We start from the raw sequence: 281,855 nt of genomic DNA, 5'->3' as shown, positions 1-281,855 counted from the left end.
GGTGATGGTACAACACTGAGAATGTACTAAATTCCACTTGAATTGCTCATTTTAAAGTGGTTAATTTCATGTGATATAAATTTTACTTCAATACATTTTTAAGACATATAAAATCCTCTACAACATGGATTAACCTTAAAAACATTATGCTAAGTGAAAGAAGCCAGATACAAAAGATCACATACTGTATGATACCATTTCCCTGGAGAAGGAAATGGCAACACATTCCAGTAGTCTTGATTGAAAAATTTCATGGACAGAGGAGCCTGGTGGGCTAAAGTCTAAGGGTTTGCAAAGAGTTGGACATGACTTAGCGACTAAACAACAACAACATGATACCATTTATATGAAAAGTCCAGAATCGACAAATTTATAATGACAGAAAATAGATTAGTATTCTAAGGGACAGGGAGTTGAGGGTGTTGGGACTGACTGCCAATAGTGACAGAGATTTGCTGGGCATGATAGAAATGGTTTGTAATTAGATAGTGGTTATGGTTCCCTGATAGCTCAGTTGGTAAAGAATTGGCCTGCAATGCAGGAGACCCTAGTTCAATGCCTGGGTTGGGGAGATCCACTGGGGAAGGGACAGGCTACCCACTCCAGTATTCTTGGGCTTCCCTTGTGGCTCAGCTGGTAAAGAATCTGCCTTCTATGCAAGAGACCTGGATTCAATCCTTGGGTTGGGAAGATCTCTTGGAGAAGGGAAAGGCTACCCACTCTAGTATTCTGGCCTGGAGAATTCCATGGACTGTATAAATCCATGGGGTCTCAAAGAGTTGGACATGACTGAGAGAATTTCACTTTCACTTTCATGGTTGTATGGCAGTGAATACACTAAAAACCACTGAACTGTACACTTTGAAACAGTGAACTTTATGTTATGTAACTATTATAAATAAATGTCCAAGCAGTCTCCTGCAAACAAATTAAAACTTAATTTAAAATCAAATATTCAGAGAAAGGATGTCAGGCTCCTAATTGATAATAATTATAAGAGGGACTTCCCTGGTGGTCCTGTGATTAAGGTTTTGCATTCCCAGGGAGAGGGTTTGGGTTCAATCCTTCCCTGGTCGGGAAGCTAAGATCCCACATGCCTCAGGACCAAAGAAACAAAAAGTATAAAACAGAAGCAATATCATAACAAATTCAATAAAGACTTTAAAAATGGTCTTTAAAAATAAGGACTTTAAAAATTTATGAAAAAATCTTTAAAAATAGTTATAACAAAGTTATGTCATTTTCTTTTTCAGCTTTTTATTTGTGATTTGTTGCAATTTCCTCTCTCCCTCCAATGAATATTCATTTTTGTACCTATTTTGGTTGGGTTTTTTTTCCCTAAGAGGGCTCTTAAAGTTAATTAAACTTCAGGTCACTCAAAACCTGGATGCCAACCCTATATTAATAGGTGCAGAAACTCAGCCACCCATAGCTCTGCAAGATGTAGGAATTCTGTTCCCAAGCAGGCAGTGCAGTTTCAAGGGAACTCACTGCTGACTCCTCCACACCTCTCTGCCCATACTCACAGGTCTTCAGTTCTCCTCTGAGACACCTTTCTGTTCTCACCCTCACACTGCCACTGCTTCTTCCAGGTTATTATCAGCCACATCACCTAACTGCTCTGCAGTTTCACAAACCACTTCCTCCAATCATCCTCCAAACTGCTGCCAGGGACAATCTTGCCAAAACGTATCTTCTCTCCCTTCTCATCCCTACCAAGAAGCCTCCCAAGGCTCTTTATTTGTAGGGTAAAGAACAAATTTCTTAACAAACTGGCCCCAGCCTGTCTTTGCAGACCCAACTCCTAGTTTTTGTCTCACTAAAACACATCTCTGCATCACACGTCACGTCTGACTCTTCTCCTAACCTCAGATTTTCTGTCTCCCTTAGCTTTTGCACGGTTCTCTCACCTTCTCCTCTTCTCCTTGAGGAGTTCTTCATTTGTCAATACCCAACTCAGGTTTTGCTTCTGCAAGGTTTCCCAACCCTCTCTGCAGGGTTTATGATCTCTCATTGTACTTATTAGTACAGGCAGTTGTGCATTCTATATATTCACATATGTTTACAAATCAGCTAAAGATTTTGAACTATTTCCCTGTGTATATAAAAATGTATAAAACTCACACACACGTATATTATATGAAAAAAAGGGAAAGTGTTAGTCATTCACTCATGTCCAACTTTTTGTGACTCCATGATCTGTAGCTCGTCAAGCTCCTCTGTCCATGGAATTCTCCAGGCAAGGATACTGGAGTGTATATATATATATATATATATATATATATATATATATTCTAAAGATTTAGGTGCCTATCAACATACCCAAAGCAAAGACAGTGTCATATCTACTCTAAAAATGTTTTCCTTGATAGTTACTGTATTTTCTGTACATAGTATGTACTTACCCACGTTCCAGGCAATGATTGAATTAGAAGTATCTATACATGTGTGTGTGTGCTGTGTGTATACAAACACTCTTTTCCTTAAGGACTTTATACACCGAATCAAGAAACAAGCACATGAGAGCAATTAAGAATCTCATTAGTATAAATAAACGTCCAGTGGACTACTGCAAACCAATTAAATGAATACTGATGGCTCCCAGAGCAGAGTGCATTGAATTCGTGTTCTTATGCAGTGACTAAACACTCAGACGTTTTAAACAGCCATATTGACTGGCAGCCTCATACCTTAAGACAGAATAATCATCCTTTGTTTGGCAAATGTATTACTTACCCAGGGCATTCCTGGGCACTAGGTACGAGGCACTGTGACAGGTGCTGGGGGCAAGAGAAAGAGTCCAGATCTCAAGCTGCTCACAGCCTCTGTGGGAGGCAGCCAAATTCACCAACAGACCTTCACATCCTTGAGTACTTTGCAAAATAGGTTCTGTCTGTAGTTCATTTGTAACTCAACTCTCATATTACAGGCACTGTGAGAGAGAATACAGAGATAAATGCCTGGACTCTACCCGCCCCCAAGGAGTTCGGAGTCTAGGAGGGGAGACAGACATATCAACAAATATTAACAGTGCAGAGTCATTTATCAACACTGGAAGAACGTGAAAGGTTCACAGGCAGAAAGGAGAAGGGGGTGATTGCTTCCTCCCAGCTCCCCTTCCCAATTACTGGGACCGAGTAATTGCAGACGTTTTTATGGAAGAGGTGACACCTACCTACTCTGGGTTTTGGAGAGCATTCCGAGCAGTGGTTTGGGACACAAAGACATAGAAGGATATGACTGAAGGGTGAATGGTGGTGGAGGTGAGTGGATGAGAAGGTGAAGAAGGCAGCAATGTGAAGGGCTTTAGGGCTGCTCAAGAGTTAGACAAATGATGAGGAGCCACAGAAGACCACAGGGAGTAGAGAGACACGGATAGTGCAAGCTGCCAGGTAGGATCTCGGCAAACTGATGAGGTAGGGGCCATGCTGGAGGTGGAGAGATGATCTGAAAGGCTATGACAAGAATCCAGACAAGAGAAGAAGAGGGTCAAACGCAAGTCCGTGGCATTGGGAGTGAAGTGGAGAGGCTACATTTGAGAAGGTTTCAGGGAAGAATCTGAAGGTTTCGTGACTGGATGCGCAGGAAGTAGGAGTCACTGAAGAATGTCCAGAATTAAACTCAGGGTTCCACCTCAGGAAAACTGGGTAAATGAGGATGTTACCAGCCAAGAGAAAACATAGAAGGAAGAGGGACAGTGAGAAGAAGAGAGAGAGGGAAATCAGTTGGCTGGAGAAGCGTTTAAGTGGAGATTGTCACAAGAAAGTTGGGTCTACATGTCTGGAATAGGAGAAAGTAGAACTAAAATATAAATATAAAATCTTCTGGAATTTGGATGTCAGAACCAAGGGAGAGGTTGAAATCTCCTAAGCAAAGAAGATAGGAGAACTCAAGACAGAATCCAGTCTCTCACAGGATGGGTTCAGTTCAGTTCAATTTAGTTCAGTTGCTCAGTGGTGTCTGACCCTTTGCAACCCCATGGACTGTAGCATGCCAGGTTTCCCCATCCATCACCAACTCCTGGAGCTTGCTCAGGCTCATGTCCATTGAGTTGATGATGCCATCCAACCTTCTCATCCTCTGTCATCCCCTTCTCCTCCTGCCTTTAATCTTTCCCAGCATCAGGGTCTTTTCCAATGAGTCAGTTCTTTGTATCAGGTGGTGAAAGTATTGGAGCTTCAGCATCAGTCCTTCTAATGAATATTCAAGGTTGATTTCCTTTAGGAATGACTGGTTTGACCTCCTTGCTGTCCAAAGGACTCTCAAGAGTCTTCTCCAGCACCACAGTTCAAAAGCATCAATTCTTCAGCACTCAGCCTTCTTTATGGTCCAACTCACACATCCATACATGACTATTGGAAAAACCAAAGCTTTGACTAAATGAACCTTTGTCGATAAGGTAATGTCTCTGCTTTTTAATATGCTGTCTAGGTTAGTCATAGCTTTTCTTCCAAGGAGCAAGTGTTTTTTAATTCCATGGCTGCAGTCACCATCTGCAGTGATTTTGGAGCCCAAGAAAACAAAGTCTCTCACTGTTTCCATTGTTTCCCTATCTATTTGCCATGAAGTGATGGGACCAGATGCCATTATCTTAGTCTTTTGAATGTTGAGTTTTAAGTCAGCTTTTTCACTCTCCTCTTTCACTTTCATCAAGAGGCTTTTTAGTTCCTCTTCACTTTCCGCCATAAGGGTGGTGTCATCTGCATATCTGAGGTTATTGCTATTTCTCCTGGCAATCTTGATTCCAGCTTGTGTTTCATCCATCCTCAGGATGCGTAGATAAAATGATTATGGGAAAGACATAATATAGGAGAGAGAGGAGTTCTTAAAGTGAAGAGGATTTCCTGGAGAAAGTGGACAAAAGTATCATTGCTACAGACTAACTAAGACAAGCTAGACAGGAATTTGGCAGTTAGGAAACTGCTGGAAATCTCTGGTTGATATCTTTCCCTGTGTTGTAGGGACTGGGAAACAAGGTACATTCAGGGTGAAGGGGTAAAGGGGTGGAGTTATTAGTAGAGTTTATTCCATCAGGAAACTTGACCTTGAAGGCATGGAGGGAGAAAGGCCAGTAGTTATTAATAGAAGGGGGCACTGTATTTGGGGGAGTGTTTTATGTGTCAGAGTCTTGAACATATTTATTGATTGAGAGGAAAGAGCCTGTTGAAAAGGAAGCTGAAGAATCAGATGCTCTTAGAGGGACAGAAGGGGGTAGATTCTGAAGCAGAGCTGGAGACATTAATTTTCAAGAAAAAAAAAAAGAACAAATCTTCACCTGAAACTGTAAGAATGGCAATGGATGTAAGAGGGTTGTATGTGGGGGAAAAAAGTTTGTATGTGTGTGCGTGTGTGTAAGGAAAGTTAAGGAACTTCAAGCCTGATGGCTTCTATTACTCAAGATGTCTGTTTTCATGGCTGAAGAATCAAGAAAGAGAATGGAAACTGGAGGGCACACAATGTTTTTATGCGTCCTGTGGACGTTGGAGGAATGAAACTGAAATGAAAATATCTCCTTCCATATTAATAAACAAGAAAAATCACAGCCATCAGTGATTTCTGGTCTCCAAATACGAATCAGGGTTCCCCAAACTGTGATCCAGCAGATGCTGCCACCCCCCATGGTGATTGCTGAGGAGTCGGGGGGATGCAAGAAGCAACCGTCTGCCACTCCTTAAGATGAACAAGGAAACAGGATTGGCACCAGATAAGCTGAGGTGATATGAAAGGAATGAATTCACTGAGCCCAGAGGCTTGCATCTTCCCATATGTAGAATGGTAAATTTCTTAGCCTGATACCTGATCTTTGATGTTCAGGCTGCCTGCTCTCTTTGTTGCAAACTTGTTTACAGCCTGACTTCCCCTTCTGCCTCCTTAGAGCAGTTGTCTCAGAGCTACTGAGATGCTGTCTCCCGGGCTCAGAGTCCTAAACATTCCCACCAAAGAAAAGAACTCTCTACTTTCAGGTTGTGACTATATTTTTCAATTGACAAAACTTACAATGTGGAACTAACGGGGTGTTGAAACCACTGCAGAGATCATAGGTGAGCGGAAACACTGTCAACAGTATGGAGGTTCAGGTGCCTTGTTCATCTCACACTAATAACTCAGGTCTGACTCACGTTTAAGCAGGCTGTGTAATTCCTAGAAGCTCGGGGTTCTTTCCCAATGAGCCAAGTATTCAAGTTAATGAATTAATATAAAACCAGTGCCAGAAAAGTATGGTGAGGTCAATGAATTTGTGGACTCAGCCACTGGTGATCAAGGGTAGGTATTCCAGGGGTAAGAAAATGCTGTCTAGCTGTTTGGGCTTCACTGAAGACAAGATAATAGACAATGGGCTTAAATTGCAGCCAGATGTAAAGAAAGAATGATATTCTAAGAATACAAGAGGACACAGAGCATCCTGCCTTGGGGAATCTTTAGAAATAAGTACACCTTAGGTGGTTTTGATTCCAGCCTTGGATGGTGGCTCATTTGTATTTTTTACATTCCCTTTTAGCTCTATGCCCCAGTCTGATGTTAAGCAAAAAGAATATATAGTAGCACATCCCAAACAATGGAGGCAGCAGAGTACTTTGTTTTTCTTTGCTTTCCTTTTTATCTTACTCTTTTCTCTAATGGGCACATGAGAAACAGCTACTATGTAAAAATAATCTGGACATTAAAGTAAAACAAGTCATGTGTAATTATTAACTGTGTCATAGCCCAATCAAAAGAGAGAAAGATTTAAACCCCTCAGTCCTCTATCATGCCTTGTTGGTTATCTCTAGCTTGATTAAAGGGAATGATACTCATTTGTAAATGCATTTGGCAAACTTACCCTGCTATTGTTTCCATTATTTTGCAAATTACAGACATTGAGATGAAGGCTCTGTAATTTCCTAGCATTCCCTTTATTCCTGCCTGGAAAACTGGTATTGCGCTGGCATACTTCCACTTTGCTGTTATTTCATTTGAATACAGCAAATTCTTTATTATGATTAACAAAGACTTCTGCTCCATTCCTCTTTGAATATCAGTCTGCTCTTAGAGATGAGTTGATTTTGAGCCCTGCTGTCTCCTTGAATCTCTCAAAGATGTTCAAGACAGCAGACACCAGTGTATTCCTAAATGACATGTTTTCTGTGTGTTCCCCCTTTTGAATTTGTTATATGTTTAATAATTTTACCATCGTCTGGAACTTTTTTCTCTTCTATCAATTGTCTGATTCTAAATGTCTCCTACACTCGTTACTTAAAAGCCTGCAAATATGCAAGCAGTTGGGTTTGGTAATCTTGTTATTTTTAAGCTTCTTTCTCTTTTCAGTTTTCCTTTATCCTCATACATACATTTCTCAAGATTTTACAGTGTTTTGTAAGCAGTCTTGATACCAGGCACTTTGCATGCATGTATGCTAAGTCACTTCAATCGTGTCTGACTATTTGCAACCCTATGGACTATAGCCTGTCAGACTCCTCTGTCTGTGGGATTCTCCAGGTATAAGAATACTGGAGTGGGTTGCCATTTCCTACTCCAGGGGATCTTCTCAACCCAGGGATCGAACCCACATCTCCTGGGTCTCCTGCATTGGCTGGAGGATTCTTTTCCACTTGGGAAGCCTCAGGCACTTTGGGGCATCTCAAATAAATAGATGTTCTCTGTATATTTGATAAGCACTGTATATTTCTAGTCCATTCATTTATCATAGCACTGGAATCACATTCCCCCCAAATAAGTCTCTTCCTCCTTAAATCTTGCCTGGATGTCCACCCAATTTAACACCCCTGTAGCAGTCCTCACACTTAGAGAGTCCTGGCTAAATATTCGTCTTCTCAGATCCAGTCATATTGTTACCCGAAACCTGGGTTTGCCCCTTGGTGGATATTGAGCCAAAAAATACAACCAAACCAGACTGGGAGATGGAAAGATTTATTGCTTGCAGTGAGTAAGGAGAACATGGAGGATTTTTCCGAAAGCAATGTCTCTCCAAGGAGTAAAACTGGGAAGTTTAAGCTAAGGATATATGCATATTCATGAAGGGCCTTGAGCAGAAGAAGAGAATTCAGCATAGAATTAGGGCAAAGGTTGAGAGCCAGATTATTATTTCTATCACTGGAGGAGGAACTAGGACTCTGTTTATCACCAAACTACTGTTTCTTAACTGCTTTTCCTTTGTTCCTGCATTCCCTTACGATCATTAATTACTGAGACCTGTGTAAGGGGGAGCATTGTGGCCAGGCTTAGATCACAAAACTGTTGTTGTTGTTCGATCACCAAGTTATATCTGACTCATTGTGACCCCATGGGCTTCCCTGTCCTCCACTGTCTCCTGGAGTCTGCTCAAACTCATGTTCATTGAGTCAATGATACCATTCAACCATCTCATCCTCTGTCATCCCCTTCTCCTCCTGCCCTCAATCTTTCCCAGCTCAGGGTCTTTTTCAATGAGTCAGCTCTTTGCATCAGCGGCCAAAGTGTTGGAGTGTCAGCATCAGTCCTTCCAATGAATATTCAGGGTTAATTTCCTTTAGGATTGACTGCTTTGATCTCCTTGCTTTTCAAGGGAGTCTCAAGAGTCTTCTAGAGAAGGCAATGGCACCCCACTCCAGTACTCTTGCCTGGAAAATCTCATGGACCGAGGAGCCTGGTAGGCTGCAGTCCATGGGGTTGCTAAGAGTCAGACACGACTGAGCGACTTCACTTTCACTTTTCCCTTTTATGCATTGGAGAAGGAAATGGCAACCCACTCCAGTGTTCTTGCCTGGAGAATCCCAGGGACGATGGGGCCTGGTGGGCTGCTGTCTATGGGGTTGCACAGAATCGGACACAACTGAAGTGACTTAGCAGCAGCAGCAAGAGTCTTCTCCAGCACCACAATTCAAAAGCATCAATTCTTCAGTGCTCAGCCTTCTTTTTGGTCCAACTTTCACATCCATACATGACTATTGGAAAAACCATAGCTTTGTCTATACGGACCTTTGTAGGCAAAGCAAGATCTCCGCTTGCCAAGAAATCTATGCCTGATTCTCTTTCTCTGTGAGCCCCTATCCTATCTGCATACAAAATTAGAAAAAGTCACATTCAAAGGATTCTTCTAAACCACAAGGCTTGGTAGAAAATGCTGGAAGTGAAATAGGTGCATGATTGTGATTTGGGGACTCCTCTTCCACAGTCAGATATCAGAGCACAAAGCTCTTCTCTTATTCCTCTTTGCCTTCATCTCCTTATGCCTTATTTTCCCTTCTCCTCCATGATGTCAACTTCTTTGGGAAACAGACATCATTTCTTTAACCCAGTTGAGCCAAATAGGTGGAGGAGAATACTGAGGTGAGGGTAGTTTAGCCCCATTTATTCATGTTGGGTAGGTAGTATTGTAGAAAATGAGGATAATACCAGGGGAGTTGGTATGTCTCACATTATTGAGTGCTTACTATATGCCAGGTATTGTTTCATCTGCTGTACATGTTTCATCTCAGTTAATCTCCTCAACAATCCAGTGAGGCGGACCCTCAGGATTCAGAGAGGCTGAGGAACATGCCTAAGAGCCCACAGCTAGCCACTGAGTAGCAGGTGCATGAGAACCTGGGGTGTCTGATGGCAGAGCTAGAACTACCCTCTGTCTGTGCAGAGGAAGCACTCAGTGAATTGTTAGCATTTTATGGTGATTATTGTTCAAATATTTCTCTCCCATGTATTGAGTAGTACTGCATGTGAGGCTGTGTTTGACCCTTTCATCTTGTCAACTGAAAAAATCAGATTCACAGAGTAAGTGTTGTGAGTTAAGTTTTATTTGGGGCAAGATGAAGACTATAGGCTGGGAGACAGCATCTCAACTCTGAGGAACTGCTCTGAAGAGGGGTTGGGGAAGTCAGTACATATGTGATTTTGTGAAGGGAAATACGTGCAATCAAGCACACATTTTTGCAGAAGGTTGCTGCTAGTCTCCTGGTATTTACTGCTGGTCATGAGGAGCAGATATCTCCAATAACAATTTTAATGCCTTTCTAGATATGAGAGGATGCAAGAATTTGGGCTTATAAAATCTTCTTCTGAAAATATCTAACTATCTGAAAACCTGTTCTGCCAGTTTTTCCCATACCACAGTATGCCTCAATTCTGAGCTCCACCCCGAACTATTTTCAGTGTGTGTTGAAGGTCAGCGATTGCACTGGCTAGTGACTTAATCCTTGTAGAGGCAGGTGGCAAGTGCCAACTTTTAGCTGCAACCTCATTTAATTTTCACAATAACCCATGGGATTATGGTTTCCATTTAACAATCAAGGAAACTGAATTTCAAAGGCATTCTGTAACTTGCCCAAGATTCCTCAGCTAGTGAGGAGGAACAGCTCTGGGCACTCCAACTAGCCCTCACACTCTTTTTCTTTTCAAAGCTTTCTTTGGAGGACATATTGAATTTTTCCTCATTAGGCTCCGGAATCTAATGAGGTCATATTGATAGTCATAACTCAGATGTAAATGGCTGGCGTTCCCACCTGCATGAGCCCTGCTCACACACTTCTCTTGCTGGGAGCTGCTCCTGCTTTGTGGGGGCACAACTGCCTCCATGGGATCCCCCTCTCCCAAGGGCCATGTAGTCCAGTGGCCTCTGGCAAATAGGGAAGAAGGACTCACATCAGCCTTCACTCGGGCAGTGCTACTGGTGCCCTGGTGCCTAGAGCTATTGTTTTAGTGTTTTCCTAAAAATGTAAGAAAAACTCTTTTGCTTTTCATTTATAGCCCGTCTGCTGTCTGATTCAGCTGTGAGTGCATGGGGGCCCGAGCAGGGATCAGGACCTGTGGCAGGTAACATTCTGTGTTCAGAATTATCCTCCTGTTCACTGACTAAGATGTAGGCTTGGACCCAAGAGCCCCTAATTCTTTTAGGGGAGAAATTCCTTTTCCCGAACTGTGTGGCCTGGGTGGAAGGCAGTACCTGTCTCCTACTAGGGAAGCTGAGGGGCCAGAGCCTGCTCTCCTGCAGTCAGGGAGTAAGCACGTGGCCTCATTTGACCAATCAGTGCTCTCCTCTGAAACAAGCTGAGTGAGTGATACAAGGACAGTAGGGATGAGGAGTCCCTAGGTGAATCATCCAGTCCTGAAGCCTGACCCTCACACTCCCCTAATGTCTGCGATTTTCAGGCCTTTAGCTGATTCTCTGAGCTCTATCCTTTCAATAAGTGGCCTTTTATGTAAAAATACCCAGGGGATATTTCTGTTGCACACCATTCAGTTCAATTCAGCTCAGTCGTGTCGGACTCTTTGCGACCCCATGAATCACAGCACGCCAGGCCTCCCTGTCCATCACCAACTCCCGGAGTTCACTCAAACTCATGTCCATCGAGTCGGTGATGCCATCCAGCCATCTCATTCTCTGTCGTCCCCTTCTCCTCCTGCCCCCAATCCCTCCCAGCATTAGAGTCTTTTCCAGTGAGTCAACTCATCTCACGAGGTGGCCAAAGTATTGGAGTTTCAGCTTTAGCATCAGTCCTTCCAATGAACACCCAGGATTGATTAAGGAGCCTGAAATGCACACGGATTTACAAGGTAAATGTCAAGAAACCTTTGTGGTCCTTTTCCCGCTCCTTTTCCTCCCCCTCTCTCTTAACTTTTCTTCTGCTCCCAAGTCCCCATAGGTCAGGTTAGCCTTCAATGCTCAGACCCCCTCATGGGGCTAATTTTACTAAGCTTCCCTTTCCAGAACGCAGAGCTCTGGGTTTCCTTCTCCGCTTTTTACCACAATCCACGTGACAGCATATCTCCAGTTTTCTTCAGCAAGGGCTGCTATTCAGCAACAGGACTTCATGGTTGTAAAGCGGTACCATAAAACCATATATTTTATTTTATTTATTTTGTTTTTATAATTTTATTTATTTTTGGCTGTGCTGGGCCTTCATTGCTGTGCGGGCTTTCTCGAGTTGTGGCGAGCAGCGGCTGCTCTTCGTTACAGCGCACGGGCTTCTCATTTTGGTGGCTTCTCTTGCTGTGGAGCGCAGGCTCCAGGGCATGTGGGCTTCCACTGTTGGGGCTCCCGGGCTTTAGAACACAGGCTCAATAGTTGTGGTGCTCAGGCTTAGATGATCCATGGCATGTGGAATCTTCCCAGATCAGACACTGAATCTGTGTCTCTTGCATTGGCAGGCAGATTCTTCACCACTGAGCCACTAGGGAAGCCCAAAGCCATATATCTTACCTCATAGACTATTCCTGAAACAAAGTCTTATAGGAGCAAAAAGAGGACCAAACAAAAGAACAGCTGCTCTGGCCCCCGTTAAGCTTGTAAACCAGTGTTATAAGCCAACCCATGAATCCCTTCAGCTCCCTGAGAATATTCACAGCTGATCATGGTTCTGAATGGGCAACAGAAAGAGTATTTGATGGAGCCAACTCCTCCCATCTCTACCACCATCCCAATGTGTAGTGTTAAACAAATCATTGAACACTTTTGGGTTTTACTTTCTGAGTTTGGAAAAATAAGGGCATTATATTTTTTCTAAGTTTCTTTCAGTACTATGATTTGAGTGTTACATGTTCCATTAGCTTTTTCATTTTAATAGAAGACTTTTGAAAATGTCAAACTTTTGAGTTCCAAATACATTATCACTATACTGAAATAAAGCTTTATGACAGGCTAGAAGGAGGAGTAGTTTTGGTTTGCTTGATTGGCGGTGAGAGAGAAGGGAAGAAGAGAGGCGAGGTACCTCAAATTTTTTGGTTCAGGTTTCTTGACAATTGCAACTCCACAACCAATTCCTTCTCTCACTAGACTAAGAATGCCAAGAACTCAACCCTTCTCTCTTTCCCCCACCCCAGCATGGTAGGAAGGCGCTCCCTAATGCACTTCCATTTTTGGCCCAAGCTCAAGACAGTTGCTCTCCTGGTATTACTGACCACAGTTCTTGGCCTCCTTAATTAATAGAAATTACTAAGAGGCCAGACAAGAAATTCAGGCAAGGCTTTATTGGGACTCCTGTTGCAGAGAGGGAACGAGAACAAGCAACATGTTCCCTTGTTCCTTCCCTGGTGTGGGGAGGTAGTGGGTGAGCTGCTTCCTTATATGGGGTAAGGGAGGGGTGTATCCAGGGGGACCAGCTGGAGAGGTGGCTTAGGTCATTTGCCCACCCCTTTGGTGATGTTGTGTGCAGGGGGCACACTCAGTACTCTGTTTTTGCTCCAGCTCTTCAGAAGTGGCAGTTGTGTTTTCGTCTTTGTGTATCCTGTTGTCCATAATTTTCCCCAACTGGCATACACAGTTATTTTCAGTTCCTTATAGTTTCTTTGTATTTTGTTGCTCAAGGAAACGGTGCAAGCACTGCAGCAAAGAGTCCCGGGTTCCAGGTCCCAGCCTATCTCACTGGTATTAACACTTGTAGAGCATTAATGGTCATCACTCAAATGCAATAATATCAACTCACACTGGAGTCCTTTGGTTCGAAACACAGAAAGAGGATCCACAGTTTCTCCTGGAGGAAATAGAAACTCCTGCTTGTCACTCTGCACTGAGCAGGGAAGTTTCTCTTATGGGTACATGTGTGAGTGCTAGGTCTCTTCAGTCGAGTCTGAAACTTTGCGACCCCATGGGCTGTAACCCCCCGGCTCTCTGTCCATGGGATTCTCCAGGCAAGAATAGTGGAGTGGGTTTCCATGCCCTCCTCCAGGGGATCTTCCTGACCCAAGGATTGAACCCACATCTCCTGAGTCTCCTGAATTGGCAGAAGGGTTTTTAACCACTAGTACCACCTGGGAAGCACATGTCTTTTCATTTCTCTCCCTTGAACTGGTGGGGATACATTCACATTACTACCTCAATTACAATTCATACCAATGAATGTCAGCTACGATTACACTGGTAGTAGTGACTATCTCTTCAATTTTGCTCTAAAGATATACTGTTTGTAAATTCTTTAAAAATAGTACCATTTAGTTTAAACATTTGTATGGAGAAATGTACTTTTATCTTTATTGTAGATGAAGAAACCAAGTGTTGAGAATATGGGTAACTTTCTCAAAGTCTCACAGACTGTGGGAGGCAGAACTGGTACTATGAACCAGCGTTTACCTGTCTCCATGATCTTATTGCTGAAAAAATTTTGAAGGAGAAGGAAAATTTTCCAGAGCTTGGGCAGATCACCTTGGGAAAGATTGGGGGCGGGAGGAGACGGGGACGACAGAGAATGAGATGGCTGGATGGCATCACCGACTCGATGGACATGAGTTTGAGTGAACTCCGGGAGTTGGTGATGGACAGGGAGGCCTGGCATGCTGTGATTCATGAGGCTGCAAAGAGTCGGACACGACTGAGCGACTGAACTAACTAACTAAGCACCTATTTAATCTCTATTCATTTAGACTCAGGGCTCTCTAAAAGCAGGAAGTGGAAGGCGCGAGGGTTTGCCACAATATTTGTCGTTCATAAGTCAGAAATAAGCAATCAGTCCCTTTTCACGTAGGGCACTATAATAAACACTGGCACAGTCCCTGCAATTTGGTTTTGCAAAGAAAACAGGAAACAAGCACATTTTCACTGTGGCTTCAGTCTGAGGAGGGCTGGCATCTGCTGACTGGCGGGCTAGATTTTCTTGTCAATACCCCGTGTTTACTATCCCGGTCACATGAGCAGAGAGAGGAGGGTGAGTCACAGTAACTGCCTGCTAAATTAGGAAAGTATAATCCATTTGTTTCTTTCAAATTAGATGCCCCCAAAGCATTTTAAAGCCTTTTTCCTCAGCAACCATAGTCACAACCTAAACAGCTAATGGATTCCTAATTTGTGCTAATCTAGCTATTATAAGTAAATGAATGATTATTTTGTAGCATTCTTTTCCTATGTGAGGGCAAGATTTTGAATATACTGCTTTTCATCTGCAAATGCCAAAACCCTGTAGACTTTCTGTCTTTGCTTACTCCTCACTACTTACCTGCAGAGTCATTGAAATACAGTGCATTACTTTGCACATTATACTGCTGGCAAACAACATTGGAGTTCTTAACCAATATGAATCACTGATCAGCAGCTCTGCAAGGAATCGAGGGGGTCACTTGATGTGACTTCTCCATTTTATAGATAAAACTGAGGTCCAGCAAGGTTTAAGGAATTTGATTTTAGGAATTTTAGGTCTCTGGAAGCCTAATTTCCCGTTAATTCTCCTTTCTTTTCCCTGTGGCACACCACTCCAGGAAATCAGTGTCACTCAAGAAACCCTGGTTCGAATGAGTGAAGTGTATGATGATCAAAACAATCAGTCTGTTGAGCAAATAAACAGCAGATCCATTCAACAGTCATCATCCCTCAGAAGGAGTACTGGGGTAAAGTCACTGACCAAGAGTTTTTCATAGAAAGTACTTCAGTTTAATTGCTAGACCTGCACCCTTTCTCTTAATTTCCTTTTAAAATTTGCTTACTTGAATCAGAGCCCGGTTTCTTGTTTTACCCAAACTTAGCAATGAGGTCCGAGACATCTGGTTTTATTCACACATAAACATGAGGTTGCCTGTTTTGAGCTTTATTTTCATACTGCAGCTCTTTGAAAAACCTCTGATTGGTGTTTCTCCAAATGAATAGAGCTGTGCGGAGCACAGAGCAAGCACGAAATAATTGTTGTCAAAGATGGTATTGAGCGGGATAAAGTATGGGAGACGATAGAAGCCGGGGGGGGGGGTAAGATAATTCAGGGTTGTAAAGGTGGATGAGGGAAAAGAGAGGTTGAAGCTTGGGTAGCGAGGGCAGAAGCGGTGAGCACAGGAATTATATAGGAGGACGTGGAACAGGTGATGTGAATTATCCACGTGTATATTATATATAAAACAAATTATCCATGTGTATATTAAATGAGAAGGAGATAGAGCAATTTTTCCATTAAATTCCAAGCAATGGGCTAGTTTATAGTAAGCCATCTTAAAGTCAATGACACGTTTAATACTTTGTGGTGAGAAGAAAGTCAACGAATTCAAAGCCAAATGCGTAGCTTTACAAGCACTGACTTGTGAAGTAATCCACTTTTCAGCTTTAGAGAGAATGCTCACATCAAGGAGCCTCGTATTTTAACATTCCTGGGTGCGATAAAGCAAGAATGGTCAGGGCACTTTGGTGAGCATGGACACATTGACCAGATTTTAGGACATGAGTCTCTAAATATTTGGCCCCGCCTCTGAGGAGCAGTAGCTCTGATTATAGTGTTTTCAATAAGCACTTTCAAAGATACGACTCTGGAGAGAAGAATACCAAGCCTGTGATTCCGACTGCAACACAAATTGGCTCCGAGGGTCCTTTAATGAAAAGATTTCCACGTCACCTCCATCCACCTTTACTCCCCGCCCCCCTCCCACTGCCTCAATATTCTGGCCATGTTAGAGTGGATGTGAATTCTATAAACTGCATATGAGAAAAAAAACAACAACTGTATTTTTAGTGTCAAAACACAGGAGGGAGAAGGGGGAGGGAATAAGATATAAGTGCTACAGACCCTTGGGACTCACAGCTATCTTGCTCCTTGGTGCTTAGAAGCTTCTTTCTGGCAGATGCTCCCTTGAAAGAGGGAACAGAACTCAGACTTAAAGCAGGTAGGGACTTCCCAAGTGGTTCAGTGGTGAAAAATCGCCTGCCAATGCCCAAGATCCTGACCCAAGGATTCAGGAAGATACCCTGGAGAAGGAAGTGGCATCCCTCTCCAATATTCTTGCCTGGAGAATCCCATGGACAGAAGAGCCTAGCGGGCTACAGTTCATAGAAGCGCAAAGAGTCGGACACGACTGAGCATGCACTCACTTACAGCAGGTTAGGGTTCAGGAGGCCTTGATGGGTGCTATGGGAGCTGGGGAAAGGTGGTATCAGTTGTGTTTGCAAGCAATGTTTCTGTCTTGCAAGTGTGGTAGGTGGAGTTTTACGAGCAAATGTTTTCAGTTTCCTCCCTCTCAGGCCCTCATCTCTTCCATGGATTTCTGTGCCTCCCTACCCACCTATTACATGAGAATCCAGTTGGATTCCTAGATGGTTTATGAAGAGGGCAGGCTCGATAAAAAGGGGGTCAGAGAAGTGAGAATCGAAATGGAAAGGTTGGTGGGAAGGGAATGGGATGGGGTAAATTGCTTAGTGTGGCAATGTGAGCATCTCAGTCACTCTATCATGTCTGTCTTTTTGTGACCGCATGAACTGTAACCTGCCAGGCTCGTCTGTCCATAGGATTGTCCCAGCAAGAATACTTGAGTGGGTTGCCACTTCCTCCTCTAGGGTAGGTAGTGTGGCAATGCTGAGCTACAAAAGAAGAAGAGAGGAGAGAAAACAGGGTAGGTTATTCTGGAGAGGGAGTTTTTTAGCAAATGTGGGACACCGAAGGAGTATGCAAAACCTGTGAGAGCGAAAGAAGGGGATTGCTCTCAATTAGAACCTCTGAGACAGATGAAAATAAAGATTCAAGTGTTCTTAAATTGCTACTTGGCAGCTGGGCTGAGAGAGATGAGACCACAGGAGATCTGCTTATATTTGGGTTACACAATAAAAGTAGAGACTTAAATACCCTCTGGTATAAACTGTCTCTTTTTTTCTAAGAAAGAAACGCAGGGAATTCCCTGGTGGCCTAGTGGTTAGGATTCAGGGCTTTCACTGATGTGGCACAGGTTCCATCCTTGGTCAGGGAACTGATATTTGGCAAGCTGTGTGGTGTAGCCAGGAGAAGGCAATGGCAAGCCACTCCAGTACTCTTGCCTAGAAAATCCCATGGACAGAGGAGCCTGGTAGGCTGCAGGCCATGGGGTCGCGAAAGAGTTGGATATGACTGAACGACTTCACTTTCACTTTCCACTTTCATGCCTTGGAAAAGGAAATGGCAACCCACTCCAGTGTTCTTGCCTGGAGAATCGCAGGGATGGGGGAGCCTGGTGGGCTGCCATCTATGGGGTCACACAGAGTCGGACACGACTGAAGTGACTTAGTGGTGTAGCCAAGAAAAAAAAAGAAGGAAAGAAACCCAAATGATGCAGAGATCTTTGACTGCAATAAAGATTGGTGAGGAGCCAATAGCTCTGAGAAGCTGTGCTCAGTCATTTCAGTTGTATCTGACTCTTTGCGACCTATAGACTGTATCCTGCCAGCTTCCTCTGTTCACGGGATTCTCCAGACAAGAGTACTGGAGTGGGTTGCCACTCCCTCCTCCAGGGGATCTTCCCAACCCAGGGATTGAACCCATATCTCTGGCATCTCCTGCATTGTAGGCAGTTTCTTTAACCACTGAGCCTCTTCGGAAGCCCGTTAGCACACTGCTGCTGCTGCTGCTAAGTCACTTCAGTCGTGTCCGACTCTGTGTGACCCCATAGACGGCAGCCCACCAGGCTCCCCCGTCCCTGGGATTCTCCAGGCAAGAACACTGGAGTGGGTTGCCATTTCCTTCTCCAATGTGTGAAAGTGAAAAGTGAAAGTGAAGTCGCTCAGTCGTGTCTGACCCTTAGCAACCCCACGGACTGCAGTCTACCAGGCTGCTCCATCCATGGGATTTTCTAGGCAAGAGTACTGGAGTGGCTTGACATTGCCTTCTCGTTAGCACACTAAGACCCCCTAAACCTTGTTCCCATTAGCTCATGATATTAGAATGTAGAGAAGCAAACCTCTTCTCCAGGGGATCTTTCTGTCCCAGGGATCGAACCTGGGTCTCCTGCATTGCAAGCAGATTCTTTATCGTCTGAGCCACAAGGGAAGTTGCTCTGAGAAGCTAAACTCTCCTATTATGAGACATTGGAAATGTGTTCCATATGATTTAGACTGAAATGCTTAAAGGATTTGTCTTTGCAGGGCACTGGTTTTCAATGGCTGTATCAGATGGAGCTGTATCTCTGCAAATGATGTTTCTTGCAGAGAAACTGCCCCTCCTACACCAAGAATGTGAACTGTAAGACATCCTCAGTTACAGAAGCAGGCGATATCCTGGGAAGTTCAAAAGCTGAGAGAACTCGTCAAAGAAATTGAGATCCGTTGTTTTAGGAAGATTACTTCCAGAGACATTCATTCAACCTACTACATCCTTCTTGCTTTCCATGTTAAATCTCAGGGAAATTGAAGTTTTGGTTATAAACTAGCTGAGAGTTTCATTTAATTTGTTCATCATGACCATAGTTACAAAGGGCTCTGCTCATTAAGGTATTCATTTCTTTTTCTTGTTTTTAAAATTTTCTATTTTAGGAAAACGAAGAGTGCCCCTCAGAAAATAACTCTCTAATTACTGCTTTCAATCTTTCAGAAGGGCCTAGTATGGTCATTAGAGCCCCCATTCTGGTCAAATCTTCATTTCTTCGAAGATTACTTCTAGCTGTTGCTTCAACCATTGCGTGATCAAAGGGAAGGCCCCAGGGGTACCTGTTTAAATTATGAGTGGTATAAGAGGGAACCACAAACAGTCCCAGACTGGGGACTCTTCGCAAGGCTTTGGTATAAAACAATTGCCTGAGTATAACTGAAAATTCCTATTTATGTATGAGGTAATATTTCTTAAACCTTGGCTTTAAAATCAGTCTGGGACATTAAATCTCTCAACTTCCTACTGTCCCCTCCCTTAGTGAACTCTGGGGAACAACTACCGAACCACACCACACCAAACCAAACCAAAAACTGTACTTTGAATTCCCTTATGTTTCAAGACATACACGTTAGAGGAAACCGTTTAAAATGATTTACCCCAACACAAACGATTGTGAGGGAGAAGGAAGGAAGAAAAACTTGCCAGTTCACAAGATCACTTTTCCTCTGCTTACTGCCTGCTTTTGCTGACCTGACAAATTAAAAATACGTTATTTCCTCAGAGCATTTTAGACGTACTTGTAGCAATATTTTGAAAGAGGAAAAAGAGTCCTGTTTGCGTCCACCCATAGGCCTCTTGGACTTAGGTTCCCTGAGCATGATCCTGGGTTTGGAAGCCCTCCAAGTGACAGAAAATTGGCGGGTTCCTCATCATTGATTCCTTGCTAGCTCTTTGGGGAGAAGAGTTCTGCTCAGGACTTGGCCATGTTCTTAGCTTGGCGCCCTAGCCAGTTACTCAAAGTTCAAGGAACTTGACAGACAGAGGCTGTTTGTCTGGCGAAGCGATGTGAACTGGCCGGGCTGAGCCTGCCATCTCACGTCAGCACCTTCTGTCTCCTTCCAGGGAAGCTTGTTTCCGACCAGGCTCTCAAGGCTGTGCTGTGTGTGAGAAGACCTTTGCCCATCATGGGTGGCATTGGCCCTGTGTTGAGGCGAGTTTTGGATCTTTCCAGAATCCTAATCCATACAGTCTCATAGTGTACTGCAGCAGCAGTGGTAGTGTGTGTGCACTCATGTGCACACGCGCGTGTGTGTGTTTTGTCCAAACAGTTAAAAAAAAAGACAGAAGGCTAAGACAGATTTCCAGGAAACAGACTGTGTTAGTCTAGACTAGCAAAATCTAGCCAGTTTAATTTCTGAATTTGTGATCATTATTTCCATACTTATTTTGTATCTAATCTCCTTAAGAATGAGTGCAAAAGTGAGAAAAACTGTTTGTGCACTAAGCTTTCAAATGACCAACAATTTCAACTGCCATACCAGCATCTAGTGAGTTAAAACTTCAAGGATTAGATTTATATATTGTTTCTATGAAAAAGAAACTTTGTGTGCATCTTAAAAAGCCTACTGTTTTTTTTAATAGCAAAAGCAACACATGTCATTGTTGAAACTTTAGAAAAAAATAAGCAAAAAGAATAAAATTAAAATCACATGTGTTCTCCCTATCCTGATATAAGATAACACTGTTTTGTTAGGCAGGAATTGACTGAATTAGGTAGAACAAAATTTGAATTATGGGTTTAATGGTATGATTCAGAGCAACTTCATCTACTTAAGCATTAATTTTCTCTAATTTTCTCTCTGTAAAATGAGAAACCTGTGTTTATAAGAGTGTTGGAAGATTGCGGCAAAATTCTGGGGCACAAAAATAATTGCTGATTGATAATATCTGTATTTTACTGCCTAAACTACTCATCTTATAGCTTGTTATTAGTTTTGTACCACCTTCCAAACATGAGCTCATTTAATTAGTCTTATGCTTCTTTCCTGTGTTGCGATGACATGAATTTATGGCTCCAGTATTCTGGTTCTTGGGTCTGTTACTTAACACTTGTCTGGGAAAAGAAGTATACAGAGCCATATTTTGTAGTGAGCAAATCTAGTTTCATCACTGCATTATTTTTGGCAGTAAATGATGTTGAGGCAAGTCCGAGACCAACTTGATTTTCTTCTTTTTCAAAACAGATTTTATTTACTTACTTGCTTGGCTGCATCAGGTCTTTGTTGTGTCCTGTGGGATCTTTTCTGCGGCTCATGGACTGTCTGGTTGTGACACTCAGGCTCCGGGGCACACAGGCTCAGTATGTGCGCCTCATGGACTCTGGAGCGTGGGCTCACCAGTTGTGGCTCATGGGCTTGGCTGCTGCACTGCATGTGGGATCTGAGTTCCCTGATCAGGAATCGAACCCGAGTCCCCTGCATTGCAGGTGGATTCTTAACCACTGAACCACCAGGGAAGTCCTGATTTTTTCTTTAAAGGTGATTTATTTTACCTAGTAGATGCCTGAAAATTTTCTTCAAGTTCAGTGATGTACTCAGGATAAACTTTGATATTGTAATTTAAAGGTTCCTGGAACATGGTATTCACTTTTCATCTATAGTATCTTAAAATTCAGACAATTCTCTTGTATTATGTCTTAGAAAATATCTTCTATTTTGAAATTTTTCAACTCAAATTACCAATTATTCTTATATTGGATTTGTCTATCTACCATATATTGTTTTCTGTATAATTGCCTTGTTTTTTCATTTGTATCCACTGAGTCAGTAATTTAATTTTCAACAGTTTTTATTGTCTTTTAATTTTATTAGCTCTAAAACGTTTTTGGTTTGTCTTTCAATTTGTTTACTTCATCTAGAAATCATCTTTTTAAAAATCTCATTTCCTTTCTATTTTATTGATTTGATCTTTTTATTTAATTGTACTATAATGAGAAGGAATTTGAGTAATGTGCTTCTGTAGCTTGAGTTAAACTTTTATCTAAATTAGAATTTTCATCTTTTGCATAGTATGATGTCTTTTTCCCCCTTTATTTTCTTCTGCTTAATGCTTTTTTTGTCAGAATTTTTATTTTATTTTATGTATTTTTAATTAAACTTTTTACTTTGAGATAATTGCAGTTGGCACATACAGTTGTAAGAAACAATACAGAGAAATGTTGGATATTCTTTGTCAATTTCTATCAGTGATAACATCTCATAAAAACTATACTACAGTATCACTACTAGGATATTAGGGTATCGGCATTACTACAACCAATTTTATTGAGATTTCCCAATCTCAGTAAAATTGTACAGGCATATCTTGTACAGGCATATCTCAGAACTGTTTTAGGTTTGGTTCCAGACCACTGCAAAAAAAGTGAATATTATAATGAAGCAAGAATGGAGCTGGAGGAATCAACTTTCTGGACTTCAGGTCATTCTACAAAGCTACAGTCATCAAGACAGCATGGTACTGGCGTAAAACCAGAAGTATAGACCAATGGAACAAGCTAGAAAGCCCAGAGATAAATTCACACAACTATGGATACCTTATCTTTGACAAAAGAGACAAGAATATACAATGGGACAAAGATAGCCTCTTCAATAAATGGTGCTGGGAAAACTGGACAGCTACGTGTAAGAAAGTGAAATTAGAACACTTCCTAATACCATACACAAAGATAAACTCAAAATGGATTAAAGACCTAACTGAAAGACCAGAAATAGTTAATTTTTGTGTATGGCATAGGCCAGGGGTCCAATTTCATTCTTTCGTATGTTGATATTCAGTTGTTATAGCACCATTTGTTGAAATGACTATCCTTCACTTGTTGCACTGTCTTGGTATCCTTCCCCAAAATCACTAGACCGCAAGTATGAAGGTGCCTTTCCCTCTGAACTCTCAGTTCTGCTCCATTGAGCTATATGTCTATTCTCATGGTAACTGTTGATGCCTTCTCCCTAGGCTGGTGTGTGTCCTATCCCTCTCCCTGTCTCCCCAATTCACTCATACACATGACTACTTTTTATTTTTTTATTTTTGGCTGTGCTGGGTCTTCGTTTCTACATGTGGGCTTTCTCCAGTTGCAGTGAGTGGGGGCTACTCCTCATTGCAGCGTGTGGGCTTCTCATTGTGATGGCTTCTCTTGTTGCAGGCTTTAGGACACACAGCCATCACTAATTGTGGCGCACAGGCTTAGTTGGCCCATGGCATGTGGGATCTTCTCAGACTAGGAATTGAGCCTGTATGCCTTCCACTGGCAGGTGGATTCCTAACCGCTAGACCAGGGAAGTCCCGAACATGACTACTTCTAGATTGCCATAATTTCCCTTAGAGTCTCACCTCTGCTGCTTCTCAGGGCCTTAGACGTCTTATTGCAGTCCTCCACCTGTAATCTCTTGGTTCAGACACCCATGGTCTGCATTCCTCCTGCAGCTCTCCCTGTGGCCACTGCTTGCAGCCACCGTCACTTTGATATTCCAATCACACCATGGTTCCTAGCAGCCCTCTGTGTTAGGTGAGACTGTAACAGTTACTTGTGTAACTCCCAGACAAGCCTGAAGGGTGCAAACAGGTTTCACTTTTCCCCTTCTGTCCTGAGAAAGGAACTGGGAATTGGACGGCTTCCTCAGTTCACGGCTGTGGGGTGGAGATGGGAAAAGGGTGAACAAAACCCCAGAATGCCCTACCATCTCGAGTGTGACTTCTTCTTGTTTCGGGATGGGCCTGGTTCCTGTAGATCCCAGCTAGTGTCTACAGTTCCCACAAAACTGCTTGGTGTGTGTGTCGTTTACTTGGTGTTTCATGGGAGATCAGAACCTGTAACTTCCTAGTCCACTGTTGTGCTGATGTCACTGCCCTGTTCCACCATTTTTAAGTTTCTCACAAGTGTGTTGCCTTGGCTCTGGCAACAGTGGTTCTCACCCTTCGTTGTACAATAGATCACCTGGGGAGTTTTACGAAAAATCCCAATATCCAAACCATACCCCAGACCAATTCAAACAGAACCCACAGAGAATGGACCAGGTCATCAGGAATATTTTCTTTTTTAAGACATTTTTCTTTGGTGGTGAAAATATAAACAGACAAAATTTGCCACTTTAACTATTCTTCAGGGTTCAGTTCAGTTCAGTTCAGTCACTCAGTCGTGTCCGACTCTCTGCGACCCCATGAATCACAGCACGCCAGGCCTCCTTGTCCATCACCAACTCCCGGAGCTCACCCAAATTCATGTCCATCGAGTTGGTGATGCTATCCAGCCATCTCATTCTCTGTCGTCCCCTTCTCCTCTGGCCCCCAACCTTTCCCAGCATCAGAGTCTTTTCCAGTGAGAAAACTAGTTGCATGAGGTGGCCAAAGTATTGGCGTTTCAGCTTTAGCATTCTTCAGGGTAGAATTCATTAAATCATTCATTTCAGTACACTCATGAGTTTTGCAACCATCATCACCATCCTTCTCTAGAACTTTATTATTCCAAGCAGAAACTCAGTATCCATTAACACCGACTCTTCCTTCCCCTTTCCTCTCTAACCCCTGGTAATCACTATCCTAATTTCTGTCTCTAGGAATTTGTCTATCCTAGATACCTCTTGTAAGTGGAATCATACATTTGTCCTGTTGTGTCTGCCTTATCCACTTAGCATAATGTCTTCAAGTTTTAGCCATGTTGTGACATGTGTTAGAATTTCCTCTTTAAGGGTGAACAATATTGCACTGTATGTATATACCACATTTAGTTTATCTGTTCATCCATTGAGGGACACTTGAATTGCTTCTACCTTTGGCTCCTGTGAATATGCTGCTGTGAACTTTGGTATATAAATATGTATTTGAGTCCTTGGTTTCAGTCCTTTGGTGTGTATACTCAGAAGTGGAACTAAGGGATCATATAATAATTCTTTAATATTTTGAGGCACTACATCAGTATGCCTTCAAGTTCCCCACGAGACTTCAGGGTGCAGCCACGTTGACTTTCACTGCCATAGAAACTTAATTGTTTCTTTCAGCTAAATGTTACCTCTTCTCTTCTGAGTTCAGTTAACATTTTAATGAATCTTCCTTATGGCACCTGTTTATTTCTATGTTATGTTATTTATGTCATTATACATAGTATTTGTGCTAGATGCTGAGTATACAATGACAAGCACAAGCCCCCCCCCCAAAACTAACTGCTTTCATGAAGCTTGTAATTAATTGGAAGAGACAGATATTAATTACACAATCATATAAATGTATAATTACAAACTGAATTATCTGCTAAGAAAGAAAGAAACATGGCTCTATTGAGAGCAAATTAAGAAAGAAGCTGACCTAGATTGGAGGTGGGGGTTAGGGAGTCTTCCCTAAGGAAGAACTACTGGAGTTTAATTCAAAATTATGAGGAGTTATGTCAGCATTTAGTAAGAAGAAAGATCATTCCAGGTAAAATAAACATGAAACATGGTGGATGAAAGGAAGGTCAGTTTATCTAGGATATGGGAAGCCAGGGGCCAATGTTGCAAGAAAAAGTTGACCATTAAGAGGGGATGGACCATCTAAGACATTGCAGGTATTTTAATGATTTGGGTCTTTATGTAAGAGCAATAGGAAGCCATTGAAGGGTTTTAAGCACTGAAGGGTTTTTAGGAAAGATCATTCTGCTGACGTGTGGAGAAGGGATTGGATGGGATTAGAGTGATTTTGAGGAAACCAGGTGATGACAGTGGTCCAGGAGAGATGCTGTTTCCTTGGATGAGGGAGGTAGCAGTGGTGATGGAGAAAAGTGTCAGAGTTGAGAAATACTTAAGATGGATGATCTTTGGAGATAGATTTGATACAAGCAGGCAGGTGAGGGCATTGTCAAGGTTGATGTCTACTTTTCAGACTTTCCCAAAGCTTTGAGGTTATGACTATGCTTGATTAAACTTTGCATATCTCCTGAGTAGCCTGCACAAAACATATGTTCACTGAAAAATAATCTTCAAATGAATGAATGAGTCAATAAACCAACCATTATATTATATTGGACACACTCATATCAAGCAAACTAATAGTATTATCCTCTAGATTCTTTTTTTTCTACAGATGGATATTTGCATGATTATCTGAACTGAATTCAATTCAATTCAATTCACTATAATGAATTGAATTAAATTCAGAATTTTTCTCCTGCTAGAGCTAACATTGTGCTAGGCACTGGAAATACATATATAGGCAGTATATTATCTGGCTATAGATAGTTACAAATATAGTGGAAAAAATACACACAAATAAATAGGTACAACAAAGTATAATTATAAAAATTATAAATGCACACTTTAATTGCAGAAGTATAGAGAAGGCAATGATTAATTTTTTCCCCTAAGATAGCAAGGAAGCTTCCCAAGGCAGAAACAGAAGTGCAACATAATCCAAGCTTTTTTTTTTTTTTAATGTACTTGCATATGTGGGAGAATAGCAAGCTTATTGTGGTTAGAGCATGGGATACCAGGCAGATAATACCATCAAGGTGGAAAAGGAGCTGAGAAATATGAAGGAAGAGGGATATTTGATCAGAGGTCAGAGCATCATGACAGCATAAAGACTGGAAAGAGTGAAAAGGCCAAAGTATACTCCCTAGTACATTGATCTTAAGATATTTTTTTAAATTAAAGGATTTTGTGGTCAAATAACTTTGGTAGACATGGATAATTGCACTTTGGAGATTTGTATGTACACTGGCATATCAAAGGCTCTGCAAGATAGACGTTGGTTTAATTGTGTTCGATACAGTATTTCTCAAACTTATTTGACTAGTAAAACCCCTCTTCTCCCATTTAGCGTCACACCTATTGACATCCTGCAGGAGATAGCAATTTGAAAAGTGTTGTATTGGGCTATAGATTGAAAATGGTTGTCAACCACAAATTGGCACTTGCCATCCACCTCTACAAGGATTAAATGATGTGCTTCTGCAGCTGCTGATTTTCAACATCCCCTGAAAAGAGTTTGGGGTCGAGAGCAGAAATGAGGTACTCTGTGCTCTGGGAAAAACTGGCAGAATAGGTCTTCAGGTAGTTAGATATTTTCAGGAGCTGATTTTATGAGCCCAATTCTTCTATCTCCTCATATCAGAAAAGCACCAGAATCCTTCATGGTGATGTTTGCTCCTTGTGACTAGCAGAAACCTTCTGCCAAAAAATGCGTGTTTGATTGCATGTACTCCCTCTGCACCAAAACCACATATACACTGAGCTTCCCCTCTGCTTCTCTGAAGCAGTTTCTCAGAGCTCTCTGAAATGCTGTCTCCTGCGGTATAATCCTCATTTTACCCCAAATAAAACAACTCACAACTCTCACCTTGTGCATTTTTTTTTAAGTCAACGGTTTTTTATATGGTTTTGCTGTCATCAGGGTCAAGGCATAAAGTGCGTTTTTGCTGCTAATGAGTGTGTATGGTGTGACAATAAATCTTTCAAATGGAACACTGAGCTGAGCAGGATACAATAGACAGCAGGGTTCAGCTCTCTGCTGGCAGGAGGCAAAAGAAGAAAGACACCAATTGGACGTTTACTAAAACACCCAAAATGCCACTCCAAGAGTAGAAAAGTCAGGGTGGTTAGAATCCTAAACTCTTGTGACCCTGTAAGTAGTGGATTGTTTAATAAGCACGGTGACACATTGTTACACTTTAGTAGTGATGCTGTTGTCATTATTAAGAACTTGTTTAGTGCTGTTTTGAACCATCACTCCTTTTGAGATTACTGCCCACGATTCTAATATTTGAAAGGTTCCATGAAAAGAAGTTGAAACTCATTGCTACATCCTTGTCAGTGACTGAGGGACACCCAGAGTGTCCATCCCAATTCTAAGGGACCAGCCATTGGGCGGGTGGGGGTTCCAGTCAGATGAGCAGAACTCAATGGCTGCTATTGTTTTTCTATGTCTGGCATCTATTTCCCCTTTTGGTAAAACATCCTGATTTTCCTTTCAGGAACGATTTCCTGAAATTTACTTTGGGTAGTTCAGTATAAAAGAGCCATCTTATTCCTAAGTGGTAGTACAGCACATTGCTCTTTTCCTCAAGTTTCTATATTACTCTTCTGTTAATAAATTCTTTTGTTACCCAAAGGTGCATGGGTTTCTTCTATGATGATTTTGTCCTAGGGAGCAAAATCTTTTTATTTTTTACAGGATTCTTCCTATGGGTCCTAGATCGTACACGTCATATCACTGGGACTAAAAATACAATGAATAAATGATGTCTAGATACAGCATAAAATATCTCTTCAATCAATTAGAGACTTGCTAACCCACTTCATTGCAATGTAAGCCATTATAGGGTACCCAACAGAACCCACCTAACTCTTATTTTCTCTGAATAATAATTACAGCAGACTTTTCTTTCTGGCTTCTTCAGGACTTACCCATAAGTTCAGATCAAATGGCACCCTGGCAGCCTTTATATTTTCCAAGAGAAAAGAAGTATTATCTTGGTATTCCACTCACAGAAATTTGCTTTTGCTTTTTCTAGGGTTAAAGTTCTTGGTTTGCAACCTTTAGTGTGCTTTCAAGTATTTTTTATTTGATCTCCCTTTTGAAGCTCATGTAGCTCTTCCAAGTCTAGAATAAAACAATTCTTCCTTCTGTCCTTGGATTTCTTTAAAAACAAATAAAAATAAAAAACATCTCATTCTCTAGTCGTCTCTGCTTATAATATGATTTGGAACTCATCTAAGAAGGTAAGTTTTACCTGAGGAAATTTTGGTCCCAATGCATTCATCTTTCTTGTACAATTGTAGTCTGATCTAAGCTCACTTTACTTTTAAATTCTCTCACTTGGGCGAGACAAGTTTGTTCAAAATAATATGAACTTTTGGGTGAGTCTCATACGTTTTTTCATGGCACTGGATACTAGCATACTAATAGAGTAGCAGGAATAGAACTCTACTAATCCATTGTATATGCGTGTGTGCCCCGGTGCTCAGTCATGCTTATCTGACATGCTCCCTAGGACAGAATAGGACAATTTTTACCACTTCCAGCAGAGAAAATCAGAGTTCTTCTATTGGAATATCAAGGGCTCATTTACATTTCCTTTACAAATTTTACAACTGTAAAGGAAATGTAAACGAGCCCTTGATCCAATAGAAGAGCTCTGGTTTTCACTGCTGGAAGAGGTAAAAATTGTCTTAGGGAGCATGTCAGACAAGCACAACTTGTTTCAGTAAAACTCACTGGGTTTGAGGAAGGAAAGACCATGACTTTATCCATGTCTGGAAGTCTTGAAAGGCTTTAGTGCCAGAGTAAGCAGAAAGTATTAATAGACACAGTTGTCATCCTGGATTTTTTAAAGGTGTAAAGAGAAGACTGGGCTTCCCTGGTGGCTAATCCCCAACACAGAAGCTTCCCAGACCAAGGCTGGATCAAGTAGGATATTAAAATGATGTACTTTATATGAGAAAACAGGTCCCTGGTGACCCAAAGGAAAATTATAGCATAGCATGTCCAGTAATATCCCACTGTTCTGAATTCATTGAGGAAAAAGGGAAACGTCACACTCGTAAAATGTCTAGATCATGTCCACTTATTTTCACTCATTCCCAGGTGGCTCAGTGATAAAAGAATCCGCCTGCCAATGCAGGATACACTGGTTTAGTCCCTGGGTTGGAAAGATTCCCTGGAGGAGGAAATGGCAACCCGCTCCAGTATTCTTGCCTGGAAAATCCCATGGACAGAGGAGCCAGGTGCACTACGGTCCATAGCGTCGCACAGAGTCAGACATGACTGAGCATGCACGCATTTAAAAAAAAAAATTGCGAAATTCCTGCTACATACCAGGAACCATCCTGCGTGCTAGAAATAGAGTGGTGGAGAGACAGGCCCTGCCCTTGTGCAGTTCACTTTCCAATGGGAGACAGACAACTTGCATAAATGAAATTATTAACTTTGTCTTATTGGCGACAATGAGAATGTGAACAGAGAAATAGGATAGAGCATGACTGATCGCTGACGGAGTGAGGTGAGGACTTGACGAGGACCATTGGAGGTTCTGATGACCTCTCACCACATCAGAACTGGAGCTGACTGATGAGAAAGAGCCAGTCCTGTGAAGGTGGCAGGGGGAACATTTTAGCACAAGAACAGCAAAGGCAAAGCCTTTGTTTACCTTTCTCTGTCTCTAGAAAATTGGGTGAAACAGTTATCCGTCCACTTCTTGAAGGGATGTCCTAGCATGGGAGAACCGCAGTGCAATCCGCGTATGCCTGGAGGCTTTGGTGGGGGAGCTGGTTCTCGCGAGAACGCTGGCTGTATTTTCTCCTGAGGGGCACTCTCAGCCACAACCTTGGTGGGAGGTGGGACTGGAGTTGGAGGTGCTAGACCTGAGCTGGTGTGAGCCTGGGCTTCTCCTAGGCTCCACGGCGGTCATCACCCTGACTACTGGGGGCAGGAATGGGGCCTGACTGGCTGAAGCAGGAGCCCTGAGGTAATAAGCTTTCTCCTGGGTAGGGGCTTCCCTGGTGGCTCAAAGTTTAAAGCATCCGCCTGCAATGCGGGAGACCTGGGTTCAATCCCTGGGTTGGGAAGATTCCCTGGAGAAGGAAATGGCAACCCGCTCCAGTATTCTTACCTGGAGAATCCCATGAACAGAGGAGCCTGGTGGACTAAAGTCCAAGGGGTCGCAAAGAGTCGGACACGACTGAGCGACTTCACTTTCACTTTTCACTTTCTGGGTAGGACAGAAGTCTCTTTTGTGGTTGGGGTCTTGGCCAGGGCTTGTGAGCTCGGGGCTGTGCTTTTCTTCCCTTCACATCGCCCTCTGTGAGCATGCCTTGGCTAGAGACTGGGTCAAGGTCTGAGGAACTGGAGTCACACTCATAAGCTGGTTTCACCCCCTCCCAGGTATGCTCACAAAGTGCGCCCGCAATGGTGGGCTCAGCCCTGGAGCTGCTCGGCTCCCTCCTGAGTGCGTGCCTAGATGTGTGCTGGTGACAGTTGCCCCCACCCTGCTCAAGGGTGGGCCTGGACCGGGGTGGTTACTTCTCTCTAAATGTGTCTTCTCCTGGGCACCTGTGACCTCCGCCCCAGTGGGAGCCTTGCAGGAACAAGAGGGGCTGGAGTAGGAGCCAGTGTGGGTGGGGGCGTCCTAGGGCAGGCCTGGCAAACTGGCCAGAGGACTGGCGCTTCTCCATCTGCTGCCTCTGTGCTGCGCCTGGAGCAAGCAAGCCTGTGCTCTTGCTCTTCAAGAGTGGGTCTAAGTTTCTCAGAGCACTCCGGTAGCCAACCCCCTCACCCCACTGGTTTTCAAACAAGCTAAGGGGATGCTGGAGAAGAGGTCTCACTGGGACTCACAAGTGGGAGATCCAGAAGAAAAGTGGGATGTCATAGGCTCAGGGAACCTTGCTGAGGAGCAAGGGGTTCAAGCTGTGTATTAGGCATCCCAGTACTGGGGTCCCACATGGGGAAGATAAGCCCCTGTGTTATTGTTGTTCTTAAGACTCTTGAGGGTCCCTTGTACTGCAAGGAGATCAAACAAGTCCATCCTAAAGGAAATCACCCCTGAACATACACTGGAAGGACTGATGCTGAAGCTGAAGCTCCAATACATTTGTCACCTGATGCAAAGAGCTGACTCATTGGAAAAGACCCTAATGCTGGAAAAGATTGAGGGCAGGAGGAGAAGAGGGTGACAGAGGATGAGATGGTTGGATGTCATTGTTGACTCAATGGACATGAGTCAGAGCAAACTCTGGGAGTTGGTGATAGACAGGGAGGCCTGGCGTGCTGCAGTCCATGGGGTCACAAAGAATCAGACGCGGCTGAGTGACTGAACAGCAATAACAAGGGGGCTTATCTTCTCTGTGTGAGACCCCAGTACTGGGATGCCTAATACACAGCTTGAGCCCCTTGCTTCTCAGCAAGGTTCCCCGAGCCTGTGACATCCTCCTTTTCTTCTGGATCTCCCACTAGGGACGTGAGTCCCAACAAGATCATTTCTCTTCCCTCTTGACCGACTCCACATGGATCTTTCTTTATATCCTTGTTATTAGGAGAAGCCATCCTACTAGTCTTCAAGTGTATTTTGTCAAGAGTTTTTGTGTATACGGTTGTAGTTTTGTTATGTTCTGAGGGGAGGTGAGCTCAGCGTCCTCATGTTCCACCATCTTGGTCCCGCCTCACAAAACCTTTTAAGACAAGTGATCCTCAGTAAGCCACTGGGGATAAAAGGTAACCAGAATTTAAACAGACAAAGAGGGGATTTCATCTGTTTCCTCTGTGTTTACATGTAAGAGAGAGGAAGCGAGAAAAAGAAAATTTAATGAGAATTCAATGATATAGAAAGACTGAAAACTAAGTGGCTGGCAGACATTCCATATCTCTCTCCTCCCTTTTCCCTAGAAACCCTGTAAGCAACCCCACACCACAAATGCTTAAATTAAGTCTATTATATTAAAAATTAGAGAGAGTTTTTGTTTTTGTTGTTGATGTTTAAATAGTTCAGTGATATGGTTGAGTGTAGTGGCATGGGCTGAAGCCAACAGTGGTCATGAGAATAAAGGAAAAAATTTGGCAGACTTTGGGCCTCTGCAGGGCATGGAAAAAGAGGTCAAACTGACCTTATCCATCATTTATAGGCCAGGCTGCTCCAACAAACATCTGGAATTCATATGTAGCCACAAAGACAGCATCTTTCTATCTCGTCTCCTGTCTTTGTATTTGTGTTGGGAAATGTGCATGTTTGCAATTTTGGAGAGGGTTTCTGAGGGTTAGACTGAAGGCGATTCTATAATCCTAGAATCTCATGTTTTCTGGTCTATTCACCTTCTTGGGGAAGAGCTGCTCTGATAGCCAGTGTAAGGGACCTCACTCTTCTCTCTGGTCATTTCAGCTCCATATCTGAGACTCTGCCCAGACATTTTGTTCATTAATTCACTCATTAATTAAAAAAAATTTATTGGGAGCCCACTATATACCAGGTATTGTTTTAAATGTTGGGGATTCAGAGCAAATAAAACAGATAATAATATTTATCTTCATGGAGTTTATTTTTTTTAATTTTTATTTAATAAATGGTACAAAGCACAATGCCAAAAACATTAACAGTTAAAATTTCACCAAATGAAAAAATACTATAGAATACACAGTTGTAAAAAGCTACATTAAGTTATTTTACAACTGCCTCAAGCTGCAAAAAGAAAAAAAAACCCAATGCCATACCTAAGTTATCCCTCTCTCAAAATAATGCCATTTATGTTATAAACCATGAGCACCCCATCAAAAGACGGGAACTGCTTTTGTTAATTCAAATATATATATACATGACTGTATCACTTTGCTATACACCTGAAACAAACACAACACTGTAAATAAAATATAGTACAATATAAAATAAAAATAAGTAACAGACCTTTGGGGCTTTATGCCGAGTTAGAGTTCCTATCAGAGGGATAACAGCACCACAGCCGTACTGAATCCTCATGAAGGAGGCACACGAATGACTGGATTACAAGAGTTACAGGAATGAGAGCTGCTCACTTCCCAGAAACTACAGCTCACAGAAAGCCAACAAAGGCACGAGATACAGACCATTTACTGATGAATGTGTGAAACTCAAGAAAGTCCACATTATTCCTACAACATGTTGAAAGCGCTTCAGAATTCACACAATACTAATTTTCTTTTGGTTCTGGTTAAATTATATATACCAGTTTATCACAAATGGTAAAATCTGTAACTCTGTTCAAAGTTTTAAAAGATTACTTAAGAATGGTTTCTTGTATTTCTATGCCACCTTTATAGTTCTGGTTTCTCATTTCTTAATTAGTAAATTCAGCGTGCAGGTTCTATCCCAGGCTAATTTATACATTTCCAGAAGGAACAGCCTCTTGAATCCACAGAGTGTTGAGGTGGGGAGCCCCAACCACGTCAGATTTGTTTCACATATGATAATATACATGTTTCAATCCATTCTCTCAAATCATCCCACCCTCGCCCTTTCCCACAGAGTCCAAAAGAGTGCTCCACACATCCAAGTCTCTGCTGTTATCGTTATCCTCTTGCTATATTCCATATATATGTGTTAATATACTGTATTGGTGTTTTTCTTTCTGGCTTACTTCACTCTGTATAATAGGCTCCAGTTTCATCCACCTCATTAGAACTAATTCAAATGTATTATTTTTAATTGCTGAGTAGTACTCCATTGTGTAAATGTACCAGAGCTTTCTTATCCATTCGTCTTCAGATGGACATCTAGGTTGCTTCCATGTCCTGGCTATTATAAACAGTGCTGCAATGAACATTGGAGTACATTTGTCTCTCTCAATTATGGTTTCCTCGGTGTGTATGCCCAGGAGTGGGATTGCTGGGTCGTATGGCAGTTCTAGTTCCAGTTTTTTAAGGAATCTCCACACTGTTCTCCATAGTGGCTGTACTAGTTTGCATTCCCACCAACAGTGTAAGAGGGTTCCCTTTTCTCCACACCCTCTCCAGCATTTATTGCTTGTAGACTTTTGGATAGCAGCCATTCTGCCTGGTGTGAAATGGTACCTCACTGTGGTTTTGATTTGCATTTCTCTGATTATAAGTGATGCTGAGCATCTTTTCATGTGTTTGTTAGCCATTTGTATGTCTTCTTTGGAGAAATGTCTGTTTAGTTCTTTGGCCCATTTTTTGATTGGGTCGTTTATTTTTCTGGAATTGAGCTGCAGGAGTTGCTTGTATATTTTTGAGATTAATCCTTTATCAGTTGCTTCATTTGCTATTATTTTCTCCCATTCTGAAGGCTGTCTTTTCACCTTGCTTATAGTTTCCTCTGCTGTGCAGAAGCTTTTAATTTTAATTAGGTCCCATTTGTTTATTTTTACTTTTATTTCCAATATGCTGGGAGGTGGGTCATGGAGGATCCTGCTGCGGTTTATGTTGGAGAGTGTTTTGCCTATGTTCTCCTCTAGGAGTTTTATAGTTTCTGGTCTTACATTTAGATCTTTAATCCATTTTGAGTTTATTTTTGTGTATGGTGTTAGGTAGTGTTCTAGTTTCATTCTTTTACAAGTGGTTGACCAGTTTTCCCAGCACCACTTGTTAAAGAGATTGTCTTTTCTCCATTGAATATTCTTGCCTCCCTTGTCAAAGATAAGGTGTCCATAGGTGCATGGATTTATCTCTGGGCTTTCTGTTTTGTTCCATTGATCTATATTTCTGTCTTTATGCCAGTACCATACTGTCTTGATGGCTGTAGCTTTGTAGTAGAGCCTGAAGTCCGGCAGGTTGATTCCCCAAGTTCCATTCTTCTTTCTCAAGATTGTTTTGGCTATTCGAGGTTTTTTGTATTTCCATACAAATTGTGAAATTATTTGTTCCAGCTCTGTGAAAAACACCGTTGGTAGCTTGATAGGGATTGCATTGAACTTATAAATTACTTTGAGTAATATATTCATTTTCACAATATTTATTCTTCCAATCCATGAACATGGTATATTTCTCCATCTATTAGTGTCTTCTCTGATTTCTTTCACCAATGTTTTATAGTTTTCTATATATAGGTCTTTTGTTTCTTTAGGTAGATATATTCCTAAGTATTTTATTCTTTTCGTTGCAACAGTGAATGGAATTGTTTCCTTAATTTCTCTTTCTATTTTCTCATTATTAGTGTATAGGAATGCAAGGGATTTCTGTGTGTTGATTTGATATCCTGCAACTTTACTGTATTCATTGATTAGCTCTAGTAATTTTCTGGTAGAGTCTTTAGGGTTTTCTGTGTAGAGGATCATGTCATCTGCAAACAGTGAGAGTTTTACTTCTTCTTTTCTGATTTGGATTCCTTTTATGTCTTTTTCTGCTCTGATTGCTGTGGCCAAAACTTCCAAAACGATGTTGAAGAGTAGTGGTGAGAGTGGGCACCCTTGTCTTGTTCCTGACTTTAGGGGAAACGCTTTCAGTTTTTCACCATTGAGGATAATGTTTGCTGTGGGTTTGTCATATATAGCTTTTATTATGTTGAGGAATGTTCCTTCTATTCCTGCCTTCTGGAGGGTTTTGATCATAAATGGATGTTGAACTTTGTCAAAGGCTTTCTCTGCATCTATTGAGATAATCATATGTTCTTTATTTTTCAATTTGTTAATGTGGTGTATTACATTGATTGATTTGCAGATATTGAAGAATCCTAGCAACCCTGGGATAAAGCCCACTTGGTCATGATGTATGGTCTTTTTAATGTGTTGGTGGATTCTGATTACTAGAATTTTGTTAAGAATTTTTGCATCTATGTTCATCAGTGATATTGGCCTGAAGTTCTCTTTTTTTGTGACATCTTTGTCAGGTTTTGGTATAAGGGTGATGGTGGCCTCATAGAATGAGTTTGGAAGTTTCCCTTCCTCAGCAATTTTCTGGAACAGGTTTGAGTAGAACAGGTGTTAGCTCTTCTCTAAATTTTTGGTAGAATTCAGCTGTGAAGTCATCTGGACCTGGGCTTTTGTTTGCTGGAAGATTTCTGATTATAGTTTCAATTTCCTTGCTTGTGATGGGTCTGTTAAGATTTTCTATTTCTTTCTGGTTCAGTTTGGAAAGTTGTACTTTTCTAAGAATTTGTCCGTTTCTTCCAAGTTGTTCATTTTATTGGCATATAATTGCTGATAGTAGTCTCTTATGATCCTTTGTATTTCTGTATTGTCTGTTGTGATCTCTCCCTTTTCATTTCGAATTTTATTGATTTGGTTTTTCTCCCTTTGTTTCTTGATGAGTCTGGCTAGTGGTTTGTCAATTTTATTTACCCTCTCAAAGAACCAGCTTTTGGCTTTATTGATTTTTGCTATGGTCTCTTTTGTTTCTTTTGTATTTATTTCTGCCCTAATTTTTAAGATTTCTTTCCTTCTACTAACCCTCAGTTCAGTTCAGTTCAGTTGCTCAGTCGTGTCTGACTCTTTGCGACCCCATGAATCACAGCACGCCAGGCCTCCCTGTCCATCATCAACTCCCGGAGTTCACCCAAACTCATGTCCATAGAGTCAGTGATGCCATCCAGCCATCTCATTCTCTGTCGTCCCCTCTCATCCCGCCCCCAATCCTTCCCAGCATCAGAGTCTTTCCAGTGAGTCAACTCGTTGCATGAGGTGGCCAAAGTATTGGAGTTTCAGCTTTGGCATCGTCCTTCCAATGAACACCCAGGATTGATCTCCTTTAGTATGGACTGGTTGGATCTCCTTGCAGTCCAAGGGACTCTCAAGAGTCTTCTCCAGCACCACAGTTCAAAAGCATCAATTCTTCGGCGATCAGCTTTCTTTACAGTCCAACTCTCACATCCATACATGACCACTGGAGAAACCGTAGCCTTGACTAGACGGACCTTGGTTGGGGTTCTTCATTTCTTCCTTTTCTAGTTGCTTTAGGTGTAGAGTTAGGTTATTTAGTTGGCTTTTTTCTTGTTTCTTGAGGTATGCCTATATTGCTATGAACCTTCCCCTTAGCACTGCTTTTACAGTGTCCCACAGGTTTTGGGTTGTTGTGTTTTCATTTTCATTCATTTCTATGCATATTTTGATTTCTGTTTTGATTTCTTCAATGATTTGTTTGGTATTCAGCAGCATGTTGTTCAGCCTCCATATGTTGGAGCTTTTAATAGTTTTTCTCCTGTAATTGAGATCTAGTCTTACTGCACTGTGGTCAGAAAAGATGCTTGGAATGATTTCAATTTTTTTGAATTTACCAAGGCTAGATTTATGGCCCAGGATGTGATCTATCCTGGACAAGTTTCCGTGTGCACTTGAGAAGAAGGTGAAATTAATTGTTTTGGGGTGAAATGTCCTATAGATATCTATTAGGTCTAACTGGTCTATTATATCATTTAACTTTTGTGTTTCCTTGTTAATTTTCTGTTTAGTTGATCTATCCATAGGTGTGAGTGGGGTATTAAAGTCTCCCACTATTGTTGTGTTATTGTTGATTTCCCCTTTCATACTTGTTAGCATTTGTCTTACATATTGAGGTGCTCCTATGTTGGGTGCATAAATATTTATAATTGTTATATCTTCTTCTTGGATTGATCCTTTGATCATTATGTAGTGTCCTTCTTTGTCTCTTTTCACAGCCTTTGTCTTAAAGTCTATTTTATCTGATATGAGTATTGCTACTCCTGCTTTCTTTTGGTCTCTATTTGCGTGGAATATCTTTTTCCAGCCCTTCACTTTGAATCTGTGTGTCCCTTGTTTTGAGGTGGGTCTCTTGCAGACACATATGGGGGTCTTGTTTTTGTATCCATTCAGCCAATCTTTGTCTTTTGGTTGGGGCATTCAACCCATTTACGTTTAAGGTAATTATTGATAAGTATGATCCCATTGTCATTTACTTTATTGTTTTGGGTTCGAGTTTATACACTCATTCTGTGTTTCCTGTCTAGAGAAGGTCCTTTAGCATTTGTTGGAGAGCTGGTTTGGTGATGCTGAATTCTCTCAGCTTTTGCCTGTCTGTAAAGCTTTTGATTTCTCCTTCATATTTGAATGAGATCCTTGCTGGGTACAGTAATCTGGGCTGTAGGTTATTTTCTTTCATCACTTTAAGTATGCCCTGCCATTCCCTCCTGGCCTGAAGAGTTTCTATTGAAAGATCAGCTGTTATCCTTATGGGGATCCCCTTGTGTGTTATTTGTTGCTTTTCCCTTACTGCTTTTAATATTTGTTCTTTGTGTTTGATCTTTGTTAATTTGATTAATATGTGTCTTGGAGTATTTTGCCTTGGGTTTATCCTGTTTGGGACTCTCTGGGATTCTTGGACTTGGGTGATTATTTCCTTCCCCATTTTAGGGAAATTTTCAACTATTATCTCCTCAAGTATTTTCTCATGGTCTTTCTTCTTGTCTTCTTCTTCTGGGACTCCTATGATTTGGATGTTAGGGTGTTTAAAATTGTCCCAGAGATCTCTGAGATTGTCCTCATTTCTTTTAATTTGTTTTTCTTTTTTCCTCTCTGCTTCATTTATTTTTACCATTCTATCTTCTAACTCACTTATTCTATCTTCTGCCTCCGTTATTCTACTATTGGTTCCCTCCAGAGTGTTTTTGATCTCATCTATTGCATTATTCATTGTATATTGATTCTTTTTTATTTCTTCTAGATCTTTGTTAAACCTTTCTTGCATCTTCTCAATCCTCATCTCAAGATTATTTATCTGTAACTCCAATTTGCTTTCAAGATTTTGGATCAATTTCACTATCATTATTTAGAATTCTTTATCAGGTAGATTCCCTATCTCTTCCTCTTTTGTTTGGGTTGGTGGGCATTTATCCTGTTCCTTTATGTGCTGGGTATTTCTCTGCCTCTTCATCTTGTTTATATTGCTGTGTTTGAGGTGGCTTTCCTTCTTCTGGCAGTTTGTGGAGTTCTCTTTATTGTGGAGTTTCCTTGCTATGGGTGAGGTTGGACGGGTGGCTTGTCAAGGTTCCCTGGTTAGGGAAGCTTGTGTTAGTGTTCTGGTAGGTGGAGCTGGATTTCTTCTCTCTGGAGTGCAATGAAGTGACCAGTAATGAGTTATGAGATGTCAGTGGGTTTGGAGTGACTTTGGACAACCTGTGTTTTGAAGCTCAGGGCTACGTTCCTGTGTTGCTGGAGAATTTGCATGGTATGTCTTGCTCTGGAACTTGTTGACCCTGGTGGTGCTTGGTTTCAGTGTGGGTATGGAGGCGTTTGATGAGCTTCTATTGATTTTCATGGAGTTTAAATGTTAAACCACTTCTTCCACCTTGATTGATACTAATTCTCAGTGTCACGCTGAAAAATTGATGCTTTTGAATTGTGGTACTGGAGAAGACTCTTGTGAGTCCCTTGGACTGCAAGGAGATCAAATCAGTCAATCCTAAAGGAAATCATCCTTGAATATTTATTGTAAGGACTGATGCTGAAATTGAAGCTCCAATAATTTGGCCACTTGATGGGAAGAGCTGACTCATTGGAAAAGACCTTGATGCTGGGAAAGATCGAAGACAGAAGGAGAAGAGGTCGACAGAGGATGAGATGGATGGATGGCATCACCAAGTCAATGGACATGAGTTTGAGCAAACTCTAGGAGATAGTGAAGGACAGGGAAGCCTGGTGTGCTGAAGTTCGTGGGGGTTGCAAGGAATCGGACGTGACTTAGTGACTGAATGACAACAACACAGTGTCACTGGAGGGAAGAGAAAATTACCACATGTCATAGGGGCTGATACACGCCCTGATGGAGGTTAGGGTTCCCTGGTGGCTCAGACGGTAAAGAATCCACCTGCAATGCAGGAGACCTGGGCTCTGTCCCTGGGTTGGGAAGACAACCTGGAGGAGGACATGGCAATCCACTCCTGTATTCTTGCTTGGAGAATTCCCATGGACAGAAGAGCATGGTGGATTGCACTCCATGAGGCTGCAAAGAGTCGGACACGACTGAGCAATTAAACACAGCACTGTGGAATTATCAAACCTATCCTAGGGAATCAGGGAGGGTTTCCTGAAGGTGGTATCAGCCTTGGGCAGGATGATCATAGAAGGAAGGTAAAAATTTCCACTACCTTCCTAGGGAGGACTAAGATAAGACAGACTAACAGGGGGAACACATATAAATTTTATTTATATGGAGCCAGAAGAAAAATGAAGACTCAAACAAATGACTAGGCCTAAGAATTGATGCTTTTGAACTGTGGTGCTGGAGAAGACTCTTAAGAGTCCCTTGGACTGCAAGGAGATCCAATCAGTCCATTCTAAAGGAGATCAATCCTGGGTGTTCATTGGAAGGACTGATGCTAAAGCTGAAACTCCAATACTTTGGCCACCTCATGCAACGAGTTGACTCACTGGAAAAGAGTCTGGTGCTAGGAAGAATTGGGGGTGGGAGGAGATGGGGACGACAGAGAATGAGATGGCTGGATGGCATCACCGACTCTATGGACATGAGTTTGACTAAACTCCAGGAGTTGATGATGGACAGGGAGGCCTGGCGTGCTGTGATTCATGGGGTTGCAAAGAGTCGGACATGACTGAGCGACTGAACTGAACTGAAGTGTTACTTGGAGAAGGCAATGGCACCCCATTCCAGTACTCTTGCCTGGGAAGTTCCATGGACAGAGGAGACTGGTAGGCTACAGTCCATGGGGTCGCGAAGAGTGGGACACAACTGAACGACTTCAGTTTCACTTTTCACTTTCACACATTGGAGAAGGAAATGGCAAACCGCTTCAGTGTTCTTGCCTGGAGAATCCCAGGGACGGGGGAGCCTGGTGGGCTTCCGTCTACGGGGTCACACAGAGTTGGACACAACTGACGCGACTTAGCCGCAGCAGCTGCAAGTGTTACTACAGCAAGTTGAACGAAGGACAGCCATTTTTGCCATAGTATCTGCTGCTGAGTCACGTCAGTCGTGTCCGACTCTGTGCGACCCCATAGACGGCAACCACCAGGCTCCCCCGTCCCTGGGATTCTCCAGGCAGGAACACTGGAGTGGGTTGCCATTTCCTTCTCCAATGCATGAAAGCGAAAAGTGAAAGTCAGTGAGTCGTGTCTGACTCTTAGCAACCCCATGGACTGCAGCCTACCTGGCTCCTCTATCCATGGGATTTTCCAGGCAGGAGTACTGGAGTAGGGTGCCATTGCCTTCTCCTTGCCATAGTTTAAAAGTAAATAAAACATATGAGGGAGCTAAAGGAAGATAAGAGATGTTTTAACAAAGTCTGCTTGTCACATTTCTCTAGGCATCTACTCCCTGTCTCTGGTGGCAAGAATGTTTCTTTCTCCTGGTATTGAGAACACTATTCACATTGGAATTTAAGCTCCTACTTTTTGCAAGAAAAAAGAAGGTCAGGGTGCCTTCCTTGCATTTGCAGTTTTTCAAGTGTCTTTTTTTTTCAAATTTTTAATGTGGACCATTTAAAAAGTCTTTTATAGAACTTATTACAGTATTGCTTCTGTTTCATGTTTTGGTTTCTTGGCTTTAAGATATATGGGATCTAAGCTCCTCAACCAGGGATCAAACCCATACCCCCTGCACCGGAAGGCAGTCTTAACCATGGACCACCAGGGAAGTCCCTCTTAAGTGTCTTTAACGCAAAATAATCAGCATGCCAAAGTGACACATTTTGGGGTAGCATGTTCTGAACCCCTTCAAGTAGGAATAGTTAGGTGAGAAAATGGGGCAGGTGTTCCTGGAAGAGGGACAGCAACCTGGGGGACTAACCCCAGCATGGCTCTGGTGTGGGATATGGAAGGAAGGGTTGTGTAACCTTAGGATTCATAGGAAAAAATTAATCTAATTAAGTTTGAGACACACCCCATAGTGTGGAGAAAAGGAAATTGGTTTTTAATCCTGGTTTAAGGCATGACTAACTTTGGAACAAAGGCTAAGTCTTCCTAGAGAATTCCCATACTTTTCCCAAGAAGAAGGTTTTGCTTACTTTATAAAATGGGGGTGTTGGGTTAGAACATCTCTGAAGTTTTCTCCATCCTGACTTCTCTGATTCTGTGAAAAGGAGATGGGGGTTGTTTCCACCTGATTTAGATTATGACTTAAAAGTAAATCAACACTTGACTGAAAAGACCATTGTGCATGTAACCAAAGAGCTCAGGCTGGGTGAGGTGCCATCATTTCACCAAACTACAGAAGACTAGAACAAATGCTTCAAAACAGGGAATGTGAATAGCTCCGTGAGTCCCTAGAGCTGTGAGACTCTGAAATTCTTTGGCTGTTTTCAAAAGAATTGTAGCCGGGTTTAGTTTCAATTCCTTTAAAGCTCACAGGTAGAAAGAGTAAAGTGAGGAGTGGATTCCCACTGTGTCCAAGGGGACTGTTGGTGGCAATCAAGGGGAGTGACCTCTGTCTTGGGAGCATCTAGAGGACCCAGAGATTGGCTGAGGGGCTGAAGGACCATCAGGGAACAAGGGAGCATGGGGGCCTCAAGACCCACAGGAGGATGTTGCAGAAATGTTTGGGACACTGTATACCCTTGTTTTTTTCAGAGTATCTAACCTCAAATTGTCCCTCCCATGTTTGGGTTACCAGCTGGAGATTCAAATCCCCAATGGGGATGATTGGTCACTTACCCACCCCCTTAGCTGAAGAGGAAGAATCCAGCCCTTCAGTTTGGCTTCCCAAGTAGCCCCCTATTCACTTGGCAAGAAAAAGGTCAAACTTTTAAGGGGTTACCCTTTGTGTGTCTGGGGGCTTCCCAGGAGGTGCTAGTGGTAAAGAACCTGCCTACCGATCCAGGAGACATAAGAGATGCAGGTGTGATCCCTGGGTCGGGAAGATCCCCTGGAGAAGGAAATGACAACCTACTCCAGTATTCTTGCCTGGAAAATCCCATGGACAGAGGAGCCTGGCGGGCTACAGTCCATGGTATCGCAGAGTCAGACATGACTGAAGTGACTTGGCACACATTTTGTGTGTCTAAATGAGAGGCTGGAAAGAGCATGCTGGCCAGCAAGAAAGGGGTTGGTGGATCAGGTTTGATGACTTCAGTTCTGTGGCAGAACTTCAGTTCTGCAACCAGATTGGTTGCAGACAGAACAGAACCACTTTTTCTTCTCTCTGTACCATTAGAATGTTGGAAATACTCAAAGCCAGTGATTTTGCCATGGAAAGCAGCAGTAGCTGCACCTTCAGGAGGATAAGGTGCTTGGGCTCGTGTCTTACCCTTGTTGTGTGTGCTGCAGGGGCTGTTAAACCACCCCTGCCCCCAGTCTTGGGGACGGAAGAAGTCAAGAGTAGCAATTGGCAAGATCCATGGCCAGGGTGGGCTGGCCCCTCCCATCGAGGCTGAAGGCTGATGTGTTGCTACCCACCTCAGCACAACTACTGGGGGTGGAGGTGAATGCAGTAAGAGGTTGTGGGAGGAACTGACGTCACCCCCAAAGACCAGACCTGATCCTAACCTTGATAACCGGAAGCTGGGAGGCTATGGGAGAGCAGGTGAGGAGAGAGGCTGTGCTTGCACTCCTGGGTGGGACAGAGGGTGTGGGGATGAGGGGAGCTCATAGGCACTGAAAAGCACCATTTAGAAAGAACCCAGGATTCCCTGTCTGTTCAGTGGTTAAGACTTCACCTTCCAATGCAGAGAGTTTGGGTTCGATCCCTGGTCGGGGAGCTATGATCCCATATGCCTCTCGGCCAAAAAATCAAAACATAAAGCAGAAGGAAGAACCCAGCCCTGGAGGCCTGCCCACGGGGGCCCTCACTCAGCCTGTGTGAGGCTGCAGGATAGCACCTAGGGGCAGGAACTGAGGTCGGGGTGAGAGGTTGACTCCAGTGCAGGGTACATGTCCGCTTTGGCCACCTCTGAAGGTCCCACTGATTCTCTCCCTCAAAGAGACAAAATTTGGTTGCCTGCAGTGGCAGAGAGACCAAACAGCTAGGGTAGAGGTGTTTTACCTCTTTTATTTCCACCTTCTGTTCCTATGCTTTCACTCTCCCTAGACCCTGGAGTGGCCTGAAGTAGCCAAAAGAGGTAAAGCAAGAGAAGTGGATTCAGGTGAAGAGAGGAAAGACCAGACTCCCCACCTCCATCGCTGCTGATCCCTGCAGAGAGATACCATCAAGGCAGAAGGCTGCTGGCAAGTTTGAGAGGGAATTAGGTACAAGCTGTTAGTCAGCTTGTTGGGAAATAGAGGTCTGAGTTGAGAGACTAGTACTCTAACTCACCCAGGATTGGTCTCCTTTAGAATAGACTGGTTGGATCTCCTTGCAGTCCAAGGAACTCTCAAGAGTCTTCTCCAACACCACAGTTCAAAAGCATCAGTTCTTTGGCGATCGATGTGTTGACTCACTAGAAAAGACTCTGATGCTGGGAAAGGTTGGGGGCGGGAGGAGGAGAAGGGGACGACAGAGAATGAGATGGCTGGATGGCATCACCGACTCTGTGGACATGAGTTTGAGTGAACTCCGGGAGTTGGGGATGGATAGGGAGGCCTGGCGTGCTGTGATTCATGCGGTCATGGAGAGTCGGACACGACTGAGCGACTGAACTGAACTGAACTGAACTGAACTCTAACTCAGGTTTTTGAGAAGAGTCTTTCATAAAGTGGGATCAAGAGAATATACATCAGTGGGATAAAAATGGTGTCATGTGGCAGTCCCATTCCTATTCATTCATTCATTCGTTTAACAGATATCAATTGAATGCTTGCCAGAGGATGGCTGCATCTATAGAGCTGGTCTTTCTGTATTTAGGGCTTCTCTGATGGCTCAGTCTGTAAAGAATCTGCCTGAAAACCAGGAAGACCTGGGTTCGATTCCTGGGTCAGTAAGATCTCCTGGAGAAGGGAATGGCAATCACTCCAGTATTCTTGCCTGGAGAATCCCATGGACAAAGGAGCGTGGTGGGCTACAGTACCGGGGTCACAAAGAGTCGGACATGACAGAGTGTCTAACACTTTCTGTACTTAGCATTGAGAGAGCTCAAGCAGTCTCTTGAATTTCTGTAGCTGTTGATAAGTTCCCCCTAGTGGCCCTTAGGAGGACTGACGATGCTAAAGCTGAAACTCCAATACTTTGGCCACCTCATGCGACGAGTTGACTCACTGGAAAAGAGTCTGATGCTGGGAGGGATTGGGGGTGGGAGGAGACGAGGACGACAGAGAATAAGATGGCTGGATGGCATCACCGACTCGATGGACATGAGTTTGAGTGAACTCCGGGAGTTGGTGATGGACAGGGAGGCCTGGCGTGCTGTGATTCATGGGGTCGCAAAGAGTCGGACACGACTGAGCGACTGAACTGAACTGAGTGGCCCTTAGATCCATCTTCCAGAAGACACTGACGTGTCCTTTCTTGTTATTACCAGCATTGTTTAATCTAAAACGAACCCACAATAAATCAGATTAGTGATCCTGGACTGAAGAGGGAATATCTTATTATTGTACTCTGGTACTTTATTTTCCAAATATTCCTAAATGAGTCAAGTACCCAGAAATGGAGAATCTTTAATCCTTCTGAATCCTGCCTGGTAGGTTCAGAAGTACCACCACCCCCCACCATTCTGCTCCTGCCTCAGATCCTAGGAGAAGGGGGCTGCTTCTCACCTCTCTGTCGCTAAATTAGAAGTGAACCGCTTTCTGCAGCTGAATTAGAGGTTTGTACTGCAGCCAAAACACAGTGTGGATTAGACAACTAAAGATGTCTTTTCAAGGGAAACAAAGAAATTAATTAAAGCCAGACAGGAAGCGTCTCCAGTGCAGTGTTTGGCATTGTACCCTCTCTCAGATCTGCGGGAGCCAACAGGGAGGATGCGATGTGGCAGGTGGTGGTTGGAAACCTTAGCCAGACCTTGGGGTTAATGGGGAGCCCCTCATGGGATGGGTGGCTGCCACCACTGTGAATGCCGGAGAGCAGGCTGCTGGAGTGTGCCCACGGCAAGGAGTCGGTGTGTGTGTGCGTGCGTGTGCATGTGTGTCAGTGTGAGTGCATGTATAGGACCTGGGTTGGGGGAAGGGCATAAAGCCATTAAAAAGTCTTGATGGTGATAAACGGGCACCTTTTCTTCTTTCCAGGGTAAAGGGACAGACAGATCTCTGAAGGAACAATAACAACAAAAAATGACGTGCTGGGAGTGAAATAAGCCAGGCACGTTCATTAATGTTATTTGATATACAGCAGGTCCCATATGGAGAAGGCAATGGCAATCCACTCCAGTACTCTAGCCTGGCAAATCCCATGGACGGAGGAGCCTGGCAGGCTGCACGACAGAGCGACTTCGCTTTCACTTTTCACTTTCATGCATTGGAGAAGGAAATGGCAACCCACTCCAGTGTTCTTGCCTGGAAAATCCCAGGGATGGGGAGCCTGGTGGGCTGTCATCTATGGGGTCGCACAGAGTCGGATACGACTGAAGAAACTTAGCAGCAGCAGCAGCAGGTCCCATATAGGGCTTCCCCTTATACTAACCTTCGAGTTTCAAACTTTCAGAGATGCAAGTGTGCATCTGTGCATCTGGTTCCAGCAAGGAACCAGAACCTGTGCCATCAATGTCAGGTGAGAGTGACATGGCAGCTTTCCCTCTGTCTCCTGTTGCTGACGCTCCTTCAGCTCTACCACCTCCCACCTCCTCTTTCTCTTCAGTAACTCTTCTTGCCTATTCACTCCATGCCAGCTCCTGTATGCCAGCTGTTGTAGTGTTCCACTGTACTTTGCAAGGCACTGTACTGTAAGATTAAAATTCTTTTTATGTATAATTTGTGTGAAAAGTATTATAACCCATTACAGTGCAGTACTATATAGCTAACTGTGTTATTTGGGCCCTTAAGCTGACTTTGTTGGACTTAACAAACAAATTGGACTTAGGAACTCACACTCTGAACAAAACTCACTCGTATGTGGAGGACTTACTGTAATTCACTGGGGTGAGTGTTGTCCCATTTTTAGGGATGAGCGTGGTGATGTAGACAGGGATCAGTTACCCCGATGATGGTTAAATGGTGAACAAGGGGCATTACTGGGACTTGAACTCTGGTCTTTGACATCAAAGCAAGTTTGCAGACCCCCTTGCCCACCCTGCCTCTCCTATGACCCCTTCTTGCAGTGTCTCCCAAGGGCTGTGTATGGTGGCGACTCACTGAACAGAACTCCAGAGGAAAGACACATGGTCTCTTGAGGCCTCTGGGCCTCCATGGAGAAAGGAGACAGATGAATTACCTGCGTTGAGACACCTTCTGGGGCTTCCCTGGTGGCTCAGATAGTAAAGAATCCACCGGCAATGCAGGAACTGTGGATTCAATCCCTGGTTTGGGAAGATCCTCTGGAGAAGGGAATAATAGCTAACCACTCCAGTATTCTTGCCTGGAGAATTCCATGGACAGAGGAGCCTGGCGTAGTACAGTCCACGGAGTTTCAAAGAGTTGGACTGAGTGACTAACATTTTCACAAGATCCCTTCTAGTTCTAACATTCTCTTTGTAAAGCCTGAAGGATTTTGGGGGTAGGGCAAGATAACCCAGACTCTAGACTAAGCTGATTATGGTGGAAACCTTACCTCATTGTTGTGTCCCAGATATACAGGATGGGATTTAGTTTTTCCGGAGAAACTCGGAATCATACACTAAGCCCCACTCCCTTCAACTGTAGTCCTACTGCTTTTAGAGGGAAACAGAGTACCTGGGACATTAAATACTCAGTGATTATTAGATGAATGAATGCAAGATTGAAAGGAACCCAGTGCTCAGTTGACCCTGAGAGTGGGGGTAGGGGTGGGGAGTGAAGGACCTGTGTGCAGAGGCGCATAGAGATGCACTTGGACATAACAGAACTTAAAATGCTATTTACAACCAGAGCCACATGGTGAAGTCTATTTTTTTTTTTTTTAAGCAAACAAAGATGGAGTTTCTGTGGGTTGGTTAAATGACTTTGATGTGGCTACTTTGTAGATGCAGTTAATCAGCTCTGCACAGGCTGTTTGGTAGAAAGAGAAGAAGCCAAATGTTAAAGCCACTGTCTGATTATCTTTGGTGCAAAGAAGATAGACCCTGAGTAGATAATCTTTTGTCTCCGGGAGCGCATTAATTAGTCTTGGAACACATCACGGATGGTCTCGGGCTCTGCTGGGAGTGGAGAACGGAATTGCACAGCATGTTCAAATCAGGAGATAGAGAGGGGGAACGTTGGGAGGAAGAACGGGGTGGGTGGGCACCTGTGGTGCAGCCAGGGTGCTTAATATGTGGTTCCAATTTTCACCTGCGGTGACATCTGTTGCCTTCAGAAGCACTTTGTGGAAGTGACTTCAAGGGAAATTTGAAAGGTGGGGTCTGGATCCCGGAAGAACAGGAAGGAGAACAGTTGCAGGGGCAGAGGAGAAAAAGAGATGGATGGTTCAGCAAGGAATGGTGTGCCCCCAAGGCCCCGCACTCCACAGAATCCGCAAGCCATCCTGGGACTTCCCACTAGACACAGGCACCGGTTTGTTACATTTCAAAAGAGCATGACCTGACCGCAGCTGACACCGTGCAGCCTAGCCACAGAGTACAGAGTGCGCAGACATTACCAAGGCGGGGAGAAAGGGCACTTCCCTTAGGAAGCAGTCACGACGGAGCCTGGCGTGCACATGGCTGCTGATTTCAAGGCTCAGTGGGAAACCACTGGTGCCAAAGGATATGAATGTGTACCATTTCCCCGAGGAAACAGTCAATCTGTTAGTTTTACCTTTCCCCATGTAACAAGATATAGATGATGAGCAAGTGAAAGTCACGGGGGACAATGGAAGGTCACTGGATCCAACTAGTTCTGCAAAAGAATGAAGGGAGAAACACCATAGGATGGAAGCCCACACAGGAAAAACACAGTAAGAGTAATTGACAAGAATCTCTGAACTAAAACCATTTCATTTTCAAAAGCTTCCCAGTCATTAATGAGTAATGAGTAAGAGGAGAGAATAGGGAATATATTTGTGGGAAAATTATTTTTACCTCAATTTAAATATTGTCACGTAGAGTTTTATTCCCTGTGTGTTCTGCTTTCCTGCTAACTGCCGGCTGGCTCTCTGTTTTACTCAGCCTCTATTCAGTTACTACGGTAGGCTTCATTCGGGTGACTGTAGATTCTTTCATCCAGCCCTGGTGGTGGGTGATTAATATATAACCTAACACTTATTCACTGGGGTTAATGTAAACTATTGACGGAAGAGAACTATGAGTTTTCAGCAAATCCCTTCTTGAAGCCCTCACATGGAAGGACCCACAGATTCGGATCATGTCTGTTTAATCATGTTTCAGTGCAGACTCCATACTTTTCCAATTTATTATGATCGGAGAGTTCACATCTCTGCCCTCTCTCCCCATGGCATCATATTACATAATGTCTTTCACCAGGAAGCTCAATGCAATTTTATTGATTAATTATGAAACCAATAGGTAGAAAGCTAATAGGTAAATATTGTACTACTAGTTGTGGAAATGGAGATATGACTATTCAAAGCTCAAACTGAGGTCATTATGTAGCCCCCTTCAAATCCTCTCCGTCTCTATTTATAGTTCATTAATATTATGCTAAAGCTGAAACTGCAATACTTTGGCCACCTCATGGGACGAGTTGACTCACTGGAAAAGACTCTGATGCTGGGAAGGGTTTGGGGCGGGAGGAGAAGGGGACGACCAAGAATTAGATGGCTGGATGGCATCACCGACTCTGTGGACATGAGTTTGAGTGAACTCCGGGAGTTGGTGATGGACAGGGAGGCCTGGCGTGCCGTGATTCATGGGGTCGCGGAGAGTCGGACATGACTGAGCGACTGAACTGAACTGAACTGAATATTATCATCATCTATCTAGAAACCCAAGAGTTTTCATCTATGCCCCCAATCCCCTAGATCTTGTCAGTTACCAGATTTCTTCTGTTTTACTACCTGCTTATGTCTGCAATGAGCATCTTCATTTTCCCTGTTCCCTCTGCTCTGTCCAAACCAGTCTCAGCATCCTACAGTACAAGCTCTGACCGTCCCAACCCAGGGATCGAACCTGGGTCTTCCGCATTGCAGGCAGATTCTTTACTGTCACCTCCCTGCATTCATCATTCACCCTTGCAGGACGTGTTTACTGACCTCCTACTATGTGCATACACAGTAGTGGAGAAATGAGAATACGGCAACAAACAAAACCGATACTGTTGTCCTTACAAATGTTGCTTCTTACACTGATGCATATATTTAAACTTTTATAAAGAAGCTTTGTAAATTTATGGAGTCAAACATATCAGGGTCCTTTAAAGGTATTATTATTTGTGGTTTTGCGGACAGTTGACCCTGGAGCAACACAGGTTTGAACTGTGTGGGTCCACTGACATGCAGATTTCTCAGTAAATAGGTACTAAGCATTATTCAATCTGAAGTTGGTTGAATTGGGGACGTGGAACCAAGGGTATGGTGGACCGACTATAAATATATATACATACTCAGATTTTCAGCTGTGTGCGGGTCAGCATCCCTAACTTCCCACATTGTTCACGGGTCAACAGCTTCAGAAATCTTTTGCTTCAAAACTATAATAAAAATCTCACATAGACGAATAATGATTAAGAACTCAGGACAGCAGTCAAACTAAGTTTAAAGCTCATCTTTGTCAATGAAAGCTAGGCAATTTAGTCAACTCTTCCGTACTTCAGTTTGGTCATTTCTACAGATAAAGATTATTTAAGGGTATTTAACTCTTTGCAGCTGTTTTGGAAATCAACTAAAATTAAATGCATATAGAAATGTTCTGACAAACTGCACGTTTGTATTATTATAGCTATCATTTTACCATGTTTTTTATGATTGCCTCTCTAATCCATGTGAAATTTATTTTCATTTATGGTGTAAATTGGGAGTCCCATTTTATGTTATTCTTCATGTGGAAGACTAGCTATCCCCCAACTTCTGTTTGTGGTTTTCCACGGTTCCCCTTTGCTCTTAGAATCATAGGACCATTCCTTGTCTTCTCCGCTGCATGGGTTCCCGCTCCACCTGCATTGCAGACTTCCCTTTTGACTACTCTCCAGCTCTGTGCTACAGCCACCCTTGCCTCCTTTGTGGTCCTGGAACATACCATCCACTCTTCCTCCCCAGAGCCTTTACACTTGCTATTTTCTCTCCTTGCCATGTTTTTCTTCCCATATTTTCTTGGCTGCTCCCGGTCATCCAGGCCTTTCCTGTCCACTGAAGATGAAACACAGCATCTCTTCCCGCTCCCCCAACCCCTCACCCCCAAGCCACTACTCACTCTCTATTTCATCACCATTTTACTTACTTTGCTCCATCTTATTTCACTCGTTACATTTATGATCTGGAATTTGTTTTTAAAATCATTTCTTCCCTTCCCTCCCTGGAAAGTACGCTTCATCAGAACAGCGATTCTTGCCTGTTTTATATACCGTGGTATCTGCAGAATCCAGAATAGTGCTTAGGAAACAGTATTAAAATAATTACCTATCAGGAAGTCTCTCTTTCTTCCAGCCAAACCAAACTTGCTTTTCAGAAGGCTAATCCTGGTGACACTATGAAAGTTGGTTTGTTGCGTGTCTGGAACGTGATTTCTCTCTCCGGCTTATCCTTTCAGTCTTACCTTCATTGTAACTTGCTCACATAGAGAAGTATGAGGATTCAGACCAGATCAGACATTTATTTGGTGCCTGATGTGTGCAGGGAACTGTGATGTATGCCACCGGGAACACTTAAAAGCTAAACCATGCCTCAAAGGGCAAGGGGGACAGCTGGGAAAGACACTCTCCACTCCAGAATGATCACCTTTGAGATGACATCAGGACATGCAGATGGAACAGATCCTGAAAACAGATGTGATTCCTGGTAAACAGTTGGCTCTGGAGCCCCCGAGGTCCAGCCTTGAGATTTTAAGAGTCATCTTAGATGAGAGCAAACACTGAGGATGGTGACTATAAAGGGACAGTAGTGTCCGGTGTCATTAAAAAAAAAAAATTGAAAAGAATCCTAGTGCAGATCCATAGAGGAAGGAAGGTAGACTAGTGAATGAATTTTATAAATAACAAAGGAGGGTGGAGTGTGTCTGGCTCAACTTAACCAGGATCTTAGAATTCTCACTCCCTCTCACAAATGCATGTCCTAGAATTGGCAGCTCATCTCTGGCAGAACTGCCAAGACTACTCCATTCCCTAGGTGACTGATCATCTACCAAATTGCTGAGCCCCAGAAAGTCTGTTTCCCCAGGTAGCCTAAGTGAGAAATCTGATCCTGTGACCAAAGATTCAGAGCGAACCTTTAACTGGGACCCTCAGTACACAGAATGGAGTGGGCTGAATGGCTCTGGGGAATGAGGAAATTCCCCTCACGAGGTCAGAAATGAAGCAGGGGTTTGAGACCAAGATGGTCAGGCTCTTCCTGCTTTAGCCATGAGATTGTCATCATTGCTTTGCATCATGTGTAAAAAAGCAAAGCCCCAGCGTGAGCTCAGACTCAGACATGGCATGTGGGTTTGCAATGTCCATCCTGAGAGCCAAGGGTATCCTAAGGGTGGTGTGGGCTCAAGACTGAGAAGGCAGCAAACCCTTAAACTGTCAACAGTCTAGGAGTAAATGCAGAGAGTAACCTGCATAGGGAGGCCCTGGTTCCACAAAAATAAGCAGGTCAGTCCAGGGGAATTTGGATCAGGGTGAGTGTTTATAATTGCACAGATGGGATCGGGCAGAGGGAGCATGGAAAAGGTGGGGGTCAGGTCAAAGAGGTCTTATAAGAGGCAATTTGTAGGTTTGGGGGTACCCGGGAGTTGAGGGGCACAGCACAAAGGAGACAGGAGCATACCTAAGAGAACCCTCCCTTGATTCACCTTTTGGCCCCCAGGTCTGTCTTTGGAGATTAGCAAAGAGGCAGCTAGGGTCAGGTGCTGGCTAAAGCCATTTGCCTTGAGACTTCCTGCTGGGTAACACTGCTCTGCCCTCAAGCAGGTGGGCTTTTCTCATGGCCTAGGGCATTCTTTGCTCTTCGCTTGCATTTCTTCACAGGAATGCCTAGCTGCATAGGTAAATGCCATCAGCATTTCCCCAGACTTCTCGTGAAGAGGGTCTGTGAGCATTTACAGAGCACTTAGCATCTTCAGAGGGCTTCCCTGGTGGCTCACAGTAAAGAATCTGCCTGCAATTTGGGAGATCTAGGTTCATTGCCTGGGTCCAGAAGATCCCCTGGAGAAGGAGATGGCAATCCACTCCAGTATTCTTGCCTGGAGATTCTCATGGACAGAGAAGTCTGGTGGACTACTGTCCATAGGGTTGCAGGCAGTCGGACATGACTGAGCCACTGACACACATACTAGCATCTCTTGGACAGCAAAGAGATCAAACACCAGTCAATCCTAAAGGAAATCAGTTCTGAATATTCATTGGAAGGACTGATGCTAAAGCTGAAGCCCCAATACTTTGGCCATCTGATGCGAAGAGCTGACATATTGGAAAGGACCCTGATGCTGGGAAAGATTGAAGGCAGGAGAAGGGGACAACAGAGGATGAGACAGTTGGGTGGCATCATTGACTCAATGGACTTAAGTTTGAGCAAATTCTGGGAGATGGTGAAGGACAGGGAACCTGGTGTACTGCAATCCATGGGGTCACCAACAGTCAGACACAACTTACTGACTAAACAACAGCATCTTTGTGTGCCAAGTTCAGTACCTCACAAGGGGTAGTTGAGACAACCTTGTTTGTAGGTTTTTTTTTTTTTCCATATAATTTTGTTTATTTTTGGCTGTGCTGGGTCTTCGTTGCTGTGTGCGTGCTTTCCTCTAGTTGTGGTGAGCAGGGGCTACTCTCTAGTTGCTGTGTGTGGGTTTCTCCTGTTGTGGAGCGCGAGCTCTAGGGCACATGGGCTCAACTGCTGCGGCGTACGGGCTTAGCTCCTCAGTGGCACGTGGGATCTTCCCCGATCAGGGATCAAATTAGTTTCTCCTGCATTGGCAGGTGTTTTCTTTACCACTGAGCCACCAGGGAAGCCCATTAACAGGTTCTCTACTGTGATTCCTCACTTCTTTTTTTTGAACTTTGACAGATTTTATTAGAGAAATTTCCCCAAAATGTTAATTTTTACCAACAGTACCTTTTATCAGCAGTGTTAGATTGTATTATCTGTTCTTTTTTTAATTAATTTTTTATTGAAGGATAATTGCTTTACAGAATTCTGCTGTTTTCTGTCAAACCTAAATATGAATCAGCCATAGGTATACATATAACCCCTCCCTTTTGAAGCTCCCTCCCATCTCCCTCCCCATCCCACCCCTCTAGGTTGATATAGAGCCCCTGTTCTAGTTTCCTGAGCCATACAGCAAATTCCCATTGGCTATCTATGATTGCTCACTTCTTAAGTGGAAACAGAGGCACAAAGAAATCCTATGGCTTTCTCAAAGTCACCCTGGAGCTGGGACTCAAACTCAGGTTATTTTCTGCACAGTTGGCAGCTCTAACCACTCAGCTCCACTGCCTGCTTCTCAGGCATGACCTTCTTCCTGCCAGGCAGTGAGCTGATTATTAAAACTCCCAACTCTGGTGATGCCCTCAGGGCATATAAATTAGCCATTCTTGATCTTCCCAAATATCAAATGAACTTAAACAAGTTTTTATATAAAACTGATCTTTATTGCAATTAAAAAAGAACAAAGAGATAAGTGCCTTTAATTACAACGTACCTGCTATTTACATGTAATTATACTTCTATGTACAGCTTGAATAAGGTTCATTACATGTAAACTACAAGATATGACAAGTTAAACTCCAGCCTTTTGGGAACATTCAGAATAGAAATACTATGGGCAAAAACACACAGAAAACAAACAACAATTTCAGTACCATTACTGGATGATGATCGCTATCTGGCCACAGAAGAGAATTGTAAATATGCATCAAATTGAAACTTATTCTTAACATGACTAATAGTATTGCTATTATTTAAACTCTAAATGTAACAATTGGATCATTAAAAACAACACAATTTCAATTTATATAGCACCTTTCTTCCAGAGTTCAAAGCATTTGTATTTATCTATATTATCTCAATTGTCCCCATAACATCCCTATGAGGTAGGCAATGGTTGGTATCATTATCCCCATTTTGTAGATGGAGAAACTGAGGCACAGAGTAATTAATCATTTGCTCAAGATCACACAATAAAGTCAATGCTGAAACGGACCACAGAGCTATGAGCTTGTCTCAAAAATCAATGCTTCTCTTTAAACTAAATAGGCCCCTCTGATAATTTAATTCAATACTTCAATTCATTTTTCCAAGAAATAAAAAAATGTGCATTTTTTTTCTCCCATAAAAATTGTTGAAATACTATAGGCAAGAAGCAAACACTCTAGGGCAGATGTTAGATTGATGCCAAGATTCCCTGGAGAAGGGAAAGGATACCCACTCCAGTATTCTGGCCTGGAGAATGACTTAGCACTCATGCTCTTTTAGAAAGTGTTTATGGAAGTTTCTTATTGATTTTGTCTTTTCATTACTAGGAGGTTCTTTCCCCAGTTTTACAAAAAGTTGGAATGGAACATATTTGAAAGGTTGTTCCTAGTAACCTACAAATTATGTCTTTAGTAGCCATCTCGTGCTAGCCACAAGCTTATTTCTGAGTTTACAAAGAAGAAAATACCTAAACAATAATTTTCATCTTTAACATCATCCTTCTCAGTCATATACATTTACAATGTGCTCCTTAAGAGACTCAGTGGTAGGTAGTGCGTTGGAATAAGAAAGTTTCCAGAGTCACATACACAGGGGCCGGAAGTCATGTCCACATCATTTAGTTCAGATTTTACTTCTAATCCCTGCTCTGCCAGCCCCCCACCCCACCTCACCCCAAATCAAATATGCAGTTAGTACTCAGAAAAAAAATAAAAATTTTTTTTTTTTTAAATGTCAAAATCTGAGGCATACAGGACTCTTTCAAACGTTTGTTGACTTGGATGTAAAATTCAACTCTCCAAACACATTCCACGAGCTTCTCCCTCTGAGGCGAGCACTGCTAATGGTGCTGCCAAGTTTCCAGGACATCAACAGGCAGCCATGGAGTGGCCCACAGGAATTCAGTTCCTAGTATGGCTCCAGGTAAAACAAGGGAAGCTTATATTTAAAAAGATGAATGCGAAAAAAGCAAGCAAGCTTACTGGCTAGGTCACGATCATCATGCCAGGTTCATTTACGGGTTTCACATTAAAAATACATAAAAACTTGTCAAAGGAATGTTCAAAGACCGACTAAAGCCTTTGGTTCTAGTCTCTTCGCCTAGGGAAAGGCACTGCTGTCTGTCAGGGAAGCCTTTACTACCTAAATGGGAGCTAAAATTACATTTCTTTTTTTCCTTAAGCGTAAAAAAGGAAAAGGAAAGAGTCTGTTTACACTCATGGTTTCCCACTTGCTGAGTGAAAAAACAAACAAAACAAAATTAAACCAGACATTACAACAAGCCAGTTCTGAAATGCAGGCTCCAGGGGCCAAGACTGGTCTCCTCTCTTTTAGCCTTAAGTATTCTGTGAAGGGTGCCTAATGGGTATAGCAGGTAGGCGTTCAATAATTAAACGTATAATGAAAATGAACAGATACCTGTTCTGTTAATTTGGAAAAACAATTACACTAGAATATTTTAGACCATGATTTTATTTCATTTACTTTGGTAATTCCAGATGAAGACTCTAACACAGTTTCTGGAATGACCTCTTTTAAGTCAAGCACTACCTTAGCGTGATGAGAGTGAAGTTTAAAAAAAATGAAAACTAAACCCGGCCTGGACCCTTGGGTGTAGAGAAACAGAGGCCCTCAGTCACTGAATCACTCATTGACTCCAAATATTGGCGATTTCGTCTATAAATGGCCAAGTTATTTTCAACATCTGGTAACTTCAGATGCTTGAACACTAACTATTCTCATTTCCTTGAGACCTAGGAAAGCAGCTCAAGCTAGTTACAGCAACATAACTCATAAGCACTATTTCCCAGGGGTGGGGTGTAATAGTTACAGGATTTAAAAAAATGTTACACTCAATATACTTTAGAAGTGACTCTTTCTTATAGAAAAGGGTTTTACCCCACCCTCCTCTTAAAACAATCAGTGTCCTTCTACTTTACAAAACAAAGGGTGGCTACTGGTCTGCTGTTCCAGGATTTACCTTTAGTCTCAGTACATTGTAGGGGCCGTGAACTTACCCGGTGAGGGCACAGTGCTCCTGTTTTTACATTTGTGAGTCTGAATCCTCAACAGAATGTTTTAAAAATTCTTTTCATTGGCCCCTTAGTGCCAACCACATCTCATGAAAGATGTGGGCAAGAGTGTACATGATTTGTGTGCTGTGCTCATTTAGCCATGTTTGACTCTTTGCGACCCCACGGACTGTAGTTTACCAGGCTCCTCTGTCCATGGAATTTTTCAGTCAAGAATACCGGAGTGGGTTGCCATGTCCTACTCAGGGGACCTTCCGGATCTGGGGATCGAACCTGCATCTCTTGTGTCTCCTGCATTGGCAGCACATTCTTTACCACTGAGCCATCAGGGAAAAGGCCGAGAAATGATGGTTTACATGGTTTAGCAAAGTTCCTGACAAATAACACCTAGCAACTGCTTCCCCAAATGGGTCTGAGGCTTATCCAGGCAGCCTCTGACACTGGAAAATGTGAACTGGGCAGAGCTGGGGAATGGTTCCATGCTGCCAGGCAGGGTCTGCGATACTGAAGATTGTAACTGCTATTGGAAAAGAAGGCATGGAACATTCTGGGAGCAGCAGACACAGAGGGGCCGAGATGGTGCCACGCAAAGTGACAGAAGGTTTTAAACATTCCAAATATTGAGAATAATGAAGGCTGAGCGCCAAAGAATTGATGTTTTTGAATTGCGGTGCTGGAGAAGACTCTTGAGAGTCCCTTGGATTCCAAGATCAAACCAGTCAATCCTAAAAGAAATTAATCTTGAATATTCATTGGAAGGATTGATGCTGAAGCTGAAGCGCCAATACTCTGGCCACCTGATGTGAAGAGCCGACTTATTAGAAAAGACCCTGATGCTGGGAAAGATTGAGGACAGGAGGAGAAGGGAACAACAGAGGACAAGATGGTTGGATGGCATCACTGACTCAATGGACATGACTTTTAGCAAATTCTGGGAGACAGTGGAGGACAGAAGAGTCTGGGGTACTGCAGTTCATGGGGTCACAAAGAGTTAGACGTGACTTAGTGACTCAACAACAACAATATTGAAAACAACTCTCCACACTCTTTGTGAATTGGACAAATTTGACCATTAAAAAGACCTATCGAGACAATGAGACACAATGATGCTGTCATGAATTATTTTTGAGTAGTTTTGAGTAAGAGGAGTACTTTGAAATTGATTGGGATCATCTAACAGACAATATGTTACTTTTTTTGGAAACCATTTTTATGAGGGAAAAAAAAATGCATGCACAGTGAAATGCAAATTCCTATTGTTTAGTGATATTTCAAACTTCCCCTGATAACATGAGGCATGTTAATACAGTGCAAAACTTAAAAGGTAACAACATTAAAACAATTTACTGTTGCCAATTTAACATACAGAAGTCTGAGGAATGACAATTACCAACCTTTTTAATACATTATAGGAAGTGAGCCGAGATAGAGCACAATACATTTTTAAAAGTGAAAGTGTTAGTCCCTCAGTCGTGTCCACCTCTTTGCGACCCCATGGATTGGAGCCCACCAGGCTCCTCTGTTCATGGGATTCTCCAGGCAAGAACACTGGAATAGGTAGCCATGCCCTTCTCCAGGGGGTCTTCCCAACCCAGGGATCGAACCTGGGTCTCCTGCATTGTAGGCAGATTCTTTACCATCTGAGTCACATTTTTAAAAAACACCCACAATAAGGAAGTGGTGAGCAAAGAAAAGTTGAATCTAACTGCATTAAGATAAATGATTACCAAAATAATGCTTTAAAAAAATCGTGTTTTTTAAAGGAAAAAATGTATCTCTTGTGTCATCTGGCAGTAAGAAAACTCTGAACTACAATTTCCTAGTTAAATAAAAGAAGAACCTAGAAAAACAATGAAATACTTTATAAGCATTGGAGACTGCATGTAAATACAGCTTTAAAATGAGCAGTAGGGGTAAAAAAAACCATTTATGAATGTATGTTCTCTTCTAGACCATGATTTTATTTACTTTGGTAATTCCAGATGAAGACTGTAACACAGTTTCTGGATTGATCTCTTAAAGTCAAACACATTCTAAGCGTGTAAAACTCGCCTAGTGATACTGTCAGAAATAATATATTTAAGAAAAGCTACGACACAGAGCAAGAAAATACTACTACAGAACAAAGAATTTAGACTTCACTGCAGATAAAGCCATATCTGATATTACAGACACATGTTCCTATTCTCACATCAGTCACTTATTAACACCAAACATTACACTTTAACTCTTCCCAGTTACACAGTACAATAAGCCTGCCCAGATTTCCAGGAGATAACCATCAGTACCTACTGTGCTTCCAGCAACCAAAGCTAAGCTGGTTGGTACCAGAAATCAGCACTTTGAGAATGGCATCACTAGACCACACGGACTCACAGCAACGATTACCAGGAGCTTTTACTCATTTGCTGCTGCTAAGTCACTTCAGTCGTGTCCGACTCTGTGTGACCCCATAGACAGAAGCCCACCAGGCTCCCCCGTTCCTGGGATTCTCCAGGCAAGAACACTGGAGCGGGATGCCATTTCCTTCTCCAATGTGTGAAAGTGAAAAGTGAAAGTGAAGTCGCTCAGTCGTGTCCGACCCTTAGCGACCCCACGGACTACAGCCTACCAGGCTCCTCCATCCATGGGATTTTCTAGGCAAGAGTCCTGGAGTGGCTTGCCATTACTCATTTACAAAGTCCTAAATCAGTCTTGAACTGAGGCTCTGAGATCCTAGCCATGATACGGCACCATCTCAGAGCAGCACGTGATCCTCTGCCACTGCTGTTCATTCTGTGCTAAAATCTCACTGTTTCTGGAGACAGTGAAGGACGGTGATAATGGGCCCCTGCTTCTGCCACCTGGTTGTGGGTGTGTGTGGGGGTCACTATCCTGGCTCACACGGCCCTTGCTGCCTTTGGCCAAATCTCTCCTCAAATACCTGTCTGAGGACACCTACTTTCATTTCCTTCTGTCAGGTTGAATATTTAGGGAGCTGCATGAAAAAAACTGTTTAAACACACCACTGTTTTTCAGCTAAGAGAATGATGGACAGAGTTAAAAATCTGAATTCATTAACTAGAGAAACTCACTGAAGGCCAGTTGAGAAGGTTTTTTGGTAACTGTCAAATGAAAATGATTGGGAAAAAAAGAAAATGATTGGACAACTGTTTCTTCTGTTCTGCTTTTATGACAACAGTCATCACACTAGTAGGATAAACATTCAAAATACATGACAAGATGTATCCTAATTAATTAAGCACCAGAGTGACTTTATATATATACATGTGCATATATGTATGTGTGTCTATGTAGCCTGCCAGGCTCCTCTATCCATGGCATTCTCTAGGCAAGAATACTGGAGAGGGTTGCCATTCTCTTCTCCAGGGGATCTTCCCAACCCAGGGATCGAACCTGGGTCTCCCGCATTGCAGGCAGATTCTTTACAGTCTGAGCCACCAAGGAAGCCCTATATATATAGTTACTGGTAAAAGTAAGTAAATGCTCAAATTTGAAAAATGAAAATCAAATATGAGAGCTAGATCTAGTAACATGCTGAGGTTAAATTTCAGTTCTTTTTGCTAACTGCTGCTGCTACTGCTAAGTCACTTCAGTCGTGTCCGACTCTGTGTGACCCCATAGACGGAAGCCCACCAGGCTCCCCCGTCCCTGGGATTCTCCAGGCAAGAACACTGGAGTGGGTTGCCATTTCCTTCTCCAATGTGTGAAAGTGAAAAGTGAAAGTGAAGTCTCTCAGTCGTGTCCGACCCATAGCGACCCCACGGACTGCAGCCTACCAGGCTCCTCCATCCACGGGATTTTTTAGGCAAGAGTACTGGAATGGCTTGCCATTTGCTAACTACCTATTGTTAATCTAGCACTCAATTAGAATCAACTCTCAGATTTTAAGGGCAGATAAATTAGTAATTAGCCTTTTTCCCACAAAGGAGAGTGGTACTTTCAAAAGCTTTAATAATCCTAGTGATAAAAAAATATTTGTGGCAAAGATATGTGCAAAAATTACTTCCTCCTAGAATTTAAAATCTCCTCAAACATTTCACATAAAACAGGTTACACTTCCCTGCTGACAGACAATATCTGAGAATCAGTAAAAAATTCTTTGAAACTTTCTTTTTTTTTTTTTTTTTGAACAGAGGAAAATTTATGCGTCGAACCTGGACTGGTCACTTATGATAATATACATGCTACAATTCCATTCTCTCCAATCATTCCACCTTCACCCTCTCCCACAGAGTCCCAAAAATTTGAAACTTTCAAAATACATGAATAAAAGCAAAGATCCTAGGCAAGATTATAATAACCTAGGTTATTATAGTTCAATGTATACATAATATGGATGTCAAATTGAATTTTAAAGATACAGTAAACTTTTTCTTTCTTGATAATTACCTTTCACACATTTAAACTATGTAGCTTTTAAGATGAAAACTTATTAAAGAAACCATAGGCTTCCTACCTAAAGATTCTAGCACGAAGTTTCAACAAATAAAATTTTTAAAAAGTGATGAAATTTATGAAATACTGTACTATAGGGTTGAAACAGTGATGCTACATCAATAAAAATACTTCAGTAAGGTACCTAATGGTCTGAAGAGCAGAGCCATCTCCCAAAGTTTACTCTGCTTTTCTCACCCTCTAGCCCTCATGGACTGTGCTATTACTTACTCTTTCAGGATGTGTTCTGGAGGCCCTTACAGTTCCCTTTTAATACTTTATATCACAACTTATTCTTAGCACAGGTTCTCCAATCGAGAGAGAGATTTCACTGCACACTTTATGGCCAAAAGGCATAGCCCTTATTTTGAAACTTCTGGGGGAATTCCGATAATGAAATTTCAAGATGATATGACTATTTATAAAGAGCTTCCCTATCTAGAAATGGCTTTACTCTTTAGAGACCAAACCCATTTCCTTGGTCATAAGTGAGACATCATGAACCACAACTTTTGAGCAGTCAGGCACTCACAAAGGATGTGACTGCAGCATGCACAAGGCTAGGTGAGCAGTGTGATGGTGCTGTCAGCAGGTACCAAAGCAACCCCATGATACTGAGGTTGTTGGGTCAGACTCATTCATAATAAGCAATGAGAATCACCGGCCAAACCAGTGCTTACAAAGGAGATGAATTCAGAGAGTATGGGCCTTGCACCTTTCTGATAAACTTCTCCCTGATCCAAGGTTATTCTGCCATGATCTTTTGATCAATGATGATTGTGCTTTTATGCACATAAAGTCTTCATGGGAGAGACCAGGCTGATTGGAAAATAACAAGCAAACCATTTACCCCAACTGAGCTACTTTACAATTGCAGAAACGTATTACAGAGCAGTCATAAAATCAAGCCATGAATGCAAGGAATGGAAAAAAACATGCCCAGGAACTGGTCCCTACAATTTTCAAGATGCTTCATCCTCTCAACTGCATTCTTTGTCCTAATGAGTGAAAACAGTAAGATTATTCAATCTGAAAAGTCGCAGATGTCACAGTGGTACAGAATAATTGCCTCTTTTTTTTTTTCTTTACAGTGTAGGAAAAGCTTCTTTTCTGCAGCCCACACTACATAATAGCACTTCAACCAGGTTCCTTTTAAAATGAAAAGTGAACAAGTTTCCCAATGTCGGCCTTATAAAATCTAAAGAGATGATTAAATTCAAACCAGGTTGAGCTCTCAATCTGAGTTATTTCAGCCACTGATTTTTATAAAATGAAGGGGAAAAAAAACAAAAATCCCAACAGGCAATTTACATTTGCAAGCACCAAGCTACAGAATTCATCACCTTTTTCTTAAAAACGTAGCTAAACCTTAATGGAATCATAATACTTTCACAGGGTAAATCGTCAGTCATCCCTAGTCATATCTTATTCCTCTTTCCATTTCTACCATTTCAAATATTTCACTACTGCCCACCACAAACCATTGAAAATGATCATTTATGTTTATTCCACTTATTTCTCCAATGAGTCAGCTGATTTTTGACCAAGAGCTCCAAGTACCATTTGAAAAGTTACGTCTTTAAAAACCTTCCATGTTTTAAACACTTGGTTAAAAAAAGGGTAACAACTACTGGTACAAGCTCATGTGCTTCATGGTATCTTTTCAAAATGAGAATACAAATCATTGTACATCAAATCAAAATAGTTAATATATATTTTATCTGGCACTTTCTAGAAATTAGGCATTAAACATAAAATACCTTATAAATTTATATAACAAAAATAAATGTTTATATTTTAATCTCAGATAGATTACCTTAGGGGAGCAGTTCATGGATGAACTCCTGCACCATCAGTGTGGCAGCAGAGATCACCAGAAATACACATTCAAGTCCACAGCCCTTGGGAAGAGATGGATGCAGTGGCTGCCACCCAAACACGTGGTCTGTTTCCCAACATTGATATTAAGGCTCTCTTTTTTGGAAGAATGAGTTGGACTAAAACAAGTATAGAAGTACCATGATATTCTTTGAAAATACTGAAAAGATTCTGAAGAGTTTCAAACATTGGGGGGAAAAAAAACCATGTTGACTATAAAAATAAAACAAAACATCTAACAATGACTTCAAGTACTTTGGAAGAAGCTGCTGACATGGAGTGCCCAAATCAGAAGGAATGAAGAGCTAGGAAACTCCAGGGGTGTCCCCAGCACTCTCCACTAGCTAGGAGCTCGGGTTCCCAGGTGCAGCTCTTTGAAGGGGCCTGGGGAGCAGACCGGAAATAGCAACCACAATTTCTTGACAACGGAAAACACCCACTTGAAGGCAAAGGCCCAGCCTGGTGGGAGAAAATCCTTGGAATGAACCATTATAAATCGGAAGATTTCAAAGAGAAAAATGCCATTCATTTTAATATCAGTAGCAGGCAGCGAAAAGGAGAGAGGGAGAGAAACCCAGCTCCTGTGAATGGCAGTGTTTCAGGCAGGTGAGCTGTGGTTTTTGACGAGTGTCATTCTTCCTTACTGTGTGGCTTTCTTCATGAAGAGGGTGAGATTGCTGACAGCTGGGATCCTTCCAGAGGGTGCGGGTGCATGACACAGGTGTGCTTGGGTATGTCAGTGCCCTGGAAGCAGGGTGCCTACCTCATTTCTCCCCAAACTGAGAAGCAGTTCTGGCATCTCCAATCGTCTTCCCTTTCCTAAAGCAGCATATGAAGTGTGGCTGATGTCGCTTCTTGTCTTCTGCAGTAGCACTGGCTTTGCCGGCTGGTCCCATGCCAGCTGGGTCATTTCCAGGCTGCTAGAGCCTGGTGATGTCTCGGCATTGCTGCAAGTCCCCGATGCTCTCGTAGTCATTCTCCTTTGGGCAAAGGCCACGGTGACTGTTGGTCTCTGGGGCAGCCTTCTCTTCCTCTCTGTTTAGAGTCTGTATTGCTTCATAATCTGGCTCAGGCTCCTCGCTGGGCCTGCCTGCTGCTGGAAGTGTGCTGACACTATTCGGCATCTTCTCAAAGTCTTTAACAGTGGCATAGAGATCGTTACAGGAAGAGGGGGACCTCGGAGCGGCTCCTTGCATGGAGGTGTAGGAGGTCTCCGGTACTTTAAGTGACTGTCCTGATTTGTTCCCTGGCTGTCCTTTTTTATGCACTGATGAATACATGGCCGAGATCTAGAAAACAAAGGGGAAAGTGAATAAACAAGCTTCAAGCTTGATTCCTCCCTGCCCCTTTTAGTGACAAGCTAGATTCTTGGGACCATGGCAGGGTGGGTCCCTTTAAGAATTTTTTTCTGATTCCCAAACTTTACGGAGATATTATTGACACACAACACACGTAAGTTTAAGGTGTGCAGCCTGATTATTTGATACATATATTGTGAAATGATTACCACAATAAAGTTAGTTAACAACTTCTTTCCTGTAATTACCATATTTTTGGTGTGTGGTGATAACATTTAAGCTCTAAGTTTCATGTCTATAACAAGAGTATTGTTAGTTCTAGCCACCATGCTGTATTATATTCCCAGAACTTATTATAGATGGAAGTTTGACCCTTTGACCAACATCTCCCCGTTTCCCCCAGTCCCCAGCCTGAGGCAACCACCATTCAACTCAAATGGTGGCTTTTCTGTTTGGCTTTTCTAGATTTCACATCTATGTAAGAATACACAGTATGTGTCTTTCTCTATCTGACTCATTTCACTTAGCACAATGCCCACAAGATCCATCTATGCTGTTGCAAACGGCAAGATTTTCTTCTTTTTTATGGATGAATAATATTCCATTATGTGTACATGCATGTGTGTGTGTGTGTGATTACATTTTCTTTATCCATTCATCTGTTGTTGGACAGTTAGGTTGTTTTCATGACTTGGCTATTGTGAATAATGCTGCAGTGAACAAGGGAGTACAGATATCTCTTGTAGATAGTGTGTTCATTTCTTTTGAATATATACTCAGAAGCCAATTCTTCACAACCTATGCTAATCCTGGAGTACATAACAACAGAACAATTATATATGTGTCATCTATAAGTTGTAAGTAGCATAATTCTAGGAAATCCAGGTTCTCTCTAGTTCTGCTGAGGATTTGAGGCAAGCAGGTAGAGTGGGCAGCTCAAGACCTCCAGGACCTGACCACAGCATCGGGTTTTATTTGATTTCTTTATCACAATGATATTACACCTGAGGAAAGTTTTGACTGCTTTACAAAAAAGGGGAGAAAACATATATCATACTGGTGATACTCAAAAGGGTGGGCTTCAAGTTAGCAGCAGCAGGATCTGGACATATTTTGGAAAGGCAAACTCTGGGGCCCCACCCCAGAACCGGAGTCACAGACTCTGCGGGTGGGCTGATTCTCATGCCCACTAAGTGCGAGAACCAGTGAACCGGACTGTATAATCCACTCCTCCCGCATCACAAAGGTCTAAACAATAGCTTCTGGATGCTGGCTGGCAGTATACATATATCTGTCAGAGGATCACTTCCGCTATTTTTCTGATTTTATTTATTAATTTTATTGAAGGACAACTGCTTTACAGAATTTTGTTGTTTTCTGCCAAATATCAACATGAATCAGCCATAGGTATACCTCTCCCTTTTGAATGTCCCTCCCATCTTCCTTACCATCCCACCCCTCCATTATTTTTTAAATTAATACTTCATTGCATACTACTGGTTAAATAGACATTCAGAGATGGGGCTAAGTTTTCTTCAGTGGGAAAATTCATTCTTATATGAAATCAACTCAGAAATGATATTGGGAGACAATCAACTTAGGGGATGGGCTTCCCAGGTGGCTCAGTAGTGAAGAATTTGCCTGCCAGTGCAGGAGATACAGGAGACATGGGTTCAAACCCTCGGTCAGGAAGATTCCCTGGAGAAGGAAATGGCTACCCATTCCAGTATTCCTGCCTGGGAAATCCCATGGACAGAAGAGTCTGGTGGACTACAGTCCATGGGGTCAGACAAGACTGCACCTCTCATGCACCAAAGACAGAAACGTATGGGACACTCTTTCCTTTGGGAAGAACAGACTGTTTTCCAAGCAAACCCACTCAGTCTCACTAATATACTTCATCTAGCCACAAATACAGAAGGCAGGAGGAGAAAGGGATGACAGAGGATGAGATGGTTGGATAGCATCACTGACTAGATGGACATGAGTTTGCGCAAACTCCAGGAGACGAAGGACAGGGAAGCCTGGCGCGCTGCAGTCCGTGGGGTCGCAAAGATTCAGACATGACTGAGCAACTGAACCACAACAAAGCCACAAATATCGGGAGAGGTTTCATTTCCTTTGATACAAAAATGGACTGATTAGGAGACTTGGGAGGGAGGGGATTGTTTTATTGTTAGAAATCATGGTTGGAAATAAGTAAAAATATCCTTCATTACCTGCAGTTATCTCTGCACAGCGATTGATGTATTAAAACACCCAGGAAATAAGGGAACATACTCCCTGACAGATGCTTGGCTTTGCAAGTGCAGAGGGAGATGTCCTACCCTCACATATCCACATGCTGGGCAGAAAGCTTCCAGCTGGCCTCCAAAGCTTCTTAAGACATGCCTGCCGCACGCTAACTCTCATTTGCATGAGAACTTTCCCTACAGGCTGGTGGCTGGCATTTGCCAGGCCTTGACAGTCCAAAGGGTTTGAGTCAGAGAAATAATTTTTGTGAAACTCCTGCCCTGTTGGTTTAACCATTTTCATGCATATTAAATTAACATTCTCACCTGAGAGGTTTTAACTAAAAAAATTCCTTTCAAAATGAGGAATTAGAGTAGCTTTCCATTTCAGAAGAATAAAAAACAAGCCTCTGCCTTTTGTAGCGAGTTGCCAACACACGAAACTTTTTACTTAAAAGGTGGTCCAAGCCAAAAATGTGGACAGATTATAAAGGGGTGAGTCAGGCATGATAGGGGCTTCCCTGGTGGCTCAGAGGGTAAAGAATCTGCCTGCAATGCAGGAGACCGGGGTTCGATCCCTGGGTTGGGAAGATCCCCTGGAGGAGGAGGAAATGGCGACCCACTCCATTATTCTTGCCTGGAGAATCCCATGGACATAGGAGGCTGGTAGGCTACCGTCCATGGGTTGCAAAGAGCTGGACGCGACTGAGCCACTATGCACGCGTGCATGGTTAGTAATGAAGGGAGCCGGTGTCCTGGATATTTATCCCTCACCTTCAGCGGTAACATCAGGAAGGCAAACACAACTTAATCTGTGAGAGCGGCAGTGAGAGCTGGGCCCTCACCACCACTTCTGTTTCTCTTCCTCCTTTCTTCCCCTCGGTTCCGTCATAATGGCCTCCACGCTCTCTAAGTACTTGGGCCTTCTTGGCTTTTATAGTCTTTTCTTTTTTAAATTACAGGCTCTTTCATCAACTTGCAACTTAATATTATCCCTGGGCATGAACCAAATGTGCAGGAGGGTGTCACTGTAAATTTGAAATCTCATTACCATTTCTCAAGTCTTCTAATATTCTTTTTGAATATATGTCTCCTATGACTATTATTTTTATTTTGTATAAATAAAAGGTTTCTCTTCAAGCCCTCTTACTATTTAGCTTTGCAAGTTTTCTCTTTAACATCTTTCATCATTATTATTCAGTCTGTAAATTGTTATTATGTTCTCATAAATTACCCTCTTTTCCTCATTTCTCTTCTTTTTATATTCAACCCTTCCCCCATCATTCTGTTAAATTAGGTTAATAGTACTTAAAATTCAGGTCTCAGTTTCAGTCTGGACTAACATTATATCACATGAATATAAAAATAAATGAACTCCATATTTACTTTTCCTAAATCATCTTCCTAGAATGAATACATGGGAGTCACAGTTCTTTATTCTATGTTAAACATTCATCAGTATAACAGGGTCCTATTTTCAAAAGCCACAAACAAATGTAAGATAAGAGGAAAAGTAAAAATTTCACTTAGTCTCAATTTATTTTAAAGAATTAGTTTCCAGATCTCTTATATATATATATTTTTCAGCCTGGCTTGTAGAATCTTAATTCCTTAACCAGAGACTGAACCTATGGCCTCAGCAGTGAAAGCACCGAGTCCCAAAAACTGGACTGCCAGGGAATTAAAATATTTTCTTACCCAATGGGACGGCTCCAGGACAGTGAAAAATGCTGGAGGAGGCACGGGAGCCACTTCGGGCCCTGGTAGGAGGGCTCTGCATTAGTCTCGTGAGGGGCGGGCCCAGTGGAGATGGACAGGGGTGAGGGGAACATGAAAGTTAACTTCTGAGGTGTAATTGAATGGCCTGATTATTGGCTGAATCTGAAGACAGTGAGGAAAATGCTGTGTTCAGGAGGGACCCAGAGTTCTGGCTTCTGCAACCAAGTGGATAGATGGCAGTTCCACTCCCTGGAGCAGGAAACACAGTGGGGGTTGGGCAACGTCACATATGTATGTTGCTTTTGCGTGTGTGTGAGTGCCAAGTCACTTCAGTAGTCGTGTCTGATTCTATGTGACCCTATGGACTGTAGCCCACCAGACTCCTCTGTCCATGGGATTCTCCAGGCAAGAATATTGGAGTGGGTTGTCATGCCCTTCTCCATGCCATGACCCAGGGATTGAACTTGTGTCTCTTATACCTCCTGAATTGGCAGGTGGGTTCTTTACCACTAGCGCCACCTGGAAAGCCCACACTGCTTTTGCACACATACCCAATTTACTAAGCAAGGCATGTGAGAAAGAGGCTTTATGTAGCTAGACAAAGTAAGGTGTTTGGTTCTGAATCTAGCTTTTTTTTTCAGCTCTGAATCTAGATTTATGGGACAAAGTCCCATAAATACTGGTTTTAACAATTTTAATGCTTCACTGAAAGTTTAACCCATGACTCTTTAGCCCCGGTACTTGGGAGAATACATCACCCTTTCTTGTTGGTGGCCATGTCTAACCCTACTTCCACTCTGGAAGTGTTTTTGAAGTTCCCTGCTCTCTATCTCCCAGAAGCCTAAGCTCTTCTTCCTCTGTCTCCCAGCCTGGAGCAAATTCTCTACACATACCCGTTCCAATTCCCTGCATATTCCAACCCACTACTAACTTCCTTCTAACGGGAACCTCCCCCACCCCGATTAAAGCTCACACACTTACGTTTCTCTCTTTTCATTCCTCTTCCCCCCCACCTTTCTATTTTTGTCTTCTGCTTCTTCCCTATTGAGCTTCCTTGTTCATCTTGTCCTCTTTCTTGTCTTCCCATCTCCCAGCTACTTTCTCTGAACCATGATAAAGCCAACATCGCCAACTCTTATCTCCAACCATAGGCGTAAGAGCCTACTTCAGCTTTCTCAGATGAAGGGTAATATGACAGTGCATCTAATTAAGGAAGGAAGTGCTACTCTCTATTACGAGAGTTTTCTGATTATTTAAAAGTAATAAAACTCACCTCTTCTTCTGTGAGAGTTGGGTCTTCTTCCCGGGACTTGTACGACAATGAACTAAGTCTCTGTTAGAACAAAATATATCAAGAGAAGGGAGTTTAAAGTCAATAATTTAACCTTTATTTTGGGGCATATGCTTTGATACATCTATCTAGAAAAATGTTTTCAAGTGATTTTTAGAGAAGAAACTATTTTCTACAAAGAAATTACATAAAGGACCTCAGGAATAAACACATAAGTATGATTTTACATACCCAGCAGTATTACATTAGATAAATCTCTTCTAATTTTTTTATTTGCATCTGTAGGTACAGAAAAACCAAATGATTATGAAGATTACTGTTTCAATTCCTAATTATCACTGAAGGATTGATCACCAATGAAAGATTGAAAACCGGACTGAAAAAATACCATGGTGTTTGTCAAGTCCCCAAACTTTTTATTTCTAGTTTGCATGAGTCATCAGGAAGATTCTTAAGTCATCTGGAAACTTTTCACAACTAGTGGAGAAATCAACTCACATTTTCTGGCCTCACTTCTTGATGACTCTTGATGATTTTGGCTCTGGGTTCACTGAAGCTCTAATACCTCTCCTGCCTGAATTCTTGCTGATTTCAACCAACCTGTATCCTTCCAAACCTGCCCCCACTCCTTGACCTCCCTGCACTGACCGTGTGTCCGCGCCCCACCTCCCTGCTCAGTCTGCACCTCAGACCCCTCTTACCCTAAACCACAGCAGCCCCACTATCCCATCTCCCTGCCGGCCCCTTCAGACCAGCACTCACAGTTCATGCCTACTCCTCCCATAACCCAGTTCCAACAAGCCTGCAAAACTGTGGGGCCCCCAACCATTTTTTTCCATGTCTCACTTCTCCTCAGTGTCCTTCCTTCCTACCCTATCAAACTCAAGCTCCATGGTCAACCATCACTGTCATACTTTAAGTACTCCACTCCCTTCTTGGTCACTGGAGAACTCACCCCTCAAGTGAGTCCTCAATGCTGCTCTGAATCTTCCTACACCTGCTAGTACCCCCTGGCCCCTGCTCTCCTAGCTGCCTTCTTCACATCTTCTCCTCTCTCCCCAAATCCCCAACACCTCATTCCTAGCTGAGGACCCTGAGAAAAATGAAGGAATCAAAAGAAATTTCTATAAGCTTCTACCTCTCCCATCACACCCCCAGTCTCTGCATTCTGCCCGTTGCCACAGATGAACTTTCCAGGCTCCACCTTAAGGCGATCCCTTCCTCCTGTGCAGGAGACCCTGACCCCTCACACCCACTCGAGGATATGAGCACCAGCAACACTCCATTCTGTCTACATCAACTTTTCCCTCTACGGAGTCATCCCCATCCACATAAAAACAGCCTATTTATCTATTCTAAAACCCAAACCAAACCAACCCACCCTTCTAGTTCTATTGTAATTCCATTATAGCAAAACCTCTTAAAAGAGTTGTCTTAAAAAAAAAAAGCACTCAATTTTTCTCTTCCTATTATCTCTCAAAACCCATTTCAGTCCAGTTTCTGCCTCCTAGACTCCAGAGAAACTGCTCTTGAGAAGGACACTGATGCCCACCGTGTCACTGATCTGTCCTGAGCCACCTGCTGTGTGTGCTGCAGGGTCACCCCTTCTTCCCCGAACACTCACTCCTTGGCTACTAGGACATTGTATTTTCCTGTTTTTCTCTCCTATTTTCCTCTCTCCTGCTGGCTCCTTTCTTTCCTGGACCTGTGTCCTTGGAACTCTTTAAGTCCCCATTCACACGTACTCATGCAGTGATCTCACCCGATGTCAGCCTGAAAAAACTAATGTCTGCTGCTGACTTCCAAATGTACAAGCCCAGCCCAGGCCTATCCTCATAAGCCTGCTCCTCCATCCAGCTGTTCTCTGATGTTGCTACTTGGACGACCAATATCCATCTCAAACCAATATGTCCAGCCCCGAACTTCCAAATTTGCTTGGTCCACTGTCCTTCAACTTCAGTTTATGGCAGTCCCGCACATCCAGGGGCTCAGGTCACACCCTGGATTCATCACTGTTTCCTCGTTCTTTCATCCACATCTGGCCCATCAGCAAATCTCCTGGTTCTGGTTCTTCTGCAGCTCCTACCCTAATCCAACAAGTGTTTCTTGCCTTGCTTATTAGAATGGCTACCCAACTGGTCTCCATGATTCCATTCTTCACAGGTCAACTCCATCAGAGGGATCCTTCTTAAACCCAGATGAAGTCATCCTGCTCGAGGCTTTCAAGTGATCCCATTTTATTCAGATTATAAGCCAAGGCCATACAGGGTTGGGCCCCCAGTTTACCTCTCTTCCAACTCCTCTTAGCTTTGCTCTCTCCTCTCCAGCCACACCTATACCCTCCTCGTCCCTGGAGAGGCTGGTCATGCTCTGGCCTCAGGGCCTTCATACTAGCCATTCCCTCTACTTCATTTGGTCTTCCCCCAAAACATGAACCAACTCACTCTCTCAGCTCCTTTTAATTTTTTGTTCAAATGCCCCTTTGAACAAAGGCAGGCATGCCCTGACCACTCTCCTCACAACTGTGTTCCTACCCAACTTTCTCAGTCCCCTAGATTCTGTTTTGATTTTTTTCCTTTATATTTTAAAGCCTTCTAAGATATACTTTTGTTGTTCAGTCACTAAGTCGTGTCTGACTCTTTTTGAACCCATGGACTGCAGCACACTAGGCTTCCCTGTCCTTCATTATCTCCTGGAGTTTGCTCAAACTCATGTCCATTGAGTCAGTGATGTTATCTATATAATATATATGTATATATGGGGCTTTCCTGGCCGCTCGGATGGTAGAGTCTGCCTACAATGCTAGAGACCTGGTTTCAATCCTTGGGTTGGGAAGAGTCCCTGGAGAAGGAAATGGCAACCCACTCCAGAATTCTTGCCTGGAAAATCCCATGAACAGGGGAGCCTGGTGGTCTACACTCCATGGGGTCGCAAAGAATCAGACATGACTGAGCAACTTCACTTTATATATAGGTATATATATATAAAATATACTTTACTTACATACACATTTATGTCTTTATCTTCTAACTAAAATGTAAGCTCCACAGGGGCAGATATTTTTGTTCATTTATATGTTTGTTCACTAGTGCATTCCCAGCACCTAGATCTTGCAGCTTACAGTGGAAAAGCTCACTAAAATCTTTTTGCAAATGAATGCATGAATATTAAGCATTTCAAGTTCTCCCAATCACTTAAAATGAGAATGGTTTATATGAAAACGCTGGGTTATTCATCCTTATACTCCTACAGAAAGGTAATCTGGTTCCCAGATGGGTATTTCCAGTTTCTAATGTGACATCTGGACAATTGCTTACTTGGCAGTGGTTAGACAATCAACTCTCTTATCTATCAACTGCTTGTAAGTAAAAAAAAAAAGGTTTAACTGTTTTAAGCAGCATAAACTTCACATTAGTTTTATTATCTTTGGTTATACAAAGGGAAAAAAATTGGGCTGCATTTTTGCCTTTAACGAATATGTTCATAAATACTTCAATGGTGTTGTCAACGGCTTACTTCATGGGTAACACGAAAAGCTGAAATGCATTCAGAGAACACTATGCAGAATAACCCCTTGGAATAAGGGCTTCCCAAGTGATGCTAGTGGTAAAGAACCCACCTGCCAATGCAGGAGACAGAAGAGATGCAGGTTCCATTCCTGGGTCAGGAAGATACCCTAGAGGAGGGCATGGCAACCCACTCCAGTATCTTTGCCAGGAGAATCCCACAGACAGAGGAGCCTAGTGGGCTACAGTCTATGGTGTTGCAGAGTCAGACATGACTGAAGAGACTTAGCACGCACATATAACCCTAGCCAGGGCTCCCCTTTGGATCATGAACTCCACAAGTTTTCTAAGGCTGCTATTGACTGACTAGCCCCTACGTGGCCTTCCTACCGAAACCTGAAGAGAGAACCCTACTGTTGTCTCTGCAGAGAATGGAAAATCCCAAGGCAATGCTGACAGCTGGAGATGAGAATTCCAAGCTATTGTGGCTCAGATGTCAGCTCATGGGGCACACACAGAGAAGCCTCAGGGATTCTTACTGCATTTTAGAGCTCTGTTGAACATCTAACTTAAGAGTCACAGGTTTTTGTTTAGAAATTGCTGTTAAATAAAATCTCTTACTTGACTCCTATAAAAGTCTATACATAACCAGATATGCCCAGCAGCACCTGTGGGCTTGTTCCTGGGCTCTTATTTCTGGGACCTTGGGTAGAGGGGCGGGAATCACCCCACTGCTTGGGATGGCGAAAAACAGAAGAGGCTAAATGGGCAGCAGAGTCTCATCTTTTTAGTGTTTGGTCTTCAAAATGAAGAAAATAATACTTGGCCCCAATTAGACATGATGCAAAAACTGGAAAATATCCAAGATGCCAAGGCAGAAATATTTTGTAAGCGTGAGTTTTCAGTATTTTATTACTTGGAAGGGTAAAAAAATTCAAACACAGCTTACATGAAAACAGCTTTTACCATTCAACGCACGTGAAGGTGTCAGCATATATTTCTTAGAATACTGTGCAAACAAACGCTCCAGGTTTAGCTAGATTCCCAATCGGGACCAAAGCTCTGAAACAAAAGTGCAGGAGCCCACCTTGTTGGTTTCCCTGGTCCCCTCCGCAGCTCCCTCTTCTCCTGCTTGACTCTCTTCCTTCTGAAGGTTTTCATTTTCGTCCAGGCGTTTCACGGGGACAGGAGGCGGGGCCTCCTCTTCTGGATCACCCGAATCTCCAACAAGAACCTCCGCGTTGACACTCTGTCGACACTTTTTGTTTCTGTCCACCGAGGCATACTCGGCAAAGTCTGTTCTGCTGCTGGCCTGCGGCCCCGGAAGCTCTTTCACACCGGAAGTTGACTTCGACCTGCCGCTGTGGCCTCGACTTGGCTGGGCAGCCGCCGTCACCTCCTTAATTTCGTTCACGGTTTCATACAAGCAGTCCTCCACCATGTTTTCTTGCGAGGAACTATCCTTGAGCACTTCATAGGGGCCTTCCATCCCCGGACCCTGGTCCCCATCTGCACTTCTTCCATTGTGCATCGTGTCCACCGAGCTCTCGGGGGGAATTCTGGGCAACTCTCGGCTTTGATGACATTTCGGCTTCCCTGTGCTGTCCTGGGAGTCCAGTAGATCTGAAGCCGAGGTCTGGACTTCCTCATAATGTTGCATGCAGGTCACCGTGCTATCATCTTCTGAAAGAACTAAAGCAGCAGGAGTATTAAAAGTGGAGAAAGATGCTTCCTTATAGAATTATTACAGTGACTCGGATAATGTCAAGTGAGGTGAAATCAAGGTACTGGCTTTTTATTTGACTTGAGGTTGCAAATTGTACATGATGTGACTGTTAGTGGAAATCTGGGCTTCCCTGGTGGCTCAGACAGTATAGAATCTGCCTGCCAATGCAGGAGATGCAGGTTCAATCCCTGGGTTGGGAAGGTCCCCTGGAGAAGGGAATGGCCACCCACAATAGTATTCTTGCCTGGAAAATTCCATGGACAGAGGAGCCTGGCGGGCTATGGTCCAAGGGGTTGCAAGGAGTCAGACATGACTGAGCAACTAACACACATTCTTATTTCAGTCACAGTGTAAACTAAAGCCATCCAGTACATCTTTCCACTACAGTATGTAATAAAATGTCTTGGCTATAAATTTGGGTCACAATTATACATTTGTGGTTACTCCTGATGGGCTTCTTGTAGGCAGTGTTCAAGTGACCAGAGGATGAATGTGATGCTGCAAGGGGCCAGACTGTGGTGGGGGTGCTGGGCACCTGAAGGAGGGCATGAATGGTGACTACAGAGAATGAGATGGCTGGATGGCATCACCGACTCGATGGATATGAGTTTGAGTGAACTCGGGGAGTTGGTGATGGACAGGGAGGCCTGGTGTGCTGTGATTCATGGGGTCGCAAAGAGTCAGACACGACTGAGTGACTGAACTGAACTGAAGGAGTATATGAGAAGGCAATGGCAACCCATTCCAGTACTCCTGCCTGGAAAATCCCGTGGACGGAGGAGTCTGGTAGGCTGCAGTCCATGGGGTCGTGAAGTCGGCCACGACTGAGAAACTTCACTTTCACTTTTCACTGCTGCTACTGGGCTGGACAATACTTACAGATTTTAGCCCAGGGAGACCCGGTTCAGACTCTGATACCCAGAGCTGTAAATTAATCTGTGCTGTTCTCAGACACTAACTTTCTGGTAATTTGCTGCAGCAGCAATGTTTCAGTTGCCTCATCTGTAAACTGAGGACAGTAATAATCTCCATCTTACAGGGCAGTAGTAATACTAGTAATAGCAATCTTATAGGGTAACAGTAATGTTACAGTTGTTAGCATACATGAGTTCATAAACATACAGATCTTAGAGCGATGGCACACAGCAGCTAACTCATAGATACTAACTTTTCATCCAAATGATATTTTTTTTTTTTGCTAAAACTGGCAGTAATACAAAAGGAGAACAAGAACACATTTCCTAGTTTTTTTGAGCTACATTTTCTTTTTTCAGGTATGAACAGTTTATTGAAAGGTATAAGAAATACAGTGGATAAGGTAGTCAATAAAGTCTGCACTAATAAGCCAGCTTCAAATATGTGACCGGAGCCAAATCCTGCAGGAAAAGTCTGGAAAAACAGAGCAATAAACAGGCCTACGACTTATCTCAGCCAAGGGACAAGGGACCCCTCCTTGTACCACTCATCAGTGAAGGGCTGCCTTGGGGAAGATATTAATTCCCAGGTACTTCCGTCCAGGTCATGCAGGCAAGTGAGCTGTTGTTATAAAGAAATGATGATGGTAATCGTGGTGGTGTTCTGAGCTACATTTTCTGGCCTTTCTGAACTACGTTTCTAGTCCTTTCTCAGGTAATGAGGCCTGCCCAGAAAGCTGGAATTGTGGCAGCACTTACTGTCTCCGTTGGTGAGTGCTCCGTTCTGCTCGCTGCTAGGGGGCGCATCTGTGGCCAGGCTGGTGACAGAACGGCTGAACATCTCCTTGTCAGAAGGCTGAAAGAACAAAGGTGCCAAGCGAGTCAGACTGCGGGTCAGCGGGGAATAGCCATGCCTTTTTGTTGTTGTTTAATTTATATTTATTTGTTTGGTCAAACTGCACAGCCTGTGGGATCTTAATTCCCCAACAGGGATTGAATCCCAGCCCTTGGCAGTGAGAACATGGAGTCCTAACCACTGGACCACCAGAGAACTCCGTCCATGGCTTTTTCTAAAAATTAAAACAGCAATAACAAAACCCAAATCTGCTACTTAGATGCAAATTAAGTGAAATGAAATGAAATTGAGTTCCTCAGTTGGACTAGCTGCATGTCAAGGGCTCAACAACCTCATGTGGGTAGTGGCCATTCTGTCAGTTCAGCCGAGCCATCTTGATGGAAGATTCTATTGGACAGAGCTGTCCTGGGAATCTTCTGAGGCTGCTACCCAGAGAGCTTCCCTTCCCAGATCACAAATGGGCTACAGTAGGTCGTGGGAAGTCAGTCTCTTAGCTCAAGGCCAGGCGGGATAGGGGAGCCCCAGGGCTGATCAGAATCAGTGCCAGCAGATAGTGGCCTCATCTTTCTTCCAGAGATGCTGGAAATGTTACCCGTTTCAAAGGTGTGTCATGCTGAGGAAAACAAGGAAAAGCACCATCTGAGATATTCATAATCAGCCAAGTCTCCGCTTGAAGGTTCACAAAAAATGTCGTATACTAAAACTTAGGTCTGCAAACCTTCCTTATTCTCAGAAACAAATTCAGGACCCTTGGGGTGAAGAATGGCATTGATCGTTTTCTACTGGGCTTATGGGTGGAAGTGGACTATACAGGGCATAATACACAAGGCTGAGCTACAGTTGGAAGTCAGTTGCTAGATCATGTATTTCTTGAAATATGCTGCCTGTTTCACCTAGCAGCTGAATCACTGCTGATACGGTCTGCTCCCCCATCCCACTCGCGGAGTGCAAGCAGGACCCAGGTGGCCACACCCAACAGGCTCCAGGAGTCCACTCAGGAAGTTCTGATGTAAACAGCACCACAACCTTGGCTACCTGGCTTCTCAAAATCTCTGACTCCTGACTGGCAACGAAGTAATAATAACAGAGGGGGCTTCCCAGGTGGCTCATTGGTAAAGAATACACCTGCCAAGCAGGAGACACAGGTTTGATCACTAATCCGGGAAGATCCCCGGAGGAGAAAATGGCAACCCACTCCAGTATTCTTGCCTGGAAAGTCCCATGGACAGAGGGGCCTGGTGGGCTATACTCCACAGGGTGGCAAAGAGTTGGACACGACTTGGTAGCTAGACCACAAAAATAATAACAGAGTACAGAGTTCATGCTCATCATGCTCCAGAAGCTTACAGGGAATCAACTGTTTCAATCCCATGAAAGGGGACCCCCTTTCCCCCAGGTCACCCCTGGACCTGCGTGTGTGTGAAGCTACAGAAGAGGCGCCACCTTCTCCCCCACCTACCTTCTGGGTGCAGTCTAACAGAGGTGTTGGGGACAGGTGAGAAGTGGGGACACAGACAGCCAGGACTGCAGTGGGGGTGACAAAGTGAGGGTAAGAGGGAGGGCGCTGCTGAGAAGCCGGGAAGAAGTGGGTGGGTGAGCCACCTGCATACAGAGACAAAAGGAAGGATTCCCAGGGGCTCCTAGGAGAGGAGACTTGGCAACTTCGTTGCCTGGGCTGGAAGAGTTCCCACACTCACAGGGCAGGGCGCCCGGGACTGGAGACACCTGCTGGGGGGCTCGGAACCTGCCTGCTGGCTGCTTTTTTCATTTCAGACTTCACGTGACATCCCTGACTCATCCATCGTTCCTCTTTGTCCTTTATTCCTCTGACAGATTTACAATTGTTCTTGAGAAATTACATCTAGGAAGGGAAGCATCTTCATAGTTTTATCCTGTGTATATGAAGGCAGGGGCTTCCCTGGTGACTCAGCAGAAAAGAATCTGCCTGCCAAGCAGAAGATATGGGTTCAATCCCTGGGTTGGGAAGATTCCCCTGGAGGAGGGCATGGCAACCCACTCTGGTATCCTTGCCTGGAGAACCCCATGGACAGAGCAGCCTGGTGGGCTATAGTCCATGGGGTCACAAAGAGTCAGACATGACTTAGTGACTCAACAACAACAATACGAGGGTGGCCCATCCCCAGCTGTTAGTACTGTTCAGCCAGTTAAGGGCACAGGCCTGAGGGGAACAAGATGGGACCAGGACACTCAAGTGCTCCTCACTTGGGTGGGTCCCAGAGGCCCTTAGCGCTTGTCAGGACCCTGTAGGACACAGAGCAAGAAGACTCAGCCAGGCTATCTAGGATGCTGGGGCCTCAGGATGCTGGGGGCCTCAGGCTCCTGTGAGCTTACTGATCAGCTGTTATAGGTTGAATTTTCATCCTCCCCAAATTCCTGTGGTGAAGTCCTAACCCTCAATACCTCAGAACTGACCTCCTATGGACTCAGGGCTGTTGCTGATGAAACAGGTTAAGATGAGGGATGACGTCATATCAGAGGCCTTCTAAAAGGGGAACTTGGACAGGCATAAATACACACAGAGGGAAGATGGTATGAAGAGTCACAGGGACAGATATGACAGTGAGGGCAGAGTCTTCAAACCAAGCATCACCAAAGGCAGGTGCTTTTCAATACTGGAAGCTAGGAGAGCAGCCTGGAACACATGCGCCCTCGTGGCCTGCTGCTACCATGATCTTGAATTTCCAGCTTCCAGAACTGAGATGATAAATTTATTATTTAAGCAACTCAGCTTGCGGTCCTTTGTTATGACAGCTGTGGCCAACTAATAAACCGGCTGGAGCTGGCCAGAGGCGAAACAGAGACATCCCTGCGGTAAGCTGGAGCTATCTGAGCATCTTTCAAGCAGTGGTTGCAAACAGCCGGACACAACTGAAGTGACTGAGCATGCACACACGCTAGCCACGGGGAAGAGAAACCTGCAGTGCAAGGGCACAGCCCAGGCAGCCGGTTAACTCTGGCTGAGATGTGTCCCTCAGCTTGCAGGGACCTGCTTAGAGAAGTGGCTGATGCCTTAGAGTGTACATGCGTGCACACACACACACGTGCAGGCACACTTACCACGTTCATCAGGTTCTCATGGTCCCCACTGTGAGGTCTTGGCTTCTTTTCTCTGAAACAGAAAAGGAAACATGGCTGTAATATCCAACGTGCCACCTAAAATCAAACACACACTCCCCTTTCCTATCCAAACTGTATCAACACTTAAATATCTCTTTTGACAAAAAACCGAGTTTATTTTACTGAGAAACCAGAAGCCAGACAACTTACCCCTCCTCTGCAGGCATCAGGGTCTGAGGGGGTCAAGTCCTAGCAAGGGGCTGGCCAGCTCTCTTACCCCCACTTCCTCCAGGGTAGAAAATACAAGTTAACAAGAGGACTGGGGGCAGTTTCCTGAGTAGAAACTGTTTACACCTTGAATACTGGGATGATTTCATTTTTTATTTTTTAAGGAAGTCCAGACAATTCTCATGTCTTCATTTTTCTTAATTCAGTCTTTGCAAAGTCACATACTGCCAGGGGATTGAGAAAATAAAGAAAATACAACTTTTGGCTTGTTGGGAAGGGTACATGCTCTCAGGATGAGTCATGTGTACTTCCAGACTATGGAAAAGTCCATCCAGTAAAAATAGAATTTATTTTTACTCAGGACAGGCTAAAGAAAGCCATCAGTACTAGAGGTTACCTTTCCCATAGATGTGTAAGGCAACAGTGACACCTAGTGGGAGCATAAATAATTACAGAGGCAGGCCCCCTGGCCCAGGAGAGTTGACACTCTTCTCCTCTTCTTCATCTTCCTGGCCAGCTGGTCTCTCTCCCAGCTCAGGAGACCTGGGTCTGAACCGGCACTACTTGAGTTCAGGGACTCCAGATTTTCTCTTTTTGACAGAGACTTCAGTGCAGGAAGCCATATCCGGACTTTTAAATGACACTTGGCAACTCTCTTCCAAGGTTATTGAGAAGAGTTTGGAAGAGGGTTGGCTGCCAGCAGGTCTGCATTGGCTGCTCCAGAAGCAGCCAACTCACCAGAGAGCGGCATATGTTGTAACAATGTCTGAACACCTGGAAAATCACTCTGGCTTCGCAAGGACTCTGCTTCTCTCCAAGCAAAGATCTTTTCTTTTTTGGTGGGAGGGTTACACATTTTATATGAAGGAGTTGAGAGAGAGAGAAGTGTAATTCTAAAATAAGACAAGATGGTTATTTCATACACAGAATGTTTCTCTTTTAGAAAAATCTGTTTCTTAAGAAACTGCAGTTCTAGATTACAAGTCTTTAATAAACTGACCCCCCCACAGCTATAGAGCAGCAAAAATTCTCAGTAACTCTCAAATGGTAGCAAAAAAAGAGTGTGTGTAAAACACATTGTTCTTAGATTTCCAAATGTCCACAGATGGAAAAAGACAATATAAATTTAGACATGGGTGTGCTCATGAGAACAGCAAAATTCCTTCTGGGAAGTTTCATATATAAGGTATTTCATATATAAGGCCTCTTCCAGTTGCTCCCCAGGAAAACCAAATATGGCCTTTCATTGAGGTAATAAGTGTCCCGGGCCCCTTTGCAGGAGAGAAGGCAGTTAATCTGTGAGTGTCTGTGAATGTCTATGCAGTGGGATGCCATCCATCACAGGCTTTTTAATACACAAGACTTCTAGGTCCCAGGAAAGTGTTATTTTAAGGCTCCAGTAGACACATGTCCCTCTCACCTGTCGCAACCGGAACACAGAAAGATGAGAAAGGTGATGAGGAAGAAGGTGGCCACAGATGCCAGGCTCCCCAACAGGATGATCTGTGTCTGTCCCTCGATCAGCAAGCTTCCCTCGGATCCCATGGTGGGGGCGGGGAGTGGCACGGGCTGCTGGCGTCAGTCAGTCCTGCCAAGGTGGCGACATGGGGGCAGAGGGTGGCGTCCTCCTGCAGAGAGAACAGCTTGTGTTTTGACAACTTCTCAGGAGAGGTGCTAGAATCTGGCAGCAAGTTCCTGTGGGGGAGGGGCTAGATGGGAGTGGGGGCTGGGGGTGAGTCTGAGCAGATCAGAGAGGTGTGCACAGAACTGGACTCGACCTGAAACAAGTGCCCTTCCGTGGTCCGGACTTTTGTTTTCTCACCCAAAATGCATAGCAGGAGTGTGTGGTGCCCAGCTCTGTGTTTGAGGCCACAGATGTTATTTTTGTATGTATGGGGGATAGATTCTTAATGTGTTCAAGTAAGACTCCAAGTCTTTTTAATTACTATTTTTCACTTTCAAATATTTAAATAAATGCAAAATGTTTTACCTGGAGAAAATCCACTGAAAAATAAACAACAAATAAACACACGTGTATTTGGATTCCTTTTTTCCACAGAACACTGTAAACCATTTATTACAGCTTTCACAAAAATGTAGTTTGCTATGTTTTTCTTCCCCACTTGAATCCTCAACTCCCCAAGCCTGCTTCTCTCTGAGAAGGTTTAAGGTCAGTACAACTAATGACATAGATGGTCTTTATATTCACCTTCAGAAACAGTTATCTGTTCTGAGCCTATGACTTCATTTTCAGGGCTGGCTTTCATGAAAGTTTGTAAGCATTCAGTAAGTCTACTTTCGAGACACTGGAGGCAAGTCTGTGCTGAGAACACATCACCAGCAGCAAAGAAGCCTAGTTATAAACAACTACAAACTGAGTGTAACAGCTGTCCCTAGGACATGGCTGCTAAGTTGCTAAGTCACTTCAGTCGTGTCCGACTCTGTGCGACCCCATAGATGGCAGCCCACCAGGCTCCCCTGTCCCTGGGATTCTCCAGGCAGGAACACTGGAGTGGGTTGCCATTTCCTTCTCCAGGACATTGCAGTACCTGGCATTTAGTACCTGGCACATGGGGGCTTCCTAGGTGGCACTAGTGGTAAAGAATCCATCTGCCAAGGCAGGAGATGTAGGAGATGCAGGTTTGATCCCTGGGTCGGGAAGATCCCTTGGAGAAGGGCATGGCAACCCACTCCAGTATTCTTGCCTGGAGAATCCCATGGACAGAGGAGCCTGTTGGGCTACGATCCTTAGGGTCGCAAAGAGTCAGATACGACTGAAGTGACTTAGCACACATGCAGTCAAGTGCTTTCCTCATTTAATCGCTAACACAAGCCTGTGAAGAAAGCGTGACTAACTCCCAGTTTTCAGACAAGGAAGCTGAAGTTCAGGCACTAAGTTCCCCTGTGGTGGTGTCAGGCTCAGTGGCAGCGGAGGACCTGAGTCCAGCCAGCTCTGACTCTGGCACTTGTGGCCTCTGCCCCTAGGGGGCCTCCTTCTCACTGGGGGTTACTGCTCCCAGGTCCAGCGAGTTACAAGGCTTCTAAATGTAAACAGCCAATGAGCTTTGTGAAATATTTTAAGATTTAGATTTTGAAAAATAGAGCACTATTTCAAATTAATGACTTGCTTTCTCATCAGAGATGCCTTGTTTAAAGAGTAATCGCTTTGTTCAATTCTAGAACATTTCTCACTTACACAGCCTTAGCTTCATTCTCAAGCTACGTGAATAAAATCACCAAATAAATATTTGTGTCATGACAATTCATCAGAACTCAAAACACTTTTTAACAAAAAGGCCGGTTGATATTTGCCTTTCCATTTGCTCCTTGACAGAGCTGGGACTATGTAGCCATCCACTGAGCACCAACATCAAGCCTGCACCTGAGGAGCTTAGGGAGTGCACTGTGGTTCAACCGGAGAAAATCTTCTCCAGCTGAAACATTTTGCATTTATTTAAATATTCAAAGGTGAAAAATAATAATTTTAAAAAAGCTGGAGAAAAAGAAATTGTATCTGTAAGTATGCAGAGAGAATTCTAGGAGATGAAGCTGACTGCTTTCTATATGGCCTTAAACCAACATGAACATGTCCTAAAGCTCCATAAATACATAAACGTACAACTTCCTGGGTAATGAAGAACTGCATTCTCCCTGTGTTGGTTATATATTATACCCGTGAACACTGCACGCATACTGTCATGGGTGGTCCCGTTGCCTTTGCCTGTTTGCCCCTGGACAGCTATAACTGAAGAGCACTTCTCTTATGATTCGTTGCAACAATGAATAATTCACTTTAAACTGAGGCTACAAATTGGCACCAGGGTAAGTTATTAAAATACATTCAAGCAAGCACATAAATCAATAAATGTTTATATCCAGGTCCCTGCGTAGCACATTTTAGGAGGTACAAACAAAGAAGATCCGTTGTGCAGGCATTTGTATGTTCTTTCATTTGCTCACTCATTCGTACAATGATTAATCAGTGTCTATTTATAAAGCGCTAGGTCCTTAGAAAATAGTTTCCTTAGTGAATTATTCAAAAGCCACATATCCATGCAGCAAGCTCCTCTCTCATCTCTGCGCACGCTTCTCTCTCTCTCAACAGGGGGAGGCGATAGAACATAACATGGTGCTCTGCCTCGCAGGGCAGTGTGGGGAGGAGGATGAAAGCAGATCACCAGCGACCGAATGAAGGATGTAACTCACAGAAAATGTGTCAAAACTCCTGGCTCGCTACCCTTCCACTAGAATCTGCAGAAAAGCTACTGAAAGTAATACTTTTTCCAAAAGTTCTCCTGATGCACACACAAAAATGCTACAGTGAAAAGAATGATCCGGTGTGTTTCTGAGTCAGATATTATAATACACTGTAATCCCCCAGGGCAAGGGCTCCGATTGTGTGGGCAGCTTTCACCTCTCGGAAACTTCTGCATGCAACTGAAGGAGCCACACAGGTCACAGCCCTGGTTGGGAGTGTGGCGGGAGCCCCTACCCTTGCAGGAGCCAGCAGTGTGTGTGGGAGGTGTCTACACACATGACTTCTAGGCGGGATTATTCTTGTTTTAGAGAAAATCCACACCACTGTTAACTCTTGTCTCCTAGTCTCTTTCTGGTCTTCTGTTTCCATAGTTCTGCCCATTTCTTCTCTGGTCATCTCCTTGAATTCTGGTGGCTTATCTACTATTGAGACATGACTGCCTTCCCGCCCTGGGTGTTCATGGGCTGCGCTCTCCGGTGTGCAGACAGACTCCCTCTACCCTCCCAGTGTGTGTAGATAGCCCACTCCTCCCCAGTATGTGTTGATGCACATGTTTAGCTTCCATGTTCCCCCTTCCCAGTGGGGTGAGAGGGGAAGCCCTGTGCTAACGGTCTGGGGCTTTCCAAGAAGTGGAATGGACTTTCCTGCCCAAGGCTGGGCCCTCACACACTGGTTTCACTGAACTTAAAGGCAGTGCGCAGGGGTCCTTCATGTAGTTCATCTTGAGTAGCGGGGCCATCCGCATCCTTACCAAAGGTTGAAGATTTCTCTCAAGAGTAGCGACAGGGGGAGAGAAAGCAAGGCACAGTGTCCGGGAAGTAAGGAGTCACCCTGAAAAGGAAGGGTCCCCCAAGGAGTGAGGGCTTCCTATACCTTACACTCTTTGCCAGGGTCCACATGGAAAAGATAGTCCAGGGCTGATGCTGTTACTGGTCTTGGGGACCAGCTTCTACATGTGTGTGGAGGTGTTTAGTCGCTCAGTTGTGCCTGAGTCTTTGCAATCTCCTAGGTTGTAGCCCGCCAGGCTCCTCTGTCCATGGGATTCTCTAGGCAAGAATACTGGAGTGGGTTGCCATTCCCTTCATCCAGGGGACCTTCCTGACCCAGGGGTTGGATTCAGGTGTCCTGCATTGAAGGTAGATTCTCCATCAGGGAAGCCCATGGGGACTGGTTTATTCTCTCCTAATTCCTTCATCAAGTAAGATGTCTCCTGAGCATCCTGAATCAAGCCGTATCAGCAGAAATACACGAACAGTTTCAGGTGCTCTCTCATGATTTTTTCAAGGAGATATTTAAGCCTATTTCTCTAATTCTCTTCCTACCTATCACAATAAAATTACATTCAATTATAGAATGCTGTTTCTTCAAACAGCATCCCATTGTCAGACCTCATGTGTAAATAGTTTATGAGTTATTCAACATAGGGCAAAGCAGGACCATTCACTGACCTCAGTTCAGTTCAGTTCAGTCGCTTAGTCGTGCCCGACTCTCCGTGACCCCATGAATCACAGCACGCCAGGCCTCCCTGTCCATCACCAACTTCCAGAGTACACTCAAACTCATGTCCACAGAGTCGGTGATGCCATCCAGCCATCTCATTCTCCGTCGTCCCCTTCTCCTCCCACCCCCAACCTTTCCCAGCATCAGTCTTTTCCAGTGAGTCAACTCGTCGCATGAGGTGGCCAAAGTATTGCAGTTTCAGCTTTAGCATCAGTCCCTCCAATGAACACCCAGGATTGATCTCCTTTAGAATGGACTGGTTGGATCTCCTTGCAGTATAAGGGACTCTCAACAGTCTTCTCCAACACCACAGTTCAAAAGCATTGATTCTTCGGCGATCAGCCTTCTTCACAGTCCAACTCTCACATCCATACATGACCACGGGAAAAACCATTGCCTTGACTAGACGGACCTTGGTTGGCAAAGTAATGTCTCTGCTTTTTAATATACTATCAAGGTTAGTCATAACTTTCCTTCCAAGGAGCAAGCATCTTTTAATTTCATGGCTGCAATCAGCATCTGCAGTGATTTTGGAGCCCAAAAAAATAAAGTCTGACTCTGTTTCCACTGTTTTTCCATCTATTTCCCATGAAGTGATGGGACCAGATGCCATGATCTTTGTTTTCTGAATGTTGAGCTTCAAGCCAACCTTTTCACTCTCCTCTTTCACTTTCATCAAGAGGCTTTTGAGTTCCTCTTCACTTTCTGCCATAAGGGTAGTGTCATCTGCATATCTGAGGTTATTGATATTTCTCCCAGCAATCTTGATTCCAGCTTGTGCTTCTTCCAGCCCAGCGTTCCTCATGATGTACTCTGCATATAAGTTAAATAAGCAGGGTGACTATATACAATCTTGACGTACTCCTTTTCCTATTTGGAACCAGTCTGTTGTTCCATGTCCAGTTCTAACTGTTGCTTCCTGACCTGCATACAGGTTTCTCAAGAGGCAGTTCACTGACCTCAGGGAACATTTATTAAGACACCTGAATGTCCAACTAAGATGTTCTGCAAAAGATCATATTAGTGAAATGGGTTTAGCCTAATAGTTGTACATCTTTCTCTTTTAGAATAGGCTTTCCTGTTTGCTGCACTGACGCACCATTCATGACCAGCAATAATTATAGTATTGCTCCTTAAGAGCTTCCCAGGTGGCTTAGTGGGAGATGCCAATGCAGGAGATGCAGGTTCGTTCCCTGGGTCAGGAAGATCCCCCTGCAGAAAGAAATGGCAACCCACTCCAGTATTCTTGCCTGGACAATCCCACGGACAGAGGAGCCTGGAGGGCTCTGGTCCATGGGGTCGCAAAGAATTGAACACGACTTGGGGACAGAGGATGCACGTGCCTACGCGCATACCCCCCCAGCCACCCAGCCAGCAATGTGGCTCTATAAGAGGCACTGGTATCCTCCTACCCCTCAATTTCAGACTACTGTGGGAACTTGTCACTTGGCCTTAAGAAAGGTCGGTGCTTGTGTTTTCAGGACTTCTGTTGGGGACTTTTTTAGAAGTTGTGCTGGATAACTATTTTGGACTGAAAACTCCAAAATTTCTCATACTTTTATATCCATTCATTTCATGGTTTAATCAACAAGCGATTCGATCTGGAGAAAAATTCACTTTTACTTTAAAAGCACATGCCACTTTCAACCACAAGGGGGCAGTGTAATTCTGTTCTCAGCCCTGATCAGCAGGCTCCTGGAGAGACGTGCTATTCTTGCTGTTGGTGCCTCTGCTGAGCATTTTAATTGTCTTCATTAGCCTAGACCATCAGCCACTCCAATCAAGTCCAACAAGAAAGAAAAACAAAAACTGGGTGAAAAGAATAAAAGTTGTAGCCCAAATAATAACATGTGCGTGCTCAGTCGTGTGTGACTCTGCGACCAGTCCATGGGATTCTCCAGGGAAGAATACTGAAGTGGGTTGCCATTTCCCACTCCAGGGGATCTTCCCGATCCAGCAATCGAACCCAGATCTCTTGCGTCTCTTGCAATGCAGGTGGATTCTTTACCACTGTGCCACTTAAGGAGCCCAAATTTCAGCTATTTATTTCTTTCAGTTCAGTTCAGTCGCTCAGTCATGACCGACTCTTTGCGACCCCATGAATCACCGCACGCCAGGCCTCCCTGTCTTTCCGTTCCATTCCGTCTTTAGCCAAACACATTTAACAGGTAGATTCTGATACCCGCAAATTCTGTAACTAATAACTGCGTCGAGTTGGGATGGCCCGTGAGATTAGCTATGGCTTCTTTGAAGCCGGTTGAGATCAGTAATGATGGTCATTATCGTTTTACAGCTGTCCTAGTTGACTCATAATTACACATGATGGAAACCACCTCCACGCATTACCCCTCACTGATGCTGAAATGAGGTCAAGGACCCATCCCCATGGATACGCCTCCTTCCTGGTTGTCACCAGGTGTGGGAACCATGCAGTAAAATGACACTTTACAAGTAACAGATTAATCAGACACATTTAACAAGGGCTGAGGACTGAAATTCTCTGCTGGGTTTCTGTCCCATGAAGCAGGTGGAGGCGCACAGGCTACAGTGGCAAGAATTCCTCCGTGGAATTCTCTTGTTCCCTGAAAGACTCTTACTTAAGCTAAAGTATCTGAATTGAGGTCACTTTCCCTTCAGACTAAAGGGACCCTGCTGTTGGTAAGCTGTATACACTGAACTCCACGGAAGAGTCAAGCAGGACTGCTGTGAACAATGAGTCACCTCAGGCAACGTCTACTGTCCATGGGGGCCCTGCTAAGACCCAAGGGTCTCTGCCAAACCAGTTGCTGTAAAGATCATCCCACTTCTCTCTTTCCCTGCGTCAGGGGGAAACACACTCTTTGCAGAAGCCAGCAAAGAATTCCAGGGTGAGATTTTCTTGATGGTTTTCCCGAATCATTTCACCATCACTCTGGAGCAGTATCTTGATATTTCTTCGTTCAGCAACTGGGAGCACAAGAGAAACACCTGACATCAGCAAACTGGCCCTGCCATCACGGTTCATCGCTGTTGCTGCTGCTGCAGGAAGAGCCAAGCGTTCATCCCCAGGGCAGGTTATCAATCCTTCAGGCCCTCTGTCAGCCTAACCTGATTTCATCTTGTACACACCAAACCTATTGATCCCCACAGGAAATAGGAAATCTGACCCTCTGAGGGTATGTGTGTGTGTCTCATTTCCAAAATACACTAAAGTCACATTACAGAATATAGTTTACAGCTTATCAAAGTCTTGCCACCATTTTGGTTTTGCCTTGAGAAAAGCCAAAAGGCGAATGACTTTGGAGGGTAAGGAATGCCTCCTAAGGTTATTGTTCTTCATATCCTGACTTGGAAACCAATCCCCAAGGTTCATTTTTTGTTTTCAAACGTGACTCTCATGAGACAACAAGACAGGAGTACGGGGGAAGGGGAGAGAGAGCTTTTGGCAGCCTGGGTAAGGAGCGGAGGCAGCAGGGCTTCAGTTTGCACAAGCGAGTCTCAATGGTCTTTTCACAAAGTGTGCAGTTGGACCTTTCGGCTCTGCTTCTTCCTGCCTTGCATGTTTGCTCTGCTGATTTGAATTACAAGTTCCCTGAGGGCAGACACATATCCATCTCACATCCCACCATATTCTCAACATCTCCATGAGTTGGAATATAGGACCCAGTCCAGAAATTTTTACGTTTCTGTGAAAGGAAGATTCCCCACCTGACTCTCAAAAGGCAAGTTTAATGAATAATTTATCAGGTCAGGAAGAAAAGAATTAAAAGAGGTGAGCACACCAAGCAAACAAATAAGCCGAGGGTTTAACTGGCGAACCCTCAGTCTGGGAAGAACAGACACCTGCCTTCTTTGCTCACTGAAGCACCCGGATGGTTCTTGACAAAAGCTTTCAGAAATGGTTAAGAATCAGAAGAAGAAATTATTTTTCTCGGTCTTCTCAAATGAAGCTGAGGGATAAGAGGAGTTCTGAAGCTGGCTGGCCTGCCTGCCTACCTGGTGGGGAATCTCCCCCGTGAGGCCTCCATCCTACACACGAGCAACTGGCTTCTCCCCACCCACCCCCTCAGGGCCCTGAAGGGGCCAGGCTTGAAATAAAAAACACAGCCCTCTCCACCGTGATCATAACCCTCAGGTGTCCACCTGGCTGGGACAAGCACAGACAGGTGAGGACATGGGAGCCCTGCCATCTTCCCAGCAAGCTCAGCTTCACGCTATGGTGGCTGGTTTTCAGAACTGGAGAGAATAACACTCATTCTGCGCTGGTCTGCCCACTGCTCACTTCCAGCCTCATCGTCGTGTTCCTTCCAAGGGACATAGAGCACTTTGCAGCCCTGGCACCATCCGCTTTGCTGGAGCCTGGTGGGGGTGTGGTGTTTACACACAGGGCTGGTTTACAGAGATGAGGACTTTTATTTATTTTGATTTTAAAAATTTATTTTGTTAAAGTAGAGTTGATTCACAGTGTTAATGTCTACTGTACAACGAAGTCATATAGATACACACACACACATATACCTTCTTTATCATGTTCTTTACCATTATGGTCTATCCCAGGATACTGAATATAGTTCCTTGCACTACACACTAGGACCTCATGGCTTATCCATTCTCTATATTATCATTTGTATCTACTAATCCCAAACTCCTCATCCACCCTTCCCCACCCCCTCCTCCGCCTTGGCAGCCACAAGTCTGTTCTCTATATGAGGTCAGGACTTTTAGATCTCACTCTGTTAAGCACCACGTCGCACTTTTTATTTGGTTTCAGATGCTCGGGTGATTCAGCTGCTTTTTTTTCATAACAATAAAAGACTCAACCAAGAAAACCCCTGCAACCTCTTTGCTGAGAGGTTCAGGAATTCGCCACGTGACATAAATGTCTCTCAAAACCTCCACTCATGGATCATGATAGTTAAAAGATCAGATTCATTGTAACACTTGGACTGAGGCTGGACAGTTAATTATTATGCTCCAGTATCTGTCACATCCCAATTAGCTTTTACCAAGCCCTCACCTAACCCGGCTACCGCATGCAGACTGTACAACAAAGGATGCTTACCCTGGGAAAAGGAAAACTTCAGGATGGAAGAAGTAGAATTTCAGAGATTTGACTGAATTTAAGCCACGTCCCAGAGGAATCCTAGTTCATAGGTGCTGGCTTCTTTGTGAGTTAAATCAACCACACCCTCTGATGTACCCGGATATGAAGGCGCTGACTTAACATTATGCCCAGGCACTAGCAAGAAGACAGCTTGACTTACTCCTTAGTGGTTAACACATCAGGGCCATCTTTTACTCTCATACTTCCCACATTAAAAAAAAATTATTTATTTTTGGCTGTGCTGGGTCTTTGTTGATGTGTGGGCTTTTCTCTAGCTGCAGAGACTGGGGGCTACTCTCTAGCTGTGGTCTGCTTGCTTCTCACTGTGGTGGCGGCTTCTCTAATTGCGGAGCAGGGTCTTAGGGGGTTCAGGCTTCAGGAGGTCAGACACACGGGCTCCTGGGTTCTAGAGCACAGGCTCAATAGTTGTGGCACATGGGATCTTCCTGGACCGGGGATCGCACCTGTGTCTCCTGCACTGGCTGGCAGACTCTATCACTGAGCCACCAGAGAAGCCCTCATCTTTCCTACATTTTAAAAACATTAAGGATTCTTTAGATTATAAAACTGGTTAACAAAATACATTTCATTGACTTCTAGAAAGCAAAGTCTGCAAAAAACATCCCTGCAGGTTACTTGTCAGTGTTCCGGGAAACTACTTAGGGCTGGGAGACAGAGTGACGGCTTGATCAGAATGAGTCAGAGCTCTTTATTTGAAAATGTGTGTTCTCGGGGCTCATCATCAAGGCTTTCTGCTGGAAGGGTGTGGGCAGTGGGTGTAGACTACTCAAGGAGTATGGCTCCCCAAGCCCCTTGTAGGAGAAGAGACAAGGTCACGGTCTTTGCAGAGCTGCTGCTGCTGCTGCTAAGTCACTTCAGTCCGAGCAGAGTGTCTCAAATGGGGGTCCTGGAGCAGAAGCCTCATCATCATCTGGGAACTCATTAAAAATGCAGAATTCTGGACCTTCCCTGAGGCTTATGAATCAGAGTCTGGGGTGAGGCTGGGCAAGCTCTGTTTTCACAAGCCGTCCAGGTGATGTGATGCATGCTGAAATTGGAGAAGACAGTTCTAGGACAGTACCTACTGTCTCTCCAGAACACCTGGGGATCTTGTTGAGCTGCAGATTCTGAATCCTGTAGGCTATTATTATTTTTAGTTTTAATATTTTTAATTGGGGCTTCCTAGGTGGTGCTTGGAGAAGGAAATGGCAACCCACTCCAGTATTCTTGCCTGGGAAATCGCATGGACCGGGAAGCCTGGAGTGCTGCAGTCCACAGAGTCGCAGAGTTGGACATGACTGAGTGACTGACCAACAACAGGTGGCGCTAGTGGTAAAGATCCTGATTTTTGGTCGGGAAGATCCCTGGAGGAGGGCACGGCAACCCACTCCAGTATTCTTGCCTGGAGAATCCCACAGACAGAGGAGCCTGGTGGGGTATAGTCCATGGGGTCACAAAGAGTCGGACACAACTGAGCACAGCACGCACGCTGGAAACAGCAGCACTGCACACTGGCTGTGGGACTGACGGATGAGTCTCTTCATTTTTTCATTAATGTCCAGGTGATATATTGACACATTTACAATTCATATTTATAAAAGTCTTTCAACAAAATGCGAGGATCAAATCAAAATATGAAGATGGGCACACACAGGGATGGAAAGAGAAGATGCTGCTGCTGGAAGCTGCAGAGGCTTTTTAAGGCATTTGACGCGAATTAGGAAAATCTCACACACAGAGAAAAGTTTGAAAGTGATCCATGTAATTTCCAGGCTCAGTACTTGATAAGCCTGAGATGATTCCAAAGGTGACAGAACATCCTGGAGACTTTCTCTGTCTCTATTATTAAAGATGCTCAGCTCTTCGAGTTGGTTTCATTGGTCTCGTGACCTCCAACAGTTCTTACTCTTTGATTCTAAGGCACAAGCTGTATATTCCCCTTTGACACTCCGTAATTCATTGAATGAATAATTGGTAAATATCTACTCTGTGACAAGCACTGCTTCGTCTTCTAATCACACCTTGAATATGAGATGACACTGGTCTGATGCAATTCAGTTGTAAAATTCAACTGGCAAGAGGTGAAAGTTCCCTAGAATTAAGTCCCTAATACATAGGGCTTCCCCAGTGGCTCAGATGGTAAAGAAACTGCCTGCAGTGCAGGAGACCTGGGTTGGATCCCTGGTTGGGAAGATCCCCTGGAGAAGGAAATGGCTACCCACTCCAGTATTCTTGCCTGGAGAATCCCACGGACAGAGAAGCCTGGTGGGCTGTGGTCTGTGGGGTTGCAAAGAGTTGAACACGACTGAGCAACTAACACCTTCATTTTTCCTAATACAGAGATATATTTTGATCAAAGATGAAAAATAATTTACCATTGAATTCCAAGCATGGGAAGTTAGGAAAAAACAGAGCCAGAAGTCCTTTCACTTCCACCATGTTGCATGAGAAGCCACATCTAGTTGTAATAATTGTAGCATGATTCTGTTCGGCTTGACAGCGGAGGCGCCGCGGCATCAATGCAGCCGCAGTGTCCTTGGACTGATGTTGTTTCAAGCTGAGAACTGCCCTCATTGTGTCTGGTGGATTCCAAAGACAGCCTTTGCATGCTCACAGGGTGGACAGGACCGCCTCTGGGTGCCCACGCACACACTCCTCACAGTCAGGGTCAGCCAGCCACTGAGGATGGGTCAGATTCAAGGACCCGGGAGGGCACCTGTAAAGAGTACCCCCCATTTTGCCAACCCCTCACCTGGAATGAAAGAAAACTGTTTCACTTTACAGTTAAAGCAAAGCTTAAAAAAAGAAAGATGTTCAGGAAAGAAGTGGTGCATGCATTTAAAATCCCATTAAGACATAAGTGATGGAACAGAGCAAGTCACCTGGGGAGGATGAAGGTGAGAGGGCTAAGGGCAGAGTGCAGACACGCTGTGTGGAGGGAGGCAAGGGGGACAGACTCGGGACTTTTCTGGAAATTTTCTTCTGCTTTACCACTTTGTCTGCAGCTGACCTTACTCCATGGGTTACTTTGGGAGTTTAAGAATGATGTGTGTATGTACATGATACTTCAGTACATCTATTTTCTTCTCCTCCTCTGCACAATTTTGGGAAGATAACACTCTGTTGATGGAGGTAGGGAGGTGAGTGCACAAGAATAGAAACCCCTGTGGAGATCCTGTTCTTACAAAGTGACTAAACATGGAAACTGTCACATTCTTTGGACGAGGTCCCTGTTCATTAAAAAGGCCGTTAATATCATGACAGCCAAATACACTTTGAACCAGATACAAAAGGCAATATGGAGTATTTAAGAAAATGTGGTAAGAAGATTTAAGATGTTACACACAACACACACCCCCACACACATCGGAATATTACTCAGACACAAACAAGAATGAAATAATGCCATTTATAGCAACACGGATGGACCTAGATATTATCAGGCTAAGTGAACTAACTCAGAGAAAGACAAATACATGCTGTCGCTTACATGTGGAATCTAAAAAATAATACAAATGAACCTATATACAGAATAGAATCAGACTCACAGACAGAGAAAACAAACTTACAGTTACCAAAATGGAAAGCAGGGGTCGAGGGGGAATAAATTAGGAGTTTGGGATTAACGAAGACATACCGCTAAGTGTAAAATAGATTAGCAACAAAGATTTACTGCATAGCACAGAGAAGTAGAATTTAATCTGGGAAAAAGCCCCATATATAACTGAATCACTTTGCTGTATACCTGAAACTAACACAATATTGTATATTGACTATGTTTCAATTGAAAAATGTTGTTTCAAAATAAAAGGCAATATGGGGTAAACTGCAGGGTCCTTAGTAGAGACATGACAAGTATATCTCACTTGTGAGCACAACAATATTTTCTCAACTTTGATGGCTGAGTGTTCTGACTAGGGCCCTACTGAACAACTAGCCTTGCTGGTATCAGAGGGCATGGCCTCCAGGCCCCCTCCATCTATCAGCCCCATTGGTCTCACATGGCTTCTTTCTCAGGCCATGTGAGAGCATCAGTTATTGAACAGATTCCCCCCAGGACTCCTCAATCCCACTCACAACCCCTGGGACACGTGTTACACTGCTGATGCCCAGGCCTGACCCTCAGATATTCTGGCAGATATTCAAGGCCCAAGAATCTGTATTTTTAACGTGTGTCCTAAGTGATCCTGAAATAAGCAGTTCACTGAAATCCCTGGGCTCAGAATTTGTTACAAGCCCTAAGGAAATCCCAGTGAGGTGGGAGTCGCTCTTCAAGTCTTTAGATGTTCAGAATTACTCAAAACTAACATAGCATTTGGCCAGGGAAATCATTGTAGACAGAATTAGGAGAGTGAGAGGAACATCTGTATGAATATGGCTTCTACAAGCTGTACCATTTTCATTGGTTCATCCTAGGAAAGGGAAAATCTATTCCCGTGTTGAAGTCCCAGCGGGCAGGGGTAGTGGAATTCTGAAATCCACTGGGAGACCTCTGCAGGGCATTTTCTTCCTTACAATGTCACACAGCTAATGTGATTATAAGACCTAATGAACTGAGACTAATGCAATTTTGAAAATCTTCATAGCTAATGAAAATCCCATCTTCTCCCGTAAGATTCCCCCCTCTATTTTTCCTATTTGTAAATCATGAATGAAATGAAGTCACGGGTGAAGGCTGTGTTTAGGAAAAGTCTTTTATAATTTGTAGACTTGGATATTTTACATGTCACAGTGGTCTCCAAGTGGAAGGGTCACATTTGGAATTTACATTAAATGCCAGTAAAATGTAAACTTTTTGGAGAGACCTAGAATACGGATTTATAACACTGATATTTAAAAGAGAGCTGTTTTTCCTGCTAGTTCAGAGAATTTTGTACATCACGGTGTCAATGTTGTCACTCTGCCCCAATTTTCTTTTTTTTTTCTTCCTTGAAATTAGAGAGCAATAAAATGAGAGCTAATATCAGGGTATGGCTTTGACCTCACCCCACCCCCTACTCCACACTGCTCTGTCCTATGTTTTTACCCCTTTTGGGGAAGGAACATTTCAAAGGCATAAAACTGAGAAGTAGAGGAGAGGCCTATGGTGAAATGGTAGATTGGGAGAGGTACACCTTAGAGACGTACCGTGGTAAATTCAGGAAAAGGTGCCAGCCACCTCTACCCAACTGACCAAGTTACTCAATTTTAACTTTTATTTGTTAATAAAAGAAACACGGATATTTATGGAGTATGCGTGCATGATTAGTCGCTTCAGTTGTGTCCAACACTTTGCGACCCTATGGACTGTAGTCCACCAGGCTCCTCTGTCCACAGGGATTCTCCAGGTAATACCAGAATGGGTTGCCATGCCCTCCTCCAGGGCATCTTCCCAACCTAGGAATCAAACCCACATCTCTTAAGTCTTCTGCATTAGCAGGCAGGTTCTTTACCATTAGCACCGGCTGGGAAGCCCAGGTAAAACTATTCAGAACTTAAAAAATGGAATATGGGAACTCATAGAAATGTCGCACCTGGAGTCAAAAATTTGCATTCAGTCTTCTCCACCACTGAGACTGTGAATATCTCTGATTGTACTAACAGCACAGACCTTAGCATGTGAGTGATGTCTCCCTAGAGGTACGGCGTGTGCACTGCGTAGCCATAACAGCAGCTCTGTAGATGCGGATTGTGGATATAGAACAGTGGACTTTGATCCTGAGAAGGTCACTGTTTATTTCTCATGCTTCTACTATAGGAAAACTTCAAGAAAAATATACTTAGAAAATGGAACAATAAGGTGTGTTTTCTGGACAAAAGGAAAACTCGTTTAGAAAAATCGAAGCAGTCACACCTATTTATTGCTATCGGGAAAATAAGTTAGCAGTTATCATTTTAGTTCATTAGATTAAAAAAATCTAAGCCAAGTGGCTTCATTCCAGTTCTTTTGGTAAACAATTATTTCTAATGGTTATGTGATTTCTCAACACTAATTATAAAACAGTACATTATTATACTTTAAATTTAAGAGAGTCTTTTTTACATTATTTTTCTTAAGCCTTTCTCCAAACTCTCTGAAATCCTAATTCATCCAGTTTTTTAATACATTGTCATATTACATTCAGTTCAGTTCAGTCGCTCAGTCATGTCCGACTCTTTGCAACGCCATGAACTGCAGCATGCCAGGCCTCCCTGTCCATCACCAACTCCCGGAGTTCACCCAAACTCACGTCCATCAAGTCGGTGATGCCATCCAGCCATCTCCTTCTCTGTCGTCCCCTTCTCCTACCGCACCCAATCCCTCCCAGCATCAGAGTTTTTTCCAGTGAGTCAACTCGTCACATGAGGTGGCCAAATTACATTAGGAACAAGCAAATTTTAGTGACAACTGGTTCACTGGCAGCCACTGACACATTGTGCTCTATCTTTCGAGGACATGACTCAGAATAATCATATATATGATATATATGATCATCGTATATAGAATATATTAATATTTAATAATGTGTACATATATATGTGTGTATATCTAATTATGGTCTTGATTTGCATTTCTTTCATGATTAGTGATGTCAAGCACTCTTTCATATACCTGTGGTCATCTGTATGTCTTTGCTGGAGAAATTTCTGTCCAGGTCTTTTGTCCATTTTTAAATTGAGTTCTTTTACTATTGAGTTACAGGAGTTCCTGATATATTCTGGAATATAATATATTTCCTGATATAAAGTTGGTAAATATTTCCTCCCTTTCCACAGGTTGCCTTTTCACTCTGTGGCTTGTTTTCTTTGTCATGCAGAAGATTTTTTTGAGTTTGATGTAATTTCACTTGTCTATTTTTACTTTTGTTGCTGTGCTTTTGGTGTCATATTCAAGAAATCATTTCCTAGACCAATGACATGATTTCTTCTAATAGTTTTACTGTGTCAGGTCTTACATGCTAAAGATTTCAATCCATTTTGAGTGGATGTGTGGGTATGGTGTAAGATAAGGGTGCAATTTTATTTTTTTCACATGTGGATATCCATTTTCCCCCAGCACTATTTGTTGAAGAGACTATCCTTTTCCTATTGTGCAGTATTGGCAGACTTGTTGAAAATCAATTAACCGTATATGTGCAGGTTAATTTGGGGGGATTTACAGTGTGTTTCATTGGTATATATGCCTGTTTTATGCCAGTACCATGCAGTTTTAATTATGTTTGCTTTGTAATGTATTTTGAAATAGGAACCTGAAGCTCATCACAGGATGAATTCATAAAGAAAATTTGATATATGTATACAGTGGAATATTATTCAGCCATAAAAACAGAAGGAAGTTAAAAAAACAGAAAGAAATCAGATTCTTTACCCATATAGATTATTACAAAATAGTAAGAATCTGGAAAAGAATGAATATATGTACATGTATAACTGAATCATTCTGCTGTACACCTGAACCTAACACAACATTGTTTATCAACTATACTCCAAAAAAGAAAAACCAGAAAAAAAGACCAATTTTAGACGTTCTGCAACATTCACTACCACAAGTCTTTGATTCTGTAGCCAGAATCCAAGATACCAAGGTGTGTGATTCCAGCACAGTCCCCAACGAGTACTACTCTCCCAGATGGTGTCATAGTAGCTACCACTGTAAGATTAGGCAGGGTAGGGATAGGCTAAAAAATCAGATTCCAATCTTTCATATTATTAACCAAATTGTAATCGGATGCCTTTTCCCCTAATTTATCACTGAATATGGCTTTTAGATGAACTGAAGGCTACCTTCTTGCCAATGCAAACTGGAAGACAAATACCCTCTATCTTGTGGCTGACATTTCCACTGTCATGAGCTAGTGGGTAGATTGGAAAGCAGCTGAACCCACTGACTAATTAATGTCATAAAAGGTGGCTATTATCAAATATTAACAGAGGGAACTGTAATGATTTACCTGTATTTTTCTGTAAAACTATGAATTATACTGTTCTATTGTGTAGTGTATAAAGTTTTGTGTGATAAACTCAGAGATTTCAGTGCTTAGAAGGTGTTTTTCTTTTTCTTAATCCTGGTAAGTTAGCTTTCTTTTTCTTATAAAAACTAATGTACATATAAAAATCATATTTCCTTTTCTCTGGCTGAAAGCTAAATGCTGTAATTATCCTTCAATTATAGCAATTACCTTAGTCTAGCTCTTTCTTTCCTCTCTCTATCACCAACCCCAATTACAAGTTTTTGATTTCACACATTTTGAAGTCTTATAGAAGTGCTTTTATTATAATACCTCAATATTTCTTAGAAGCAGATCTTAATTTCTAAATGTTATATATATGAAGCTTTAAATTTAATTGCCATGTACTATTCCTTTATAGATTTAAAAAACTCTCATTGTCCAGATGTATTTTTAAAAAGCAAAGGATGAAAGAAGGAAGGAAGGAAGGGAAGAAGGAAGTTCTTCTCACTAAATTAATCTTTGGGATCATAAGTTCTGATCTCTACTCTAAGAGAATAATGAAAGGAGTATTCGGATGATATATGAGATACAGGCTAAGATGATTAAAATCAAACTAACTTTATCCTAAAGGCTACAGAGAATTATTAAACTCTTTTAAATTAGACTAGAATATTCAACCCTTGCTATACATTAGAATCACTTGGGAAACCTTTTACAACATCCTAATGCCCAGGTCTAAGCCCAGAAATTGATTTAATTAAGTAGAGATTTGGTCTGTATATTTATAGTTGTAAATGTGTCCCCAGAACATCTGAATATAGTTTTGGCTGAGAATCACTCACCTAGACTATTCATTCATACTTCTAAGCTCTTAACTGACAAATGCTACTTCACTTTATTCCCTACATTATTGGAACATAGCATAGTCAGGATATGACAATATAAAACATAGCTCATCTTTCCTCTTCCCATACAAGTCCACACTGGGAACCACGCAAAGCAAGTTTTTTGCAGCACTTGTATAACCTCAATACCCGGATCCAAACCTAGCATGTACAGTCTATTCAAGAAGGTAGAATCTGACCTTGCAACATAAAGACACAGACTCAGAAGTGCGCTGAGCTATGTTCATTGTCTGCTAGATTATGTCTCCATGTTTATCTGTGCATCTCTCAAATATGGATCTAAAAGTTGTATGACTGAACATAATTCATTGGATAAATTAAAATAGCATTATTTCAAAGCATTTTCAAATGTAAAGATTTCAACAAGAAATTCTGGTCTGTTACTGGTTCTCATATGCTGCTGGTAGGCTGCATGTCAAAGTTGATCTAAACACTCATTAAAATTATCTGTCCATTTACAAAACAATCCATAATTCTCAGAGGTAAAGAATGTACTAGAAACCAATACATTATTATGACAATACCTTTCTTTATGTTTTCAGCTACTTGAATTTTTCTCTTGATCTTCATTACTTAAACAGACACAACATACTGTTCAGGTCGTTTTAACAAGCAATTTACTGAAAGATGACCATAGGCAAGGCAGGCCCAAGCCCTCCCAGCTTCAGCTGGTTCCTTAGTCTTCCTAGGCCATGACCTTTCAAACCCCTGGGTTATTTCTTTCTAGCTTTTGGACATACTGAGTAAAGTGAAAGCTGCTCAGTCATGTCTGACTCTTGGTTGATTCTATGGATTGTAGCCCGTCAGGCTCCTCTGTCCATGGAATTCTCCAGTCCAGAATACTGGAGTGGGTAGCCATTCTCTTCTCCAGGGAATCTTCCCAACCCAGGGATCAAACCCAGGTCTCCCGCATTGCAGATGGATTCTTTACTGTCTGAGCCACCAGGGAAGCCCGATCCTTTTATACTAGCTCTTTATCTATTGGAACGATCGTATTTTGGGCCATCACACCACTGATGTCCCCTTCCTTTGCTTCATCCTGTTCAAGTATCATGTTCTCAGAGACGTCTTCTCTGACCAACCATCCCACAGCCCTCTTGTGCACCCCCAGCTCAGCCTTAACCCATCACCCCCTCTTCCTTTGTGTGTGTGTGCTGAGTCACTTCAGTCCTGTCCAACTCTTTGCGACCCTATGGATTATAGCCTGCCAAGTTCCTCTGTCCATGGGATTCTCCGAGCAAGAATATTAGAGTGGGCTGCCATGCCCTCCTCCAGGGGGATATTCCTGACCCAGGGATAGAGCCCACATCTCGTACGTCTCCTGCACTGGCACGCAGGTTCTTGACCACTAGCGTCACCTGGGAAGCCTTTCTTGACACTTCATCTGAAAGCATCTTATGTACTGGTCTTAGTGCTCGTGGTTGGGGGATGCACTCTAGAACACACAGCCTCCCTGAGCATGGGATCTATGTCTTGACAGCAGTAACTGCGGCACGGACAACAGTCACATGTACTCAGTAAGCATCAATGGCAGGAACGAATGCATGCCTTTGCACTCTCACCAAGAATAGTTCCCGAAACAGTCCTGCGCTTTTTAAGACTGAAACTACTGAACAGATAATAAATGAGTGGGTACAGCTGCCATTTTAACCTATAGCTCCCCTCACAATATGCACGTGTTAGGATTTTAATTGGACCCACGGTGGCAGCCACGTCTGCACAGAAGGCGATTTGTACCCTGTGGCTTTGTTGGCTCTCAGTTTCTGCCAGAGAGAGCTTCTCTTTTTGCAATCTTGGCTGTTCCTTTCACTTCCCAGCAGAAAGCGGCTAGACGTTAATGCCTGAAACTGCACTTTTAATGGTCTGTAGAGGTTTCTTTAGACCACTTTACTGGGGGTAACTGTGTTTACTTAGCGTAGGGTCCTCAGTCTACCATGCAAAAGCTCTGAGGTCTCTTGCTATTGTTCATCCCCACACATGTCTGGCTTAGAATGGAAGTTCCATTGCAAATAGCATCCACTTAATGTTGGTGGGTTTGTTACATACAGCCTGGGATCTTTTGTCAGTAATCTTATCCTTCCATTACTACCACGTGATACGAACAGTACTGGCCAGGAAGTCAGCTGTCATGTCTCCAGGACAAATCCTCTTGACATATGGAATCGACAGTTGGAAACTGCCTCTATTTCGAGGCGCTTCTGTTTGGTCTGGGTTAGCACTTTAAGCCATATTGATACCACACTCTGCCAGCCTTCCAAATAGGCACCTAGGTTTGCATGTCAGCTCCATTCAGCATCTTCAGCAATTCTGTTTTACATTCAGTGTAGAAAATTCTATTTGCTATCACTAACAAACTCAGCTACATTTGTATCTTGTGAAACATGTATAGTTTGGAGCCCTTGCTCAGAAAATGTACCCGATAAATAAGTATTCATTCCTTCTGTTGCTTTCCTGGCTATTTTAACAACTTATTTTATTCAAAGATATACTTAAAGAAGAATCTGCATCTGTTAAAAACTCAGTGTACCTAAAATATTCAAATGTACACCCAGCGTCTGGTTACTTCTCTTTGTCAGCTAACTAGAGTTATGTTAAGTTCAAACTATAAATTGTAATCATTATAAGTATCAGAATAAGCTGTTTCAATGCAAGACGTCCGATGACAGTATAAAGTTCTAAGAGATCTTGCTTTAACCAAATCCAATGTATATAAAAATTTGTATGCATAAGTGGTATTATGAAATAATATGAATATTTTCCACAGATACTATTTTAAATGATGACTGATTCAAGTTTCTTTAAGATATAACGTGATTGCAAACAGAGTTTCACAGAAACGTACAGGAACCTATGTAATGCCATAGAGGAGGCCATGAACAGACACAAAGCCAACCCAGAAACTAATGATTGCTTCTCAGCAGTGACACAAGGCTGCTCTAACTACAGGGCTGGGGCTGATGGGAAGCTGTAGTGAGGGAGTCAGATGGCCACACCTGAACCCCTGATGAATCTTTAAGCCATGCAAAGAGGCACAGCCGGACACCGGGTTGTGTGATGTAAGAGGCGGTGGGAGCTATGAAGCCATCCTGCCAAAAATGTGGACCTGAACTGATTAAGCCTCCTGACTTGCCACCAGGCTTTTATTTATTTTTATTTTCACTAATTTATGTTTTTTTAAAAAATTATTTATTTGTCTGTGCTGGGTCTTAGTTGTGGAACACAGGATCATTAGTTGCAGCATATGGGATCTAGTTCCCTGACCAGGGATTGAACCTCGGCCCCCTTGCATTGGGAGCTTGGAGTCTTAACCACCGGACCACCAGGGAAGTCCCTATTTATTTTTCAATTCTATCACTTAAATGTGTTCAGTCGCTCAGTCACGTCCGATTCTTTGTGACCCTATGAACTGTAGCCAGCCAGGCTCCTCTGTCCATGGGATTTTCCAGGCAAGAATACTGGAGTGGGTTGCCATTTGCTTCTCTCATTATTTAAGAAACCAAAGAATAATCAAGGGTTGTGTCTACTCCTGTCATTTAAGTCACATTCACAGGATTGTGAGGTTTGTGTATAAGCTTCTATATGTGACTATCTTTATGTATGGCAAAACCAACCAATATAATATTATAAAATAATTAGCCTCCAATAAAAATAATTTCAAAAAATAAAAAAAAAATAAATAGATAATGTATAGCAAAAAAAAAATCATCAAATTTTATACATGCAACTTGAGTAACCACCCATAATGACTGTCATCAATGTGTCCATTAGAATGCCATTGTATTGAATGGAAGGAAATGAGAATGACAGTTTGGTGGTAACTACACATTTGAGAAGACACTCCCAGAGCCTCCCTCCTCTCCTGGTTATGAAACACAGTAAGTCCCCTACACACTAATGAGTTCCCTTTCAAGAACGAGTTCATAAGTTCAATTTGTTTGTAAGTTCAACAAAGCCTAGGTACTCAACTAACACAATTGGCTATATAGTATTATACTTAGTAGGTTTACAAAACTTCTCACACAAATAATCCATTAAAAAAACACAAAAAGTAAAGCAAACATTTAAAGTCTTACAGTACAATACCTTGAAAATTACAGTAGTACAGTACCACAGCTGGCGTACAGGGGCTGGCATCCAGTGAACAGGCAAGAAGAGTTACTAACTGGAGGATGGAGTGGAGGAGGGAGATGGTAGAGCTGAAGGACTGTCAACAACAGGCGATGGAGGGCAGGCTGCAAGTCACTCACACCTGACGCTGACGGAACACACATCTGCATCTTCGAAAGATGCAACTTGAAGGTTTGTAAGTAGGAGACTCACTGTAACGTGATCCTTGTTCTTTGGAGTTCAGTCTTAGGCTTTATTCCTTACTTTGCCTCATATTTTCTTCTTGACGTTTTAGCCATACCCATAAGTTCACTTCCCTTCGTGTTTCCTTGATACCCTATTTGTGGTTCTGTTGTTTAGTTGCTAAGTCATGTCTGACTCTTTGGTACCTCCAGCCGAAACCTCTATTCTGAGCTCTGGAGCCCAGACCCAGCTGCCATGGGCCCACCCCACCAGCATGTCCTCAGGCCCCCGGCTTCTGCACATGTGCCTGCGGGAACCCCCTTTCCAATCCCATCCCTCTGGAATGGGCTCCCTTCAGCTCCCTGTGCAAACTCGCCTTCCAGGGTCCTCCCTTTTACCGCCCTCTCAGTTTCCCCCATGTCCAATCCAACACAGCAAGCCCTCTTGCTTTCATCTCTGAGATGACTTTCAGATCCATCTCTTCAGCTGGGCCTTGTCTCTGCACCCCCAGGGTCAGCCCCCTCCTCAAGTTACAGCATCTCTTGTCTTGGCTACCGGATTCACCCTGCTGCCTTCCAGTTCCTTCTTCAAACCCCTGCCAGGGGGATCTTTCCAAAAAGAAAATCTGATCACACCAAGTCCTCTGCTAAAACCCTTTAAGAGTTTTCCACTGATCAAAGCATATAGGAAATGAAATCACATCAAGTAGCTGCCGCTTCCTGCGAGTTCTGGATGTGGCCTCCCTCCTTCTCACTACTGTCAGTCTCCATCTCACTCACTTAGTCCTTATCCGGAACCTCTTCAACCCCACCCGAGCACTTCTCCTAGTTAAGTTCTACCCCCCATCAGACGCCAGGAAGGCCCTCCCATGCACAGGGCCACTGCTCATTGCAATACGCATTTCTCTTTCACAATACCTCTTTTTCCTATGCCCATGTATTTGTGCCACAGGTTTGACTAGCACTTGCCATACCTTCCAGATTGTATGGGAACCCTATTATGAAACTGCACCTGAACTATTAGTCAGTAGATACTGTACTTTGTCATCAAGTAGTACTTGGCAATCCCTCCTCCAGTCACGCTTGAGTAATCTCACTGAATCCGGAGATTCTAGTCTGTATTGGTTTCTGTTTGTTTTTGTTTCTGTAGTTGTGATGTACGAGGTCAGATTTAAAGAGGCCCCACGTACACAGAGCCTGGCAGGTAACGTAAACACTGAGGCAGGCCAGGTTAACTATGTGGAAATATTTTTCTCCTTCCCACGGAAGCACAGTGTTTCTCATTTTTCTTTAAAGATCTGATCCGCTCATTCTTTCATTTTTTCTTTATCTTAAGAAAACCACAGGACAAAACTAAAGGGAAATGGTGATCAACACTCAATTTGACAGTTGGGGAATAACAAAGCAGGGTGGGGCTGGGGCAAATTATTATTCTACACCCTCCAAGTTGGGTGTGGGTTGCCAATCTTTCAAGAGACAAAAGGAACAAAGTTCCATAGTTTTAAAATACAGAACATATATATATGTGTGCGTGCATGCTAAGTCACTTCAGTCTTGTCCAGCTCTTTGTAACCCCATGGACTGTAGCCCGACAGGCTCCTGTGTCCCTGTGTCCATGGGATTCTCCAGGCAAAGATACCGGAGTAGGTTGCCACTTCCTCCTCCAGGGGATCTTCCCAACCCAGGGTTTGAACCTGTGTCTCGTGTCTCCTGTGTTGGCAGGCAGATTCTTTACCACCTGGGAAGCCCATACAGATATGTGAAATAGAACTAGTATTCATGTTTTATTAATCACCTCCTAAAATCTGAAGGATTAAATAGATTGTTTACTAAATTTGTGGATGGCTTTCAATTAAATAGGGGGTTCCAACAACTCTTAAGGCATATACTTAATATAAAATGCTTAACATATTATAAATCCTTTACAGTAACAATATTAAAAACCCGAGACTGTCCACAGATCTTTGAGATTGAGTCCAACATATCTGCATTACATTTTAATTTGTAAAAAATAAAGTTGCAGGAATTTAAGATACTTGCAGGGTTTTCAAGAGTAAATTTTTCTTATCCTGGATTTAGAAACCTTTCTACAACTTCTAGTTTTTCCAACAAATGTCAAAAATAGGGAATTCCCCTTAAAGATATTATATATAAATAAAGTTATCAAATTTAGAATAGCAAGCCCCAGATGGTCTACCAGCATCAACGAAACCACTTTCCTTGCCAACATGAATTTCAGAAAGCAGAAATCATTCTCAGGCATACAGAGACAGACATCAAGTCCACAAATACTTGTGGCCATACGCTCAGTTCCAGGTTAGGTACTTTATTACACAGCCCATGAAACATTCCTTTGAAAACAAACATTGAGTGTTCAGAATGAACACTGTCTAGTTGTTACGGAATGAGAGACCCATGCTCTTGTGTTTTAGAGGGAGAGACGGTGGTGAGTACACACGTGATGGATGGAATTTAAAAGCACAGTCAAGGCTATCAGCAAACCTGTCTGGATTGGGTAGCTTTGGACTTTTTACCTTCTATTGCCTTTTTCTTTCTGATAATATGTTTAAACTACAGACTTCCCTGGTAGCTCAGGTGGGAAAGAATCTACCTGCAATGCAGGAGACCTGGGTTCGATCCTTGGGTTGGAAAGATCCCCTGGAGAAGGGAATGGCAACCCACTCCAGTATTCTTGTCTGGAGAATTCCATGGACAGAGGAGCCTGGCAGGCTGTGGTCCATGGGGTCACAAAGAGTCGAACACGGCTGAGTGACTAATACTTTTACTTCACTTTCTTTTAACCTGCATTTCTGGGATTCAATATTTGGGACTATGAATGTGACTGAACCACCACGAAAACATAGGTATCTTCATAGGATCATGGTTGATGGAGTAGGACCTGAGGCTTATAGAGTTTGCCATCATCCCCATCCCTACCCTTGACTCACCGCCACTCAGAGAGACAGTGAGAGAGACGGGGATGAGAACCGTGGGTCTCAATCACTCCACCATCAGGACTTTCTCAAATCATAAAAGGAACTGCAATAGCGTGGAGACTCAGTGCTTGAAAGCTAAGTGTAAGCAGATGGACGACTTTTTGAAGGTCTTGGGGCTCCTGGAGAGTGGGGGGCTGGGCGATGCAAGCTGGGCTCAGGCTGCAGGGCCCAATGATCATGTGACATATCTCTGCTTTTGTTGTTGAGTTGCTAAGTTGTGTCTGACTCTTTTGCTACTCCACAGGCTATAGCCTGCCAGGCTCCTCTGTCCATGGGCTTCTCCAGGCAAGAATACGGAAGTAGGCTGCCATTTTCTTTTCCAGGAGATCTTCCCGACCCAGGGATCAAACCTGCATCTCCTGAATTAGCAGGCAGAGTCTTTACCTTAAAGAGCTTCAAGTTTCACAGTTATAAAAAGCAGACACCGTCCTCAATGAACATTTGCCCTATTTCTATACTGTACATTCTGGAATAACCCTTGATGCTCTATTTATTTCAAAGGAGAGTTTTGGGATTTTTTTGGACCCAGTTCATATCACTGATTACGGATATTCTAGCTGTCAGATAAATAAATCTCCATTGAGTCCAATTTGTGGGATCCGAGAGCAATTTGTGGATCAATCTGGAATTATATGGGGCTTGGCTGGTTTTGTGAAAATAGTTATAACACAACAATGAAAGAAATCAGTAAAGATTTACTAAGGTTTTGCTTCCTTTGCATAGGTTTAAAAATGAGTTCTGCCCCATTAAAAAGGCTTTTAATATTTTAAATATTTTTGGAGTTGAAATATCACACTTTACTGTCTCTGATTCTTTTCCTGAGTTGACCCTTCACATTGATTAAATATGTCTTTCTCCTGAACAGCTGTGTCTTTGTCTGGCTTCGGCTGCCAGGCTTTGTTCGCTTCTTCAGGTGACGACACCTGAATTCTGTGCCAAGGTACACATGCCCTCGTAGACAATGTGCTTTCCCCTACTTATATTATCTGTCTGCAACAGAGGAAAAAATATATAACATTTAAGCTTTGCAAATACCATTTGGAGGCTCATCTGATACTCTTTACAAGTAGGCAATTAAAGAATTTGCCTGAAAAAAAATCTGATTTTTAATATATGTAAGGAAAAATGAACAGCTTCTACTTATTCAACATCCATTGCTTGCCAGATTCTTTTTAACTTGGAGCCTCACCTAGACAGCCAAAGAATTGATGCGATCAAACCAGTCAATCCCAAAGGAAATTCAATCCTGAATACCCACTGGAAGGACTGATGCTGAAGCTGAATCTCCAAAATTTTGGCGACTTGATGTGAAGAGCTGACTCATTGGAAAAGACCCTGATGCTGGGGAAGACTGAAAGCAAAAGGAGAAGGGGGCAGCAGAGGATGAGATAGGATCACTGACTCAGTGGACATGAATCTGAGCAAACCCTGGGAGTCAGCGAAGGACAGGGGAGCCTGGAGTGCTACAGCCCATGGCTTCACAAGAGTTGGACAACAATTATTTACCTAGAAAGATTGTTACATTTCACTGATTCTTCATAGGATTGTTGTGAGCTACAGGTAGGTATAGAAGATTGTATCAATGGCCACAAGTCTACCCCTTCTAGTATCTTCACTCCTTGCACTGTGACTTTGTAGCTTCTTCCAGTGATGAAAAATGTATATTTCTAAACTCCTAATTCCTGGCAAGCCTTTGGGTTAGGTTTGGGCTGGCCTTTGTCTCAGGGAATGCAGTGCAAGCAACAGAATGTCAGTTCTGAACCAAGACTACAGCTTTGCATGCTTCGGCTTTCACTCTTGGAACTTTGCTGGTCCTCCCTGTGAATAAGCCCAGACCAGGCTGCTGAATGAGAGACACACGGCCCAGGTGTCCTCACTGTCCCCCAGGAGTCAGTCAATTGCCAGAAGCTGAGATCGGAAGCTGACTATAGACACATACGTGAACCCAACTGAGACCAAAAGAACTGAGTCAGCCCAAACATAAACCCAGAGAGTTCAGGAGCTAAGTAAGTGGTGGTTGTTTTAAGCTGTTAAACTGGGGGTGCTTTGTTATGAAGCAAAGCTAACTGATACAAAACGCATTATTCTCATCATTGTACTAAAGAGAGGTACAGAAAGGTTAGTAACTCGTGCAAGGTCACTTAACCAGTAAAGTGGTAAAGCTATCAAGTATTACATCTGTCTCATGGGCCTACACTCTTAGTTCCATTGTGCTGACTCTTTTTGATACAAATGAAAAAGTCTACCGTTAGTGCCTCCTACATGCTCTGTGTTGTTGGGCTAGATATATTTCCTACATTTAGGAAACTTACAATCTCCATTTTGTTTTTCACTAAGGAAACTGCAATGTGATAGGTTTGTCCATTCTACTGCTTTCATCCCAAATATATTTTAAATTTATTTTTCACCTTTTAAACTAGATCAAATGTAACCACCTCTCAGAAACCTTCCTTGGGTCCCAAGACAGAATTAGAGTTTCCCACCTGTGGTTGATTGCAAAAGTAACCACCATTACTCACTCCTTCCTTTATCCTCACCCTTTGTAATATGACTTTTCAGTAATATCCATTAGGAGATAAAAATCTATTTCCCTACCCCTTGAATCTAGATTGGACTTGTGACTAACTTTGGGCAAGAAATGTGGCAGCCATGACATGGTCCCAGTCCTGAGATGAAGCCTAAGAGGCCTTGCTGACTTGCATTCATTTTATAGGTGACCCTAACTGCATCATGTGAACAAGACTAGGCTAGCCCTGCTGAAGGGTGAGAAACCATACTGACCAGCACTCTATCAGCTGGGTTGTCCCACTGAGGCCCCTAGACATGTGAGGACCCAGCAAGGATCAGCAAAGCCAAACCACAGTGAACACTGCTGTATGTGGTGGCTGGCTGAGACCAGAGGAACTGCTCAGCTGAATCCAGCCTAAATTGCCAGTTGAAGAATCAAAAGCTAAATAAATCGGGTCATATTAAGCCACTAAATTTGTTATGAAGAAAAAAGATGATAGATACAGATCCCTTTGTACTTTTCTAGCATTTTTAACCTTACTTTTAGAATAGCATATGTATTTGATACGAGTTCAATTAATGAATAAATGATTAAATATTCAATTACACTGAGCTAAGATTTTTCAAACAAAACAGAAGTCTATTTTTAACTCCTATGTCCCCTGGTTGTGAGACAGAGCCATATTCACAGGGCTTGATACTTACCAGGGATGCTCAATAAATGTTAGCTCTCACTGATCTTGTATATGAACTGAAATGCCAAACAAAACAAAAGCCAAAGCAAACACTGTAGCACTGAGGCACGCAGGAGATTTTTTTCCTGAAACCTTTCAAAATCAGGACAAACTCTCCTGGTGTTTGTGAGGTGGAGATCTAGGGCAAGGGACATTCTTTTCTCCCCCTGAATATTGGCAAGCTTCTTTCTCTTTGAAAGTTCCGTTCCGTTCCGTTCCGTTCAGTCGCTCAGTCGTGTCCGACTCTTTGCGACCCCGTGGACTGTAGCCTACGGGCTTCTCTGTCCATGGGATTCTCCAGGCAAGAATACTGGAGTGGGTTACCATTTCCTTCTCCAGGGGATCTTCTCACTTTAAAATGATCAGAGCTACTCAAGTCACCCAGTTTCAAAGAGTAGGAGAATTATGCGATAGAAAGACCATCACAAGAGGCATTCCCCACTCCTTTAAGGCTAATGGTTCTTCACTTTGGTTGCACAGTGGAAACACCTGGGAAATTTTTAAAAATGCCTCTAGATAATAGGTTTAAATAGTTTGGGGGTACATTCTGCACACAGGGACTTTTAAAAGTCCTGGATTGACTTTATTGAATTAGTCAAAGTTGAGAACCACTATTCAATCCCTCCCCAGAGTGTGTCTACTGGTCAAGAGGTTATTGTTGGATTAAAAAAATATTTTTTTTCATTTATTTTAATTGGAGGATAATTACAACATTGTGATGGTTTTTTGCCATACATCAACATGAATCGGCCACAGGAATACATGTATCCCCCATCTGAATTTTTTTTCTTTACGGCTGCACTGGGTCTTTGCTGATGCACACAGGCTGTTTCTAGTTGCAGTGAGTGGGGGCTGCTCTGCAGTTGCAGGGCTCGGGCTTCTCATTGCAGTGGCTTCTCCTATTGCGCAGCATGGGTTCAGCTGCCCCATGGCATGTGGAATCTTTCTGGAGCAGGGATTGAACCAGTGTTCCCTGCACTGGCAGGCAGATTCTTAACCACAGGAGCACTAGGGAAGTCTCTGGATTTAACTTTCAAGGAAGACCTAAGTAAACTTTCTTTTCTATATGCCTCTAATCAAAACACAGCCCTGAGACCTATAGCTAGAAAATAATAATTTCTTATAATGGACAATGACTGACTCAAAAGGAATTAAGGAATAATTATTGGATGAGTAACTTCCTGATGATGAACTCAACAAGCATAATATGAACACTTGGCATGGTCTTAAACGTCTCCAAGGCCTTAAGTATAATTGGGTATTCAAAATTTTATTGCCCTAAATTAAAGCACCGCATAACACTATAAATTATATTAAATAAAAAATTCAAACTAAATTACATTGAAGCATGCATGCATGCTCAGTAACTCAGTCATGTCCGACTCTTTTCAACCCCAGCGACTGCAGCCCATCAGCCTCCTCTTTCCATGGCATTCTCCAGAGAAGAATACTGGAGTGGGATGCCATCTCCTCCTCCAGGAGATCTTCCTAACCCAAGGGATCAAACCAGCATCTGCTGTGTCTCCTGCATTGGCAGGCAGATTCTTTACCACAAGAGCCACCTGGGAAGCAAGCACATTAACCTAAAATCTTTGTTTGAAAATGTACCTTGTATGAATAACAATTTTTCACAAAGTAAGGTATAATTTAATGTTTAATATGATTTTGAGTTCAGATTCAATGTGGTATTTAAAAAAACTGTGGTCTATTCTTCTTAATGTGTAAGTGGCTCTCACATGGCAAGAGCATTATTTTTAACGACTTTCTGAGGGTGGGGTGCAGGGCACAAAAGTGCTAGAAAATGATAGATAAATAATAACTTACGCTATAAACTATACAATGCATGCAAACTGCTTCAGTACAGAAATTTTATCCTCAATAAATTCCTTAGTTGTAATTACAAATAAACCTCCAGCACATATTCAGAGAGTCAGAATTTGTGTAAGCCATGGTTTCCAGGAGAGAAAAATCCGGCTTGACTCTCTGATTTCACAGAAATGGAAAATGAGGTCCAGAGAGTTTAACAAGTCAATCAAAGCCCCCAGTACCCAATGGCTGGAACTCAAGCCCAGAAAGTCTGAGTAACCAACCTCTCATGTCTCCGGAGACAGGCACAGGGAAGATAACAGCCCCATGGTCACTGTGGCTGGCTGGGACTGACCTCTGTTAACAGGTGGCTGTGTTGCTAGAGGACCTTGGCAACAGGAGAATTATCATTTTCTATCCCATTTCCTCTTATGACAAAAAGGCTGGGGTCAACTCTAGCCATTTACTACATTAGGTATAAAGATAGTTACTGTACTTTTTCTATTTTATTATTAAATTCTTATATTAACATGGTACATGTATTATAATTAATAAACCAACGTTGGTACACTATTATTAACTAAAGTCCATATTTAATTCACGGAAAGATCCCCTGGAGAAGGAAATGGCAACCCACTCCAATATTCTTACCTGAGAAATCCCACGGGCAGAGGAGTCTGGCAGGCTACAGTCTATGGCATCACAAAAGAGTCAGACATGACTTAGCTAAACAACAAGAATACTTAGTTCAGATTTCCTTAGTTTTTAACCTAATATCCCTTTTTTGGGTTTGTTTCAGGATCCAATGGATTATCGAAAAAGCAAGACAGTTCCAGAAAACATCTATTTCTGCTTTATTGACTATGCCAAAGCCTTTGACTGTGTGGATCACCACAAACCCTTGAAAATTCTTGAAAAAAAAATTTTTTTTTTGAAAATTCTTCATGAGATGGGAATATGAGACCATCTGACCTGCCTCTTGAGAAATCTGTATGCAGGTCAGGAAGCAACAGTTAGAACTGCACATGGAACAACAGACTGGTTCCAAATAGGAAAAGGAGTACGTCAAGGCTGTATATTGTCACCCTGCTTATTTAACTTCTATGCAGAGTACATCATGAGGAACGCTGGGCTGGAAGAAGCATAAGCTGGAATCAAGATCGCCAGGAGAAATATCAATAACCTCAGATATGCAGATGATACCACCCTTATGGCAGAAAGCGAAGAAGAATTAAAGAGCTTCTTGATGAAAGCAAAAGAGGAGAGTGAAAAGTTGGCTTAAAGTTCAACATTCAGAAAACTAAGATCATGGCATCTGGTCCCATTACTTCATGGCAAATAGATGGGGAAACAGTGGAAACAGTAACAGACTTTATTTTGGGGGCTCCACAATCACTGCAGATGGTGACTGTAGCCATGAAATTAAAAGACACTTACTCCTTGGAAGGAAAGTTATGACCTAGACAACATATTCAAAAGCAGACATTGCTTTGCCAACAAAGGTCCATCTAGTCAAGGCTATGGTTTTTCCAGTAGTCATGTGTGGATGTGAGAGTTGGACTGTGAAGAAAGCTGATCGCCGTAGAATTGATGCTTTTGAACTGTGGTGTTGGAGAAGACTCTTGAGAGTCCCTTGGACTGCAAGGAGAACCAACCAGTCCATTCTAAAAGAAATCAGTCCTGAATATTCATTGGAAGGACTGATGCTGAAGCTGAAACTCCAATACTTTGGCCACCTGATGTGCAGAACTGACTCATTTGAAAAGACCCTGATGCTGGGAAAGATTGAAGGCAGGAGGAGAAGGGGATGACAGAGGATGAGATGGTTGGATGGCATCACCGACTCAATGGAGATGAGTTGAGTAAACTCTGGGAGTTGGCGATGGACAGGGAGGCCTGTCATGCTGCAGTCCATGGGGGTCACAAAGAGCTGGACACAACTGAGTGAACTGAACTGAATAGGATCTGGTGCAGGATCCCACATTACATTTAGTTTCTTCTATTTTTCATTCGGAGAAGGCAATGGCAAGCCACTCCAGTACTCTTGCCTAAAAAATCCCATGGATGGAGGAGCCTGGTAGGCTGCAGTCCGTGGGGTCGCTATGGGTCGGACACGACTGAGGGACCTCACTTTCACTTTTCACCTTTACACATTGGAGAAGGAAATGGCAACCCACTCCAGTGTTCTTGCCTGGAGAATCCCAGGGATGGGGGAGCCTGGTGGGCTTCCGTCTATGGGGTCACACAGAGTCGGACACGACTGAGGTGACGCAGCAGCAGCAGCAGCATTTTTCATTAGTTCAACTGTGTGTTGGGATATGTGTGTGGGGGATAGAATATCTCTCCTATTTAGCCAATTAAGGGCAAAATCCTACAAATTACTGTTCTCAAATGCCTTAATCTAAAAGAAAAGGGCATATGTTAATGAAGTAATCTGGAGTTTTAACTATGAGAAAAATACTGCAGTTAAGAGGGAGTTTAGGCTAAAAATTTTTTGACACCTGGAGGGACCTAGAAACATGATCTGTGACTTCAACATGTATTAACAAAGTCTAAAAGTAAGGAATGGGCCAGGGGAGTGTGACAGTTCAGAGTAATAAAAGACAGTTCATATAGAATTATAGTAGTGCAGAAGAAAGCAATATTGTGAAACATACTATCCTTTACTTTAGGGAACTCTGCATTTGTAAAATCCATAGAAATTCAGTCACAATCTTCTTGCCAATATTTGTATAAAACGTTTTCCAAACAAGACTGATTCATCTTATTCTGAAATGAATTGTTAGATCACAACAGAGCATGTTAAAGAGTTTGCATCCCTTATAGAAATGCCAGACATTCACTCTGCCTGACGCGGTACTATAAATAGGGAAATCCAAATGCTAAAAATGTTCTTTGAGTTGCCAAACATAGATCTTTAGCATCAACTTCCTACTACAAATGACTCATCCTTCCAAAGTTTGAAAATGAAAGCTAGTTACAATTCACAGAGAAACGGTGTAGCATACGTTGATAAAAAGACAAAGATACTTCATTTATGTGTATTTCTTTTTCCTTAGGTTATATCCATTGAATCTTTCTTCAGAATTTTAAGTGGTTTTATTAAAAAGTAGTCACTCCCATGAGAAGTGGATTTTTAAATTAACAATTAGAATAGCCAAGTAACATGAATATTATTAGAAAATAATAATGCTGACTTAAATCATTTTGAAATTCGTTAACTTCATAATAGATGTAAAATGTATTAACTGTAATAAAATAAGCTAATAATGAAGTCAGAACATGAAAACTAATAAGTTCACCAAACAAGATGGTACAAATGAAGCCCCGATGTCCAAGAATACAAGGAAATTAAACTCTAAGAAATTTTACTTATTTAAGAAAAACAGGACTCTTGGGAAGAAGGCATCCTTTGTTGTAAAGAAAATAATAAATCAGGGAAGAGCCACTGATTTATGATGGGTATTTCAAGATAGTGTATGTCTCTCTCTCTTACAATAAGTAAAGAGAACATAAATCATATAGGGATTTGTGTAGCACACTTGAGGTTAGGTTGAAGAGGTAACTGCTGATTTTTACTGAGAGCTGGGACAAGAAACTACAGGAGATGCTCATTTGATGTGGGTGGAGTAAGGCAGGCCAAGAGTGGATTCACACTTTCTTCTAATCAACTGACTGTACCACTGGACTTTAATCTTCCTGCTGCATCTCACTAGACCTCGTATTATCCAATTACCAGTCATTTACTGGAGGATGGCTAGATTCCCTTTAAACTGAATACAAATAATTATTGCAACCTCTTTTCCTGGCTTTATTAAAGGCTTTTTCACCTGTTTTGACTTGTCTAGTGACACTTCAGCAAAGTTCTCTGGGAGATTTCTTAATTATTTAAACATTTTATGGTACACAAGAAAGAAGTGACTTAAATAAAATTACTCAATTTTAGGTAAGTTATTATTCAAGACTATATGTCATATTCATTTAAATACAAACTTTAAAAATCCTATTTTGATTTTTCCTAGTTACTAAGTGATGTGCTATTCAATTAACTTCACGTTCAGTATCTAATAAAATGCACGACTTGAAGACAAATATTTGAAAAAGCATACTGGTATATAACTGATTTGGAACCAAATTATATGAGTTTAAAACTATAATATATTCTTATATCAAACTAGAAAATAATTGTTTTCATTAACATATATCTGGGTATCTTACATTTTTAACAAAAACAATCAAGCTATGATAATTTTTGTGTTTACTTATAAAACAATGTGATAAGACAAAACGTCTTAGGTGGCAGTTTGTAAGCATTTCTCTGCAATTAATACATATTTTGACTTGTCTGTGTCATCAGTTTATCTGGAGGAGTGTCAGGATATATAAAAAGATATGAATAATGTTTGTTTCTAATAAATGAAAAGCCAAATTGTATGTGATTGTCACTACTTTTTCTTTTTTTAACATTGAACTTTATATCAGACAGATATCCTAATAGGCTAACATAAAACTTACCAAATACATTAAGATATTTAAGATTTACGAGAAGTGTAATTTAACAGATGGGCTTCCCACGTGGCTCTGTGGGTAAAGAATCCACCTGCAATGCAAGAGATGCAGGTTCGATCCCTAGGTTGGGAAGATCCCCTGGTGAAGGAAACGGCAACCCACTCCAGTATTCTTGCCTGGGAAACCCCATGGACAGAGGAGCCTGGTGGGCTACAGTCCATGGGGTCACAAAAGAGTTAGACACGACTTAGTGACTAAAACACCACCACCACCAGAATTCAACAAACACCCATGTAACCATTACCCAGCTGAAAATAAAACGTGGCCAACACTGTGAGAAGCATGTAAGAGTTTTGACCAGATGACTACGGCTTATAATGTCACATCAATGCCTCTATGCTTCTTATCTCACCCATCAGCCACCCCTGAGATGTATGAAAGCCACCATCTGTCAAGGTACAGGATCCACCCAGTGAAGAAGTGCAGAGAAAGAAGGACAGCAACTATGTCTGCTCTTTCTCCCAGTGCTGCTGGGTGATGCTGTGCAGGACAGCTCATCCGACAACCTCGGGACACAGGGCCTGCAAGTCTGGGTTTACTGTGCAGCATTAATCACACCTGCTTAGAATTCTGCAAGGACAGACCTTACAAATTCTTCTTCCCCCGACATAAACACCAAGAGACAAAGGGTGGACAGTTCCCAAACCAGCAACGTCATACACACTGTGTGCAGTTCTGCTGGCTTCCATGTGTGTCCAGAGACCCCAAAGGGACGTGACAGTCCCCGACAGTACTTGCCACAGCAAGCTCTGCTGTGACATAGGAGCTACCTGGGGCGGGGCGCACAGAGCCCCGAGGCCTAGACTCCTGCAGGCGGCCCTCCCACCAGTGCTGCCGGCCCTCACTGCCTGTGGGACCTTGAAGTTATTCACCCTCTCTGAGCTTCAGTTTCCTCTTCAGTAACATGGGAATCATCCTAATAGTAGTAGTAGGGGAATCGGGCAGATTAAATGATTTAATATTTGCAAAAACCTAAGACCCGCACGTACCTCACTGTACATACAATATAGTGCTTGTTAAATAGAATCATTAAGTGTTTACTTCAACTTCCTTCTATTGGTATATTTCTCCTTTCGTAACAGACAAAGATGACATACAACATTAGGGAGAACAAGCTTCCTGGGCGCCTTGTGAGACGCGAGGCCTGACTCACTACAGGAATACAGATGAGGCCAGGCTGGGCGGTGCTCTTCTGGAGGTGCAGACACCGACCTCTTGGTGGGCTGGGGTCACCTGTGGTGGAAGCCTGGCTGTCACTCACACACGCTGATGATCAGGCCTCGTGTACCGTTATCAGGGATTCCAGCAGAAAAGGAACAAGGAGGCAGAACAAGAGGCAGGGCTGCCAGAATCACAGGTGAGCCAGCAACTGCCCTACAAACTGCATCTTTTGCATCTTTCAGGGCTTGCCCAGCCCTCCCAGTTAGCAGTGACTCCCAGGAGCCCCTGTGGGAGGAGTAGGAAATAGTCCTATCTCTGCCTTACTTCCCTTCAGAATCCTTAACTCAGTTGTTAAAAATAATAAAACAGGACTTCCCTGGGGGTCCACTGGATAGGAATCCACCTGCCAATGCAGGACACACAGGTTTGATCCCTGGTCTGGGAAGACCCCACATGACCTGGGACAGCCGAGCCCGTGCTCATGACTACTGACCTGTGCTCTACAGTAAGAGAAGCCACCTCATTGAGAAGTCTGCATACTGCAGCAAAGAGCAGTCCCCACTTGCTGCAGCTAGAGAAAGCCTGAGAGCAGCCATGAAAACTGGGGCAACCAAAAAATAAACAAACAGATAATAATAAAATAAAAACTACTTTTAAAACAGACAAAATAAAAGTACCCTTGACGCAATGGAGGGAAATAGTTTAGTAACACCCTGATTAATTTTTCTTGATGTCTCTGGCATTTCCTTGAAAACAGCATCATATAAATATATTTTACATATTTTTAAATGGTTAATGAACTCATCTTTATAAAGACTGTCAAATATGTTTTAAGGGAATGTACATTTCTTTAGAAAAAAACCAAAGCAGATAATGTACATGAATGATGTCCCAAGCAGTAGAGTAAAAAGCTCCATAAGGTGTGTAAGACTAATACTTATATAAGTTGCATAAAAAGCCAAGATGGGTATGTCATTTAATAGTCATTAGATGACAGTCATCTAATAGCTGATTGCATACTGATATCATCATAACCATAATTTTAGAAATGGCATAGTTTATATCATGAAGGAAATGGCAATCCATTCTGGTATTTCTTGCCTGGAAAATCCCACGGACAGAGGAGCCTGGAGGGCTATAGTCCATGGGGTCTCAAAGAGTGAGACACAACTGAGCATGCACACACACTCACAGTTCTTATCTAAAAAGATGCAGGGAGTTCTTCTTGCAGATACCAGCTGAGACTCGGGAATATGACAAATCTCTCCCTGAGCATAAGAACACGGGGCATGAATATGGCTGTGGGGGCCATGCACACCTGCTCTCAGGGCCACCCTGGACCAGCTCTTGTGCTGTGTTGGTGAACATACAGCCTGCAGCCTGGCAATACCTTTCTCTGTTCTGGTAAGAAACACACACACACACACATACACACCCTGAATCCCCACACACCTGGGGCTGTGCTCAGGGAGGTGGCGGAGCGGGGTGAATGCAGAGCCGTTAAGAAGCACAAACCCCAAGCCTCGGTCTGGGTTTACATTTCTGCTAGCTTGGTTTCCAAAGCAGCATTTGCGCACTGCTTTGAACCTTGGCTTTTACGGTTGTTGCCTTTAAAGTTCTGGAGCATTCTGAACATGGCGTCCTCTCACACTGTCTCTGGCAGGGCACGTCTTACCTCAAGGCACATCTTTGAATTTGTCTTTTTTTCTCTTATCTCAGGCAGCCCCCACTTGTTTCTGTGAGTCATCCCATGACACACACGGGTTATTTTCCATTGATTCTGACATCTGAATGCTAATATGCAGGGAGTAATCTCAAAGCAGGTCTAGTGTATTTAGAAGGTAATTCTCACCTTTCACGATTTTAATTTCTGTTACTACAGTATCTAGAAAGGCAGGCTGCTATCTTAATGACTTCTTCCATGTGAGACATGTGAAATGCAATGTGAAGAAGTCACTTCGAGGAAAACTATCTCCCCACGTTATGACTTGCATCTACAGTCACGGAGCCTATTAGAATTTACATATATATATATATATTTAAAAGCGCTAAGCTGATATACTGCTCAGGATTTTGAGATTTCCCACTGCTCCATGCTGTTCCATTCTGTATGCACAGCACAGACTCCTGGCAACCCTATTACAGTGAATAAACAATGTCTTCTCTGTCAGATCAGAGAATGAATAGTATCACACAATTCTCCTCTAACGTACAGCCTCCACTTCCTCGATCCAGCCCCTTCAGAAGAGAATAGGCAGAATAAGGACTGGGAAGGAAGGCATTCTTCTCTCCCTGTCAATCTCGAACGGCATTCTAGCCGCCTTGAGACGAAGAAATGTCAACTCTCTATCAACTGCTAAACAGAGAAAGTTGACAAGTTTATTTTCTTTTAAATTGGATCGTAGATTTTTGCATTTCTGTGTGTGTGTGCCCATGAACATCCTTCTCGAAGGAAGGAGGCAGTTCATCAGCTATACTGGGCTTGGCCAAAACAGCTTTTAGCTACAGACTCAGCAGCAACAGGGGAACTTCGGAGAAATGACACAGCAATTTGTGTTAAAATATTGGCAACTAATTCACAAATGCTGGAGCTAACTAGGAAATTCAGCTGCCTCTGTGAAGATCTTTATTCCTACTAAGTTCATGATTCACAAAGAAAATGCCTAGAGTTACTTCCCTGAAATATACTGTATGATGCTGACAGATTTCTCTTTAGTGTGTCTGTCTCAGATTCACTCTCTCTATTTCTCTCTCCCACACACACACACACACACACAAATACCCCTTCCCCTCCCCCAAAAGAGGCATTAAGAATATAATCTTCCCAAAAAGACCACTCATTCACGAGGCATTTATCAGCAGCCAACAATTTACTTAGTAGGTATGTTCATAAAAGAAGAACTTGGATTTCTTTAAAATCTTCCATATTCATAAGTCTTAGTTGGTTAAAAATACCATGATTCAGGTTTCCCCCCCCACCTCGTGATGTGAAACAGCAAAAATCTTATTTTAACCCCTAAAAGGAATTACCCGAATCTTCCCGCTTAAAAGAAGAAATGCTATTTTTACAATCAGACCACACTGTCTTCTGCTTTCATGAATATCTGAGAGACACTGAAAAGAAGAAAAAAAAATACAACTTCCCCTTTCTCCCACACATTCTGAGTCCAGCTCAATGGGCTCCCAGACTCTGCCGGCATTCTCCTGGTAACACATTCAGAAGAGACTGCAGGAGATCCCAACAGCATGGCTTTCTTTCCTCTGGCCCCCTCTCCTTCTCTCTCTCCTATCACTCTAGGTTTGCACTAGATGAAACAATTAAGTCTTTGTGCACTCCCACTGCAATCTGCAAATTCTAATGATGTGCCCCTATCACTGGTACAATGGTAATATTTACCTTGGAGAAATGTCTCTCCAAATAAGTATTCAAAATGCTGGCAAAATGTATTCCTTTTGAAATGTTGTGGTGTTGAATGTTCTCTCTTCCTTCTTGGCCTATAACCAAAGAGAAAGAAAGTTAGAAAAAAAAAAAGATGGATAAAGACTGTGACAGATACTGGTTTAGTTCACTGTAAAGATCCAAACATAGAGCTTTATATTCCTTCTCGAACAAAGCAAACTGCAAAGAAGAGGCAAAACTACACATAGTAGTGAATGAATAAAACAAATGTCTCAAAATAGCAGCCAAGTCAATGTGTAATCAAATGCACACCAATTTCCTTGCTCTTTCCTGACGTGTTCCCATTCTACAACAAAGCCATCTATGTGTTGTTGGAGTGATATTAAAATTCAAATAACTGTTGTCTGAATTTATTTGAATAGAGTGATTTATTTGAAGAGAGTATTTATGCTTTGAGGTAAGGTAAGCTGTGATTTAATTGTGAAAATGTCTTATTAAAAGCAGAATCTTTGGTGCAGCATGAAGAGGGCAGTCCTAATGTCATGCAGATCTAATCCCGGGTTTTCTTTCATCTGCTCCACTGTGAAAATGGGGAAGATGTTCGGAATGGAGGAAACCACAGGGGTGACTTCAGTTCATCGCACATCCACGGCTCTGCTCTATGGCCAGTGCCCTACCTTTCCTCCGCCCCACTTTCCTCTCCAATTCTCTTCCCACCATCTAATAAACATCTCCTGCACTGAACCTCTATTTTGACATAAGACACCATGATAAATGTAGTAAGAGAGGGAGGAGGGGAGAAGGATGAAATGAATGAATAAATGAATCTCCAAGAACATCCTGGAAGTTGACTAAGATTCAGAACAGCTTGATTATTTAACAGGCTAAGGTATAATATCTGATTTAAAATCTAAAATACTAAATATAAATGAGCCTTCTAGATTTGCGTACGGTGATGTCCTTTCATTAGAACCACACATGATGGCTTAGACTGAGAGTTTCTATTTTCCATAGCAGAATCAGCAGATTATTCATACTATCTTTCAGTACATCTATTGTTTCCCTGATAGTTACCAAGTAAGAAGTGGCTGACTTTTGTTTGCCGCTGCATTTAGCTACATTATTTTTTTCCTTAAAAAAAAAAAAGAGAAAGTCTGAAAAGATTAGAATAAGTCACACAGTCAAGGGCTGTTGTTCTCCAACTCAACTCCAGGTCTTTCCACTGTCAATCAAGCAAACCGAGAGGGCAGGGCTTCACTGGGTAAAGGGCTTGACAGAAAAGAGCCATCTTTCAATCTTTCATTCGATTTCAAATCAAACCCTCCTCCTGAGCTCCTGCCATACAGATATATTTAGATACAGATTTCAATTGCAAACCTCTCCACTCTCCCATGTTGTCACCGTCAATCCCAGAGAACTCTCTCGAGTTCATTAGCGATATGAGCAAACTTTACTATCTAAAGCAAACTGCTACATTAAAAAAATAAAATGAAAAGAATAAACATGCTTCGTAAAAAGCCAAATCTTACTAATATGTATGGGAATTAACTTGCGTGCATATGCTATCTGTATTACTAGACAGGAGTAAGGAGTCTGATTTTAAAACTGAACACATTATTTGACCGCTAATTTAATAACATAAAAGTGGTACATAATTTTGCATTTTCAGAACATGCATTTCACCAGTTAGAAACATTCCAGGGAAACAAGGTAATCAAGACAGTGTGGTCCTGGCATAGGACAGACATCTAGATCAATGGAACAGAATTCAGCATCCAGGAATAAACCCACATATCTATGGCCAATTCATTTTTGACAAAGATGCCAAGACTATTCAATACGGAAAGAATAGTCTTTCCAATGAAAGATTCTGGGGCAACTGGATAGCTGCATGCCAAAGAATGAAGTTGGATCCTCAACTCAGACTGCATAGAAAAGTTAACTCAAAATGGATCAAATGCCTAAATTTAACAGCTAAAACTACAAAACTCTTAGAAGACATAAGGGTAAGTCTTTATGAGCTCAGATTTGGCACTGGTATTTTAGATGTCATACCAAAAGCACAAGTAATTAAAGAAAAATAGATAATTTAAGCTTCATCTAAATTAAAAACATTTTTTATGTTTTAAAGGATACTATCTAGAAAGTGAAAAGATGACCCAAAGAATGAAAAAATATATGTACAAATCATATCTGATAAAGCAGTGGTCCCCAACCTCTTTTTGGCACCATGGACAGGTTTTATGAAAGACGGTATTTCCATGGATGTGGGAGGGGGATGGTTCAAGCAGTTATGTGAGTGATGGCGAGCAGCAGATGACGCTTCATTGTTCCCATGGCTCACCTCTGGCTGTGTGGCCTGCTTCCTAACCGGCGAAGGTCTGGTCTGTGGCCCAGAGGTTGGGGACCTTTTATCTAGAATATACAAAGAACTCTTATAATTCAATGATGAAAAGACGAATAACCCAACCAAAACAGGCAAAGGATCTGAGTAGACATTTCTCCAAATGGGGCTTCCCTGGTGGCTCAGTGGAAAAGAATGCGCCTGCCAATACAAGAAACGCAGGTCTGATCCCAGGGTCAGGAAGATCCCCTGGAGCAGGAAATGGCACCCTTCAAAATTCTTGCCTGAAAAATGCCTTGGTTAGAGGAGCCTGAGGGGCTACAGTCCATGGGACTGCAAAGAGTCAGACACGACTGAAGTGACTGAACACAGCACATGGCAAACCCAAGTGTAATTTTTGCTGGAATCACTGGAGTTGTTGCACTAAAGCAGGATCACCCAGCTCCACTGAAAACTATCACAGTCTGACTGAGACAATCAGAATATATTTCTGTGTGGATCAAGTTTTCCTTCAGGTCCCATCTCAGACCGTGACTATCTCTGAGTGCGGACAGCAGCTAATTGCTGCAAACGATGACTGATCTAGTCAAACAGAAATCCTATCTTTTCCACACTGACTTCTTTTTTCTGCTAAATGGAATTTCAGGGTTTCTGAAACCAGGTATCTACTCAACTATGAGTATGACTGCCCCCCACCCCGCCCCACCACCGCATACACTAAATCAGCAGAAGCCAAGCTCAGCACTGCTTCTTCTCCACCAGCTTCCCTGACAGATAGTTCTCATGGGGACTCTAACCAGGTTCTTAACATGGATGAGGTCATTCATAAGAGGCTCCAACAAATGGACTCTGGGAATTCATGTTGGGATTTTTTTTTCCTTTTTTTTTTTTTTTAAATTGGAGGATAATTGTTTTACAATATTGTGTTGGCCTCTACCATACATCAACAGGAATCAGCCACAGGTAAATGTATGTTCCCTCCCTCCTGAACCCCCTCCCATCTCCCACCCTATCCCACCCCTCTAGGTTGTCACAGAGCACTGGGTTGAGCTCCCTGTGTCACACAGCAAATTCCCACTTGCTATCTATTTTACATATGGCAAAATGCACATATTTCCACACTCTCTTCTCAGCTCATCCCACCCTCTCCCTGCTGTGTCCACAAGTCTGTTCTTTAGGTCTGCATCTCCATTGCTGCCCTGAAAATAGGTTTGTCAGTCCCATCTTTCTAGATTACATATGCATGCAGTAACACACGATATTTGTCTTTCTCTCTCTTAGTTCACTCTTTATAATAGGCTCTAGGTTCACCCACCTCATTAGGACTGACTTGAATTTTGGTGACTCACCTGAAGGCTCACTTTAGCTAAAGCCTCTTCAGTTCAGTTCAGTTCAGTTCAGTTGCTCAGTCGTGTCCGACTCTTTGCAACCCCATGAATCACAGCACGCCAGGCCTCCTTGTCCATCACCAACTCTCGGAGTTCACTCAAACTCACGTCCATCGAGTCAGTGATGCCATCCAGCCATCTCATTCTCTGTCGTCCCCTTCTCCTCCTGCCCCCAATCCCTCCCAACATCAGAATCTTTTCCAGTGAGTCAACTCGTCGCATGAGGTGGCCAAAGTATTGGAGTTTCAGCTTTAGCATCAATCCTTCCAATGAACACCCAGGATTGATCTTCTTTAGAATGGACTGGTTGGATCTCCCTGCAGTCCCAGGGACTCTCAAGAGTCTTCTCTAGCACCACAGTTCAAAAGCATCAATTCTTCGACGATCAGCTTTCTTCACAGTCCAACTCTCACATCCATACATGACCACTGGAAAAACCACAGCCTTGACTAAACGGAGGGCTTAAATAGAATTTGAATTCTGGGCCACTGGGACCCCAAGGGATTGGTTACACACTTGACAGCCTGGCCCAGCTGCCACTGCTGAAGAGAAGTTTAGGGAGAGGAGCACTTCTTGAAAACCATGCCTCACGGCCCCTCCTAGGGCAGCAGTGATGATGCTGTTAGCAAACCTCCCTGCGATCTGGGTAGATAAATACTGGGATCTGGTAGTACAGATCTGATCAACTTGACTCCAAATTCATGCTTGACAGGCCAGACATCTAGTCAATATGAGACTAGACTCAAGGAGCTCCTTTATAAGGAGACATTTACTCAAGGAGTTCAATGAATAATTCTCAAATTTAAAAGAAATTTAAAGGTGACCTATAAATCCAACCTCAATTGATACTTGAACCCTTTCTCCAATGTCTGTAACTTCTAGCTCGTGAGTGCAATGTCAAAAAATATTCAGCTAAAAATAGCAGTTAAATGCTCTAAGCAATGAATCACAGTGCCTAAGATACAATAATCACTCAATATTTATTCGCTGTTTGAGTGAATTTTTAAAAGTCAGAGCAGACTCCAGGATAATGAAGCTGCTCTCACTTGCAGTCCCTGAAGACAGAAAAAGGAGGAGGGCTGTAGGTCGCTCACGATGGACATATTATCATGGCAATATATCTCATGTGCAAATGCCAGCTAAGTAAACACTATCCTATCCATGTTCTAGTGGAAATAAGGGCTTCCCTGGTGTCTCAATGGTAAAGAATCTGCCTGCCAATTAAGGAGATGTGGATTTGATCCCTGGGTCAGTAAGATCCCCTGGTGAAGGAAATGGCAACCCACTCCAGTATTCTTACCTAGGAAATCCCATAGACAAAGGAGTCTCGCGGGCCACAGTCCATGGAGTCCCAAAGAGTTAGACACGACTTAGCGATTAAACAACAGCAGCAAAATGGAAAAAACCCGATAAACAAAACCTCCTCATGCTATTCCAGCTTATCATGGATTCCCTCCCATAATGAAAGGCGTCTAGGGGCTTCCCTGGTGGCTCAGTGGTGAAGCATCCATCTGCTAATGCAGGAGACATGGGTTCGATTCCTAGTCTGGGAAGATCCCATATGCCCTGGAGCAACTAAGCCCTTGCACCCCACTATTGAGCCCACACAGTCTAGAGCCCGTGCCCCTCAACAAGAGCAACCACTGCAATGAGAGGCCCACACACTGCAATGAAGAGTAGCCCCCACTTGCTGCAACTGGAGAAAATCCCGCACAGCAGTGAAGACACAGCACAGCCAAAAAATAAATAAAATTTAAAAAAATTTAAAAAACAAAAGGCTTTGAGAAGGAATCCCTTTCTGTCTCTGGGAAGCATTGTTAGGTTTGAGCTAGGGGTAAGGAAGGCTTGTGGCTGTAGACTAGTTTGAGTCCTGGTTCTAATTTCTAGGGTTTTGTAGGACAAGTCCAGTATTGTTCTACAGGGCAACATCCAAAACATTTAAAGACACATATTTAAAGAGATCCCTGTTCTCCTGCCTTTGAGTGTCCCCGTCTCCATTTCAAAGAGTGTAGTTTTGAGTATCATCTAGCGTGACTCACTCCCCTGGTTCGCTCCCTGGAAAAGGGAATGGCTACCCACTCCAGGATTCTTGCCTAGAGAAATCCATGGAGAGAGGAGCCTGGTGGGCTACAGTCCATAGGGTCGAAAAGAGTGGGACACGACTGAGTGACTAACACTTTCATTTTTCGCATGACTCACTCCCTTGGTGGCTCAGACAGTAAAGAATCTGCCGACAACACAGGGAACCTGGGTGTGATCCCTGGAGGAGGGCATGGCAACCCACTATAGTACTCTTGCCCAGAGACTCCCATGGACAGAGGAGCCTGGCTGGTTACAGTCCATGGGATCTCAGTCTGACGTGACTGAGTGATTAACCCTTTCACCCATTAGCATGACTCAAAGAGAACAAAGGCTGCAAGAAGAAAGGAGCTGAGCCCGGCCAGGCCTGCTCACGAGAACAGAGTAGGCAGAGAGCCCAATCCAGCAGCAAAACCTAACCCATGAACCAAACACAACATCTAATGGACAAGGTAACCTCGATCTGATTTAGGAAATCGTCCTCATCTGGGTTTCAGGGATGGTGGGAGGGGAATTCTCAGGGCCCAGCTATCACAGGGAGGGCAGAGCTCTCAGCAAGGAGCAACAAGCTGGTGAATCAGGAAGGTGCCCGCTAACATCCTTGAGGTCCAGTCATGGCTACAGAATCTTGCCACTGGGCAAGGAGGCAGGGTAAGAGGCACAAATCTTGGCAAGATCATGATAGATCATGGTACCGAAACTAGATTATGAGTTCCAAACACTGAGACAGATGGGAAGAGAAAGAGTTAAACTTAGAAGGTCCAGCAGTGAGTCTCCTGGGAAACTGGAGTCATGCCTGGGATACCAGATCTTACAGCTGGATAGTAAGGAAGGCTACTTGGAATGCAGCGGTGGTCATCCCAGTGGTCAGCTTTGAGGCAATACCATTCTTAGCATGGGAGATCAAAATTCAACCAACACTCCGCACTGAGCAAGACGACTGTGGGCAAGACACATCTTAAGTGTTTCCTGCTATAGGGAGAACAATTCAAAAACATCAATTCTTTGGCATTAAGCCTCTTTTACGGTCCAACTATCACATCTGTACAAGACTACTAGAAAAACCATAGCTTTGACAGATTAGGTTTTCTAAATAAAAGTGTAGTATCCGGACTGACACATGGAAGAGTCCTGTGCTCCTCTTCACGGGTGCAGTGTTAATTCATCTGGAGAACTGCCTTCGAAAAAGAGAATGTCAAAAAATGAAAGACTCAGGAATGTCTCCTCCTACCTTCTCTGTCTCCTCCCAACTTGGTTCTCTTCATGGATCATCTCCCCCGCCCCAGGGGAACTAAACAACTCTCTTTACTGCCTTTTTGCAAGTTAATTGGTGGCAGTGGTAGTGAGGTGCTCTTGACATCCCTGTGCTATATCTGCCTTAGATCTGGGTCACTGTGTTAAAATGTCGAGATGTTCTCCAATTCTGCTTCCTTCATTTGTTATATATTAGCCTTCTTGCCCAGCTTTGAGCCATGCATATTTCTAGTGTTTCACCTAAGTTGAGTCCTCACGTTTACTAGAACAGGATTAGGTTCAAATTGCTGTTGTTGTTCAGCTGCTAAGTCATATCTGATTCTTTGCAATCCCATGGACTCTAGCCTGCCAGGCTCCTTTGCCCATGGGGTTTCCCAGGCAAGAATACTGGAGTGGGTTGCCATTCCCTTCTCCAGGGGGTCTTCCTGACCCAGAGATCGAACCTGTGTCTCCTGCTTTGCAGGCAGGCTCTTTACTGCTGAGCCATCAGGGAAGCCCTAGGTTCAAATAACAGAAACCTTTTTCCAGGTAGACAGCAATTTGTTAATGTTTCCTCTCGACAGACTTACAAAACCAGTTATTAATCAAGCTCTGTATACATACCCTCTCTTTGTCCAAATATTAAATGTTAGCCATGTGATACCCTTTTGCTTAAAGAATCAAATATATCTCTAAACAAGTATGTGCTATTTGTTATTAATCCTGCTGAATTTTATAATGGGTTTTAAAAAACTCAGTACAATAGATATCAACCTCAAAACAAAGATATTCTTCTGTTAAAATTTCAATATTGAGCCTTTCACTGGAGTCATCCAAGAAAACTACATAGTATTCAAAGGTATGTGTACAGAGTAGTCAAAACTACATATGCTCAATGGTACAGCAATTATATGGGCTAAGGTATACCGTGAATCCTGGAGACGGAAACGGCAACCCGCTCCAGTGTTCTTGCCTGGAGAATCCCACAGGCAGGGGAGCCTGGCGGGCTACAGTCCATGGGGTCAAAAAGAGTCAGACACGACTGAGCATGCATGCATACTGTGAATACTGGAGAAACATAACTTACGATGCTTCCTCCTCCTGCATTCTAATTTTCCTTGGGCTGCACTTCTCCTGTTAAGCTCCCTCAGGTTTTCTGGCCATTTTTCTTGCTGGTTCTCCCAGCTGTCTCATCTTTTCCACCCCTCCCCCCACCTCAGACTGCTTTAGCTCACACTTCCAGCCTTCCTGTATCTACCATGTTAACTCAGCTAGTCGTCACACCATCTGATGTCTCTTGCTTCATTTTCACACAATCTAACAGCTGAAATCCCTAGTGCATGCAAAGCAACAGTCCATTAAGAAAAGAGTGTTTTCTGGGATTCTGTTTTCCTTACTGAGAACAAAAAAAAAAATGGAAAAGGCAAGAAAGAGTGATTCACAGAGGTGTCAGAGAGACCACTCTGAAGATAAGACGAAGGAAAAAAAAAAGGATTTTTTTTAAGCATCAAAAAGATTATGACACTGGGAAAATAATTCCTTCTGAAAATCCCCTTCACTGGTGTGGGTGGTTTAATGAAAATAATCCCCTTTCCAAGAAGACTATATTCAAGGGAACGGAAGATAAAAATCCTTCAACACAGATCCTTATACTATCTTCAATATATGGAACCCAGGGATGCATACATACAGTAATAATACATATACTGAGTCATTAATAAATGACATTTTATTAGACATTAATAAATGACATTATTATTAACAAAAACTTCTTTTTCGTTAGCACTGTCACTTGGAAAGAGGCTTAAAATGACACCCTTTACTATAAGCCTTATCTGTAAGCCTGCATCCCAAGTGAGCAAGGCTTGGGCATGAATTTCTTGCAGTTTCAATATTAACAGAGGAAAAATAAAAATGACCAAAGCACTCAACAGTGAAAAAATTCCTTTCTTGATGGCAAAAATCAGAATACTTTATGTTACGCAAGTGTAATGTATTTAAGGAAAGCTGTATGCCTTTCAGATATCTGAACAAAAAGCAAGGGAGCATAAATACTAACATTAAAAAGCTTAGTTTTGGAACTTAAATCTTGCTTCAGCAAACAGAAAATAAACAGACTCCTCTAAAGTTTAGTTTATGAATGGGAAGTTGAAAAAATATTTAAAGACATCCTAGCCAATCTAAATAAACAGGGAGTAATAACCCAGGCACCCAGAAAGGTCATTCATTCATTCATTTCCTTATTTACCTTTCAATGGTATTTCTTTGCTAAAAAAAAAGTAAATATTACTCCATTCCCTCCCACTCTGTGTATCTGGGAAGCTGTCTTTTGGACTGGGTCTTTGGCTGCCATATATTTAGCCTATAGCTTTGGTCGCTACTGCTGCTAAGTCACTTCAGTCGTGTCCGACTCTGTGCAACCCCATAGACGGCAGCCCACCAGGCTCCCCCGTCCCTGGGATTCTCCAGGCAAGAACACTGGAGTGGGTTGCCATTTCCCCCTCCAATGTGTGAAAGTGAAAAGTGAAAGTGAAGCTGCTCAGTCGAGGTTCTGCCTAATGATGGATACTTAACTGGGTAGCCAGCAGGCCCACTGCTATTGTTTATCCCAGAGCCCAAGATCAGCCTCTGGACGTGTCCTGATGAGGAATAACCACTGTGTTATCTCATCCTGGGACCACTCAAGGGGTAGCGAAGGTGGAGGGTTGCTGATCACTGATCTTTCCTGGAAGAAGTTGTGCAAATGGGTGTATTCGTGTTTGGTGGTGGGCAGGAGTGAGGTGAGGGGTGGGAATGGTCGGAAGACTTCTTGCATGGGAAGCTGAGGAAGGAGACCTGAGGTTTGCCCATGTGTACATTCAAGATTCAAAAATTCACAGAAAACTACTTACTGGTAGGATTCCCAGGCTCAGAGTGATTCAAGACAGAAAGGGCCCTTCCCTCTCTTCTTAAGGTTCTGAAGAGCTGGCTGTGAGGTCTGTGTTGACCTGAAGCAACAGCTCTGTGGGGTCAGAGGACAGATCACACTTGATCTCTGGCTATTTACCCCATTATTGAAAAACTGTTATCTGTAAAGTCTCTGTGTTTCAAAGGGGTGTGCAGGGGTGTGACTTGGTCCTTATAAAGGGGAAATTTGATAGATGCACACAGGAAGAACCTCCTGGGAAGCCTGGAGGTAGGTTGCCACCATCCAAGGATGTACCAAGAGCTGGAGAGAGGTCTGTAACAGGTCCTGTCCTAGTACCTTCAGGAGGGAAATGACCCTGCTGACACCCTGACCTAGGATACATTTCTAGATCTAGAATACATTTCTGATGTTTAAGCTACCCAGGCTTCCCAGGTGGCTCAGTGGTAAAGAATCCACCTGCCAATGCAGGAAATGCAGGAGAATCAGGTTCCATCTGGTTGAAAAGATCCCCTGGAGCAGGGAATAGCAACCAGCTCCAATATTCTTGCCTGGAAAATTCCACGGACAGAGAAGCATTGTGGGCTACAGCCCGTGGGTTGAAAAGAGTCAGACATGATTGAGCAATTGAGCACATATGCACGAAGCTTAGGAGTCTGTGGTACTTTGTTATGGTGATTCTAGGAAATTAAGAGAACTAGGACATCAAAAAATGGTTTCCAAGTTTCCATATACATATATGTGGACTTCTCAGGTGGTACTAGTGGCAAAGAAACTATCTGCCAATGAAGAAGGCACGAGACACGGGTTCGATCCCTGGGTTGGGAAGATCCCCTGGAGAAGGAAATGGCAACCCACTCCAGTATTCTTGCCTGGGAAATCCCATGGACAGAGGAGCCTGGTTGGCTAGAGTCTATGGGGTCGCAAAGAGTCAGACATGACTGAAGCAACTTAGCATGCACACACATACCCACACACACATACACACACCACACACATACATATATATATACACATATAATATATATATACACATATGAATCACTTTGCTGTACACCTGAAACTAACATAACACTGTAAATCAACTATACTCCAATAAGAAATTTGAAAAAAATAATAAATAGGACTATAGTGTTAGCAAGGCAGCATTCATCACTTTGGCTTCTCACATCAAGAAGTTTACACAGCAACCCAGCAGCTACACTGGAGTTATTTCTTCACTGTGTAAGTGTGTTAGTCGCTCAGTTGAGTCTGACTTTTTGCAACCCCGTGGACTGCAACCCACCAGGCTCCTCTGTCCATGGAATTCCCCAGGCAAGAACACTGGAGTGGATTGCCATTCCCTTCTTCAGGGGATCTTCCCCACCCAGGGATTGAACCCAGGGTGTCCCACATTGAGGGCAGATTCTTTACCATCTGAGCCACCAGGGAAGCCCGTTTCTTGATTATATGAATTCAGGTGAACACTGAAATAACAAGCAAGTTCACATAATCCATGATGAAATTTCAAAGGAGGAATTTGTATTTTTTAGACAGTGTTGTCAATAATAGACTGAGAGACTGACTACTTAAACATCATGAAGCTGAGTTAGAGAAAAGTTTCAGTCATTTCTTTAATCTTGAGGAAAGTTCTGAGAGGATTCCTAAGAATATGATTCAAGTGAACACTGCATACACAAGCAGGTTCACATAATTCATGATACAGCTTCAAAGAAGGAATTTGTATTTTAAGACATTGTTGTCAATAATAGATTGAAGGACTGATTACTCAAACATCATGAAACAGAATTAGAGAAAACTTTCAATCCTTTCTTTAATCTTGAGGAAAGTTCTGAGAATTCTCTAAGAATCTCACTTAACAAAATTCCTAGAGTTGTTTTTTTTTTCTTTCATTTTATTGGGACATCTCTTTAGATTGATGTCATAGCTCAGTTTATTTTCTTTGACTCTTGGGTCATTCATGTTTTTCCTTGAATTGATCCTTAAGTCTGCCCTGCTTTATTGTTTAGCACTTGTGCATATTTCAGAGTTAGATTAATGTAATTTTAGAGTGAAAAGAAACTGCAATATTTCAGTTCAACTAATTTTAGCCACAAGGAAGCTGATGCCCAGCTGTGATCACACAGCTGGTTAAGGTAGAGGCTGAACCAGAACCACTTTTCATTACCTCCAGATCTGTAGCCCTGGCCTCATCATGTTCCACAGAAGCTACCTGTGTATGTCTCCCTCATCATATAAATCTGGCTCCAGAGTTGGTGCCTTTTATGTTTTTTACATCTCATTCAAAGATTCTCCTGCAATGATGCATTCAGAGCAGGCATACCAAAATGCCCATTTAAATATGGACTACTGATGATATAGGTAAGTTTCTGTATGAAGATACTAGCAAGTGATCATACATGACTGCGTTTCAGTACACTGTTATTTTTTAAGGTGAGAGTGCTAAGTTGCTTCAGTCATGTCTGACTCTTTGAAACCATATGGACTGTAGCCCGCCAGGCTCCTCTGTCTGTGGGATTATCTTGGCAAGAATACTGGAGTGGGTTGCCATTCCCTTCTCTGGGGGATCTTCCCAATCCAGGGATTGAACCCATGTCTCTTATATCTCCTGCATTGGCAGGCAGGTTCTTTACAACTAGCGCCACCTATTTTTTTTTAAAGTCTCTTCAATTTATTTACTGTCTAAAATATATTTCCTTTAATCTGACCATAGAACTAATTGGCATTATATATAACCCAGGTTTTATTTTCTTCTCTGTTTTGATCTCTAGGCTAACAGCATTTTAACTGAGATGTGAAATCTGGGCTTTACTTACTGTGGCCCTCTGTCTGGGTGTCTGGTCTAAAAAGGAATGTAAGTCCATCTACTTGGTTAAGTAAGGTGGGAAGGGGAAAGAGAAGAAGGAAATAAGAGAAAAGGAGATTAGGTTTGACATAAATACACTGCTGCTGCTGCTGCCAAGTCACTTCAGTCGTGTCCGACTCTGTGCGACCCCACAGACGGCAGCCCACCAGGCACCCCCGTCCCTGGGATTCTCCAGGCAAGAACACTGGAGTGGGTTGCCATGCCTTCTCCAATGCATGAAAGTGAAAAGGGAAAGTGAAGTCTCTCAGTCGTGTCCAACTCTTAGCGACCCCATGGACTGTAGCCCACCAGGCTCCTCCGTCCATGGGATTTTCCAGGCAAGAGTACTGGAGTGGCTTGCCATTGCCTTCTCCGATAAATACACTACTAGGTGTAAAACCGGAGAAGGCGATGGCACCCCACTCCAGTACTCTTGCCTGGAAAATCCCATGGACGGAGGAGCCTGGTGGGCTACAGTCCATGGGGTCGCTAAGAGTTGGACACGACTGAGAGACTTCACTTTCCCTTTTCACTTTCATGCATTGGAGAAGGCATGGCAACCCACTCCAGTGTTCTTGCCTGGAGAATCCCAGGGACAGCGGAGCCTGGTGGGCTGCCGTCTATGGGGTCGCACAGAGTCAGACACGACCGAAGGGACTTAGCAGCTTAGCAGCAGGTGTAAAACAGATTGCTAGTGGGAACCTGCAGTATAGCACTGGGAGTTCGGCTCAGGGCTCGGTGATGACCTAGAGGGGTAGGAGGGGCGGGTAGGAGCGGGGGTGGGAGAGAAGTCCAAGAGGGAGGGGATATGTAAACATATAGCTGATTCACATTGTTGTACAGCAGAAACTAATTATAAAATTAGCTTTTATAATTATACCCTAATAAACAAAAACAAAAAACAGAAAAAAAGAGAAGAAAAAATAAGCTTTAAAGATTTAGAACTCCCTTAGACAAAGATACGATTTCTATCGCAGAAGAAATCATTAGACAACAAACACTCTAGGAGCTAACACGCCTGCATCTTCCCCATGTGAAGCAACTGAAAGCAGTTTCCATATCAATCTGTTCAAACGGAGAAAACTGGGGTCACTCACAAGCCTGGAAAGAAGAAGAAACAAAGACGTCCCCCGAATCCAACTGTGAGAGAGGGAAAGACATACAGTAGCAGCCTCCTCACTGCAGAATTACATTCTTTTCTTTTTCGTCTGCCATCAACAGGTGTTGCCATGGTAACTATCCTATAGTTAAGAAGTAGTAGAGGTAAGAACATCTATACAGACCCACATAAGGGGGAAAAGAAGAACGGCGTGTTGTGAACACACTAACCTCAGATCTCTCAGGATGAGCAACCAGAGGCTCGCGCTCCTGTTCACTAGGTACCTGTGCTGCTGGAACAGGGCTCAGCCCAAGAGTGTGGCCCCTGAAGAGCCAGCGGACTCTCGGGGCAGCTCTGTGGCCCTCAATTTACCTTAGATGCTAATTTACATCCCCACTCCCAAGTGTACACTTTATAGCTCTGTGATGACTTTGGGGGGAAGGTAACAGTTTTGTAATGTAGTGTCTGGAAACTTGTAAAAAGGGAAGATATATCACTGAACAATTTCCTGATTGTCCTCCTACTTCTCTCAGGTAGTGTGTTTAGTGATAATTTCTTGGCTTTTTCCCTCCAAATGGAGAAGCGAGGCTTTGCATGCAATGAATTAGTGAAATACTAACAGCTATTTCTTCCTGTGAACAACTAGAGCCAGTATCTGTAGCCCTGGTATCAGGGTGATACCTCAGAGGCTGCCTGGGATTCCAAGCCTGTTTCTACAGTCCATCCTCCACTGCGTGCGTGTGTGCACAGTCATTTCAGTCGTGCCCGACTCTCTGTGACTCTACGGACTGTAGCCTACCAGGTTCCTCTGCCCATGGGATTTTCCAGGCAAGAATACTGGAGTGGGTTGCCATGGCCCTCCTCCAGGGAATTTTCCCTACTCAGGGATCAACCTGCATCTCCAGCACTGCAGATTCTTTAAAGCTGAGTCACCGGGGAAGCCCCTTCTTTCATTGCTCACAGCTAATGATAGTATTGCATACCTTTAGCATCCCAAATACATTAGTATCACAAATGATAAAATCATATCATTTCTGAAATACTGCATTTTTATTGTGTAAACTATTGTTGTTGACCCCCTGAAAAAGCACAACCTATCCCCTTTATTTACCCAGCTTTTTGTTGTTGCTCAAAGGACCACTCCATTTTATAAATAAATAACATGGATAAATACAGTTTACTGAGTTCTGTGACCCTTTAAAATTAGTTAGGACGGCTGATGAAACAAGTTTGTTAACGTCTGAAAGGTTTAGCTTGAGAGACAAATCAGTGTGGTATCAAGGACACTCTGCTAAGGCCAAGCAACCATCAGGGTGCTGGGCAAAATAACAGCAGCTGAGGAATTGAGGTGTGAGACCTGCCTTTTCTTCTCTTGCCCATTTCTGGGACTCAGAGTCCTGCTCCCGAAAGAGATAGAAGTTCCTGCAAAGGGTTGATGGGAGTGAGGCTCAAATGAAATAATACCTATCTACGAAAGCATCATGTTGTTCATAAACATTAACCACTAGGCAACAACAGACTGGCTCCAAATAGCAAAAGGAGTACATCAAAGCTATATATTGTCACCCTGCTTATTTAACTTATATGCAGAGTACATCATGAGGAACACTGGGCTGGAAGAAGCACAAGCTGGAAACAAGATTGCTGGGAGAAATATCAATAACTTCAGATATGCAGATGACACCACCCTTATGGCAGAAAGTGAAGAAGAACTAAAGAGTCTCTTGATGAAAGTGAAAGAGGAGAGTGAAAAAGTTGGCTTGAAGCTCAACATTCAGAAAACTAAGATCATGGTATTGGTCCCATCACTTCATGGCAAATAGATGGGCAAACAGTGGACACAGTGGCTGACTTTATTTTTCTGGGCTCCAAAATCACTGCAGATGGTGACTGTAGCCATGAAATTAAAAGATGCTTGCTCCTTGGAAGGAAAGTTATGACCAACCTAGACAGCATATTAAAAAGCAGAGACATTACTTTGCCAACACAGGTCCATCTAGTCAAGGCTATGTCATGTATGGATGTGAGAGTTGGACTATAAAGAAAGCTGAGTGCCAAAGAATTGATGTTTTTGAACTGTGGTGATGGAGAAGACTCTTGAGAGTCCCTTGGACTGCAAGGAGATCCAACCAGTCCATCCTAAAGATCAGTCCTGGGTGTTCACTGGAAGGACTGATGCTGAAGCTGAAACTCCAATACTTTGGCCACCTGATGCAGAGAGCTGACTCATTTGAAAAGATCCTGATGCTGGGAAAGATTGAGGGCTGGAGGTGAAGGGGATGACAGAGGATGAGATGGTTGGATGGCATCACTGACTCTATGGACATGAGTTTGAGTGAACTCTGGGAGCTGGTGATGGACAGGGAGGCCTGGCGTGCTGTGGTTCATGGTGTGGCCAAGAATCAGACACAACTGAGCTGAATTAAAAGCTGACGTTGTTGCTTTGTTTTACAAGCTATCTGTAATGCTGGTGTTACCTGGTTCACAGTTTTGAGGATAAAGCAGGCCACAAAATTTTCACATGATATTTTTGGCAGAAAAGCTCTTGCGATTAGTTGGAGGTGCTTATCTCTCTGGATGTCACTGTCTTCTACTAGTTCCTGTTCTTTTTTGTTCGCAGGCTGGCAGATGTGTATCATGGGACGCATGTGTGGGTTGCGTGTGTAAAAGAGGAAGAAGGGGCAACGGAGGGAAGAGAGAAAGGAAGGAAAAAGGAGAGGAACAAATGAGCTACCCAAGTGAGAAAGAGCTTTCATTCCAGTTCCTCAGATGTGTAGCCATCCCTGATGGTATTTGTTACTTTATGTACTATCTGTGGATCCCTAAGCAGGGCCTTACCCAGTCTTCAGCAGAAGCAGTTCTACTCTGTTGGTGACACCGATGTCTGCCACTGACTCTCCTCTCACGATGCTCTGTTTCTCCATTTTTATGCCAAATGGCTTTGCCGATTGTAGTTCAAGATGCATGAATCCTTCTGTCTCTCAACTACAACCCTAGATCTCTTTTACAGTAAGATACACAACTTCTGTCTTTTTTGTGTGCTTGTTTTACTAAAAAACAAACAAAAAAACCCAGTTCCCTCTTTAAAATGTCCTTTTACTTCTGAGTGTTTTGAATTCTTGGCCCCCACCTCATCCCTTCCATTCTGTCTCCCATCTTCTACTTTTCTTAAAGCCTGCTGTTCATCACATTCAACTGCTGACTGAGTCACCCATGAATTCAACATCCTTACATTTTTGTTCGAGTTGAGGGAGAAAACACTTTAAAGAGGCCTTCAGTCAGTTCAGTTCAGTTCAGTCGCTTAGTTGTGTCCGACTCTCCGCGACCCCATGAATTACAGCACGCCAGGCCTCCCTGTCCATCACCAACTCCCGGAGTACACTCAAACTCATGTCCACAGAGTCGGTGATGCCATCCAGCCATCTCATTCTCCGCCGTCCCCTTCTCCTCCTGCCCCCAACCTTTCCCAGCATCAGAGTCTTTTCCAGTGAGTCAACTCGTCGCATGAGGTGGCCAAAGTATTGCAGTTTCAGCTTTAAAAGATATAAAAATCTAAAGGTATTTTTTCTTTCTTTGTTACATATTTGTTATGGTTTTCTACACAATACATTGTTCAACTGTTTCTTCATGTTCATTTATTATACCTTAGAGAACTTTCTGTGTTAGTAAACACTGAGTTATCTCATTTCTTTGAACTGCAGAGCATTCAATGGTAGTACAGATATACTATAATTAGACATTTCCAGGCCAATGGATATTTGGGTTATTTCTGGTTTTCCTAAGTTAGAAACAATGTTACAAAAATTACTCTTGCAGACACATCTCAGTGTAAGAGTGGGAGCACATGGATGGGACTGACTCCTAGACATGGAACTGATGGTCACAGAGCGTGTGCACTTCTTGTTCAATTCTCTCTCTCCTCCTTGACCTAAAACTAAAGTTGCATTAATATATGGTCTATTTAACTGTGAAAGAGAGTGCACTTCTCAGTTCTGCTGGGCTTCACCACCAATCATATTAATTTCTCTTAACAACTTCTGGGATTCTTAGATATCCTTGTCTGTGGATGGTATTTCTTTCAGGTTTGTCAGTGCTGCTGTGGATTTGTGATTTTCTTCATTTCTTCTTCTTTTTTAAAATTTGGTGCGTGAAGGATAAAGCAGCACCCCATAGATTTGGTCAGCTATGTAAGTGCCATAAGACCTTGTGCCCAACCTCTTGCCCCTTGCATATTCCTCCTTCACAGCTGTCCAAGCCACCCTCTGAAATGCAAAAATAATCACCTGACTCTCCTTCTTAAACTTGGTCAATAACACACTGATGCTTGGTGGGTATTATGGGTTGGATTTTGTCCCCTAAAAATATATGTTGAAATCCTGGCCCTCAGTATCTCAGAATGTGACCACATGTGGAAAGAGGATTGTTACAGAGGTATTTACTTAAGATGAAGCCATGAGGGTAGAACTTAATCCAATAGGGCCGTGTGCATTAGTTGCTCAGTTGTGTCCGACTCTTTGTGATCCTGTGGACTGTAGCCCACCAGGCTCCTCTGTCTGTGGAATTCTCCAGGCAAGAGTACCAGAGTGGGTTGCCATTTCCTTCTCTAGGAGATGTTCCTGACCCATGGATCGAACCCTAGTCTCCCACTTTGCAGGCAAATTCTTTACCACCTGAGCCACCAGGGAAGCCAATAGTACTGGTGTCCTTATAAAAAGGGGGAAGTTGGACAGAGAGATAGACTTGCATGGAAGGAAGATGAAGGCAAGAAACACACGGAGAACAATAAAGCAAAGGAGGAGGCAGAAGTCGGAATTATGTTGCCCCAAGTCAAGGAACTTTGGGGGCTACAAGAGGCTGAAAGAGGTGAGGAACGATCTGACCCCATGGGTTTTAAAGGAAGTATGGTCCTGCAGAGTTGCCCCGGTGGCTCACGGGTAAAGAATCTTCCCTACAATGCAGGAGACAAAAGTTTGATCCCTGGGTGGGGAAGATCCCCTGTAAGAGGAAATGGCAACCCACTCCAGTATTCTTGCCTGGGAAATCCCATGGACAGAAGACCCGAGAGGCTACAGCCCATGGGGTTGTAAAAGAGTCACACATGACTGAGCGACTAAACAACAACAACGTGGCCCTGCAGACACTATGATTTGAAATTCCAGCCTCCAGAACCATGAGAAAATGAATCTCAGCTGTTCTAAGCCACCCAGTGTGCAGTACCTATGTTATAGCAGCCACAGGAAATTACTTCAGGGAGTAAAGTCCAATCTCTTAGGCAACTCACACAGTATCTTTCCCGCAGGGGCTCAGTGCCCTCAGCAACCCACTCACTGCCTTTCTTACCAATGCCCTACCTCCTTATCTGCTCACGTCCCAAAGTTCTAGGATGCTTCCCAGAGCCATGCTTCTGAACACCCTGCTCCCTCTACCTAAATTCCCTTCTCCACTCTGCAAGAATTACTAATGTGCCTTAGCTAATTTCCAGGGTCACCTCTGTTATGAGCTGTTTCTGATATTTCCCTTCTCCACCAGAGTCCCCAGATACCTGTTCTCCTGAGTCCCCTCTGTGCTGGCTCTAGAGTATTCTGACATTATTTTGCACTTGCTTGTTTATACACATCCATCCTCCTCTTCTATGCTGTTGAGTTCCTTGAAGGAAGAGCCATTCAATGTATTCTAGCAAAAATCCCTGCATATAACATGCTGAAATGGGATTTGGCTCAGTGAACAAGGCTATGAAAATATAAAAGTTGTATGCAACTTAATGATTTTTTAGTTTCTATTTTACACTGGAGTAGAGTTGATTTACAATGTTGTGTTAGTTTCAGGTGTACAGCAAAGTGAATCCGTTATACATACACCTATAGCTATTATTTTTCAGATTCTTTTCCCATGTAGCTACAGAGTACTGAGTAGAGTTCCCTGTGCTATACAGTTGTTTAGTCACTAAGTCGCATCCAACCCTTTGTTACCCCACAGACTGCAGCATGCCGGATTTTCCATCCTTCACTATCTCCCAGAGTTTGCTCAAACACATGTCCATTGAGTCAGTGATCAGTAATGTCATCCAACCATCTCATCCTCTGTCACCCCCTTCTCCTCCTGCCGTCAATCTTTCCTAGTATCAGGGTCTTTTCCAATGAGTCAGCTCTTTGCATCAGACGGCCAAAGTATTAGAGCTTCAGTTTCAGCATCAGCCCTTCCAGTGAATATTCAGGGTTGATTTCATTTAGGATTGACTGGTTTCATCTCTATGCAGCCCAAGGGACTCTCAAGAGTCTTCTCCAGAACCACAATTCAAAAGCATCAATTCTTTGTTGCTCAGTCTTCTTTAAGGTCCAAGTCTCACATCTGTCCATGACTACTGGAAACATCATAACTTTGACTCTGTGGACCTTTGTTGGCAAAGTGATGGCTCTGCTTTTTAATGCACTTTCTAGTATGTGCTATCCAGTAGGTCCTTGTTAACTATTTTACATATAGTAGTGTGTACCTATTGACTTTATTTTGTTAAATATCTCTCATGCACAGAGGTGGAGTAAAGTGGGTCTGGGATGATGACAAATGATTGATGCACACATGTGACACTGGCTGAAAAGTACCTTTCTACACACTGAATTTGTGGCTACTTTCAGCTTATTATTATTTTTGATGAGACTCATTCTTCTAATCAATCACACTTAGGAACACCACACTATTTCTTCAGATATTATAAAGTGGCAGCTCCAATCATCAAAATAAGTCCATCACCTGATGTCCTCTGACTGTTTTCTTCATTAGAATGGTTTATTAGAGACATAAAGTTGACCTGTGGTTGCCTAGGGCTGGGGACAGTGCAGGAGATGGGGAAGTCAAAGTGGGTGGTGACAGCTAAGGGGTGAGAGACTTCTCTTTCTAAAATGGATCGTGATGATGGTTGCAAAACTCTGTGAATAGACTGAAAACCACCGATTTATTAATTAATTAGGTGAACTGCATGCACACTCCATTGTATCCAACTCTGTGACTCTATGGACTGTAGCTTGTCAGGCTCCTCTGTTCATAGGATTTGCCAGGCAAGAACACTGGAGTGGGTTGCCATTTCCTTCTTCAGGGACTCTTCCTGACCAAGGGATTGAACCCACATCTCCTGTGTCTCTTGCACTGCAGGTAGATTCCTTACTGCTTGAGCCACTGGGGAAGCCACTGGACTGTATGTATACTTTAAATGAGTGAATTGCATGATATGAGAATTACAGTTCGATAAAGCTGTTTTTTTTTTAAGGCAGAGTTCACTTAATCCAATCTAGTCCATAAGAATTGCTGTTAAAACAAGTCAACTCCTTAGAAGCCAAACAGCCACAGAGATAAAATAAAATATACCTTCTGTACCAATAAACAAGAAAACAAATACACACAAAACCGCAGCCTGGAATGCATACAGCATCCAGCAGAAAACGTGATGGACCCCAGGACATTTCCTGTCTGGCTAATTCACTCAGACCATCCTACTGCCTAGTTGTAGCAGCGTAACTAGATCTCAGAACTTTCCTTTTGTCATGAAGTATCCAATTTTCTCTTCTATGTCAACTAGAGATGCAATTTTCTATGTCATTAGAGATACACTGAGTTGGATAAACATTTAACAGTTAGGAGGGAAGTGAGATAAAATGATAAATGATAGTCAAAAAACAAACTCTTAAAACCTCCCAGGCTTTAGACAGTGGAGGGAATATCAGTTTTGTGGTGAACCAATGACCTCTGTGCTAAGTCAAGACAGTAGCATTTGTCAGGATGTCAGGCATAGGAACATGACATCTTTAACACTTGCCAGACCATTCAGTAAGTCTTCTGAAGAGACCAGGCAATGAATGACTAACAGCAGATATTCTGGTCCTTATTCATATACTGTTTTGTATTAATATTTATCACCTGCCATGCAACTGCTTGTCATATCTCGCCAGTGAAATTCCAAACACCCCAAAGACAGAGAAAGAATCCCATGGGTTTTCTCTCCTTTCAGCATTCCATACTCCAGGTATTCAGCAAAGAGTTAAAACTGCTTTATGGGTTACGGGATACACCCATCTCAGAGTCTTACAGCACCAAAGACATTTTTTTCCCTTTTTAATAATGTTATTTTGGAGCAAACACAATTTAATGAATGGAATATCCACAAAATCTATGTGATAAATAATTTCATAACTGATTGTTACTGTTCCTTGAAGCCCAATTTCTAAGGACTTTTTTTGGAGAAATGATTACTATGATCCATAGTAAACAGAAAAGTCCAGATCCAGAAAAAGTCTTCAAATATCAACAGGCTGCTGGCTCCTGAATGTATTAGAGCATGTCTTTGTAAGCAGGATTCTACTGGGTCCACCCAGACTGACACATACTACAAACTTCAGTTTTAAAAACTATCTTCAGAACTAAATCTTTTTTAAAGGTACCTTTTAAAAAAATGTACTAGGGTGTAGTTGATTTACAATGCTGTGTTAATTTAGGGCTTTCCAGGTGATGCTAGTGGTAAAGAGCCCGCCTGCCAATGCAGGAGACACAGGTTCAATTCCTAGGTTGGAAAGATCCTCTGGAGGAGGGCATGGCAATCCACTCCAGTGTTCTTGCCTGGAGAATCCCATGGACAGACAAACCTGATGGGCTACTGTCCATAGGGTCACAAAGAGTTAGACATGACTGAGCAATGAAGCATGCACATACATTGTGTTAATTTCAGGTGTACAGCAAAGTGATTCAGTCACACATATATTCATCCTTTCTCAGATTCTTTTCCTATATAGATTATTACACAATATTGAGTAGTTTCCTGTACCATATAGTAAGGTTATCTATTTTATTTATAGTTGACTCCAGTGCTGGAAAGACTGATGGCAAAAGGAGAATGGGGCGGCAGAGAATAAGATGGTTAGATGGCATCACTGACTCAATGGCTGTGAATTTGAGCAAACTTTGGGAGATAGTGGAGGACAGAGGAGCCTGGAGTGCTGCAGTCCATGGGGGTGCAAAGAGGCGGGCCTTGGCGACTGAACAACAGCCATGTGTTAAAGGTAGCTTTTAATGTAACCACAGACAAGATTTTTATCACAGAAAGAGAGGGAATCATTTCTCTCTGCAATATATCCTTACATAGGTCATATAACTCCAAAAATTACAGACTCTTTGCTATTGAAATCTAATGATTGATTAGTCACTGAATTCAATACATACTTAAAAACCTATAGTTAAATGTAATCAGCCCGGATAAATTACAGAGAGAACCATGCAAACACATGAAAACATTCTCAGAGTTCAATGTGCTAGGAGGCAACAAAGGAAAAACGAAAAGAAACTCTCTCTTAATATACATTCAGAAAGAAATACTCTAGTGTTCCATTTCTGAAAGCTCCCTGGTTAAGGAGAGAGCTCCCAAATTCCTGTGGTAGGGACTCTAAAACCTCTCTGTGACTTGACTGGCCAGCCCAGCTCCTTCCCAGAACAAATTCACCTTCTTCTGTCTTTGCTGCTATTATTCTTGTCTGGAATGTTCCACTCCTTCTCCCCTCATCTCTAACTCCTGACCATCCTTCTTGGTAAGGTTTTTCTCTTTTCCCTCTGTCCTTACTTTCTGCCCAGTTCATTTGGCATCAAATATTCTTACCTGCCCTGTACTGGGGTTAAATCCCTTTTCCCCTGATCAAGCAGGTCAAGCAGATGACACTTCTGGCTCTTTCAACTTCTTCATTTAAGGGGAGGGAGGTGGATCAGTGTGTGATTCCAGGAAGCATAAACTAGGTGACCTGGCTTTGTTGGTTTTCAGTCACTAAGTCGTGTCCAATTCTTTTGTGACCCCCATGGACTGGAGCCCACCAGGCTCCTCTGTCTATGGATTCTCCAGGCAAGAATACTGGAGTGAGTTGCCATTCCCTCTTCCAGGAGATCTTCCCAGGGATTGAATCCATGTCTCTTACATCTCCTGTACTGGCAGGAGGGTTCTTTACCAATAATGCCACCTGGGAAGCCTGGGTGGCCATTTTAGCTCCTCTCTATCTTCTTTAGGGATGGAGCTGCCCCCTGGGAATTGGCCTCTGACCCTCCACGCCATAATCTGATCCTTCTGGCCCACAGGCCTGTCACAGCTACTGTGACTTGTGCTCACCTCTTGGCTTCTGCATCACTACAATAAATAAACTCCACCCTCCCATCTGGCCTATACCAGTAATAATGATGACAGTTGAACCTTATCTACCAATTATTTTATCCTCACTCTTGATTTTTTTCCCAGAACTTGGGAGGGTCACAGGGGTGACTGTGGTTTTCATCAAGACTCCAGAATCATTCGTATATGTAAGTTTACATATATTGATTAGCTGGCTTTCAAAATTGATGTGAGATTATGTCCCATCTCCCTGCCTGGACATAATTTGGGGTCATAAATCTTTGCTACTCAGGGCTTCATCACAATGCCCAGTGTACAGCAGAAATAAACTCGGATATGTTCAATCATGAATACATCATCTAATTAAAGACATATAGAAAGAAGATTAAAAACAAAACTCAGGACTACAGTATTTGTGATTCCAGCTCACAGTTATAAGTTTGCCTTTTTGGTGTCCCTTATCAGTAAGTGCTAGCATAAAGTTAATATAGGCCGGGTGAGTATAAAATTAATATATGCGACACACTGTGGTCCTGCAGAGTCAATTTAATTGCACACTGAGCAGCTAGAAGAGAGAATAAAAGATAAGGCATATCCTGATTGATTTTCTTCATCAAAACCCACAAGATCTCATTTCAACAAAACCCTGTCATTAAATTTCCAGCATATCTAACAGTGAATTTTATGTGATATATATCTGAACCTAATTTCCAAAGCAGCGGTGGCAATCTATCATAAGCCAAGTTTTCAGTTATCCACATCTTAAACCTTCATATTACGGGTTCCATTATCCTTTTCTTGCTCTTACATAAGAAGCTTCTATGTATTTAAAAACCTATTAATGGGCAGTGCTGCTGAGAAATAATGGTTCAGATGTCCAAGTATATGCTTTTGAGTTTCCTTCCCCAAAGAAACAACAAAAGTAGATTAAATACATAAAGAATTTACAATTATGTCAAAATAAAGACAGTGTTTCAAAAAAACTTTAGAGGTCAATTAAGGTGATTAAACCACTAATTTCCCTTCAATTTTAGTTTTAGTACATTTTTTTTGGTTTCTAAGTCTGTTTATTTACTTGCAATTGAAGTACAGTCAACAATATTATATTAGTTTCAGATATACAACAGTGATTCAATATTTTTATAGATTATACTCTATATAAAGTGAAAGTGAAAGTCGTTCAGTCATGTCTGATTCTTTGCGATCCCATAGACTGTAGCCTCCCAGGTTCCTCTGTCCATGGAATTCTCCATGCAAAAATACTGGACTGGGTTACCATTTCCTTCTCTAGGGGATCTTCCTGATGCAGGGATCAAACCGGGGTCTCTTGCATTGTAGGTGGATTCTTTGCTGTCTGAGCCACCAGGGAAAATATTGGCTATATTCGTTATGTTGTACATTACATCCTTGTAGCTTATTTATTTTATACCTGGGAGTTTAAACACAATCTTTTTTTTTTTTTTACTTTAAGTATGCATTTATTGAATGCTAACAGGACACTAGCACTAACTAGTAAATGGTACTAATAAGCAGTACTTAGCAGCATGATAGGAGAAGGCAATGGCACCCCACTCCAGTACTCTTGCTTGGAAAATCCCATGGACGGAGGAGCCTGGTGGGCTGCAGTCCAAGGGGTCACGAAGAGTCAGACACGACTGAACGACTTCACTTTCACTTTTCACTTTCATGCATTGGAGAAGGAAATGGCAACCCACTCCAGTGTTCTTTCCTGGAGAATCCCAGGGATGGGGGAGCCTGGTGGGCTGCCGTCTATGGGGTCGCACAGAGTCGGACACGACTGAAGCGATTTAGCAGCAGCAGCAACATGATAATAATTCTCAAAATGATTGCCTATATAAAGAACTTTCCAGTTTTCAAAGACGTTACACACTTTTCCTAGACAATCACCGTCTCCTGTTAAAACAACAGAGCAAACATTGTCATGCCCACTTTACCAATGGGGAAACTGATGCTCAGAGAGGTCTTGAGCACTGGCAGGGCTGCTACTATAGTCCAGACTGCTGATGCTCAGTAGTTAATCAGTTGTTTGGAGATTCAATAAATAGTTATTCAGCACCTACTAAGCAGCAAATCCTGTGTTGCAGCTGGGGACAGAGGCGGTACCTGCCCTCCCAGTCTCCCCGGGTCATCCTATTTGGCACAGGATCAGTCATCACCATTCATCAAATCAACATGCACATTATACAGTCAACATAAGATTTGTATTTTATACATGGACAAAAACAAAAATAAATTTGTTAATATTTCTCCTGTAAAAACAAAACTTTGGAAGACTTCCTTAAAGTTAATACACTTAATCATTTACTTTAGAAATTAAGAATATACTTCACTGTTACTCCTCAAGGCTCCAATTAGATAGTGTTTCCATGAAAACTGAGACTCCAAATTAAAAATAGCCTTTGACGTTTTTCAACGGAGCATTTAATCTTCTATCAAATGAATGAGAATTTAATCCCATAAATTAGTCTACCTCATTCATATACCAAAATGTCAGAATTTATAAATTAAATTTATAGAATTTAAGACAATCTTAAATGCAAACATTCTCAGGAACAGTGTTGAGAATTCTGCTGGAGAAGACCCTTTTTTAAATTCGGTTTTGGGGTCCACGTATCTCAAATCACAGGGATCTACATTCCCAGTACCACTGCGCAGTTCTCAAGCTATGATTTTAATACGAGGTTGTGGTGTTGGAGAAGACTCTTGAGAGTCCCTTGTACTGCAGGGAGATCCAACCAATCCATTCTAAAGGAGATCAATCCTGGGTGTTCATTGGAAGGACTGATGCTGAAGCTGAAACTGCAATACTTTGGCCACCTCATGCGACGAGTTGACTCACTGGAAAAAACTCTGATGCTGGGAAAGGTTGGGGGCGGGAGGAGAAGGGGACGACAGAGAATGAGATGGCTGGATGGCATCACCGACTCTGTGGACATGAGTTTGAGTGAACTCTGGAAGTTGGTGATGGACAGGGAGGCCTGGCGTGCTGTGATTCATGGGGTCACGGAGAGTCGGACACGACTGAGCGACTGAACTGAACTGAACTGAACTGCCCCTTACTTAAGTGCAGTTGTCATAAAATGTCATAAAACGAGAGAGACAAACCATATTGAGTCATGAAACGAAAAGGCATGGCACCCACATGGCCTTTTCTCTACTTTTGCCCATGAATTAATCCATCAGTAGTAAAGGCATTTACATTTAAGACAGGTTTCCTTTCAGGTAGGAAGACAGATCGACAGACAAGACAGAGAGATATAACTCAGAGAAACCAGCAGTGCTGATGTAAAGAAACCCAACAAGGCACTGGAAGAAGAAATGTATCAATAGGTGCAATATTCAATCAGTCAGGGAGTTGATTTCACAACTGCAGCCTCACACTCTTGCTGATAAGCGAGTGGAACACAGTAAAACATGTGCTCGTTACAAATGAAACCCAAACCCACCACTTTATGCCTCCAAGAGTCATCAATCGTTTGGAACTGAGCCAGTAGAGAAGAGTGCAAAAGTGCGATTCAGTTTTCTGTCTCCTTCTTCCACTCTTTCTGTCTGTAAAGGATTCTGACTTGATATTTACTTCATATTTTTCCTTTTCTGAGATAGGTCTATATATATAAAGTCTTAATCAATGTAGCTTTATTTCTTATGCATACATATTTCTGTGTCAATCTATCAGCTACCTGAGGGTAGATAACTGTGATGCCAACTGTATCACACGCCCAAGTCCAGTGTCATCCACAGTGCCTGGAGGCACTACTCTCATGTAAAACTAGCTCTACCTTATTAGAATCCTGTTAGATGTGATAAGAGGAAATAGAAAAATGAGATACAGGCTCTAATTTATATAAATCACTTGTCAGATGCCTTTTAAAAAAGACTTAAGCTTTTTTAAACCTTCAGGTCCCAAACTGCCACATAAATTTCTATAGAATGATACACTGACTCATGCATTTCTTTATTGGTATGGGATTAACTAAGAATCTAAATCCCTGTTCAAACTTCCTACCTTCTCTGATTTATTGAACATACCTAAGATTTTGGCAACCTAGGAAGAAAACAGAGAAAGCTAAAGAGGCCTAATTTACACACACAAAAAATTATATTCCAAAAGTTCATCTTAGCCTACCATTAGGAATATCGAATACACTGTTCCATTAGAATGAGTAAATGAAAGTTATTACATTATTAAGACAAACAGGTAACAGCAATTTTTATCATGTTAAACAACTTTGTGTAAAGCAATCAATGAATATTAAAACCCTATTTATTGTATTCTGATTATTTCCTTGATCTTTGATTTTATAGAAGCATTTACCAAGTGGCCAGCAAAGAAATACTGTCATTTCAATTTCTGTTAGTAGGTCAAATATGTACTTTCACATTTCAAAATAGCCTGAATATGTCATTTAAAAATTACAAAATATTGTATGCTTTTTATATCCTGAGTCACTTCCTCATTGTTAAGGCAACTAATTCTTTTAAAAAACATGCCATTATGAATGGTTGCACAGTGACTTCTGCACATTTTTCTCCATGAAATGAAGTTATGATCTCATATGATAGAAACACAGCATCAGAGAAGAGGCATCTATTTATTCAGATTAAACTTCTTTCACTCCTGTAACTGGAGGACCAGTGAGTGACAAGCACAACATCAGAAAACCGAATGGAGATGTTGGATAATTAACGAGCATAATGCCTCAAATGCACTGCTGATTATTATTGTTATTGTAACATCATCAAGCACTTCACCACAGTTACCTAAGCAGCTACCACCTGCTAGGTGCTTTGCAAGCATCATTCCCATCTCTTATAATGTAGGGATTATTAGTGCCAGTTTAAACATGGAGAGGAGTTAGGGGACTCATCTAAGGCTACAAAATCTCCATAACAGCTGTGCTTCTAACAGAAGTCTCTCTTTGTTCTGCCCCAAACTGCCTGTTTTTAGAAAAAGGTCACTGAAAGGGACTATCAACCTGCTAATACCCATTCACTAAAGAGTCGAAAGTGATTTTTATGTGGGACTTTGTAGTGAGACTTCATGTGTCGGCTTTGAGCTTAGGTGGGAGGTCTGCTGGGAGGACCAGTCACCAGCAGATGGACTAGTGACATGGTAACAGTGGCAGCAGCAGCCACCTCCACAGAAGAGGTGACATGACCAACAGGGCACCGGGACCATACTTTAGCTTGATGTCCTTAACTACTCACTTCTTTCTCTAAGTCTTTCAGCTATTCTGAAGTCTGATCATAGATGGCATTTCTCTCCAAATCATAATGTAAAAATAATCCTTAATTTGACAGTAACTGAGCAACATCATTTCTTTACATGTCTGATCAAAATACAGCTTTGAAAGTCTACAGACAATTGAAATTTTAGGGAGTATTTAGAGAAGCCTGTTAATGTATTACATAATCATCAACCGAAGAAAAATATTAATCTTTAAGATCCCTGTTGAGCATGGGGAACTATTATTCTTGGGATTATTTTGTGTAAACAAGTCCAAATCCTTATGTTACACAAAAGCTAATGTCTTTGCTCAGAAGATCTGAATTAATTTACAACCTCTGCTTTTGACTTAAATGCTATAAACATCTCTGTTGTTCCTGAAAACAAAGGCTGTTCCTGCATAATTTTTCAAACAGAGAAACTGAAATTAAAGTACTATAAAAATATTTACTGGATAAAACAAATGCCAAGATCAGAAATGTTAAGATAATGAGTGGATATTTATTATCCCCACTAATCCTTTTGTATTTCAAAGTTTATTTAGTTTTACTTGGTTCTTCTATGCTCTTTCATCAGTTATTACAGCACAGTAATTTTAAATTCATAAAGGATGATGCAGAGTTAATAATATCATGAGCTTTACAATAATATTCAAGTAATACTAAAAGGGATGGAAATCCATTTGTTATCTGAATATACTCTTTGGATGAACCAGTAAAAAGGATAATCTAATGTTGGAGTTTTGACTCCTCATGATCTGGCCAATGAGACTTGGCATACAGAACAGAGATTTAATTTTCAAATGCCAGTGATGAATAGTTTTAAAATAACAACTTAATAAGTCAAATAGTCACGCTCCCTTCAGTGTATTTTAATAATAGATGTACAAATTTTACAATATTCTGACTTCCTAGCACTGCTAAATTCTTGTGAGGCAGTATCTGAAGTTAAGACACGGACCAATGTCTCCATGGCTTATTTGATGAAGACATACTAATTGTAATTTCTCAATGAATGTAGTTTATGACGATTTCTAGGGGACTTTTGACAGGAATTTCTCATTGAATGCAGCTGGGACCTGAGAATACCAAAATGAGAAAGTACTAAAACCCTAGATTATTGCCTTTATGGTGTTCATTTTTGTTTTTAATTTGTAACTTTATATTTGGAGTACATGTTGTATTAGTTTCAGGTGTGCAGTAAAGTGATTCAGTTCTACATATACATGTATCTATTCTTATTCAAATTATTTTCCCATATAGGCTGTTATATAATATTAAGCAGAGTTCTCTGTGCTATACAGTAGATCCTTGTTGATTACCCATTTCATATATTTATTTTTGGTTACCCATTTTAAATATAGCACTGTGTGCATGTCAATCTCAAACTCCTAACTACCCCCTCCCTGCAACCTTTTCCCGCTGGTAAATTCTCTAGTGTCTAAGTCTGTTTCTGTTTTGAGAGTAAGCTCATCTGTAAGTTTTTTTTTGGCAACATTTTTTGACAGATCAGGAATGAGAAATATAAAGAAGGGAAGCCCCTTGGGCATATAGTGGTGCCCTTAGCTGGTTTAGGAGACGAGGAGGAACTGATAGAAATAAACACAGAAAGAATTTAGTTTGGTAAAAAAAGTTGATTTGGGGCCATAGGGTTGCAAAGAGTTGGACATGACTGAGTGACTGAACTGACTGATTTTGGGGCTTCCGAGGTGGCACTAGTGGTAAAGAATCCACCTGCCAATGCAGAAGATGTAAGGGAGACTCGGGTTTGATCACTGGGTTGGGAAGATCCTCTGGAGTAGGAAGTGATAACCCACTCCAATATTCTTGACAGGAAAATTCCATGGACAAAGGAGCCTGGTGGACTGCAGTCCACTGGGTCGCAGAGTTGGACACAACTGAGCAAATGACGGAAAGGTTGATTTTAAGGTGGATATGGGGCATGGAGGTAGGGAAATCTGGTGGGTGGTTAAACTTAGGAAGCAGTAGTAAAGAATGAGTGTGCCTATGTTCCAATAAAACTTTATTTATAAAAATAGGTATCAGATGTATTTGGCTGCAGGACATAGTTCACCAGGCCCTGAGTTTGATGACCAATAAAGTCCTAGGAAGGGATAAGCTCACTCAGGAAGAACATAAGTAAGGCAAAGTAGTATGGCATGAAATCTGAAAACACGGAACTCTTCATTTCTTTTGAGTCCAGTAAGGATACAGACAAGGCTTGTAGTCAAATGAAAGTGAAAGTGTTAGTCGATCAGTTGAGTCTGACTCTTTGTGACCACATGGACTGTAGCCTGCCAGGCTCCTCTGTCCATAAGATTTCCCAGGTAAGAATACTAGATTGGGTTGTCATTTCCTATTCCAGGAGATCTTCCCAACCCAGGAATCGAACCCAGGAATCCCACACTGTGGGCAGATTCTTTACCATCTGAGCCACAAGAGGAGCCCAGAACTGCTCCGGTTCATACTAACGGTATGTGAAATTGGGCAAGTTATTTAACCTTTGAGTTTAGTCCCCTTGACGGCAAAATGAGGATGATGATAATGATAACAGCTAATACCAGGCACGGTGCTAAAGAATACCTTAATATTTATAAACAATGCTCAGAATTAAGTACTGGTTGGCCAAAAATTTTGTTTGGGTTTTTCTGTAAGATGTTATCTCTCCCTTTAATGTGGGTACTGAAATACAGGAAGACTAAACACACCTTCGTGACTCAGCGTTTAAGTGGTGGAAGAGGTCTGGTTCCAGCCAAGGCAGCTGGCCCTAGACTCCCACTCTTACTCTTACACAAATCACAAAAAGTCATGATGAGGACCAGATAAAAGTAAAGCCTTTTATCATTGTGCTTGGTGTGTAGAAAGAACCTACTCGGTGGTGGTCATTATTATTATTATAATCCAGAGTGAGGTAAATAGACTAAGGACACAAAGATGATTTACATAAGGTCAGTCTTGTCCAAGACACTTACTTTCACTAAATTTCTAACACCAACGTTTAAAAGGCCCTCAAATCAACTCCATTGCCAATTTTCAAGCTGCCTTTCCCTCTAGGAAAAGACGTGGGGAAAGAAAATCATATCATCCTTTATTACCACTTGCCTGGCATCTTTGTTTTCGGTTTTTACCAAGTGTTCCTAAACAAGTTTGGTTTATTCTTAGTGTTCATACACAGAAAGTTCCAGAAGGATAGTTTCTTTTCCTTGTGTTCCACCCTGCTGCAAGGATCTATAGGTCCCTGTTTTGGGTCCATGGTAGATTATGTTTTAACAAGCATTTAATTTTGGCAGGAACTAATGAGCCCCCACAAAGACACTTTTGACCAACCAACTCCTATTTATACACTAAGGTCCAGCTCAAATTCTCCCTCCTCTGCAGAATTCCCTGTTCCCTTATGCTCCCTTTCTCTTGGCAAGTTTCTGACATTTCTCTTAGGGCAGTAACCAGTGTTAGCAGTTTATTTGGTACCTTCTGCTGGAAGAGGAATTCCTTAACTGATGGTATTAGTTACTTTTACTTCCTTTCTTGATATGTGGAATAAAGGCTAGCATAGGAATTTACATATATAAAAGTAAGGAGTACAAGAAAAGCCATCAATCCCCAAAGAAAAAGGAATGTAAGTCATAAGTAAAAATAATGGACTTTCCATATTCTAATTTAACAGTGCTACTATCTTTCCAAACATTTTTTGAAAGTTTAAGCATCACAGGAAATACACCCAATTATTATTTAAATTTATTTAACTATCAATTGTTGCTGAAATGGAATTAAGATCAGTTTTTAAATTTTCCAGGGGCTTCCCTGATAGCTCAGTTGGTAAAGAATCCGTCTGCAATGCAGGAGATCCCAGTTTGATTCCTGGTCAGAAAGATCTGCTAGAGAAGGGATAGGCTACCCACTCCAGTATTTTTGGGTTTCCCTTGTGGCTCACCTGATAAAGAATCTGCCTACAATGCGGGAGGCCTGGATTCAATCCCTGGGTCGGGAGGATCCCCAAGAGAAGGGAAAGTCTACCCACTCCAGTATTCTGGCCTGGAGAATTCCATGGACTTTATAGCCCATGGGGTCACAGAGAGTCAGACACAACTAAGCCACTTTCACTTTTCCAAAAGAACCTTGGGATGAACTAGCCCTACCCAAGAAGTGGATAAATTTTTTACATACTAAAGAGAAACCAAGGAAGGTAGAGCAAGAGAAAATACAATGATGTTATATCAGGGCAAACAGCAATTGCAACATTTAAAAAAGGTTATTTCTATAATAAAGTTATATATGGTAATATAAGATATTAAGTATTTAATAACTGTCAACATCTCAAATATATACTTTATTGCAAAATAAATAAATAAATATTGTTTCTGTTTAAGTACAACCCAGCAAAAAATTCAAACAAGTCTTGGGTGATATGTTAATACCAGGGATTGAAGAACTAGTATTTATAGGACAAAAAATTAAGCATGGCCCCTACTTGGAAAGTATGAGTCAGGTTTGTTTTAACCTGGGCCCATGAGGACAGATCCCAAAGGGTCCTGGACCAACCTCGGAGGTTCTATATACAATTTGCAATTCTGTGCAAAGCTCTCTGTGTGTGTGTCCTTCTTTGGAGAACTCGTCTAGAACTGTCACGAAATTCCTGAGTAAGTCTATTACCTCCCTTGTCAGGATCTGCAGACAAGACTCCCTGAAGCACATTTATCTTACTTAAAAAGTCCTTTTTTGTTAACTTCGTACTGTTGAAAAGAATAGAAGACTAGATTATGGATCAAATTAAGTGAGTAAACGTGTGTTTCTGCCCCAGCTCACTGACACTAGATCTAAACTCAAAATTTTGTCCATTAGTGAGAAGCCAAGTTTTTCTCCATTAACCCACAGAAACTTAACCTTAACTTAAAAATTTTAAATAGTTCAGTGTTTCCAGGGATCTGAGGTGTCTGTTTATAAAGCTTGCAGACAAAAATCAATAAATACTGCAACAGCTGAGCAGTTCTGAAATGCTTGGGTATTAATTGGCATGCTTTATTTTCTAATTAACCTGTGGAGTTAACTCTATTTAATGGGCTTCACAGGTGGCACTAGTGGTAAACAATCTGCCTGCCAATGCAAGAGACATGGGTTCAATCCCTGGGGTTGGGAAGATCCCCTAGAGGAGGGCATGGCATGGCAACCCACTTCAGTATTCTCTCCTGGAGAATCCCATGGACAGAGGAGTCTGGTGGGCTATAGTCCATAGGATTGCAAAGAATCAGACACAACTGAACAACTTAGCATGCACACACTATTCCATCCATAGGTTATAATCCATCTCTTATAAACGAAAGATGTTTCAGTATCTCTTGGGAGAGAAACCTATTTATTTTGGTTTCTCTCAAGGAGAGATTTCTCTCAAGGATTAGATTCGAGAGATTCTACAGCATTTACAAAAGGCTTTTTGCAATATCCTCCTGCTAATTTAATTTTCTGCCTTTTTCCTTGTTGATGCTGGGACTAATTTGGAATACCTTTTCCATATTATTGAAAATTAGTGGTCAGTAATGTCATTAATGCTTTCAGGCCACTAATGTACAAGAGGTTATTATTTCAAAATACAAAAGATGATCGAAAATGAGTTGACCTTCCTAAAAAGAATTAAGTAGTCAAGGCCTGAAATTCAAAAGCTGCTTTCTGTCTTCCTGAAACTGTTCAATAAGCTTATCCTTACTAACCACAGAACCAACATTTCTTTGCTTAAGTTGACATAAGGGACCATAACATTATATTCAGGCTTTACAGTAGCTTCGCTGCTCCCTGAAAGAAGAGTATGATTCATACCCATTTCAATTTCTATCTGTTTTGCATAAATGAAGCAGGCTTGTAGAAAAGACTGATTCATTATCATGTAAAATACAGCCATTAGGAGAAAATGTAGTAACCACATTCTGAGACATAACAAGATCAGACTCTCAGGCTTCTGGACTAAGCTGGGGAATGAGATGTGGAGTGTTTCTAAAAAAAGAAAGTCTTCCTTCTGAAAGAGGTATTCACAGTGGTAAATTCAAGGAATTTTACAGTTCCTTAAAAAAATGGAAGACACAACAGGCCATTCCTTAAGTCCACCATCAAAGCAGAACATTCTATCCAACTGACCCTTAGTGTTTAGTACTGGTATAGAGGTAAGTCATAAAACTTGTATCTGTTTTATCTGTTTTGTTTCTCTTTCAGAATCTTTTTTTCCCCCCACATTCATGAATTTAATAAAGGTTATGTCAGAGGATGGACTTCCCCAGTGGCTCCACGGTAAAGAATCCTTCTGCAATGCTGGAGCTGCGGGTTTGATCCCTGGGTCAAGAAGATCCCCTGGAGGAAGCCATGGCAACCCACTCCAGTATTCTTGCCTGGAGAATGGGCAGCACAGCCTGGTGGGCTATTGACCATGGAGTTGCAAAGAGTTGGATACAACTGAAGAGACTTAGCACACACGCACACATGTTAAAGGATACGTATAAACAGCCAGAAAAAAAGGTACATAAGGTGAGATCTGTGAGAGGCCCACATGCAGGAATTTCTGTGCTCAATCTTAAATCTCTCTTTACCCTCTATTATTGGTATTTTTTAAATTAACTGAAGTATAGCTGTTTTATAGCATTGTGCTAGTTTCACATGTATGGAAAAGTGATTCAATTATACGTACATACACACACACATATACTTTTTCAGATTCTTTTCCATTATAGGTTATTGCAAGATATTGAGTATCATTCCCTGTGCTTTACAGTCCTTGCTGTTTATCTATTTTATATGTAACTATCTTGTGGTTGGAAAATTTAACAGGAACCACTTGACACCAGTGCCTATCATGGTAACAGTCGATGTGCTATCGTTGTCCCTGCCTATCAGATGCTACCACCAGGAAGGAACTGCTGGGTAATGACAGAAATGTAAAGTGTTAAGTGCCACAGACTCCACAGCAAGGGGAAGAGACACGAAGGCGTGATTCCTGCAGTGATAAAGAAATAGCCTCAGGGTTGGAAAGAGGAGATGATCCGAATGGGAAGAACCTTTGAGTGCTTATACAACGCCAGGCATTGCTCTAGGCACTGCGGATACCAGGTAAATAAAACAGAGGATGTCTCAGCTGAACTCCCCATAGGTGAGGACTCACGAAAGACCAATTAACACTAGAGTGTCAGGTAGGGAGAGTAAATTTTTTTTTTTTAATTTTAAAATTTATTTTCAAGGTTTTAATTTTTTTTAAATTAATCAATTTATTTTAACTGGAGGGTAATTACTTTTAAAAGGTAAATGAGGGGGCAAGGACAGTGTGTTATGAGGGATTCCTGAGCCCTGGCTCCCTAAGGAAACCCTTTTTGAGGAAGGAACATTTAAGTTGAGATCTGAATATAAGAAGGAACCATCCTCTCTATTCCTGCAATCTATATAAACTGTCTTTGATGGGAAAAGGGTGTCAAATGGCAAACTGAAGAGCTGTGATCCTGTCTTGTAATTCAGGAGTTTTCACCACTTTTCGGTGTATGTTCGAGGCACATTTTCAAATATCATAATATGTATGAGATTATATGAAGGGATTATAAAACAAAGCAATTTGAAATCAGTCAACAGGAATTCAATCCTGTCACTCACAGCAGTTCCACTAACAGTGCCTCAGGTGTCTATGAAAACACCCCTTATCCCCATGGTCATCCTGAGGATGCGATTCTGAGCTGGTATTTGCAGCCCACACCACACTCTCATACACCCAGGAGGCAAACTCGTCTCCAGTGAAGGGAGATCCTTCTATAGCAGACACTCAAAAATCAGTTCGGTTCAGCTCAGTTCAGTCTCTCAGTCGTGTCGGACTCCTTGCGACCCCATGAATCGCAGCACGCCAGGCCTCCCTGTCCATCACCAACTTCCAGAGTTCACTCAAACTCATGTCCATCGAGTCGGTGATGCCATCCAGCCATCTCATTCTCTGTCGTCCCCGTCTCCTCCTGCCCCCAATCCCTCCCAGCGTCAGGGTCTTTTCCAATGAGTTAACTCTTCGCATGAGGTGGCCAAAGTATTGGAGTTTCAGCTTCAGCATCAGTCCCTCCAATGAACACCCAGGACTGATCTCCTTTAGGATGGACTGGTTGGATCTCCTTGCAGTCCAAGGGACTCTCAAGAGTCTTCTCCAACACCAGAGTTCAAAAGCATCAATTCTACGGCGATCAGCTTTCTTCACAGTCCAACTCTCACATCCATACATGACCACTGGAAAAACCATAGCCTTGACTAGACAGACCTTTGTTGGCAAAGTAATGTCTCTGCTTTTTAATATGCTATCTAGGTTGGTCATAACTTCCTTCCAAGGAGTAAGCGTCTTTTAATTTCATGGCTGCAATCAGCATCTGCAGTGATTTTGGAGCCCCCCAAAAATAAAGTTTGTCACTGTTTCCCCATCTATTTGCCATGAAGTGATGGGACCAGATGCCATGATCTTAGTTTTCTGAATGTTGAGCTTTAAGCCAACTTTTTCACTCTCCTCTTTCACTTTCATCAAGAGGCTTTTGAGTTCCTCTTCACTTTCTGCCATAAGGGTGGTGTCATCTGCATATCTGAGGTTATTGCTACACTCAAGAATACACTCAACTAAAAATTAAACTTCCCTTATCCTCTGCGCACATACCTGTTTAGTTCCATAACTGCCTAACAATACCTGTAATTGTATATACACATTTTATAAACTATACATACTCAAATGTGGAAAAATAAGTTTTATTTAAAAAATTCTTAAAACTCTTTATTGAATTTATTACAATATTGCTTCTGTTTTATGCTTTGGTTTTATGGTCACCAGGCATGTGGGATCTTAGCCCCCCCACGCCCCCCCACCCCGCGCCAACCAGGGATCAAACCCATACCCTTTACACTGGAAGGCAAAGTCTTAACCGCTGATCCACCACGGAAATCCCTGGAAAAATAAATTTTAGATACTAACATTGGACAGCACGCCTTTGTGCTTTGGGTCATTTGCTGGACAATGGCAGATGATCATGGTCATGAAATGGCAAAGTCTGGCTTGCCACTCTTGAGTGTCTAACATTTTCTGGCAGTCCCATAGGAAATATTATTCATTTTCACAGAATCCTCCATTTTTTGGTTCTTCCCCTACAGGAAAAGTTTTATTTATTTTATTCCCCCTTCTACCCTGTTCTGTGACTCTTCATAGTTAAAACCATCAGAAAATGGTCAGCAGAACAGCTTGCCTGAAGCCTGCAGAGAATGAGTGAAGCACATGCAGACGAGGAGGGACCCTAGCACTACCCAGTGACACAGCAAATTATGAGAAACTATGTTTGACCTCAGAAGCCCACCATCAAAATTACCATGTGTTAACTACTTGGATGTAGGGCCATCTTGCGATGATGTCACTCCATTAATGATTGGGGTTGATTTGGTGAGAGGTGTGTTAGTCACTCAGTCGTGTCTGACTCTTTGCAACCGTATGAACTGTAGCCCACCAGGCTCCTCTGTCAATGGAATTCTCCAGGCAAGAATACTGGAGTGGGTAGCCATTACCTTCTCCAGGGGATCTTCCCAACCCAGGAATCAAACCCAGGTCTCCTGCATTGCAGGCAGATTCTTTACCATCTGAGCCATCAGAGAAGCCCTTGTGGGGAACTGGGGTCCCAGGGAACCATAGGTCTGGCCAGAGCCCCTATCTGCTCTCAGGAGCAGGTGCTGGGGATCTCAGATTCTGAACTCAAGGTACATCCTTGAAGGCTCAGAAATTTCTAAGGAAATCATGACTACTGATAACAGCTCAGCATGTGAAATCTTTTCACAGAAAATCACAGTATTTTCACACTGGAAGAAACTTTATTCTTCACGAAGAGATAATCCTCACTTCACCTGTCCCTTTTTTGCTCTTTCATTTCCTCTTTCCTTCTTTTTGTTTTTTTAATATCAACTAGTTATTTTAAAAGGAAAAAAAAAAAGAATCTTGATATACAGAAAACTATGGAAGTCAAATAAATGCCTGCCAATTTCATGCACCTTCACTCACCTTTATTTAAATGAAAAATTAAAAACAAAATAAATAAAAACAGTCCTAGAGAAGTTCTGGAACTTACCTAGGGTCACACAGAAGCCAGGAGTAAATAATGAAAGCAAGTTCTACTTTGCTGAGATCACATTCCTAATAGAAAACTGATATTTACAACTCTAGATGGGGACATTCTAGTGATTAGATGCAATTTTAACCACTAGAAAAATCAGTTAAGGTTTGGGAAACCAATTGAGACATATTTTCTAATTTTTAAAAAATTAAAAAAATTCTAATAGTAATTTTTACATATTAAAAACTTCTAAAAAGAAAATAGAACACACACAAAAAGTAAATACTGTCAGGATATATTCACATTCCAAAAAGTAAATATAGTGACAAAAAGTGAATACTCTTAGAATATATTCTACACCATGAAGCCAAATGACAGTGTTATGATCAGTAAGGCCAGCATAGCTTTTGAGAGTGTGTCAAAAAGGAACCAAAGCTGAAGCTTGGTTCTATCCAGTCTGATGCTATACAGGTGACCCTTGAACGATGTGGGGGTAGGGGTGCCAACCCTCCAGACAGTAGCCAATTTGTGTGTAATTTATAGTGGGCCCTCTGTAACCACGGTTGTTCTGCCCATGGTTCTACTTCCATGGATTCAACCAATCGTGACTCATTTAGTACTTACTATATATAGTATTCACTATTAGAAAAAATCCACGTGTAAGTGAACTTTCACAGTTCAAACCCACGTTATTCAAGGGTTAATTGTACTTCATTTGGACAGTGGCCTAGAAAACAGAATGAAACTTAACTAGATGCTGAAATTCTCCTTTTCCACTTGGAAGCACAGCAAATGCACTCTCTCAAGCTTATGAAGTAACCCTCCTGCATCATTGATTTTTGAGTCTTACAAAAGCTCTTCGTATTGTGCCTGCATCACAGATTTACACTGCCATAACTCCTGTCAGACATCATCTTGGCTTTATGAATAAATAAAACTATGCTCTAGGGAAACATTGATTTAAGAAGAAAAATCAATACCCATCTAGCATGTGATAGACCTGAGCATTAAGGCTACTTATCCCCCAAGTACAATACTAAATGGAAAACCATACTTTTTGCTTCCTAAGTAAAAGCTGTGTGAAGGTGTATGAAATCGGCAGGCAAATGATTGCCTTCCACAGCCCTCTTTCAGGAATCAGGATTCCTCTTTCCTTTTCAAGGTAGTTAGCCAATACTTCCAAAAGAAAAGAGGAAGGGAAAGATTAAAAAGAGGTTGACAAACCAATACTGGCAAAATCTTGGTAATCTGTGAATTTACATAGTGAATATACGAGAACTCACTGTATTATTCATTCTCTCATGGATGTAAAATTTTTCATAATAAGAATTTGAAAAGCATGCATCCCTGCCTGGAAGAAACTCTAAGGCTAATATCAACCAAGATGTTGACAATGGTTCTTTTTAGGGTACAGCCTCATAGGAAAGCCTTTTCTCTCTATGGAATTTCATATTTTCCAACTTTCTATAGTGAATATGTATACTGCTTTTATAGTTCAGAAGATACATAATAATGTAAGGCAGGATAGCCAAAAAGAGAAAAAAACAGGATTAATTAATTGCAAAGTATTTTGTTGACTACTGACCTAGAGACAGCTAAGATATACATTGTAACGCTTATTTATATCAACTCTTTTTTAACTGCTCTTGGACATTTTTTCAGAGTGCAAGGAGGTTGCTATTAAAATTGGTTTGAAAAATAAAGCAAACACTGTACACTGAAATTAACCTCATCTTTGCGAGTCAGAGTTCACATGGGAGACAAAACCTGGCTAAAGTCATCATTTCCTCAGTTCTGAAATCACCTTACAACCTAAGCCTATTTTCACAGTGGAGACAGCTGTTGAGAGTTCTAACAGGCCTGTAGTAACCTTTGATTACAAAGCCACTCCAGAGGCCAAGGCTTTTGCTTTGTTTCTTGAATTGGTTGGAATTAAAAATGAATCCCATTATGTTTCCCGAGCTCCTCAAAGACACAATGCATTGCTAACTGTGTTAACTGCAGCCTTGTTGTTTTGGGATGAGGGCTCCTGTCCCAGCGGATAGTTACTGATGCTGTTCTCATAGCCTGTCTTTCTTGTGAGTGGCAAGAACAACTCTGGTGATCTGAAACACACTTCCAAGACACGGGCATACGAGAAGCCTGAAAATGGGTTAGGATAATTTAATTTTTGAATACTAGATTCAAACATTATACAAGTAACTACTATCCTCACCCAGATTGGTCAATGCACTGACTAAATCTACTCTCTAGGTGGAAATGACTACACAGTTGCAAGTTCCAAGGATGAGCAGCCACCATCTTAGTTCTGACAGCCATGCCCCCTCTCTTGCTTGGCTGCTCAGTTGTGTCTGACTCTTTGTGATCCCATGAACTGTAGCCCCCAGGCTCCTCTATCCATGGTATTTCCCAGGCAAGAACACTGGAGTGAGTTGCCTTTTCCTTCTCCAGGGGATCTTTCTGACCCAGGGACTAAACCCGGGTCTCCTGTATTGCAGGCGAATGCTTTACTGTCTGAGCCACCAGGGAAGCCCATAGAAAAGGCAAAGGGGCTGTAAATTGGTTTTGGCAGCTCTTCTTTAATCCATAGATACTAAAAGTCTAACAGCAAAACAAAACATTATTGTTGAGAAAAATGTTTGTAAATAGAAAATAAGCACAGATTGAAATTCCTTTTTACTCCCTTCCTTTTTTGGGGATTCTCCAATATCTCTGGGTAAAGAATCTGCCTGCAATGTAGGAAACACAGGAGATGCGGGTTCAATTCCTGGGTTGGGAAGATCCCCTGGAAAAGGGAATGGCAACCCACTGCAGTATTCTTGCCTGGAGAATTCCCTGGACAAAGGAAACTTCCTGGCTATAGTCCAAAGGGTTGCAAAGGGTTGGACATGACTGAATGACTACACACACACCTTCCTTTTTATTACAGTGTCAGAGATACACTCATTTAAATTACAGCATCCACTGAGTGTTACTATGTGCAAGGCATCTATTAAATGCTGTAAATACAAAAATAATAGGAGTGTCAGACATATCAATGGATAATTAGGTATAGTCCGACCAGAGATACAGCTGAAGAATCACGGGAACCCAGTTCACAGGAGGAAAACATAGGGGTGGGAGAGGCTTCTCAGAGGAGATGGAAATTGGCGTGGACTTTGAAGGATGCATAGGGATTTATCAAGAAAAACTGAGCAAGGGCATTATCAGGAACGAGACCAGCATGTGCAAAGCCTGAAAGGATACGATGTGTTGAAACAGCCCAAGAAACTCAGTCCTAACGAAGCACAGACAGCAAAGCAGGGGAAGGCAGGCAGTGTGCTAGAGGGCTGCACAAGACTGAAGGTGGAGGTATACACCAAGATGTCTGGGTCTATTCTCAAGGTTTCCAGAGCCCACAGAAGTCACTGACCAAGAAATCACACTATTAAGCAGGGAGCAGGGTACCTAGAGTGGGGAGAGTCTGTTGAAAGACAGCTACACTAGTGAGCTCCAGCAACAGACTGGCGTGGAGTTGACGAGAACCAGAACTGATGTAGGGACAGTGGGAGGCAGAGGATAGCTGGACCGGAAAGACATTTACAATTAATATTTGTGACGGCTGGCAATTAATATTTGACCTCACCAAGCGCCACTGTTTGGGGAACTTTCATATGTTCTCTTAGATCCGGGATCTAGTGTGGCCTGAATGCAAAGAGTGCAGCAATGTCAGGATGGAGACTGCTGGCTTGAGTTACGAGGTCGACAGTGATGCCTTTAATTCAAATATTGATTCCAGGAGAAGGTATCAGTTGTGAGTCGCAGACAAGCGAGGAGGGGTGGGGAAGAAGGTTTCACTGTGCACAGATTAGTTTTGAAAACTGCTTGGGATATACAAATGATGATAACCAAAAGCTGGGGTCAGGAATTTGGCAGAGAGCAAACTGCAAATTCCAGATGAATTTTTTTAAAAAAGCAGAAAAATATCCCCACAGTAAGACTGAAGCAATCCACACACACACACACACACAAAACCACTCAATACAATGCTTTCTAGAAACTTAAGAGGACCATGTGGTTCCTCCTCAGAAACATCTAAAATATATAGGTTCTTGAGTTAAATCTTAATGCCCCCTAATTAGAAAATGCCTTATAATTCAGGCCCACAAATAAAATGTGTAAGGCAAGCAGCTCTAGTGAAAATGGAAGTGCATTAGAGAAAATAATATATAATCCCTCATTCGAGATTCTTGTCAAATGCTAGGAGATCAGAGGAAGGCATTTTTGGAGCATGGATAATCGAAGCTCCTAATGCACTGACTCTTAAGTTGAACTTAACAAACAAAAGGCAGGCTGTTTTCCAGGATCGGCAGTTATATTTAGAAAGATCTCCAAGGGGAACCCCAATGACCCTGAAATAGCACCCTGCTCTCCTAAGAGGAAAGGGTTCCTCTAGCAAAAGAAAGAGCTTCTCAACAAGTTAAAGGAAAGATTTGATTGAAAGACAGTGGCCTATTTTACAAGATTGCTTCTGTGAAGAGATTCAGACCAGATGTACTCCTTCCTTTCTGGCCCATAAGCGGAATTGGATAATGATGTATAATGGACAGAGGTTAGTCAGGTCACAGTGCTTGAGGTTTGTAAATCTTTTAAATGGGTGGGCAGAGCACTTCAAAGTTCAGGATTCATTAGAAAAGCAGATAACCATGTAGCGAACTAATTGCTAACATCAAATAAAGAATGCCTTTGTGTTAACTTGCTGTTCGTTTAGGCTGGCTGATTTTTTTCTGGTTTCAGTTCTGTTCATAGATGACCTAAAGTCATTAAAGAATTTTTATATAACTTTATTATCAGCACTAAATGAGATGACCAATACTACTGATATAAACACAGTCTAATATATATTTTGTTGCTGGTATTGGTGGTGAGCACTGTTTGGAACTGGAAACTCATCAAGCTATTGAATTACAGTCTCCATCTCAAAGATGAACACAGAACTTGAATGAGGTTAGGCACTTTGCCTAACTTCACATAGGCATGAAAAGGGAGAACCAAGCTCATGCCCATTACTGACCAAAGGGAAACACCATGTTGTAGGAAGCATGGTGGGTGGTGTCTCAGAGGCTAGGGCAGAAGACCCATGGTGCTAACTTCAAAACTGAATTAGCAAATACCCTTGAGATTTTTCAGCTTCAGAGCTGTGTGTCTCCAGTCCCACATCTCAAGAGTCCCCAAATATACCCTTGATGCCTGTACAAAGTTAAACTGTAAGCAAGCATGGATAAATAGTGTAGAATAAACCAGAAAAACGAATACCTCACAATCACTCTCTCCCAGCTCCGAAGTTGCATTCAACTGTTGAAATAAGAGAATGACCTCGGGGTTTTCTGGAAAGGAAACACAACAGGAAACAATTTCAAAACTCTGAACCGGATTAAACTGCAGTAACAAAGGGCTTCCCAGATGGCTCTAGGGGTAAAGAACCAGAGACGCAGGTTCGACCCCTGGGCTGGGAAGGACCCTGGAGGAGGGCATGGGCAACCCACTCTAGTATTCTTGCCTAGAGAATCTCATGAATATGCACGCAAGCTACTTATGTGTTCACTGCTCAAATCAGGCCGTCTTCTCATTGTTTTCTGTCATATTCACTCTTTGGGCTTCCCTGGTGGCTCAGATGGTAAAGAATCTGCCTGCAATGTGGGAGACCTGGGTTCAGTCCCTGGATTGGGAAGATCCCCTGGAGGAGGGCATGGCTAACCCACTCCAGTATTCTTGCCTGCAGAATCCGCATGGACAGAGGAGCCTGGCAGGCTATATCATCCATGGAGTCGCAAAGAGTCAGAAAGTGTCAAAGTCAGTGTCTCAAAGAGTCTGCAGTGTCGCAAAGAGACACTTCTAAGCGACTAAGCGCATCACAGTGAAGGGTAAGACGATGATCTTTTCATTTACTTATTAAAGTTCTGAGCAATAAAGAAAGTAAGAAATAATTAGTTAACCTCGAGTAAGGTAAAAAATAACGCTGAAAAACAAAACCTTAAACTTGCTCTGCCAATATTCACAGATCTATGTATTATCACAAATTTTATACCAGTAGGAAAGTAAAAATGATTGCATTAATCACATGTGCTGTCAATGATTACTAATTACGCCCATGGTTTAGGTCTTACTCATAACTTCATTCCATCTCTTCTCACAGATACTAATGGTAACTATGGATTGGCACGTTGCATCACAAACATGTGTACCTTGCAGGATGCAAGGTACTTAGAGATTAAAACAAAAACAAAAACGGTCTCATGCCTCAAGAAGATGACAGTCTTATCAGAATAAAGATATATTTTATCTGGAACAGACTGGATCAAAAGTCTGTCTGTCTGTGTGTGTGCTCAGTTGTGCAGCCATGTCTGACTCTTTGTGACCCCATGGACTGTAGCCCGCCAGGTTCCTCTGTCCATGAGATTTCCCAGGCAAAAGTACTGGAGCGGGTTGTCATTTCCTTCTCCAGGGGCCTTCGCCAACTGCACAGAACTGTGTGATAATTGTTATAATAGATTTAGCCATACTCGGAGAAGGCAATGGCAAGCCACTCCAGCACTCTTGCCTGGAAAATCCCATGGATGGAGGAGCCTGGTGGGCTGCAGTCCGTGGGGTCGCTAAGGGTCAGACACGACTGAGCGACTTTACTTTCACTTTTCACTTTCACACATTGGAGAAGGAAATGGCAACCCACTCCAGTGTTCTTGCCTGGAGAATCCCAGGGAAGGGGGAGCCTGGTGGGCTTCCATCTATGGGGTCACACAGAGTCGGACATGACTGAAGTGACTTAGCAGCAGCAGCCATACTATTTTATGTCTTCATCTTGAAACATGCCATATTTTTGTTAGCATGGTTTCCTATGGTTAAGATAAATCTGCATCACTTACAAAAATCACTTTCTCCAAGAGGGTGTGTGATTCAAGTTTGAGGAATGTAATCACAAATTTAATATTCTGTTTTTGTAGACTGGGGATCTAAGAAGTATCTTAAACTATTAGGCGGAAGTAAAAAGCATTGAATGAAAAAGAATGATCCAATAACTAGACTGAATAGTCTTAGAAAAAGTACCCACTGAGGTAAACCAATGTGATTTTTCCCCCCTTTTTGATAAGAGTTTAAAAGAGAAAAGAAAGACCTATTTCTTAAAAAGAAATGAAATGCAAAGCAATTCGAGAAAGACCAAAGGGAAATAGTGAGCAAGGTGGTGGTCCCTCCATGGCCTGCCAGTTCAGACTATCCAGAGGTCAGTAAGACAGGAGCTCCCCAGCCCCCATCCATGTCCTAGGGCCCCTGACCATGTCAGCTAAGAGCCCCCTGGCTGGAGCTGCAAGAGAATGGTGCTGCAGAAAATGGGGGAGAGTGTCTGGTTAGGAGGAAAAGGGTAAAAGATCACATTGGCAAAGGGTTTGTTTTCAACATAGAAAAGCAATGGAAATTCTCTCCTCTTTGCCCTTCTGTGGGGAATTCCCCATTCTCAAATACTAAGCAAGACAGCAAAGCCGTGAGCTCTGGAAGGTTTCCACACCAGCCACACCATTGTTTATGAAACCACGAAGCTGCATTTCAAGCTCTAAACCACTGCAACAGAAACAAGTGTTTGGGAAAAGCACCTGTTCCTAAGTAGAGCAATAACTATTTTGAGTTAAATACTGATAGTTGGTGTTCAGTCACTCAGTCGTGTCCAACTCTTTGCGACCTCATGGACTGCAGCACACCAGGCTTCCCTGTCCTTCACTATTTCCAGGAGCTTGCTCAAACTCATATCCATTGTCGGTGACGCCATCCAACCATTTCATCCTCTGTCATCCCCTTCTCCTCCTGCCTTCAAGCTTTGGCAGCATCAGGGTCTTTTCTAATGAGTCTAACACTGATAGACCTCTATGTTATACAAAAGCAGAGGCCCAGTTCAGGAAAGCAAGTTACCAACACATAAGATACAGAGAGACACAAGTAATAAAAAGTATGTACAGGCTGAAGCGTGTAAAAGCGGGAAACTGTCAGTTGCTCAGTCATGTTCGACGCTCTGCAACCCTGTGGACTATAGCCCACCAGGCTTCTCAGTCCATGGGATTCTCCAGGCAAGAAGACTGGAGTGGGTTGCCATTCCCTTCTCCGAGGGGATCTTCCTGACCCAGGCATGGAACTCAGGTATCCTGCATTGCAGGTGGATTCTTTACTATCAGCCCTAAGGGAAGTGGGCATTTGGCCTAAGGAACTGTTGTTAAGTGCTAACAGGTTACAGCCCTTTGTACATGTCCCACATGAAGATAGGAAGCTCCACAGCCCTGAGCAGGTGGTGGGTTAAATCCTGACTTAACTACTGACCTCCCTGAAAGCAATTAAAGAGAAATGGAAAGACAGGAATTTCTGGAAAGAATTTAATGCTAGTCATTTTCCCTCCTGATCCCCCAAGGGCTTGGAAGGAACAATGATTTCTATTACATTCAGCACAGTCTGGTGAAAAAGAGTCCCAAAACAGGTAGCCATGTCAATTCAAATGACCCAGAGTGAGTGGATGGCATCACCTACTCAATGAACATGAACTTGAGCAAACTCCTGGAGACAGTGAAGGACAGGGAAATCTGGTGTGCTGCAGTCCATGGGGTCACAAAGAACAGACACAACTGAGCAACTGAACAACAGAGTGGCTTTATGAATACATAACGTTGGTATGTAGTTTTTACTAACTGGCTTTTTCTGATTCTGTTCTAGTTTAACCACATGTTCCTGGTGGCTGAGACGCTAAAGAATCTGCCTGCAATGTGGGAGACCTGGGTTGGATCCCTGGGTCGTGAAGATCCCCTGGAGGAGGGTATGGCAATCCACTCCAGTATTCTTGCCTGCAGAATCCCACAGGCAGAGGAGCCTGGCAGGCTAAAGCCCATGCGGTTGCAAAGAGTCGGAGACGACTCAGCAACTAACACTTTCACTTCCACTCTAGCGTCTGTTGAGATATTCAAGGGGAGTTGTCATGTGCTGTCCACTATTCCAGGTGGAGTCTCAATACTGATGGAGACACACAATTCCCAGCCCTCTGGGGCTTTCTGGTGCAGGTGGGAGACAAACCAGCCTTCTGACGAAACAGGTACAATAATCACTGAGGAAAATAACAGAAGCCAGCTTGGGGCTGAGTGCTGCCCTGGGGTAGGCACTACTTTAAGTAGGGAGTTGGGAAAGACCTCAGTAGGTAAAATACGCTGAACAGAGCCCTGAAGGTGGTGGGAGGGGCTGGGTGAGGGAGTAGGAGGGGCTGGGCCTGGGTGGGGGCTGGGGGGGGAAGTGGGCGTGGCTTGGTGGGGGAGGGGCGAGGTGGGGGGCGGTGCAGGATAGGCTAGAGGTTGGAGGACCATCATGGGCCAACTGTGGACACTGCCACTCCCTGGAGAGTGGTGGGGAGGCAAGTCAGAGAGGGGCTGGTCACCCTAGGCCCCGAAGTGACCACCATGACGCATGATGAATCGGAGCATGCCCAGTGCACCCATGGCTGTTGCAGACAAGGCCTGGGCCAGTGACCCACACACAAACATGCAGATCCAGGAGAGGAAACAGGAGGAAGTTCTTTTCTAAGTCATGATACAAAGAAGAAAAGTGGAGACAGGGATATTAGCTGACACAAAGGGTGGGGAAGGAAGTAGTGGAGGTCTGACAGAAGAGGGAAAGAAAAAACCGACAAGGAAGAAGGGCCCACGGAGATGAAGGTGAGACCTACTCGTACAGCGGTGTATGTTTCTTCAGCCACATCACAGCACAGGTGAAGACGCAGAGGAGGTAGAGAGATGAGTTATGCCGTGGAGATTAGTAGGACACATGGCTTGCAGGTGTAGGTGGAGTGCAAGAGTGGCTGGAGTTAAGGTACAAGAGCGGGGTTAAATAGAAAGAGGTGGTGACCAAGGATGGAATGGGGGTAGAGAGGGGGTTAAACCCTTGCTATTCAAAATATGGGCTTGCCAGGTGGCGCTAGTGGTAAAGAACCTGCCAGCCAATGGAGGAAACCCAAGAGACTTGGGTTTGATCCCTGGGTGGGGAAGATCCCCTGGAGGAGGGCATGGCAACCCACTCCTGTATTCTTGCCTGGAGAATCCTATGGACAGAGGAGCCTGGTGGGCTACAGTCCATGGGGTCGCAAAGAGTCAGACACAATTGAAGCGACTTATCACGCATTCATGCACTCAAAGTGTAGCCCCGGCCTCGCATCGCCAACCATACCTGTGGCTTCTGTGAAATGCAGAATCTCAGACCTACTGAATTAGAATCTATATTTGAACAGGTCAGCCATGTGCACACTGAATTTGGGGAAGAACTGGCTTCCTTTTGTGCCAAGCTGGGTCAACCTCCACTTGCCCAGAAGCCACAGGCACCCTATAAAAAGTGTTACTGAACGGGTTTCTGAGCTGAGGGACTTTCCTGGGGCTCTGCTTCCCCTCTTCCACCTTAAATGGCTCATTTTGGCTTGGTGGGTTTCCATTCAGCTGCCTCCTGCCCTTGCTTGGTCCTGCCTTTCAGTCTTACAATATACAGTTGGCAGGATTTGGATTCCATTTATGGAAGCATGGGGCCCTTGGAGCACCTCACCCGCATTCCCATCCTGTCTGCAGCAAATGGCATCACCTCACTTCCTGAGACCAAGTTCCAGATACCCCTCCCCCTCTGCTCTCAATTAGCTTTGAGGGGCAACCAGCTACTCAGTGCCCTCGATCTGGCCTGCACAGCTCCCAGTGCCCACAAAGGTCTATTACCAGGCACTAATGCAAAATACATAGTGTTGTCACTGTGGCTTCAAAAAGGTTTAGCTTCTGGCTCTAATAATCACTCAGGGTTTTTATGTCTTCTTTAATCTGAGCAGACTGCCTTCACTCTTTCTAGTGAATTTTACAAAATGAGGGAAACGACAGCTGTATGTGACATAACTGAATGAAAGATGAAGCTGAGCCTAATTAACGCAGGCTTTGCTGCAATAACAGCTTTATTCCTAATAAACAGAGTGTGACATTCTCATTAACCTAGATACAAACTCCCACACTGATACTCACTCATGAAATAATATGAAAATGCTGAATTTAGAATCTCTGCTCTCTTTCAAGACTCAAATGATTTCAGACGCTGTCATTTGTAATAGTTTTATTATGATTACTAAAAATTACCAGTTACAAGGCTTCCTATTAATATTTGCAGGCCCTGTGCTGCACATTCCATACACCCTCCTCTCATGGGATCTCCTGGGAATTCCATGGAATCTGTTCTATTGTTATGCTAATTCTACAGATGGGGAAACGGAGGTTTGGAAAAGGTAAGTGACACAGCCAGTGAGTGGTGAGGCCAAGTTTCAAATGCAAGGGTACCTGACTCCAGAGGTACACCTCACTCAAATCATTTTGGATAACACACAGCTGTCGCCCAGCACTGTGGCCAGATACAGTTTCTCTGCACCTCTGCATTCCTAAGCACATACATGCATGCATGAGTGCTAAGTCACTTCAGTCGTGTCCGACTCTTTGCGACCCTGTGGATCATAGTAGCCTGCCAGGCTCCTCTGTCCATGGGATTCTACTGTAGTGGGTTACCATGCTTTCCTCCAGGGGATCCTCCCAACCCAGGATCTAACCCACATCTCTTCTGTCTCCTGAGTTGGCAAGCAGGTTCTTTACCACTAGCACTACCTGGGAAGCCCAAGCACATACTTAGTCACCACTAAATATTATATTACTTGAATCAAGAAAGTGTAAACCAATAAACCAACTGTCCCTAATCCCATGATGACTAATATCTGACACAGGCATCCTTAGTGAGATGGGACCATTTTCTAGCTCTGTGATAATTCTTTCAGCTGTTTCTCGGCTGGAAGAAATCAATGAAAGGGGTGAATCTGAAATCACTCTGTTAAACTGTGATAAGTTATAACAAACCTGCTCAGCACCGTGGGGATCTGAATGCAATCTCCAGTGGGTGGGTGGCCCATCAGGAACAAAATTTGTTCTGCTGTCAGGAGAGAATGCTGGCAATGGCCCCTCGTTGGATCCCTTTCTCCACCAAGGCAGCCAAGACCTTGGGTGAGTTTAGCAGATGTACAGAAGAAATAGAATGGAATCTAAACCTTCCCGTGTGAGTTAATTACCATGATATTCTGGACACACCAGAAGCACCCATGATTCAGAGATAACAATGTCTGGTCCTGTCTCTTTTGCTTCCTAAGGACTGTGTGAGAATGACTTGACGGGCTTAAGGCCCTTAGGTAGAAAGACCTGAGGTTAATGAAACTGCGTCCACATGATCAATGTTGAGCAACACAAAATCAGGCCAAGACACAGATACACGGTAATCAGGGTTAGGCATTTGGGGCTCATAGAATATTTCTTTTGACATTAATGAAGCTAAAAATAAATAAAACAATACTAACAAGAAACCTTAGAAAGGGACCCTCCCCTTCCCCAGCCACCATCTGAAAAACAGAAACTCTTTTTCTTTAAATAAAAATTACAGTCAACATTTTTAGTTTCTCAGATTTTGAAAAGTACAAACACTGTAAGAAAGATAAATACCCTAAGGCCCATGCTAAGTACATAGCCTTTTTTGTTTTAATGTTTTATATTAATATATGGATGAATATTTATCACTCCATATTTATTAATGCTTCAATATTTATTACTGTCCCTACGCACATTTCTCCAGCTGTCTTAGGCTGTCAAGTCTGATAACGCGGGGGCCAAATCGAGTTAGTTCTCTTTGTAACGCATGTGAAATTGTCATGCATAATTAGGCACATAAAGGGTTTTTGATGAAGTTGATTATGAAGAATGAGAACAGTGACTGCCACGGCAGGCATGTTTCCTGCCACCTTCCTGTCTTTCTGAAATGCCAGATGATCACACGCTCACAGACATGCAGAGCGCATGGAAGCCTGGGCTGAGCGATCACACAGAGCGAGCTGAATGCCATGTGGTCTGTGGCCTAGCAGCAGCACCGGAAGCCCGTCAGAACCGCAAACCTCGGCCCCACCCGAGACTTATGAACCGAGAAGGTGCAATGTCACAGGATGCCCGGGCAATCTGCGTGCACATTCAAGTCTGAGAAACCACAGGCTAGAGAACCATCGAGCTCAGCAGCTTCCTTCTACAGACGAGGAAAGGCTGCAATGTTTGCAGTTGCAGATACCTAATCAGGCCTCACACCTTCCAACCCCTCCTGCTCCTTCAGGACTCTTCCTCCTTAAATTACTCTTCTGTGTGTCTACAGCTTGCTGCCGAGAACCCGGTGGTCTGTGTTTGTCACCGATTCCTTTCATCTTTCAATACTGTGGATATACTTAGAGATGCTGAAAACGGAAATCTAGAACACCATCGCACAGTAGAGGGCTTGCTGGTTACACACTGCCCACATCGTGATGGTGTGTGGAACTGGCCACTAGGCTTCTTGGTCGAGATCTGGATCTCACATTTGTGGTACCTTTTGGGTCCAGTGTTTCACCTTCGACCTCTGGTCCCTACTTCACTAACTGCTCCTAAGCCCCAGCTCCACGTGGCCCTGCCTTGGAGTTCTGGAGAGCAACCAAGTGAATGTTATTCAAACCCTCAAGGATATGCCTTCCCAGGAAAACAAAACAAAGCTAGAACCATGTGAAAACTTGTAAAAACTCTGAGCTGCTCTTGATCTGCTGATCTGTCACTGCATCTTTTAAAGCAGTTTCCTCCATACCTCCTCTGTCCAGCCATATTTCATTCTTCCTATTTCAGTTGGGAGCCACTCATTTCTATTTTGTTGTTCAGTCACTAAGTCTTGTCTGACTCTGTGACTCCATGGACAGCAGCACACCGGGCTCCTCTGTCCTCAGTCATCTCCCAGAATTTGCTCAAATTCATGTCCATTGAGAAGGTGATGCTATCTACCATCTCATCCTTTGCCACCCCCTTCTCCTTTTGCCTTCAATCTTTCCCAGCATCAGGGAAACTTTACTATGAGTTTTTCCTCAGGATTCCGGCCACAATAAGTAGTTAGTGAGAAATATTCAATAATATTCAAATCCCATCCCTTTTGGGCCACTATTTTCCAAAAGGTAAATAAGCACTGGCATACACTTTCATCACTGTATGCCACAAACATCTGTCCTGACTCACATATGAATACCAACTGGCACCCTCTCAGTGCAGTGACTTTTCTGGAAAAAAATTTCTCCAGGTATTAAAAAGATTCACTGTACTTTTCCCCACAAGTTTCAGTTTCTTTCTATGCATTTGGAAATCAGGAACGATTTGTTGGATAAAAAGAAAAGCACTGCACTGAAGAAGGCATGTTATAAAAGCACAAAAGATGAACTGAATCAAAATTCAAAGTTTGGTGTAGAAATCTGGAAACAATGTGAACACTCTGCTCAAAGTCAAACATTAGATTAGTGGGAGACCAGGACGGACCGACATTGTTGTGGGCAGCAATTCCTAAATAAACCTTGAGAGGGACTGCTAATCAAAGAGAACCAGAAGTACCCAATCCTACCTTGCAAGCACTCTCCTCTCTCTCAAGGTAACATCCTTCAAAAGAGAATATCATTTTGTCATCTGGGGTACAAAGCATTCCAGGAAATACTAGTATGTGAAGAGGAAAAAGTACAAAGAGAAGATACTGCTGAACTGCACATCCCAGGAAGTCTGTCATGAACTGGTTGAGGCAACAGGTTTGGGGAAACCTTCACTACATTATTGGAGATGTGTTAAATGAGTATATTAAGCATTTAGAACAGGGCCTGGACTTTCCCAGTGGCTCAGCGGTAAAGAATTCACCTGCAATGCAGGAGCCACAGGAGACACAGGTTCGATCCCTGGGTTGGGAAGATCCCTTGGAGGAGGAAATGGCAACTCACTCCAGTATTCTTGCTGGAGAATCCCATGGACAGAGGAGTCTGGCAGGCTACAGTCCAAAGGGTCTCAAAGAGTCGGACACGACTGAAGTGACTTAGCATGCACAGAACAGGGCCAAGTGTATATCATGTGGAATATAAGATCTCTCAGCGTTGGACTTGTATTCCCCAGTTACCCCAAAGCAGCAACTGAGTGAAGCTCTTGAACTGCTGCCCTTTAGATGAGGCATGCGCTCTCTGTTGGCCACAGTCCTTACCACTCCCTATTGTCCCCCAGATACCGCCGCCAAGCACCAGCTGCTTTTGAACACTGCATGGCAGTGCTGTTGCTAAAGTAGAATAAAAGGAAAGGGATGGAATTTTACCCATCTCTGTACCATCTGCTGACCTCCTGAAAGGGTTCTGAGACCCTCTGGCTCACTCATTTCTGGTAGCCGTCTGAGTTTCTTGCCCTAGCTAATGCTATTACCGGCATAAAGCTGCTACCTCTGCCAGGAACATGCTCTGCTCCTTGGCCCCCTTTTCCCATCTGCCCAGTTAGAATTCACTTTTCAAGACTTTTGCAGTCTTTTTGACCCAGTCAGTTGGAATCTTCTGCTTTATTGTTGGCTTCCCTGGTGGCTCAGATGGTAAAGAATCTGCCTGCAGTGCAGGAGACCTGGGTTCAATCCCTGGGTTTGGGAATATCCCCTGGAGAAGGAAATGGCAACCCCCTCCAGTATTCTTGCCTGGAAGATCCCATGACAGAGGAACCTGGTGGGCTATAGTCCATAGGGTTGAAAAGAGTTGGACACAACTGAACGACTAATATTTTCACTAAAATTTTAGAACTAGTTCTCTGGATTCCATTTTAGGCCAATAGCTGAATCATCTGATCTTTCCCCTCACAATTTTAAGGTCTTGTTTTGCTCACAACATCCAGTTTTATGTTCTCAAACCTCTTTCTATTGGAGCCCTACTTACCCCCGTCTCACACACACATGCACACCTCGCAATGGACCCACAGTGTAAGTGTGTATGTATGTGACTGTGTGTGTTCCTGTGTGACAAGGGGGTAACTGCTGGCATCAAGGCCAGGAGGAAGAGGGGAGGTATAAAGGGCAGAGGAGGCATTCCTGCGCTTCCTCACTTGGATCTCCCATTCCCACGAGGCCGAGAAAGAAATGAAGTGGTAAAGGAGACCAGAAGAGATGAAGAAAACAAAGCTGCTTCATTTTCTTCTGGAACTCCCTTCCGAGGCTTCCACTCTGCAACCCAGTGGGAATGTCAGTTCTACCTGACAAGGTGGGATCAAGAGTGAGGAGGAGGAGAGGGGAAGAGACAGGCAAAGAAACATCCCCACCTTTATTCCTCACGGCTTCATAACCCGCTCTCCATAATCCCCCACATCAGAGAGAAATTCTGCAGCTGCTGAAAGAATAGGAAAGAGAGAAGACACTGGATAATAAAGGGCAGTCAGAGCTCGTCACTCTTCCCCGCCATCTCAAAAGTCTTTCAACCTCCTTCACTCCTATGTCCACTTCTCAGTCCCAACTGTCTCCATGGCAACATGAATACCTCATCCCATAATTCTCTCTGCTCCTTCTCCTCCATCCCTAAGTCTACTCTAAGGAGCCACACCGGGGGCTGGAAGAGCAGCTCCTTGAAGACAGGACTCCCACCTTGTCCTGCCTACTTGTCTGGCCCACAGGAATCAAGCCCAGTGCATGGAACTGGGTTTATGAAATCCCTTAAGTCAAGAATAGTTTTCCTTACAGGGGCATTGTCATAAATGTATTCAGCAAAACTCCTGACACACAGAACTAGGAAAAATACAGCAAGTGTCTGCTAGTTTATTTCTTTCAATGTCAGAGTTTCTGGATTCAAATTACATACTCAGTTGCATATTATTTATTATGTGCTTGTTTCTTGAGATAGGGCTTCATAGGTGGCACTAGTGAAGGAAAAAACTGCTTGCCAATACAGGAGACATAAAAGACCCAGATTCGATCCCTGGGTTGGGAAGATCCCCTGGAGAAGGGAATGGCAACCCACTCCAGTATTCTTGCCTGGAGAATTCCATGGACAGAGGAGTCTGGTGGGCTACAGTCCATGGGGTCGGGAAGAATCAGATACAACTGAATGACTAACGCTTGCACTCTTTCATTTCTTGAGATACAGTGATAAACTTTCAATCTGTTTAATAAAATCAACTTAAAAAGTGATTTGAATATAGTATGAAAAATATCTTTAAAAACAAGTATCTTGAAAAGAACTGGGGACAATCAATTCTATTATAATATGAAGGTTTTTCTTCTCTAGTCCTTAATGAAGTAGATATAAGAACTAAGGCCTTTTCCAACAGAGCCAAAGGTCTCTATAATATTTTATAAGTCATGGATGGACATATTTCGGAAATGAGAAGATATTTGGGTTTAGCGCAAAGACCAAGCCTTAAAAAACATCTAAAGCTGGAAATAGGTTTTCCAAAGAGACGTCTAAAAACATACATTGATAAGCGTCCCAGAAGCATGCAGAGCTTTGACTTGCCTTTCTTTATCCTGCCTTATATTATCTAAGTTATTTTCTAGGCTCCTGACTTATTACATTAAAAGACAGGCTGTTTCAGATGACCTTGCAGGTAAAGAATAAAAAGAGCAATTGACAAAGAACAGGAAAAAAAAAAATTGTACAGTGAAGAGATGTTGCTATTTATGAAAGGAAACATTGACTGTCTGGTACAGGACAGAACAAGCCTGTCTTCTGGTCCCGGCTCTGTGAGCCTCCCCTTCTATAACAGAAACACTAACAGTGGCCGACATCTTATGTGTTCTATGTACCTTTCATATGACAACAGCCTTATGAGGGAAATACAATTATTATCCCCATTTTACAGACGTGGAAACTGACATTTAGAGAGGTTAATTATTTGCTCGAGGTCACAGAGCTGATGGGGGAGGGGCAGGGAGGCAGACACATAGCAACAAATAGTCTGGCTCCACAGTACAAGCTCTTATCCTCTCAAACTCTACTCTGTTCCACACCCTTTCACTCACTTCATCACCTTCTTTCTCTCCTGCAAATGCTCGAGTTTCTCCCACAGTGGCATTATGAGTTAAGAAGTCACTGATGTCTGGGTCTGGTGAAAACCGAGCTGCATTTCAGCCTTCTCAGCCCTTCCCTGCAAATAAAGATACCAGGGATTGGCAGTGAGATGGGCGTAGGGCCCACAGCTTAGATCCCAAGCAGGCTTTCCATTCCCGCAATCCCCCCACCCCCATCTTCCATCAGCACTAGTCACATGCCCAGCTTGAAAGGTTATCATCTTCCTGGAACTTCCCATCATCCCTCAATCCTAACACAATGGCTACAAACAAGGCAGCCTCTTGTCATTTACAGTTTGGACAGGAAGAAAAACACACTTCTAAGCGTAATACAGCAGTGAATTACTTAGGAGTTCCAAATGGAATATTATTAGCTCCTTCTGAATATCTGTTCTGTAACAACTATGTGCTCAGAACTACAAAGTAGATAATATGAATAACTGATTAACCTTTCCCTTGTGGTAAACTCCCCTTCTGTGAAACTCTTTACTTCCATTTCCTAATAGATCAACTATTTCAGATTGAGTATCTAAGAATTGCGCTTCCCTGGTGGTTCAGTGGTAAAGAATCTGCTCGCCAATGCAGAAGACCCGGGTTCAAACTCTGGGTGGGGAAGATCCTCTGGAGAAGAAAATGGCAGCCCACTTCAGTGTGCTTGCCTGGGAAATCCCATGGTCAGAGGAACCTGGTGGGCTACAGTCCATAGGATCACAAGTCAGACATGACTGAGTGACTAAACAACAACAAATCTGAGAATCAGTAGGGACAATCAGAATTGGGCTTCTTTGTAGAGAGATGGGACCTCTGAGTCGTAAAATTGAAAGCACCTTGAATACTCTGTTAGAAAGCCAGATGCAGAAGAAATGCATGTGTGGATGTGGAAGAAATGTGTGTGTGCTAAGTCACTTCAGTCATGTCTGACTTTTTGAGACCCCCTCAACTGTAGCCCACCAGGCTCCTCTGTCCATGGAATTCTCCAGGCAGGAATAATGGAGTGGGTTGCCATTCCCTTCTCCAGGGGATCTTCCCGACCCAGGGATCGAACTCACATCTCTTACATCTCTGGCACTGGCAGGCAGATTTTTCACCAACTGAGCCACCTGGGAATTCCACAGAAGAAATATTACTACTTATTACACATATTAAGTGTCATGAAATTAATTCAACTGATGAGTACATCATCGAAACTCTGACAGAACTACCAGAAAGTCTTTAGCAAGAAATATTAAAGTAACCATAGCAATGAAGTAATTGCACAATACTCTTTATTACTAATTTAAGAAATGCCAAAGAAGACACTTTATTTTGTGTATGCCTATATTATTTCAGTGACTATCTTTCCTAGTTGGACTAATGATTTCAACTCTTCCAATTCTATGGGAGTCTTAAGTAAGACAACTGTAAATTCTCTAATAATGGAGGTTTTTAGAAATATAACTTTAAATAGTTTATAATTAGGGATGATACATCTAGACAAATTGCTAATATAAAAGGTAGAACATTACAGCCATGAGAAAGAAATGTGACTTGTATGCTAAAATAAAAGAAAAAGAAAAAAAAAAGGCAGCAATAGATTCTTAGGGAAGAGACTAGAAAGGCTGCATAAACTTGGAAGAAAGAGGCCCTTGTGGGCAGGTGAGGAAGAGAAGGAGACCATGGTGTCAGCAGTAGTCACAGCTTTGCCCTGTCATGAAGGGTGAGTCATAAATTCAAGTGCTGACCAGGGTCAGGCAGGATCAGATACCATATATGATCATATATGAGTGAAGTGTGTCAGAACACAAAGCCGTCTCAGACAATCTATGACTTGGTAGAAAGGCAAGTGAACAATGTTGCCTTCCTTTATTCTAAGGAAAACAAGAATCATGCCATGATAAAAAGGCAGGTGATGGCTGGCTGCATTATCTGGGAGGCAATAAGGAGAGGTAAGGACTGTGGCAAACATGCCTCATGTAAATGGGCAGCCACAAAGCACGTGTATTAACATCTAACTCCTTTGGGGGAACTTGGGAATGGGAACCCAGTGTTGGCAAGTGTTTTCCTTTTTTTTTCTTTAAGAGAAGCTGGAAACATGGACTTTCACATGCTATATCACTATGTTTAAATACATGCTACTACTAATGTGATTTGAAAAATAATACCCTACCTTCCAGGCCAACAAAACAGGCTTGAGGATCAGATTTGAGGGTCATCTGATATATAGCTTCTGCTGAGGTGGGAGCAGGATGGAATTTGGATAGCAAAGGCCTGGAATTTCAATCTCAGATGCACTACTGCGGGGCCTGGGAAAAGTGCTTAAACTTCCTAATGTCAGTGCCATGCACCACAAAGATGCTTAGAGGTGAAATAGCAGGTAGTGTGAATAGGTAGAAGAGTGTAGTCATTGAGAGAAAATGCAGGTTTCAGAACCAGTTCAGACATGGCCTCACTACTCATCAGCACAAAGTATTCCACCTCTCTGCGTCACTGTGTCCTTTTCTTTAAAACGCTATTGACGTCACAGTGTTGGGGATTCAACAAGTATTAACAATTTTTGGATGTATATGATCAATATAACAGAATCCCTTGCTTTCCTTCCCAACCCCCACCAAAGAATACTTTAAGAGGCAATTTCATTGTAATAACGTTCTGAAATTTGGATATGGAAGGTTCTGTATAGTATGATACTGACCCAACTTTTCAAACTGAAATGATCTACAGGATATTTTAAAAGCTCTTCACTCAAAAAAAAAAAAAATTTATTTGTGCCTGTGTTAGGTCTTGATTTTCCAGTAGTCACGTATGGATGTGAGAGGTGAACTAAAAAGAAAGCTGAGCGCCAAAGAATTGATGCTTTTGAACTGTGTTGTTGGAGAAGATTCTTGAGAGACCTGTGGACTGCAAGGAGACCAAACCAGTCAATCCTAAAGGAAATCAGCCCTGAATAATCATTGGAAGGACTGATGCTGAAGCTGAAACTCCAATACTTTGGCCACCTGATGCAAACAACTGACTCATTGGAAAAGATCCTGATGCTGGGAAGGATTGAAGGCAGGAGGAGAAGGGGATGACAGAGGATAAGATGGTTGGATGGCATCACCATCTCAATGGATATGAGTTTGAGCAAGCTCCAGGAGTTGGTGATGGACAGGGAAGCTTAGTGTGCTACAGTCCATGGGGTCACAGAGTCGGACATGACTGAACTATGTCGGGTCTTAGTTGCCCAATGTGGGCTCTATAATTATGGTGAGCAGAGTTCAGAGCACATGGGCTTAGCTGCCCTGTGGCCATGTGGGATCCTGGTTCCCTGACCAGGGGAAGGCAGATTTTTTTTTCAATTGAAGGATAATCACTTTACAATATTTCTTTGGTTTCTGCCATACATCATTATGAATCAGCCATAGGTATACATGTCCCCTCTATCTGGAACCTCCTCCCATGTCCCACCCTTTCCCACCCTTCTAGGTTGTTACAGAGCCCTGGTCTGAGTTCCCTGAGTCATACAGGCAATTTCCATTAGCTATCTATTTTATAGATGGTAGTGTGTATGCTTCCATGCTACTCTCTCCATTCTTCTCACCCTCTCCTTCCTCCTCCCGCCCACCTCCGTAAGTCAGTTCTCTATGTCTGCATCTTCATTGCTGGGAAGGCAGAGTCTTAACCGCTGAACCATGAGGGAAGTCCCTTGACTTTATTTTTTTAATTCCGTTTTTATTTTCAGATGATTGTAGATTCATATGCAGTTGCTTGTAACGCAGGGAGATCTCATGTGTCCACTGCTCAGTTTCTTCCAATGTAATTTCTGGAAACACTATAGTACAACATTACAACCAGGCAATTGACAGCTATGCAGTGAAGATACAAGACATTTTCATCACCACCAGGATTATACAGGTTGCCCTTCTACAGCCACACCCACTTCCCTTCTGCCCCTAGCACATCCTTAACCCCTGTAAGCCACAAATCTGGTCTCTATTTCTATCTTTCTGTCATTTTAAAGAACATTATGTAAATAGTACCATACTGTATGTTACCATTTTTGATTGACCTTATTCACTCAGCACAATTCCCTGGAGACTCATTCAAGTTGTTTAATCTATCAGTAGCTGGCTCCTTTTTATTGCTGAGTATATATATATATATATTCCATGGTATGGATATACCCCATTTGTTTAATCATTCATCTGTTGAAGGGCATCTGAGCCAGGTTTGGCTGTTACAAATAAAGCTACTACAAATATCTGAGTGAAGATTTTTGTGAGAACATACGTACTAATTTCTCTCGGATAAATGCCCATGTTTAAGTTTTTGAAGAAACTCATTTCCAGAGTGGCTACAACATTTTATATATCTACAACAATGTGAATGATCTAGTTTTTCCCTAGCCTCACCAGCATTTGGTGTTGTCACTATTTTATATTTTAGTCATTCTGGTAAGTGTGGAGAGCCATTTCGATGTTGTTTTAATTTGCAGTTTCCTAATGGCTAATGATGTTGAACATCTTTTCATGTGTTTATTTGCCATCTGTGTATCCTCTTCAGTGAAATGTCTATTTCATAATTGCCTTGTTTGTTTCTTTTTATTGTTGAATTTTGCTAATCCTTTGTTAGACACAAGGTTTGCAAATATTTTTTCCCCACTCTGTACCTCACCTTTTCATCCTCTTAGCAGTTTTCAGCAGAGCAAAGTTTTAAATTTTGGTTACATCCAATTTATCAAATTTTCCTTTTGGTGCTGAGTCTAAAAACTTTTTACCTAGTTATACCTTACAGATTTGTTTTTATATTTTTTCCCAAGAGATTTATAGCTTTGTGTTTTACATTTAAGACCATAATCCATTTTGAATTAATTTTTGTAGATGTGAGGCAGGTTAAAGTTCATTTCTTTTTAACATATGGATGCCCAACTGTTCCAAGGCTATTTATTGAAAAGCCTAACTTTACTTCACTGCATTGCTTTTGCATCTTTGTCAAAAATCAGAATCCCTTCACGTTGTTTATAAGCCATACAGTCTCCAGTATTCTGCTAGACCAGCTCAAATAGACTAAGGCAGTAGTTAAGAATATATCAACTTTATAAAATCATAGATCTGGAAGTCAGAAGACCCACTGCATTCCCTCTGGTGGTGCTAAGGGTCAGAATCACTTTTCTCACTTTTTCCGGCTTATAGAGGCTGTCTGTAAATCTAGTCTTGTGACCTTGCATCATATCACCTTTTCTCCTGCTTCCATCCTTACATCTCTTTGCCTGACCCTCCTATTTCACTCCTGTAAGAACTCTTGTGAATACACTGGGCCCACCCAGATAATCCAGGAGAGTCTCTTCATCTAACAATCCGTAATTTACCGTTGTAAAATCCCATGACCATGTAAAGTAACTGATTTAAGAGGCCCCTGGAATTATGATGTGGATATCTTAAGGGGACCATTGTTCACTGTGTTGGTCACTCAGTCGTGTCTGACTCTGTGATCCCATGGCCTGTGGCCCACCACGATCCTCTCTCCTTTGGGTTTTTCCAGACAAAAATACTGGAGTGGGTTGCCATTCCCTTCTCGAGGGGATCGTCCTGACCCAGGGATCCAACCTGGGTCTCCTGTATTGCAGGCAGATTCTTTGGTGTCTGAGCCACCAGGGAAATCCCTATCTTAAGAGGACCACTATTCAGCTTACCACACTTAGCTTCCTGTAACTGAACATTTTTATCTTTTGCCAGATTTGCAAGTTTGCAGCCCTTAGTTCTTCTAGTACTTTTTAAGTACCTTCTCTCTTCTTCATCTTCTCCTGGGACTCAAATGCTACAAACATTAGATCTGTAGTCACAGTCCCACAGGTCCCCAAGGCTCTGTTTTTAAGTTTTCTCTAGTCTGTTTCTCGGTTTGCTAAGATTTGGGCAATTTGCATTGTTCTATTGTCCAGGGAACTCACTCCTTCCTCTGTCCCCTCCATTCTGCAGTTCATCCCATCCACTGAGATTTTTGTTTCGGTTGGTCAATTTTTCCAGCCTAAAATATCCACCAAGCTCAAAATTATATGTCCTATTTATTTGCTGACACTTCCTGCTCACTGTTCACAAGTGCTCAGTGAAGCATGTGGATGACGGCTGCTTGAAATCCTTTCAGATAATTCTACCGTCTATGTCATCTAGCTCAGTGTTGGCCTCTATTGAATGCCCCGTTTTCACTCAGTTTGAGATCTTCCTGGCTCTTGTGATTTTTTCATGGAAATCTGGACATGTGGGATATCATGTTATGAGACTCTGGATCTTATTTAAACCTTGTGTTTTAGCTGCTTTCCTCTGACACCACTCAGGCAAAGGAAAAGACTGCGACATTATTGCCACATGAGAGACAATTAGGTTCCCCGCTACGCCTCCACTGACATCTGAGAGGGGGGCTCCCCTCCACCCCTGGGCAGGGGGAGTTCTGGCCCCCACCCATGTCGTCCTGGCTGGGAGGAGCAGTGTTACTGTTTCCTATGTGGTCTCTACTGACACCACCCTAGTGGTTGGGAGGTGTGCAACTCAACTCCTCGTGTGGTTTCCACTTGCACAGGGGTGGAGATGGCAAGTTTTGGTACCACCCAGCAGAAATCAAAGTCTTGGCTCCCTATTGTTCAGTTTTCTGTTAACACCACCCAGTGAGGGATGGGGCTGGGGTGCCTTGTTAGAGCCTGGCAAGGGTGGAAGTCCCAGCCTCCCACTCAGCCTTTGCTGGCAGGGTGGGGCCATAGTTTTTTTCTGTGATGTTTGGCTGGAGGACAGCAATTATTGAAAAGTTTTCTGTCCCTTTTCTGGCCCTTTGGCTAAAGAGGACAGGCTTTCGTTGTTGCCACTGTTGTGTCTGCTCCTGTTAGTGTCTCCTGACTGCTGGCTTCTCTGACTCTGAATTAGATTGTTTAGTCACTCAGTCGTGTCCGACTCTTTGCAACCCCATGGGCGGCAGCACGCCAGGCTTCCCTGTCCTTCACTGTCTCCTGGAGTTTGCTCAGACTCCTCTCCATTGAGTTGATGATACTGTTCCACCATCTCATCCTCTGTTGTCCTCTTCTCCTCCTGCCCTCAATCTTACCCAGCATCTAAATTTGATACATTTTGCCAAATATATGAGGCAAAAAGAAAACCCATGTAACAAATCGTCATGTCACTCCTTGGGTCTTAAGGTCCACAGATGATCTGCCTTCTTTTCTCCACCTTTCAGTCTTATTATATCTGTTTTACAGAGTATCTAGGGGTTTCACTTGTACTTTGTCAGAATAACAGGGAAAAGTATGGCTACCCCACCTTTCCAGAAGCATAAGTAGTCCTTCCTTTCATTTTGAGGTTAAAATTAGAAACCTCCTCAAGCAAGGAAATTGCACTTAACTATGCTGAGGACACTACATCAAGTAAGAGCAAAAGAATGCATCAAATCAATTTCAAATACTTAGCAAATAATTTAAGGAAAACTTAAAAAATATGCTATGGCATTTAACCCATAAGAAAACTAAGTTTACAAAGAATATCTTTTAACTGTGTTCTCAAAAAAATACCCACCAAGATTTTCGTTAACTTTTAATTTAAAGATAATTTTAGAAAAAGAAAGGGACTTTTCCTCGGTGGGCAATGTTTCTCAATCAGTTACCTACAATACTGAGGTTTTTAGTAATTTTTACCCCCTACTTCAGTTTGTCTCTGAAGGCATTTTTCTTTCCTCAGCTCTCTGTAAGAATTGGCAGCATGGATATCATGTGGGATTGTATTTATATTATTTGAAAGCTTTTCTCCCATGTGACATCTTTATAGAATTTAAGAGAACGATATGCGTGCATGCTACAGGATGCCAGTCATTAATAAAGAGCAGACACAGTTCTGATATTACATCTATTTTCCTTTAATCAGCCCTTTAGTTTTAGATGGAATGGACAGAGTGGCAAAAGCATGGCTAAAAGTAAGTTAAAAGTCTGCTGAAAATACAGTGAGATGAGGTCTGTTTTCAACAGAATTTTTTTTTTTTTGCAGATCAATGTGAAAGGTTAGTCTTTAGGTTTAAAAAGTACCCAAATCAGATAAGATATAGTAAGTAGCAAGAAATGTGTAAATAAAAAGAACTCTCAAGTAGATAAAGGCACTTGAAAAGAGCCTAAGAGGAGCTCTAAGTTAGGACGATTTGGCATTTACTCAGAACAGTTCTGCAAAAAGCAGGGTTTGAATTTTATGTTCTACTTTAATCAGAAGCAAATGGTGACTCCTCAGGGTAGACTCTAAATCCACCACATTACTTTTTCACGGAGCTGTTTTCTGTTCCTTGGGTGAACAGAAGGAAACTGCATGGTACAGTACCCAGTGAGATGTAAAAATAAGGATTAACAAGCCATTCTGGAGAGTTAGCAAAAATTAAGCTTCATTGACCAGCTTGACTCACAGCCAATCTGGCAAAAAAAAAAGCACCCTAGAAAGCAAACGAACAGTGAAGTGACAAGCATCACCAAAAAAATGAAATAACCCACAGAAGCATTAAAATCATGAAAAGGTGTATTGTGTTCTATGATCAGTCAAGTCCATTGCTAGAATAACAAAAGGCTGACAAAGGTCTGTATAGTCAAAACTATGGTTTTTCCAGCAGTTATGTATGAATGTGAGAGTTGGACCATAAAGAAGGCTGAGCGCTGAAGAATTGATGCTTCTGAACTGTGGTGCTGGAGAAGACTTCTTGAGAGTCCCTTGGACTGCAAGGAGATCCAACCAGTCAATCCTAAAGGAAATCAACCCTGAATATTCATTGGAAGGACTGATGCTGAAGCTGAAGCTCCAATACTTTGGCCATCTGATGTGAAGAGCCAACTCCTTGGAAAAGACGCTGATGCTGGGAAAGACTGAAGGCAAGAGGAGAAGAGGGCAACAGAGGATGAGATGGTTGGATGGCATCACCTACTCAATAGACATGAGTTGGAGCAAGTACTGGAAGATAATAAAGGACAGGGAAGCCTGGAGTGCTGAAGTTCATGGGGTCCCAAAGAGTCAGACACAACTTAGAGACTGAACAACAATTCTGTACCCAATGTGCTTAGTTGCATTGAGTCTTTGTGACCCTATGGACTGTAGCCTGGCAGGCTCCTCTGTGCATGGAATTCTCCAGGCAAGAATACTGGAGTGGGTTGCCATGCCCTCTTTCAGGGGTCTTCCCAACCCAGAGATTGAACCTGGTCTCCTGCACTGCAGGCAGAGTCTTTACCAATTGAGCCACCAGGGAAACCCCTGTACTCAATAAGCTAGTCCAAAACAGCCCACTGGCCACTGTAAAATCTGCCTAGGAAATGAATAGCATATTCCCCTTCCTATCTCCACAGAAGAGAGTTTACCAGCAGACAGCAACACATAGGCTAGCGGAGAGACGTATTACCCCTTTATCTGGAAAGGACAAGTGAGATGTCCTTACAGAGTGGAGGTGAGCAGTAGCAGAAGGAACCCTCGGCCAGGGAGCTGCCCTGTGGGCAGTCACATGGATGGGCCAGGCAGCCAGCACTGCTGAAGACACAGAAGGTGGGCAATTCTGTCTGCTGCCCACCATGGTTTTAAGACTTCAGTTATAGGAAGGGGAGGTATTTTAATGCCATTGGGCTCTTCCCAAGATATGTCAAGGATCAGGAGTAAAAAAACACATTGATTTAAAACTTAATGTTCTTTCCGTTCCGTTCCGTCGCTCAGTCGTGTCCGACTCTTTGCGACCCCGTGGACTGTAGCCTACCAGGCTTCTCCGTCCATGGGATTCTCCAGGCAAGAATATTGGAGTGGGTTACCGTTTCCTTCTCCAGGGGATCTTCCCGACCCAGGGATCGAACCTGGGTCTCCCTCATTGGACTACCCATTTACTCTAAGTTTAAGACATTTTTAATATTGCCTAAGTTCCTCATGTTTTATCAAAAAAATAACTCTTTAATGTCTGTTATCTTAAGAGAGCTTCACATTTGGGTACATGTCTTTAATGATGTATTTTTTACATGCCAACTCCCTTCTAAAAGGATCTGAAGCTGTCTAAATGATCTATCAGTTTATGAAAAAAATGTACTAAGCCCAAGTGCATGTATTGTAACAGAAGCTCACTAAAATCAAAACTAGATGTAAATCTTACATTTATGATCTTTAATCACCCAAAGTGCATTTGTCTCCAAAGGAAGAGGCCAGAGTACTAAAATAAACATCCTATTATCATTATTAGTCAGGGACTTTTCTCCTCTCTCTTGGTGGTGCTAGTGATAAAAAACCCGCCGGCCAAGGCAGGAGCTTCAGGAGATGCTGGTTCGATCCCAGGGTAGGGAAGATCTCCTGGAGGAGGACATGGCCACCCACTTCAGTATTCTTGCCTGGGGAATCGCACAGACAGAGGAGCCCAGCAGGCTACAGTCCATAAAGTTGCAAAGAGTCAGACACAACTGAAGTGAAAAAAAAGCATGAGTGCATTTTTTTTCTCTAATGCATATAACCCTGTGTTTATCTTTGCTATGGGTAAATAGCAAAATGATTATGATATCTTTAGATGTAATTAGAGCAAACTGGGTAAGGAGATCTTGAAAAATAGTTGGAAAGGTGCTAAGCCTTTAAAAAGAAGCCAAATAAATCTGCCTTGCCAAACAAACATTTAAACCAAATTACAATCCACACATCCGGGGGGGAAAAAACTAGCTTAACATGCCAATGGAAAGAAGTAAAGATGCTAAGCTCTAACAAGGGCAAGGGAAAGTTATTATCAAAAATGTCAAAATGAGAGGCTTTGGACAAAATGAATAGGTTCATTTACCATCCTTAGGGGGAACAAGTTAAATCAGCAAAGAACAGTTTCTTTCTTGGCAATAAGAGCTGGTCTGTTTGTTTTTTAGCTTTCTGAGAAATCACAGTACGAAATTCTTACTGTTTCCTCTTGAAATTCAATTTGCTACATTATTTTACAAATGGAGATTTATCACAACTCTGTCAAGCACTGTGAAGGCTCTGAGATTATATCCAACTTGGAAGCTAACACGTTGCCTGCCACATTTCATGGATGCTGTAAGAAGACAGAACTGTGAAGGCTCTGAGATTATACCGAACTTGGAAACTGTAACAAGTTGGCCTGCCACATTTCATGGATGCTGTAAGAAGACACAGGACTCCTGAGTTGGAGACAAAGGGGTGTATTACTTAGGGTCTGGCAAGCAAGCAGCATGGGTTTCCTGTTTAGTCACTTCTGCTTGGTGCTCAGGTCCCGGGGGTGCTGAGGGCTCAGGTAGCTGCTGTGCCTGCAGTGTGCCTTTGCATCACACCTAAAGAACCCTGAGTTTGGGGAACATGAATTATTCATCACAAAGCCTTGCCCTGAATGGAGGCATTTTTATATTGGATAGTAAATAAACCCATCCTTTGCTCTGAATGTAGACAGGATCCCTGCCCTCTAATGCCGTTCACATCACAAACATCCTTGACAAAACAGTGCTTCTATTTGTAAGACATGCGGAAATGTGAGACCTTTCCCAACAATCTCACTGAAAGCAAACAAACAAAAACAAACAACAAACCCTGTGAAGACTGATTGAAATTGCATTCTAGTTACAGATTAATTCGGGGAAGGACTACATCTTTCCTATACTGAGGTTCCCAAGCTATGAACACTGTATGTCTTTCCATTTACTTAGTTCTTAACATGTGGTGTTGCGTGTTGCAGTCCATGGCGTCACAAACAGTGAGACACAACTGGGCGACTGAACAACAGTATGTGTTTCAGATAAAGTTTTATACTTCTCTTCATAAAGGTAAGATCGTTCTTGAGTCCTTGGTAGTTTTCTATTGCTAACATTCAGTTCAGTTCAGTTCGGTAGCTAAGTCGTGTCCAAGTCTTTGCGACCTCATGAGCTGCAGCATGCCAGGCCTTCCTGTCCATTACCAACTCTTGGAACCCACCCAAACTCATGTCCATTGAGTCGGTGATGCCATCCAAACATCCTCTGTCGTCCCCTTCTCCTCCTGACCTCAATCTTTCCCAGCATCAGGGTCTTTTCAAATGTGTCAGCTCTTCGCATCAGGTAGCCAAAGTACTGGAGTTTCAGCTTCAATATCAGACCTTCCAATGAACACCCAGGACTGATCTCCTTCAGGATGGACTGGTTGGATCTCCTTGCAGTCCAAGGGACTCTCATGAGTTTTCTCCAACACCACAGTTCAAAAGCATCAATTCTTCAGTGCTCAGCTTTCTTTATAGTCCAACTCTCACATTCATACATGACTACTGGAAAAACCATAGACTTGACTAGATGGACCTGTGTTGGCAAAATAACATCTCTGCTTTTTGATATGCTGTCTAGGTTGGTCATAACTTTCCTTCCAAGGAGTAAGCATCTTTTAATTTCATGGCTGCAGTCACCATCTGCAGTGATTTTGGAGCCCAGAAAAATAAAGTCTGACACTGTTTCCATTGTTTCCCCATCTTTTTGCCATGAAGTGATGGGACCAGATGCCATGATCTTAGTTTTCTGAATGCTGAGCTTTAAGCCAACTTTTTCACTCTCCTCTTTCACTTTCATCAAGAGGCCCTTTAGTTCTTCTTCACTTTCTGCCATAAGGGTGGTGTCATCTGCATATGTGAGGTTATTGATATTTCTCCTGGCAATTTTGATTCCAGCTTGTGCTTCCTCCAGCCCAGCGTTTCTCATGATGTACTCTGCATATAAGTTAAATAAGCAGGGTGACAATATACAGCCTTGACATACTCCTTTTCCTATTTGGAACCAGTCTGTTGTTCCATGTCCAGTTCTAACTGTTGCTTCCTGACCTGCATACAGGTTTTTCAAGAGGCAGGTCAGGTGGTCTGGTATTCCCATCTCTTTCAGAATTTTCCAGTTTCTTGTGATCCACGGTCAAAGACTTTGCTAACATACATGATATTTTTATGTTATTTAAAACAACTGTGTAATTCTCCCTGGTATACAGGAACACAATGATGATATATCCCACAGCTTTCTGAACTTGTCCCCAGGTAAATTCTGGAACTCCCTCTTTGTTTTATCAACCAGTCAACAGCATTCTGCAAATATGCAGCAGGTACCTTAACACATGTCCTTGGGGCAGACTATAAACACAGCTAAGCATTTATGGAGCTCTTGCTGTGTGCTGGGTATATAGTAGTTTTTTAATTTCTCAAAACGTTCTAAGATAAATTCTATTATTTAGATGAAGTCAACAAAATAGAATATGTCACTTGACTGAGATCACACGTTGGTAAATAGATCTTGGGATCTAAAGGATTTCCGATCAGTCCAGCTTTAAGATTTATGCAGGTGTGAAAATTTCAATTCCTGAGTAACAGTGATTTCCTCTCCAGTTGGGAGTTTTCAGGATTGGTTGAAATGTCACTCTGGATCTCAAGTCAGCATCACCTCTGGCTTTTTGATGTGTGCAGGTAAGTAACAGACCTGCTTAAGTCTTTGTTTTCAAACCACAGTCAAAGTGCTGCTTGTTCTATCAATTTCACAGGCTTTGAAAGGAAAGCAAGATGATAATAGCAAATTGTGTAAAACATCATAAAATGTAGATGAAGTGCAAATTGTTCTAAAAATGCAGGTATTGATCCTTACTCTGATTTGGCAGTGTCTATCACAGTCATCCTGTTTTTATCTTCAGTTCATTTCAGAATCAATTCAGCAAACGTTTGATTGGTTATTATAAACGAGTTTCACCATCACCAGATGACACCACCCTTATGGCAGAAAGTGAAGAAGAACTAAAGAGCCTCTTGATGAAAGTGAAAGACAGTGAAAAAGTTGGCTTAAAACTCAACATTCAGAAAACTAAGATCATGGCATCGGGTCCCATCACTTCATAGCAAATAGATGGGGAAACAATGGAAACAGTGAGAAACTTTATTTTCTTGGGCTCCAAAATCACTGCAGATGCTGATGGCAGCCATGAAATTTAAAGATGCTTGCTCCTTGGAAGAAAAGTTATGACCAACCTAGACAGCATATTAAAAAGCAGAGACATTACCTTGCCAACAAAGTTCCGTCTAGTCAAAGCTACGGTTTTATCAGCAGTCATGTATGGATATGAGAGTTGGCCTATAAAAAAAGCTGAGTGCCAAAGAATTGATGCTTTTGAACTGTGGTATTGGAGAGGACTCTTGAGAGTCCCTTGGACTGCAAAGAGATCCAACCAGTCCATCCTAAAGGAAATCAGTCCTGGGTGTTCATTGGAAGGACTGATGCTAACTAAAGCTGAAACTCCAATACTTTGGCCACCTGATGCAAACAACTGACTCATTGGAAAAGACCCTGATGCTCGGAAAGATTGAAGGCCCGAGGAGAAGGGGATGACAGAAGATGAGATGGTTGGATGGTATCACCAACTCAACGGGGATGAGTTTGAGCAAGCTCTGGGAGTTGGAGATGGACACAGAAGCTTGGCATGCTGCAGTCCATGGGGTCACAAAGAGTAGGACACAACTGAGCAACTGAACTGAACTATAAACCAGTTTCAGTGTTAATGCTCAGACACTTAGTCGTATCCCACTCTTTGAGACTCCATGGGCTATATAGCCCTCCAGGCTTCTCTGTCCATAGTATTCTCCCAGCAAGAATACTGGAGTGAGCTGCCATTTTCTCCTCCAGGGGATCTTCCCGACCCAGGGATCAAACCTGTGTCTCCTGCATTGGCAGGTGGATCCAGGAAGCCCCAATCCTAGACACTGGGGAAATAAACATTAATATGTTGTGATGTCTACCTTTAAGGAACACATAGTCCACCTGGAAAAGAGAGACCACTAACCAGGCGATTATGATAAAGTGTGAGCTGCTCTTGATAAGGGATACTCTAATGAAGCATTCGTTTCGTTCAGTCGCTCAGTCATGTCTGACTCTTTGCGATCCCGTGGACTGTAGCCTACCAGGCTTCTCCGTCCATGGGATTCTCCAGGCAAGAATACTGGAGTGGGTTGCCATTTCCTTCTCCAAATGAAGCATTATGGGAATGCAAATAAAGGACATCTAAACCAGATTCGACAGGGGTGGTTGGACAAGCAGGGCTAGGTGCTCAGAGAAAGGGGCAGTTGAAGCGGCAAGCAGGAGTTAAGTCAGTTAAGGGATTCAGGGAATAGTTTATGCAACATTTAAGGAACTTTGAGTTGATGTATAATTGGAACACAGAACACAAATTGTAACAAATGAGGCTGGATAGACAATCAGTGACCAGATCACTAAAGACTTTGTATCCACGCTAAGGAGTCAGTGCTCTTTGCTGGAGACCACTTTTAGAAAACCCAATGAAGAAGAATGGCATGAATAACTGCACCTTAGATAATTCTCTCCAGCACCAGGGTAGAAAATAACATAGTTCCGGCTAAGTATGGCTGAATGGAGGCCAGTTCCGTTCCGTTACGATTCGTCACTCAGTTGTGTCTGACTCTTTGCGACCCCGTGGACTGTAGCCTACCAGGCTTCTCCGTCCATGGGATTCTCCAGGCAAGAATACTGGAGTGGGTTACCATTTCCTTCTCCAGGGGTCCTTCCCGACCCAGGAATTAGAAAACCTTAAAAATTACACTGGGCTATGCCTCATACAGATGCTAAGACTCTAAGAGAATGGCAGAGGGATCTGAAATTCAAACGCAGATGCAATATTTAACAGACACAGTGTATAAACCTTGATGACCAGGCCCTATGAAGAGTGAAGGACACAGAGGCATCACAGGGACTTCCTGTCTTATTTGCCAGGTCTACTGAATGGGTGATGGAAAGACTTCAGGAAGAGATAAAATGTGGCAGAGGATAGCCTATGGGAGCAGACTGATCAGCTGGGTATGTGAGCACGTTCAGTTAGACTGTCATATAGCAAATACTCACGTTGTGTCAGGCACCAAGAGGAACTCCAAAAGAAGCACTAAACACTAAACACAATTCTTTTCCTCTATGGTCTAATTAAGAATACACATACATGAGGCAATATGTGTATATGTATTGCTGATTCACTTTGTTGTACGCACAAACTAACAAGACATTCTAAAGCAGTTATATTCCGATTAAAAAAAGAATATACATATATGAATAAACTATTCATAGAAATAATTGATAAACACTAGGGTCACTTCAACAGTGAGTGGCCAATTTTAACAATGAGTGGTATTTACCACAGTAATTGTATCCTAGATCATAGGGTAAACCAAAAGACCCTGACAATATTAGTTTAGACATCTGTCTGAATAAAGATAAATCCATTTATGAATAGTAAAATGATATTACTTTCTACAGTGAGGCTTCAGAGAAAACATTTATTCTGAATATGATTTCACCTTTGTCAAATATGACAAATCCATTGCATCTCAGAGCAAATGTTAGTTGCTTAGTCATGTCCAACTCTTTGGAACCCCATGGACTATAGTCCACTCGGCTTCTCTGTCCATAGAATTCTCCAGGCAAGAATACTGGGAGTGGGTAGCCATTTCCTTCTCCAGGTGATCTGCCCAGCCCAGGGATCATGCCAAGATTCTTTACCATCTGAGCTACCAGGGAAGCCCCATCTGAGAGCAAAGAGGTTTCGAAATGTCAATCAGTTCATCATCAAATGTTGATGTATCTCCAGACATTCAACAATATTAGCTTGGTCCAAACTTTTATCCATTGTCAGTAAACTGATCTGATAACTGCTTTGTAAATTAAGTTCACCATTTAGCAGCATGTGTTTGCCAAGATAATACAGAAGAAACAACAAAGAAAATTATTTATAAGTCAATGGTATTGTATACCATTTTACCTAAATTAGAGGGATGTGTGATCTGACCCAACAATTCATTCTTTAATCCCTAAATGATCTCAAAAATAGTGTCAATTTCTTGTTGAGCTCTAATAGAGAAATCACAGGAAAACAGAGGGAGTAAAGCATAGAGCACAACTTTCATCAGATCTCCCTTAAATCCAAGAGAGAGCTTCCGAGGTGGCTCAGTGGTAAAGAATTCACCTGCCAATGCAGAAGACCCTGGCTCGATCCCTGAGTCAGGAAGATCCCCTGGAGGAGGAAATGGCAATCCACTCTGGTATTCTTGCCTGAAAAATCCCATGGACCAGAGGAGCCGTGTGGGATACAGTTCATGGGATCGAAAAGAGTCAGACATGACTGAGTGACTAAGCACAGATCTCTTCAATTCATGACACAGGTAAGTCATGCTACCACTTCAACTAGATCTCCTCTCCTACAAAGTGGGAATTGTGAGGCCTTAATGATACATATTAAAGTGCTTGAAAAATACTTGGTTTTCAACTAATGTTTAATGAATGAAGCCTCCAAGATATATACTGAACAAAAAAAACCTATAAAATGAAGAAAATAATACGCTGCTGCTGCTAAGTCACTTCAGTCGTGTCCGACTCTGTGTGACCCCATAGATGGAAGCCCACCAGGCTCCCCCCGTCCCTGGGATTCTCCAGGCAAGAACACTGGAGTGGGTTGCCATTTCCTAATAATATACAATCTTTTTGGCACCATCAAAACTAGCTGCACAAAAACAGGACTATGTATCTGACCTAAGCCTGCTCAGGTAAGTCATCTTACCTTCAGTGGCAGAGCCAGGAATCAAGGGTGTAGCTAGCATTTGGGGTAATAACCTAGCATAATTAATTTTAACATAAAGGTGGTCATAACGTCTAAAAATTGGTGAATACACATAACGTGGTATGTTAATATTACTTTGTGTGCATGTACGCTCAGTCATGTCCAACTCTTTGTAGCCCACCTGGCTCCTCTGTTCATGGAATTTTCCAGCAATAATACTGGAGTGGGTTACCATTTCCTCCTCCAGGGGCTCTTTCCAAGCCAGGGATTGACCCTGCATCTTCTGCAGTGGCAGGCAGATTCTTTACCACAGTCACCTGGGAAGTAATATTACTATATTACTTTACAACACACAATATGTTCTAGGACATATATGTCTATTTCCAGACTTTATAGTCACTCTACATAATCAACACAAAATGCGTTCACTGCAATTAAAAAGCCAAAGTCTCTTCCTGCTTCACAAATCGATGTTCTTTAAATGGCAGTCAAACCTTTGCTTTCCTTCTCACTTCAAGACTGTGGCTGAAGTTCCTCTTTTGCTTACAGACACAAGCTGGCAGGTGGGGGTTTGGAGGACATTTTGCTTTCACAATGCAATTGCTTGTCTTGTATGTCAGACCTCCAGAGGTGGCCCTAAGCCCACCTCCCAGCACTAATGATGGAAATGAGGCTGACTCCCAACAATAAGCAACAAAGTGCCACACTGGGAAAACCTGTGACTATCATGCTGGGGTCTGGAAGGGCCAGCCTTTTCCCTGGCAATTCTGCAGGACCCAACAGTCAGGCTTCAAGGGAGACAGAGCCCCTTCCTCTTTCTGGAAGCACATTCAAACTGGGTTCATGCCTGAGGCAGGCCATTCACAACTGGGGTACAGCATGGGTGGAGGCCAACAGCCTAGAGGATGCTGGTCCTCCCTGTGGCCTGCCTGAGTGCAGCCCCCAACAGAGGGGGCGTGGCAGCGCAGGGTGGGGGGGGCGTGGCAGTGCAGGGTGAGGGGATGTGGCAGCGCACTGTGGGAGGGTGGGCACCCTGCTCTGGGAGAATTTTTTCTTGCTTTGTTTATGCTCTTCATCTCTACATATTGCCCAGGGGCAAGGGTGTGCTATGAGCTGAGTGATATTTCCCCAAAAGTCCTAACTCCCAGTGGCCCAGAGCATGACTGTATTTGGAGTTATACAGCCTTTGAAGAGGCAATTAGGTTAACAATCAGGACACTAGAGTGGGGCCTAATCTAATCTGAAGAGTGTCCTTATATGAAGAGGAGAGGACACACAGATATCAGGGATCCATGTGCCAGAGGGACAACGACATGAAGAGGCAGGGAGAGGACTGCCATGTGTAAGCCCAGAAGACTCCTCAGAGGAAACCAGCTCTACTGGCACACTGGTCTTGGACTTCCAGCATCAAGAGCTGTGAGGATATACATTTCTGTTGTTCAAGCCATCCAGTCTGTGGTACTCTGTTATGGGAGCCCTAACACACAACAGGGTGCCTTCCTTCCCCAAAGTCTGCTGCTGCTAAGTCACTTCAGTTGTGTCCGACCCTGTGCAACCCCACAGACGGCAGCCCACCAGGCTCCTCCTGTGATTCTCCAGGCAAGAACAGTGGAGTGGGCTGCCATTTCCTTTTCCAATACAAGCATGCATGCTAAGTCCCTAAAGTCAGTCAGTTCAGTTCAGTTCAGCTCAGTTCAGTCACTCAGTCATGTCCGACTCTCCGCGACCCCATGAATTACAGCACGCCAGACCTCCCTGTCCATCACCAACTCCCGGAGTTCACTCAAACTCATGTCCACAGAGTCGGTGATGCCATCCAGCCATCTCATTCTCCGTTGTCCCCTTCTCCTCCTGCCCCCAACCTTTCCCAGCATCAGAGTCTTTTCCAGTGAGTCAACTCGTCGCATGAGGTGGCCAAAGTATTGGAGTTTCAGCTTCAGCATCAGTCCCTCCAATGAACATCCAGGACTGATCTCCTTTAGAATGGACTGGTTGGATCTCCTTGCAGTATAAGGGACTCTCAAGAGTCTTCTCCAACACCACAGTTCAAAAGCATCGATTCTTCGGCGATCAGCTTTCTTCACAGTCCAACTCTCACATCCATACATGACCATGGGAAAAACCATTGCCTTGACTAGACGGACCTTGGTTGGCAAAATAATGTCTCTGCTTTTTAATATACTATCAAGGTTAGTCATAACTTTCCTTCCAAGGAGCAAGCGTCTTTTAATTTCATGGCTGCAATCAGCATCCGCAGTGATTTTGGAGCCCAAAAAAATAAAGTCTGACACTGTTTCCACTGTTTTTCCATCTATTTCCCATGAAGTGATGGGACTAGATGCCATGATCTTTATTTTCTGAATGTTGAGCTTCAAGCCAACCTTTTCACTCTCCTCTTTCACTTTCATCAAGAGGCTTTTGAGTTCCTCTTCACTTTCTGCCATAAGGGTAGTGTCATCTGCATATCTGAGGTTATTGATATTTCTCCCGGCTAAAGTCAGTCAGGCCCACCCAAACTTTATTATGAAGTTAAATCTCCAGATAAATACATCCAGTATCCCATCACCAGAAGAAAATAAAGCTGGAACCTCCCTCACGCTCTCAAATGAGGCAGGTGGGTCACCGAAGTCAGTGTTTTAAAGCCAGCTTTTACACAAGATCTCTAATTATCATTGTGCTTTCCGCACAGCAACCCTCCTCCACCTCGTCAACATCATTTGCACAACTCTTGGTTCAAGAGCCACTTAAGAAATAAATGATCCATGGCAACTGAAAGCATGATGATTTTCTGTGAGGCATGATGGTTGGGTTTCTAGGTTTATGGTGATTAAAAAAAAAAAAATGCTACTCCTTAAACCTCTTGGCTTCTTTTATGGAAAAAAAAGGCAAAAAGAGACCCAGAAAGACCAATGAAGATCAAATCTCTCCTTTGTAATATACACCCCCCTCCCAATTCCAGGACTTAAAATTCTATCTTTAAGAAAGAACATTAAACTTTTCTTCCAGAAAAGCCAGCAGAAATGGACATCCCATCCCAAGATGGGATATACTGGATTTGCAAGAAGAACCATGTTCATTCACGAGATGGATTAAAGCGCAAAAGATTTCTGAAATTTTGCAGAGCTGTTCTTCCCATCTTCACGCAGGCAGCACTGGTTACAAATAAGGGCAGACTGATTGGCCAGTCACAACATGCATGAGCAGTGTGACCCTGGGCCAGAGGCTTAATCACATTGAGTCTGTTTCCCAAGCTGTAACCCAGGGAGCAAACATTCCTTTTACAGAGCTGTTGTAAGAATTACATGGGATAGTCAAGTAAGCAGAGCCCTTAGACATAGTATTTCTCAAAAATCAGGTCCATGGACTCCACGCATCAGACACCGGAGGCTTAATGAAGTCTTGGGTCCCACTCTCTGTCATTAGACCAGGTTGGGGTCTGGAAGTCAGCACTCTGAACAAGCATTTTAACAAGTGGATGAAGGCTGGTGATGTCAATAGGCCACGAGGCCTTGTGAGTCAGGACAGAGGGCAGAAGAAGAGCCCAAGATCAGCAGTCTAGCATCAAGTCACCAGGCTGCCCGCTCTGCTCTCAGCAGGTCCGCTGGTTCCAGATCTGGACTGCAGCCTGAGGCACTAGAATCCCTGTTCTGGTTCAAGTTCACCTTTTGTCCTGCTCTGAAGTGATCTTCCTAAAATACAAACCTGGTCAGGCTGCTCTCTGCCCTCCTCCGACTGCCTGAGTCTGCTCTGGCAAGGCTGGTTTCTGAATTCTGGTCAGCTTTGCCTGTTATGGTCACATGTCAGCCTAAATGTCACCTCCTCCGGGGCGCCCTCCCAAACTGCCCAGTCACTCCCAGTAACATTAACACGTTTTACTTTCCTAGAACCTAATACCTGCTGATATTCTCTTGTTTATGTGACTATCTCCTCCCGCGAGAAAGTCAGAGTAGGTAGAGCTTGTATGTTGCTCCATCACAGTGTGTGGAACACAGAAAGAACTCAATAAACACATACGGAATGGATGAACATGTTAACTAATCATTGGCCTGCAGTGCCAGGCTTGGCAAGGCTCTCACTCTGTATGCAGGAGGCAGAAACAGTGCATTTTTCCATGCAAAACAATAACTGTGGGTGAAAGTTTCAATTACACGATATCTGTGCTCAGGGGAAAGTGTTACAGAAATACAATTTCTGTAAACTGATCCCATTAAAGAAAGCTGGAATTTAAGTCATTCCTATATCTTTACAGTAGCTCATAAAGTGAAATATTCCTTTTCTTTTCTTTCTGTGCACAACCGAATTTTCCAAAAATTTCACGAGATGCCCTTAAAACAGTTAGCTGTGCATCATTAATGCCAAAATCACCTCACTTACAATTTTCTACTTACCGACACAAATAAAAGTATTATCACCATCTTTGGAACAAAATATCAAGGGGAAGCCGTAGGGTCTGGAGAGTATGGTAGGCCCACTCCTGTTATAACTGTTCTCAGCTCCTTTAGACACTGTGGGACAATGGAGCCCGTCCAAAGGATCCTGTCTGCTGCTCTCAGAAAATGGACGTGCATTCTGACCACAGCACGTCTAGAGAAGAGGCTGTATAAAAAGGCCTTTATAAAGAAGCCTATTCGAATGCATTTCTGTCCAACTCCGGGACTCATTAATGTGTAAGGAAAGATTTCCGAGACCCATAGGTGCATTAAGAATAAAAGCAAACTCTGAATAGATGACAGTTCCATTTTAGTACTAGCTTCCCCTCTCCCACTAATTCAGAAAAAATACATTCTATACAATAGTTTTCCAGCAAAGACCCTGCCGCCCATCTTTCTTGTAAAGGAAAGGCAAAGTGAAAGTCTCCACTTGGGAACTTTAATTGGTTCTCCTGCGTGTGTCATTGTGGGGAGTGAGTTGCAAGTGAACTAGCGGCAGATGAGGCAGGAGGGCGCCCAGCTTCGGTTTACAGAGTTCCATAGAGGCAAAAGGAAAACAGTTGGCTGCAAGGCTGAAAGCGAAAGTTCTGAAAGGAAAATCAGGCCCCTGGGTGCCAGCCTCATGAGGAGATAAGCACAGGCTTCGCCCGAAATGGTTTCTGGCCTGCTGAGGCCATGGGGCCGCCAGGGATTTACTAATGAGAACACGCTTCAAGGGGGGAGAAGTGGCCACATCAGCTGGGTGTGTGCAGCTGCCCCTTACAGACACCCACACCCCTGAGCTGAAACTCAACATAAACCGGGGGATGTTGCTACTGTTTAGTCTCTTCCTGTCCTTTTATTAAAAGCAGTATTTTTTAAACTAAAGTATAGTTGATTTACAACGTTGTGCTAATTTCTTAATTTTTACTGTACATCAAAGTGATTTAGTTACACACACACACACACATATATATATATGTACGTATGCATGCTAAGTTGCTTCAGTCGTGTCCGACTCTTTGCGACCCCATGGATTATAGCCCACCAGGCTCCTCTGCCCATAGGATTCTCCAGGCAAGAATACTGAAGTGGGTTGCCATTGCCTTCTCCAGTATGTACATATATGTGTACACACACACACACACATCCTTTTTAAATACTCTTTTTCATTATGATTTATCACAGGATATTGAACATTGTTCCCTGTGCTATACAGTAGGACCTTGTTGTTCATCCATTCTAAATATAAAAGCCTATAACTGCTCACCCCAACTTCTCACTCCATTCCCCCCCAACTCCTCCCCCTTGGCAACCAAACTTCCCTGCTGGTCCTTCTAGTGATTCGATGGTTTGTTACCAATAACAATAAACAGGTGTTGCCCCCTCAACATAGGTGGTTCTCAATGGTGGCTACATCACTTGGGGGAGCTTTCAAGCACCCAGCCTGGCAAAGCTGCACCCTCCCCCTGGGACTACCCCCCACCACAGTATGGTAATCAGTAATCACAATTACTAGAGGCGAGCTCTGGACGTCACCAAGTATTAAATCTCTCCAGGTGCTTAGTCACTCAGTCGTGTCCGACTCTTTGTGACCCCATGGACTGTAGCCTGCCAGGCTCCTCTGTCCATGGGGATTCTCCAGGCAAGAATATTGGAGTGGGTTGCCATGCCCTCCTCCAGGGGATCTTCCCAACCCAGTGATCCAACCAGGTCTCTCACAGTGCAGGCGAATTCCCCAGGCGATGCTTTTTGCAGCCAGTGTGGAGAACCACTGCTCTAAAAGCAGCTGGAGAGAGAGAGACACATAAGAGGGATCAGAGGGTCCACTCCAACAGAAGGGGGCAGCATCCTCACAGCACAAGAAGGTGGGGGGCATATTTAAATGAGGAAGAAGGTGCAGCGGTAACAAGGTGGGGCCCGTGTGCGCTGTCAGCCCTTTGACAACAGGAAATGTGGTAACAACAGCAATGTTTGAAAACTCAAGGAAGGAAGACGCTTGGCACGAGAAGAAAAACTGGTCCTGGCTAACCAAGACAGGACGAGTGGAGCTATTTAAAGCTGGGAGATAAGAGAGAAAACAAATCTTGGGGAAGAGGTTGTAAAACCTGTGAGGAAAAGTGTCGGCTGAAGCTGGAGAAGGAGGTGTCAACTAAGATGCTCCAGAAAGAAGTCTACGCTAGAAAAGGTGGGGCGTGCACTTCCACTGCCAAACGGTGATGACTCAACACCTGTACACATGGACGGTTCCCCTTTAGACAGAAATGTTGGTGTCACCCTTGAAGCAATTAAGAAATATATATATAAAAAGAAAGGCAGCAAATCACAGCATGTATGCAAGTGCCCACTAACTTTGGCTCACATTGCTCTTTAAGAACTGAGTACTTGCTTTGATGATGTCTTGAGCCTTAGAAAAGCAAAATTCTTGGATGTCCCTAGAAACGTGCAGTTTTTTTCTCTGATGCTAATGCAACACTACACTTTCTTCTCATTTGCAGAAATGGAGTTCCCTTGTTTATAAATGGATCCCACAGTCTAGAGTACAATTCTGTCTAAGTAACACTGCTGTAGGCATGCTTGCTCATGGCACAAAAGCAAATGTACATGTTGATCAAAATACTCAATGCTCATTCTACAGCTCCCTAGGAGAAGGCCAGCTAAAACCCACTGCCATCTCAGTTACAATTTCACCACTGGAATCTGGAAATTAACAGATGTGAAATTTTGATTAAAAGACTAACAAGGTTTGCTAAATGCCATTAGGCAAACATATAAGATGATTATGCAGGATTTTAAGCATTCTGGAACAAGTCTGAAATATCTTGCTTTGATGGGTACCTTCCTTCTAAGTTGTGATCCCAGTAAAGACCCTTATGTCATTTTCTTCATGTCTTCCTTTCTTAAATTCTAAATATCTTCACTTCAAGAGAACTGACTCCAGTGGATTCCCTAGCTTGGCTTTTCTCTTTTCCTTTAGCTGTTCAGTCTCACAGCCCACGATTTTGTGACAGGTGTGAAGGTTTCCAAGCATGAGTCTAGGGCTACTGCAATGATGTCTACCATTGTTACCTTTGGATTTTCTTCAAGGCCATCTTTTCTGACCTTTAAAAGCTATCTTCATCATCTGGGGCCCTGGGCCTGGTAGAGGCGGGGCTGGGCTAGATGAACATGGCTACAATCCAGGCCTAAAGCAGGGAGGTGAAACCAGACATTAGAGAATGTGGGTCTGGCTGGCCATAACACATCCATACCTGGCCCTCATCCACTGAAACTGAACAGCTAATCTGGCATTTTGTCAAGTCTGATGGGAAGTTAATGATGTGAAAGAAAGACAAGTATACCCATGGCTAAGCTGCATGAAGCATGTATGTGGCAGAGGATATGATGGGGGCGGGGCTGAAGGAGGATGGGACAATTATTTTTGAATGTAATATCCTGGACAGGTTCATAAACCTTTAGCCACAATTTTAAAATGCAAAATTTTGTGAAAACAGAGTGTCTTTGTTATTTTGCTACCAAATGACTTTGTTCCAAACCCTGACCTGAGCTGACAAGTCTTTTTCTGTCCAACTAAATGAGAATATTCATCTACTTTGCTGTAGAAACGACTGTGTCTCCCGTAGGCCACGGGAGTATTACCTAACCTATAGGATGCAAACTGCATTCCCTTTCTGAAAGCTGGATGGATTCTAAAAGACATTTGGCCCCAGAGTGTTGGGCTAAAGAACTGCTGACCTGCATACAACTCCCCAGACAGGTGAGTTCTCCAGATTGAAGCCTTGTATTATTTTCCCACATCATGCAGGTGTTTACCGGACCTCAGCTTTTCAATGATTTCTTCCATATTATTTTAGTAGACACATTGACAGGGAACTAAACGGGACAAAGTTAAGAAACAGGCATACCATGTACAATTTCAGATATGCTGCCTTAAAATCATGCGCTCCTCTTTTCCTCTGTCACCTGTTTCACTGTTTCACTCTGGGAGTTCTGACACTGAGCATACCCAGTCTGTGCCACAGCAGGTGCACTATGCAGGTAGTATGAAAAACGGAAACATGATGCTGATTTTCAAAAAGAAGCTATCAAACTATGTTTTAATTTTTCTAAAAATTTTTAATTCTTTTAAAATTTTATGCAAAAATTAATATTCCAGGGCATCCCTGGAGCTGCAGTGGATAGGAATCCACCTGCCAGTGCAGGGGACATGGGTTTGATCCCTGGTCCAGGAAGATCCCAAGAGCCACGGAGCAATTAAGCCTGTGTGCTACAACTACTGAAGCCTGCATGCCGCAACAGAGACCTGGTACAACCAAAAGTACCATTAATAAATGTCAAAAATTAATATTCCAAATAAAATGTCCATGGATTTGCCTTTTAGCAAATGGAGACAGAAAGTGAGACAGAAAAGAGAAAAAAGACATAAAGATTAACTCTTGCCTGGGACTGGCAGTGAGAATCCAGAATGAACACAAAGGTGCACAAGGGATCTTTCCGGGGTGATGGGAAAATCCTAAACTAAACTGTGATGGAAATCCCATAACTCTGTCAGTTTTCTACAAATCTATGAACTGTACACTTAACGCGAGAGTTTTATGTCATGTAAATTATACCTCAATGAAGATACGGAAAAATTAATCCTAAACGTTGGAAGTAACAGTGTTTATGTCAACGCCTCTTCTTTCTTCCTGATGTTTCAAATTCACACCAGTTCCACTGGGGAAGAAGGATGCAGTAAATGAGATCCATTCCTGATCGTTAAGGGAAAAGGAGAAATTTTGCCCCCAAATGACTGATTTTACATCTAGACAGAAGAGATGAGTTCTTCTAGATATTCCCCCACATTTAGCAAACGAAACTGAAATTATTTCGAGTTTAACATGCCATGTGTGCCTCTCTAATTACAGCATGCTGCTGCTGCTGCTGCTGCTAAGTCACTTCAGTCACGTCCGACTCTGTGTGACCCCACAGACGGTAGCCCGTACATCACATCAAACAATAGTATTTTGTTCACCACTCATCCTGCAAAGATGGCGGAAACTCCTGAGAACGATGTCATGATCTTCCCCACATTTGCAGGACCTAGCAGGTGTTCCGGAGAAGGCAATGGCAAGCCACTCCAGTACTATTGCCTAGAAAATCCCATGGATGGAGAAGCCTGGTAAGCTGCAGTCCGTGGGGTCGCTAAGGGTCGGACACGACTGAGCGACTTCACTTTCACTTTTCACTTTCCACTTTCACACATTGGAGAAGGAAATGGCAACCCACTCCAGTGTTCTTGCCTGGAGAATCCCAGGGACGGGGGAGCCTGGTGGGCTTCCGTCTATGGGGTCACACAGAGTCGGACACGACTGAAGTGACGCAGCAGCAGCAGCAGCAGCAGCAGGTGTTCAACATATGAGTTTATAGAATGGAAGGATCTCTTCATCAGAACCACTGAACACACTTCCATTTGCTTGAACAATATAAAGCAAATTAGAAAGACATTCCCTACTTTCTAGACCAGGGTTTCCCAACCACAGCACCGTTGCCATATTGGCCCCGTTAATTCTTCCCTGTGGAGGAGGGCTGTTTGGTGCACTGTGGGATGTATAATAGCATCCCTGGCTTCTACTCGTTTATTAGATGCCAGCAGTAGCCCTAGCACACCCCTCCCTGCCCCCCCAACCCCCACCCTCGCCCAACAGCTGTGACAACCAAAATGTCCTCTGGGTGACAAAGTCACCCTTCCTTGAGAATCACAGCTTTAAACAGAAAGAGTTTAATGAAGATCAAATCAAACTGTTGTGTTCATGTTTCAGCAGTGCTTTTCATGTTATTCCTAAAGCCAGTGAGAACATCAAAAAGAAAACGCATATGACTAGTAAATGATGATTCTCTGACCACGGGACTTGGCATTTTATGGGGAGAAGAAAAGAAGTTCTTTTTAATTTCCTTGTAACTGTGAAGATGCAAAAGGCTTGTTCTGATCCAAGGCTGACAGTTTTCAGGATATGTTGAGCTGGAAAAATCCATATGAGAAGGGTCCAAATGTCAAATGGCCTATGGCTGTAAAACAGTATAAAAGCAGCATGCTCTTTGCCAGCACTGGGCTGTTTATTATAAACTGTAGTTAGGGGAACAATTTTGAAAATGCTATTGAATATTTATTAAAAGAAAAGATCTACAATAATGCAGGTCCTGACCAGCTGCTATTAGTAAACCACTCAACCAGTTGGAAAGGTTAAGAACTGTGGTGGCAAAAACCATTAAGTGCAAGTCTGATCCTCTGGCATTTTGCTTTTTCTCAACCACCACAGTGTTTAGCAATCCTCTTCCATACACCCTGGCATAAAATCTGAAAAGCTGTTATCCATACTGTATGCTTTAAATGAGTCCCAAACATTTCAGTTTCGACTCTTACCTTGGAGATATTGGGTATTTCACGCTGATGTTAGAAGCTTAAGATGTATATTTTGGGCAAAATGACTATAATATAGCACAGCAAAGAAAAAATTATCTTCGATTACTTGACTGTGTTTCGTTATCAAGGTTCATAATACTTTACTGCAAAGGATCATTATTTTTTATTTAGGAAAACAGAGAAATACACTCCTAATCTCAACACTAACAATTTAGGCCCTACAAATGACATCGTTGGTTTCAGCCACTTCTGGATTTATCAGTCTATCGCATATGAGAAAAGGTTATAGCATACAGTTTAACTGTCAATTCCTAATATCTGAAAAGGAAGCATATCTTTTAAGATTATGTTTGTAAAAATATTTATATCTCTTCATGTCTATTGGCAAACATAAGTAGGTTTAGGATTCTGAAACATTAAGCATATAATTCCTCAATCTGCTAAGAGAAAGAGCATACACAATATGCAAAAAGCCCTCTATTCAAACAAGCTGTGACTGTATACATAACTATGGCATTCAAATTAACTACTAATTTAGACATGTTCTATCGTGTCAAGTAGACTAACAAAAAAATATGTCGGCATAAAATTCAACAGGAAGAAAAACGAGGTAAGCAAAGTTTAATTACTCTTTTTAGAAAATGAAAACTCCTAGTACATGATATTAAAATACATACTTATGGAAAGATTAGTGGGAATACAGCTTAATTACTCATCTCAGTGGTGAGTAATAAACACAGTATTGTCAAATCACCTCTGACCCTGGATTATCATATTTGCATTTGGATGAAACTGGGACACATGAGGCATGAAACGGCCAAACTAAGTTTCATCTTACCTCATTTGAGTTTCCTCACATATTATTATAAAATGCACTAAAATCACACATAAAATACAATATTATTTGATATTGTTATTTAAATTCTCATATGCCTATATAGTAATTTCTCAACTGCAGTAGACTAAGGCTACTATAATACACCATGTGTAATGATAATTACTAGAACTAATAAAGTTGCCTAACATTTTTATAAAACTTTAAAAAAATTTAAGTGTATGGTGATTTTAAAAAATCAGCACTAATAATAAAAGATCAACCCACCAAATGCCACAAATGCATAAGCCCTTTTGGATTCAATTTTTTTCCACTAAAGCTAAAACGTAAAATTGGCACCATGAAGCTTGAAATTGAGATTTAAAGATAAGCACTGGTAGAAGCATTTTGCTACTTGCCAGAAATTGCTTTCATCTGAAAATTGCTATTTAGCAAGGCCCACAGATATTTTTTATGAAATAAATGTAGCATCATAAACTTTTCAAACAGCTGTAAGATTCCATGAACATTTCATGATTCTAAACATTTCTATGTACTAATAGTTAATATCTGCCTTAACAGTATCAAAATTAGGTAAATTTCAGAATATCTGAAGCTAAAATACAAGTTGTAAAACTAAAATAAGCCCTTTCGATTTATCCTGCATAATTTTACACTGCTTTAGAAAAAGACAAATGCTTTAATGCTTTGTCATTAAAAGGGGAACATGATAGCTGCTTTGGCAAGATAAAGCAAGCTACATCACTTAATGTATTTGGAGAATTCAGGAATGATATTATAAAAGGAAAACCAATAGTTTAAACTTAATTTGACTGAATTATATCACACACACACACACAAAACACTTCTCACCTACAAAGGCTGCTGTAACAACTGAAAAACAAGTTTCCATTATACCAGACAGCAAGTTTAACTACAATTTTACAGTTTAAAATGTTGAATGCTTTTCTTTTTAAACTTAGATACTTTTTAAAAGCTTTTTAAGATAATGAAAGAAAAAGATGTTTGTCTCTAAAAAAAGCTTTCCCCCAGTTGGACTTAATTGCATACATTTGCATAAAGAATCTGGGGTCCATCAAATATAAAGACTGCAGTCAATATAGCTTCCACTATTGGTGCTTTGAGCAGACTAATAAAAAACAAAACTCTTAAAGTTTTTTTAAGTAGCTACCCCCTAATTTTTCTTTAGTAGCTAGTCATGAAGACACAGGCAACATAATGGAGAGGCAAGCCAGAATTTGAAGTCAGAATGCCTTATTTGGGGTCCTAGGAGCTCTACCATTTACTAGCTATGTTATCTCCACACAGTCACCTCAGTTCTCTCATCTCTGCAATGGGAATAATTCCACCTTTAGGTCAAAATGAAAGGAGCAAGGACTGATATGCATGATATTAACTAAAACACATGGTAATTATTTTCATCGTCCCCCCAGTACTCCAGCTTGTCTATGACTTAATGTTGCCTGTTTCTTATAAGGCAAGTGAAAATTACAGGAAACTGTACCTAATATATCTCAAATAATCCAGTGAGCCAAAAGGCTCATTAATAACTCTAACAAGATTGGTTCAAAGGTCCAACCCTCCAAAGATGCTGTGGCCATGAGAAAAGCTTATTTTTGTAAACCACCAAACAATGGGTCATCATCACTGTCCCTTTTGGCGTGCTCATTCATGGGCACAACGAGACGTGCCTATTATGAGAACCAAGAATTTTATGTGCCAGGAAAAGTAATTCTTTCATTCTTCCCACTTTCCCAAGTGCCCATGTCCTGCTGTCAACGAAGGAGAAAAATGAATGAAAAGGGAAAACAAGAAATGACAATTCTATGCTATAAGCAGCTTGAGATCGAGGATCGTGCTTTATTCATGATTTTATTTCTTATTTCTTTCCTTTACCCTACCCCTCGTCCCTTTTCCACACAGTAGGTTCTTAATACTTCTTCACAAGCCTTGAAAGCTATATGAGACATAGTCACTGCCCTGTGTGTAGTTACAAGCACGTTAACAGTCAGACTGTTCCTCTGCTCTCTGTCTTTTCTTTGTATTTTACTCCTTTTGTCACTTGGCTCCCATTCCATTAAGCACCTCATTCTGCTTTGCCTCTGGCTTTCTACCACTTTGTGTCCAAGCACTTGTCAATAACTTCCCTCACTTCATCTTACTATTCCCCCATCTCCTTTCCCTCTGCCTGCCACCCTGGCCTTCAGGCTCCTAGGAAAAGCTATGCCAAACCTAGATAGCATATGAAAAAGCAGAGACATTACTTTGCTGACAAAGGTCCGTCTAATCAAAGCTACGGTTTTTAAAATAGTCATGTATGGATGTGAGAGCTGGACCATAAAGAAGGCTGAACTCCGAAGAATTGATGCTTCTGAACTGTGGTGTTGGAGAAGACTCTTGAGAGTCCCTTGGACTGCAAGTAGATCAAGCCAGTCAATCCTAAAGGAAATCAATCCTAAATATTCATTGGAAGGACTGATGCTGAAGCTGAAGCTCCAATACTTTGGCCACCTGATGTGAAGAGCTGACTCATTAGAAAAGACCCTGATGCTGGGAAAGATTGAAGGCAGGAGGAGAAGGGAACAACGGAGGATGAGATGGTTGGATGGCATCACTGACTCAATGGACATGAGTTTGAGCAAGCTCCGGGAGATACTGAAGGACAGGGAAGCTTGGCGTGCTGCAGTCCATGGGGTCACAAAGAGTCAGATACGACTGAGTAACTGAACAATGACAACAATGCACCTTCTCAGTCAGATTACAACCTCAACAACAACTCCAGATACACAGAAGATTTGAAAACGTGTATCTCCAGCTCAGCCTCTGTCTTAAATTCTAGAACCACAGGCCTGTGCAACTGTCAATAGAATCTCAAGCCCCGGATGTTGCCCTGGTCCCCTGTATCATTACACAAATCCACACCTGAATGCATTATCCCCCCCTACAAACCACATCATCCTTTGTATTCACTATCAAGACTTTTATATTCACTATCAAGAACAACTCTGTCCTTTCAATCACCCAAGCCAGAGCTCTGGGAGTCATCCCTAAAGTCACCCCCCTTCCTGCTTATCTTCTCCTTCTCTGTCCCTCCCCCACCTCCCCATGAGTCTAAGTTCAGACCTTAAATCCACACTAGGATTCAACAGCTTTTGCACACAACTGCTCTTTTCCACACAACCATCCTCACATCCCATCCATTCTCTACAATACACCAGATTGATCCTTACAAAAGAATGGCCTGAAATGCTCAAATTCATCTGGATCAAATACACCCTACAAGACCCTTTCCAAAGTGGCTCCAGCCTCCACTCTCCATTTCCACCCCACCTACTGCCCCTCACGTGCAACAGGGAAAAACCAGCTGTCTCACAGACACACCACACTCTTCGGCGCCTTCACTGTGCCATTCTCCCTGGTCTCTCTGCTCAGAAAGATTTTTGCCATCCCACTCTTATCCTCAGCTGCCTGGTCCCTTCCAACTCACTCTTTCAGACTCAGACCTGCCCTGTTCCCTAGGGGTAAGTCATCTCTTTGGAGTCAGGTACCCCTAATAGTGCCCAGCATCTTTTATGCACTGGTTAAAACTGGAGTTAAGCATCATTTCCCCTCCCAAAACTGAGAGTTTTGAGAGATGTGAAAGGAATCCTCTTATGTCTGAGGTTTCACTATCTAACACCATGCCTTGTATATCGATATATATCTGGTGAAAGCATAAATGAGTAAAAACCAGTCCAATTAAGTTTGACTCAAACACTGCCAAGCTGCTAGTGGCTGATTATGTGTGAATGAGAGGCTCACAGCTCTTTCTAGAAGGGGTCACGGAAAATATCATAAGGCCACTCTGGCTGCAATTCCCAAGTGTTGAATACGGAGGTCACGGTGTTCCCCTGTGTGGCCATGTTATAGACGGGTCTTTTACTTTTTTTTTTTGTCTTGTGTGGTTTTATTGCCTATGATCTATAACACACACTGCTTCAACATTGCTGCTGCTGCTAAGTCACTTCAGTCGTGTCCGACTCTGTGACCCCATAGACGGAAGCCCACCAGGCTCCCCCGTCCCTGGGATTCTCCAGGCAAGAACACCGGAGTGGGTTGCCGTTTCCTTCTCCAATGTGTATAAGTGAAAAGTGAAAGTGAAGTCGCTCAGTCGTGTCCGACCCTCAGCGACCCCATGGACTGCAGCCTACCAGGCTCCTCCATCCATGGGATTTTCTAGGCAAGAGTACTGGAGTGGCTTGCCATTGCCTTCAACGTTAAAGTCTCCCAAATGCTTCAGCAAGTTCAACCGCACAGGGGTGATGGAAAAATGAGTACGGGTCAGGGTGAAAGGCCAGAGTGAGTGGAAGCAACATTAACAGCTATAACTGGGTCACAAATACCTCAACAACCCATCTGAACGTCCTTTATTCCTTAGGGAACAAACTCACAGGAGAGCTTCCATACGCAACCCTGGAGCTCCCTGAAGACTAAAGCGATAGATGTAGCAGTGTGGACTTGTCACAGCTTTTGGTCCTTTTAGAAAATCAACTTGTTGATCACTTACAAATGAACACCAGAACACAAGATGCAGGGACTGGGTCCTATTAAATTAAAACAAAGTACAAAGCTACTGTTGATCCAATACAACACTTAAACAAACAAACAAACTTGCCTACTCCATGAGGTTCATAAGGTTTCAAGTGCTCTGTGGTTTAGCACGCACGCACCCCAATCAGGCCGTTTCCCTGTCCTCTACCATAAAACCCACACTTAGAAAATTGAATTTTTCTTAAGTTTTTAATCACTCATAGACTTGAAAATTATACAGTCCTATAAAACCAAGAAGGGGGAGTAGGTTAGACATTAACATACCAAATATTATAACAATGACAACAACAAATACAATAACTCAAAACCCAAGGGATATGAAGAACTTTTTAATGGATTTTAAAAATCATTTTATTTGGGGAAAAAATGCTCCTTACAAAAGGGTCACTGCAAATTACAGAGACTCTGCAACAAATATTGGCTCCAGTGTGAAATCATGAGAAAATAGAGGAGGTGCCATTCACAGTAAAGGGTTTTGAAAATATTAGACATTTGTTTTAAATTCTGCCCTTTCCCTCTGCACTCTGAGTGCAGTTAGACAGACTAGGATGCAGACCCAGATGTGAAACAATGTTCATTTTCTGAGACAACATGCTTGCACCTTACTTGTGAGACACACATGTTCATTTACTTAAAAACCATAGTCTCACTGTGATGCATGACATTACTACAGTAATGTTCACTGCTGATTAAATCAATTTTTGATTTACATTTTTAGAAATCACCTGAAAAAATCTCAGGTTGTTCTTTCTTGGATGAGAATGATGCAACTACGTGACATCAAACACAGATAAAGTTTGCAAACTTCTTCACTGAGTCCCGTTATCAATGGATGGCCATATGCTTCCTATTTCACAATGCTAACATGTGGGTTTCTTTTCTGAGAACATTGGATGAACCAAGCTTTAAACTCTTCCTCCACAAAGATCTAGAAGACTGTGGGCACAGACCTTCAACCATCCCTTCAGTTCTATCCCAGGGTCACTGTGGGGATGGAGTGAGACTGAATAGGATTATTTTGAGAAGCACAAGACATCTAAGCAACAAAGCTGGCCGATAATGAAGGCTCCCAAATTATGCAGTAGAACACTAGGCCTCATAGGCTCCCGGGCTCCACTCCTGGGTCCGAAACTCACTAATGTGCTCTTGGACAAGTGCTCTGATCCTTCTGCTTGTGCAAAAAATGATAACAAAGTAACCACATAAGGTCACTGTGGGGATTCAAGTAAATCGGGTATGTAGCTCCTAGCATGGCAGCCAGCACACATGAAGGATTCTGTATTAGCTATTCGTTCCATCCAGTAAGGATGCGGCAGACAAATCATGGAGCTGTCTGTCCCCACAATCACCCTCACCCTCAAATTCAGCAGCATCCCAGCCTTGAGGGGCTGTCTCTACCCTGCTGAACATGCACTATTTGTTTGGAGGACTGGTATCACCTTCCACGTGTTTCTCCCAGATGTCTGAGGCAAGAGCTTTAGAAATACAATCAGCCCCCAACTCCCCAAACCTACAGGGAAGATAATTCAAAACAGGAGAGATGACTGGGACGAGTAAACGGTCTTCATTCATTTTATTCATACCATGATTAGCCCGCATTTCTGGTACTTATATCTGCTGACAGCTGGATGTTGGAAGAAAGTTATCTGGAAACAGAGGTGGTCACAGACAAGCCGACAAACAGTTAACACGGACAAGAAATAACACGATGCAAATTCTAAAGAACTAGTTGAAAGTAACTTCTGGCCCCAACTTGAGTCACAGAAGTGACTGAGGAAGACTTTTACTATCGAATCACCCAGAGCAGAGAAACATTTGAAATGTAAAAACACTTGAAAGAGTAAAGGGAATATTTGTGCTCCGGCAGGAGGGCTAAAACAGAAGTAGAAGATATTTCAGAGAGATGTGGAAAGACTCAGCTGATGGCAAGGACCCTTCCTGACACTCTTCTGGAACCTTGCATCCACAGACTTTTAAATTTTTTAATTGAGATATAATTAACATGCAAAATCATATTAATTTCAGGTGTATGACATAATGAATCAACATTTGTATATATTGCAAAATGGTTGAGATGAGTCTAGTTAACAACCATCACCACACATCGTTAAAAATAATCTCATATGAGAACTTTTAAAATCTACTCTCTTAGCAACTTTCAAATAGGCAATACAGTATTATTAACCTTAATCACCATGCTGTACAGAGAAGTTTTTTATTTAAAAAAGCCAAGGCAGAATATCTGTCTTGAAGCACCTTTCAGTGGCAGGATACCAGGTTTAATTAAATATTAAATCAGGCTGTAAGCTGCCTGTGGCCTATGTGCCCTTGATAGCAATTACATTTTAATATCTAGAAAATGAGTTAATATTTACCAAGGGCCAAAATACTATGTAGATCTGGATGATACTCTAAGGAAGCCACAGGAAAAAAAAGTAACTTTTCAATCATTCTCAACTTTTAGAAGTCAAGTAAGATGCTCAACAGGCTGTGGACCAGAGTTTTAACGAAGTGTAGTCCACCAGTCCATGGGCAACTGGCTCTAGAACCCCTGAGGATACCAAAATCAGTGGATGCTCAAGTTCTTTATATAAAATAGTATTATATCTGCATATAACCTTAAAGTACATTCTCTCACACACTTCATCTCTAGATCTCTTATAACACCTAATACAATGTAAATGCCACGTTAACATTAAATATGTAAATGCTATATAAATAGCTGCTGGAGCAAAGTAAGTTCAGGTTTTGCCTCTTGGAACTTTCTGGAATTTTAAAAATATATTTTCAACCCTCGGTCAGTTGAATCTACAGATGTGGAACCTACGGATATGGAAGGCAGACTGGACAGCTCACACATGACCCCTGAAACTGCTTCTGACCACACTGTACTAAGGCCCAGAGGAAGCATGCTTATTTAACATGAAATATAAATTATTGCCATTTCTGAACAAACAGTACAATATGCAGCAAAGTGTACACTCTCTCTCTCTCTCTGCCCCAGGGGTACTCTCCAGCTAGGACTGAACTCATGCTCACAGACGACGCCGATTGCAGATGAATGACCTGCTTGTGGTGGGTCACTAGGCTGTGTGCATCCCACAGCTTCATCTGCAGGCAGCAAACAAACCCGGGAGGGGCGGCCTCCAGCAGGAACCCAGGAATTGTAACACATCACTCTCTTTTTCTGAATTCTCTGAATATATGAGCAGGAAAGGAAAAAGCAAAGGAATCCACTTCAAACCAAAGGATAAAACCCATTTCACCTGCTGGTATCTCTATCATGTGCTAAGGTAGACAAGCCTTTTAACAATAATTATGAGAATAATAACAGCTCCCAGTCATGGAGAACTATGCTGTGAGTTAAGCACTCTGCATACTTTACAGCTAAATGTAAATGTCCTCATCTGTAAGTGAAAGATAAGAACGCACCTATTTTATTATGTTATTATGAGGATTCCAGGAGAAGAGAAGAAAAAAGCACTCTGGAAGTTGAGGCAGCAGGGCCAAAAAGGATAGGGTTTGAAAGAGACAGACAGGGGTTAAAAGCCCAAATGCGATTTCTACGATTTGATCTTGCTGAGTTCCAGTTTCCTCTTCTCCAAAGTGGAGATGAAGCCACCAACTTGAAAAGGAATTGAAAGAGACGATTGGTCAAATACCAGCTGGTGTCTACATTACCAGGAGGTGTTCAATAAATGCTTATACCCTGTATCCTATGATACATGCAAACAGCTTCTGTTAACCTCTGTCTGCAGTTGTTCAATCATTCAATGTCAAGAGTATCCACAGAAGCACTTCCTTTAGTAACGATGATAATTTTACCCAGTTTAATAAGTTGGACACTGGTTTAACAGCTTTATATCTATGAACTCATTTAATCATCATCACGATCCAGGGAGGCAGGTACAGTAATCCCCATCTTACAAACAAACACACTGAGGCACAGAGTTCAGGTAACATGCCCAGGCTCAAACAGATGGTACCTGAGTTAGCAGCAAGTCTCCCTAGTCTGTCCTAACCTTGATGTGACAGTGTATATGGGGGTCAACCTGTTTGAGCTTCTATACTTGGATATATATCTTGAGATAAGCAATGGATGCTCCCACCAACTACAATGTGTTGAATAACTTATCAACTTCTGAAATAACATTTTGTATATTTTCTTAGAATTCCTTAAAATACTATGATTTTAAATGAGATGCTTTTTAAATGAGATGCCTATAACTAGTTCATCTTGTTCCATGTGCCAAAATACTATAAATAAATGTGCTTCTTTTTCTAAGGAGCACCTAAATCAATCTCACATTAAACCACAATCCTGAGTTTTGCAATACAAGTCCAAATCAAAAGAAGATATATTAGGGCAGTCTGAATGCTGTTTTATTACACTAATGACTTCCATACCAAAAAAAATCTGAATGTTCTCCTTATCTCTAATATTCATGTCTTCACAGTCATAGCAGTACTGTATAGTATTTCAAACTATCCTTTTACAAATTTAATCAACTCAAATATTAAATGATGATAATCTATTTCTCCGTTTAAGAGGAATCTCTGGGGGAACAGATGAGAGAGAAAGGTTAAAGAATTCTGGAATTCTATCCTTCAAAGTAGGACAGGGCAGCTACCTATAAATCATGCTTTGTTTATTAAGATAATTAAGCCTAACAGTACACTTAACTTTCAGACTCAACAATTGTCTGGCATGAACAATTTCCACTTTTTCTAAAACAAAGGGGATGTGTTCAAAGGGGTCCTCTGCAAGCTCCCTGCACAATGCATGCTATTTTAAAACATGATTTATGTGTCTAATTCCTGGAGCTGCCTTGAAAAATATACTGGGTTTTTCCTCGCATGCACCCTATTAGAAGAAGACACTCCAATCTGAAGAGTGCACTCTGTTTCAGACTGCAGGGCGCTATATCATGTCAGCATTTTCATTAAATACGTTCAAGCTGGACCTTAAACAAATGGAACAGAGAACCACAGCTGCAGCCACTGCAGAGAGACACACTTATCCGGCCGGGAGGCTTACATAAGAGGTGCAGGACAGTCAGGGTGAAACCCGTGTCATCATCTGAACACGACTGCTTTGAGATTTGCTCACATTCTTCACATAAATGGAATCACATAACACTGAGCAGATTTCTCATTTTGCCTTATAGTACAAAACTGTAGATTGACATATTAAGTTGTTTTCCCCTAAAGGATTGGACTCTAATTAGGGAAACGTTGGGAACTTCTGCCTAGAGGGAAGGAAAGTGGGATGCGCGGGAAGCCTGGAGGCTGGAGAAGGAATGATTTAGCCTCCATCCCTGAAGACCTAGAGCATCCAGGAATATTACTGGAGTCACTCCCCTGAGGACCTGGGACGGAGGTGACAAGACCCCCCTACCTCCTGTGTGTGTGCGCGCGCGCACACACACACACACACAGAGTCAAGGAGCTCGGAATGAGCAATCAGCAGCAGGCGAAATGCCCTAGGAGCACCTGTCCTCTCACAGCACATTTCCAACTGGCACGTTCAGCAGAGACTGCAGCCAGCCCGCCAGGGCCGGCTGCCTCTCCCCGCGTACCCCGTCCGCGGCTTCGCTTTCTCAACTCCCCAAGCTGGAGCCCCGCTAACAAAAGGTGCTTCCCACGACGTGAAGATAATAAAAACGAACCTCCCCTTCCCGCGGCGCCACCCTCCAACTTTAAAAACTACAGTCAACTTACTGGGATGCAGGCGACAGGGAGCCTTCAAGGGGGACCGCGCTCCGGCTGCGCAGAGCCCCGCTGGCCCCGCACTGCCCCGGCGGCTGCGGCGGCGGCGGCGGGTGCGGGGCGAGGCGCTGCCGTTCTGCACCAGCCGCCTCGGCTCCGCGGTGCCCGGAGCCCGGCACTCGCCGGGGCGCACCGCCTGGCGGCGGCGGCGGCGACAACGAAAGCTACACGGGTCCGCGTGGTCCCGAGCGCTGCAGCAACCGCCCGCCCGGGAGTGCAGCGCTCCGAGCCCCTGGTGCGTGTCTCCGGATCCGAGGGAATCGCGGCTCTACAAGAAAGGCGGCGGGGGAAAAGCCGAGGCGCTGCCGCCGGGAAGGCCGCCAGCCCGCTCCCAAGCGATCGGTCACATCGCGTGCGCGGCGGGAAGCGAGCCGGCGAGCAGGCACCGCAGTTTGCACTCGCAGCCGCGCCGCGGAGAATGACAGGCTCCGAGGCGGTGCAGCCGTGCGGGGCGCGGGTGCCACTGCGCATGAGCCCGGCTGGCTGCGGCACGTCACGGGGGGGCGGGACGAGGAGCGGGGGCGGGACGAGGAGGGGCGTGGAGGCGGTGAGCCGGGCGGGGCCGGGTGGGAGCGAGACGCCCAGCTACCCCGCGGGAAGGTACAGGAAGTCTGCCGCCTGGGGTTCTGTGAACCTAAAGCTGTTGTGGTTGAACTTGTTTCTCTCCGGAGTCCATTGTCCCTTAAAACCTACTGTTTACTCTAAGTGATCCTTTAGGGCTCTGGGAAAACCTGCAAAAGTCAGTTTAACTCATGTTATGGTTTAACCTTAAAGAGCTGGGATTTAGGGGACAATGTACATAGGCTGTACATTAAAATAACTTAATGAGCTAATAGGAGCCCTTTTGCCCCGGCGCACCCCAGAATCCAGAATAGAACGTACATGAGAATCTCTGGATGGGGCCCAGCTATTATTAGGCTGTAAAGCTTCCCAGGTGAGATCGAGGTACAGTAGAGCTTCTTAAACCTTTAATGCGTGATAGAATCTTCTGGAGATTTTCTTCGAATGCAGGTTCTTCTTCAGTGAGTTTGGGCACTGTGGGAAGGTTCTTCATTTCTAACAAGCACTGTTGATGTCAGTGCTGCAGGTCTGGACCACCCCATCTTTGCTACTCAAGTGTGGTCTAGAATCTAGAGCAGAGTTTTCCTTCTGCATGAGAATCACTTTTGTAGCTATCTGAAAATATCTCCAGGCCTTATCTTCAGTGGTTATGGCTCAGCCCTGGGCAAAGGTGGGACCCTGGAATTTCATTCCTAAGGAGCACTCTGATGAGTCCGATAGAGGTAGGCCAAGAGGAGCAACCCCACATCCAAGTGGCGGTGGCGGAGGCCCGAGAGGAGCTACTCCACGTTCAAGGTCAGGAGGAGTGGCCGTGAGGAGATACCCCCCGACCAAGGTAAGAGAAACCCAAATAAGACAGTAGGTATTGCGAGAGGGCATCAGAGGGCAGACACACTGAAATCATAATCACAGAAAACTAGTCGATCTGATCACAGGGACCACATTCTTGTCTAACTCAATGAAACTAAGCCATGCCGTGTGGGGCCACCCAAGACAGGCGGGTCATGGTGGAGAGGTCTGAAAGAATGTGGTCCACTGGAGAAGAGAATGGCAAACCACTTCAGTGTACTTGCCTTGAGAACCCCATGAACAGTATCAAAAGGCAAAATGATAGGATACTGAATGAGGAACTCCCTAGGTCGGTAGGTGCCCAGTATGCTACTGGAGATCAGTGGAGAAATAAATTCAGAAAGAATGAAGGGATGGAGCCAAAGCAAAAATAATACTCAGTTGTGGCGGTGACTGATGATAGAAGCAAGGTCCGATGTTGTAAAGAGCAATATTGCATAGTGTTTGAACCAAACTTCGGATTATTAGACCAGCAATTAGGAGTTGGGAATAGACCTTTGAAGTGGGAAGCACCAGCCTAGTGTTGAACTCAGGACATCCAAGTCCAAGTCTGACTCCCAAGTCCAAGTTCATCTTCAAGCCAAACTCCCACTGAGCTTAATCTGATTAGTCCACATTTTCTGTAATTATTATGCATTACTTTACTTAGGAAAAATATATAAATCACATTACATACACAATACACATGTCGTATTCCTTACACATATCATTTGTGTGTGTGTGCGAGTGTATGTGTGTCTGACGATTTGCAACTCCATGGACATAGAATTTTCCAGGCAAGAATACTGGAGTGGGTTGCCATTTCCTACTCCAGGGGATCTTCCTGACCCAGGGATCGGACCAACATCTCATGTGCTTCCTGCATTGGCAGATGGGATCTTTATCAACTGCACCACCTGGGAAGCCTACACATATCATTAAAGGAGGCTTAAATCCAACCAGTCCATTCTAAAGATCAGTCCTGGGTGTTCATTGGAAGGACTAATGCCAAAGCTGAAACTCCAATACTTTGGCCACCTCATGCGATGAGTTGACTCACTGGAAAAGACTCTGATGCTGGGAGGGATTGGGGGCAGGAGGAGAAGGGAACAACAGAGGATGAGATGGCTGGATGGCATCACCGACTCGACGGACATGAGTTTGAGTGAACTCCTGGAGTTGGTGATGGACAGGGAGGCCTGGCGTACTGCGATTCATGGGGTTGCAAAGAGTCGGACATGACTGAATGACTGACCTGAACTGAACTGAAATCTGGCCTGGGAAGAAGGTGGATTAGGAGGGGAGGTGTGGGTGTAGAGAGCAAAGTGATGGAGTAAGAAATGTTAGATGGCCTGTTCCATAGTGCACAGAGAGGAAAGGATACATGGGAAGAAACAAACCTTGGACTCAACCTGGGTCCTGGAAAAGTGACTTGGAGAAGACTTGGTCTCCTGGACCAAGGACCAGACTTGGTCTCCTGATCTAGGTACCATCAGGTGAAACTCAGTGTTCCAGAACATATGAATGTTTGACAAGTCATGTACATTACCTCACTGAAGTCTCACAATGGTCTTGTAAATTGAATATAAAAACAAGATTTATGCTCCTTTTACTAATTTTAAAAAATTGCCTTGCTCACAGAATGGAACTTGAATGAGACTACAGATCTGAGTGTTGGATGCTGCTTCTATAACTGAGAAAGACGAGTAAGCTCTTACAAGGAAAGAGGTTTCTGTTTATTGTTCACATCTGATGAAGGTTGTGCCTAAGTTCTGAGTTAGCAAATCTTTCATTTTTACAGAGAAGAAATCTATTTTGCATCTTTACCCCAGTTTTGCAGCTACACAAATTGGTATGCAAAATGTTGTTCTAAAAGCATCTCAAGGGCTTCCCTGGTAGCTCAGATGGTAAAGAATCCACCTGCAATGCAAGAGACCTGGGCTCAATTCTTGGGGCAGAAAGATCCTCTGGAGAAGGGCATGGCAACCCACTCCTGTGGAAAATTTCATGGACAGAGGAGCCTGGCGAGCTACAGTCCATGGACTCGAAAAGAATATCACCACCCCCTTGAGCCTCCATCCCTCCCAGCCACCCCTAATTGACTTTGAGTTCCCCAGTGGCTTAAATGGTAAAGAATCTGTCTTCAGTGCAGGAGACCCTGGTTTGATTCTGGGGTCAGGAAGATGCCCTGGAGAAGGAAATGGCAGCCCATTCCAGTATTCTTACCTGGAGAATCCCATGGACAGAGGAGCCTGGTGGCCTACAGTCCATGGGATCGAAAGAGTTGGACATGATTCACTGAGTAACACACTCACTCAAGATCTTCTCAGTTTTAGGACATTAAAGTTGCAAAGTGTGGGCTTCACTGAGAGCTTCAAAGAGCAACACTCACGTTTTCTGGTGACAAGCATGATTACCATCCTCATTTTATCCAGGGATAAAGAAACTAAGTGATTTAGACAAAATCCAGGCAAGAGCCAGTCTCAGGCTTCAGTCCTTCTTTTCTGTTCTCCTGTCACCAAATGATATGGTTTTTCATTTCCAAATTTTCACTGATTTTCCATCAGTAAATTAGAACCCAAAGATATTCCAGAGTCACTCCTTGATGTAGAACCGGAAGTGTCAGGAACAGTTCTTGTAGTGAGTGTTCTGGGCTATATTTCCAATGTAGAGTAAAGTTTTGGAAGAAAGTGCATGATATTTGGGCTTCCCTGGTGGCACAAATGGTAAAGAATCTGCCTGCAAAGTGAGAGACCAGGGTGGGATCCCTGGGTCAGGAAGTTCCCGAGAAGGGAATGGCAACCAACTCCAGTATTCTTGCCTGCAGAATTCTGGGGACAGAGAGTGGGATATTTATACACAGTCTACAAATCCAGAAGTTTGCTTCAGGATGCTGAATTGTAAACTGCATCTGATCCACCCGTGTCTTTCAGTTCAGTTCAGTTCAGTCGCTCAGTCATGTTTGACCAATTGTGACCCTATGGACTGCAGCATGCCACGCTTCCCTGTCCATCGCCAACTCCTGGAGGTTGCTCAAACTCATGTCCTCAAGTTGGTGATGCCATCCAACCATCTCATCCTCTTTTGTCCCCTTCTCCTCTGGCCTTCAATCTTTCCCAGCATCAGGGTCTTTTCCAGTGAGTCAGTTCTTTGCATCAGGTGGCCAAAGTATTGGAGTTTCAGCTTCAGCATCAGTCCTTCCAGTGTATATTCAGGACTGATTTCCTTTAGGATGGACTGGTTGGGTCTCTTTGCAGTCCAAGGGACTCTCAAGAGTCTTCTCCATCACCCCAGTTCAAAAGCATCAATTCTTTCGTGCTCAGCTTTCTTTCTAGTCCAACTCTCACATCCATACATGACTACTGGAAAAACCATAACTTTGACTGGACAAAACTTTGTTGGTAAAGTAATGTCTCTGCTTTTTAATATGCTGTCTAGGTTGGTCATAGCTTTTCTTCCAAGGAGTAAGTGTCTTAATTTCATGGCTGCAGTCACCATCTGCAGAGATTTTGGAGCCCCCAAAAATAAAGTCTGCCACTGTTTCCACTGTTCCCCATCTATTTGCCATGAAGTGATGGGACTAGATGCCATGATCTCAGTTTTCTGAATATTGAGTTTTAAGCCAACTTTTTGACTCTCCTCTTTCACTTTCATCAAGAGGCTTTTTAGTTCTTCTTTGCTTTCTGCTGTAAAGGTGGTATCATCTGCATATCTGAGGTTATTGATATTTCTCCTGGCAATCTTAATTCCAGCTTGTGCTTCATCCAGCCCAATATTTTGCATGATATACTCTGCATATAAGTTAAATAAGCAGGGTGACAATATATAGCCTTAATATAAATCCTTTCCCGATTTGAAACCAGTCTTGTTCTGTGTCGAGTTCTAACTATTGCTTCTTGACCTGCATACAGATATTCTTAAGAGGCAGGTCAGGTAGTCAGGTATTCCCATCTATTTAAGAATTTTCCACAGTTTTGTGATGATCCACACAGTCAAAGGCTTTGGCATAGTCAATAAGGCAGAAATAGATGTTTTTTTCTGGAACTATCTTGCTTTTTCTGTGATCCAACAGATGTTGGCAATTTAATCTCTGGCTCCTCTGCCTTTTCTAAATCCAGCTTGAACATCTGGAAGTTCATGGTTCACGTACTGTTGAAGCCTGGCTTGGAGAATTTTGAGCATTACTTTGCTAGCATGTGCGATGAGTGCAATTGTGCAATAGTTTGAACAGAGCATTGCCTTTCTCTGGGATTGGAATGAAAACTGACCTTTTCCAGTCCTGTGGCCACTGCTGAGTTTTCCAAATTTGCTGGCATATTGAGTGCAGCACTTTCACAGCATCATCTTTTAGGATTTGAAATAGCTCAAGTGGAATTCCATTACCTCCACTAGCTTTGTTCATAGTGATGCTTTCTAAGGCCCACTTGACTTCACATTCCAGGATGTCTGGCTGTAGGTGAGTGATCATACCATCATGGTTATCTGGGTCATGAAGATCTTTTTTGTGTAGTTCTTCTTGTATTCTTGCCACCTCTTCTTAATATCTTCTGCTTCTGTTAGGTCCGTACCATTTCTGTCCTTTATTGTTCCCATCTTTGCATGAAATGTTCCCTTGGTATCTCTAATTTCCTTGAAGAGATCTCTAGCCGTTCTCATTCTATTGTTTTCCTCTATTTCTTTGCATTGATCGCTGAGGAAAGCTTTCTTATCTCTCTTTGCTATTCTTCGAAACTCTGCATTCAGATGGGTATATCTTCCTTTTCTTCTTTGCCTTTTGCTTCTTGTCTTTTCTCAGCTACTTGTAAGGCCTCCTCAGTCAAACAGTTTGCCTTTTCGCATTTCTTTTTCTTGGGGATGGTCTTGATCACTGCCTCCTGTACAATGTCACGACCTTCTGTCCATAGTTCTTCAGGCACTCTATCGGATCTAATCCCTTGAATCTATTTGTCACTTCCACTGTATAATCATAAGGGATTTGATTTAGGTCATTCCTGAATGGTCCAGTGGTTTTCCCTACTTTCTTCAATTTAGGTCTGATTTTGGCAATAAGGAGTTGATGATCTGAGCCCCAGTCAGCTCCCGGTCTTATTTTTGCTGACTGTGTAGAGCTTCTCCATCTTTGGCTGCAAAGAATATAGTCAGTCTGATTTTGGTATTGACCATCTGGTGATGTCCACGTGTAGAGTCTTCTCTTGTGTTGTCGGAAGAGCGTGTTTGCTTTGACCAGTGCATTCTCTTGCCAAAACTGTTAGCCTTTGACTTGCTTTGTTTTGTACTCCAAGGCCAAATTTGCCTGTTACTCCAGGTGTTTCTTGACTTCCTACTTTTGCATTCCAGTCCCCTATAATGAAAAGGACATCTTTTTTGAGTGTTAGTTGTAGAAGGTCTTGTAAGCCTTCATAGAACCGTTCAACTTCAGCTTCTTCAGCATTACTGGTAGGGGTATAGACTTGTATTACTGTGATATTGAATGGTTTGCCTTGGAAATGAACAGAGATCATTCTGTTGTTTTTGAGACTGCATCCAAGTACTGCATTTTGGACTCTCGTTGGCTATGATGGCTACTCCATTTTTTCTAAAGGATTCTTGTCCACAGTAGTAGAGCTAATGGTCATCTGAGTTAAATTCACCCAATCTAGTCCATTTTGCTTCCAATGTAAAGACAGTGTAACATCTTTACTTCAACTAGAGCTACTCCTCTCTGTGATTATGAAAAAATTAATAAATGAACAGCCTAATTAAAAGAGAATTCTCTGTAAATTAGGGAGTTGATTGTGGAACTCGTTAGTTCAGTTTTTAATAAGAAAATATTTTAAAGAAAAAAAATCATAAAAAGTCAGCATAATGCTGGGAATTTTAGGAGTGGTACCCAAATTGTGATCCTGTTTTCTGAAGTGTTAGAAACTCCAGTCAAAATATCTATCTGTAGGGTGAGAGTTGGACTGTGAAGAAAGCTGATCACCGAAGAATTGATGTTTTTGGGTTTTTTTATTATTTATTTTTTATTGGAGGCCAATTATTTTACAATATTATATTGGTTTGTTTTGCCATACATTGACATGAATCCGCCCCTAGCGTACATGAGTTCCCCCTCCTGAACCCCCCTTCCACCTCCCTCCTCCCTTTATCCTCCTCTGGGTCATCCCTGCACACCAGCCCCGAGCATCCTGTAACATGCGTCGACCCTGAACTGGTGATTCGTTTCACATATGACAACATACATGTTTCAATGCCATTCTCCCAAGTCATCCCACCCTCACCCTCTCCCACAGAGTCCCAAAGACTGTTCTATACATCTGTGTCTCTTTTGCTGTCTCGTATACAGGGTTATCATTTGCATCTTTCTAAATTCCATATATATGCGTTAGTATACTGTATTGGTGTTTTTCTTTCTGGCTTACTTCACTCTGTATAATAGGTTCCAGTTTCATCCACCTCATTAGAACTGATTCAAATGTATTCTTTTTAATTGCTGAGTAATACTCCATTGTGTATATGTACCAAAGCTTTCTTATCCATTCGTCTGCAGATGGACGTCTAGGTTGCTTCCATGTCCTGGCTTTTATAAACAGTGCTGCGATGAACATTGGAGTACATGTGTCTCTTTCAATTGTGGTTTCCTTGGTGTGTATACCCAGGAGTGTGATTGCTGGATCATATGGCAGTTCTATTTCCAGTTTTTTGAGGAATCTCCACACTGTTCTCCATAGTGGCTGTACTAGTTTGCATTCCCACCAACAGTGTAAGAGGGTTCCCTTCTCTCCACACCCTCTCCAGCATTTATTGCATGTAGACTTTTGGATAGCAGCCATTCTGACTGGTGTGAAATGGTATCTCATTGTGGTTTTGATTTGCATTTCTCTGATTATGAGGGATGTTGAGCATTTTTTCATGTGTTTGTTAGCCATCTGTATGTCTTCTTTGGAGAAATGTCTGTTTAGTTCTTTGGCCCATTTTCTGATTGGGTCACTTATTTTTCTGGAATTGAGCTGCAGGAGCTGCTTGTATATTTTGGAGATTAATCCTTTATCAGTTGCTTCATTTGCTATTATTTTCTCCCATTCTGAAGGCTGTCTTTTCACCTTGCTTATAGTTTCCTTTGCTGTGCAGAAGCTTTTGATTTTAATTAGGTCCCATTTGTTTATTTTTGCTTTTAGTTGAATCCCAGGGACAGGGGAGCTTGGTGGGCTGCCGTCTATGGGGTCGCACAGGGTCGGACACGACTGAAGCGACTTAGCAGCAGCAGCAGCAGCAAGAGGTGGGTCTTGGAGGATCCTGCTGTGATTTATGTCGGAGAGTGTTTTGCCTACGTTCTCCTCTAGGAGTTTTATAGAATCTGGTCTTACATTTAGCTCTCTAATCCATTTTGAGTTTATTTTGGTGTATGGTGTTAGGAAGTATTCTAGTTGCATTCTTTCACAAGTGGCTGACCAGTTTTCCCAGCACCACTTGTTAAAGAGACTGTCTTTTCTCCATTTTATATTCTTGCCTCCTTTGTCAAAGATAAGGTGTCCATAGGTGCATGGATTTGTCTCTGGGCTTTCTATTTTGTTCCATTGATCTATATTTCTGTCTTTATGCCAGTACCATACTGTCTTGATGACTGTGGCTTTGTAGTAGGGCCTGAAGTCCGGCAGGTTAATTCCCCCAGTTCCATTCTTCTTCCTCAAGATTGCTTTGGCTATTCGAGGTTTTTTGTATTTCCATACAAATTGTGAGATTATTTGTTCTAGTTCTGTGAAAAATATCGTTGGTAGCTTGATAGGGCTTGCATTGAATGTATAAATTACTTTGGGTAGTATACTCATTTTTACAATATTTATTCTTCCAATCCACGAACACAGTATATTTCTCCATCTATTAGTGTCCTCTTTGACTACTTTCACTAGCGTTTTATAGTTTTCTATGTACAAGTCTATTGTTTCCTTCAGTTCAGTTCAGTTCAGTAGCTCAGTCCTGTCCGACTCTCCACGACCCCATGAATCACAGCACACCAGGCCTCCCTGTCCATCACTAACTCCCAGAGTTCACTCAAACTCATATCCACAGAGTCGGTGATGCCATCCAGCCATCTCATTCTCCGTTGTCCCCTTCTCCTCCCGCCCCCAACCTTTCCCAACATCAGAGTCTTTTCCAGTGAGTCAACTTGTTGCATGAGGTGGCCAAAGTATTGGAGTTTCAGCTTTAGCATCAGTCCTTCCAATGAACATCCAGGATTGATCTCCTTTAGAATGGACTGGTTGGATCTCCTTGCAGTCCAAGGGACTCTCAAGAGTCTTCTCCAACACCACAGTTTAAAAGCATCAATTCTTCGGTGATCAGCTTTCTTCACAGTCCAACTCTCACGTCCATACATGGCCACGGGAAAAACCATAGCCTTGACTAGACGGACCTTTGTTGGCACTCTATCTATCAGATCTAGTCCCTTAAATCTATTTCTCACTTCCACTGTATAATCATAAGTGATTTGATTTAGGTCATATCTGAATGGTCTAGTGGTTTTCCTACTTTCTTCAATTTAAGTCTGAATTTGGCAATAAGGAGTTCATGATCTGAGCCACAGTCAGCTCCAGGTCTTGTTTTTGCTAACTGTATACAGCTTCTCCATCTTTGGCTGCAAAGAATATAATCAATCTGATTTCGGTGTTGACCATCTGGTGATGTCCATGTGTAGAGCCTTCTCTTGTGTTGTTGGAAAAGGGTGTTTGCTATGACCAGTGCGTTCTCTTAACAAAACTCTATTAGCCTTTGCCCTGCTTCATTCATTACATTGCCAACAAAGGTCCATCTAGTCAAGGCTATGGTTTTTCCCGTGGTCATGTATGGATGTGAGAGTTGGACTGTGAAGAAAGCTGATCACCGAAGAATTGATGCTTTTGAACTGTGGTGTTGGAGAAGACTCTTGAGAGTCCCTTGGACTGCAAGGAGATCCAACCAGTCCATTCTAAAGGAGATCAATCCTGGGTGTTCATTGGAAGGACTGATGCTAAAGCTGAAACTGCAATACTTTGGCCACCTCATGCGACGAGTTGACTCACTGGAAAAGACTCTGATGCTGGGAGAGGTTGGGGCAGGAGGAGAAGGGGATGACCGAGAATGAGATGGCTGAATGGCATCACTGACTCCTTGGACCTGAGTTTGAGTGAACTCCAGGAGTTGGTGATGGACAGGGAGGCCTGGCGTGCTGTGATTCATGGGGTTGCAGAGAGTCGGACAAGACTGAGCGACTGAACTGAACTGAACTGCTTCATTCCGTGCTCCAAGGCCAAATTTGCCTGTTACTCCAGGTGTTTCTTGACTTCCTACTTTTGCATTCCAGTCCCCTATAATGAAAAGGACATCTTTTTTGGGTGTTAGTTCTAAAAGGTCTTGTAGGTCTTTATAGCACCGTTCTGCTTCAACTTCTTCAGCGTTACTGGTTGGGGCATAGGCCTGGATTACTGTAATATTGAATGGTTTGCCTTGGAAATGAACAGAAATCATTCTGTCGTTTTTACAATTGCATCCAAGTACTGCATTTCGGACTCTTTTGTTGACCATGATGGCTACTCCATTTCTTCTAAGGGATTCCTGCCCACAGTAGTAGATATAATGGTCATCTGAGTTAAATTCACCCATTCCAGTCCATTTTAATTCACTGATTCCTAGAATGTCTATGTTCACTCTTGCCATCTCCTGTTTGACCACTTCCAATTTGCCTTGATTCATGGACCTAACATTCCAGGTTCCTATGCAATATTGCTCTTTACAGCACCGGACCTTGCTTCTGTCACCAGTCACATCCACAATTGCGTATTGTTTTTGCTTTGCCTCCATCCCTTCATTCTTTCTGGAGTTATTTCTCCACTGATCTCCAGTAGCATACTGGGCACCTACCAACCTGGGGAATTCCTCATTCAGTATCCTATCATTTTGCCCTTTGATACTGTTCATGGGGTTCTCAAGGCAAGTATACTGAAGTGGTTTGCCATTTCCTTCTCCAGTGGACCACATTCGGCTGGGGGCCATGTGATCAGATCGACTAGTTTCCTGTGATTATGATTTCAGTGTGTCTGCCCTCTGATGCCCCTCGCAATACCTACCGTCTTATTTGGGTTTCTCTTACCTTGGGCGTGGGATATCTCTTCACAGATGCTCCAAGAAAGCGCAGCCGCTCTACCTTACCTTGGACTAGGCGTATCTCCTCAAGGCCGCCCCTCCTGACCTTGAACGTGGAGTAGCTCCTCTCAGCCCTCCTGCACCCGTTCAGCCACCGCCTATTGGACGTGGGGTAGCTCCTCTCAGCCCCCGGCCATGGCCTCAGGCGTGGGGTAGCTCCTCATGGCCGCGCCTCTTTGCTGCAACAGTGAATGGAATAGTTTCCTTAATTTCTCTTTCTATTTTCTCATTATTAGTGTATAGGAATGCAAGGGATTTCTGTGTGTTGATTTTATATCCTGCCACTTTACTGTAATCATTGATTAGCTCTAGTAGTTTTCTGGTAGAGTCTTTAGGGTTTTCTGTGTAGAGGATCATATCATCAGCGAACAGTGAAAGTTTTACTTCTTCTTTTCCAATTTGTATTCCTTTTATGTCTTTTTCTGCTCTGATTGCTGTAGCCAAAACTTCCAGAACTATGTTGAATAGTAGTGGTGAGAGTGGGCACCCTTGTCTTGTTCCTGACTTTAGGGGAAATGCTTTCAGTTTTTCACCATTGAGGATAATGTTTGCTGTGGGTTTGTCATATATAGCTTTTATTATGTTGAGATATGTCCCTTCTATTCCCACTTTCTGGAGGGTTTTTCTCATAAATGGATGTTGAATTTTGTCGAAGGCTTTCTCTGCATCTATTGAGATAATCATATGATTTTTATTTTTCAGTTTGTTAATGTGGTGTATTACGTTGATTGATTTGCGGATATTGAAGAATCCTTGCATTCCTGGGATAAAGCCCACTTGGTCATGATGTATGATCTTCTTAATGTGTTGTTGGATTTTGATTGCTAGAATTTGGTTAAGGATTTTTGAATCTATGTTCATCAGTGATATTGGTCTGTAGTTTTCTTTTTTTGTGGGGTCTTTACCAGGTTTTGGGATTAGGGTGATGGTGGCCTCATAGAATGAGTTTGGAAGTTTTCCTTCCTCAGCAATTTTCTGGAAGAGTTTGAGTAGAATAGGTGTTAGCTCTTTTCTAAATTTTTGGTAGAATACAGCTGTGAAGTCATCCAGACCTGGGCTTTTGTTTGCTGGAAGATTTCTGATTACAGCCTCTAGTTCTGTGCTTGTGATGGGTCTGTTCAGATTTTCTATTTCTTCCTGGTTCAGTTTTGGAAAGTTGTACTTTTCTAGGAATTTGTCCATTTCTCCCAGGTTATTCATTTTATTGCCATATAATTGCTGATAGTATTCTCTAATAATCCTTTGTATTTCTGTGTTGTTGGTTGTGATCTCTCCATTTTCATTTCTAATTTTATTGATTTGGTTCTTCTCCCTTTGTTTCTTGATGAGTCTGGCTAGTAGTTTGTCAATTTTATTTACCTTCTCAAAGAACCAGCTTTTGGCTTTTGGATTTTTGCTATGGTCTCTTTTGTTTCTTTTGCATTTATCTCTGCCCTAATTTTTACGATTTCTTTCCTTCTACTGACCCTGGGGTTCTTCATTTCTTCCTTTTCTAGTTGCTTTAGATGTAGAGTTAGGTTATTTAGTTGACTTTTTTCTTGTTTCTTGAGGTGTGCCTGTATTGCTATGAACTTCCCCCTTAGCACTGCTTCTACGGTGTCCCAGAGATTTTGGGTTGTTGTGTTTTCATTTTCATTCATTTCTATGCATATTTTGATTTCTCTTTCGATTTCTTCTATGATTTGTTCATTATTCAGCAGTGTGTTGTTCAGTCTCCATATGTTGGCATTTTTAATAGTTTTTCTCCCATAATTGAGATCTAATCTTACTACATTGTGGTCAGAAAAGATGCTTGGAATGATTTCAATTTTTTTGAATTTACCAAGGCTAGATTTATGGCCCTGGATGTGATCTATCCTGGAAAAGGTTCTGTGTGCGCTTGAGAAAAATGTGAAATTCATTATTTTGGGGTGAAATGTCCTATAGATATCCATTAGGTCTAACTGGTCTATTGTATCATTTAAACTTTGTGTTTCCTTGTTAATTTTCTGTTTAGTTGATCTATCAACTAAATGTAAGTGGAGTATTAAAATCTCCTACTATTATTGCATTGTTGTTAATTTCCCCTTTCATACTTGTTAGTAATTGTCTTACATATTGCGGTGCTCCTATGTTGGGTGCATAAATATTTATAATTGTTATATCTTCTTCTTGGATTGATCCTTTGTAGTTTCCTTCTTTGTCTCTTTTCACAGCCTTTGTTTTAAAGTTTATTTTATCTGATATGAGTATTGCTACTCCTGCTTTCTTTTGGTCTCTATTTGCATGGGATATCTTTTTCCAGCCCTTCACTTTCCGTCTGTATGTGTCCCTCATTTTGAGGTGGGTCTCTTGTAGACAACATATATGGGGGTCTTGTTTTTGTATACATTCAGCCAGCCTTTGTCTTTTGGTTGGGGCATTCAACCCATTTACGTTTAAGGTAATTAGTAGCAGCACGATCCCGTAGCCATTTTCTTTATTGCTTTGGGTTCGAGTTTATTTACACTTTCTGTGTTTCTTGTCTAGAGAAGGTCCTTTAGCATTTGTTGGAGAGCTGGTTTGGTGATGCTGAATTCTCTCAGCTTTTGCTTGTCTGTAAAGCTATTGATTTCTCCTTCATAGTTGAATGAGATCCTTGCTGGGTATAGTAATCTGGGCTGTAGGGTATTTTCTTTCATCACTTTAAGTATGTCTTGCCATTCCCTTCTGGCCTGAAGAGTTTCTGTTGAAAGATCAGCTGTTATCCTTATGGGAATCCCCTTGTGTGTTATTTGCTGCTTTTCCCTTGCTGCTTTTAATATTTGTTCTTTGTGTTTGATCTTTGTTAATTTGATTAATATGTGTCTTGGAGTATTTCGCCTTGGGTTTATCCTGTTGGGGACTCTCTGGGTTTCTTGGACTTGAGTGATTATTTCTTTCCCCATTTTAGGGAAGTTTTCAACTATTATCTCCTCAAGTATTCTCTCATGGTCTTTCTTTGTGTCTTCTTCTGGGACTCCTATAATTCGAATGTTGGAGCATTTAACATTGTCCCAGTGGTCTCTAATATTGTCCTCAATTCTTTTAATTCATTTTTCTTTTTTCCTCTCTGTTTCATTTATTTCTACAATTCTATCTTCTCGCTCGCTTATCCTGTCTTCTGCCTCTGTTATTCTACTGTTTGTTCCCTCCAGAATGTTTCTGATCTCATCTATTGCATTATTCATTGTATATTGACACTTTTTTATTTCCTCTAAGTCCTTATTAAACCTTTCTTCCATCTTCTCAATCCTTTTCTCCAGGTTATTTATCTGTAACTCCATTTTGCTTTCAAGATTTTGAATCATTTTCACCACCAAAATTCGAAATTCGTTATCAGGTAGATTCCCTATATCTTCCTCTTTTGTTTGTGTTGGTGGGCATTTATATTGTTCTTTTACTTGCTGGGTATTTCTCTGCCTCTTCATCTTGCTTATATTGCTTTGCTTGGGGTGGCCTTTCCCTCTTCTGGCAGTTTTTGGAGTTCTCTTTATTATGTAGTTTCCTCTCTGTGTGTGGGGTTGGACGGGTGACTTGTCAAGGTTCCCTGGTTAGGGAAGCTTGTGTCGGTGTTCTGGTGGGTGGAGCTGGATTTCTTCTCTCTGGAGTGCAATGAAGTGTCCAGTAATGAGTTATGAGATGTCATTGGGTTTGGAGTGACTTTGAGCAGACTGTATATTGAAGCTCAGGGCTATTTTCCTGTGTTGCTGGAGAATTTGTGTGGTATGTCTTGCTCTGGAACTTGTTGACCCTTGGGTGATGCTTGGTTTTAGTGTAGGTATGGAGACGTTTGATGAGCTCCTATTGATTAATGTTCCCTGGAGTCAGGAGTTCTCTGGTGTTCTCAGGATTCGGGCTTAAGCCTCTTGCCTCTGGTTTTCGGTCTTATTCTTGGAGTAGCCTCTAGACTACTCTATCTGTCATTTCCCAGGTGGTTCCCTCTGTTTTAGCTTCTGTTTGCTGGCCTCTTCAGTGTCTAACTTCCGCCCTGACACTAGGGTGCGGGTGAATACTTTTTAAAGGCTCAGTTGTTCAGTCCTGTTCTGGGAAGGGAGGAACGCTGCAGACGAATATCTCTGGCGTCTGTGGGGAGTGCTCACAGCGTCTCGGCCACACTGGGTTTGCCCCTGCTCACAGCACCTATGCTGTCCCAGTCTACACTGCACAGGCTCTAGGTTGCTCTGCCGGGAACTGTCCGAGGCCGGCGCCGGGTTGTATGCACTTCCCAGGTCTGAGCGGCTCAAGTTCAGGTTCTCAGGTACTCCACAAAGGCGCAGACTTGGTTGGGCCTGCATTTTGTGCCTTCCTCGGTCCGAGCAGCTCAGGTGACCAGGTGTTTGGTGTGCGCAGTCACTGCAACTTATTGCCTCCCCAGTCCCTGCCACTCAGTTTTCTGGGTGTACAACCGGCGCACCTTCTCAGGCAGATACCGACTGGCCCAAGCCTAAGAAGTCTTGATTAGCAACAAGCCTGCCTGCAGTTTGTATCAGATGCCTTTCTGGGGCCGCGGTTGCCCCCTCCGGCTCTGGCTGCCCTCCCTGCCTGTCTCGGCGGGGGAATGGGGGATGGGCCGACCACAGCCTGCTCACTCTGCTCAGTCCTTTGTTCTGTGAGCGGGGCTGGCGGAGTCTTAGGTTAGAGCTTTCCGCCTTTTTGTGGGGAAGCTATCCCAGTCTGCTTTGCTATCCCCAGTTCTCTCAGATTGTTCTCATGGCATTCAAGCCCAGTCCTCTCTCTAAGAAGTTCAGCCAGCTCCTCCCTGCCCAGCCCCCGCTTGCTAATGGCGTATGCAGGCCTCTGCACTGCTTCTCTGCTGGGAGTTACTGTTTGGCGGGTAATCTGTGGGTTTTAAAAAAATCTTAAAAAAAAAAAGAGGGTTATTTGGCCCTCTGAGGTTCCAAGGCTCTCCATAGCTTCGCCAGTGAGAGTGTTTCCTGGTGTTTGGAAACTTCTTTCTTTTTAAAGCCTTCCTTCCTGGGACAGAGCTCCGTCTCCTTACTTCTTTTGTCTCTCTTTTTATCTTTTATGTTTTTTCCTACCTCCTTTCGAAGACAATAGACTGCTTTTTTGGGTGCCTGATGTCCTCTGCCAGCATTCAGAAGTTGTTTTGTGGACTTTACTCCACGTTCAAATGTTCTTTTGATGAATTTGTGGGGGAGAGAGTGGTCTCGCTGTCCTATTCCTCTGCCATCTTGTTCCTTCTCCTCAGAATTGATGCTTTTGAACTGTGGTGCTGGAGAAGACTCTTGAGAGTCCCTTGGACTGCAAGGAGATCCAACCAGTCCATTCTAGAGGAGATCAATCCTGGGTGTTCATTGGAAGGACTGATGCTAAAACTGAAACTCCAATACTTTGGCCACCTCATGTGACGAGTTGACTCACTGGAAAAGACTCTGATGCTGGGAGGGATTGGGGGCGGGAGGAGAAGGGGACAACAGAGAATGAGATGGCTGGATGGCATCACCAGCTCAATGGACATGAGTTTGAGTGAACTCCGGGAGTTGGTGATGGACAGAGAGGCCTGGCGTGCTGTGATTCATGGGGTCGCAAAGAGTCGGATGTGACTGAGCGACTGACTGAACTGAACTGAACTGAGGGTGTATGAATTCATTTGAATATTGACTTTTTGAGAACCAGGATTTAATTTTATAAAAAGATAATTAGTTTGATCCACTGCCATTGTATTTTGAGCCACTATCACTGGCATTAAACACATGAAATATATAACATTGCTTTAATATTGACCGTGTCTTAATATTGATTGTGTCTGCAATTTAGAACTTGTTTCTCATTAGCTTCTGTTATTGTCTGGCAAGAATAGCAGCAATGTTTGTTTTTTTTTTCCCCTCTAGGTTTACATTCCTTATGGGTCAGCAAAGCCTGCTCTTTGGCTGAGAATTTCTTCATTCAATGCTTCTAAAAGTCCCAATGGTAAGGATTTCAATTATATAGATGCTAGCAACTCCATTGAACCTATTTTCTGCTCATTCAAGAAACTGTACCTAGAATAGTTTCTTATTCAATTCTTTCTGCCAAGAATGACAGGTTGATCATTGCGCTGAGAGGTTCTGGCCCCCACATTTTTTGTATTTGTTAATTACATTTCTTTATCCATTTCACTCAAAGAGATTCTTTGACATGAAAATCTTCTACCTTCTGCCTGCTTCAAAGTTACAGTCCAGCTCAGAGTACTGTGAGGAGTCCAGGTGACTGGCAAAGCTGAGACAAAAATGGGAACATAGAATTAGATTTCATTTGGAAAAATGAGGTTGCCATAAAAGGTTAATACAAGTTGTGCTTGATTTCTGGACATGGCTTATTATCAAGTTTGCATTGTTTGAACACATGCAGCTGCTAGTAAATTCCCTAGAAATCATAACTGAATCCCTGGTGGGATATGGGGGTGGGAGGAAGTGGGACTGGGGATAGTTAGGTGAACATTCTGTTTTGTTTTGTTTTTTTATCCTGAACAACTTTTGTAAACTATTGAAAAGCTCAATTCCTCTTTCCCTGACACAGGAAAATTAAGAAGTGCCTGAATTTCAAACACTTACTTCTGAATTGTTTGTGCTAAATACTTTCTTTAGAACTTAGAGCAGCCTGATTTTCAGTCTAGCTCCAAAATATTTTTAAAAATAAGTTTATACAGTGTTCAATTGCAACTCTGATCCTGAAAGGAAATAGGTGCTGGGTGAAGGTTCTGGCCCAATGATAAGAGTGGGGTCTGGGGCAGGGGAGAATGGAATTTAGGGGCCAAAGAGGAAGACTGCCTATGGTCTTGGTGGCTGAGAAGCAGAGACTGATAAAGATTATTTATCAGTAGCCTCTGAGATAAACTTTGGATAAGTATTGGCCTGTGACCAGGAAGAGAAATAGCAGTTGAAACTGGACCTGCAGCTTAGTGCTTGCATCTACTGAAAGTGTAAAAGGCCTCACATTTGTCTTAATCTATAGGAAAGAATGATCAGAGATTACTAAATAGGTTATAAATCCCTTACAAATGGATAAATACTTTAAAGAACTGTTGCAGAAATGTACATTCAATTTTAGGTGTTCATTGGAAGGACTGATGCTAAAGCTGAAGCTCCAATACTTTGGCCACCTCATGTGAAGAGTTGACTCACTGGAAAAGACTCTGATGCTGGGAGGGATTGGGGCGGGAGGAGAAGGGGACGACAGAGAATGAAATGGCTGGATGGTGTCACCGGCTCGATGGACATGAGTTTGAGTGAACTCCGGGAGTTGGTGATGGACAGGGAGGCCTGGCGTGCTGTGATTCATGGGGTCGCAAGGATTTGGACACAACTGAGCGACTGAACTGAACTGAACTAAAGAATTACCTACCCCTCTCTTCCAGACATGTTACCCAGTAATAGAAGGAGAAGGTGACCAGTGGAGAAGCCGTGGGCACAGTTAGAACCACACATAGTTGGCTGGCCCTGGCTTCTGGTATCCCCATCTGTCAGCTACAATCACATGACTACCATCTTTGATTACCTAACATGGAATAACAATAGTTTTAAGCATATGCATGTGTGCTCAGTCATGTCTCATTCTTTGTGATTCCATGGACTGTGATTCCATTATGTTCCTCTGTCCATGAAATTTTCCAGGCAAGCACACTAAAGCGACTTGCCATTTCCTACTCTAGGGCATCTTCCTGACCCAGGGATTGAACCTGCATCTCCATCACTGGCAGGCAGATTTGTTAGCACTGAGCCACCTGGAAAGCCCATAGTAAGTTCCTAATGAATGCCAGATATTAGAATTAACTTTTTTTTCCTCCTAGAGTCAAAATCTGTAGCTAGATGTCTCCTAACGCCTGTTTTATCATTTTAATGTAAGCAGTGTTTAACTGTGGTTCATCAGAGAGTGCTTTCCCTTTTTGACAGAAGACTTAGGAGTGACTTTAGGGCTCCTCTGAGAATAGGGAAACCTTGTAGAAAAGGCTTTCAGGGGAGATCAAGACAAAGCCTGCTAATGTTACTCTGTGGCCTCACACATACTGCAAAGGAAACAGCAGGGCTTAGGACTTGACACTTCCAGATCTTTCTACTGGGAGAAAGAAATTACAGTGGGAAAAGAGACAGTACTTATAAAAGTGAGAGCAGAGAGTACCTTAAGGAGATGTCTTTATATTACAGATTAAAGAATGGATGTTCCCATCACCCTTTGTCATCCTGACCTTACATATTCCTTAAATTTCTATCTTGATGTCACTGCTTAAGTTTTGTGGCTTTAAAAGTAATGTGAGGATGTGTTGTTACACATAATGTTGACAGAGATTCCTTTGTTCGCTTTTTACTTGTTCTGCCTTCATCACTTCCATAGAATGTAATTCTCACACACTCCAGTTGGAAGTAAGCACCAGAGAAAACCATGTGTTTCATTATCAGCCAACAAACAAAAATTCAAGAATAAGGAAGGAAGATGTATAAAGTTGTCGAGAGTTTTACTTCCAGGAGCTAATTGGTTGCTCTCCAAAGTCGGGAAGGTATGAAAAGCTTTCAGGGCCTAAAGCACGGCTGTCATTATTTCTCCATTCCCATCCCTTCAACGTTTTTTCAGCAAATAGACTTTCCTGCTCTCAGTCTTGCATTGTCCCTGGCATGCAGCCATATCTTGCTATGGAGGGACAGAAGATGACAAGGAGGGGAAATTCAGTATACTGTGGCTTTTTCTTTTCAGTCAGAAGTCCATTTAGGACTGGAGGGATATGCGCTGTTTACTTGAATTTCTTCCTCAGTCTGCCTAAGCTCACTTATCTGCAAAATGAGAATGTTAAAGGTGGCTGTTATTATTCTCAGAAAGAGTCAGCTATTTACCTGTTCCTTCTTCCCCGTGAAGAAGGAGCATTTAGTTTCTGCTGAACTATCTTCCCTTCCTTATGCCCAGAGGAAAACACCTTCTAGAGAGGGGTGCTAGCCCCCCAAAGTTTCCACATACTTGGTGGTCAAACCTACTATTCTGAATAAGCGACTGAAGCTCTTAGAATTTGAGATGTTACTTGTGCGGTTGGTGGTCACCCTCTTAGTGGAATCCAACTGTATTCTTTGAGGGATGGAAAGGCATAAGCACGTAGCCGGATAGAAAAGTAGACCTTGGAGATTTCACAGAAATTCACACAGAAGAATTCCCAGAGGCAAAAGCCATAAAATAAACCATCACTCCAAGACATCTTGTAAAAACAGCAGTTGGTTTCAGAAATATTTAATCCCAAATTCCACTGAAGTGCACATGGCATTTCCTGTTTCTGGAAACAGAAGAAAATTAAGCTGTGCTTGAAAGAAAGAAGGCAGAGCCAGATGTTGGTGTTGGTAATGATCTGCAGAGCCTGACGCTCATGTGGCAGCAGTCCGGGAAATACATGACAGCTGTCTGAAGCCATGGGAGCCTAATTTCTCTTGGCTAGAAAAGAAACAAAGTGTACAGGCTGTGTTATTTATATATACAATGGGCAGCTAAGCCCAAGAGACATGATTTTGGTTTGTAGAGCCAGTAACAGCAATTTTAAATATTATTTATATTCCTTTGACAAACTTTGTCCATTATTCAAGGAATGTTCAGTATCCAACCAAGTATAATGCCATTCTAAAGCGATTTCTTTTGCCCAGAAAATGCTAGACTATTAGGTTTTAAAAACCAATTATAGGCAATTTGATAGTGGTTTGCTTTGTCTATATTAGTAATTAGAATTTTGTTCTGAAAATACACAATTGGACTTCTTGATAAAAAGAGCCTTGGGTATACAGCGGTGATTAAAACCTACTTTATCTTTTATTTTACACCACCTGGATTCTTCTGCTTTGGTCAAACTGGTTTTCCCTTCTTCATTGCTTCACGTCCTTTGAGCTTTATTGCTTTAGTGTGTTTCCCTGTTTAGTTTTTTGATTCCTTGCATTATTCAATTATATTCAGTTTGACTTTTATGTGGGTAAAATTTTCCCATTTTAACTATTTGTTTCCCCTCTTTAAAAAACTTGTAGTATAATTGACCTAGAACACTATGTTAATTCCAGCTGCACAACATAGTGATTCGATATTTCTATACATTACAAAATAATCACCAGGATATGTCTAGCTCCCACATCACCATCCAAAGTTGTTACAGTACTATTGACTACGCTCCCGGTGCTATTCAGTTCATCCCCATGAATCATTTATTTTGTAACTGGATGTTTATACCTCTAAATCTCCCTCACCTATTTCATTTATCCCTCCACCCTCACTCCTCTGGCAACTACCTGTTTGTTCTCTGTATCTATGAATTTGTTTCTATTGTTATGTTTATTCATTTGTTTTGTTTTTTAGATTCCCATTTAAGTGAAATCACATGGTATTTGTCTTTCTCTGTGTGATTTATTTCACTTAGCATAATACCTTCTAGGTCCATTCATGTTGTAACAAATGGCAAGATTTGTTTTTCTCTATGGCTAATATTTTGTTTCTTTTCCTTCTTTTCCATTCATCTATGAATGGACAATTAGATTGCTTTCTTATTTTACTAATGATAAATAACGCTGCAATGAACAAAGGGGTGCATATATTTTTTGAATTAATGTTTTTAATCTTTTTGGAAAAACAGTGAAATTGCTGGATCATATGATAGTTCTATTTAAAATTTTTTCAGGAAACTCTATATTGTTTTTCACAGTAGTCGTATCAATTTGCATTCCCACAAATGTTGCACAAGAGTTCCTTTTTGTCTACATCCTTGTAAATACTTTTTATTTGTTGTCATGTTAATAATTGTCTATTCAGGTCCTCTGCTCATTTTTTAGTCTTTTTTTTGTGTGTTTCTTGATGTTTATTTTTATGAGTTCTTTGTATATTTTGGATATTAATCCCCTATCAGATATATCACTTGCAAATATCTCTCCCATTCATTAGGCTGTCTTTTCATTTTGTTGAGAGTTTCATTTGCTATGCAAAAACTTTTTAGTTTGATGTAGTCCCATTTGTTTATTTTTGCTTTTGTTTTCCTTGCCTGAGAAGGCATATCCAAAAAAAAAAACATTGCTAAGACCCATGTTGATAATGTACTGGCTATGTTTTTTTCCTAGGTATTTTTTGGGTTCAAGTCTTACATTTAAATCTTTACTCCATTTTGAGTTTAATTTTGTACATGGTGTGGAACAGTGGTCTGGTTTCATTCTTTTGCATGTAGCTGCCCAATTTTCCCAGTATCGTTATTGAAAAGGCAGTCTCTTCCCCATTGTAAATCCTTACCTCCTTTGTCATAGATTAGTCATCCATAGAGTGTAGCATCATTTCTGGGCTCTCTATTCTGTTCCATTGAGCTATATATCTGTTTTTGTGCCAGTATCATATTGTTTTGACTACTGTAACTTTGTAGTATAATTTGAAATCAGGGAGCTTGATACCTCCAACTTTGCTCTTCTTTCTCAAGGTCACTTTGGCTATTTGAACTCTTGAGTTTCCACACAAATTTTAGGGGCTGCTCTGATGGCTCAGAAGTTGGAGAATTCATCTACAGTGTGGGAGACCTGGATTTGATCACTGGGTTGGGAAGATCTCCTGGAGGAGGGGATGGCAACCCACTCCAGTATTCTTGCCTGGAGAATCCCCACAGACAGAGGAGCCTGGCAGTCCATCGGGTCACAGAGAGTTGGACATGATTGAGCGACTAAGCACACACACACAGATTTTAGAATTATTTGTTCTAGTTCTGAGAAATGCCACTAGTTTTAAAATAAGGATTTCATTGAATCTGTGGATTGCCTTAGGGAATATGATAGTTTTGACTATTAATTCTTCCAATCCATGAACATCTTTCCATTTGTTTTCTTGTCTTCAACTTCTTTCATCAGTGTCTTATAATCTCTGAGTACAGTTAACTGTTAGTGTACAGAAATGCAACAGATTTCTGTATATTACTTTTGTATCTTGCAGTAGTTTTTTGGTGGTATCTTTAGGACTATTTTTACTGTCATGTAGTCTGAAAACAGTGATGGGTTTACTTGCTCCTTTCCAATTTGGACTCTTTTTATTTTATTTTTTCTCATCTGATTGTCATTGAATAAAAGTGGCAACAGTGGGCACATTTGTTTTGTTTCCTGATCTTAGGAGAAATGCTTTCAGCTTTCCACCATTGAGTTTAATGTTGACTAGGTTTGTCATATATGGCCTTTATTATTTTGAGGTATAATCTCTCAGTACCCACTTTGTTAGAAGTTTTTATCATAAATGAATGTTGACTCTTGTCAGAATCTTTTTCTGCATCTATTGAGATGATCATATGATTTTTTTTCTTCAATTTATTAATGGGATGCTTTTGAACTGTGGTGTTGGAGAAGACTCTTGAGAGTCCCTTGTACCACAAGGAGATCCAACCAGTCCATTCTAAGGGAGATCGATCCTGGGTGTTCATTGGAAGGACTGATGCTGAAGCTGAAACTGCGATACTTTGGCCACCTCATGCGACGGGTTGACTCACTGGAAAAGACTCTGATGCTGGGAAAGGTTGGGGGCAGGAGAAGAAGGGGACGACCGAGAATGAGATGGCTGGATGGCATCACTGACTCTGTGGACATGAGTTTGAGTGAGCTCCAGGAGTTGGTGATGGACAGGGAGGCCTGGCGTGCTGTGATTCATGGGGTCGAGGAGAGTCGGACACGACTGAGCGACTGAACTGAACTGAACTGAACTGATACCACAATGATTAATTTGCAGGAATCGAACCCTCCTTGTATCCCTGGAATAAATCCCAGTTAATTATGGTGTATGATTCTTTTAATGTATTCTTAAATTTTGTTTGTTAATATCTTGTTAAGGATTTTTACCTCTGTGTTCATTAGTGATAGTGTCTTGTAATTTTCCTTTTTTCTTTGGGGTACTGTTGACTGACTTTGGCACCAGGAGGGTACTGACCTCATAGAATAAGTTCAAAAATGTTCTTTCCTCTGCAGTTTTTTGGGATTTGAGAATGGTGGTATTAGCTCCTTAAATGTTTGGTGGAATTCACCTTTGAAGCTTTATGGTTCTGGACTTTTGTTTTTTAGGATTTTTAAAAAAAATTGTTGACTCAATTTTGTCAATCTGTTTATATTTTCTAGTTTTCTGATTCAATCTTAGGTGATTGTACATTTTAAAGAATTTATCCATTTCTTCTAAGTTGATCATTTTATAATAATCTCTTATGATCCTTTGTATTTCTGAGGTTTGGGGTTTAACTTCTCCTTCATTTCTGATTTTACTTATATGAGCTTTCTCTCTTTTTTTTTTCTTGGTGAATCTAGCTAAAGTTTTATCAATTTTGTTTATCTTTTAAAAGAACTAGCTCTTAATTTTACTGATCTTTTGCACTACTTTTTAAAATCTTTATTTCATTTTTTCTGCTCTGATCTTTATGATTTCTTTGCTTTATACTAAGTTTGAGTTTTGAAGGTTCTTCTTTTTTAGTTCCTTTAGGTGTAAGCTTAGGTTGTTTTTGAGATTTTTCTTCTTTCCTGAGGTAGCATTTTTGGCTATAAACTGATAGCTCAGTTGGTAAAGAATCCACCTGCAATGCAGGAGACCCCAGTTTGATTCCTGGGTCGGGAAGATCTGCTGGAGAAGGGATGGGCTACTCACTCCGGTATTCTTGGACTTCCTTTGTGGCTCAGCTGATAAAGAATCTGCTTGCAGCATGAGAGACCTGGGTTCGATCCTTGTGTTGGGAAGATCTCCTGGAGAAGGGAAAGGCTACCCACTCTAGCCTTCTGACCTGGAGAGTTCCATAGACTGCATAATCCACAGGGCCACAAAGAGTCAGATCTGACTGAGTGGCTTTCACTTTCTCTTTTCCCTTATAGAACTGTTTTTGCTATTTACTATGGGTTTTGAGTCATTGTGTTTCCAATTTCATTTGTCTCCATGTATTTTTTTTTTCAATTTCTTCCTTGATTCCTTCAGGGACCCATTGGTTATTTACCAGCATAATGCTTAACCTTCACATGTGTTTTGAGTTTTTTTTTTTAAATATACTTTATTTCTTTACTGTTGTGGTTTACTCAAGTTCTCCTTTCCAACCTCTTGTCTTTCAAATACTAGCCATACTTGAATGCCTAATACATATCCATGTAGTTGACTTTGATCATCCTGCTCCATTGCTGGAGATATCTCTACTCCTGTGGGCATCTATAATACCTACTGTCTATATCAGCCACATGGCACTAATTCCAAACTCTCCCTGATTCCTAGCACAGAACTTCAAAAACCCTTGGACTTTCTTGAGTGATGAGTGCCTTATGATATACATAATGAACCTCTTTGGGCCATGCTTGAGTTTATGGTAGTAAGATATGGAGAAAAAGCTTGACCCACTCCTTGACCCTGGTGAGGGGAGGGAGAAGAGGTGGATACTGAGCTCAATACAATGGCCAATGATTTAATCAGGCATGTTTGTGCAGTGAAACCTCAATTAAAAAATAAAAAGAAAAGCTCAAGGCAGCAGGGTTTGAGGAACTTCCTGGTTGATGCATACAGCGATGACTCAGAGGGTCATGCACCTGGCCTCACGTGGACAGACGTTCCTATACATTACTGTATTGAATACCTTGCCCTGGTTGTTCTGTCCTACTTTACACTTATTTGGAGTTTTAACCAAAATACAATGAGAATAGTCTCAGAACCTTAAAAAGGTGATACTAAACTGATAATCCTAAATATATTTTCCTAAGTTCTCTGAGCCATTCTAGCCAATTATTGAATCTGAAGTAGCTTCGTAGGAACTTCTGAATTTGTAGCCAAGTTAGACGGTATAGGTAGCCTGGAGACCCCACTTGCAGCTGGCATCTGATGTAAGGGAAATCTGTTAGGGACTTTGCACTTCAGCTTATAGTACCTGATGCTAGCTGCAGTTATTATTTGAATTGAATTGAATTGTAGGACTCCCAGTTGGTGTCAGGGAATTGGCATCAGAACACAGAATTACCCTGTGTAATTAAAATACACACAATATTTTTGTGTTGTCTTATTTATAGTGTTGATTATCACCAAGGAGAAGTGACATCAGCATCTCAAGATGAGGAAGAGAGCAATTATAGCAGTATGTTCATGTCCACACCAGTCAATCTGATCAAGTTGATTGGTGGTCAGTGAAGTAATCAACACATTTTAGTATGAGCATTCTGTCTCCCCAGCTGGATTGTGTGCTTGTGGTAGTCAAGTCTGCATTTCCTATGTCTTCATATTTCAAACCATGCTTCGTGAGTTATCTTAAAAAATTCTAAGTACTAATGACACGCTTTATGGTTGATATGATGATGTACAAATAATTACTTATCAATTATAATATTCATTTTTTCATTTCATGCCTACTTAACAATCTTGTTTCTACAGATATTACTTTTATATTTTTTTCTTTCCTTATTTCACAAATAGGAAAAGATAATCCATAGATAAGCCTCTTTCCTAAAATCTCAGAGTAAGTCAGGACCAGACCTGAAATTAAAAGTCCACCCTACTTGGGCTTCATTTGTGACTTAACTTATCACACCCTCCTTAAGTATTAAGAACTACTGGTCTTTCTTAGTTCCAATAATTCTATGAATGATAATAGACAGTGATATAGCTGTTGAAGTTCAGAAACAAATTCTATTATTCACAGTTAGCTTGTCGTTCATTTTTGAATTGTTCATTTAGCCTTATGTTTATGCTAGTAATTAAACTCATTTTGCCAAATTAAGTTGGTGAGTCACTTATACTGATAGGAAATGTTAAGAATCTAGCTTAAGACACATACTTTTAAAAAGGAAAAGAAATAGACTTCAAGCATTGACAAAACAGAAACACTTAAAAAAAAATCTTGAATATATAGAAATAACTGTATTGCCTCTCTATCAGGTTAAAATTTAGTTAGCACTACTGAATTGTAGCTAGACTCACTCTTTGAGTCTTTTTAATATTTTATATCAGAACTGAAACAATAACTTTGAAACCAGAGGAGTTTCTAATGACTTTGAGGGATACCAACTAACGATTTATTTCAGGAAGGAAAACAGAAGAGACATATGGCTTTAATTTATCTGATTTAATGTTACTCTTCAGAAGTAATCACTTGCTTTTCTAGTACACCAAACTTTTACTTTATTACTAACAGAATCTCTGAAAATGACAGCAACTGGAGTTAAAGAAGAGTCATTACCGTAACATTCCATTTGACAACATGCAATCATGTCCATTAAGAGCTTTAAATTGCCCTCAAATGTGTGGTAGGAAGCATCAAAGTTTATTTAACCTAATGCTGAGTACTAACAAGCTTGATAATAAACTTGCATGAACAGGCTGATTCTTAGCACATTTCCCTGAGAGTTTTATCTAAAATGGCAAACATGGACAGAAAGGATTGGTTCCTGGAGTCTTATGTTTAGACATACTTGTGAGGCTTTCTTTGAGTCAAAGCAGATGATTTTTGTGAAAATTTTGCAGTTAAGCAACCGATAGCTCAGTGGGTGGAGAATCCATCTGCAATGCAAGAGACCCAGGAGACATGGGTTTGATCCTCGGGTTGGGAAGATCCCCTGGAGGAGGAAATGGCAACCCATTCCAGTATTCTTGCCTGGGAAGGGTCTCTTGCCTTCTCAGTCCAAAGGGTGGCAAACAGTTGGGCCTGATTGAGTGACTAAGCACGGACATTGCAATTAGGAGAAAGTCCATGGTCCTTCCTTTCCAGAAGACTCCTGGATAAGTAGGGATGTCTATTCCATGTAAGCTTTGGTATAGAGGACTTGGGGACTTGAGTGTTTAAGAGAAGGCCTCAGAGATTGGCCTGATTTTGATTACATCAACAGTATTTAATTCCAGGGGAGTCTATTTAAGTTATCTTTTGAGACCCACTTAGAGCCATTCCAAATTCCAGAATTCACTGTCTAGACCAATCTAGACTCTTCTAATTCAGGAATGATATGGCCTGCTGTAGGCCCACCCTCCTGGGGCCACAGGAGAATTGATGGAAGCTTGGTTAGAAAAAAGGTGACCTGTTGTAGAAAAAAGGCATGGTTGTGCCTGCAACAGTGTGGACCCCAAAGCAGTTTTTCTCTTTTTTTGTGGGAAAGAGAGAACCAGTAATTGAGCCCCCAGCACAGTGGTTAGCAGGGTGGGCTCTGGGGGTAGATAACCCTGGTTTGTAGGCCTCCACTGACATGTGTGTGCATGCTCAGTCACTCAGTCATGTCTGACTCTGCAACCCCACACAAGGTGGCCCACCAGGTTCCTCTGTCCCTGGGATTCTCCAGGTAAGAATAGTAGAGTGGGTGGCCATTTCCTTCTCCGGATGATCTTCCTAACCCAGGGATTGAACCCGCATCTCCTGCATTGGCAGGTAGATTCTTTACCGCTGAATCAACTGGGAAGTCCCCACTGACAGGTACTAGACTCTTAATCAAGTTGCTTTTACTCTCACTGTCTCAAGATTTCTCATGTGCAAAATGTAGCAAAGGCTTTTCTTAATTAATATTTAATTGCATGATCAATGAAATATGTTTTTTAAACTTATGTTATCTGTACTCAAATAACAACCAGAAAGTACTGGTGTGCTGGGTGAGGTCTGTGCATTTTATATATATAACTTATTTAATTTTCATGTGTGAATTACTGCATTTCCATCTTATAGATGAAGAAACTGAGGCACATACAAACTAAGGGTAGTTTGTGCAAGATCACACAGCTGGTAAGCAGCAGATCACCACCACTCATTTTAAGCCAAGTCCTATGGCTCCAGAGTCCATGAATTCAACCACGATTTTCTGCTGCTTATCTAATAAATAAATGCGATGTCTTATTATTGTTATTTTCCTTCCTGTAAGTCTTTCCAACTCCATGACACTGATATGACCTCCATTGTCTCAGCTCTTTTGTTTGAGGAGAAGCAGCAGTTGTCCCTTCCTACTGGTAAACCAGGGTAATCTATGACAAATCACTTATCATTTGCATGATTCTCAAGGTGAAGGAAAAATAGTAGCCAGAAGAGCTCAGTGGCTTTCTAACTGGTGGGGTTGGAAGAAGAAACAGGAGATGTATAACCTACCTCTTCTTCTCTTTTAGGTGGAAGCTGCTGAGAAGTGAGCCCTCTTCGGTAGCTCCTCTCTGGGTTTTATGATGAGACAGATCTGCTCTGGGAGTCTACCCCTCCCCCTCCCCCCCACCCCCACCCCCACAGCAGGGCAGAGAAGCTTCTAATTCTGGAGAAGGCAAACCTGCTGTATCAGAATGCTTTCTGACAGATTGCTGTGTTAAGTCACCTCCTCTGTTAATATTCTTATTGGTGCATGCTAAATTGTTTCAGTCATGTCCGACTCTTTGTGACCCCATGGACTGTAGCCCACCAGTCCATATCTGACTGTGATGTCCTTCCTCTGTCCATAGGATTCCCCAGGCAAGAATACTGGAGTGTCGTACCCTCCTCCAGGGAATCTTCCTTGTGGCCTCTATCTCCCTAACTTCTCTATCTATGTCTTAATTTATTTGCACTCCAAGTGAGGGAAAAAAAGACATTCATTATTGAGTACCTCTGATTTCTAACTTTCAAGAAGATGTTGACTCTTCCCCAGGGGCCCTCTGATTTTCCTGCTGAAATTGATGAGTTTATACTGATTCATTCGCATCATTCTCGCATCATCCTCTGATGGTCCATTATTTTTCAGGGACTAAAGGAGCTGACTCTCACATAGACTTTGAATATGTTAAAGCTCAGTCAATGAGTGGGAAGAATTTAATTTAATCATCATTTCATCCTCTGCATGTGAAATGTGCTATAAAGAGATGTCAGTGAGTATGCTCATAATTACAAATGTATTATTTTAACTTATTACTTTAATGCTAAAGGAACTTGTTACATTATATTGTCATCAGACATCTGGTAAGAATAAAATGAGTATTAAAGTAGAACAAGTCTATGCAACATGAGATACTTGCCAGTTAACCAATTTATAAATAAAGAAAAGATGAAGTGGAAGGAGACCAAGTTCAAAGACATACTGCCCATTGATGGCCAAGTTGGATGTAGATGGAAGTTTTGAATCTACTGGGTAAGCCCATGATGTCCTACCTAAACATCATATAACACAGCTCACATCTTGACCACTTTTAAATTCAGGACTTCCACAATAATATCATCTGTTCAGTTCAATTGGGCAAATATTTACTTGACACAAGCTTTCTATATGTTCTATATGCTCTATGTTCTGTTTGGGTAAAAGAGCAATGAACCGAATAAATATGGGTCATAACATCATGGAAAACAATGGAAAGAACCCAACTACACTTGTTAGTAAAATTTGTAATTGTTAGCAAAGAAATATTTTCTAAAAGTAAAAGTGCCATTATTTAAATATATGCTAAAGCTGAAACTCCAATACTTTGGCCACCTCATGCGAAGAGTTGACTCACTGGAAAAGACTCTGATGCTGGGAGGGATTTGGGGACAGGAGGAGAAGGGGACAACAGAGGATGAGATGGCTGGATGGCATCACAGACTCAATGAATGTGGGTTTGAGTGAACTCCGGGAGTTGGTGATGGACAGGGAGGCCTGGCGTTCTGTGATTCATGGGGTCGCAAAGAGTCGGACACGACTGAGTGACTGAGCTGAACTGAACTATGATTTTTATTGCTTTGTTTCTTACAATAGGAAAAAAATAAGAAAAAAATCATGAGCTTTCATCAATAGGAAATGGTTTCATAAATTATTATACTTTTACTCTATGGTATATTATGCCGTTATTTGATGAGATAGATGTATTTGAAGAGATTGGAAAAATGTAATGATATTAAGAAAAATTAGTTATGTGTACAATTCCATTTTTCTAAAAATAAAACAGTGGGAGCAGTGGTATTCATATGTATATTGTACATGTTATTAATAGTTTAACAAAGAAATAAGTAAGGAAGAAGTGTGTGCTCCATTGTGTCCAACTCTTTGCGACTCCATGGACTGTAGCCTGCCAGGCTTCTCTGTCCATGGAACTCTCCAGGCAAGAATACTGGAGTGGTTGCCATTTCCTTCTCCAGAGCATCATTCCAACCCAGTGATCGAACCATGTCTCTTGCACTGGCAGGCAGATTCTTTACTAACTACGTCAACTAGGGAATCCAAATAAGAGTTGTGCATACCAAATTTTTAACAGTGGTTTCATCAGCTGGGCAAACTTTTGAATTGTAATTCAGAGGAGTAGCAGTTTTAAGTAAAAGCATTGACCAAGTTGAAAAACATTGAAAAAATATTGTGAAAAAATAATGTTAAGTAGGAAAAAAATAGACATCTAGACTAAGAAAAATAAATAGGATTATTATAGCAATGGACGTGTCTCATCTTGCCTCAGGATAGAATAATGATCATTACAAGTAAAATTTTCTCTCCCTCTGGACACTTTTATGTATTTCCTATATTTTCTACAGAAACATGCATTAATGTAACAATCAGAAAGAAATACAATGATATAGAAGATGTTTGTGCCCTTTGACTTAATTCCAATCTTAAGTTTCTTGCTGAAAATAGAATGTACAAGAAGAATCCAAATAAGAATAATTTCTTTTAAAAAGTAATTATGAGGTGAAACTATGCCCTTATTTCAGAATTAATTATTTAAAACTGTTTTTCTGTAACTTATTTTTGTTTTTTCCAGTGCATTCAACAGAATTATTGGACTCTTCTAGCCACTTCAATAAAGTAGAAGTTTATTTTTGAGCTCATTTCTATGTTCCAGTTCCAGTCATTTTGGGTAAGGCCCACTCCACATTGATCTATGATATCATGATATACATTCATAGAAAAAACACCCACACCCCTCAGAAATTACACCAGTATTTTCCCTCTAGATATAACTGTTTAAGAAGAGGCATGCTCTGAAGTCAACCCCAAAATAATCAATAATGAGAATACTTCCTGTGTAAAAAATTTATATTCACTGAGAAGCTTAAAGCTTGAATAATTGCTTACCATGTGAGTGTGAATTGTGAGGATAAAGCAGACAATCCATTTGGTAAACACTATTGATTGCCCACCATGGTTCCTTTTCTCATTTCTGGGAAGTGCAGAGGCAGATGTAAATAGAAATTACACCAGGTGTGGTCGATGGATGCCCGGACCACTTCTGAGGCACTTGGGCTGAGCACCAGTGAGTGGGGATGGAGAGAAATGAAATACACAGGAAAATGCAAGGCTTTAGTTCCTAAATGGAAAATCTATGCTATTAAAACCTGGTCATGGAGCAGGAAGACCTGAGATGGAATTCAGGTTTTACTAAACATGAACATGTCAATTAACTTCTGAGCAGTGAATCTCTGATTTGATCCGTGCTGAACTGAATAAAGCTTAAAACAAACAAACAAAAAACCCATAAGCTAAGCCTTTACAAAGTTATTGTGAGGATTAAAGGAGATGATATTTCTAAATTGTATTTTATGAATGTGAAATTCAATAAATAAGATTAACACATCAATCAATAATCAAGGGCGTGTTACATCATTTGGGACACATATTGTGTCTTCTACTTAGTCATTCCCCATTAAATATTTATTAAGTTTATTTGGTGAGTCAGGACATATACTGGTGATAAAGTGATATTTTGACAGCTGTTTTCATTAGAAAAACCAAGGTTCCCTGGGAAAGGTAAAATTAAATGGCAGTTACACTTTGGGACAGCCACAAAATACTAAACATCGTGTAATCTTAGAGCCAGTAGGATAATATGTGATCACTGATTCAACCTTCTACTTGTGGCTGGTATTTATGTTCTCATCTATTCTATCCTAGAACACCAATACATTGATTCAGTGTGCCTCATTGATTCAGTTATTCAGGCGGGAAATATAATTTGAGAACTGACTATGCTTTGGACGCTCTACAAGAGTTGTTGATTATGGTGAGGAAAGACAAACCACTCCCTGTCCTTATAGAGTTTATGGTGTGGTCATACTTTCAAACTGTGGTGCTGGAGAAGACTCTTGAGAGTCCCTTGGACTGCAAAGAGATCAACAGTCAATCCTAAAGGAAATCAACCCTGAATATGATTGGAAAGACTGATTCTGAAGCTGAAGCTGCAATACTTTGGTCGCCTGATGCGAAGAACTGACTCATGAGAAAAGACCCTGATCCTGGGAAAGTTTGAGGTCAGGAAGAGAAGAGGGTGACAGAGGATGAAATGGTTGGATAGCATCACTGTCTCAATGAACATGAGTTTGAGCAAACTCTGGGAGATAGTGAAGGACAGGGAAACCTGGCAGGTTGCAGTCCATGGGGTTGCAAAGAGTTGGACACGACTTAGTGATTGAACAACAACAACAAATTGTCACATAAGCACACAAACCATTGTAATTATGACAATTGCTGGGAAGAATAGATACGCAATTCTACAGGAGCCTGTAATTTCTGTGTTTGCTTCAGTCAGAGAGGTCCTGAGAGACTTCTCTGAGCAGAAGGTGTGTGGACTTAAATTCAAAGAATGAATGTTGTACAGTAGAAAGTAGGACAACTTTGTAAAGCAACTATACTCCAATAAAAATTTTAAAATAAATTAAAAAATGAAACATTAAACCACAAAAAAAATACAATTGTGATATGACTATCTTCTGAATTGGCTGTGAATTTGGATAGGTAAAAAGTATTTAAAAGTAATGAATATGTTAAGTAGGAGAAGGCAATGGCAACCCACTCCAGTACACTTGCCTGGAAAATTCCATGGATGGAGGAGCCTGGTGGGCTGCAGTTCATGGGGTCGTTGAGAGTCAGACACAACTGAGCGACTTCACTTTCACTTTTCACTTCATGCATTGGAGAAGGAAATGGCAACCCACTCCAGTGTTCTTGCCTGGAGAATCCCAGGGATGGGGTAGCCTGGTGGGCTGCCTTCTATGGGGTCACACAGAGTCGGACATGACTGAAGCGACTTAGCAGCAGCAGCAGAATATGTTAAGTAGTTTTTTTTGGCAATTCAAAAAGAATATGCTATTATTGCTAGAGGGGAAGGTAATGTAATAACTGTGTTGTTTTTGCAACTTTTGTGAATCTTAAACTATTCCAAAGTAAAAAGGTATTCAGTTCAGTTCAGTTCAGTTCAGTTCAGTGGCTCAGTCGTGTTCAACTCTCCGCAACCCCATGAATCACAGCATGCTAGGCCTCCCTGTCCATCACCAACTCCTGGAGTTCACTCAAACTCATGTCCACAGAGTCGGTGATGCCATCCAGCCATCTCATTCTCTGTCGTCCCCTTCTCCTCCCACCCCCAACCTTTCCCAGCATCAGAGTCTTTTCCAGTGAGTCAACTTGTCGCATGAGGTGGACAAAGTATTGCAGTTTCAGCTTTAGCATCAGTCCTTCCAATGATTAGTTGTATTCAAAAAGGTAAAAAAATAAATATTTTCAAATATCAAAAAGAAGAAAAGCCCTAACAAAAAACAGAATGAATAGTAGTGGCCAGAAGATGAATATAAGAGAGAAAAACATTCTAGGCAGAGGGAACAGCTTGTGTGATGACCATGCATGCAAAGGAGCATTGCAGTCTGTGAATGGCTGAATCTCAGAGTGGGGGCTGATAGAAGATGAGGCTGGAGAGGTTCATGTGAGCTGGAAACCACACAAGTCTTGAAGGCTGTGTGAGGGATTAAGGTTCGGATTAGGATTCACAGGGTTTCTGAAGAGCAAATAATGATTGTAAATGAGCATGTCATGACCAGATCTGTACTTTGAGAAAAAATAAATCAGTCTCATTGCATTTGGAAAAACTGACCAGATATGGGCCAGGGTTGGTATATTAGTTTTCTATGGCTGCTGAAAGAAATGATCACAAATTAGGCATTTAAAATAGAATCACATTTTTGTAGGTTGGCGGTTAGGCCCAGCAAGGCTTAGAGGAGTTCTCTGTTCAGGATCTCACGAGATAGGGATCAAAGTATCGGCACGGCTGAGGTTCTCATCACAAGCTCACAGGTTGTTGGAATTTGTCTCTTTCTCACCTCCAAGCCCCTCTGGTCTTTGAGCCAATACTTCCCCCAGGTCAAATCCAATCCTTCCAACTTCCCCTTCTGCTACCTCTCTCTTATTTCCTCCTCTGTCTTGGGCTGGCGGGAAGCTCCACTTGAAAGGGTGCATGTGATGATGTTGAGTTCACTTGGATAATCCAGGATACTCTCTCTATTTTAAAGCCAACCTCATTAATAACCTTCATTACATCTGCAGAGGCCATTTGCCATGTAATATAAGTTGAATCCCCAAGGACAGAGGAGTCTGGTGGACTACAGTCGATGGGGTTGCAGAGTCGGATACAGCTGTGCGATGAAGCACAGCACAAAAGTTATTTATAGTCGTGACATTGGGAACAAAGGTCATGGCCCAAATTCTGCCTGCTACACTTGATATTCCCAGGTAGCTCAGTGGTAAAGAATCCTCCTGCCAATGCAGGAGACACAAGTTTGATCCCTGGGTTGGGAAGCTCCCCTGGAGGAAGAAGTGGCAACTCTCTCCAGTATTCTTGCCTGGGAAATCCCACGGACAGATGATGGGGCTGTAAAGAGTTGGACACAACTTAGAGACTGAGTGCTGTAATCTCTTCACTTGATATAGGGATATCATTTAAAAAGGTATTCTAATAGTTCAAGCAAGAGAGGTTGATTATCAGGGCAAAAGTAATGTTGAAAGATATGGGGAGAAGTGTCTGTGTGAAGTGAATCTTGAGAAAGAAGGGAGAGAAAGGTATAAAGGAACATTCTGAGGTCTTTCTTGCTTACAGAGTTGGATGGGTGGGGAGCTCACTACTTAACAATGCAATTTGCTCCATTTTTGAACAGTTCTCATCATATATTCTCCTTACCTGGACCTCCAACCTTACTGCCCATTTCTAGCCCTTCTCTATCCTACATTTCAAATGTACCCTGCTTATTCTTTTCTGCGTAGAGACAGCACCCCTGCAAATGCTCTTGGCCTCCTCCCATTATTGAGAACAAATGCCGAAGATCCGATAATGTATACATATGGCTTACAGAAATCCATTCAATACCAACATCTAAATCTAAGATAGTACATCCCAACCTTAGAACTAATCATGATTTATAAGTTACAGTTTATTCATCTTGATTATTTCAATGTATGTATTTTTTACTGAAGAGATAAAAATACACTCTTGTACAACTGAATTATTTTCCTTAGTGATATACGTTGGCAGTCCTTACATGTCACCATACATAGATTTTCTGGTTTGTTTAAAGAGTAGCACAGTATTCTCTTTTTAAATGGATGTGCCATAATTTATTTAACACTTCACTTATAGAGTGGCCAGTTTTTGCTGTTATAAGCAATGCTGTAATCCATATCTAGGTGCAGATGTCTTTGGTCAGTTGTGTGATATATCTCTAGGCTAACTTTCTAGAATTGTAATTCTTAGAATAAAAATTATATATGTTTAAAATTTTAATTATATACATTTAAAGTTATAACTGTTGCTGTAAACTGTCCTTCAGAAAGACTGTTGTTGTATCTATATATAGCTTAATCTAGGAGTGTGGAGAAGGACTATGAGTTCAGTTAAAACAAAAGGAAGTCCTCTCAATGAAAAAAACTGAGATTGGGTCAAGATTATCTCCTAAAGTAGCTTTGAAAATGTAAGATTTAACAAATATGAAACATTTGTCCCAGTGCTTCTGGTACTGTGTTATCTACTGGGGACAGTATAATGGTACTGGAATAATTCAAAGAATAGGAATTGAGTCCTTTCCTCAATTTCCCTTGGCCTGCTCAGCAAACATGAGGCTAGTGCAAAGCATTAAGGGAACTTGATGGGGGACTGATGAGTTCAAGGAAACTTTGTCATTTGAGCTGAGCCATTTTGATGAGCAGACTTTTGGAGGAAAAAAGTTCTTGTGGGATAGTACCCAGTCATAAAAAAAAAAATGGAATTCTGCCATTTGCAGCAATGAGGATGAATCTAGAGGATATTATACTCTGTGAAATAAATCAGACAGAGAAAGACAAATACTGTATGACATCACTTATATGTGGCATCTAAAAAATAAAACAAATGCACGGCACGTATATAGCAAGACAGAAACAAATTTACAGGTATAGAGAACAAACTAGGGGTTACCAATGGGAAAGGGAAGGTGGGGGAGGAAGATAGGGGTGTGGGATTTGGAGATATAAAGTGCTATGTAGAAAATAAATAAGCTGCAAGACTATATCATTTAACATAGGGAATATAGCCAATATTTCATATTAACTCTAAATGCAGTATAATCCATGTGGATCAGATTTTGAAGGTTAAATGTTGAAATACTATTGAAATGTGAATTTCTTCATATGCCAAAGGCAATCAACCACTCATTTGTCCCTGTGGTGTATAAAGGTTGCTAGGAGTGACTGCTCTCTTCCAAAGAATTCCAAGACTTTGGACTCAGTGGAAATTATTTCAAAGTGACAGCTAAACCAAGCAAGTGAACAACTCCACTTATTTACTTTATGGTATGAAAGTATGAGCTTGTGCTATCTCTTTCATCTGCAAGGCTTTCCTTTACTTCAAAAAGAATATTATAAACAAAAGTACTTCACAGGATGTGGAGATGAAAACAAGTTATGAAACCAGTTTATATGTGACAGTTTAGAAAGAATCATATGGGATGAACAAATAATTCTTTTTTAGTTAAAAAAATTCCATATTTACACACAAGAGTATAGATGGGGAAACAATGGAAACGGTGAGAGACTTTATTTTCTTGGGCTCCAAAATCACTGCAGATGGTGACTGCTGCCATGAAATGAAAACATGCTTGCTCCTTGGAAGAAAAGCTATGACCAACCTAGACAGCATGTTAAAAAGCAGAGACATTACTTTGCCAACAAAGGTCCACCTAGTCAAAGCTATGGTTTTTCCAGTAGTCATGTATGGATGTGAGAATTGGACCATAAAGAAAGCTGAGCGCCGAAGAACTGATGCTTTTTAACTGTGGTGTTGGAGAAGACTCTTGAGTCCCTTGGACTGCAAGGAGATCAAACCAGTCAATCCTAAAGGAAATCGGTCCTGAATATTCACTGGAAGGACTGATGCTGAAGCTCCAATACTTTGGCCACCTGATGTGAAGAACTGACTCACTGGAAAAGACCCTGATGCTGTGAACAATTAAAGGCAGGAGGAGAAGGGGACGCCAGAGGATGGGATGGTTGGATGGCATCACCGACTCGATGGACATGAGTTTGAGCAAGCTCTGGGAGTTGGTGATGGACAGAGAACCCTGGCGTGCTGCAGTCCATGGGGTTGCAAAGAGTTGGACATGACTGTGCTACTGAACTGGCTGACTGACTGTACAATTACTGTCAAGTTGTTTTGGATTTTAAAACATCTTTAATTCGGTGGTCATATGGTCAGCTCAAATATTCCATAGTTTTAATGGACCTACATAGTTTTCTTAATTGTAAAGTGATCTTTGGTCTCATCAAATCAGAGTAGTTGAGAACTATTAATTACTCCATTTAGTTTTTCAATAAGTTCATATTTTTTCACTCTGAATATTAATATGTATCTATTTAGTAGAGAAAAAGGTGAAAACATAGAAAATCAGAATAGAAAGTCCACAATGAAGTCTATCTAATTAAATTTGAAAAGTAATCTGATAAAAATTTGAAGAAAATATATGCTGCTGCTAAGTCACTTCAGTCGTGTCCGACTCTGTGTGACCCCATAGACGGCAGCCCACCAGGCTCCCCCATCCCTGGGATTCTCCAGGCAAGAACACTGGAGTGGATTGCCATTTCCTTCTCCAGGGGATCTTCCCAACCCAGGGATTGAACCCGGGTCTCCCACATTGTAGACAGATGCTTTACCATCTGAGCCACCAGGGAAGTCTATGGAAATCACTAAATTGGCTTTATGTATTAGTCTTCTTTTGTTAAACATTAAAAATAGTTTGGAATAAGAAAATAAAATTAGTTTCTTAAATAGGCTATTTCTTTTTTCAACTAAACACTTTTGTAAAGCTATGATTTCTTCTGTAAAAAGTAGAAAGTCTAATTGTATTCTTTATAAACCCTCTTCAGGGTTATGCCCCATAGCATATGAATAAATGATAATAGTAGTCTTTAATTAGGAAAATTTGATTATCTAAATTGTTAGTTCATGTTGCTATTGATATTAATAAAAAGAGCATAAATGTTAAAACTTACAATAACAAACGTTTTCTTACTTACATTTGATGCAAGTTACTAAGTCAGTCCCACACTAAAGGCACAGTTACAGTGTCAGGGACATAAATGGTGGGGAGGGAACAGGCAGTGATTCACCAGTGACAAAAACAAATATTTATTCATCCCCACCATAGTTGAAAAATACATTGATGCCTGAGTGATTTCAAAATAGCAGTCTCTCTCCCCCAAGGTCATTGGAGATGATCAAGCACACAAGTTCTTCTTTGTTATCAAGTATTCCCTTCTCTTTTACTTCCCTTCTACTTCTCCCTTCTGCCCAGTCAGTACCGACCTATCTGTGGTCCTGTAGCTATTACCCCCAAAGTGGGTGGATCAGTATTGCTTATCCTTCATATGTCAGCAGCTGTGTCAGACTGGTCTCCTGGGAATCCAATGGCAAGGGTGCAAGAGGTTATTTGGGGTGTTATTTATGGAGTAAACAAGGAGAGGGAGTGGGAACAAATGGGGGTAGGGGGAGCCTCTAACTGCTAAGCAGCCCTGACAGCTGTGAATGGCAACCCACTCCAGTACTCTTGCCTGAAAAATCCCATGGACAGAGGAGCCTGACGAGCTACAGTCCATGGGGTCTCAAAGAGTTAGTTAGAGAGACTAACACTTTCACTTAATTTTCATAGTTGATTTACAGTATTTTGTTAGTTTCAGGTGTACAGCAGTGATTCAGTTATATATAGTCTTTGTTCTCAATTCTTTTTCATTATAGTTTATTCCAGAATATTATAGTTCCCTGTGCTATACAGTAAATCCTTGTTATTTTTTTACACGTGGTAATGTGCACCTCTTAATCACATACTCTCAATTATCCCTCCCCCTTTTCTCTTTGGTAACCATAAAATTATCTTCTATGCCTAAGAGATTTTCTTAAGTGGAGACCTGAGAGGGGCATTCCTTTGGCTCCACCAGAATTATCATCCTTATTCTGGACCACCTTATTCTGGTGAGTCCCAATCTGATAGTCTGTGAGAACTCCCTGTTGGCTACAGAATAATGTCCAACGTGCAACCTTGATATAGAATTCATTTACCTTGTCTACTTTTAGCATACCTCACCCTGGTTCCTGTTCTCTGTGAGACAACTCCACACCATTCCTCAGTGTTCCAGAGCAGTGTGATGTCTCTGAGATTTGCTCCAGCTGGTCTTCTACCTTCATACTCTTCTCAGCTGCTCACAATAGTACTCACCTTTCCACATCCACACCGACTACTTCTCCTCTGAAGCATCTTTCTTGAATCATCCAGTCAGGATGTAGATGATCAAGCAAACATGTTCTTTGTCATCAAGCATTCCCTTCTCTTACTTCCTTTATACCTTCCCCTTCTGCCCTGTCTGTATTGGGCAGTCTGTGGTCTTTTGGCACCTTTCCCTTGTGCTAAATATCTTATGCAGTTGTTTACTTGCTATACATTTCTTTTATACTTTGTTTTACATATTTTCTTCAAAGATTCAGTGGACAAGGTCTACGTTTCTAGGACCCTTCTGAGGTCTTGTGTATATTATTTGTAATTTCATGAATATTTGTTGAAAAGAAACTAACTCCTATACAAGAAAGGACATTTGTTTCTGAGAAGAGAGGGTGGGGGAATGAAAGATGGAGTTATCTCAGCAACCTCAAAGATAATTCTGCACACATGTTCACTGCATCCTCTTTGCCTCTTGTGCAGAGATTCAAGATTCCGTTTCCTGGAACTAAAATCATGTTGTGTTTACAAAAGAGCTAAGGGATGGGGAAGCACTTACAGCTTCCTTTTTATGCAGTCCTTGCTTACTGCTTGCTCAGTCATGCTGACTCTTTGTGACCCCGTGGACTATAGCCCACCAGGCTACTCTGTCTGTGGGATTTCCCAGACAAGAATGCGGGAGTGGATTGCCATTTCCTTCTCCAGGGAATCTTCCTGACCCAGGAGTCGAAGATTGGTAGGTGGATTCTTTACCACTGAGTCACTTGCCCTTAGAGAGACTCATGTCTGCATTTTCTTATATAATTCTTCCCTTTCTTTCTTATGCGTACCCATGTAATCCAGAATTCTCCCACTTAGTTCTTAGCGAAGACTAGATGGCAAGTTTTCTCATGCCTCTTCTTGGTTATCTTTGGGTTCCCATCACCTGCTGAGGGCGTGGCAGAGAGTGAGTGCAGAGTTACTGGCTGCAGCGAGCCACATCAGAGTGGTGTGCAGTAAGCAAGGAAGTGGGCACTCTGACCAAGGCAGAGATCTCATCAGTAGACAGTGGGTGCCAAGAAATCACAGAATTACAGATACCGAAAATGTAGCAGGAGGTGAAGGTATGGATGGCAGCATGCAGAAAAAAAATGGAGGCAGACACTTTGCTTTGCAATGGTCAGTTGGATTGGATTATTTTTGGCCCCACAGAAGAGGTAAAAATATTCATTGGGTCCAAGTTAAGCCTTTCTTGTGTACTCATTTTTGCAAAGAGCCATCCTCGTTTCTGTGATTGAGACAAAAAAAGTAGGATGGAAGTAATTTCTGGCTGCAAAGTAATCATAATCTTGTTTGGAACACATGTACAAACACATTAAATAGCTTAATTAACATGGGGTAGAGTATGAATTTGAGTTTCTTTTTCCTTCTGCATTTAATTTTCTCAGAAGTCCTGATGGCTTAAGCTGCAATAGATTTCAAGTCTGTCCACTTTTCTCCATCTTCACATGCAACCCTAGTCTTTACCTCACTTGTACCCCTTGGACCTGCAACAATCTTACTAGTGACTCTCACTCTAATTTTGTTCCCTTGTGGTCCACTCTGCACAGTAGCCATGGAGAGCTTTCAAAAACCACAAATCCTGTCTTGTCATCTCCTGCCTAAAGCCCTCTTCATGGCTTCTGGATGCACTCGGTTTAAACACTGAGGTCCTGTGTGATCCAGCACTAGCCTACCTCTGAGCTCCATCTCTGCCAAGCTTCCCATCATTTGCTACTCTCTGACCATACCTCCCGTCTTTTTTCCTTCTGGAAACGTCCATGTTTGGTCCCTCTTTGGGGCCTTTTCAGATACCCATTCTGCCTTTGCACCCTAACTTTGAAGGGCTGGCTCCTTTCATTCCATTCAGCGTGCGTGTGTGTTAGTCGCTCGGTCGCGTCCAACTTTTTGTGACCCCATGGACTGTAACCTGTCAGGCTCCTCTATCCATGGGATTCTCCAGGAAAGAATTCTGGAGTGGGTTGCCATTTCCTTCTCCAAAGGGTCTTTCTGACCCAGGGATCGAACCCAGGTCTCCTACATTGCAGGCAGACTCTTTACGGTTTGAGCCATCTCCTTCAGCCACTGTCTTATATCACCCCTTTGTGGATCTTCATAACATTTAAGAGCATCTAAAATAATCTTTTATTGTAAATATGTTTGTTGTCTGTTCTTCTCGCAGAAAATGTCAGCTCCTTAAGATTAGAGATCTTGTTTGTCTTTTTCCTTTTCATTCATTATTCCATTTCCTAGTTTATGTCTTGTGCGTGGTAGATTCTCTTTAAATAGTACTTGAATGGATGAATGAAAAATATGAACTACTGGAAGACAAAAAAAGGAGAGTGTAGCTCAGAGTGGCATGGGAACGTTCTTGGAGGAAGAAAGATGATTTTAGATGTGAAGAATGGTATGGGGCAGGAATGTGTACATTTTTTCAAAGGGAACATTCTGGCCTGGGTGGAGCGGAAAGTACACAGAGGTAAGGATGGCGCGTGTATCACATCAGAGAGTGGACTCTGGATGGAATCAGAGGGAAAGGAAGGAAGGTCATTACCACCAAACAAAATGTATACATTTTGCCTCAAGTGGCAAAGCATTACAATTCCACAATGCAACTAAGATCTAGGATGTCTATCATCTTTTTCCTAATTTCAACAAATCTGGAAAAAATTACAGTCCCCGAATCATGAACAAAATGAAAAACATTTAACAAGGCCCATATATTTCACAGTTATACTCATAATGATGATTTTGTTTTATTTTTTGGCTCCTCTATTTCTCATGAAGTGATTCACTGCGTTGACAGAGCAGCTCCCTGAATTATTCAGTCTAAGAGCAGTTTTCATTTACGTGACATTTTATTTTCTTTCAGGAATGGACCTTATAGAATATGCATTTTTTCCTTGAATGAAATAATATATATGAAAGTACTTTGCAAACCATCAGGCACTAAGAAAATGGAAGATGGAATGATTATTACCTCCAGAGGTCTTCAGGGATATAAACTACAGAAAGCATCAAGTCTCAGTGCCCTGGTTTTCATGCTTTTTATTGCAATAAGATGGACTATTTCATTATACCTGGAGGTTATTTTTTTGCTGCAATTGAGAGGTAATCATGTTTGTCTGTATATCACCTGGTTACTAACTCCAAGAAAATTAACAAAACTCATGTACTTCTGAGAGAAATATTGCGAGAACAATCATATAACATATTGCTTGTTCAGGAAAAAAAAAAGAATGAAAATTTCTGCCACTTAAAAAAAGTACTTATTTGACTTGAATAGGGTAATGCAAATCAAAACCTCAGTGGGATAGCACCACACAATCAGTCAGAATGGCTATCATCAAAAAGTCTAAAAATAACAAATGCTGGAGAGGATGTGGAGAAAGGGAGCCCTGGTACACTGTTGGTAGAAATGTAAATTGGTGCAGCCACCGTGGACAATGGTATGGAGATTTCTCAGAAAACTTAAAATAGAACTACTGTATGATTCAACAATTCCACACCTGGATATATATCCAGAAAAAACAAAGACAAAGACACTAATTTAAAAAGAAACACATATCCCAATGTTTATAGCAACACTATTTACAATAGCCAAGACATGTAAGCAGTTTATCAACAGAGATTGGCTTAAGAAGATGTCATACACACACACAAATACACATCACACACACACACAGAGAAATACCACTCAGCCATAAAAAGAATGAAATATTACCATTTATAGCAACATGTATGGATTTAGAGAATATTATGCTTAGTAAAATAAATCAGACAAAGACATCCTATATGATATTACTTATATGTGGAATCTAAAAAATAATACAAATGAATGTATATACAGGACAGCAACAGACTCACAGACATAGAAAACAAATGTATGCTTACCAAAGGGGAGAGGGGAGGGGAAGGGAAAGGGACAAATTAGAGGTATGGGATTAACATATACAAACCACTGTACATAAAATAGAAAAGCAACCAGATTTACTGTAGAGCATAGGGAATTATACCCAATATCTTGCAATAATCTATAATAGAATGTAAACTACAAAATACCGAGTCATTATGCTGTGCTCCTGAAACTAATGCAATGTTGTAAATTCACTATATTTCAATAAAAACAATGAAAAGCACTTATTCCTAATATTCCCCACTTGACTCTTAGCATAGAATGTCTACATGTAGAATCAAGAAGAACAGTGGTTTCAGGGCTTCCCTAGTGGGCCAGTGGTTTAAAATTTGCTTTGCAATGCAGGGGACATGAGTTCTACCCCTGGTCTGGGAACTAAGATTCCACATGACTTGGAGCAACTAAGCCAGCACTGAACTAGAGTCCGTGTACCACAATGAAAGATCCCAAATGATGCAATGGTGTTCCCTCATGCTACAACTAAGACCCAACACAGCCATGTAAATAAATAAATATTTTTAAAAGAATGTATAAAAAAAGATGAAGAATAGCAATTCCTATTAATTCCTAACATTGCAATGTTAGGCTGCAACAACTGGGAGATTTTAGTTTTGTGTGTTAATAGTAAAACTGCTGCACTAAAAAAATTAAAACACATACTAAAAAATAAACACATTTTCCAAAATAGGATCCATCACTCTCTTTCTCCTCCATAAATTAGTTCACGCTTCCTGAACATAATGTAAAGAAAATAGAAAACATTATTACCCCACAGGCTGATTGCAGATTCTTTTTATTTATTTATTTTTTCATCCATGACGTCCTCTCAATCTGATCTAACCCATTTCATATCCACCCACATACTCCTTTCCTGTATCTTGTATAAAATTTTTTAAATAGCGAAAATCACATATATTTGCCATTCTCCTGGATGCCATTCAATTATCTTTAGGCTTAGGGAAAAGATGTATTGTTCTAAAGTCAAAATTGAGAATTGACTGAACTGTCTTTAGTTAAGGATTGAGAAGAGTTTTATAAAGAGATGAAAGTCTCTGGAATTTTGCTTTCTTTAGACTCAGAAAATGTTGTCCTTCATGGCATTACATGAAGCACATCTGTTAAATCAGGATTTTCCTGAGAAAAATGGACTTGGATTCTCTGGACAATTTGACATACTTGAATTCTACTGGACTACTGGGAGAAGGCAATGGCACCCCACTCCAGTACTCTTGCCTGGAAAATCCCACTGATGGAGGAGCCTGGTAGGCTGCAGTCCATGGGGTCGCTAGGAGTCGGACACGACTGAGCGACTTCACTTTCACTGTACATATACCTGGAGGGTCCATTATAAATAAAAATTTAAAAATCCACTTGACTTTACTAGAACCATTATCCATGATCCATTAGAGAGGACCCCCAAACTTTCGTCTACCAAACTCAGTGTTATTGACTAGTCTGTGTTTCTAACAGCCAGCTTGCTTTATTCATTGTGATTCAGTTTGCGCCTCAGCTGCCGTCGTAAATCACTTGTTACGCTTCACGGCTTTGTAATGCCAGCATAACCTTTTGCTGTCTCTTGCTGTCAAAACATCCCAATCTGAGTTGATGCAATTTTATGTTACATGTGTGCATCCCTCTCTAACCTACAGAGTAGCAGAATAATTGACTGCATCTGAGAAGTTCTTTCACCAAATACCTGTAATAATTAAAACTCTAAATATATGGAAAATCCTTGACAATAGTGTTCATCATTCAGAACTTCTTTTCACAGGCCTGGCAAACAAGATGTGAACTGTGTCGCATGACTAGTCAAAGATGGATGAATAAAGGAAGCTTTGTTTGCTGAGTATTCCTAAGGATCCCATCTATGAGCCAGCTAAAAGATGATTAGTTGGATCTATTAGTGGTTCCCATACCAGTGGCAGACTGGCATGAAAGACCCACATTTCCAGGCTTCATGAAATGGTCATTCATTTATAGGGCCTGAAACAAAAATGATTCCGTACTATTTTCCATATAGATTGCATGCATACTTACATTGTTTTTTCCCTGACTATTTTGTAAAACAGAGATCTTCTCCAGATGCTTGGATCACACTTGCCAAATAGGTGCTTGATCCAAAGGTCTCTGGTATTTCACACCAATCGCTGTTAGGAAGATAGTCTGAAGGGCATAAAAGCTGAATGTGTAGAAGAGATTTAACTAACTATAATCTTTTAATCTCTTACCTGACACTTGAAACACGATATGATATATTTTGGCTGAGAAGTGTTTTCTTCTCGTTTTCTATTTTTATAAATATATTATGAGAGAAGGACACAGGAAATCTGTCACAACTCAGCCTAAACTGCTTGGAGATAGGGCTAGAAATTAAGTTTCTAGCAGGAAACCACATGTATTTTGAAATCCGGTATAATATGCATCAAAATCGTCTCTTCCTCTTTTCTATCCCACATCATATAGTGACTACTGTATTCTTTTACTAGAGAAATAGACTGTTCTTTCTCTTCTTCATAAGGGTATATGAGGAGTCTTTCTAATGAAATGAACTGCTTGGCTGGTAATGAAGCATTTGCTTTCCTGATGTGCTTCCCAACCACTCAGATTCTTAGAGAAAACTCAATTTTCCTTTTATTATCCCTCATTGGATATAGAGTCAGATTTCATTATTTTTTATCTATAGTTTCCTTAGCCATATCAAAGATGCAAACTGGGAACCAATTTTCGAAAATAAAAAAGGGCTCGAGGCCTTTGATTGCTTCTAATATTGAAATACACTGGAAGCCCAGAAAAAGAAAGACGTTTGCTTTTGCTTGTCTAGGAAAGCAGTGTAATGTCATTGAAGAAGGACCTCAGATCCATCACAACATTTCTGCAGGAAAATTGGACTTATCCATGATGCGTGGCTGTGTGCCAAGGACCTAGATTCGAAGTACAAAATACACAGTTTCTGCTCTGTGAAGATTTTCTCTGCAACAAAGGAAGCCAAATGAGTGCATGATATGTATTATATATCTCCTTTATGGGCGCACATTTATTTATTTATTTTTAAATTTTATTTCTTTATTTTTGGCTGTGCTCTCTTCACTGCTGCTTGTAGACCTCCCCTAGTTAGGTCGAGCAGGGGCCACTCTCTAGCTGCAGCGTGCAGGCTTCTCATTGCCGTGGCTTCTTTTGTTGCAGAGCACAGGGCCTTCAGTGGTTGTGGCACACAGGCTCAGTAGTTGCAGCACATGGCTTAGAAGATACCCTGTGGCATGTGGAATCTTCCCAGACCAAGGATTGAACCTGTATCCCTTCATTGGCAGGCAGATTCTTAGCCCCTGGACCACCAGGGAAGTCCATATGGGCACACATTCAGTCTGTGCCATATAAAGGGTAAATGAGCATGAGCCCTAGCACTATGGCCTGAAGGAAAGGAGGACGGACCTTTGTCCACCCGTGATCAGTTCAGTTCAGTTCAGTTCAGTCGCTCAGTCGTGTCCGACTCTCCGCGACCCCATGAATCACAGCACGCCAGGCCTCCCTGTCCATCACCAACTCCCGGAGTACACTCAAACTCATGTCCACAGAGAATGCTTTAACAATAAGGTGGGGAGGGAGGTGGGAGGGGGGTTTAGGATGAAGGGACAGATGTATACCTGTGGCTGATTCATGTTGGTTGATGTATGGCAAAAACCATCACGATATTGTAAAGTAATTATCTTCCAATTACAATGAACTAATTACGAAAGAAAATGGGAAAAAGCTGAGACAAACATACACAGCAGTTACAAGGTTTTCCTTCCAGTCACTGATCCACAGGGACAGTCAATGAAACACAGAGATGGCACGTGCGGCACTGACTGTGCGCGGGAACATCACCAATACTTTCTCCAGGTCTCCTTGGGCTGCTGTTTCGTGAAGTTGTACATGGAAGATATTCTAGAGGGTAAGAGAAGAAAACATAAACAGTAGTTCTTTAATTCTTTTATATAATTGCATTTATGAGTCTTCCTTAAAACTCAGCATTCAAAAAACAAAGATCATGGCATCCAGTCTCATCACTTCATGGCAAGCAGATGGGGAAACAGTGGAAACAGTGAGAGACTTTATCTTCTTGGGCTCCAAAATCACTGCATTTGGTGGCTGCAGCCATGAAATTAAAAGACGCTTGCTCCTTGGAAGAAAAGCTATGACCAACCTAGACAGTATATTCAAAGCAGAGACATTAATTACTTTGCCCACAAAGGTCTGTATAATCAAAGCTATGATTTTTTTCAGTGTCATGTACGGATGTGAGAGTTGGACCATAAAGAAAGCTGAGCGCCGAACAATTGATGCTTTTGAACTGTGGTGTTGGAAAAGACTCTTGAGAGTTCCTTGGACTACAAGGAGATCCAACTAGTCCATCCTAAAGGAAATCAGTCCTGAATATACTGGAAGGACTGATGTTGAAGCTGAAACTCCAATACTTTGGCCATCTGGTGTGAGGAGTCAGTTCTTTGCATTAGCTCTTGTGAACACCAACCCTGATGCTAGCAAAAATTGAAGGCAGGAGGAGAAGGGGACGACAGAGGATGAGATGGTTGGATGGCATCACTGACTTGATGGACATGAGTTTGAGCAGGCTCCAGGAATTGGTGATGGACAGGGAAGCCTGGCATGCTGCAGTTCATGGGGTCACAAAGAGTTGGACACGACTGAGCACCTGAACTGAAGTCTGAATCGACTCTTCCTATATGCCAGGCATAAAGAATTATAGGTGTAACATCATCAGTAACTGTAGAACACACGGTCAGATGAGTTTACATGAAGAAAGTCATGTGAACAGGTAACTAGGATGAATGTGATAAATGTGGGGAAAAATCTGTATCTAAGGTGCTATGGAAATAAAGGCAGGAGTAATTCACCCTGTTTATTGTGGAGTGGGGGATGTTCCCTAAGACACCCCCTACTTCCCTTTGCTACTCATTTTCTTTAGAGTACTTCCCATCACGTGATATATTACCTGTTGTTTATTAACTTTTTTTTTTTGACAGTGTGCACTAGCCACATCAAAATGTTACATAGACCCTCTGAGAATAGGCACTTTTCAGTTTTATTCACAGTTATATCCTAGTGCCTGGGACTGTGGTTGTCATATAGGCATTGCCAAATAACCCTTTGTTGAGTGAATGAAAGGCATGCCAGCCTTGTGCCACATTCTGCATTAGATGCTAGACAATGGTGAATACTACTCACAGTCAACCTGACCATAGGCAGTTTGCCTTCTAAGAGGGGAGAGGTGGACAATACACAAAGAAGTGTGATGATTTCACACACAGATGGGTGCTAATGATACAACAGAAGAGGACGTCATAGAGGGAGAAGAGGGATGTCACTTAACTAAGAGGACAGAAAAGGCCTCTCTGAGATGGTGATGTCGGAATTGATATGAGATTGTGAGGCCCGGGAAGCCAGATGCTGATACAATGAAAGAGAACGTCATCAAGGGGAAGAAAGAGCAAGTTCAGGTCCTAAGAAGGGAACTGTGGAGAGCCAAAGAGACCAGTGTGTCCAGAATGAATTTACAGAGCAAGGGGTGAAGGACTTGGAAGTTCAACTTTTATCCTGGATACAAGGGAAAGATGCCAGCATACTTACAGCAGGGGAACGACATAACCTGATTTATGTCTCAGAAAGTAAGTTTGCAGAGTTGTTCATGTTTATTCTGCAGAAGGTGGTGGTGGAGGAGGGTCAGGGAGGCCTTGTCCAAGTGGAGGAGAGATGTGATAGCAGCTTTGACTAAGGCTGTACTGGTAGGGGGAACTGACAGGCCTTGAAGAAGCATTTAATGAGGCGATGAACACTGAGTGGACAGCAGAGTGTAACAAACGGGTTGGTTTTAGGTAAGTAGAAAATATCACCAGGACATTATAGGAGGTGAGGACTAACGATGAGCCTCCCAAGGTCTGCTCTTTGGAAGTTTGAATCGATGAGCTAGTGAGGAGGAGTAATCTGGAAATTACACGCAGATAGGATACTGGAATTTGATCACTGTGGCTGAGATGGGCAGGGCAGAAAGGAGAAAGAGAAACTAGGACGAGAGGTCATTTAAGGAGCCTGCAGTTGGGAGTGGTTAAAAAAATGACACTGGAAAGAAAAAACACCTGAGAAATGTTAAGAAATTTGGTAGCCCAACAATCGCACCACGCAGCGGCCGAAACAACCACTCAATTAATCAAATGCAGAGATAAGTCTTTTACCCCTGGGTGGAGCCTCACGTAGATGAAGTAGCCAACAGACTGACTGCATTTCCCACATTTTAGAGCTTCCCGGAGGCGCTAGTGGTAAAGAAGCCATCTGCCAATGCAGGAGACAGAAGAGAAAAGGGTTTGATCTTTGGGTCAAGAAGATCCTCTGGAGAGGGAAATGGCAACCCATTCCAATATTCTTGCCTGGAAAATTCCAAGGACAGAGGAGCCTGGCAGGCTACAGTCTATGAGGTCACAAAGTGTTGAACACGACCGAGCGTGCACCCACACACATTTTACCTATTTTTTTTTAATGCGACAGACAGAAAACTTCCTTCAAGGATTGGATGTAATGGATGAAGCAAGGGGAAAAAAATCTGGATTTGATTTCAAATTTGGTTTCAAATTGGTGGGGCACAAATACAGTGCTACCATATATGACCTGAGAAACCAGGGGGAGATAAAAGGTTAAGAGACTAGTGAGAGGAAGTCAATTCATAGGAAAACTATTAATAATTAAAAACCTTTACCTTTGGCTTGGAAAATGTTTTCAAGTTTGTATTTAAATATGAGGGTGTGGCTGGGTCGGGTAGATCCCCTGGAGGAGGGCATGGCAACCCACTCCAGTATTCTTGCCTGGAGCTAGAGTCCAAGGGATCGCAAAGAGCTGGGCACAACTGAAGTGACTTGGCACTTGGCACATGAGGGTGTGGTTTTCAGGAAGTTCATTTAAATATAATGAATTAAAAGGGTATAAATAGGACTTAGGAGATGCTAGAAAGATACTTTATTTCCCAGCACTGATTCTTCACTGCAAATAGGCCACTTTCTCAATTCTTCTGAAAGTATGATCTTTCTTGAGACTTCCTATGAAAATTATGGGAAGCAGCTGAGTCTTTGTGTTCAGTATCATGAAAAATGATTTAAAAGGTCAACAAAGCTATAATTAAGCTCATCTATTTATTCATTCGACACATATGCATTACACTGAAGTCCAAAAGTGTGTGATAATATTTAAATCTCTTTGAGGTCAGGAACCATATCCGCCGATGTATCTATCCCCTACAGACCTGAGTACCAGTTTATAAATTAAACCAATGAGTCTGGCAAAGGGAAAGGTGACAGCAGCTGGAGTGATTTAGTGAAGTTCCATGGACAAAGCAGAATTTTAACTTGTCCTTTAAATGGCAACCCACTACGGTACTCTTGCCTGGAAAATTCCATGGACTGAGGAACCTGGTGGGCTGCAGTCCATGGGGTTGCAAAGAATCAAACACGACTGAGCGACTTCACTTTTCACTTTTGCAAAGGAATAGTCTATGTAGACATTAAAAGAGGTAAGGGGTTCAAGTATTTGTAAATTTGGAAGTAAGATTTGCCTTCTAATTCAAAAGTGGACAGGCTTAAGATTATTCATACATTAAACAATTGGCCTAGTACCCACTCTGTTCTAGGCATTGTGCTATATTTTAAGCATGCATTATAAAATGAAATAGTCACAGTTTCTGCCCTGGTAAAACTTAAAGCCCAGTAAGGGACATAGATAAGAAACAAATAAATAAACAACTGAATTAAAAAAACAAAAATAAAAGAAATCCATTTTTTTCTTGTGATGAGAATTTTTAAGACCTATTCTTTGAAGGGGCTTTCAAATATCCAATATAATATTATTGACTATAATTATCATGTTCTACATTACATCCCCAGGATTTATTTATTTTATAACTGGAAGTTTGTACCTTTTGTTACAAAAAAAATTGTAACCAGACTGTTATGATTGTTAACTAGACTTACTGGGATAATTTCACAATATATACATATATTGATTCATTATGTTGTACATCTGAAACTAATACGGAAAAAGACAAAAATCCAGACTGTTCTGACAGAAAATAATGACAGACTTTTTGATCATGGTGATTAGGGAAGCTCTTTCTGAGGAATAGCATTGAATTTGATGAAAATCAAAGACAACCATCCTCAGGGCAGAGCATTTTCTGTGGGAAGAAAAGAAGTGAGGAGATTGCAGGCACAGGGAGCAACAAGCAAAAGCTGTGAGACAGAACATATCTTGGCTCTTTGGGTGACTGAAAGGAGGATTTATGGCTCAATTTTGAGGCTTGGTTTTGAATAAAAATGGGATATCTGAGTGGAGATCTCCTAAAACAAAGGAAACTAATAGCTTCAAAGGGGATGAAAAGTCAGTGGTAAAACTCATTCATTGTATACATATGCTCTGAGTCATTCTAGACATTGGGAAGGCAGGAGTAAGAAGTTTGCATTCTAGAAGAGGAACACAAATCAGAAAACAAGTAACTCAAGAAACACTTTAATTTCAGATCATGATAAGGTGCTCCAAAGATGACTCAATATCATGGGGGTGATAATGACTACTTCAATAAAGAAGTCATAGAAGGCTTTTAGGGAGAAGACACTGGCTGCATAGCCTGGAGTAAAAGGATTTCCACAGAACTTGTGCAAAGGTCCTGAGATCTACAGTTCTGTGCAGATCTTTCCATTGTCACAAAGGCTGGGAGTATTCTCATGATCCCTCTATCTCACAGCACATGGGCACCCCTCACTCCATCCCATCTTAGCCAGTTCATCATCTCCAGGAAGCCAAAGTCATCCTTGTATTCTGCATCTCCTCTTGCTCCTTGGCTCTTGGTCTCTCTGTCACCCGGTGCAACGTATCTTCTCACGCCAGCTATACTGCTAGCAACATCTTCTCCTTCTTGAGGTGGGGACAGTGAAGTTCTGTGGGCTGTGAGTTGGGAGGAGGTGCAAACAAGAGCAGGAACCCTGCGTGGTCAAAGAGGTCACGTCAGGAAATGGGTGTGTGTAAATACAAGCTTGGGCAGAGTTCACTGACAAGCCTGAGATTTGGTTCAATAACATGTCACTGAGTTCCTTTTGTGGGGCTCAGAGCCAAGTGCTTGCATCTTCCTGACATATATGTGTGAACGTTTCGCTGAAAAAGTAAGCTCTAAATGTGGAAACCAATGCCTGGGCAAGTGTATGGTTCTCCATGTACAGATAAGAATAAAGTGGAGAATTATGTCCTCAAAGATAAACTGAGGCTTTATCAAGTTACAATGAGAGATGAACTGAGATGGTGTCTGGTTGCTCTGTAATGAGAAGCTGCATAAAATACACAAATATATTTTTCTTTATAGAATTAAAGAATCAGACTCAATAACCATTAATTGAGCCCTTACCAAATTGGAAAAGGAATTTAATTCTTACAGCAGTCCTTTGCAATAAGTCTAATTTCCCGCATGCTACTGGCAAGGGGTAGGGAACAGCCCCACACCCTGGACATGCACTAGAAAGAGGCAGCACAGGTGAGTGAATCCAGGTTGTCTGACAACAGATCCCGGGGTCATCTCTCGAGACACAAACTCCTGCTCAGCACAATGGCAGCATGTTGGGAGACAGCCGGGGAAGAGTCCAGAGCAGTGATGGTTACGCCTGGTTAGGACCATAAGTTAGAATCTCATTGTTACTTCTTTCTGGCCTAGGGAGTTTGGGTTAGTAATTTTATCTTCCTAAGCCTCAGGTTCCTCATCTCTAAAATGGGGCTAATATTAAAACCTACCTCTCAGGGTTGTTTCAGGATTAACTTAGCTTCTTAAGGCAAGTGTCTGACGTTATGCCTGGCACACTTAGCCCTCAACAATGTGAGCTAACTTTCATCATCTCAGAGGAGAGAATTTAGCACTTAGGGTGCTCTTCTTAAGCTCGGTCATATTGGATGGAGGGCTGGGCTTTATGTGATGCTGCCCTCAAGACAAGGTGCCCCTTGCTTTTGGGCCTGCTCCGTGGACAGTGAGCACCCCAGTCACCCTCCTTAAAACATACATTTCCCGTGTCTGCAACCAGGGACAGAAACGCCAGGGGGGCATGAGTGACAAGCACCTGCCGACAACCTGAAATCTCTTGTTGGAGAACATTGAGGCTTCCAGCTACAGAGCCTCACGTTGGAGTCAAAGTGCTGCCTTTTTAACATAATCTCTGCCCTCATGTACCTTTTAGATGTCTGAGTAGGATGACTTACATAAATATCCCGCACACCATCTCAGAACATTTAAATGTGAACATTTGAATGGGGCTCTTATTAAGAAGAAATTCATTTCTAATTCAATTTAAATTTTATTTTGCATGCTTTACCCCATCCAACGTCCCGCCTGATAAATTATGTTAAAAATAAGCGAGTCACGTGATCTTTGAAGTCAGAAAACGCATCAGAAAAGAAAAAAGGGAAGTGAATTGTTCTAAGTATACCAGAAAGGCCTTATGTGTTCAGAAAATCATTTCTTTTTCTCCAAATCAATGTGCAGGGATCAGCACAGAGAACTATCAGAGAACTGTTGAATATAAAGCATAGAAGATAACGGCAGTGATTACAACCGGCAATTGTGCAGCTGTGGTGTCACCCCCTCCCCGCTCAGGCCGGTCCCCTCCTTCAGACTGGTTGCTATGTTAATATTCTTAGGCTTAAAAGACCAGAATTAATGCCTTCAGTTTTGTCTCTGATGTGTTGGTTTTCTGTCAAAAATTCCTGACAGAATTAACAGCTGATGAATCAGGGTAATTAGAGACGGAGCAACGCTGCCTTGGAATCACTGACACCCCGTCCTCTCCTGCTTGGATGCAGGGCCTTGGCCTAAGACACCCTCCCTCCTCATTCTTCTACAGGGCAACAATTGTCAGCTATAAATAGCCCATTAGTTTTTTTTTTTTTTTTTTGGATCATGAATACGGAGGATGATCTCCCCGTGGTCTGATGAAAAACAGCAGCTACTACAAAGAAAGCTGATGAAATCCAGGGAGGCAACTGGAGGAGGTGTTACAATAGCTGCTAGAAATTGACATTTAAATTAAGAAGAATCATAGCATAATCATTTGGTGACTTCTTTCTTTGATGATGATGAAGTTGTTTTCTGTTAACAGAGAGAACCTGTGAAATAGGCAAAGCTCCTCCAGAGAGTGTTCCAGTTCATTCAGCCTTATAGAAAATAGAGAAGTATGCTGGAAGATAAGAGGACCGAAACACAGGAAATTGACTACTGGAGACCTGAAACCTTAGCATTTTCGTGTGGAGTCCAAGACTCTGCCCCTTTGCCACTCAGTCTCCGCCTTTGCCTCCTCAGTCTTCACTCCTAAAGGGGAACGTGGAGGAAGAGAGAAAGAGAAAGCATGATACAAGTGTCTGTCTGCCAATAAAGAGAGCATCTACTTCATGCTCACAAATCATTCATCTCGATGACCTTTCTTTTCTCGTCATTTTCTTTGAACAGTTGAGAATTGAGTTTGGCTCCTCCTGTCAGTGGCTAGACTCTTCCTAATCCAAACCTACTTCTGGTTTCTAGTCCCCAGTTGGTTACCCCTCATGTCAATTTCTTTACTTGCCTGTGAGAAATTCACATAAATCCTGAAAAGGTTTTCGGAAGGATAAAATACTATCATGGAACCTCTGGGAGTTAAGCTGTGATCATGGTGTGTATGGGGGTTTTCTGAAGCTCAGTAGGTGAAGGCCATATTCTAGGTTCTCAGACCTGTCTGTGCTTCTGCTTTGCCGTGGGGTCTTTCTGAGGTCATAAAGGATACTGGCAGTTAGGTGTCAGTAGTAAGTGGTCTTCAAAAAGGAGGTGAGCTGGGGAAGCAGGCAGGTGAGGAGCAGATGAAATCAAAGAAGACACATATGTCCCTTGATTATTTCTTTCTCAGTCTGTGGGGGATGCTTAGCAAGGAGGGTGGGAAACACTTGGTGTGTTAGGAACAAAGCTGGTGCAACAAATTGTGAAACTGGCTGTAGCAAAAATCTGTGAAATACAGTACCCACCCTTAGAAGAATGGCTTCCCTTTGCCCTAGGAAACTGCTTACCATAAAGATGTTGGGTAATACCTATGCTTCACAGCACCCCATTGCAGATTTCCAAAACTTCTTCTTCACTATCACAAAGCACCAAGCTCTGTGTGCACTGATTTATAACTGTAGGAGCATCTATAGACATAAATAATTAAATACGTACATAAATCTTTTCTCTAATCTCCCATCTAAAATTTTCACTTTTCTAAAGAGTGGAAAAGATTAATTTTTAATGTTACTGAATTAGTTAGAATAAAACCTAAGAACAGGTACATCTGAACATTTGATAGACTGTATTTCCTTCCTCTCATTAGGACAGTAGTATCTAAGGCCCCTTCCTCATTCAGCTGTTACTCAAGCATCGATAATCCATTAAATAAAAAGGGCTAAGCCTTGAAAAGCATTAATTGAATTTTCCTCTATTATGACCAACTTAACTGGATCAGAAATATGGTCAAAAATAGAATACTTGTCTAACTCTTGATTATCTATGGAAAGGAAAACCATGTCTGATGTGGATTACATGGTAATGACTATATGATTCTAAACACTATTTTTATTTGATTTTTAAACACATTGAATTTTGAGTGCAAGAATAGAATCCACTGTCAGACTGCACTTGGGTTTAAATCAGTGTGACTGGAAGATCTCATTCTAATCCCTTGCACTTATTAAGATAATTTAATTTTGGGACCTCAGCCTACTATAGGCTCTTGGTTAGGCTTTGGAAAAAAGTCAAGGATGTGTGTGCGTGTGTGATCATTCAGAATCATTTGGAAATGTAATTTTCCCATACTATTTCCTCTTGTAGTAACATATAACATCTACATATTTAGACATATTTGAGTAAACTTTTTTATTAAATATGGTTTAAAGTATTTTATTTCTCATTTAATTTTATTTAAAAATTTTTGAAGTATAGTTGATTTACAATGTTGTGTTAGCTTCAAGTGTATAGTAAAGTGATTCAGATTCTTTTTCATTTTAGGTTATTATAAGGTATTGAATATAGTTTCCTGTACTTTACAGTAGGTCCTTGTTGGTTATCTACTTTCTATATATAGGGATGTGTATCTGTTAATCCCAAACCCCAGATTTATTCCCCCTTGCCTCCTTTCCCTTTTGGTAACCATAAGTTTGTTTTCTATGTCTGTGAGTCTGTTTCTGTTTTGTAAATAAGTGCATTTGTATCATTTTTTTTTTTTAAGATGCCACATATAGGGAACGGTAGCATCAGAGTCAACACCACAGTGAGGTTTTTTTTTTTTTAATCTTCCTGTTTATTTTCTTCAAAATCTAAAAGAAAGTGAAACTGGTAAGAATAAAAATAGATATTCCCAAGTATACTTTACCAGACCAACATCGTGACCCAAATTTCTGAACAAAACAATTTAAATGTATGATAAGAGACCAGTCATTTTACAGAATGTTAATTCTACAAAATTTTAGTTAAGAGAATTTGATTAACCCATGAGATGTTATTTGAACTGAATTTGAACTAGGTCTTAGGAAAACTGAATTCTACTGAAGCAGCATTGCTGCAAACTGTATCATAACGTGTCCCAAGTATCAGTATCTCCCAGGTGGGACTCAGAGTAGCAATAGAGGCATCAAGAAGCAATTTAAGAAGCTATTTAAGAAGCAATGTAAGGCCCAGGGCACAGTGAAGGAAAAGAAAATAAACAGCGAGGTAATGGTTGATTATTTCTTCTTAGGATGAAATATTTTTGTTAAAACATCTTCAAAATATCTATTTTTATGAATGTTTTAACATAGTTCAATTGGGGACAGGTTCATTAAAAAAAAAACTGGTGAGAGAATTCAAAAAAGTATTTGGACAAATTTTTCAAAAGAATTTCCCATTAAACTTATTTAATCTTTCCCTCTCAGAGTAGCAAACTTTGAAGAGAAAAAAAAAAAGTCCTAAAGAATGAAAAAGAAAATTAAAACAAAGAAAATTACTATTTGGTTTATAATGTTATTCACCAAGGTCTTATGATTCCTTAAGTCAATTTTTTAAATGCATGAACATTTATGTATTCTGCTTTACAATCTATGTCAACTTCACAGATCATTTTAAAACCATTAGGTCTGGAAAAGAAATGATTGAGGCTTCAGGAAAAAAAAATTTTTTTTTCAGATCATTTAAATGACAATAACAGTTATTTCATCTTATGCCCCCAATCTGACTCAGAGTATCTCTGTGAATTCTTTTCAAGGCCCAGGAATAGAATCTCAAGTAAATAAGGAGATCTTAGCCATAATTTGAACTACCTGGGTTCAAGAGTCAGTAATCTGGATTTAGTTCTCTCTCATTCACTTTTTTCCTAGTCTACGGTCTCCACGGAAAATTAAAATTAATGCAGGTAGACTAATCCTATATTCCTTTGACTCAAACAGTTCCAGAGGTGATGTATCTCATGGTCTCCTCGAAATCTAATCACAGCAAGGAGAGATCTCCATTCAGAAAAGAGATCTGCTCGAAGAAAGTAGATAAGCTTCCAATAATTAAAAAGGAAAATCAGGTTAAACAATTTAATGAGGTTTTGTCCTTCTAATTAGTCACATCATTTTATTAAAAGAAAAAAAATACTCCAGTGAGCCTTCCATGCCATAATAACTCAGATTTGCATGGTGTGCTGCGGTTCACAAAGCTTTCTCACAGATTATCTCATTGTAATTTATATTGTGCCTGCTTATTTTTCTGTCAGATTTTAAACTATGCTGTGATTGTTCACAGTCTGAAGTTTGTGACTGGTTATCAACACAACCAAGGCAGTAGAGGGTGCATTATCTTGGATGAAATATAACCAAGATTGGTAATGAAAACCCAGAATTCTCGTTAAAATACTTGACCATCTCTAGCACAGTCTCAGAGCCAACTTCCAAGATGACATCAATGTGAGACTCTACTGTACTTAATTTGATTTTTTGTTATTCAGAGTTACTTCCTGGGAGACAGTAGAATTATTTAAGTTTAGTTTTTTAAACCATTTTATCTTTACCACTGTTTGTTTGAAGCTTTCCAGATTGAATTCTTTCAGGAAAGGTTCCTTGCAGTCGGATAGAAACAACTGACACAGGGATTTACTTTTGAAATGTTGATAGATTCGGGTAAAATCAAATGGTTCACAGGATGAAAATTGCTGTAATTCTTACTTGTAACATTCACAAAAGCATTTCCTAATCATTTGTGTAGATCCAGTTTCGCTTCATAATTTCCAGACTGCCACCTGGATGCACTCAGCCTCTTCTGTGACACAGCTGAGCTAGTTTTGAAAGTTCCTCCTTTGTCTCTGGGCTCCCTCCCTTTTATTCCCCCAGGACTTGCCACCTCAAATTATTTAATCTGAAGCTATGTCTGCACATGAATAGACAAATGGAGAATTAAGGCAATTATACTATTAATTTGAGCAGGAAAAAAAACAAAAACCTACTTAGCTTGAGTTAACTGGCAATTCCTGGCAGACATCTTTGTCTGTTTCAGCGATCTGGAAGGTCGCCTAACTTCTTTTCTGGGCAGGGTTGGAGGGGTGAAGATCTCGTTCATGTCACAGGGCTCTGAGCATTCAGTGTCTACACATGATTGCCTCATTTCCTGCTGCCCCAGACTGTATCTATTCTAGGAAGGCTAAGCCACGATAGGAAGGCTGGGTGGTTCTGAGGTATAGTACTTACAGAGATATCCCTGTGAAAACTTAGATATTTTAAGTTCTGCTCAAACTACAATTGCACTCATCTCACATGCTAGTAAAGTCATGCTCAAAATTCTCCAAGCCAGGCTTCAGCAATATGTGAACCATGAACTCCCAGATGTTCAAGCTGGTTTTAGAAAAGGCAGAGGCACCAGAGATCAAATTGCCAACATCCGCTGGATCATGGAGAAAGCAAGAGAGTTCCAGAAAAATATCTATTTCTGCTTCATTGACTATGCCAAACCCTTTGACTATGTGGATCACAATAAACGGTGGAAAATTCTGAAAGAGATGGGAATACCAGACCACCTGACCTGCCTCTTGAGAAACTTGTATGCAGGTCAGGAAGCAACAGTCAGAACTGTACATGGAACAACAGACTGGCTCCAAATAGGAAAAGGAGTACGTCACGGCTGTATATTGTCACCCTGCTTATTTAACTTATATGCAGAGTACATCATGAGGAACGCTGGGCTGGAAGAAGCACAAGCTGGAATCAAGATTGCTGGGAGAAATATCAATAACCTCAGATATGCAGATGACACCACCCTTATGGCAGAAAGTGAAGAGGAACTCAAAAGCCTCTTGATGAAAGAGGACAGTGAAAAGGTTGGCTTGAAGCTCAACATTCAGAAAACAAAGATCATGGCATCTGGTCTCATCACTTCATGGGAAATAGATGGAGAAACAGTGGAAACAGTGTCAGACTTTATTTTTTGGGGCTCCAAAATCACTGTGGATGCTGATTGCAGCCATGAAATTAAAAGACACTTACTCCTTGGAAGGAAAGTTATGATCAACCTAGATAGCATATTAAAAAGCAGAGATATTACTTTGCCAACCAAGGTCTGTCTAGTCAAGGCTATGGTTTTTCCCGTGGTCGTGTATGGATGTGAGAGTTGGACTGTGAAGAAAGCTGATCGCTGAAGAATTGATGCTTTTAAACTGTGGTGCTGGAGAAGACTCTTGAGAGTCCCTTGGACTGCAAGGAGATCCAACCAGTCCATTCTAAAGGAGATCAGTCCTGGGTGTTCATTGGAAGGACTGATGCTAAAGCTGAAACTCCAATACTTTGGCCACCTCATGCAAAGAGTTGACTCACTGGAAAAGACTCTGATGCTGGGAAAGGTTGGGGGCGGGAGGAGAAGGGGACGACAGAGAATGAGATGGCTGGATGGCATCACCGACTCTGTGGACATGAGTTTGAGTGTACTCCGAGAGTTAGTGATGGACAGGGAGGCCTGGCGGTGCTGTGATTCATGGGGTCGCGGAGAGTTGGACACGACTGAGCGACTGAACTGAACTGAACTGAACTGCACTGATGTTAAGGCCTGTTCCACCAGTCATGGTGAGTTGGACTAACTGACATTTTTATTCATTCATTATCTATTGAGTGCTCTGTGCCAGGGCCCCAGAATATAAATATGACAGTCTCTAGATGCCACAACTTTAAGAGTTTGAAGTCACGTTAAAAAGTGGTTACAAACTACAACTAGAAAACTTATTGTTTAGTCATCCAGTCTGGTCCGACTCTTTGTGACCCCATGGACTGCAGCATGCCGGGCCTCTCTGTCCCTCACCATCTCCCGAAGTTTGCCCAAGTTCATGTCCATTGCATTGGTGATGCCATCCAGCCATCTCAACCTCTCATGCCCTCTTCTCTTGCCCTCAATCTTTCCCAGCATCAGGGACCTTTCCAATGAGTCAGCTGTTCACATTAGATGACAAAAATACTGGAGTTTCGACTTCAGCATCAGTCTTTGCAATGAGTATTCAGGGTTGATTTCTCTTAAGATTGACTAGTTTGATCTCCTTGCTGTCCAAGGGACTCTCAGTAGTCTTCTCCAGCACCACAGTTCAAAGGCATAAATTTTTCAGTGCTCCACCTTCTTTATGGTCCAGCTCTCACAATCATATGTGACCACTGGGAAGACCATAACCTTAACTATATGGATCTTTGTTGGCAATGTAATGTCTCTGCTTTTTAACACACCATCTAGGTTTGTCATAGCTTTCCTGCCAAGAAGCAAACATCTGATTTCATGGCTGCAGAACAGCAGTGATTTTAGAGCCCAAGAAGAGGAAATCTGTCACTACCACCTTTCCCCCCTCTATTTGTCATGCAGTAATGGGGCCGGATGGCATGATCTTAGATTTTTAATATTTAGTTTTAAGCCTGCTCTCTCACTCTACTCCTTCACCCTCATCAAGAGGCTCTTTAGTTCCTCTTTGCTTTCTGCCTTTAGGGTGGTATCATCCACATATCTGAGGTTGTTGATGTTTCTCCCACCTATCTTGATTCCAGCTTGTAACTGATCCAGCCCGGCATTTCTCATGATGTACTCAGCATATAGATTAAACAAACACGGTGGTAGCATACAACTAGAAAACTGCTACTACAAAAAATTAAAAATAGAGCTACTATATGATTCAGCAATCCCACTCCTGGGGATATATTCAGAGAAAACAATAATTTGAAAAGATACGTGCACCCCAATGTTCATTGCAGCACTATATACA

At 42.2% G+C, this 281,855-nt stretch overlaps 1 protein-coding gene and 1 long non-coding RNA gene across 3 annotated transcripts; one reads left to right on the top strand and one right to left on the bottom strand.

Annotated features, from left to right (window-relative positions):
- Nucleotides 1-58,872: 58,872 nt before the first annotated feature.
- Nucleotides 58,873-218,732, bottom strand: PAG1 (phosphoprotein membrane anchor with glycosphingolipid microdomains 1). 2 transcript variants are annotated; one of them, XM_055431704.2, is made up of 10 exons: nucleotides 166,541-166,594; nucleotides 125,591-126,057; nucleotides 124,242-124,312; nucleotides 121,895-121,992; nucleotides 82,199-82,406; nucleotides 80,551-80,602; nucleotides 77,376-77,472; nucleotides 75,064-75,668; nucleotides 70,453-70,512; nucleotides 58,873-65,220 (listed from the first exon to the last, which is right to left on the bottom strand). In XM_055431704.2, the coding sequence occupies exons 5-10, from the start codon at nucleotides 82,321-82,323 to the stop codon at nucleotides 64,852-64,854; spliced, it is 1,308 nt and encodes a 435-aa protein (XP_055287679.2). In that variant the 5' UTR covers nucleotides 82,324-82,406; nucleotides 121,895-121,992; nucleotides 124,242-124,312; nucleotides 125,591-126,057; nucleotides 166,541-166,594; the 3' UTR covers nucleotides 58,873-64,851. The 2 variants fall into 2 exon arrangements, with proteins under 2 accessions (XP_055287679.2, XP_055287678.2); XM_055431703.2 differs by lacking the exons at nucleotides 124,242-124,312; nucleotides 125,591-126,057 and adding an exon at nucleotides 218,666-218,732 and having other exon boundaries at nucleotides 166,541-166,611.
- A 663-nt stretch (nucleotides 218,733-219,395) lies between these two features.
- On the top strand, nucleotides 219,396-237,999 carry LOC148775246 (uncharacterized). The gene is made up of 3 exons (XR_016039306.1): nucleotides 219,396-220,109; nucleotides 236,113-236,191; nucleotides 237,912-237,999. It is a non-coding gene; the product is annotated as an uncharacterized LOC148775246 (long non-coding RNA).
- Nucleotides 238,000-281,855: the final 43,856 nt, after the last annotated feature.

This window comes from Moschus berezovskii, chromosome 16, assembly GCF_049115385.1.
Source record: "Moschus berezovskii isolate FMDL1 chromosome 16, NW_MosBer_1.0, whole genome shotgun sequence".
NCBI classification, from domain to species: domain Eukaryota; kingdom Metazoa; phylum Chordata; class Mammalia; order Artiodactyla; family Moschidae; genus Moschus; species Moschus berezovskii.
This window is presented reverse-complemented; position numbering and strand designations above follow the sequence as displayed.

What these genes read in the sequence shown, in the direction of transcription:
- PAG1 (XM_055431703.2), bottom strand. Translation starts at nt 82,323, where the DNA reads ATGGGATCCGAGGGAAGCTTGCTGATCGAGGGACAGACACAGATCATC. An exon ending in ATGAGAACCTGATGAACGTG is followed by an intron (nt 77,473 to 80,550) that starts GTAAGTGTGCCT and finishes TTGTTCTTTCAG; the next exon opens with CCTTCTGACAAGGAGATGTT. An exon ending in CAACTCTCACAGAAGAAGAG is followed by an intron (nt 65,221 to 70,452) that starts GTGAGTTTTATT and finishes TTTGTTTTCTAG; the next exon opens with ATCTCGGCCATGTATTCATC.